A 288,358-nucleotide genomic window follows, 5' to 3' on the forward strand; every position below is an offset into this window, starting at 1 on the left:
GCTAAGAGTTGTCACCGTGTTTCCTAGAGATAACATTCACTCACATTAGAGTCACCTAGGGAGGCCTACAAGTGCCAGATTTAACCTCAGATTTTCTGATCAATTTTTTCTGTGATGGGGTCTGGCCATCCATTATTTTAAAATGCTGTGTTTGTGCCAGTACTTATAATCTGTGTTCAGGATTGAAAAAAACAATCCGATCCTTCCCCACTATGATAGTTAATTTAATGTATCCACTGGATTGGTCTGAAGGATGCCCAGATAGCTGGTGAGACACGATGTCTGTATATGTCTATGAGGGTGTTTCTGGAAGAGATTCACATTTGAATTCATAGACTGAGTGAAGAATAATGTTCTCACTAACGAGAGTAGGTCTTATCCAATTCATTCAAAGCCTGAATAGAACAAACATGTGGAGGAAGGGCCCATTTGCTCTCCCAGCTTGAGACAGGACTTCCCTGTCCTCTGCTCTGAGACATTGGCTCTCCTAGTTCTCAGGCTTCCAGACCCAAACCAGGATTTACACTTCTGTAATCTTAATTCTCAGGTCTTCAAGATGAAACTGAGTTACACCTCTCACTTTCCTCATTCTCCAACTTGTGGATCTATATATGTTAACTTAACCTTTAATTTATCAGTTCCATTTCTCTAGAGAACCCAGCCTGATAGGCTGTCCCCACAAAAAGAACTACTTTAGAGAGAGTTACTTGGGTTTTATCTATATCTATTTTAGATATTTGACATATTGCTTTTACTCCTACCATCCACCAGGTTTTTCCAGCCATTCCTCAATGGCCTACAACAACTCAAATTAATGAAGTCAACTCCTGCCATACACATTCTTCACTTGGTTGTACAGAACGTAGAACATAGCTCAAGCACTGGGTGTTATTCTGTATGTTGACAAATTGAACACCAATAAAAAATAAATTTATTATTTTAAAAAAACATAGCTCAAAAGACACTACAGTACCAGAACAATGACCTTAGCATGATGAATAAAAATATTAGGTGGATAAAAACATTACATGGTTATTTAATAATGCACAGTGATTCCTTCAACCTGCTCTACTTTTTAAATTAATTAATTGATTGTGTCCACTTAGGTTCCTACGTATCACCTGTACACATCTTTATTTTGATAATTTCATGTTACCCACCTAAAATAGGCCTCATCGCTCTTTACCTGAAAAGACTACATATTTTCATCATTAGAGAGTGGCCTCCATCGCTCCTCGGCCTTTTGGCTAAGACCACGTGGAGAGTGGCCTCCAATTTCAGATAGTCTTGTTTCAAATCCCAGCTCCAGGATTATGTGTATCTAATCTTCCCCCAAGGAATTGTGCCCCGAGACAAGGGAACAAGGGAAAGCTGGAACTTGGGCATTTTGCCTCCATGCTTTACCCCTGTCTTTTATTCCAATTCCACAGATTCTTGAGGCTAGAAGGGGTTTTTCCAGCTTTCACTTACATGTTCTAAGTTATCTCTACCATGTGAGTTAAAAATTAAATCCATTTTGAGTGGCTGTTGATATTAAGAGGAGCTTAAGAAATGGACTTCAAAACTTTCCTTTGCAACAATATCTTTCAAAATATTCCCTTGCCACAGACTCTCATATATATGTTTCTAGATGACAGACATCAAATATTGACTCTGATTCTTCATATTTGTGCTTTGTCAATCATAAAGCTCCCTAAGGTAAGTGAATAGGAAAAATCATGAATGGTTGTTTTTGACTATTTAATAAAGGCAACTTCGGCCATTGACATGCTTACTGCTAAACACAGTTGTCAGTGAAAAACGGTAATGATTTCATTACAGCCCTAAAATTTCTAGGAATGGGTTAGATTAATCTCAGAAGGATTGAACTGCTAAAATTTTGTCATTTTAACAGCCTGAGTGTTTAATAAAAATCCATTATTGGAACTTATTTCATTCTATATGTCCAAGACACAGGAGAGAGAAAAAAATGGGAAAGAGAAGGCTTTATTTTTAACCTGAGTGAGAGAAAAAAATAGTCAAGTTCTATTTCTATCTCAGCTACTAATCATCTGGGCAATTTCCTAAGATCACTTTCTGTATGAAAATGATGATAAGAATATCTCATAATTGAGACTTTTTTAGAGTGAAATGAGATACTGCATTCAATGTACTTGTCACGGTGGTTAGTACATTGTGAGTGCTAAGTAACTGGTAGCAATAAGAACACTATTATTATAATTATATTAATACATTCATTACTTTTAGAAGGGGAATAAAACCACCTACATGACGAGAAAATGGGCTGTAATTTATATTTCCCACCTGATTTAGTGAACTAATGTTTCACTAAAACATTAGTTGCTCATTTTTAGAATACAGGGCCTTTCATGTATTCGATTATTTTCCTCAATTAATTATCAAAGAACTTTAAGACTTTTAATTGTATTTGATATTTAATGTGTCACAAGTCTGGGAATTGTTGACGTGAGGCATTAATTATTCCTAGATCATAATATTCTTTGACAAACCAATGAAATCTATGGACATTATCTTCAGGGCTATACAAATGTCTGTGAAAGTGTTATAAAGGATTTGCAGAGTCTCCGAAGCATATCTATGTGTACAATAGCAGTCTGCAATTTAGAAACCCAGAAGCCCCACCTTCAAAAATAGAAATATTTCACAAAAATTTTTTTAACAAATAATTGTTTCTAATTCTCAGTATTATATAGTTAAGCAATTATATTATGACCTTAATTTAGAAGAAGTATGAGAGTCCGCCTGAGAAAAAGTCACAAAACTGTATCAGAGATGGTGTGTGTGTATGTGTGTGTGTGTGTGTGAGAGAGAGAGAGAGACAGAGACAGAAAGGGAGAGAGATGAAGAGATTTCATATAAAGTTGTTTTTCTCCAAAGTGTTACATAATTTTTAAATTATTGGGTTTAGTAAGGTGATTTTTAGTCTACTTTAATTAAAGAATAGTTATACATTAATTATAATATTATTGAAAATGGTAGAAAATGGATTGAACCTCCAAACTCACCATTATACTACAAACCTACAGAAGGGTACTCATTGAGGAATATACAAATATATCCAATGAGTATAAAGACAAATAAGTGAGCAATTCTACAAATTTGGGGATTTAAAAATGGGCCATTATAAAGCACTAGGGAAAATGGAGCTAATGATACAGTTAGATAATGGGAAAAAATAAGTTGGATACCTATCACACATCACTTGCAGAAGTCAGTAAGAGATGAGCTAAACAGTATCAATGTCAAAGATTAAAACTGAACAAAACATCGGTAAATACATAATCTTGGGTCAGGGATTACTTTCAGAGTAAGATTTAAAGACAGACACCAAAAGTCACAGGTTAGTGGCAGCCAAGGCATCAGTCTACAGATCATTTTTGTTTACCATCCCTAGATTTTTTTTAAAAGTTTATAATATTGGGGCCCCTGGGTGGCTCAGTTGGTTAAGCATCTGACTCTTACTTTGGGGTCAGGTCATGATCTCAGGGTTGTGGGATTGAGCCCCATGTCCTGCTCCTTGCTCCGTGGGGAGTCTGCTTGAGGATCCTCTCCCTCTGCACCCCCCCATTCTTTCTCACTCTCTCAAATAAATAAATCTTTTAAAAAGTGTACAATATTTAGACATTATAAAGTTTTGAATACAAGTATAATTAACTACTTTTCTTGCAAAAACTAGATTAACTGGCAAAATTGGATCAATATTTCCATAGGGCCCCCATAAAGCAGAGCTGGGTTCAGGGGCCCCTTCTGGCAGCAGTTGTCCCATAAGTTGTGTCACTGACCTACTCTGCTTCACACTTTTTCCTTCCTGCCTGAACTCTGTGCTTTTAAAATTGCAATCTTGAGAGAGATCATACTTAAACAAAATATTAAAAGTCAAACTAAAATAAGAGCAACAAAACAAAAAAAATTTCAAGATATATGATAGTTTAATATTTTTATTATTAAAGACAAATCTCAAATGAATTAGAAAATAAATATTTCATTACAGAAGTAATCCAAGGCAGGGTTCTGCACTAGTGTGATTTTAATTATGTTAGGTTTAACTTATATTTAAGTTTCACATTCAAAAGAAAAATGATATTATAGTCTTTTAAAATGTAATTTTGCAGTGTAGCAGATGTTATGGGCTGATGAGTTATAAAAGCATTAAGATTCATCTTCTATGCTATGTTTTTTAAAAAAGAAATTATTTAGAAGTATGTTCACAGGGTTTTGCATGTTAGCAAAGAAGTCGGGCATCTGACCTAACACTGACACGTCCCATATTCCTACTATGATGAAGAAAACTTTTACATGAATGTAAACTCTATAAATTCAGAATAGCTCCTTATGAAGTTATTCCTTAGTTTTTACTGTATAAGTGCCTTGAACTGCCCCATTTCCATATGTTTTGAGCCCAGTTCCTAAGTGTCCCCTTTCTTTATGGGAATTTTCCTATGTCCTTCCAATAAATGACTTCACTTCTGTTACTCAAAAAAAAGTTCCTCCTGTGAATTATGTCTTTTCATATATTGAATAATTTCATAAGCACTCTGCCAGAAAATAAACCGTTGAATATGCCTTCCGTTTTTTTAGATTAACATTCATTTTTATCTTAAACTGTTTCACAGAGGATTTTATTTCCAAAGATTCTTTGACCAGATTCTGTCTTGCGTAACTAACGATATCCTCCTTTTCTTTCTCACAAATACGTTAGATAATTTTTAAGGACTTATCTATTTGAAAGAGAGAGAGAATGGGCGGTGGGGAGCAGAGGGAGAGGGACAGGTGGACTCCTCGCTGACCATAGAGTCCGACACAGGACTCAATCCCAGAACCCTGCGATCATGACCTGAGCTGAAACCAAGAGTTGGCCACTTAGCCAACTGAGCCACCCAGGCGCTCCTAGATATGTAAGATATTTATAAGTACTTCTTAGGCAGAGCCATAACAATAAAGAAAAATGCAAAAATTCATAGCATCTTTTGATCCTTTCAGTCTTATAATAAAGTCAATAATTTAAAATTATAAGGAATTAAGTATAAATCAATATATATTATGTTTATTTACATTATAATTTCTTAAACTAAAAAAAGGTTAAAAGTTAATTCAAATATAACTTTCTCTTATTTCCATTTCCAAGACTTGGCTAAAAACAACGGAAAGTGTTTTCCCTAAATTTTAATTAATATTTTTTCCAAATTTCAGTAAAGGTTCAGAAATATATGAGCATTGAATTTCAAGAGGGTAATTTCAAGAAAATAATCTTTTAAAATTTTAGGTAAAATATTTTTTAAAATATGTACTTTTACAAACTTTGCTCTCAAGTTAAGGATGCTAAGCATGTATTGGAGTGACAGTAAAGTGGAAATATGCACGTACTATATAGATACGCAACACGCACATATTTAACTCAAGTCTAAGAGTATGACTTGTCTGTACTATTTATGTTGGCCCATCACGATTAGCCATACTTCCATAATTCTGATGTTAATCGAATGAATAAATAAATGGCTTTATTCAAATAAACATTTGAAATGAACTTAGAATAAGATTTTTTAAAAAGGAATATTGTGAAGGCTCTTTGGAATTTTTACATTTCTCTTTCTTGACAAGTGATTTTTTTTTTTTTTTTTTGGTAATACTCTACTGCGGTTTAACCTTTTATTGATCTTTTCAGCCTCAGAGAAAGATGTTTAGTCGCAAGTCAATATGCACCTAGTAAACATCTGCTACATTCCAGGAACAGTTTAAGGCACTAGGTGTACACCTATGGACAAAATAGTCCTTCTCCTTTAGAGATTATATTTGTAACTGTGGGAGGCACACAACAAACTAGCCAGTGCCTATGTAGTAATTCAGTAAGAGTAATACAGTAAGAGTCGTGGTGAGAAATAAAACTCTATGTGTCTTAAATGAGGGTATTGAAAGGGTGGTGAGGTCAGAGAAGACCTCATTGATGGCATTTGAGGAAAGACTAACAGGAAATAAAAGAGAGGGGCTTGTGAATTTTGAGGAAAAGTGTTTTGTGTTGACACCACTTTCGTTACAAGTGTCATCATTAAGACTTGTCATTTCCACTATCCCTAGAATCTGGGGGCAAAATTTCTGACTGTCTCTAACACTTTATACCACCCATTTGCTACCTCCATCACAGGACATGTTTATAACTTAAAATAACTTGAAATATGTAAAAGATAAAAAAGTACAAAGGAAGAGGAAAAGAAGAAAGAAGTAAGAATGGATTATTGCATAAAACACGTCTTCTCAGAAATAAAAGTAGAGAAATAATGGAAAATGCATTCTTTGGGTGTGTGTGTGTGTTTGCTTTTCCTTGTATCCTGTTAGGCTCAGTAAATCCCAATAATTTGAAGCTTTACCAATGTGGAAAAAAGAGAGAGGATATTTAGCTAATAAAAGAAAAGGAGATGTTGGGAAGTACCCCAACACCAGGTTTGCCCCCATGTTGTGTGATGTCATTCTCTACCAATAAAACAATCAAAGGAAGCAGTGAATTATGTGTTCCTATTTCATAATGCTGAGACACGATGAGAAAGATGAATTGACAACATCTACCTTATCTGGAGACATGAAAATATTACACAACTCAGCTCTTAATGAAGTGCTTCTTGTTTTTGTTCAAAGCAAACCTGGTGACTGCTGTTAAACTACAATTTATGTTTGAGATGAAGGAACCAAATTGCTTTATCCCTTCATAAACTAAACACTTGTAAATATGCTGCTCCAAGTTTTGACAGTGTTTGAGTACTTACTGATCTTAACATAGCACAAAAACCACCACATGTTTGTCAGTAGACAAAGGTTTGCAAAGATTACAAACTTCAATCAATATCCTAAAGAAAATGTGCACTTTTCGTAACCATACTCCTCCTAGTTTAATTCTCACATAATCACATCATCGTGCGTTTCATTCGGGGATGGAGGTGAGAGATTTGTTGCATATTTCCATGTCTTTTTTATTTGGGTAGTCTCTAGTCTCCTCTCTTTCTGTCTTATTTTTTATGCCATTATTTAATAAATAATTACTCTGTGCCTGCCATGTATCCAGTTCTGGGGCACACACACACACACACACACACACACACAGGAGCATTTCTTGGAAAAAGGGACATCCAGGCTCAGACCTAAAGTACAGATAGATAGTTGCCAGGAGAAGCAGCAGACACAGCATGTTCAAACACCAAGGGAGATAAAGGATAGCATAGAGCATTCAGACCAGTGTAAATTGTAGACGGGGCTGGATAATACAGACTGAGATGTGATGGGAAACAGAGCCAAATTCTGTGGAAGATCATGAACCACGTTAAAGATTTTAGGCTGAATCCTGATGGCAACCACTGAGGTTATTGAGGGAAGAGGGGGAAGTGCAATGTTTAAATGCATTAAATAGATTGGAAGTAGGTTAAACAAAGTATTCTTGTAATAATCCAGGACACAGATACTGAATGACAACTAAAAAGGTAGTGATGTTTAAAAAGATAGAACTGATAGGTTTTAAGTGATGGTTAACATGTTCAAATGAAGAAAAATGGACCCTAAGTTTCTAACTTAAGCAAGTAGATAAATTATGACATTAAATATTGACATTAAATTATGACATTTCTTATTTTAAAGAAACAAATTCATCTTGGGACATGTTGGATTTTGAAGAGTATGTGGGATGGAGATGCCAACTTACCTTTAGATAAATAAGACAAATTCAGGAGAGATGCAGGCTAAAATATATATATTTTGGGGGTTTTTTGTGTTTTTTTTCAGGGTAAAATATATTGATTTAGGAAAGTAAATGATAATTGAAAGAGTGAGATGGTCTCGCACAGGGTAGTATTTTAAGGAATTGAAGTTTTCTGTGTGGGAGGAGGAAAGATAGAAGGGAGAGAAAGAATGAAGGAAAGAGGCTGAAGATACAGAAGAGAAGATAAACTCGGGAATTAAGTTCTTTGAAAAGGCTGTACAAGGTGAAATACGGGTCACAAGTAGAGGATGGCGTGGCCTCAATGTTAAAAGAGTACTACTTCCATTGTCATGGGCAGGAAGGAAAAAGGGATATAACAGAGATGTTTGTGAGATGATGTCAGAAAGTGGAGGAAGTCCTATTTTCTTTGTTCGGTAGAAACATTTGACTGAACATTTTAAGGAAAGGGAGGTCAAGATTTGAAGAGAGTCGCTGAAGTTTGAAACGTTCACTGAGGAGAATAGGGAAAAGAACTCACCAAGAACACAAGAAAGGATTACAAGAGAGTTGAAGAATGGATTAAATTTGGAGATTATTATTAAAAAAAATTTGGAGATTATTTTATGTTTCTATAAATGTGCATGTTTATTCCATTTTTCTCCAACATATACATCACTTTGAGCTTGCACACAAGCACACGCACGCACACACACACGACAGTTGCCAGATGGAGGTAGTGAAAAAAGAAATTGAGAGAGTTGGAAAAAAAAAATCTAAATATGTGTCAGTGGAATCTGAGCAGACTAGGGAAGAAAATGAAGAGAGAAGTGGGCTGTGGGAGGTAAAGCAAATAAAAGCCTGGGGGGCTCAATGAAGCTGACGGACACATATCTGGGGGAAAACTAAGATGGTTGAGAAGATAGGTAGTTGTAGACACAGAACATTTTCTGATATTAAATCATCAGTTACGGTGGAGATATATCAGGTCATGGGAATTTCAGGGGTGTGACTGAAAGTGAGTTTCTGGAGGGTATGCAGTGGTAGGTCACTGGTGATGAACCCGCCCATGAGCTGACAACAATGGCATTGAAGGACTCATCCGCGTAGTTTTAGATCCTCCATAATTATGGTGGAACAAAAAGAAGGAAGACAATGCAATTTAGACATTTAGTCTGAAGGGAATGAAAGGATATGATCAGAGGGCATATAAATGTCAGCAAATGAAGAGAGAGAATGGGGCAAGCAAACGGCAGTAAACCCTCAGAAATAAAGCTTTAGTGGTACCTTTATGTAATTTAAAAAATTTCTCACCCCAGTGACTTCTTAAAACATGTTTGTTTTTATTAGCCTAGCAGTGAAAAAAAATAGCAATGACTCTAGCCTGAATAACCATTTTCCTTCCTTCCTTTTCTCTTTCTGTCATTATTACCCCTTCTCTGGAATTAAGAACTCTTGATAGGGGTTCCTTTCCTACTGGAAACCACTGTTTCCCTAAAGGGTAACAGTGTCTTAGGTCCTTGCAGGCTGGGCATTCCTGTACAGAAGACTCTGGGACTGAGTTTAGGACACGGGTGGTCATTAGGGAAGACCCATGGGTAAGTGCACGTGATGGGATGAGCTGGAGGGAGGTCTCTAGATGAGGTGGAGGATGGAGGCCAGCCATGGCAGGCCCCGAGCAGAGCTCTGCAGCTGGAGGCCCAGTACAGGTGCTCTGGTGTGGGCCTTCGTCAGGGACTGGACGTGAGCCATCCCGAGAGGGATACAGCCCTGGGCCTGGCAGATCCCTGGCCCTGGGGCAGTGCTCGAGGAGGCTGGGGGCCACAACAGCTCCCCACACACGTCCAGGGGACCAGGCCACATGCTCCTCCTTGGAGAGCATGCACCCAGCGCGGGGGCCTGGCTATCCTGGGTGTTTACACCCATGTTTCGTTGACCAGGAAACATCCACATGAGTGATGAGGTGCCTTCTGTGTAGGCTGCTGGTGACTCAGTCAACATAGGCTTTATCCTAAGTGGACATTCATCTGCAGAGCCATGAGTACATTAGGCTCTGTGTCGCAGACATACCAGTGTTCTGCTTTGAAGTAAAAAACGTAGAGGCCTAATTTTTGCGCATGTCACCTGATGAGTTGGAATTGACTTGAGATTCATGATCTGCAGCAACTGTATGGCCTGTGCGAGTAACCACGCGGCACAGGCCCGAAGCACTGGAGCATGCGAGACCAGTATGCACCGTCCTGCGGGCTGGTGATAAACTCCAGACAGAACTTAGGAGTATGTCGTTTTCTGTTTGTGTAACCAAAATTCCTGTGTTTGATTTCTTACCTTCCCTGCTTTTTCTAAATATAAGCCTTTTAATCTTCCAATTAAGATATTCTAAGTGACTAAGCAAAGAAGTAATTACAGAGAAGCAAAAAAATGATTAAGCAGTAGAGTATGTTTTGCAAACTGTCTTGGAAAAGGCTTATTTTCAATATACGTTATTTCCTTTGTGAGCATTTAAATAGATACCGATGATTAGAGTTATGCTGATAATATTTATAATGACTTTGTCAATAAAAATGCCAGACAAGACTTAACTTCCTTAAAGGCTTGAGTATTTGAGACATGGATTGGTTACGCTAGATGTTGATTATGCTGGAGAGGTTGGTGTCGAACAGCAATGAGTGAATCAGACTATGCACATACCTAACGTATTGAAGATCAGTTTGCTGTGGGAAAGAAATTTTGAGATTGTGACCTGATCCGTAGCCACACTAGCCACATTTCAAGTGCTCAGTAACTGTACGCGGCCTGGGGTGTTGTATGGGCAAGCACAGACATGGGACATTCCTATTATCACGGGAAGTTGTATAGGACAGCCCCATCCTAGAGCCCGCGAATGCAGAGATAACATTTGAAATGTCCCCCCCGAACGAGTTCACAGAAGACTTCGAAGTGCTCTTGAATGACAAAGACTGAGCCCCTAAGTGAATCTGGAGAGGGTACGGGGTCAATAAAATGATCCTGAATGGAAGCTGAAGGGTTGGGGAGAGGTATGTCAGGCACAGGGCGTATCTTTTGCAGTGCTCATGGGTGAGAACCAAACAAGAAACAAAAGTGTGAAGGTTCTCCCAACAGGTGTGCATGTGTGTACGTGTGTGTTTCTCTACAAGAGGGAATACGAATGCCTAACCCTAAGGTTAATGTCAAAATTTGTTTTTAATGTCTGAAGCACTTCATTTCTGCCACTAGCAAGAATTTATAAATATTAACAATTAGTAGTATTGGCATTATTATATTTTCGTTAATATTTTAGAAAATTGGAAGTATGACCTGGAACTTACTACAGAATTAGAAGCAGAAGTATACTTCTGATTAGAATACCACACCGAGTGATAGTTGGGAAAAATATTATGCTGAAAATGTTCTGATCCTTCTCTTTCCTTATTTAGGAGCAAGTGGTGGGAGAGGCAGGGCACTAGAAATGCTAGTGGAGAGTAGAGAATCACAACCAATAAAGGAGAAGTGAAACTTAGCTTAGACATAGAGCCAAATATTTTAAATTTTGCATGGATGTCTCTGCTTTTATTTATTTTTTAAGTTCTTTTAAGTAATCTCTATGTTCAACATGGGGTTCAAACTTACCACCCTGAAATCAAGGTTTGGGGGCTCTATTGGCTGAGCCAGTGAGGCACCTCGATGCTTTTAACCTAAAATTATTTTTTTTAAACTTGGTAAGAATAAATATATCAGAATTATGAATTTAAAAGAAAACTGTGCTTGTGCTTGTACTTTTTATCTTTTCTCTCTCTCTCTCTCTCTCTCTCTCTCTCTCTCTCTTTTTGCTGGCCTTACAGAACTGAGCTTAGAAACTGCCAAGAATATCCCAAGACAGACTGTTCTTATAAGAATTCCAGTCGCCTTTTTCAGACTTGAAAGGTTTGGGTGGTTTGGCTAAGAGTCAACCAAGAATCAAACATCTTAAATGTTTATTCAGACTGAACTTTTGAACCATTTCATGTTGTTCTTTTACTACTACACACTAGTGGTAGAAACCAATACTTTCTTTTTAGCTAAGGTAAATATCATAATGTAGTTTAATTTTTAAAATGAATTTCCTTTTCCTGCATTAGGCTACGGGAATATTGTGATTCTAAAATCATTCTGTGCTAGTTTTAAAGTGACCAATTTAGCTCACTAGGCTATTTTTTTGCCTGGTGATACAACTTAAATAAGATGTGAAGTATTTTTCTGTCCTAATAAAAGCACATATTAGAAACGCTTGTGATTTTTTTTATAATTAATTCAATGAAGTCATTGGTCCTACTTGTGATTCATTGAAAACATGAGGGTTCTGATTTTATAAGCAAACTAATTTTAGGGGATTAAAAAAAACTTTGGAATTTCCGTTTGCCTAAATCGTTGCTAATGATTTTATGTGTCATACTACAGTTGGGGCCACAATCACACTGTAGCCTCACAGTTGTGAAATAACACAAATCACAATTACGTTATTTCGATCACAATCCCCCAGGCCACAGTCCAGAATTTATATGTCAGAATCTGCAGGAGATGGAACTTGGTTCTGAGCATTTTTAAAAAGTGTCTCAAGTAAAACTGATGGACACCCTTTTGGAGCAATAATTTTTAACTCCAAAGAGTAAATCCTCACTCTGGATCCTAGAGGGAGTACTAAAAACTATTTGTACAAATATATAGAATAAAATTTAAAATAAAATATATGCCCTAATAAATGCAATTTGTATAATAAAATGGTATATATTTCAGAATACAAATCTCAGGGAGTAGTTCATGAGGTGACATATTACATTAGTAAAATGTTTTGCACTTATAATTAATATATTTGGATTTGAGAAAAACAAAATAATATTTAACTGAAGAGTGCTGGCTTTTTAAAATTCTTAACATATTAAAATAAATAATAAAGTATAAACCAAAAGCAACTGTGAATATAAAACTTTAAAACATAGACTGATACAGGTGCCTTATTATATTGATTCCAATCAGGTAGAGCAGCATTGATTTAATTTTCCAAAACAATGAAATTTAGTAAAGTTTCTAACACAGTGGATAACAATACATAGAGTAATTGTGTTTCTGGAAAATTGAAAAATATTAAAAACGCTTTGTGTTTATATCTAAAATTGAGTTACCAAGTCATGTTCTTGATGACTATCAACATATTTCATCTACATGAATGGGAGCATGTTGGCATTCGAAAGTCCCACAGGAGGCGAGATAATTTTGCAAGAATATCTCGGGCGATGAAACTACCTGAAAAGAGCCCACAAATTCCCAAAATGTCCCACTGAGCAGACACCACCCACCTGGAGTGACCCCACTTGGAAGGTGCCCCGATTGCCACATGCCTTTTCTCCCTGTCTTCAGCGCTGAGGTCCGTGTTTTCCTCCGGGATTCCTAGGCAGCTTCGGCTGAGTTGGGAGGAATCAGACCAGAGGACCGACCTGCACACTGCAGATCCCACACTTGATGCCGCTGGTGTCCTGGTGCTCCTGAGGCCCCGCAGAGGCAGCGGCGCTGGGGACGAGGCCGTGGTGTCCTTTCTGCCTGAGAGCTCTCTCACACCCACATACTGCGCAGCCTGAAAATGACCTAAACTAGGCCTTTCGCAGTCCTCTCCCATTCATTGACAGGAGTCAATCGAAAGACAAATGTCTTAGCTTTCCTGAATCTTGGATCAGACAACCAGCAGCATAGAGCATAGTTTTCCCTCAAAACTGAGTCCTGGTGACTTTCAAGAGAAACCTGTCTACGTAAGGCACATTTTCTTATTTTATTTCTTCTCCGTTTTACTTCCTACTCCTCTACAGATCCTTCCTGCAGTTAATTTGCAATCAACCGTTCTTCTTGGAGGAGGCACTTAGGGAACCTCTGGAACAGGTGGTGAAGCAGGAGATTCCGGGGCTGGATCACCTGCCGTCCAGAGGTCAACAAAGGTCCCCTTGGAAGGCACCTGGGATGACAGTAGTCCATAGCGCCCTGCAGGTGCCATCGCGGGCATGGCCTAGTGGAGCGCACAGGTGCGGTCTAGCGGTGGTTCCCGTTACAGCTCGAGGGCTTGGAAGCATGGATGTGAGGTTCATTACACACATTGTGCTGTTTGTGATTGTTAACATCGTAGACATCCAGAATAGCAACAGGCGTAGATTGGCAAATCGGATAATTTAGAAGACAATGTGGAACACAGAAAGGGTCCTGGCAGCACTCTAGAAAACCCTTATGTCCTGTAGCTAGAGGCGAGAGTGTGTGGAAAGCTGGGGTCTTAGTTGCCAGAGACGCTCACCACAGAAGAGACTTTACAGCCATCGCAGATCTCTTGTATTGAAGCCTGAGCCTCGACAAGGAAGGAATGAGACCCGGAGGCTATAGGATATTTGGGTTCTGACGCTGGAGATCTCCATGCTCTCAGATGTTTCTGGATACTCTAGACAGGATGGGAAGATGCCACCTTCCTTGCTGGAGAAGAGTAGCCCCATGCTACTTAAAGACCACGCAAAGGCCTCAGTGAAGGTAATGCCTTCTAAAATGATCCTTTGCCCCTTTTGATGTGTCTCCATCTCCACGCACTGCTTCCAGACTAACAGATGGGATCCAGTCTCAACGTAACTCCCGGGGAAAGGGACCGTTCTTGCTGGGGAGAGACGATTCTCTACCGGGGGTCCTCGCTCACTTGTGCCGGAAGGAAGCTGAGGAATATGCTGAGGAGTAGATCTTGAGGGTGCTGGGCCAGGGAGGGGGAATAAGGGCTGATGGGTTTGTTGTTCCTACAGGGGCACCCACTCACCGTTTGCTATTCATTAATAAAGCATTAAGAATACTGGCCGTAGGCTTCATATGTGTCAAGAAATTGTTCCCTGAAGCATAGGAGCACCAAGTAAATGAGGGGGAGATGTCAGAGCTGCTTTAGCAGAACTGAGGAAGGAGCAAGCTGGCCGAGGCTCAGAAGAGTGAGCATGTTAACAAAGCCGCGTTAAAGAAGACCAGGCCTACCGCCATCTGACAAGGGGCAAGGAAACGGGCTCTTCCTGGAGAAACAGGAATTAGTAGAGCACATCATCCTTGTGCCAGAGGCCAACAGCAGCTGCCCTCTGCTCTCTTTATTTTGAAAAGTGCATTCATGGAAATAAAATCCAGAATTGATCTACTTGTTCAGGTAACAATGGAAATTAATGAAATTAATGCAGAGAGAATAAAGTATTAAAATGTCAGGAGTGTTCCTGAAATGATGAAGTAATTTGTCCAAGATCTGATAGCTGGCTAGTGACTAAACTGGGAGTTTAATGTAAATAATCTGACTTCAGCGTCAGCACAGTTGACCATGTGGCTCTAAAAGTGCATTTTCGATGTGATCGTGTCTGTGCGCGAATCATACTTTCTAACTCCCTGGAGTGTAAAAATGTTCAGACAATGATATCATATGGTTTCTGTGCTAGATTTTCCAATTTATGTTTCAGGTCACATAAATCTGACTTCCAGATTGTAACCAACAAATCAATCAACCAACCGGGAGGAGAGGGGCCCAGGGACTGGTGGCACCACCCCGAGTCGTCCTTGTCCTCCAGGCTCATAATGAAGTTGCCGTCGATCCTTTTATTTCTCTTTCCGTCTTTCCATTTCTCAGTCCTCATTGAAATAACAACATGTGGGGCTTTATTATGTCGCACCTGGTTGGTTTAACAAACTCCTACTCCTTATTTTGCACCAACCAATGATGACTAGTAGAGCTGCAGCACCACTGCCCCATGCCACTGCCATGCTTGGAGCCCCCAGGGCTTCTGAGCTGCGTGCCCGCCCTCAGCCTGTGGAGCTAGAGCTCCCCGCGCCCCAGTGTCCACACCTCCCAGCACGCCTTCTGCCCCGCGCCTTGGTCTGCATGCGTCTGCTCAAAGCATTTCTCCACTTGGACTGTGCCCCTCTTCTTTTGATGTATTCAAATTTTACCTTTTCTTCAGACCTTGATTTAACCTCTCTCCCCCAAGATTCATTTCCTGTTAAGCTATAGTTTTTTTGTTTCCTATTCCTTATGCTTATATATATTTTTTCAACCAGATGATTATAGATTCTTAGAAATATGAGAAACAAGAGACTGTTTAGTTCCACATGTGTTTAAGATGAGAGAACTAAGTTGCTCAGTGTGGCGATACTTAGGTATATGTTTTATTTTTCTTAATTTTCTTAATTTTTAAAATTTATTTATTTATTTTAGAGAGAGAAGGAGTGCAAGTGGTGGGAAGGGAGGGCAGAGAGAGACTCTCAAGCAGACTCCCTGTTGAGCGCGGAGTCTGATGAGGGGCTCAGTCTCAGGACCCTGAGGTTGTGACCTGAGCTGAAATCAAGAGTTGGTATTATTCTGTATGTTGGCAATTTGAACACCAATAAAAAATAAATTTATTATTAAAAAAAATTAAAATAAAATAAAATAAAAAATACACAGTAAAAAAAAAAAAAAAAAAAGAGTCGGACACTTAACTGAGCCACCCAGGCATCTCCTAGGCTTATATTTTAAATATCACTCTCATTTCCAGATACATACCTTCTATTATTTTTTTTCTTTTTACTCTCTGGGCAAATAATAGTTACCAGTTATTGATTGATCCGTGTTTGTTCAACACGGACTTATGTTTTTTCCTAGGCTTGTTAGTGTACATCGGAATCATATTAGAGCACCTGTTAAATTGACCTGCTAGGCCCCATTCCCAGAGTTTCTGTAGGTTTGGTGTGAAGGTTGACAATTTGTCTTTTTGACAAGTTCTCACATTTGCATTACAGCTGCTGATCCAGGGATCATACTCAGAACAACTGGCCTAGGCTCTTCACTGATAAATAGAACAGTGGTAAGGGGCACCTGGGTGGCTCAGCACCTGCCTTCGGCTCAGGTCGTGATCCTGGGGCCCTGGGATTGAGACCCACAGGAAGCCTGCTTCTCCCTCTGCCTGCGTCTCTGTGTTCCTCATGAATAAATAAATAAAATCTTAAAAGGTATATATGTAACAGTTGTAAAAAGTATAGCACCTCTGTCCTGGGGTTTCTTTCCCTTTTTATTTATTTTTAAATTTAATACAATTGGTATAAAATTGGAAGACAAAATTAAAAGACCTGTTCTTTGTTATTTTTCCTTTTCTGTTTTATTATTATTATTATTATTATTATTATTCATTATAAAAACTGGAAAGCACAGTTGAGTGTAGCGGACAGCGTTACCTTAGCTCCAGGGGTACAACAGAGGGAGGCAGCTCTCCGGGCGATCGGCTCTGCTTCCCCATGTGTGGCCGCACCTGTCCCTGTTTGCACCATCACCGGGCAGCGTCTGTGTCCCCTGGGCTGTGCCCTTCACCCCACGGCTTATTCCTTCCATGACTGGAGGCCTGTGTCTCCAGCTCCTCCTCCCTGGGTTTGCCTCCAAAAACCCCTTCACTCCAGCACCATCAGTCGCTCCCTGTGTTTCTGGGTCTGATTTTGCTTTTTGCTTGCTTGTTTGTTCATTTGTGTCATTTTTCAGATCCCACACATAAATGAAATCATATGGTGTTGGCCTTTCCAGTTTCACTTATTTCACTTAGAATAATAGTTTTTTAGGTCCATCCATGTTTTTACAAATGGCACGAGCTCATCTTTTTTTTTTTTTTTTTTTTGCAGCTGCAGAATATTTGTGTTTCGGGGTGTGTGTGTGTGTGTGTGTGACACATTTTCCTAATCCATTCATCTCTCCAGGGGACAGTGAAGTTGCTTCTATGGCTTCGCTATTGTAAGTCGTGCTGCAGTGAATATAGGGGTGCATGGAGCTTTCTAAAATAGCGTTTTCATTTACTTTGTGTAAATATCTACTAGTGAAATTACGGGGTCATACAGTAATTTCCATTTTTGATTTTTTGAGGAACTTCCCTACTGTTTTCCACAGTGGCTGTTCAGAGGGTTCCTTGCCCTCCACATCCTCACCAACGCTCGTTATTTCTTGTCCTTTTGACGTCAGCTGTTTTGACAGGTGTAGGGCGATATGTCATTGTGGCTTCAATTTGCATTTCCTTGACGATTAACGATGTTGAGCATCTTTTCACGTATCTGTTGGACATCAGTATGTCTTCTTTGGAAGAATGTTGAGGTCCTCTGCCCATTTTTAAATCAGATTGTTAGTTTTTTTGGTATTGAGTTGTACGAGTTCTTTACATATTTTGGATATGAACTCCCTTACTGCATGCATCTTTTGCAGATATCGTCTCTCATTCAGTAGATTTTCTTGTCATGTGGTTGGTGGTTTTCTTTGCTGTGCAAAAGCCTCTTATTTTGATGTAGTCCAAATAGTTTGATTTTGTTTCCCTTGCCTGAGGAGACATATCTAGAAACATGTTGCTATAACTGATGTCAGAGAAATTACTGTCCTTGTTCTTTTCTAGGATTTTTATGGTTTCAGGTCTCACATTTAGATCTTTAATCTGTTTTGAATTTGTTTGGTTTCTTTCTTTCTTTCTTTCTTTCTTTCTTTCTTTCTTTCTTTCTTTCTTTTTTCTTTCTTTTTGTATGGTGTTAGAAAGTGGTCCCGTTTTGGTTTTTTTTTGTTTGTTTGTTTGTTTTTTTGGCATGTGGCTGTTTTCCTAACACCATTTATTGAAGAGACCTTTTCATTGCTTATTCTTTGCCCTATGTTATTTTTGATTTTAGGTTACCTGACTCATTATATATAAAACATAGCATTCTTTTCTTCTTATGAATTACTAGGCCAATGGATTCACATGCACTATTTTGACAATTATGATAGTTGAGGTGTTCTTTTTCCTTACATTAGCAATTAAAAATGTTTTATTCAATTTTAATAAGATATTTCCCTTCCTACGTTAAAAGAAAAAGAATGTCGGTGTAAAAGTCACTTATCAGAACTGTTTACAAATTAGTGCTTTATTCCTCCTACTATTGGGAGAAATCTACGAATAGAACGCAATGTCGTATCTCTTAGGACTTTCTCAGAGTTACAAAGCCAGTTATAGCAATGCATAAATGAACAGCCTCGCCAAAGTGACCTCAGGGCATATGAAGAGAATGCCCTGCCTCTGGAATTTTTCATGGCCAGTGTACCAAATTCATAACACTCTTTGTCATCTATTCTTATTAAAATTAACAAATAGAAATTGCCCCTGTAAATCTCTAAAGAAAATCATGCATCTGCAAATAGCAAAGCTATTAGGCAGGTGACAAATACATGTTTTCTAACACTTCCTAGAAAAGCTGTATCTGACATCTGTTATTTATGTTTATTTTCATTTTACACGTATGTTCAGATTGCTTTAGATATGCCACCATAAATACAGCCAAAGGTTTTTATCTAAGTAGCACCTCCTCGAACAAATAGTTTGCCAAGGAATCTGGCAAAATCAGAGCTTGCATCTACACAAACACTGGAGACCTGGGGTTCATTTATCTATACATTATATACCTGACCTGCTTAATCACAGAATAGGAAGAAAATGTGATAAATTTATATATACTATATTCTTCAATCTCATTATGAAGCATATTCAGAGCTTCTGCACAAAGATCTGTTGAATGCCCACTCTCAAAATATCAACAAAGCAACCCATTGAACAGATAAAGCAGAGATTTTTGCTTATTGCAGCAAAAATACTACCGTAACAGAATCGTGGTTCATTTCAGAGAAAAGACTACAAGGGTTAGATACTGAGATTTGGAAATCTGTTCTAACATAGGCCTTTCAATGTGGAGACTTGGTTAAGATTGAGTAGAAATTATAATATACACTTGACCTTTGAATAATGTGGACATTAGGGCTCTTAACCTGTGTATAGTCAAAAATCCATGTATAACGTACGATTGCCCCAAAATAGGGCTACTCATAGCCTACTGTTGGACAGAGTTCTCAGCAATAACAAAAACACTTGATTAACATGTATTTTGCATTTTATGTATTATATGCCATATTCTTACAATAAAATAAGTTAGAATAAAATGTTTTAAGAAAATCATAAGGAAGAGATACCTGGCCTCAGTGGTTGAGCGTCTACCTTCAGTCCAGGGTGTGATCCTGGGGTCCCGGGATTGAGTCCCGCATCGGGCTCCCTGCATGGAGCCTGCTTCTCCCCCTGCCTGTGTCTCTGCCTCTCTCTCTGGGTCTCTCATGAATAAATAAATAAATAAAATATTTTTAAAAAGGAACATCCTAAGATAGAGGAAATACATTTAAGGTACTGTGTTTATGAATACTGTAAGTTTACGTCATCCGTTCATACCATGAGTTCTCTCTCAGCACCTACACCAGTACTGTCTTCTATGAATGTAGGTGTTACATATATTACTAACACTAGCCATAAAAAATAAAAAGATAATGTAGAAAAGAAGTTCATTATTATTTAGGGGTGTAATGACTCACGCACTGGTAATGAAGAGGCAGAAACATGATTGCTGTCTGGTGTCGTATGATCAGTACAATTGCTTCGTGATAGTCCAGCCTCTGCACTAATGGGGGACTTGGTATAAAATTTTCAGGGCATATAGTATTCCAGTCCTATTCATAATGCAGTATTGGGAACATTGTTACTGTTTTTTTTAAAACCACTTCCCTGTGATGATAGGCTGATAAACAGTTTTTCTAATTATAAGAAGAGAGAAATAGTACATAGTAGTGTAATTCTTGGAAAGCAAAGTTATAAAATAGTAAGTAAATGAGCACATCATTAATTTTCTATTAAAGATCACTTCCCTTATGCCTGTGTAAGGATTGGCTGTCCACTTCCATATACATCCGGACACGATGTTCCAAACGCTGACTACCCAGGGGATGATGGTGACACAGAAAAGTTTGACAGTTATTAGGTTTTCACACAAAGACACGTATATACACAACAAAGTGTACGAACTCTTTGGCATAATGATTAATTACTTATTCATTAAGTGGAAATGGATCATCATAAAGGTCTTCATGCTCATTTTCACACTGAGTAGGCTGAGGAGGGGGGTAGGGGGAAGGCCTTGCTGTCTCAGGGGCAGCAGAGGCAGAAAGAGGACGCAGGAGACACGGGCACACTTCGTGTGACTGGACAGAAATACAGTGTAATTCTCTTGGACATTTTTGTTTTTTCTTTTCTCTAAAAATGTTTCTATCTCTTGCTAATACTTCTCCCACCATCCGCTTTAGTTTCAATGTCCATATCATAGAAGGATCCATGTCATAAAAGAAGTCAAACACATAATCAGAACCCTTTGGCCAAATGGCCTGATGTCGGTTTGGAAGCATTCATCTCTGTCAGTCATATTCTGTTGATTAGCCTTGGATGCATCCCAGATCCATATCCTGAAATGCCTCACCACCACCTCCCCCACCCCCCCACACACACACTTCTTTCCCCCCATATCTACAATCTGTTTTGTGATTTCTTTGTCTCTGTCGTAAATCCTGTGAAGTCATTGCAAGACATCTGGACATGATTTTCTCCAGTAGGAATTTATCGTTTCCGACTTGATGGCCTTGGTGGATTTTTCTGTAATGATGGCATCCTCAGTGGTGTTATCCTTCCAGATTTTCATGGTGTTCTCTTTATTGAGATTCTCTTCAACAGCAATGACAATCCTTTCCGTAGAGTACTATATGTAGTGGGCCTTGGAGGTCCCTATGACCCCCTAACCTAGAGGCCAAATTAGAGACATAATGTTTGGGGGTTAGTAGACCACTTTGATGCTTTCGGTGTTAAATTCCTGGTGTTCTGGGTGGCCAGGGGCATGGCCCAGTACCAAAAGAACTTTGAAAGACCGTCCCTTTGTGATAAGGTATTTCTTGACTTCAGAGACACGGCATCCATAGACTCAATCCAGAAAAGGAGTTCTTGTCCAGGCCTTTTTCTCGTACAACCAGATGCTTCCCTTCTCCCTTAAGACTCAGGGATTAGCAGCTTTATAAATAAGGGCCGTCCTGATCAGAAACCCAACTGCATTTGCACAAAACAGTAGCTAGCCTATCCCTTCCTTCCTTAAATCCTGGTGCTTGTTTCTCTTCCTTACTAGAAAATGTCCTTTGTGACATTCCTTTTCTTCCAGAGTACTGCCCTTTGGTCTGTATTAAAAATCTATTCAGGCAGATACTCTTTCTCCTCCATGGTTCTCCTAATAGTATCTGGGGACTTGTCTGCTGCCTCTTGGCCAGCAGAGTCTGCTTCTCCTGTTATCTTGACATTTTTAAAGCCAAACCTCTTTCTAAAATTATCAAACTATCCTTTGCTGTCATTAAATTATTCAGCTTTAGATCCTTCTCCTCCTTTTTGCTTTAAGTTGTGATGACTTCACTTTTTCTTGGATCATATTAAAGTCCATAGGTATGCCTTTCTTACGGCAGTCTTGCACCCACATAAAAGCTGCATTTTTAATACAAGATAAAAAGGCATTTCACACAAAGTGTAAGGGCTTTTTGCCTGCTGGCATAGCCACAGTGATGGCTTCATGAATTCCTTTTTCTTTTTTTTTTACAATGGTCCTTAGGCTGGATTCATTTATCTTGAAATGGTCGGCAACCACAGGACATATCAATCGATTCACCTTTTCCTTGTGATGTCATGACTTTTCTCTGCTTCTTGGGAGTACTTCTAGCATCACTAGCGACACTTCTTATGGGTCCCATGGTGCTGGTCAGGTTTTACAATATTGCACTAGGATGATGAAAAAATTTGCAAGGATGATGAGAGATCACTTTTTAGTGCCCAATGCAATCTACTAGAGAGAGGTGAGACAACTCGCACAGAGATGATTAGTGTCTCATGGCATTTTAAGTGGATACTCACAACACGAGCTCCCTGCAATAGCAATGAGAAATGGCTGCAGAATTATTATGGCAGTGCAGTATGTGCTACAGTTAATTTTATGCAGTTATAACTTAATACAACATTTTTACATTTGTCTACCTTTCTCTCAACTGCAAATGGCACAATGAATGGTCTGCAAGTATTTATGTGTGTCATTTTTGATAAGTTTTAACCTTTTATACTCAATTTATGTATCTTTTATGATAGCAAATGATAAAACGGGCTAGCATCTGTATACATTTTATGCATGTGTGACATTCCTAATTTTTCTTAAATTTTTTTCAATATTTTTAGGATGCAAGGTGTGTCTACAAGTTTTTCATATTATGGCAATCCATCTGCATATAAGTGGGCCCACACAGTTCAAACCAGTGTTGCTCAAAAGTCAACTATAATAATTCAGCACCAGTGGACACAGCAAGGTGAAGATATTGAGGTAAGGAATCTAAAGAGTTTCGGAGGTAAGTTGTTGTTTGGTGCTTTTCTGTTGAAGAGTTTGATGAATCTTCTAGGAAATTACTTGAATAGCCAATAAAGTAATTCTCCATATTCATCTTCCTAGGCAGGTGTTTTCTGAGATTGTAAAGCTAAATTGATGAACATAGTGGAATGCCTCCGTCATGTTAATGTAGAGTAAGCTGTGTAGTTGTTTTGATTCTCAGATCACTCCTTCCCTGCAGAATATTGTCTCTGAACTGACAATTCAGCTGTGCCTTCTATAAGGCTGTCTGCCCCCCGGGTAAAGAATACAATCTGAATAGTGGCTCCCATGTTTGTGGGCCCATTCCTACAATTCTTTTCTTTTCTTTGCCTTTTTTTTTTCTTTTTTGTGAAATAGATCTTTTGATCAAATCACATTTTGTATGCAATTCCAAGTTTGTGGATCAAACATTTTTTAATCCCTTGGTAATAAGTGCTAGCTGACATTCTGTGGACAAGAGGGGCAAATCCATATTGGGAAGATTAACTTTTCTTATTAGGACAAATCACTGACCCTTCCAAGATGGAAGGAGACTAACATAGTTGCCTTGCACTCAAGTGCAAACCAGGCTGTGGTTTTACTTGCACCCAAGTGACCTCCTCAAGGTGACGTACCCTATCTTGGGCTTAATGTTGGTCTCTGTTGCTGAAAGAATGGACATTCAGAGATCATCTATTGTAAGTAGGATTCCATGCTGCTGAGCCATGTCCAGCATCTGTCTCAGTCAATGTGATCAGTCTGCTCATGGGCCCATTGTCCCAGTTCCATGGTGACCGGTGGGTGAGGCTGGTTGATATCAACTGGCCAAGCCAGTTAGTTTATTTGGCTGTTCAATGCCTCTGTCGTGGTGATTAGGTTTTCTGGCAAATGTTAATGTATGAGGCAGATATCTTCACGTTCTCTGTGCACCACCAGGTATCTATTCACATGCCTCTACCCCAGAATTCCTTATCCTCAAATTTCCATTCCCTTTCCTTCCAGACCACTCACCAAATTGCCAGGCCATTGATGACTGCCCTGAAACATATATATATTCTCATCTCAGGCCACTTCTCCTTGGACACTAAATGGAAGACCAGGTGCACTGTAACTCCTCTCACTGTCCGTCAGAGTCACTCTTGTGACTGCGGTGCAGCTGCCATCCATTTGCCTTGCATCTATATCGCCAGCTAACACGTGTGTAAACCAAGTCAGGGCCTTTTCTCCTCCTTTAGCTGGTTGTACAGAGCCCTGTTCTGAATACATGTAATGGCAAAGGGAAGGACTCTGTGCAACTATGGTGGATGATATGGGAGTCCTGACACCGATTCATGCAGCTTATTTGTGCCTTCTGGTCCTACTGAGATTAGATCTTGGATGTACTGTTTCCATCTCACAATACACTGCTGCTGGGCCTGTCCAAGTTTTTGTCTTGGAGAATAAAACAAAACGGAGCTCACAAAGGGCATTGTGGAAACATGGTGAAGTGTTCATCTCTACTAAAGCCTAGTAACAGGCCAGGAAATATTTCTCAGGAAGCATATAATTCCCCACTATGGATGGTGTCGTCTTGCTCTAAATCTCCAGGGCACTGGATTGTAATTTTTCAACTAATGCTTCCCATCAAAAATACACAGCATCTTTTCCCACCACTGACATACCTAATACCTCAGGTCTGGTATCATACGGCCCTAGCAACAGCAGTGCTTTCACGGAAGCTTTGACCTACTACTGAGCTCTTTTCTGCTCCAGACTTAATTCAAGACTGGTAGTTTTGTATTTCATCCAGTATTTTTAGAGGTGGAATGTGATGCCTTCACAACAAAAAGAGGCCTACCAAGTACTATGGGTATTTTTTTTTTTTTTTTTTTTTTTTAGTGCTAGATGATAACAACACAGTTCTCGAATCTTGGATATTGCAAATGCCTAAAGAACATCATCCATGGCATTGGAAATTGTGAGTTTTTCAACTTCTGTAAGAGCAGAGATCTGCAAGAAATGGAGGGAGGCCATCGTGTACATGAGTTCCGGAATTTCTGAAATTTGATTTGTGGGCACATTTGGTGCCACTTACTACCATGTCCAGTGTGTTAGGGGTGAGGTCTAATATTAGATCTAGTTCCTCAGTCCTAATATCAAGAGTGTGTGAGAGATAGAGATACACACAGAGACAGAGACACTTTTAGAGGAAAATAGTGTGTATTTCATAAAGAAGATGATGGTTCTTTGGGCATTAGAGACTAAGTACAAAATCCCACTCAGAAAGAAAACATGATTTAGTCTTATCTTTTGGGCCTCATGATTTTCTTCTTTAATCCTTTACCTCCCTCCCTAGATACATTTTCCCCAAAAACCTGGCCATTAAAATTCCACACGTAGCACAGAGTGATCTGATTATATACCAGGGTATTCGTTTCCTGTTGCCACTTTAACAAATTATTACAAACTTAGCAACTTAAAATGACACATATTTAATCTATTACTCTAGAAGTCAGAATCTAAAGTCAATCTCCCTGCTCTGAAGTCCAGGTCTGAGTAGGGTGGTTTGTCTTAGAGGCTGGAGGGGACAATTCATTGCCTTGCCTTTGCCAGGCTGCCTATTTTCCTTGGTGTGTTTCCCCTTCCTCTGTCTTCAGAGGCAGCATAGCCTCTTCCAACCTCTCTCCTTCCCTTCTAGTGCCTCCATAATCATATTACCTGGTATTGTTCTTGTAGCCAAATCTTCTTTTGCTTCCTTCTTATAAGAACCCTTATATTTATTACATATAATAATATATATAATAATTGTGATTACATTTGCAAAGTCCTTTCTCCCACATAAGTTATCATTCATGGATTCCAGGAATTAGTGCACGGATATATTTGGGACATGATTCAACCTACCGCAACCAGTGATGAGCAGAGTTGTCCAGTGGACTCTTTCACTTAAATCTACTCCAGCTTCTCCTTATGTAATATTTATTTGATTCATCTGTGAGCAGTTCTTCAGATTGGGAACAATGCCCTCTCACTAAACACAAACCCAGTAAAGTAAAGAAAAGAAAATATATGCAAACTGTCGAATATGTATCCAGTGTTGGATATGGATGGATGGAAGACTGTTTCAAAGGTTTCATCCTTGGTTACCTCTGTAATTCATTGACTTAGAGAAAGTGATAGAAAGCAAGGAAATACAGTGCATAGTTAAGAGTTATTTTCCTCAAACCATGAAATGAATTCCATGTATTGTGAGCATCTAAATTAGTACCTAAGATAAAATTATCAATATTCTCTTTCTATTCTTAGTAATCAATTTCCTCATTGAAATTATACTTTTATTTATCCTTCACAATATTCTCTAATAGTGCGTGAAAATGTATATTGTGCTAAGTAAAGAAAGACCATACTAGTGTAAATACAGATAAGACTGACAATCTAAAAAAAAAAAAAAAAAAAAAGACTGACAATCTAAGAAGGTGACATTAGCATACTAAATTCTTTCAGGACTTGAAATAGCATTAAATTTATATTCATAATATTACTGATCTCAAACGAGAAGACACCTTTAAAAAGTTCCTGTAAATTATGTACCGATGGAACACATGTCCATAGAGAGTTTCCAGCTAAAGGCACTATACGTAACTTACTAGTGAGTGTTGTTGGCATTATCTCCCCACGTATACTAGAGATGCAACAGAAATGAGTAAGAAAGCAAACACACAGAAACAACATGTTTTCTTGCATAAAGCAATTTACTTTGTATTTTAAGCCTGCAGAACTATAATACATTTTTCTATATATACGTTTAATGATTTCAAGATTGCAGAGACACGGTCAGTTATAAGAATCAAAGTGGTGAAAATAATATAAGGACGATGTATGAAAGCCCGTTATTGGGGAATGCTGAACGAGTAAATGAGTGAATGGATAGCAGGGGAAACACGTTCATTTTCTACTTTCCTATGAACAAAGGGGAAGGCGGTCTTTATTTACTTATTTGCTCTTTTACTTAGAATTGTAGCGTGCATAATTAAGAAGCATTATTTCCCAATAGTGGCAAAGTCATATTTTAAACTTCACAGAATGTGTCATTTGATTTCATAGTGGCCTCGCAGTCGCCTGTGAGATGCCTGGGCTGGGGAGTGCCTGCCAGCTGGTTACCACATCCATTTCCTTTTTGATCTATCAACAAAGTTGAGCTGTAGGAGTCCGATGACTCCGTTCTAGCCAATGGACTATGCGTGGAGTATATGACCTCGAGAACTTCTATCTGGGATTCTTTTTGCACCTTCCTGTTTTAGTTGGCTTACCGGAGGTGGGCAACACGGTGGTGGAAGCCACGTGCTGATGCTGGTAGACGTGGCCCGTCCTAGAGGAGAGCCGTCCACTGCTTGGGACTTCGGGAGGGTAGGAAAAAAGCAACTGTCTTGTTCATTAATCCATCACACACTTACTTGCCACTGCAGTGAGTATTACCCTGGACAGAATAATTTGCAATTATTTTCTTAAGGAAATGCTCCACAGATAAGCATGCTTTTCTATCTAAAAGAGATTAGGCTGAATCAGTTGGTTATGTTGCCGGGTTTTTGTCTCACGGGGTTGAAGAATGAAGCTCACAGACACAGAGTGGTGAAGCGAAAGTTTATTAAGTGAAGGTGCAAACAGAAAGGGACAGAAAGGAAAGGAAAAGAGCTCTCAGGAGTGAGAGGGGTCACGGCAGGGTCGCCAAGAGGGCTCTTGCATCTGTCTTCTACAGAAAACTGCCCAGGGAACGTGGTAAATATCTTGTCTATAACGTTTGAGACAAACAAGGGGAGTTTGTGAATATCATGAAAATACCCCACCTATATTTGGAAGAAACAAGGCGGGTTTGTTTGTTCCCTTCCCTCCTTAGTATCTCATCTGTAACAGGTTCCCAGAGGGGCCTTCTCTCCCTCCCTGCCTAAACCTTAACCCCTTCCTCACTCAGGTGTAAATTAGGTACCTGCCTTGAAAGAAAGGTACAAGCATTTCCTCTGTTTTTATAAAATTGATTGAGGTAACAGAAATTCATGACCTTGTGAGATCAAGAGCATTTAAAGTAGCTTTGGGCAAAACGATAAAAATGGAGCAGGATGAAAACAAACAAAACGTAGAAACAAAAGAACTTCTGACAAGCTGCCAGATGTTTCCAATTCTTTATTAAAACTATAAACCTGCCTCATAACTCTCTCCGACTGTTTGCATACAGAGGCCCCACAGTGCTCCCTGGGGTTATTATTTATAGAATCCACCACCCTGGACTCTCTTCCTATGTCAAGGTGATATCCCCAGGGCGCACCGGGCACAGGACCGTTCTTCTAGTGTATTGGGAGAGGTGCGCCATTGGCAACCTTATTTTTTATCAACTTGACTTTCTACCCAGTGAGATAAGGGCCCCTTGGCTTAATCCCAGGTGTTTGCAATGTTGGGAAGTATTTATAAGAAGACACGTTCAGGAAGGACGCCGGGGAAGGACGTTTGCCAGTCCGTATCCGCCACAGCTAACTCTCCAAGATCCCAGCTGGGAATCCAGGGAGATGCAGGAGTGTCCGGCCCGTACACCTGCAGGCCCGGGAAGGCACGTCCACGGTGTCTGCCCTTCAGAATGCTTCAGTTCTGGGAAAGCTTTGGTAAAAACTCGACTTACGGCAATGCCGATTCTGCTTGGGCTCCTTCTAGGAGGATGACACCTATTATGACTGCTGCTTTCGGTCACTCAAGTGGAAAAAATATATATATTGCAGTGTCTGCTGGAGCTGCCATGTATCATCTCGTAGATTTTAAAACAAATGAATATAAATAGATGAGCAACAAGGAAGAGAGCGAACATAATGTATACCTAAAGAAGGGAGTCAGTACAGTTTTCACACATGGTTTCCTAAGGATTTTACAAAGTACTGATTTAGTTTAGTCTTTTGAAAGTTGCCATAACAACTTCGCTGGGAGATGCTAATCCGGCCTCCTGGCAGATGGGATGCTAATGCTCTGGCAGCGCGGGAAGGATCCTCAACACATCGCTGTTACTTCATTGTGATTTCGAAACATCCTCCGGAGGGTGACTGTCATTCTGCTCCTTAATGCTACCTCATAACTCAGGGATTCTGACACTGTTATTTAGCGGAAGCAGGGGCTCATGAGCCAGACTGCTGGGAGTGTTTTATCTCTCGGAGAATTCCAAAGAGCAGATCGATTAAGTAAACTAGAGGACAGATCCAGTGCCTTCAGGGATGACAAACTATTTTTTGCTACTTTTTGGTTAAGAGCAAGTCCTTCTGTTTACCCGTATGTGCAAAATGGGTTGTGTATTTTCCTAAATGGTGGCTTCAAGACCTGCCTTTTTAAACCATCCATTGGCAAAGCATCAATATCCAATGAGCTGATTATTCAGGAGAAGCAGCTGTTTCAATCATCGAGCAGCTCTAATTGGTTGATACGTGTGACTGTGCTGGCTTCATACACTATTAGCACATCCCGGTTGCTCAATAATTATTAAAATCAATTATGAATACTGGAAATAGCAAAATGAAGAGGGCATTATTGGAGCAGCTGATGATTTGAGGAGATATTTTAGGCAAATTCCAAACTAATCATAATGTGCACATAGAAAGAAAGGAAGGAACGGACGAAGAAACTTCCAGATTAATGGAGATAGTGGTGCTGGAGCCAGTTCCTACCAGGTACTTGCAAGAGCTAATTGTTAAACTTCCAGGAGTTTTGTGAGTCAGTTATTAAACACAATCATTATCGAAAAATATATTACAGGGCCCTTGGGGTGCTCAGCGGTTGAGCGTCTGCCTTCGGTTCAGGGCTTGACCCCAGGGTCCTGGGATCGAGTCCCGCATCAGAATTGCCACTGGGAGCCTGCTCCTCCCTCTGCCTGTGTCTCTGCCTCTCTCTCTGTCTGTGTCTCTCATGAATAAATAAATTAAAAATCTTTAAAAAATAAGAATAAATTATATAAATTTATAATGAAATAAACTATACTGAAATTAGAATAGTTAAGTCATCACTTCCTAATTGTTTTACTACACTTGACTCTTTTTTACTCTCTTGGACTTATTTTTACCTAGTATATCTATAAAGGGAAATACTGTATAATGGTGTTCAACCACATGTAGTCTCTTCCCAACTCTGTGTTCAGTGATGATTCATGAATATAGAAGTTAGCCATAGTGGGTTGGCCATAGTGGGCTCGTGGAACCATGGAAATAAGCACATGCTAGTTTGATATTTAAGTATTTGCAGATATTCATTCTGTTGCAAATCTACAAATCTATTTCAGATCTCTGTAAGCAAACATAGAATCTATATGCTGAATTCTGAGTTGGCAAATACCTGGGAATTCTTAAATGTCACAAGAGTTATAACTCATAACAATCACCAGTTATATCGCTGAATTTATTTTATAAATTATTTTGAAATACATTCAGATAAGCACATTTTAGAAATCTTCGACCAAAAAGGTTTTGTAGTAAATACTGTAAAATAAGATCAAGTCTAATTAAAGGTGAAAGTTTAAAAAAAAAAAAAAAAGGTGAAAGTTATACTGGGAAGACAGACAAAACCAACTGAATTTCTCAAATCATTGTAACACCAACCGTGTATTGTAATGACAAAATGTTCATGAAAATGTAACAAGCTAACTGAAATAGCTAAAACTGATAATGTAGAAGTATCATTGGAGCAATACCTCTCTAATAGACACAGATGAAAATTCTTCAGTCTTCACCACTAAGCTATTATTGTTGTTATTTAAATCCTTTTTCGAATTTTTATTTAATTTCCAATTAGCTAACATACAGTGTAACATCAGCTTCAGGTGCAGGATCCAGTGATTCATCACCTACCTACAACACCCAGTGCTCATCACAAGTGCCCTCCTTAATGCCCACCACCCATGTAGCTCATCCCCTGCCCACCTCGCTCCATCAGCCCTGTTTGTTCTGTATCGTTGAGAACAAACAAGTTATAGTTTCTTGATTTCCCTCTTTCTCTTCCCCCCCCCCTTTCTTGTTTGTTTTGTTTCTTAAATTCCACACACAAGTAAAATCATATGGTATTTGTCTTTCTCTAATGGACTTGTTTTGCTTAGCATAATACTCTTAGCTCCATCCACATCATTACAAATGGCAAAACTTCTTTCTTTTTTTAGGGCTGAGTAACATTCCATTGTATGTGCATATATAGCTTCTTTATCCAGTCATCAGTCTGTGGACACCTGGGCTGTTCCCGTAATTTGGCTACTCTAGGTAATGCTGCTTAAATATCAGGGTGCATGTATCCCTTTGAATCAGTATTTCTGTTTTCTTTGAGTAGATACTTAGTAACAATTGCTGGATCCTCTATTTTTAACTTTTTGATGAACTTCCACATGGTTTTCCACAGTGGTTGCACTAGTTTGTACTCTACCAACAAGTGCAAGAGGATTCTCCTTTCTCCACATCCTCACCAGCACCTTTTGTTTCTTGTGTTGTTGATTTTCATCCATTCTGGTAGGTGTGACTTGATATCTCATTGTAGTTTTGATTTGTATTTCCCTGATGATGAGTGACGATGAGCATATTTTCATGTGTCTGTTGGTCATGTGTATGTCTTCATGGGAAAAATGTCTATTTGTGTCTTCTGCCTACTTTTAAGTGGATTATTTGTTTTTTTGGGGTGTTAAGTTGTATTTTTCCTTCTTCAATAAACCTGTAATTGATTTTAAATTCTGTGCACTGAACCTGTACAAAAATCTAAATTTCTTCATGATTCTCTTTGAATACTGTTCTAGAAAGTCTGATTTATTTAGTATTGTTCTGCTTGTAAGCCTTTCAGCCATTATCTCTCTGTCTTGGGAGAGATAAGAAATTTGGGAAAGAGAGAATTATATTTGTGACTTGTTCAGTTTAATTATAAACTTACTAGACAGAATTGCACTCACCACCCTTCCCTTGAAGCGTAAAAGCCCTTTGCTGGGTCAGCTTACTGTACACCTCCAAGGAATACTGTCACCTGCAACACTTCCCCGCCTTGCTCTTCTTACAACACAGTGCTCGATGTTTCCTTAGCAACATTTGCTGCTCTACTCTTTGATTTTCTTCAGTTTCAGAATTAACGCTCACCTAAATTGGCGGATACTATATTTGTTTTCTCCAAGATGATTTGCATTTCAGTCAAAGACAACCAATCAGGGGCTGGCATAGAAAGCTTTCTCTCTATCCTTTTTCTTTGGTCACTAGCAAAATTTTTACATTGTTCAAATTATTTGCCTAGATTTTATTGTTTGAAGTAATTGCTACAGACTACAATCTATTTCAAAGCTTTTAAAGGGGTTCAGATTTAAATATATAGAAGTAAGAACATACAGTAGCCAGTTTTCAAGCGTTAAAAAAAACCAACAACATTGCCCTCCAAAAGATCTTTCTCAATTGAATTTTAAAATACACTTATTCTTCATGTCTTTTTTAAGTAATCATAATCTCTTAGATATTAATAATAAACGAACTTACTGTAATTCAGTCCATTGACAATGGAATCCTACTATTTCATTCTCCTCCCCTCTTTTTGTTCCAATTTTACTCACTATCACAGAGTCTACCCTTTGCTGAAGACTGCATTGTTTCAGTGGACTGGTTTTTTTTTGAAACCAGAGCTAGGAATGCAAAACAAGTCTATTTAGGATGGATTGTCAAAACAACATCTGGTTTTGACAGATTTTGCTTAAATTACTGATTGTTCAGCACTTGAAAATACTTTTCTCTTAGTTTTTTTTAAACAAACATGAACTTTGCTGCTAAGACATCATAAATAAATAAAATCCATTCTGTCCTTGCCTTTTCAAATGTGAATTAATCCAAAGGCCCTTAAAAAGAAAAAAGAAAAATCTCTAAGCTATACATTCACTGCATAAGGATCTAAACTGTCTGGGTTTTAAATTTAGAAATCTGCTCCTTTTTCAGTGGGTAAATCTAGTTAAGAAATGCTTGTGTACATGTGCATTGTGTGTTCATTATTTTATGTGCATATTAATTTTAATTTATTGAAATGGGAAGATAGATATTATTGCGTTTGCATACTATAGTTTTCTGTTCAACACACTAATAAAATAGAGATTGCTCACTATTGGGACTCATCAGGATACAAAGCTGCTGCACAGCAAAGGAAACAGCCAACAAAAACAAAACACAATTGACAGAATAAGAGAAGATATTTGCAAATGACCTATCAGATAAAGGGCTAGTATCCCAGATCTATAGAGAACTTATTAAACTCAACCCCCAAGAAACAAACAATCCAGTGAAGAAATGGGCAGAAGACATGAGCAGGCATTTCTCCAGAGAAGACATACACATGGTCAGCAAGCACAAGAGAAAATGCTCCACATCACTGGCCATCAGGGAAATATAAACCAAAACCACAATGAGATCCCACCTCACACCAGTGAGAATGGGGAAAATTAACAAGACAAGAAAAAAAATGTTGGAGAGGATGTGGAGAAAGGGGAACCCTCCTGCACTGTTGGTGGGAATGTGAACTGGGGCAGCCACTCTGAAAAACTGTGTGGAGGTTCTTCAGAAAGTTGAGTTCTCCTACAACCCAGTAATTGCACTACTGGGTATTTACCCCAAAGATATAAATGTAGTGATCCAAAGGAGCACCTGCACCCCAATGTTTATAGCAGCAATGTCTACAATAATCAAACTATGGAAAGAGCCCAGATGTCCATTAAAAGATGAATGGTTAAAGAAGATGTGGTGTGTGTGTGGGTGTGGGTGTGTATACTATTCAGCCATCAAACAAACAAAAAGAAATCTTGCCATTTGCAATGACATGGATGGAACTAGAGGGTATTATACTAAATGAAGTAAGTAAGTCAGAAAAAGACAATTATCGTATGATGTCACTCATGTGGAATTTAAGAAACAAAACAGAGGATCATATGGGAAGAGAGGGGAAAACAAGAACAAGATGAAAACAGAAAGGGAGAGAAACCATAAGAGATGCTTAACCATAGGAGTTAAACTGAGGGTTGCTGGAGGGGAGGTGGGTGGGAGGATGGGGTAACTGGGTGACGAAGCAGTAAGGAGGGCACGTGATGTGATGAGAACTGGGTGTTCTATAAGACTGATGAGTCCCTGACTTCTACCTCTGAAACCAATAATACATTATATGTTAATTAATCGAATTAAATAAAAAATAAATAGAAAAAATAAATATGTAAGAAATTTTTTTTGTAACAAAATTTAAAAACCTGAAAATATCAATTTATGTCATATGTCGTATTGTTAGAATGAAGGATAAAAACCACACAGTCCCTTCAGACGGATGTGGGAGAAGTATTTGACAAAAGCCGACACCTATTCATGATAAACTCACAGAGACCTGGAAGAGAATTTCCTCATCCTGACAAAAGGCATCCGTCCAAAATGTGAGCCAACGAACTCTTGAAGGGTGAAGGATGGCTTTCCCCTTAATATCAGAACAAGGTTAGAATGTCCACGCTCGCCATTTTACTCCACATGGCATGGAGCTGTCAGTTGTTACAATCAGGCGAGAAAAAGAAAAACGCATCCAGATTGGAAATCTTTCATTTACAAATGATAGGATTTAAAAAAAAAATTCCAGCATGTTATTAGTATCAGGTGTATATATATACACAATATAGTCACTCAACAGCTTGGTAGGTGAGTCAGTGCTCATCAGGTAGGTGTGCTCTTAACCCCGCTCACACACTTCACCCTCCTCCAGCTGCCTCCCCCCTGTACTCATTACTTTGTTGTCTATAGTTGAGTCTGTTTCTTGGTTTGTCTCTTTATTTCTTTGTTCATTTTTTTTTCTTAAATTCCACATATGAGTGAAATCATATGGTGTTTGTCTTTCCCTGCCTGTCTTATTTCACTTAGCATAATACGCCCTGGCTCCATCCATTTGTTGCAAATGGCAAGCTTCCATTCTTTTTTATGACCAAATAATATTCCACGGTGTGGACATACCAGCTCTGCTTTATCCGTTCATCTACACCCAGACACTCGGGCTGCTTCCATAATTTGACTATCTTGATCATGCTGCGATAAACATAGGGTGCATACGTGTTTTCACGGTAGTGTGTTTTTTTTTTTTATTATTCTTTGAGTAATGGAGTTATCCAGTAGTGGAATTACTGGATTATATGGTAGTTATATATATTTTCTTTCAGGATGCTCCATACTGTTCTCCACAGTGGCTGCACCAGTTTTCATTCACATCAACAGTGCATGAAGGTTCTCAGTTGTTTCTCCACATCCTCACCAACACTTGTTTCTTGTGTTTTTAGTTTTAGCCATTCTGACAGTTGAGAGGTGATAGGTCATTGTAGTTTTGATTTGCACTCCCTGGTGATTAGTGATGTTGAGCATCTTTTCACGTGTCTGTTGGTCTCCGTATGTCTTTGGAGAAATGTCTGTTTAGGTTCTTTGCCCATTTTTAAATTGGATTATTTATTTTTTCAGTGTTGTGTAAGTTTATATTTATATATAATATATATATTAAATATATAAATAAATAAAATCTTATAAATAATAAAATCTTATCTTATTAAAAATATAAATAAATAAAATCTTTAAATATATATTTTAATCTTTAAATATATATTATATAATATTTATTAAATATATATTATATAATATATATTATATATTTATTAAATATATATAAATATATATAAAGATTTTATTTATTTATTCATGAGAGACAAACAGAGAGAGAGGCAGAGACACAGGTAGAGGGAGAAGCAGGCTCCATGCAGGGAGCCCGACGTGGGACTGGATTCTGGATCCTGGGATCATGTCCTGGGCTGAAGGCAGGCACTCAACTGCTAAGCCACCGGGGCATCCCAATTTTATATATATATATATATATATATATATATATATATATATATATATGATACTATATCATGGATATGTCCTTTGCAGATAACCTCCTCCCATTCAGTAGTTTGTCTCTATTTTTTTTTATTGTTTTCTTTGCTGTGCAGAAGCTTTTTGTTTTGATGTAGTTCCAATAATTTATTTTTGCTTTTGTTTACTTTGCCTCTGGAGACATGTCTCAAAAAATGTTGTACTGCTGACTTCAGAGAACTTACTGCCTGTGCTCTCTCCTATGATTCCTATGGTTTCGGGTCAACATTTATGTCCTTATCCCTTTTGAGTTTATTTTTGTGTACGAAATAAGAAAGAGGTCCAGTTCCATTCTTTTGCATGTAGCTGTCCAGTTTTCCCAACACAATTTGTTGAAGAGACAGATTTTCTTCCCCATTGCGTACTCTTGCCTCCTTTGTTAAGATTAATTGACCGTGTAATTGTGTGTTTATTTCTGGGCTCTCTATTCTGTTTCGTTGATCTATGAGTCCGTGTTTGTGCCACAACCATACTGTTTTGATGACTATAGCTTTGTAGTATATATTGAAATCTGGGATTGTGATACCTCCAGTTTTGTCCTTTTTTTTCAAGACTGCTTTTGCTTTTAGATAGAGTCTTTTGTGGTTTTATACAAATTGTAGGATTGCATTAAATTTGTAGATCTCTTTGTGTAGTATGGACGTTCTAAAGATATTTGTGCTTCCAGTTCATGAGGATAGGGTATCTTTCCCATACTTTCCCATCTTTGTGTTGTCTTCAATTTCCTGCAACAATGCTTAAAATTTTCAGAGTGCAAATCTTTAACTTCCATGGTTAAGCTTATTCCTAGGTATTTTATTATTTTTGATGTAATTATAAATGAAATTGTTTTCCTCATTTCTTTCTGCCACTCCAGTATTAGTATATAGAAATGCAGTGGAATTCTGTACATTGACTTTGTTTCCTGTGACCTTACTGAATTCATTGATCAGTACTAATAGTTTTTTTGGTGAAGTCTTTAGGGTTTTCTTTATGTAGTATCATGTCATCTGCAGGTAGTGAGAGTTTTCCTTCGTCCTTACCAATTTGTTGCCTTTAATTTCTTTTTGTTGTCTGATTGCTATGGCTAGGACTTCCAGTACTATGTTGAATAAGAATGGTGAGAGTGGACATCCATGTGCTGTTCCTAACCTAGGAGAAAACCTTGCAACTTTTCGCCATTGAGTATGATGTTAGCTGTGAGATTCTCACATATGACTTTTATTATGTTGAGGTATGTTTCCTTTAAATCTATTTTGTGAGGGCTTTTATCATGGATGGATATTGTCCATTGCCAAATGCTTTTTCTACGTCTATTGAAACGATCATGTGGTTTTTATCATTTCTCTTGTTGACATGGTGTATCATGTGGAATCAAATCCCAGTTGATCATGGTGAGTGATTTTTTAAAATATATTCTGGATATGAGACACCAGCCCATTTCATAGTTACCATATTGGGCCTTCCTCATGTTTTTAGGTGGTTTGTACTCTGATACTTTTTTTACTTATTTGTGAACTCTTCATTCCATCAGGCCTCTGGCCAAAGTATTTAAATTATTTTTTTCCCATTTCTTGGTAATATTGGCTTAGAAAGTTGGACCCTCAGGACTCAAACCAGGTATTGTTTAGCACCCCAGCAAAGCCTGTGTCAACATCCTGTAACAAAAGTGGTAGTAGAAGAAATGTATGAGGGAAGGTGAGAGAACACTCGGAATTACACTCAAGGCGGTATATTCTTGACTGGAAAGATGAGAGAATGGAAGGATATACTAAGAGGTGAAGCTGCTAAGATCGATTAAAACAAGATACCAGAAGAATTTGATCCATTAGTTGGAGTTTGACCTTAATTTTGAGTGAAACCGTTGGATTAGAGAGAAAGAGATTACATGTCATGCTGCGGAATATAATATTTGGACATATGCTTCTGGAAGATCACATTTGTATAATTTTATGGAGAAATATTAAGAGAAGAAGAGTATATTGCTGTAGATTAAAAAATGAGATGAAGTATATTAAAGAAATAACTTTGGGGTTTAGAAAAAGAAACTGAAATTTAGTGTCGGTGTCACTTACTAGAGAATTAGAATATCAGGAAGGGAGACAGAACATAAAGACTCCTAACTCTGGGAAATGAACTAGGGGTGGTGGAAGGGGAGGAGGGCGGGGGGTGGGGGTGACTGGGTGACGGGCACTGAGGGGGACACTTGACGGGATGAGCACTGGGTGTTATTCTGTATGTTGGCAAATTGAACACCAATAAAAATTAATTTATTAAAAAAATAAAACTTATTTTTTTCTAATTTAATACCATTTTCCCTATTTTTCTACCTATTGCTGTGCTTGAAGTTTAAGGAAGGCCTAACAGGAGCCACTTGCAAATATAAATTCTCAGCTAAAAAATCTGCCTCTGGTTCTTATTTCATACATCACCATGGTTGGATCCTGAGCTGGACAATGTAAAGCCTCAAGAATGCCTTTCACATTTGTCACCTCAGGCTAGAGTGATCTTTCTCGCTATGGTCCACCTGTATCTCACCTCCACCGCTCTGATCTACTCACATCCCTAGGATTTACTTACCTGTACACCTGCGCTGGTTCCAGATTCCTAGCAATGATAAATACTACTGATAACTGATTTTTCGCTTTATTATGTTTTTTGATTCGATTCACTAAAAACTTGAGTAATTCTTTCAGGAAGATTATTTTGGAAGCTAATGCCCTACTTACTTTTGTATATAAAGAGATCTACATAATTTTTTCACAGTGACTGATAGTTTAACAGAGTTTGGAATTCTAGGTTCAAAATTTTTTTCCTCAAGAATTAGGAGACATCTCTTTAATCTATATGCAGCATATTCTAGGTGTGGCTGTGACTAATGGCTATCCAAATTGTACTCTACAGAAAGTATTTTATTAGGATTAATTTGGGTGGAAATTTTTAAAAGGATTAATCCTACCTGACATTCTGTGTGGACTTTTATTTCAAAGGTTCATGCCATCAACTTAAGCATTTTCTATTTTGTGTATTTTAGTTTGTTTCTTTTCTTTTTTTTCTGTTAATTTTATTCCTTTGTGGTATTCATTAATTGAATTTAAGAATTCATAGGATTATCCATGTTACCCATACCTATCTATGTCTGCCATACCTTTTTCATTTTGTACTTTTGTATGTACTTTGAAAGAATCTCTTAGCTTATTCTTAGGGGTCATTAAGTAATTTTCATAATGAAAAAGATTATTAATCCAAGATTAGAAATCACCAATAAATGTGAGGTCCCCATCTTTAAAATTACCATTTCATTGTAGTTTTCTTCATCACAGTGAGCAAAATAAACTTTCATTGCAAAAGCACTGGGCTATAGTGATATATTAATGACTTTCACATACTTTGTAAGAAAGTATGAAATTCTCACTAAATTTATACATGTCCCTTTATTCCTCCTCCATACAAAGGCACAATCATTTTTAAAATCATGTATTTTTGGGATCCCTGGGTGGCACAGCAGTTTGGCGCCTGCTTTTGGCCCAGGGCGCGATCCTGGAGACCCGGGATCGAATCCCACATCGGGCTCCCGGTGCATGGAGCCTGCTTCTCCCTCTGCCTGTGTCTCTGCCTCTCTCTCTCTCTCTCTCTCTCTCTCTCTCTCTGTGACTATCATAAATAAATAAAAATTAAAAAAAATTTAAAATCATGTATTCTTTATAATCATAAAATTCATTAGGAATATCACAGTTTCCAGATTTTCTTTTAGTATGATAAGAAATGTGATATATATTTTTTACCTTGCCAAAATGTAGATATTTTTCCTCTGAAATATTAAATATCTTTGGTGTGAAATACAGTTCACTGGAAACTTACCTTACCTAAAGCTAATAAACCTTAAAGACCATGCAAAATCAATTAAACTGTCTACATCTTATGAAATAAATACATTATAAATGCAAATGAGAAGCTACTTCCATTAGTGATATGCACAATAAATACAACAGTGGCACACATTAAACAATAATTATGAGACATCTCAGACTGGGAACTTGCTTTAATGAAGTAGAAAGTCAGAGGAAAATTAAGCCTTTATTTGAGAAATAAATTGTGTATTCCAGACCCAACACTTTTATGGCTCTAGGAAGTCCCAAGTGTTTTTATGAATTAAGAGTAGAACCAATTAAGACATTTTCAGAACAGCCTAGCATTTTTGTATGGGCTGTTATATCTGCATGTTTTCCACAATCAATCAGGAGGTACGTGTGTAAGCCATGCAACAGGTGAAACTTTGGAACCTTTAGCAAAGTGAATTAAATGCTTCACCTCCCTGAAACAGGATAGAATTATTTTATTTATTTTATTTTTTGAATATTTTATTTATTTATTCATGAGAGAGAGAGAGAGAAAGAAAGAGAGAGACACAAGCAGGCTCCATGCAGGGTGCCTGATGTGGGACTCGATCTAGGGACTCCAGGATCATGCCCTGGGCCAAAGGCAGGCGTTAAACCACTAAGCCACCAAGGGATCCCCCTAGAATTATTTTAAAATGCATCAGGTAAAACTGGACTAAATAACAGAGTCCTGTCCAGGATCCAACTGCAAAGGCAATTTACTTACTCTAGTCTACGTCATATCTCCCAAAGGTCTTCATTACTAGCATCCATTAAAGACACATGGTAGGAGTAGCTCTCTCAACGTCCAAAAGTCTTTATAAATATGTCTTTGTAAGGATGTAAGGATAATTAATACGTTAGTCAAAATATAATAAAAAGAGAAGACTAACATAGACCTCCAAAGTTTGGAACCTAGAGATGAAAGCAAACTGCCCACGGAACTCTTCCCCATCAGTAATTACCACTCATCTATGTGAGAGTTTTCTGCTGTTCATGATTAAGAATTCTTACTTCACTTTTATATCCATTACAATAGTGGAGATGCTAAGTTGTTTGAAATAATTAGATCTTCTGAGTTTTTCTGTTAAGTATTTATTACACAGCTATTTCACGTTAAGGCTATGATAAGAGTGGGGGAAAGTTACTCTTCACAGCTTTCCCAAGCACATTTTGCTAATTAGGAGAAAAATTGTTTTACATGTTAATAGAAGAAAAAAGCTGAGCTTCCAATATATTTAATAAAAAGTATAGTATTGCTTTGTTTGATCATTTGAAGACCTTACATATTCAATGCCACTTGGTATAATTTAGGTATTTAGACTTCCCCCTCGCAAAAAAAAAAAAAAAAAAAAAAAAGAAAGAAAGAAAAGAAAAAAATCAGACTGTATTTATTCATTTATACTGATTCTACTTTGTTTTTTGTTTATTAATGAACACAACTCTATGAATGAAAAGTGATCAGAAAATCCAATTAAAATGAGTAAGTCACTTGTTTAATAGTAGTGGAGGTCTGCTGAGGTAGTCAAAATTAGAGCTGAAAGTCCAGGGAATGAAAGACCTCAGAGAAAATTTTTGGATGTTAGAGTATAATATAACGGAAGATCCACTTTTAAGAGCTCAAAGAAAATAGAAGCCGGCTAAAAACTTTGTACACCATGAAATATCATTCCGAAATGAAGGTAAATGAAGATGATTTCAGAAAACAAAAACAAAAACAAAAACTGAGGGAATTTCTTTCCAGCAAAATCCTTTAAAAAAATTGTAAAGATAAATTTTTCAGGAAGAAGGAAAATGATGTCAACAGGGAACACTAAATCTCTGTAAGGGAAAAGAAAGTTACGTATGTGGGTAAATATAAAAGACTGATGACTATATGCAAAAAAGAGAAAATGAGGTTATCTTGTTGAAATATATAAAAATTAACACGACAATAATATAAAAAGTAAGGGAATACATGCAGTTAAGGTCTTCTAAGTCTAACATTAACAGGATATTGGCAAAACAATGTGTATTTTACTGAATCAAAAAAGTCCTGTGCTTTAGCCGTAACAGGAAATTGGTTGGAAAAATCAATCTTAGTAAGACTACAGGAGACCAGATAGATAAAGCAGTTGTGTCAGTCGGAGTCGGGTCCGGAAATGGAACTCGCACCCCCTGTTTTAATGCAGGGGACTGAAGTAAAAGTCCAGTAACAGCTACGGCTCCACTCGTGCGAACCCAAATCCTCTGCAAGCAGGGGTCACGCCCCCATCCCTGCCTCTGTGTGTCCCCAAGCTGGGCCTCCCTGGAGCTGGGCCTCCCGGAGATACGCTGCATGTCCCCAAGCTGGGCCAAGTGTCCCCAAGCTGGGCCACATGGTCCCCGAGCTGGGCCACCTTGGAGCTGGGCCACATGGTCCCCGAGCTGGGCCTCCCTGGAGCTGGGCTGTGTGTCCCCGAGCTGGGCTGCGTGTCCCCGAGCTGGGCCAAGTGTCCCCAAGCTGGGCCACATGGTCCTCGACCTGGGCCAAGTATCCCCGAGCTGGGCCACATGGTCCCCGAGCTGGGCCGCCCTGGAGCTGGGCCACATGTCCCTGAGCTGGGCTGCATATCCCCGAGCTGGGCCGCCCTGGAGCTGGGCCGCGTGTCCCCGAGCTGGGCTGAGTGTCCCGAAGGTGAGCCAAGTGTCCCCAAGCTGGGCAACATGGTCCCCGACCTGGGCCAAGTATCCCCGAGCTGGGCCTCGTGTCCCCTGAGCTAGGCCACGTGTCCCTCGAGCTGGGCCTCACCGGAGCTGGGCCGCATGTCCCCCAGCTGGGCCGCCCGGGATGCTCCCAAGGCCCTGCCGCCTCTGCGCTGTAGCTCCAGTGCCACAGAAGCATCTGGAAGCCCCGAGGTCTTGCTTCCAGCGGTCTAAGCTCCACCTGCTGCAGGAGGCCCAGCTCCGAAGCCCAGCACTGGCCCGAGCACAGCACTCCCAGCCGGGCTCCCGGTGCACCTGCTGCTCTCAGCCAACCCGCGGGGTGCCGGGTTCCCGGCATTGGGTGTTAGCTTTGGATATTTCATAAAGGACTCTTTGGGGCAACTCTTGTGAAAAATAAAGAGTTTAAATTTCATCAAAAGTCCAGTTTCAACAAATTTACTTTTCAGTAAAAAACAAATTTTTTTTCAAAGTTCTGAAAGTCTTCAGTCACAGTTGTACCTTTCTTAGATTTTGTTCATATTTTATAATGTCATTATCATCTTCACTACAAATTAAGTGGCTTCAACAAAGCGCAAACTTAAAAAAGAATTTTTGGGGAAGATACAGTTGCAAAGAATTAGACAAATGTAAAATGTTGGGACTTGAGGCCTGTCACACCCACCTTACAATGACTCACTTTTCCCACCAACTAAATAGGAGCTATTTACAACCCTTTTTACCTGCAAAAGGAATATTAAAATAAATCACATGCTCTGAAACGTATTCATGAAAGCCTTTGAGTAGGATGGTTGCATGTATTTTACTTAAAACTAATTAATTTATAATTGAAAATCAAAGTAAAATTATTCTGTTGTCCTTGAACACCTACAATAAAATGCATGTTTTCATAGTTAAGCATTAAAGTCTCATTAGCTATTATTAAATGCCTCAGACAGCACACCACTAAGCAAGTGTCAAGTATAATGGAATAGTTGTGTTTCTGCCAAAAAATTTTTTTGCCATTATTGTTAATAATCCATATTTTATTTAATGAATGGCTGTTACGTCTGTAGGACAATAAGCATTTCAGATGCATTTGTCAAGGTTCCATAAAAATGAAAAAAGAAGGCATAAAATAATACTTTCGATTATACTATTCAGATGCAATGAATAGCTGAGATAAGTAGGAACCCCTAGCACAGTCTTTTCCTAACTCAGATAACCGTTTTGTCTTATTTACTTCTTTGCCTTAATCACACAGGGCTGGCATCTTTCTTTTTCTGTATATTGGTCTTGGGCTACATTGTGGTTTCCATGACTTTAAGATTGAATGGAGAGCACACAAAGAATAAGCTTACCTTTTGCAGACATCTGGGGAAAAAAAAAAAAGGTAGAGATTTAATTTTGCATCTAAAAAAAGAAAAAAATGACTTCTAGACCATGTCTGCTACGATGAGGAGAACCCATCTTGCTCTGCAGGTAGAAATAACTTCCCAGTCACCTGACAAGTGTTTAATGTTCTGACTAAAATTGAATAATAAAGCCTTCTGAAAGTGACACCCCATAGGTAATAATTGTATATGTTTAAATGTCAAACTCTAACCGTTTTATTATAAAACAATAAATCTGGAATGTAAGAAAGGATTTAGCTACCGTGTCTGGAGCTGAGCTGGAATGAACATGAATGAGGTGACCATATGTCCTAGCTTTCCTGGGGCGTTTTAAGTTAACTCCGATGCCCCGTAAATGTTAATAGTGTCCTCTCTTACAGAAGTATCCCAGCGAGTGTGATGAGTGTGTCCCTGGACCATCTCCTTTTTGTAGGTCTCAAGGCATTTTCAGTCAATGCTCCTGGGAAGTGTTGTCTTCAGAAGCATTAAAAGTGACCCCATCACCAAGATTTGGGGACATCATACGTGTTTGATGTCCCTCTGATGTGCTCCCATAGTAGCCAGCATTCCTCTCCAATTTATTAACAAAAGATTGTAATAACCTGTTCACTTCCCTTTCTTCTACATAATCTGAATTCCCTGATGGCATCAGGGGTATTACTAAATATTGCATCACAGGCACAGCGACTGGTACAGAATAGATCCCAGTGAATGTTTGGTGGAAATGCGAACGAGATGAATTATATTTGGGGTTAAATGTATAATTGCCTTTTACCTCATTGCTATACAGGTTACCAAACCATCACCTTGTTGGCTAGATACTGATATTCATCAGGTAAAAAAAAAAAAAAAAAAGTCAACTGACTTTGAAGTATTTGTACTGTTTGTTTGTTTAGCATCATTCAATAAAGCTGTGGAGGTCTCTGAGGTACTGACTTTCAAAGAAGGCTTCTAAATATGCACAAATATTTAACCATTCATTCCCCAGTTCTTCAAAACATTCACCTCGCTTTTTAAGTAACCTTTACCTTAGAATGGAGGAAAGAAATTGCTTAGAAATATTCACTTGTGATGTCCAGTTGCCAAAGGCAATCATACATATGAAATTAGATTTATCCTATTTGCATTTAAAAGAAAGCTGCACTCACTGCTATTTGTCACACAGTTATGGACTCTGTACGTATCAGGCGAAAGAGCGACATGGGTGGCATTTCACCTAGAAACTAGTTTTACTATGTAAACAACCAAAAATGCGTATGAAAAATAAGCCTTCAAAACACATTCAAGGATTTGAGACTTTACAGGCTGAGAAAAATACCATATGATTTTACTCATATGTGTAATACAAAAAGAAAACAAGCAAACTAATGAATAAACAACACAAGAAGCAGACTCAGGCCCGTAAACACAGAGAACTAACCGATTGATGGTTGCCAGAGAGGAGGGGAGCAGCGAGGGGGGCAAAAGGTACGGACCCTTGAGGCGAGCACAGCGTAACGTGTCGAGAATTTGAATCACCGTGTGGTACACTAGAGATTATGGAGCATTGTGTGTCCACTACAGAAAAAGGAAAGAAAGAATGTAAGAGACTGCACTTTAATGGCACCATAAGACAAAAGTGGTATTGGATTAAAAAAAATGTATCATGTTTTTAAAAATTAAAAATGATTTAAAAATTAAACTATTTTCATTTTTATCTTTGTTTAATTAGCTGGAAAACCCTTAAAAATATTCTGGGACGTGATGTGGGCATCACGGTGCTATTGATTTCCTCTAGACCTAGAAGAAATTACTAACCAATTTTGAAATAAAGCTTCCATGCTACCTGATTCATTTTCAGCTTCTTAAGTCCGTGAATCTTTCACGTGCTTTCATCATTCTGTTACATAAAGGCACTCGAGCCATGTTACATTTTGTTTTTGTTTTGTTATTCATGTTTTGTCTCATAATAGGGCTTTCTGAGCTCTCTCAGCTTAGGTGAGGTTTCTGTTGCAGAACTGGAATCTGAAGCCGGTTGGAGAAAAGCCTGACACTAAGTCTCTACTGAAGTTTAAAAACTTTGGGCTGAGGGTAACTTGCTGGTTATTTATTTCACTTAATTTTTTTTTCATTATGCTGCTAATATTTAAATATAAATAGACTCCCCATTTTTATTTATTTTTTTGTTTCTATTTTTTTTAATAGTAAATTTATTTTTTATTGGTGTTCAATTTGCCAACATACAGAATAACACCCAGGGCTCATCCCGTCAAGTGCCCCCCTCAGTGCCCGTCACCCATTCACCCCCACCCCCCGCCCTCCTCCCCTTCCACCACCCCTAGTTCGTTTCCCAGAGTTAGGAGTCTTTACGTTCTGTCTCCCTTTCTGAAGGGAAGGGAGAAGAAATGGGTAGGAAATATCAGACTCCCCATTTTTAAAAAAATGTAGACTTGCATTTCAGAAAATCTAGCAACTGCGGGCCAGGATCCCAGGACATGCTTGAGCAGAGCTGAGTTTCAGCTGTCCCCATTGTCTGATTAATAGTAGTTTCCCTCTGAGCCTATTTCAGCCCATGTGTTACAGTCTGGGATCTGTGGGCGTCCCAGGTTGCCGGGTTGGCCTTGGTTGGAAGTCTTGGTTCTGGGCTACCGAAAGGAGAGTTTACGTTGGAGGAACAGACAGCCATAGAGAGGAGCAGGGTTATTCCCCAGGTCCAGGAAGAAGTGTTCTTGGTTTCCTGAGGATCTGAATGAAGGAACATGGCACATCTTCCAGGTGCTTCTCTAGAAAAACATCCTCCGCTGCCCTGTCCAAGGTAAAGGATCTCATTTCCTGTCTGGCAGGGTGTGTCTTAATGAAATTTAATGGAAAAAATAAACAGACAGTTCTTGTATACTTGATTGTGTATATAAGGAGTTACATCTGAAGTTTGGCAATTGTGCTTTTTCTGAGAAATTATCACAGCATCGCTTCACCGTCAATTTGCTCTACTCCATAGAAGTGGGTAGTATCAGCACACAGACTGGACTGGGATACTCCCTAAAGCAAACACTCAAACCAGGGACTACCTGACACCGTATCCTTCCGGCGAGTCACCCAGGAACACTAATTCTGCCCCTGAAAAAAATCTTACTAACATATACTTGTTCCAAATCAAACATACCAGGCTGGACAAAAAAAAATATAAAGCAAATGAAAATATATAAAAAATAAATGTGTTGAAGCAGAGCAAAGACCCGCCCTCAAGTCTCACTGCATCACAGCCTAAAGTAATTCCAAGCTGTCATCTTTACTGTCTTGTCCGTGGTGGGAGAGGAACATCTATAACACTGTCAGGTGAGGTTACACCTGCGTACGCACCTGCTTCCTCTGTCTCTAGACACACCATCGATGTAGGTGGTGTGTACCCATAAGGAATCATACACACTCAAGACACATTTAAATATCCATATAATGGGATTTCACATATAAGCAAAATGTTAACATGTTTCTGGGAAAGATGCATTGAGGGTTTTGCAAAAATGGGTAAAGCATCTGAATTTAACCCCCTAGGACATAAATAGCTGGCAAATTTCAGCCTTGCTTTATAGAGTATGTTCTTGGGGCAAATAATGAAAGTGGGTTTTATATATCTTTAAATACAATGTTTTAAATTGAAATTTTAAAAATACATATATACAAAAGGAACACAATTTAAAGGGGTCTGTAAAGCTTTTGATCATTTTTTTAAGAATAATTAGCTCTGATTTGTTACATAATATTACCTCAGTTCTCAGTTGTACTTTATCCCCCCACATTTAACATTTCTATAATCAGAAGTCTTATCTTTTTCACAAGTATGTTAAGTTTAGTGCTTACTTTCACCCCAAGAAGCTATTAAATTGAAGATATATATTTAGCAATAAGTCAGCAATAAATGATTATTATATTTAGAGGGTAGAGAATTTATATTTACCTAAACCAAGTTGGCTTTTAAAAAAATCACAAAACTGTTAAACTTTTGGTGAGTTTTATCAATCTGCAAAGTCCTAAAAAAAACCTAAGGCCTTTTGAAGACTTTCTATTACAAAACAGGCCTGATCTAATACATTTCTGTATCTGATCAGATTTTATGGTTATCTCCTAAAGGAATGGATCATTCATTAAGTGAATTTCTGCCTCAGATTGATTTGACATCCCAAATGCCAACATGGTGCCAGCTCTCATGTAGAGAACACAAAATGTGAAGCCTAAATCAAATCATCTTAAGGAAAGCAGGAAAAAAATAAAATTTCCATTCTGATTCCATTTTTGACATGTACTTTTTTTTTTCCAAATTTATATCCAGTTTCCCCTATGCCTTTACCAAGAAATGACTAGGAAAAGTCAGCCCATTATGACCTATACAGTGCCTAAAATGAACTGGAGCCAACATTTCTGAAGATTTGTTAATCTTACATTAGGGCTTCTATTATTCCCTTACTAACCTGTAAACTTAGAATTTAGGTACTCTGGAAATTGTCCATGATAAATATTGTCAGTAATAGTATTTCTCGGAGAAATGTTTCAGGAGTAGTTTGGGGTGCTAAGGCACTTCCACAGGTTGTAGGGAATATTGTGGTTATCACAAGTGATGTTGAAATTGTAATGGAAAAGAGGTCCTTTGATGCTCAGATGCCGTTTCAATAACTTAAATAGAAGAAAGCAAATTGATAGTCAATGATGTTAAGCACACTTAAAACTTTTGGATCGATTAAAAAAAAAAAAAGGATGAGGAGGTGTCATTTGGAGATAGTGCTCTTAATACATGCTCAGAGAGCTGTGGGTATTGTTGTGGGTGTAAGTAGGAGGCTTGGACCGTAAGCCGGGCCTGTCAGGCTGGTATTGTGCATATGCTTTCTCTGAAAACAGAGGGGAATTGAAGCGAGGCTGGAACCAGCATGAACTAAAGAATTCTCCTTGCAGTCTGCTCAGAGAGAGTTCACTTGTGTCCCTGTTAATGGAATCGGTAGCCCCTTCTTTGTAAATTAAAAATAAATCCCCTTTGCATACTAATGTTAAAAAGAAGAGAAAGAACACCCTATCTTTCTAAAATGTAATTAGTCTTCCAGTATGTTTCTTTCAACATCTTGTCCCTAGAAACATGGAAATGAAGGGGGAAAGCTGTCATACTCCGTTGGTCCAATTGGTAACAATTTGAAAGTAAGTTCTTAGCTAATTGAATTGGCCCCTAGCACCGAGTAAATTTACAACTGTGAAATTCCTCTACTAATTTCAAGTCCTTTTACATTTTACAGCTCCAGAAAAGTTTTAAAAAGTCAAAAAAAAAAAAAAAAAGAATGAAAAATTTTGAAGGATCATTATATGACATCGGGATATATTTAAAATTAATACAGAAAAAGTTTCCAAAATAAAAATCAGGAGAGTAATTTGTAGACTGCAAATGTATATAACTCAGAGAGCTTGAGAAATGGGACTCTCAGTGGGAATTTCCAGAAAGCTGTTTATTTCTGAGAACATTATTCCTTCATAATACTCCTCACTGGGGAAAATCATATGGCCAAAATAGCCTGGGTACTACCGTATACTCCATCCACCTGATAGTAAGGAAAATTGTTAGTATCCCCTTCAGTGGGACTTCTCCAAATATGTTTCATCTATATGTTCATGATTCTATATATAATAAAAATTCTAAGCGTTAGTAGGCTTAATCAGCCCCTTCGTTTGGAAAAATATTTTTTCTTGGTGTCAAAGATACAGCTCTCTCTGGTTTTCCTTCTCCCTCAGCCGCAGACCATTTTCAGTCTCATTAACTGAATCCTCTTCCTTTTCCTGAAGTATAAAAATGGGCCCCCCTTCATCACTGCCTACACTTAATCCTCAGGTGATCTCAAAGAGTTCTATACATTAAATAGCATCTATGAAAAATATGCGACCTGTGATTCCGTATCCAGGGCAAAAATCCTCCTATGCTCAAGACTGGAATGTTTAATAGACGTCTCAATCATATCATATCTAAGCTGAAGTATCATCATCTCCAAAATCTGCTTTTCTTCCAAATTCCACAGTATTTTTTTAAAAAGATTTATTTACGAGAAAGGGAGAGAGAGCTTTGGGGGTGGGGGGAAGGAAGGGCAGAGAGAGAGGGAGAGGGAGTCTCAAGAAGGTTCCACGCTCAGCAAGGCTTGATTCAGGACCCTGAAATCATGACCTGGGCCAAAACCAAGAGTCAGATGCTTAACCCACCCCAGTGCCCCCACAGTATTCTTAATCATATTTCTTCCATCACACTCCATTAAAATGTAAAGCTTAAAACAAAATATCTGGGTTCAGACAAGCAATTTCAGCTCTACAGTCAAAACATACCCTGTATCTGTTGACTTCTAAAGAAGTTCTTTGCTATTACCTCATCCGATCACTACCTGCCTAACTATTGCAGCTGACTCCCAGTCATTTTGCTTTCACTTATACCTCTAGTAAACCTATATAAAGTGGCAGCATACATTTTTTAATATATAAATTATATATTGCTGTGCTAACTCAACTATTTGAAGGCACAGTAGAATAATCAAACTAAGCAGAAAATCAGAAGTCAGTTCTTGAAGGAAGATAACTACATTACGTCAGTCACATGTCTATGGCTTTTTGCCTGAAGTTACTCCTTTTGGTGGAAGGTAGTTGGAAATAAAAGCTGCAGTACTGGAAAGGAGAGTTATATCTTTACTTATATTAGGGAAAAAAAAGTTTTAAATATAGGATTTAGGTTAAGTTGCACACTAAGAAATTTGAAAAAGATGACCAAATAAACCCAAGATAATTAAAAGGAAGAAGATAATTTTACAAATCAGTTAAATAGGAAATAGAAAAATAATAGAAAAGATAATAATTTGTAGTTTACCCCTTAAAACTGACAAACCAATAGCAAAACATATCAAGAAAGCAATTGTCGATATCAGAAACAGAGGATAAATAGGACTATAGATCATGAAAATATTGAAAGAAGAATAATAAAACATTTTAAACAACTCTAAGATGAAATGTTCAGTGACTTAAATAAAATAGTTGATATTTTTTTTAAGTGTAGATTACCAAACCTGACAAAAGTGGAATCGAAAATCTGAAAACTCTGTCGATTAAAGAAAATAATGTATTTTTAAAAAGTGTTCCCATGGTAAATTCCAATCCCAAAATATTTTCCAGTTGAAATATATAAAGCATTTATTTAAGAAAAAAAATGCCAATCTTACATAATCTTACCTTGTTTCTGAAAATAAGGGAGTAAACATTTCCCTTATCATTTAATAAGCAGTTTGTCTTGGACTCAAACCAGAAAGGAAAATTGTAGAAAAATATTCCTTATGACCATAGATGTAAAAATCTTTAACAAAACATTAGCAAATTGAATCCAATAATATGGTACAGGGAAAATTCATTATGACCATGTGTGTTTATTCCAGGAATGCAAGTTTGGCTTAACATTTGTAAAAACAGTCAATAGAATAAACAGTATCAACAAACTAAAAGAGAAAAAACATACGGTCATCTCAGTAAGTGCAGGAAAAACATTTGATAAAATATAATGCCTATTCAGGATAAAACATTTCAGAAAACTAGAAAAAGAAGGATACTTTCCCAACTTGATTGAAAGGTAATAGGTTTGGAAAGTGAGTGACTGAGAACAGGGCAGGGAAGTCCATTTTAACCACTTCTATTCAACATTTTTCTGAAGTTCAAAGCAGTGAAATGAGAAAATAAGATAAAATAATAAAGGTTGTGAAGGAAAAGTAAAAGTGTCTTTATTTGTAGATACCATAGTTATTCATGCAGAAAATCCTCAGGAATCTACAAAGCAGTGCAGCACAATTAAGTGAATTTACCAAGTTTGCAAGGTATGAAGTCAATATGCAAAACTCAACTGTGTTTCTTTATTCTGTCAGCAAATATATGAAAAATAAAAACATTAATTTAAAATAGGATAGATAAATTCTTTAAAAATATGATAGAAAATCATGAAGTACTCAGAAAAAAATTTTAACAAAGTCGCTGGCTTTAAAACATAGCTAGACGAGATATAGGCCGTATTCAAGAATTAGAGATTCGATATTGCCAAGATATTATTTTCCAAAAAGTACATAGAAGTATGATGAAATTCTAATCAGGATCCCAGTGGACTCTTTTTTTTTTTTTTCTTTGTTTCTTTTCTAAAGAAACTGGAATGATGTTTCAAAAATATATAAAGAAATGAAGAAACAAAAACAAAAAACTGGGACACCGGATGGCTCAGCAGTTGAGGGTCTGCCTTTGGCCCAGGGTGTGATCCTGGAGACCGGGGATCCAGTCCTGCGTCGGCTTCCCTACATGGAGCCTGCTTCTCCCTCTGCCTGTGTCTCTGCCTCTCTCTCTCTGTGTCTCTCATGAATAAATAAATACATCTTAAAAAAAAAAAAAAAAACAACTAAGATAGCCAAAACAATTATGAAAAGAAGGGAAAAAAAATTGAAAGACTTATATAACTAAATTTCAAGAGTTACTGTAAAGCTTCAGTAATCAGGACAGTGTGGTTTTGGCATAAAGATAGACAAATAGATCAATGAAACAAAACAGAAAGGGCCTAAGAGCAAAGACAAATGACTAGCAAAGGACACAGTCTAGAGCAAGGGTGAGTAACCCCGAGTCCGTAGGCCAGCTCAAACCCACTGCTGCTGTCTATACGGCCTACGAGCTAGAGGAGGCTTTTACGTTTTAAAATGATCAATGGTGTGCCCAGGTGGTGCAGTCGATTAAGTGTCTGCCTCTTGATTTTGGCTCTTGATCTCAGGGTTGTGAGATGAAGCTCCCTGCCAGGGTCCACACTGGGCAGGGAGCCTGCTTGTTTCTCTCTCTCCCTTTACCCCCTTAAAAATAATAAATAAAATTGTGGAACTATATGAGAAAGAGACATATATGTGGGCGTAAAATAATATGAAATCCATACTTCATGATCCATAAATAAAGCTTTATTAAATTACAACCATACTTCTCCTTTTACTTACGGTCTTTCACTGAAGCGGCCAAGTCGAGAAATGCGTCAGAGACCATATGGCTGGCATAGCCTCATACGTCTACTCTCTGGTCTTTACAGAAAAAGTTCACCTACCCCTGACCAACAGGCTGGATTGTGCTTTCTAACCGTGCTCTTCACTACGAGCAACTAGTGAAGCTTGGAAAAGATATTTGTTCCAGGTTGGGGGCAGATGAGAAGATGAGAAGATGGGCAGGGTCGTGAAACGAAGCCCAACCCTCAGCACCGGGTTGTCTTGAGATTTCCCACTAGAAAGGAAGGAAGTGCTTGAAGAACAAGCAAGATCTTTTCAAAAAGATTCAGGTGCCAGCTTGAAGTGGTTTTCAGTGGCCAAGAGTGGTTTTCATGTGAATATCAAATTAAATTACGATAGTCATTGAACAAAACAGGAACACACAATCCCATACTGATGCGAATGAATGAAGAAACAAAGTATCTTCTTAACGTTGTCTACTGTGACGTAGTAAATGTAGAAAGAATGATGGAGTTTGAAAATCATATATTCTTAAACCCAGTGGTAAAATCTTTAGTTAGGTTTCAAAGAATCTTTCCGCAAATGATTGATTTTTAAGGAGAAAAAATTTTTCACTCAGGAGAAGTGACAGACACCATCCAATGAATTAATCAAATTTAACATAAAAAATATTGGAACAAAGCGAGATCATGTGGTTTTTGATATGATGCGCTGAGGAGGACCTGTCATAGGTGCAGGGTATTCCTGTGAAGAACGTGTACCTTGAATCTAGTGACGGACTCACATCCGATGAATCCAAGTTGAGGACAGTAGAATGCAGTAGAGCTTTTCTAGATTAAAAGAGTACAAAGAAACATGACAACTAAATGCAATTACATGATCATAGATTAGACCTTAAATGGGGAAAAATAGTTGCAAAAGTCATTATGTGACAATTGACTAAATTAAAATATGTGCCATGGGTCGTTCAATAACCTTCCCAACAGCATCGCTCCTCCGACAAGGGCTTTCTTCCCACCGCCCTTGCCTTAGCTCACACAGTGGCCTCTGCTGCTAATGGCTTTATTTTTATTTTTATTTATTGTTTTAATGGCTTTATTTTAATAGTGTGGACCCAACTGAAATACCGCTTTCTGTGTGAGGGTGTTCCTGACTCTTCGGTGGAGTTGGATGATCGCTCAGATCTTTCATGCTAACCCAGATCCATCTTTCTCAGAGCACTTAGCCTATTATATTATGAATTTTGTTTATATTAATGTCCCTAATTGGTGTAACCTTCCGAGGGCTGGGACCTTACCTAATTTGGCTTCATAAATGTCAGTTTTAGCCCACTGCTCATCACAAACTGAGTACGGGCTTAGATTGTTGTTGCTGGTTTTTTTCTTTTCCTTTGAGAGAGGATAAGGAATAGAACGTCACCGAAATGACAGGTCAGATATTGCTTTACCTTTTTAGACATCTGAAAAATTCATGTTCTCCCATTAGGAAACTCGGCATTCTCAACGGAAGAGTCAGACAACTAACTAATATCAAAAATCTACTTACATAGAAATGTCACCCAGCGAGAACAGTTAAAAAGGAGAAGCCAAAAGATCCCTGAGTGGCCTTAGGATAACTCATCACCTTTATTTCTAGGCATATGCATACAATATCTGAGCAGCAGGGCCCCCCGCTAGCCTGTGTTCACCACCCTCTTGGCTAGAATCCTGTCACATTTGTTTTACCTGCAATTCAAGACAAGGGAAGTATTTAGAAGGAATAGAGTAGTTGCTAGGACGAGGTATGCTAGTTCTGAAGAAAGAGGGAAGAGGAAAGAGGAAGGAAACCATGAAGATAAACCTCAGAAATGTGTTACTGAGCACCGTGTGGTTATTTAGAAGTTAATAATCGAAAATACTTGACTACTATTCCCTGACGTGATGAATGGAGCATATATTCAGGAGTGGAAAATATAATTTGGACTTATTTCCAGCAGAACTAGAAAATTAAGCTTTTTTAAGTTCAGGAATATAAGGTTGATTCCTTTAGGAATATAAAGTTTATATATATTATTTATATAAGTTTAGGGCACCTGGGTGGCTCAGTCGGTTAACATCCCACTCTTGATTTCAGATCAAGTCGTGATCTCAGGGTCGTGAAATGAAGCCCGACACTCAGCACCGGGTTGTCTTGAGATTCTCGATCACCCTCTTACCTGCCCCTTGATCGCTGTCTTTAAAATAAAATAAATAAATAAAATATTAAGAAAATAATAATAATAAGCTTTTTTTCCCAAAAAAATTAACCCATGCAAAACGGTTCATCTACGACATAAATCTTTATGGTAATACGATGAAATTAATTGGAACTGTTCCTAAAAAGTGATGTATTGGTTAAGGTAAGAAGATAATTATTTCCAGCCATACAAACTGGCTGTTATTTTCATAAGGAAAGACATTTATTTTGAAATCCAGGAGCCTTTCAAAGAAAAACAGCACAGCAGAAATAATGATTTCTGGGAATACCACCTTATTTTAAAGGTATTCACATGAAACTCTGGACATTCCATGGTTTGAGACGGGACCATTTCAGGATAATGAGCTATGGAACGGCAAACATTAATCTCCACCTAATCTTCCAGATAGAAAATTATTTCCCTTAGGCATTTGATACAACAGCTAGATCGCAACTGATGAGCCCTGAAGTAAGTAGTATTTTGGATTTTTTTTTTTTTTTAAGAAAAAGCCTATCACTTAGTGATTTCAATTTAAAAATACGGCATAGAGCCACAAGACCAGAGAGGGAAAGATCAAGGTCTTTTAAATTACATTATTTTCACATTTGCATTTTAAATCTACAGAAAGCACACAGAACCTAGCAAAGCAAAAGCAAGCTCTGCATCAGTATCTTAAGCATCATGCCTGATAAGTGATCTTATTAGGCTAAACTATCATAATTAAACACTTATTCTTACATATTTCTGTTAAATTTTTTATGAGGGCATTGTTTAAATCTCTCTTCATAGAAGTCGGATATTGAGACTACTTTTTATTTACTGCCATTACTTAGCTTCCATTTGCTGTTCGCTAATCTCAAATTCTATAATTTGATGTCATTAGGCATCTGTTGTCAGCAGATATTGAGGAAATGCTTATTTTGAGAATTAAATACTTGGGTGCACATTATAAACAGTAAAATAGCAATTCTTTAAAAATATGTTGGACATGATAGGGAAACCCGTCTTCCCATTGATCCCCAATTCGTAGTTGTCTGTCTGCCCCGATTCTCCTTCGTCTCTATTGCACAGTTTTGTGTGCTTCACTCCTAAATCTGAAGGCTTTGTTGTACAAAGAATAATAATAATGAACACAAAATTTTTTAATATTTTTTTTCTTTTCTCCTCCTTCTCCTCCTCCACCTCCCCTTTGTCCTCTCCAGATTCCCAGAGTTGAGTTAACTCCATCACAATATTCTCATCAGTACATTCAGGAATCTGAGTTTATTTTATGTCTTGCCATCATAGCGCGTCCCCCTGTCTGTCTCCCTGCTCCCGTGGGTACACGCTGGCCTATTTGATAATTGCCCATAAGCACACCTAGTGTTCAAGACTAAAGTACGGAGCTAGATAGTCCAGGTTGGAAGCTCGGTTCAGCATGTACTAGCTGTGCTGATGACCTTTCCCAAACCTTTGACCTTCGTGTTACTTCTAGTCCACACCAGCTTTGCCTCCCACAGCCTGGCTCTATTGGTGCCTTCTTCCTAGATTGCTCTGAGGCTTAAGCTGGTCGCATTTCAATAAATACATGCAGACGAATAAGTGCTTGCACACGTGTGCACACGTCGGATATGTAGCCCACGTGGGTGCACCTCTACATTTATACTTGTGACACACGCTTTAGCTAAAACTCTACGCTCTTACACATGCATGTGTTTCCCTAAAAAGCATCTCCATGAACCAGTGTTTTTATGCAGTTTCTTACAATTTTCCCTTGTCCTATGTAACAGTAGTTCATGGACTGCTTCTAAGCGCCGAATAGTGATCCATCTGTACGAGTCCCCTCTGAGACGGAGCTAGAAACAGCTGAATTAAGCACTGATTCATCCGTGTTTCCAAGTTGACCTAGGTGAGAAGGCAGTACGTACCCAAACGTGCCTTTGATTAGTCATAAAACCCAACACAAGGTGTTTCAAAGATACAATTAGATTAGATTCTGGGGGAAAAAAAAAAAAAAGATTAGATTCTGGAATGGATGTAGCCGTATGCTCTGCTCCCAGAAGAATGAGACAGGGTTGCCCCCACAGCTTTGCCAAAACTTTGTATTATTAGAAGTTTTGCCAATCAGAGACGTCGTTACCATGGCCGTCATTTGGAATGTATCTGTCTGTGCGCTTTCATGACGACATTCAGGCTTACACGTCTCCCCTAGTGGAGCCCTTTGCCCTCACAATCGCCCCAGTGATTTGTCCTCATCAGCTTTGTCATATATTAAATCGCCAGAGAATTATAGATTTGGGGGGAATGCAGTGACTTTATAGATACACTGGGGAAAATTTGTAGCTTAATAGTTCAGAAATGTGTTATTTTTTTCCACTCATTCAGAGCCTTATTACAGCATTCAGTACACATATAAAATTTCTGTATAAATATCTTTTGCATTCTTTGCTAAGTACAATCAAGATTCCTTATTGATTTTGTTGCCAGACAAGGGGTATCTTACTTTATTTATCTTATTTAGATATTTTATTTATTTATTTCAGAGGGGGGGGGGAGAGAGCATGAGAAGGGGGAGAGGCAGGGGGAGAGGGAGAAGCTCCCCTGAGCAAGGAACCTGATGTGAGGCTCGATCCCAGGGCCCTGGGGTCATGACCTGAGCTAAGGCAGATGCTTAACTGACTGAGCCACCCAGGTGGCCCTACTTTATTTTTTAATGACATATTTGTAATATACAGATATAGAATAAATAATACGCAGCTACCTCTAGCTTAGCTTTGCTAATTTAAACAGTTTACTATATTTATGTAATAATTATTTTAAGCAATAAAATATTAATTGGAATACTTTTTGGATTCCTCTCAATCCCTCATTATTTTTCCCTTTTTCCTAGAATTAACAATCTGAATTAAGTAGCTGTCGTTGCTAGCTATGATTTTTATACTTTACTATACATGTATGTGATTATTTGTAAAGTTTATAAAACACAAAATAGTCTACTGCATCAAGACTTCATTGTTAAACAAAACATAAAGAAAAAGGAAAAGGGGAAAATGAACTAAAGTGTTCATTCAGGGTTTATTTGTATCAGAAGAGAATAATCGCAGGTAAGGTTCGTGACGATTATTTTCTCTTAAACTGGGCATGCGTTTTGACTTCATGCAAATATTAAAAATACGCTTCATAAACCTCGGTCCACCCAAATAAAATGTTTGGTATTTCTAAATATTTAGAATTGATATAAGGCAGCATTAGACACTGTGAGGAGGCTCTTATTTTCTTGGATCATAAATATCCAGGACACTGAGGAGTGCAAATCCAGAGGGAAGAACAGAGAAAAATGCCACCCAGCCCAAGTTTGTACTTTAATCTTCACCTAATATTTTAGCAGATGGGTATTATATACAACAAACTATTTTTTTTCACCACAAGCTATTATAAAGATTCTGAGATGACAACAATTTCAAGCACTGCACTGAGACTTAAAAAAATATGTTTAATATGTTGCTTCTTAATTTTTATTTTATTGTTGCTGAGAACTTTATGAACTTTATTCTTTACATAGAATTTCTGATTTTTCATTTATTTCCCAATATATGGGTTATATTTTCTGCTCGCATACAATTTTCCTTGCTTTACTGGGCTTTTGCACCCCTCCCGAGTCGTCAGATACACTGTCTTGCATTTGGTCGCCGTCCAAATGATGTTTTTGCTTACTGAGAGTTAATTATGAAACTCAATCCCCTCCAGAAAGCCAGAAATCAGGGAAAGTTTGGCTTTCCTGACAAGGCTTTGCTCAGTATATCTCAGTATTTCCTCTTTTCCCCCCTTTCTCTGTCAAGATTTGGTCTTTTTGGCTGTTTTTTTGTTTATTTTGTTTTTTTGTTTTGTTTTGTTTTCCCTTCTCCTCCCCCTACCTTCGCTTTTTTCTGAAACTGCTATTTTCTTTCCTTTCTTTTCTAGGTTTCCAAAAAAAATGTAAACCTGTAGTCAAAGATCTACACGTTTCATTTAAGCCACTGTCATTGTCAAATCAGTACCCAGGATTCTTACATCGCTCTAGATGAGGAACAGGACTTTTAACCGAACTACCTTGCTAGAGATGTGTGTGTGTGTGTGTGTGTGTGTGTGTGTGTGTGTGTGTGTGTGTGTTTATCTGTGACAAGCAGAGAGAATATTAACATGTGGCAAAGCCTCGAACAAGCTCCCTTGGGCTCAGGAATCATCCTTGGGTGCAGTCCAGCACCTCTACTAGAGACCAAGATGCACCTGCCAGCAGGTAACCAAGACGGAGAGGAGTAGTCAGAGGTGACTTCGTCCTCGGACCCTAACGAATGTTCTGTCCCTTGCGATAGTGAATTTCGTCTCCCTGGTGTTGAGGGCCGCGCCGCAGACCAGCTTGGAGCAATGAACCACCTCCCCTATGTTTTGGGCAAAGCCTTTGTGAGGAAGAAAGGGAAAAAGAAAAGGATGGTCCTAAACTAGACCCAAGCACAGACGTCTGGGCAGGAACAGGCGACTGCAGCTGAGGACTCCCGATTGCTGATCTTCCTATGACAGAGCAGAATGTGAGGGAGTAATTAATTTTAGCTATCTTTCCTTATAAATTAATTTTTATCTTGGGGGCAAATAACGTGGCTTCAAAGATTTCTAGTTTGGAAAAGTTGAGACCTTACCCCACAAATGAATCAATGTTCATTTGTTCCTAGTGGGCGCCTAATGGATACTTTCTATGTACCTTTGCGGACGATTAATTTTTATCCAATGTTAATAGTCCCCTTTGTTTGCTCATTTATAATTTATCCTTTTTCTAGTTGTAATATTGCCTCATTTGCTTTCCTGTTAACGGCATCTGCCAAGCGTATGTGACTCTCTCTTTATTTGCAAACTTTTCTATGATTGTGTCTCTTGAGATCATTTCATGAGTGTTCGGACTAGAGGACAGTCTGAAAGTCTCTTTAAATGGGGTGTTAATTTATACATATTCCTTAGTGATTACTGAATTTCCACCATCCTGATTTCCTTTATTGTGTTCTTATATTTTTGTTTCATCGTTTCCCTTACTCTTGTTAAATTGATTGAATTGATCCAGTTTTTAAACTCAGCTAATTAGCAGTACTTTTCTCTTTCCCTAAACTCCACCTTTCAAAATAAAAATATTCTAGTGAATACTGCCTTATGTATAAAAGTGATTTAGAATTATGCTTAATTTTAATTGCTATTATCATAGATCAGTGATTCTTTTAGCTCATCCTCTTCTCTTAGATTTTATTTATAGGGCTGCCTGGGGGCTCAGTGGTTGAGCGTCTGCCTTCAGCCCAGGGCGTGACCCCGGGGTCCCGGGATCGAGTCCCACATCGGGCTCCCTGCAGGGAGCCTGCTTCTCTCTCTGCCTGTGTCTCTGCCTCTCTGTGTCATAAATAAATATATAAAATCTTTTAAAAAAAAGATTTGTGTTGTGTTACAGTAAGCCATTTTTTAGAATTTTTATTAAGTTTTTATTTTTAATTCCAATATAGTTAACATATGGCATTATATTAGTTTCAGATGTGCAATACGGTGATTCAACAATTCTATACGTTACTCACCGCTCACCGTGATACTGTACTATTTAATCCCCATCACCAATTCCACCCATCTCCCCACACGCCTCCCCTCTGGTGACCCTGTTTGTTCTCTATAGTTAAGAGTCTGTTTCTTGGCTTATCTCTCTCTCTTTTTCCTTTTTTTCATTTGTTTAGTAAGCCATTTTTCAGAGAAGATCTGTCCTTAACAGATTTTGAGGTCTTGAATATCTAAGTTAACTTTATTTTGCTTTCAAATGTAAATGCTCATGTAATTAGCCCCAAAGGTCTAGATTTAACATCACTTTTCCATCTTAACTTTGAAGCCTTTGCCTGCTTATTTTTATTTTTTAATTTTTTTTAAGATTTTATTTATTGATTTGAGAGAAAGTGAGAGACCGAGTGAGAGAGCACAAGCAAGGGGAGCAGCAGAGGGAGAGGGAGAAGCAGACTCCTTGCTGAGCAGGGAACCTGATGTGGGGCTCGATCCCAGGACCTTGAGATCACAACCTGAGCTGAAGGCAGACGCTCAACTGACTGAGCCCCCCAGGTGCCCCGCTTGATTTCAAGCTTTTAAATATTTCTCTGCGGAACCTTGAAGTCCATTTGATTCCTTCCTATACATATAACATTGTGCTCTCTGGTAATAGTAACAATCCTATCTTAACTGTGCAGTTTTTAAGTATCATTAAGACAAATCTGGGTTTTAGTCTGTTTTTATTCATCTAGTTCAGGTCTCAGCTGTTCGTTTCAAAATTTAGACTTTTTTATTTGATTGATTATTTATTCCACTCATCTCTATCTTTGCTTTTTTGGTTGGAACCCAGTACCCCTGCTAGATGTCTGTTAGCATTTCTGGGTGTAATCCATATTTGTATTACATTATATAGAATATATGCACATTTTATGTATAGACATATATGTATAAAATGACTCTTAAGAATTCTCTCACTTTTATTCATTTTTTTTCTCTGATTTCTGGGAAATTTTTCTTTCTCAGTCTTAACCACCTTCAGCTGTGTCCATTCTGTTGGCAACATAGATACACATGCATGTATTTTCATACAGATCATGAATTTGGGGCATTTTCTTTAAGATCCACATTTTCCAAAATGCATTATCTTTTCATTCTACAACTGCAATAACTATAATTATGATATTAAACTATGTCATTTCCCCCATTAACTCTGTTTCTTCATGATTTCATTCTGTTAATTAACTTCAATGTTTCCATTCCCTGCTGTAGATTTAACACAACATCTGGTAACTCGCAGTTGTCTATGTGTCTTGTAGAGGTCTTACATGAACAGTGTATTTTCTCAAGCTAAAAATTCCTCTTCCATTTGTGAAATCTAATTTTAATTATAGGAGACTCGTGTCAGGCTTTCCAGAGAAAGGTTGAGCTGTGTGGCCCTGTGGAGACACTGAGCTTGTGTTAGGGGGGGCCACCATCTCCATCTCTGTCTGGAACAATTCTTGCTCCCACTTGGCATGTGTCTCGGTTGCAATCTTCCTCTGTACAGAGCTGTAAGTGCAGCTTTATCCTGGACACAGTGACAGAAACTGGTATTTTCTTTTCTTTTTTTTCCCCCTTCATTTTCTCCTTTGCCGTTTTGGTTGAGAGATGGAACTTTCATAATCTCTAATCCACTTCTCACTCTTTTCCAATATCCAGGCTAAGCACGGTCACTGGGCACATCAGTCACGTTCTTTAGAAAGCAGTGCTTGAGGATCAGTCCAGAACAATATTCTTCTGATGCCATCTATTTAGTAGAGGTAGATGGTGGGACAGGTCCTCTGATGTAAGTACTCTAAAGACCACACTTCTATTGCTCTGATGACTACCCCACTCTTCACCTTGTTGATTTTCTTTCCACAAGAAACTACTCTTTCCTTTGCTGGCCATTCTTTTTTGTTTGTTTTTAGCTGAGATTTTCTTTCTTCTAGTCCATACCACGGGTCCAATTTTGTCCACTTTCTGTCTTAAAGATTCCGTCATTCCCAGTCTGGTGGATGGAGATAGATGTTCCATCCACCGACATGATTCACATTCCTCCAGTGCAGTTCTTTGCACAGCACTTATGTCTCTACTTTAAAAGGTAGGCTCTTTCATTTTTGAAGAGCTCCAATCATTAGAAATTACCATGAAAAGAATAGTGATTCTAGGATACTGAAACACTGGGGCAGAAGTCTACCAATACCTTTCATTTTATCCCTCTACCTTTTCATTTAGAAGCGTTCTCTTTGATCCTTAACAAGTATAGATGCTTTGAAGACTCTTGCCTTTTCTGTATAAATCAGAGAAAAGCACTTCAACTTGAGAGAAGTTACAATGAAAGGTTAGGCCTTTTTTCCTTTATTTTTTCATGTTATATTTAGAGGAGGCCACCTTGCCTGAGAAAATGTGCAGTGAAAATGAAGTATCATCACAGAATGAAGAATAAAGCCCTACTCTTTCTATGGGCTCATGCACATATGAAACTAGATGGCTGCCCAAATTCATGATTTCTAGCAATCCACTTACGTAGAAATTTATAGAACTTGGAGGTCAGTCCCAGAATTTGCTTTCAATGAGTGAACAATTTTCAGCCATTTGCAAGGACAATATGACAGTTCCCTCTGAAAAGAATGGATGCTTATCACTCAGTACAAATTTATACAGTGTCGAGGAACCCTGACTTCCTATGCTGGTAACTTGCTAAATAAGCAAGCATATGCTAACGCAGAGCTCTCACAACCAGGTGAAGTTTGGCTTAAAAACAAAACGAAACAAAAGGCTAGACAGCACAGAAATCCTGTTTCCTAGTCTACATCACTCTTTGAGTGGTAAGAGTGGGCCTGGTAAGATACATAGTGATCATCTCTGAGATAATCATAAGCAGGGGAGGCATAGGCATCTGTAGTTTTTGGAAAGCTTTCTTGATGATTCCCACTCTTTCTCCAACCTCCTAACCTATCCTGTAGGCATGTGTGAACTGTGTCTGTTATTCTCAATTCTATTTTTTCCCAATTTTTTATTACTTAAGAAACAAATTCAGTAAATAGTCCATTGAGGCTTTTTTCTCACTCAGAAACTGGCCATGTTTACAGGACAGCCTTCTGCTATTATTCACATTAAAATAATAAATACATGATTCATCTGTACCTGTAATTACTGATCCACATTCGCCAATTGAACGTTAGCACTTTCATTTTTCAGTAATGCTACTTGAACATTCTCATCTCAAAGCCTGTGAGTGTGAAATAACTAAACCTTAACATCTTTGAATAATTGCTCCCGGGGTTTGGCATGAGGCATTACAATGAAGTGTCATACCGTCAGTACTTCTTTCCATCAGAAGGAGAGGAAAAGCTCACTTTCAAGAGAACTACAAAGCTGGGGAAATGGATAGCAAACACGTCTGACACCAGCTGATAGTTCATTCTCAGGCTAAGAAAAGGTAGTAGAATGACCGTTTATTTTTTAAGGAATTTTTCTTGACGAACGTTGATCATACATATTTCTTTTGAGGAAATGGCAAGCCCAGAGTCTAAATAATTCATCGTTTGAAAATATTAATTAAACAATACCAGAACCAAGTTTAAGGATTATAATATAGAATTTTCCTTAAAGAGTAGACTACAATTCCAGACTACAATTTAATGTAATAATAGTCTTGTAGTAATTTTTTTTGGTATTTTTAATCCTCCTGCCCAAAAGATCACATTATATAGGCTAACGATTATAGGCTAATGAAATATCATTGCTGTATTTTCTTGAATTTAGTTAAATAAAACTTAACCATCTTTGACAGAAGGCTACCCTGCTTTCAAAAGCAATTCAAAGGAATTCACCAAAGGCTTTTATCATTCGTTGTAATAACTATTCGGTTTCCTTCACCGGAGCCCCCCAACCCTCACAATCGATTGAAGACATAAAACTTTGAGTTACGCTCTGCTGATCAACAGTCTGAAGTCGGGCATATTAGGAAAGTTACCCATTACTGTGGGCTGTAGAAAGGGGGAAAACTACATTTATCAGTTAAAATAAATTTCACCGCATAAAGTATTTAAAAAACGTAAAGTAGTTAATCGACCACACCTTTTACATTTCACTACAAGTATTCTGATAAATACACATAATCATATTTGGCCACAGTCATATTTTCTCAGAAAAACAACTCAGTATTTTTAGAGATTGCATTTTTACAGTAATCATTAATACATAATTTTAGGTCCCTCCCTGCTTTTTATCTAGTTCTATACACAACACAAAAAGCTGATTGTGTTCTATTTTTTTTATCATGTTTATTCTTTATCATATTCTCAGCATTTAACATAGCTCAGAGCATTTCATTAATTGTTCATAATTTTAAATATAATTTATGGGATTAATGAATATATTCTATGTTTAGAGTAACTTAATATCTAGATATCTAACTGCAAAATTAATTAAACAATAAAATAAAAGTAAACTGTGAACTAAATCTCACGCAGAAGTTTGGATATTAGCAGAACAGTAAAATTGAATACTTTTAATAAAATGTGCTTCCCATTTGTTCACTATAAATATGTAGTATGTATAAGTGTGCGTGTATGATTCAAAACTGAATTAAACTCCAATAATATATAGTCTTTGTCAATATAAAATAATTCAAACTGAAAAATAAAATCACTTTAATTCAAAGAAATATGAGATGAGAAATAACCCAAAATGTCATCAGTTATTTTTCTTTTTCTTTTTCTTTTTTTTTTTTTTTTTTTTTTTGTCAGCAGTTATTTTTACCTACTTGCAGCATGCTGTCAGTATGGCCAAAGGTGCACTAATGAATTAGCGTAACTCTTCATCAAAGACCAGGCTGTTAGAAGAGCACAACATATTAAAAAACAAAACAAAGAAAAACAAAACTTAATTAAATCTTAAATGAGTACCGTGTTCTTTGGAATAAACCAAAATTTGTTTTGGGGTATTTGTCAAGGTATCATAGATGAAGTGAGAATCTGCTAAAGCAACAGCCACTTTTCAACAGGGCCAGTTACATCTCTTTAGCGTCATTCAGGCTGAAGTGTTTGGATTCCCCGTTGACTACAGCAGTATTTTTAAAATTGTGAGCACGCTGTTTGAAGATAGGAACATGCTTTGAGGAATTGATACTAAAGGAGAAGGAAATCTTAAATGATCACAAGTAAAGGGAATAGTATCTTACAATTCCTTTCAGAAACAGCAAGCCTAAGCACTTCAGAAGATATTTGCGATTTCTTAAATTTCCTTGAAATATCAACTATTTGAATTGAATATATGAAATATCAAATACAAATATCAAAACATTATTAGCTGATATGTGTTAGTTAGCTGTCAACATACAACAGTAAAGTAATTGGTATTAATATGTCACTCAGAAAGTATTTGCTGAACCCATTATGTGCTCAGTGCTCAGAAAAACAAATACTATGTACAACGTACACCATGGTTTCTGCCCTCAAGCAAATTGAAGTCAAATAAGAAAAAATTTAAAAACTCTTGAAACAGAATAAAATTATGTTATGACACAACCTTATGTAAATTGTTTTAAAAAAAAAAAAAGGAAAAGGAAAATGTCAAAAGCTTATTATCTTTATCCAGTAATTCCACTTCTAAGAATTTGTTTCAAGGAAATTACTAGTTTTGCAGTCAATGATTTATGCCATAAGAGGTTTCCTATAGTTTTATGTCTAATAATTTAAACCTGAAGCAGTATAAATGTCAAATAATAGCAGATAGGTTAAATGTAGGGCAATTTTAAGGTGAAATATCATGAAACTGTTAACACTGTCTTTGAAAATGAATCATTATCCTTCCTTAGCAATCTTGAGTTCCTCCTCTCCTCTCTTCACAGCTTCTTCACCAAAGATTGCTACTAATTATATGGTTCCCTCAGAAAATGACTGTAGCTTCCAGAGCACACACCTCCACTGATGAATTCTTTACATTGGGCTTCAAGAATTCTTAATATTTTCTATTTTTGAAAATATATTTAGAAAATAGAAAATATTTTCTATTTCTTATTTTCAATCTTCTACCAAAATTGATACTAGTAACTCAGCAAGTCAGGAGGAGTCTCCCCAGTTTCCTTGCACTGGCCATGGTAGTGTTGGCATTTTGCTCGGCTGGGGTGAGGTCTTTACAGGTTCCAGGAGGTCTTCATATTCCATAACTTTAACATAATTGCCTATTATGTCACAATGCCTTTAAGGAAGCATATCCTCTGAATCTCCTTCTGTGTTTCAAGTATAATCTTTTGCTACACGACCAGTGCCATATGGTATATTGACAAAAATTTATAGCATCTGAGTTTCACAGCTTATGCAATATGATTGCAACTCTGCAGCATCAATAAAGGCCATTGGTTGTCTCCTCTGGTGCAAGGCTTGGGTGGGACCGAGCACAGCATGTCTGGCCCTGATCTACCACAGCAGGAAGATTAAAGGAATGAACAATGAAGTTCATGCGTGTATTCAACAAGTAGAAAGAGTGTGCATCAGTGCACTGAACAAAGGGCCAGAAATCAAGACATCTTGATTCTGGGCCGTACAAGAAGACAGTTCATGTTTACCCTGTGATTCTTTTAGTGGAAAATATAGTATGAAAGTAATGTGTTAAATAATTAAGCTAAACATTTTCTTATGAATTCTGTGTGTATATGGAGGTGCGTACGTGTGTGTGTGTCTGTGTGTGTAAGAGAGAGAGATAGAAGAGAGAAACGAAGAGGGATGGAATTAAATGAGCTGTAACACGTGATGGAGACCCTGGGTCATTTTACTGTTAAACACTAGAGAAAAAGAAAGATTTCGATTTATGCACAGGAAGCCATCGTGGTCTGGAGAAATCAATAGAGAGTCATACTGGAGTCGCTACAGCAATGGTTCGGTAAACACAGGAAGATTTAGGGAATGACGTGGTCTCTGAAAGTCGGGGCTTGAACACGGCTGGTTGTGACATCTGGAAAGGCTCCTGCAGCTGCACCTGCCTGAGTGACAGAATCCGCAGCTCAGCGGCGGCCAAAGCTCAAAGCCACCGGCTCTCACCGCCGTCAGAGCAGCAGGTGGCTTATTTCCCTGGGAGCCCCAGGCCTTTGGGCCTGGCCAGCCACGTAGCCAAGGAGAGCGCGGCCCTGGCCAGCGGGGCACCTGAGTGACCTCCTGGGGATCCTCTCCTCCTGGTCCACAGCCCAGCGCAGCTCGGGATCCCCGATCCTCCTCTTGGGGAGCCCTAGTAGTAGTTGAGGCCCTGCCTGGGAAGTGCTGGCCTCGGGCTGCACCCAAGGAGGCCGAGGCCGTGGAGGGTTCCCTCGTGCTCCTGCCGGTGGCTGGGGCCAGCACCAGAGGCCTCCCTGTCATCAGCACAGCCAGACTCCATGGTTTCCCAACTACACGTCACACACCTTGGAGTTCGTGGGTAAGAATAGCAGAGGACCACTGAAAAAGACAGAAGAGTTGCTGAAATCACGGGGGGGGGGGGTCTGGAATGTGTAATTGGAGGTGACCGACTTTTTCCCCGTAGGCCCTGACACCTGCCCCGTGTTAACTGGGGCGGCCCACCACTCGGGGATTCCTTCAGGAGAATTAATAGGCCATAGTCGTGGTTGTACTCTCAGTGCCTCCTGCACTAATGAACAGCGATAGGCGTTCAGCGCTTCGTTCTTGAAAGAGTAGATTTTTCAGTGAGTTAGAGCACGGGCCCAGAAATGAAATGCATACAGAAGGCAGGTAATAACATAAATGCGTGAATCCATGTGTGTGATAAAAATGGATGGCAGGAAACTCGTGTCAACCTAGCCTGGGTAGGCCCTAGCTGTTCCTGTGTAACAAACCATCCCGGAACTTCGTGGGTTAAATGATTAATAAATCACAGTCCTGTAGGTTGTCAGTTAGGTCTGGGCTCATCTGGGTGGTTCTTCCGCTGACATTACTGTGCTCACACACGCACGACTGCTGGAGGTAGTCGGGGGCTGATTGTCCCCGGATGGCCTCCCACACAGGTCTGGCGTTTCATCACCAAAGTGGCAAGCACAGGCCGGGTTTCATCACCAAATACTAAGCAAATCACAGCTTCTTCATGTGGGCTTCAAAAGCAGCCTCATGTCGGCTAATGTCCCGTTGCCTAAAGCAAGCACATTATAAATCTTGAGGGAAAGAACTTAAAATTTTGTGACCATTTCTTCATTCTACTATGAAAGACATCCAAATTTTGAAATGTCTTAGAAATTAAAACACAACACCCTATGTGTGACCATGTGACCATGCTCCTACTAGAAGAGCCTCACACTTCTGCTCTAAATAACCATATTTTTTTTTTAAATCATTCAACTAAGAAACTTTTGTCTCGGTATAATTTTTCTCTTGCTATATATACACCGAATTGTAAATGCATCCTTTGTTGTGGCCTTATAGTATCTCAGTCTCTAAGCCCCTTAAATGGCAGTTAACATGCTCATGTCTTCTGTGAATTATCCTTTACAAGGGATGTCATTAGAGAAATGTTCCTCCCCGGTGTCTTGTGCACACTGGTGCCAAAGTATGTGACTCCTGTGCTTCTAAGTGCAATTATTCTCCAATACATCTCTTTGCTTTATAAAAATTCACAAGTGAAACTTTTGTAAATCATCATAATTACTGTTAATAACTTACCTTTTGGCCCGCCAGCAAAAAAAAAACCACTTGTTTGGTCAAATGAATGACAAATCAAATAATTGGGTATCATTCTGTACCCATATATTACAAAAACACTGCACTTATTAGTATGCATCGCAAGTTTCACCTGTTTTTTTAATCTGTTTGGAATTCCATGGAACAGTACCAAATATTCTAACATAATTTAACAGAGCCTATGAGCTCCATTTTCATTGAATATTCATCTCATCTCATACCTTCCTTATGAAGCTACCATGGTGTTTCAAAATCCACATCAAGAAGATAGGGATACAAAAGAAAACAATATATTGAGTAAGCTGTATTTTCTTTAAAAAAAAAATCTGTTATTTTTTGCTATTGAATACATTTCTGTGTAGCATACTATTTCAATTTAAAATTTAATTAAAACTGACCCAATGAGGCTATGTAATAGATTGTCAAGTAGAAGGGTGATCAAGTTTCGAATCCTTGGTATGTATTCTCACCTATGTTTTTTTAACATTCAAGATATGTAGACTCTGGAGAAAACACCTGTGAATTTCTTGCACTCCATAAACCACAGTATTTAAAGCACTATAGTGTATCATTACCATAAAGTACATGCAATAAATGAAAAACCCCACTGTACTATGAAGGATTAAATGAGGGCCCTCATTTTGAAAAAGACTCATACTCAAAGAATGATCTAAGGATTAAGAAAAATGAGCATTAGTATATTTAACTCAAGCCTGAGGGTAGCTGAGTTAAGAGCTAGAAAGTTTAGGGAGGTTTCGTATTGCCTTAAATGGAGTTAAGGGCTAAATCAACTGACTAGAAACAGCCCCCGAACGTATATGACCCTCGAAGGAAGGCTGCCTAAGACACTGAAGATGCTGAGACCCCAACATGGTGATTATCGAGGCAGCTTTATCTTCCTATAGTCATTGACTTTTATGACTCAATAAAATTACTTCTCTTTAACAAAACTTAAGGTGGGTCTTCGAACTCAAAAATGTTTTTTGGAAAAAAATATTGAAAGGTAGAGAAAATCTTAAACTCCTACTAAAGGATGATCTATAAGTAGTCTCATAAAAGAAAGAAAGAAGAAAGAAGAAAAAGAAAGAAAGAAAGAAAGAAAGAAAGAAGAAGAAGAAGAAGAAGAAAAAGAAAGAAAGAAAGAAAGAAAGAAAGAAAGAAAGAAAGAAAGAAAGAAAGAAAGAAAAAGTTATTAAAAAGAACACTGTGGGGATGCCTGGGTGGCTCAGCAGTTGAGCGTCTGCCTCCAGCCCAGGGCATGACCCCAGGGCCCTTGGATTGAGTCCCACATCCGGGTCTTTGCATGGAACCTGCTTCTCCCTCTACCTGTGCATCTGTCTCTCTCTCTCTCTCTCTATGTCTCTCATGAATGAATGAATAAATACATAAATAAAAATAAAAATAAATAAATAAATAAATAAAATAAAATAAAATCTTTAAAAAAAGAGACCACTGTAAATGTGGTATCATGCAAACTGGCCTTCGTGATGCTTCTGCCCTCACACTGTTTCATTTCCTTTCCCCTCATGGTCCGGTTACTCCTCTTTACTGTACACATGCTCATCCGTGCGTCCTTGGCCCTCTGCATTAGTCTTGGCACCATAAAGTGCAGGGTTCTCAGGATCTTTGTCTTCACTAATTCACACATCAGCCCTCATAGGTCAGAGACTTTCCAACTCAAGCACGAAGGTTTCCCTGGTGTGTATTTAAGCATGTGCATGGGGAGCACTGTACGCTACACAGCGACAGGAGTATTAGACGTACTATTTGGTTTTACTCTTTGCCGAAACCAGGGCATGTTGTCAGTGAGATGCTTACTACAAAATGTCACGGTGGCTTCCGTTTGGGGCAAAGGGCACCTACAGATCTTTCTGGCTTTGACTTTGAAACATAATAGTTATATCTGCCTGTTGCCCAGAAAGTTTTCCACATTACCCATTACTTTCTGTATCACCTTCCATTTTCGAATATCGCCCACCTGAGCTCCGAATGTAAATGTATTTATTCTCCAAGTAGGGAGGCTTCGCTGAGGTTTTGCTGTACAATGGCTTTAGGTCCATTACACATTATTATACACTCCCCAAACACAAATAAACCCAAATTCTCAGAAGACTTCTACAACATTTTTTCCCCTCGATATTCTGCTTTGAAAGAGATTTAAAAAAAAAAAAAAAAGATTTGGTTTATTTATTTGAGAGAGAGAGTGAGAAAGAGAGGGAGGGAGCACAGAGGGAGAAAGCAGACTCTGGGGCTGAATCCCAAGACCCTGGCATCATGACCTGAGTAGAAGGCAGAAGCTCAGCCGACTGAGCCACCCGGGGGTCCTGCTTTGATAGAGAATTTGAGGAGGGGTGGACGTACACTTGTAGCAAGTCTTCAAAAGATATGTCCCGGTTGGCTAATATATTGACCCTGAGCGTGGCTTCTGAATAGAGCAGATTGCCCTCCGTACTGTGGATGGATGTCATCCAATCAGCTGAGGGCCTAAATAGGAAGAAAAGAGCGGCCCCCTCCAAGCAAGAGGAAACTTCTGCCCAACTGGTTTGAGCTTTTCTTGCCTTTGGACTTGAACTGAAACATCAGCTCTCCTTGGGTCTCAAGGCTGCTGGATTTTGAACTAGAGCTACCCCATCTGCTCTCCCGGTTTGCAGTTTGCCTACTGCAGGTCATGGGACTTACTTGGCCTCCATAACTGTGTGGGCCAAGTCCTTTGATTAATCCCTTTCACGGTCTAAGGAAAGCTGACAAGTCCCAATCTCTATATCCTGATGGATATATATATATATATATATATATATATATATATATATATATATATATGTCTCAGCCTTTACATGGACACCCATCCTATGGAGATGCACAGATATCCATCCTATTGTTTCCCTGGAAAACCCTAATACATGATCTAATAATTTATTTGCATAAAAAGAATAGCTTGCCTTCTGATTGGTAGAAGGAAGATATAGTCCATTTTACATTTACATTTTTGCCCTGGTCACAGCTCACTTTTCTTACACTAATATTTTAGTATCCCAGAGATTTTATTCCTAATAAAACAAACTGATTACATGCAGAGAGCATCTGTGGGTAATGAGTGTTGCGATGGAGAATAGTGTTTCCAGGTCTAGATAACAATATTATACGTGTACATATTATTTTGGAGAAAGGGAGAAAGAGAGGAGAGGAGAGGAGATGGGAGAGAGAGTATACTTTGGGTGTGTACACGTGTGCATATGCTGACCTGTCTATAAGCAGTATTTCCTTTAAATCGTTAATGTGAACATACTCTAATGCTTTTGCAGTGATCAAAAAAACCCAAAAAACAAAAAACCATGCTAAAGTAGTCTTAATATTTGTTTTTTTTTTTTTGGTATCTAAACCCAACATGTTCTAATGTGCTTCCTTTTCACATATACCTGCTTCTGGAGTCCTCTTAGGTTGTCCCCCCACCTCTTTTTCTCCCCTGAATTTCTCCCTTGTTACTTAACTGTCTTTCCGACTTCACCAGCTTAATTAATGATGAGTATCAGTTTCCCAAGTGGTGTGATTCAAGTGTCTCTTACGTAAAGCTTCAAATGTGCCTCCTTTTACAATATGTACGCTCCAGAGTGTCACAAACTTTGCCATGCAGTCATCAATTTTTCCAGTGCCTCTTGAGAAATTCAATTTGATGAACAGCATGTCTGCATCATTATCATATTCTGCCCAAGAGGGATTTATTTCATCAACTCTCTTGTGTGGAAAATGGGGATAATATAAAAGTAATGGAACCATAACAGTAAAGGAAAAAATTAGCAAGAACAAAAATTAATTTTGAGTACTAAATTAATTAGGTACAAATCTCTTTTTTTTAATTCATTACCAGTCTGAAAATTAATCATTCTAATGGTCTCAGTTGAAATAAAAATGACACTACTGATTTGCTGAACAAAAGAAGGACATGGATAATCTGACAGCATGCTAACGGGAAAAGAAAAGCAGAATTATTACTTCTTAATATTAAAAGTTAAAGTAATTTTTTAAATTGCATTTTATTTACTGATTAGTATACTGACATGTTCTCCCCAAAGCATAATATATTTTATCTCATTTGATCATAAAAACTACACTGTGAGGTAACTTGTATTGTCTTCATTTTAAAATGAGGAAACTAGGGGTCTAAGAAGCTAAGCGGTTTGAGGTTACAGAGTAATGATCACAGAAAATTCATTTTTAAAGTCCTTTAAAACAATCTTCAGCTACTCAAATGCAAGACAGGCCACAGCCGTGAAAGGAGAATGTCTGCTTAGATTAAATGGGAAGTACGGTAGTACTTGGAACAGGAAGGGATCTAAATGCTGAACACCCTGTATGAGGCAGCGTGCTTGGAATTTCATATTTGTATTTTATGATTGAAGAGAGAGTAAATAATGTAACTTAGGTAACAATATTACTACTTTTACTCCCTGTTTCCTTTCAGAAATACTAATTTTGAAAATAAAAGAAATGAAAGTTAGCTATAATGTCACTACTTTGAAGAAATAGTGCTGCTGACTATCTGTACTTTCTCCTAAATTCATTCTATCCGATTGCCGTGAGTCTACATAGAAATAAATATGTGTATGCATTTAACAAACTATTTTTTCTTTGGTTTTGCAAATGTATCTCTAATTTTATGATATTTTAACGTTAAGAAGGATTATTTTTTCTGAAGATTTATTGATTTTAGAGAGAGCACACACACATGCACATGCACATTATGCACATGCACATTACGCACATGCATGATGGGACAGGGCAGAGGGAGAGAATTTTCAGACTCCTTGCTGAGCATGATCTCAGGACCCATGAGATCATAACCCCTGAGATCAAACCAACGGTCAAAAGCTTAACTGACTGAGCCACCAGGTGCCCTAACATTAAGAAGGGTTATTAAAAAGCTACATTAAAAATAGAAACAACAGACCTCACCATTAAAATAAAGTTTTTTACAGTACTAAACAATTTAATGAAAGAAAAAATACAGGGTGAAGTTAAAACACTTTTTTCAGACAATATGGTTGTTTTGCTGCAAAATTATATGCACATTAGATGAAAAACTTAAAAAATTATGCAAAAAATAAGGAAATTACCAGAAAGAAGACAGTAGGGGAAGGGGTAAAATAGGTGAAGGAGTTAAAGAGGTACAAACTTCCAGTTATGAAATACATGTCATGAGGATCTAAAAGACAGCATAGGGAATATAGTCAATACTGCTGTAATATTTGTATACGGTGACAAGTGGTAATTAGACTTACCATGGTGATTATTTCATAATGCCTATAAATGTCAAGTAACTATATTGTATCCCTGAAACTAATATATTATTGCATATTAACTATACTTCAATTAAAAATTAAAGAAAAAAAACAGGTGTTGGGGATTGAATTGTGTCTCCTTAAAATATGTTAAATTCTTGGGGCACCTAGAAAGCTCGGTTGGTTAGGTGTCGACTCTTAGTCTTAGCTCAGGTCTTGATCTCAGGGTTGTGAATTCAAGCCCCGTGTTGGGCTCCATGTTGGGTGTGAAGCCTACTTAAGAAGAAGATAAAAAAGTTAAATTCCTAATCTTTAATACCTATGGATGTGACCTTCTTTGGAAATAGGGTCTTTGCAGACGTGATTGGTCTGAGTTCATAGTGGAGTAGCATGAGCTCTTAATCCTGTATTTCTGGTGTCTATAAAAAAAAAGGAGAGAGACACAAGAGGGGGTGGCTTTGTGAGGACACAGATACACAATCAGAAAATGCCATGTGACAATGGAGGCAGAATTGGAAGTGCTGTAGCTGCGGGCCAGGGAACATCAAAGGCGTTGTCGGCAGACACCAGAAACTAGGAAGACATAAGGAAGGATTCCATGTATATATTTACATTTATATGTCCACAAGCTGTGATAAGAAGTCAATGTCCTTAACTTAAGGTGTACATTATTCTTGGTCATAAGAAACTCGAAACAAAGTGCCATAAAATCAGTACAGTCTTCAGGATGCCTATTAAGATAGCCAGCATTCAAAGTTCTAATGAAAGCTCTAGCAAAAACAATGAGGTTATTAAAAAATAAATGAGAAACAAAATTGGAGAATCACAATCCCAGGTTACAACATATACTACAAAGCTATCGTGATCAAAACCGTATAAAACCGTAGTAGCACAAAAATAGACACAGAGGTCAGTAGAACAGAGCAGAGAGCCCAGTCATGGTTCTGTGGTCAATTAATCTGTGAAAAAAGAGGCAAGAATAAGCAATGGGGGAAAAATAGTCTCTTCAACAAACGGTGTTGGGAAAACTGGACAGCTACGTGCAAAAGAATGAAACTGGACCACACTCTTACATCATACATAAAAATAAGCTAAAAATGGATTAAAGATCTAAATGTGAGACTTAAAACCATAAAAATCCTAGAAGGGAGCACAGGCAGTAATTTCTCTGACATCAACAGTAACAACATTTTTCTAGATACTCTGTCTCCTGAGGCAAGGGAAACAAAAGCAAAAATAAACTATTGAGACTACATCAAAATAAAATGCTTCTGCACAGCAAAGGAAAATTCAGCAAAACCAAAAGACAACCTATGAAACAGGTATTTGTAAATGACATATCTGATAAAGGGTTAGTATCCAAAATATATAAAGAACTTACACAACTCAGCACCAAAGAAATAAATAATTCAGTTAAAACTGGGTGAAGACATGAACGGATATTTCTTCAGAGAGGGCATCCACATTGCCAACAGACACAATAAAAGATGCTCAACGTCACTCATCATCAGGGAAATACAAATCAAAACCACAGTGAAGTATCACCTCGCAGCTGTAAGAATGGCTAAAAAAACCACCACCAACAACAGCAAATAACAAGTGTTGGCGAGGATGTGGAGAAAAAGGAACTCTCGGGTACTGCTGGTGGGAATGCAGACTGGAGCAGCTGCTGTGGCAAACAGTATAGAAGTTCCTCAAAAAATCAAGAACAGGACTATCATATGACCAGTAATTCCACTACTGGGTATGCACCCAAAGAATATGAAAATGCTAATTTGAAAGGTGTGTGCACCTGTATGTTCACTGCAGCATCGTTACCAGTAGCCAAGATAGGGAAGCAGCCCAAGGGCCCATTGATAGATGAATAGATGAAGATTTGGTGCATGTGTATGATAGACTATGCTCAGCCGTGAAAAATAATTAAATCTTGTCATTTGCAAAAACATGGATGGATCTAGAGGGTATAATGCTGAGTGAAATAAGAGAAAGACAATTACCATATGATTTCATTCATATATGCAATTTAAGAAACAAAATGAACAAAGAAAAAAAAAAAAAGCTCCCAAACAAACTCGTGGCTACAGAGAGTAAATTGATGGTTGCCAGAAAGGGAGGTGGGTGGAGGGATGAGTGAAGCCAGGCTAGGGGATTAGGAGTGGACTTACCATGATGAGCACTAAGCGATGTGTAGAATTATTGAATCACTGTGCTGCACACCTGAAACTGGTATAACACTCTATCGTAACTACACTGGAATTAAAATAGTTTTTTAAAGTGTGAACTAAAATGTTCAAAAAAATGAGATAATAAGAAAAAAAATTGCCATATTTCCAATTTATCAATGCCAACCTAGAAACTACAAGAAAACCAACCACAAGATAAGAATTTAGAAACTAAAAATGAAAACAAAGTTCAGAAATTCGTGATGCAGGATTAATGTTTGATAAATAGATGTTAGATACAGATATGCCTACGTGTGTGTGTCTGTGTGTGGGCACATTCTTTTCTGGCCGTATCTTTTTCACTAGCTGACATGAAAGCTCAAAGACTTATATCACAGACCACTGTATGTGTGTCATAATTCATGTAAAATATAGATATAGTAGCATATATATCTGTGCAAATATATTAAGGGAACAAAGGAATCATACGTATACATGTATATAGTATAGTATAGTATTTTCACAATAATCTAAGTCATTAAAAGAGGAGACTTATGTAAGTGGTGATATGTATCATGTTCCTAAGTACTATAAATAAATTATTATTGTAATAAAATCATTAATGCAATCTTGTTTTAATGGACAAGTATTGTCTATAATTTATCAGGAGAAATAAATAAAAATAAAGTATTTTATTATTTTATTTTTTGTGAAAGTATTTTAAAAAAGAACAATGAATAGGTATTTTCTTTATAAAATATCAGCTATAGTAATCTTAAAAATTTACTAAGTTTTGTCTTTTGTGTAAGATGAATAAATCAATCAAGTAGCAAGTACAGGAACAGATCCATATGAACGTGAGAACATATTATATATTAAAAATGACTTTTCAAATCAACAAGTGATGCTACTTGTTTGGACTACTCAAAAATAGTGTTGGTCAAATTGGGTATTTTTTTAAACAAAATAAAGTTATATTTCTATATCACCCCTATACTTCAAAATTCCAAATATGGTAAGTAAGGAACTGGAAAGGAGAAGTATAAAAAAGGAGTAATCTAGTCTTCATTTAAAAAGTCTAAAACAGGAGGCACCTGGGTGGCATCGGACTCCCTCCTCCCTCTCCCTCTCTCTCAAATGGTTAAATAAAATCTTAAAAAAAAAAAAAAAAAGCCAAAACAGTTTAATCCTATTCTAAGTTTTTCACCGTTTGGTGTGGTGCAGACACAAACTGGAGAGAGTCGCTTCTGGGGGGCAGTGGTCAGTGAGAACGGGCCCCACCCGCCCGGGCCCTGTTCTCTCCAGTGAGACAGAAACCCTAAGAGATCTAGTAACACAGAAGCGCTTGCCGCAGACCACTCCACAGTGTGGGATAGCTGATACCAAACATAGACATATAAGCACACGAGCCTATTCAGATGTGTAATAAGAGACCAACAAAGTCATAGTAAATTGTTAAGGGAGGTCACCCCTGGTGAACAGAAGGTGACTGAAGTAGATGTAAAAAGGGACCAACGGGAATCAGAAAGGTCTTCCGCTCTCATCTAGTAGAAGTCTTCTTTTAAACAATATCAATAGATTCACAAAATACTTTGGTGGGATGCAAGCCATAAACTTGAAGTTATTCTGACTTTTTACTTTCCCAGCACTTACAACTGACGTATCTCTTCTGGAACGTTGTTTTGTCTGTCTGCTGACTTCATCTTACGCTTTTTATTGCCAGTTGACATTATTACAGTAAAATCTGTAGTGAAACTTGAAATAAACTTATTATTGAAATATTTATTATAGTCTTTTCACTTCATTAAATTTCTAAGTAGAAATTTAGTGTAAATTTCTAAATAGTCACTATCCAGTCCCAATACAATCAATGGATCCATAGAAAATGACAAACTAGAAGAAAACTGCTAAATATCAAGAATTTTATTTATGCCACGAGAGTGAAAAGAGAACTTATTTGTACTGCTTTAAAATTATCTTCCAAAATATTTATTTGGGAATGAAGTATTTCAGTCTCATGCCAATGACCTCCAAGTTCCAAATGTTTGAAAGTTCCATGCAGCTTGAATCAACCTGAAGTCACATTTAAGGAATACCAGTCAGAAAGCAACATATTTGAAAAGCAAGTTAAATCTTTATAGGGAATTCCCAGAAAACGCCAAAAGGGGATGTCAATGGTCATAATTACAGTAAACTTTTGTTCTATCTTTTTCTTACAAATTATCCTTAATCTTTCTTATCCTTATATCTTTCTCTTTTTCTAAAAACTTGAAAAATCTTCCTCCAACTCAGTCTGTGTGGGCCTTCTCCTGTGGCTTCAGCCTACTATTACTGTTATTTCACTGCTACTCTTACTTTTTTTTTAAGTGAAATAATTCTCATTTGTTTTACTTCTGTACCCAGCAGTGAGGATGAAGGTCTTAAAACAGAAAATAAATCATACCTCTCCTTTCTCAGAAACCCAGTATGTAATTTTGGCCTCCTGACTTCTGAAATTCATCTCTTCACTCCCTCAACTACTATATAATATGTATGAACTGTTTAAATTCAATTAAAATACCTTCACCAAAAAATGATTGGTCAAAAATCCAAAATTTTAAGCCTATGCTATAATAATATTCTGTTTTCCTTTCAGTCTGATAAGAGTACGGTTGGCCAAAATAAGAATTACTGTGGCCATTGTATAAAACAAGTCTCCAGTAAATAAATGAAACCAGCCAATTGTAATGATTAGTATTAAAAATTCTAGTATAACCATAGTGAACAAATGGGGTTGATGGAGTGGGGTGGGTGGTGGATGACTGTATGGGTGATGGGTACTGAGGAGGGCGCTTATGATGAGCACCAGGCGTTATATTTTAGTGATGATGCGTTAACTTCTACTCCTGAAACCAATATTACACTATATGTCAACTAACTAGAATTTAAATAAAAATCTAAACCAAAACAACAAATCTGAGTATAATTTTCTTTTTTTTGTTTAGATGCAATTTCAATTATAAGTTTCTTAATATATATTTACTCTATGTTTTGTTTTTCATGTGTGTGTTTAAATGAGTCAGTCATATAAAAATATGATTTTTACTTGAATTATTAAGATACATTTAATTAGGTTTGTAGCCCATGTTTAATATTTTAATAAGAATCAGATCTCTCGGTCTTGCTTACTAGTTTTATGAATTTAATAAGTTAGATTGAAACACAGTACAAGTATCAGTGAGTATTATGCACCAAGTATCTGACACAAATTTTAATGCAAATATTTTCACACTTTCCATGAATCATTAAACCTTTTCAAGCAGGGCACCTGGGTGGCTCAGCGGGTTAAGCATCTGCCTTGGGGCTCAGTTCATGATCCCCAGGTCCTGGGATCCAGCCCCATGTTGATCACTCCCCCTCCCTGGACCTGCTCAGCAGGGGGGTCTCCTTCTCCTTCTCCCTCTGCCTACCCCCTCACCTTGCTGTCTCATAAATAAATAAATAAATAAATAAATAAATAAATAAATAAATAAATAATTTTTTTCAAGAAACACCTCAAGATTGTAAGAAGTGTTGAAAAGAATAAGGCTGTGAAAGTAACTACTTCAAGTAAGGAACAAACATGCTGTGCCTCGACTATCGCTCCTTACTTACCAGTATGATTTCTCACTGAATTTGTTCAGGTAACACTGTATGTATCTAAACTTCACCGGTGAACAAAGTCAAACATAAGCCGGACTCCCCCCTTTCAAGGACTCCATCTAGCGATGATGCATAGGCTGGGTTCCAACGAGAATTGTTGAAACTGACAATTGAACAACAGTTCTTTCAGCACTTACTGAAAGAAACGGGAATGAAATATAAATAGGATTGGCTGTACATTGGAAGTGGTGGTGAAGAGAACAGTTAAGGTAGAAACCAAGATTCTGAGACAGTGACTTGAGGTAACTGCACTACCCACAGTCGTTTTTACAGACTTTTCTTAGAAGATCTTAAAAAGCTATGGCGATGGGATCATGGTGTTGCGTAGCAGTGAGACTTAGACAAGTAAAGGTCTCTTTTAACCCAAGATTCCCCCCAAAAATAAAAAACAAATAAACTCTAAGATCCAGGTACTATGTTTGTGTCCGATAGGATCTTTCATCTCTATCAAATATAGTTGTACTCACCTTTTGTACATTGTTTTCTACAGCTGACTTGCCTCTTTCTTAACATTTATTGTTTGTATTTTCTATTACTTTATACTTCCAACCACTGCTGTTCAACATAGTTCTGGAAGTCCTCGCCTCAGCAATCAGACAACAAAAAGACATTAAAGGCATTCAAATTGGCAAAGAAGAAGTCAAACTCTCCCTCTTCGCCGATGACATGATACTCTACATAGAAAACCCAAAAGCCTCCACCCCAAGATTGCTAGAACTCATACAGCAATTTGGTAGCGTGGCAGGATACAAAATCAATGCCCAGAAATCAATGGCATTTCTATACACTAACAATGAGACTGAAGAAAGAGAAATTAAGGAGCCAACAAATTATCTTTTAACATACATCTCTCTTTCTCTCTTCGTGTATCTATTTTCCCTATTTGGCTTCTAATGTTATGATTCTAGTAATCATGTTCTGTTCACTTTAGTAGCCCTAATTTAAGCTGTGGACACCTTTGAATCATACATTCTCACCATACGTTTGAAAAACTGTCAAACTGTCTGAACATCAATATTCTTACTTATCAAGTTACTTTTCTTTCACATAGGAAGTTGTTGTTGTAGTTGCCGTTGTTGTTGTTTTTTACTTTGCTCCGAGTTTCAGCCAAACAGGAATAAAGCAAAGAGAGACCCATATACTAATTTCAACCTCTCTTATTTGGACTTAAATGTTCTCATTTCAAAAACATCTTGCTACTAGTAGTAAATAATAAACTATTAGTATTAAGATACTCTGGAAATATTTTCATAGCATAATTTAAAACTCAAAGAGTAACTTAAAACTTAAGGAACCAAATATTCTCAAATCATTTTATAGTGGAATAATCTTGAAACAGTTCAACTAAGTGATGTAATTATATCTTTTGTACCTTCTGCATTCTAAAACTTAACTCAAAATATTATTGAAATTATAGAAAAAAAATAACTCCTACTACCAGCCAGGCAAATTTTCCAAAAATAGTAATCGTGGTCACATTTAAGAGTGACAGGGACATTTAGTGAATTTCTACTGTCATAAAATATTCTCATAATATTTTTTCAGGCAACCTGCCTTCTACCAAGACCTCCAGTTGTGAAATACGGCACAGGGACGTGTAATGGAAACAGTGGTGGGCCTGTCCGTCCTGGGGCACCAGCCCTGTCGCTAAGTCACCAGCACCCTGCGCCTCTGCTTCTCTCTGGGACAAGGTTAGAATGGAATAGTTAGTCTTTCCAAATCAACTATAATTAATTATAATCAGATTCCTTTTTATACAAATCTGAATTCCATAGATCAAAATAGGCAAGATCGTTTTTATAATGTTCTTAGTTACTTAAGTAATTGCATTTATATCAGAAATAATTAATACTCTGGCACCCTTTAATGGCCCTCTTCATTAAGCTAAATTATATGAACTCTTAATTAATGAGGAACAATGACTGAGCCTGATTTGATTAGTGAGAAGGGAGTCCATAATTTATTGTTTTATATTTGGAGGGAAATCAGTGACACGTTTAAATTATGCTATTTCTTTGAGAACATTATGACAATTAAATTATTTTTTTTCTAAAAAATAAATAAAAGCAGTAGCTTTTACACCAGGGCAATATTTTGATCAAAACTATTATTACTTCCCATTCAGATTATCTTAAAATGGATCTGTCTTCATAGTGCCATTTAACTCACCATGTGTAAGTTGTCATATTTGAGATAACAGTCCTGAAATTTCTTAAAATTTTTAAAGAGAAGTTGAAAGCTTATTAGTCAATTTTAGATATTCATGGGATGTGGACTAAACTCAATGACTTAAATATAAAAACTCTTCAGATTATTATACAAAAATTATTTTAGAAATATAAACAACACAGAGATTGTACAATTCTTACTACTTTTTAAGACTTAAAAATGAGTGTAAACAGTAACAACAACACGAAAGCCAAAAAAAGAAAAAGAAAGAAAGAAAGAAAGAAGAAGAAGAAGAAGAAAGAAAGAAAGAAAGAAAGAAAGAAAGAAAGAAAGAAAGAAAGAAAGAAAGAAAAAGAAAGAAAATGAGCAATCCTCTTATGGACGCAATTCAGCCAATTACATAGAAATTTGAGATCTTTAGAATGTCTGTACAATACAGTACAAATCACCAAGTGAGCCCAGTTTTCTCAACAGTAAAGTGAGGAGCCGTACTACTTAATGACCCGTATTTTAGGCTCCACCTTTTATGTTTTTTCAAAAATTAAAGTAGAAGAAAAGAGAAAAAGAGAAAAGAGAGAAAAGAATTAGTCCTACTTTTTCTATTTGCTGGGTAACATTGATAATGATTATACAATAAATTTATACTTTAATCTAAAATTGATACAGACTGTTTTGCATGTTCTTAGTCCAAACCATAAACTTCTCTGTCAGTACATTCCCCTTACATATCAATAACAAGAAGGTTTAGCTAACATTTTAGAGTAAGAATCAAATTCCATTCAAAAATTTTCTCCAACACTTCTATGAACACTGGCTGAAAGGGCATAGATTTTTCCTAATTTGACATTTTTTCTAAAGTAATACTCCTCCAATTTTGACATGTTATTTGTATTACTCTCTACTAAGATATTTACTGGAGTTTTTGAAGCTCAAGTGGATTTCTGGGGAACATCCTAAATTTGTGATTTTCAGATCACCTGGAATCTTCTTGGCCATCTTAGTAAAGAGCTTTGTCATGGCCCCTCTACCATCTTTGAGCACCTTAAAAATACGTTCAGGGATTCACAGTAAGGTACTAGACTCCCCTCCGTGTCTACCCTGTAAGACGCGAGACCAGCGGGCTCCTCTGCTGGCTAGCCCACATGTCTATAGTACAAATAATCTCAAAGACTATCTGGAAGGAGGATTCTGGACCTCCTTGGGCCTCTTTGTCTTGAGGGTTTTGTTCACTTTTTTTTTGCACCTGGAGAAGCGGTTCTTGGAAAGACCACCTGGCTCCTTCACAAGGTAACCTTCGTACCCTTTCCTTATCTCAGGCATTAGAGAAAGTCAACCCCCTGCCCAGGTAGTTTTAGAGCTGTTCTTCCTTCAGTTTTCCCTGAATTTTTATTAGGAGGCGAGAGCACATAAAACAACTAGATTTCATAGCAATGATACAAAAAAAGGGTCATCACACTCATCCTAATTACATGAGGGTACAGACCAGGGTCAGTCTAAGTAAAATTAAGCCCCAAAATTCACTGATCTAAGGAATGAATTCCAGGAGTTGACATTTAAGAACTTTTGTTCTCTGAACTTATCCACTGACCCAAAGACAGAGTATTTAAATCAGCTTTAAGGGTTTGTGAATGAAGTAAAAAAAAACAATAATTTTTCTGATTAAAAAGAAAGGAAACCAATTAACAAATGTCAAGACCTAGCCATTATTTCAACTTGAATGAATATTTAAATTTACAAAAATTATCGCTAATATGTTATAAAACTATGTATCTAAACCAAAACATTATCTGTGAAGTTTAAGTGTAATTAAATTTGTCATATTTCTTTATTATTCTTTTTTATCGTATTTTAACCACTAAAACTAAAAAAAATAAGGCTTATTGGAAATATGTGTCGAAGTATTTATACAAGCAAATGCTTTTTATATATTGCCACTGTTTTAAGAGATAAAGAGCAATAGAATTATATATGGATAGCATGTTCCCCAGATGTAAATGGAAACAAATTTAACACATTTCGATTTGAAGATTATTTTCTAAAGTTAAATGATTGGTATGGCATTTTTGTCTTAAAACACAGATTGGTTGGTTTTTCCATTCATTTTTAAGAACCAAGTTGGTGCCTATAGGTGTGATTTATGAAATGTAATGCTTCATTTTGAATTGATCATCAAAGATAAAATTGTGGGTTTCTGTTCTTCCTAAATGACCTTGGAAATAGTGCTTAAATACTGTGGGCAGGCCATGGATATGAAGTAAAATTTATTATTTATACCAGAAAGTTTTCCAGGGCACCTGGGTGGTTCAGTGGTTGAGCATCTGCCTTCCGCTCAGGGCATGACCCCGGGGTCCCAGGATCGAGTCCCACGTCGGGCTCCCTGCATGGAGCCTGCTTCTCCCTCTGCCTGTGTCTCTGCCTCTCTCTCTCTCTCTGTGTCTCATGAATAAATAAAATCTTAAAAAAAAAAAAAAAGATTTAAGGAGATTTTCTAGAGTAAGACTCTTCCACATTGGTATGCTATTTTCTTGATAATCTTATTTAGGAAAAAAGGAGGAAATACCACATTACTATAAGTAAAAGAGTATTAATCACGACATACCTCTTATCCGTCTTGAACTTATGTAATTGAGAGCAGTTAAAAAAAGCATTCCAAATGCTTCCCAAGTGTATGTTTCAAGAAACTGTGCCAAAGTTCAGAAAAGGGTATATAATTCAATACAATGATTCCTAAATTCCTGACTTGGGATTGTATGCCCCAAGAGTCTACTGGCCTGGATCCCACAGAGTTCTATTATTTCTTCAAACACAACCTCCTACTTCAAGTTTGTATGGCTGTCCACATTAAAAACGTTACTGAGTGTATCATAGGCTTCAAAAATTTCTCATGACATTTATAGTAAAACTAAATAAGGGTTCATATCAAAAGTTAATTCCAACTTGAAGGCAGCTCTTCATTTCTAAAAAGAAGTATTTCTTATGAAAGTGGAATTGCCATTTAGCCTTTCAGGGAGGTTTGTCAAAGGCACTGCTATACGTCAGTAAAATTTTAATTAAGCCTACATAGCTCACTTTATTTAATATTTGGTCCATATTTTTACATTATAATTCACAAATAATTAAACAGAATGTTTTCCGAATTATTGTTGCCTAAGAATGACTCAATTAACATTTCTATTTTAGAAATGTTTGGGGAAGATAGGATACAGCACAAAATAAATGTATTATGGCTAATAAATGGTGGAATATATTTTATTTGATTAGAAGTTATAGCCCTTACATATTAGGATATTTTGGAGAGGAGTGTGTGGTATTTCTATCTTTAGAAATCATGGAGAAGAAAAGGAAGAAAAAGGAAGATACAAGTTTCTATTAAAAATGATTTCCAAAATAGCAGTTATATTTCATTCTAGTTCCAAATAAGACTCCCCGGAACATTATGTTGAAAAAGAGTGGAAGGCCAGAACTGGAGTCAATGGGAAGGAAAACACCGTGATTTTATTAGCAGTGTCTATCCTCAAAGAAGAGGGAAATAGAAGCCTGGAACCCCAGTCCTTCAGACAATTACTTGCTGAGGACGAGGGTTGAGTCTCTGAATGCTCCGATTCTAAGATTTATATGAAAATCCCAACTAATCTGAATGAAAAAACTGTTAACTCAAATGTAAATGAAAGGGGGGGGGGAGGAAAGGAAAGAAAAATCAACAAATCAACAGCATCTCAAATTTGTCAAAGAAAGAACTTATATCCGTGGTTAAAACCTGTGAACGAGCAACAAGGGAGGGATGTGTCGTATTGTTTAAAATTCTAAAGTCACATTACTAATTTCTTCACAAAAGTCATCATGTACCTGAATTAGCAAAGCCTAACATAATGAAATACAAACATTTCCCTGGGTAGTATTTTCTAATGGCGTTTCGTAAGCACGGTCAGAGGAAGACTGATTTTATAGGAAGTTAGAACATATGTAGAACACATGCTTCTTTTTCAGGTCTGTCTCAGGCACTACTGCACATTCTCTGAGTTCCACTTAGTGGCCCCGGCTCCATTGCCGTGGCCCCCTGCGGACAGACTTCGGGCAGCTTCATTTAGCTATTCCCATAGTGCTCTGACCTGACCCCACGCAGTGGACTGCCCACTTCTCTACATGAGACTGCACGGGACCAAGTACACGGGAGGTGATGTCCACAGGGCCAACACCGGACGATGGCCAATGCCACCCCCCCCCCAAATAGTTACAAGATACATTTCTTGAGGCTCCTCAGGTTGTCCTGTTGTGACTGAGACTAGTCTCCTTTGATTCCCTTGCATTTACTTCCCTTATCTTCTTTTTTTTTAGACATTTCATTTATTTATTCATGAGAAACAGAGATAGAGGCAGAGACACAGGCAGAGGGAGAAGCAGGCTCCCTGTGGGGAGCCCGGTGGTGGACTCGATCCCAGGACTCCAGGGTCACACCCTGAGCTGAAGGCAGATGCTCAAACCCTGGGCCACCCAGGTGCCCCTTCCCTTATCCCCTTGCTCCATGCCTGTATCTCCAGTCATCTTGTGTCTCAGGCTTTACCTTCAGAGGGATCTTGGTTAAACCAGTTAGATGGAGTGGGCTAAAAACTGAATCCCTAAGATGGGATTTTGGACCTAGGTCACTGATAGGTCGTTAGGCAGTAAGGATCCCATTTCTGGTGTAGGGCCGTGTTTTTAACCCCGACGAGCAGTTCCTAAGATCACTGAAGGTGAGATAGGGTGTCCCTGCAGTATGGAGTGGTAGGGTATGTACTACCTCTGAAATATAAGTAGTATGGAGACAACAGTAACTTAAAGTTTTTAGTTGCTTTAGAATTTGGAAGAAAAATGGCAGGTGCAGTTCAAATCACTATCAGTGCACAGAACATTGTGAAAGACAAAATTTCTATAGTGATAGTGACATCTGGAGAGACCCTTATGTCATAGGTCAGACTGTGCTGGAAATCAGGCCTAGATCTACATTGAAGAGAGGGGGAGCTACAAAGGACATGGCGCTTATTTCTTCAGTAGGTTCCCAATTTCCAAGTCAGTGTCTTCATAGGAAAAGTGTAAGACCTTGACATCTGGGGTGGAGACTTCAGATGGATAATTCTGAGAACTCAAAACTCTGTATTTCATGGGACCCCAAACTTGTCGGGCTATCAGAAGCAGCTTCCTCCTCTACAAGGACAGAACAGTCTTCCTTGTTTGGAAGCACTGCGGATACCTTACCAGAAGCAGGTTCCTCACAAATTGCTGCCTCTCCTCCCCAGTATCTGTCTCTCCATGCCATATGTTGTCTGCATACCTTTAAACAATCTGAAAAGAAAGCTGTGTGTCCAAGTCCAGATGTAAATGGCAAAGTCCCCAAAGGAGCTATAGGATCTGGCTAATGTGTACAGGCAAGAGCTAGAAGAAATGCATTTGACCAGAAGAGGAAGAGCGTAAGACTGGGAAGGGGATCATTTAATAACGTGAGAATACGCATTCTTGATTCGATAGTCAGTAAACTGGCAGGGACAGCTCGAGCCAGTCATAATACCGTGCTGGGATAATCCTCCTCAAGTTTGTACGCAGTAGTAGCCTACTGTACATAAGGGGAAGATTCAAGAACTGCCTTGGTAGGGTGTTGAAGAAGTCAGAAGGCCCAGAGAAGTGAGAAAGTTAAGATGGACTTGTTATGGAGAACCAGAAAACCCATCACCTCACTGTCTACTTCTCTTTTCCAGGGGCTTCCATGGAATGGTCCCTTTTAAGTCAGTACAGAATTCCTAGGTGGTGTCGGGAGTAGGCTAGAGGAGAGGCCCGGGCATCTTTAGGACGCTCAGTAGTGGATTCCTGTGCAGATGGTGTGAGCAGATACAACTCATCGTCCCTTTCACAGAATTCTGGAATGTCAGAGGCCAGGTGGCAGTACTTAACCATCAAAGGCACATTAGATGTAATTACTATAATGGGCAGCAGGATCAGGGTAGCAGTGGGGTGCCTTGACCCTCAGGGATCTGTGGGATGACTGAGAGCTCCTGCTGTTCCAGGCACAGCTGAGAGGGTGTTATGTAACTTGCAGAACAAGAAAAAAAAAGTGTGTTGGCAAGCAGAAGGCTGATGTCACCCACCAAAATGGAAAGTTACAGTTTTCTTTGATCCAAGTTGCAGGCAGAAGTCACTGCCCAGATTCAATATCCACTGATTGAAGAGGATGCTGGGTACCCTTGAGGAAGGACACAGCAATACCTCTAATAGAATATAAAATAAGCATCCCCCTAGTCTTTCCCCAAAGAGATCAATGATCATTTTCCATTTATTGAAGGAAGGAGAATATCCATACATCTTGATGGCTTGTTGGGTATGGGATCCAAGAAGACACTAGTAACAGGAATCCAGACTATCACCTTAGAACCCTGTTCCAAGGACACCCGGGTGGCTCAGTGGTTAAGCGTCTGCCTTCAGCTCAGGTCGTGACTCCAGGGTCCCGGGATCGAGTCCCACGTCGGGCTCCCTGCAGGGAGCCTGCTTCTCCCTCCACCTGTATCTCTGCCTCTCTCTGTGTGTCTCTCATGAGTAAATAAGTAAATCTTAAAAAAAAAAAAAAAAACTTGTTTGAGTGGGAGTGACAGAAGCCAGTTGATAAATGATCTCCTGACCCAAGATGATCGCACACTAAAATATAAGAAGTCTTCAGATTTCCCCAGTTATCATTTCCTTGATCTCTGAATTCATATGTCACAGCAGCGGGCACAAAAGCTTTCTTCACATTGCCACATTCTCTGACTTGAGGAGTAAGAGCTATTAAGGTAGAAAAGGCTACGCAAAAGTATTTACAACTGCTCCACCTCCCCTGGAAACCAGTATCTTTAAAATGAAACACTACTGTATCCCAGATGGAATGGGAGAAATTAGTGCCACCCTCAGAGTCATTATGAGTGGAAGAGTAGATAGAGGTGCCAGTCATTTGATTCCTGTTGACCTTTGCTACATCCAAATGGATTATGATGTATAATGATGGTTTTCTATAATTTAACTTAGTGGTAGCCTCATGCTCAGCTGCCATGCCAGTTGTGATATCTAAGAGAAAAGATCAACACAGGGGCGCCTGGGTAGCTCAGTTGGTTAAGCAGCTGGCTTTTGGTTTCAGCTCAGGTCATGTTCTCAGAGTCCAGGGATTGAGCTGGTATTGGGCTCATGCTCAGCGGGGCGGGGAGTCCGCTTGTGGATTCTCTCCCTCCCCCTCTGTCTCTGCCCCCCACCCCTGCTGTGCACTCTCTCTCTCTCTTTCTCAAATAAATAAATCTTTAAAAGAGAGAGAGAGATCAATACAGTCCTGGAACTTAGTATTCAGCTACTAATGTGAAGAGTACAGTCATCCAAGCAGTTCGGTTTCCGTAGGAAGGACAGAAGCGTACCTGAAGTATCCCCAAGACAATCTAACTCTGCTGCTCTGCCACAGTAGAGTGCACAGAAAACATTACCATTTTGACGTTCTGTAGAATATCACATGATTCCTCCACTGAATGGACTCACTATTTTAACATCAGGTATAACAGATTTTAAACACAGGACATTCCAAAAGATAAGGAGGGATATTTCATAATAATAATGGAATAATGCTTTAAAAGACATAAAAATAAATACATATTAACCTAAAAACAGTTCAAAATGCATACAAAACAGAATTAAAAAGATAAAAAACAGCTTTGCAATCATAGTTGGAGATTTTAAATAACTGTTTCAACAACGGATAGATCAGTTACACTTAAAAGAAAGGAACAGATAATATGAACATCATCAATCACCTTGATTTTATAGATATTTATAGAGCACTAAGTGTTGCAATAGAGAAATACATATTCTTTCCCTTTGAACATCATACGTCTACCATATAGATATATGTTGAGCTATAAACCAAATTTCAAAAAATGTCAGTTGGTTGAAACCATATATTCTAAGACCACATTCAGATTAAAGTAGAAAAAATAATAAAATATTGGTAGATTCCCCCTATATTTAGAAGTTAAACTGTACATTTCTGAATAATCCATATATTAAAGAAGTAATCTCAGAGAAAATTATAAAATATTTCTAACAAATGATAATAAAAGACAGTATAGCAAATTTGTTGGATATAGTTCATACAGTATTTAGAGGAAGATGTAGTACAAGTAGAAAAATTGGGGGGAAAATAAGAAAAGTACAAAGGCCTAAAATGAAGACCACTGAAAGAAACCAGCAAAAGTAATAAGAAGGAAAAATGAAGACCAGATCAGATATAAAGGAAATATGCAACAGATAAAGATAATAAAGCAAATATATGGTTCTTTGAAAAGATCAACAAAATTGATAAGACATCTATTAGACTAATCAAGAAATAAAATGGAAGCAACTCAAAAGTATCAATAAATGAAGAGATACACCTTGTTTATGTATTGGAAAAATAATTAGTTTTAAAATGAAAACTATACAAATTGGTCTATAGATTTACTGTAATCCCAAAGACCCAATGCACTATTTTTAGGATTTAAGAAGCTGATTTTAGAATTTACATGTAAATGCAAAAGACCTAGAACATCCAAATCAACCTTAATAGGTAGAACGAAGTTGAAAGACTTATACTACTTGACTCCGAGACTTAATACAAAACTACAGTAATCAAAACAATGTGGTATGGTATAGTGATCAAAAGATGGATGAATGAGATGGAACGGGAAACCAGAAATAGAACCATTTGATTATTTGATTGTCAACAAAATGCCAAAATGTTTCAATGGAAAAATGAAATTCTATTCAACAAATTATTAGATATCCACATAGGAAAAAAGGGAATCTTGACCCACATCTTAAACAATACACAAAAACTAAGAAGGGTATCACTATTTAAAATATAAAGCTATTAGAAGAAAACATAATAAATTATTTCCACAAATTGGATCCCAGAAAGCCATAACCATACAAGGAGAAAAATGCATCAGACCTTACCAAAATTAGAGTAATCTGCTCCTCAAAAGATATCATGAAGAAAATGGATAGACAAAGCATAGATGAAAGGAAATATATGTAATGCATATATTTAAGAAAAAAAACTGGCATTCATGAGACATCAAGAACTCCCACAATCAATGATGAGAAGTCAAACACTCCACTAAAACCGGGTAAATGATACGAACAAACACTTCATAAAATAACGTCAACGCATAGCCACTACATACATGAAATGTGGTTCATTAGGCTTCGGGAGCATGCATTTTCATGGATTTTTATTTTTTTAAAGATTTATTTACTTATTCATGAGAGAGAGAGGCAGAGACACAGGCAGAGGGAGAAGCAGGCTCCACGCAGGGAGCCCGACGCGGGACTCAATCCCAGGTCTCCAGGATTAGGCCATGGGCTGAAGGCGGCGCTAAGCCCCTGAGCCCCCCCACGCTGCCCGGGAACATGCATTTTTAACCCAAAATATGATACTATAATGCAACCACCAGACTCAACTGAGAGGTCAGTAGGCTTTAGTAATGAGGAATGGAGACCGTAATCAGGACGATCTGAGCCTGACACAGCAAAGGGCTTTTTCCTCAAAGGAGGAACAATGGTCTGGAAAAAACTGTGAAGAGCTAGAAGACACCAACCACATTTCCAGATCCCAAGTGACACAGAAAGTGAGAGATGAAATAGGTACAAGTTGAAGTTGTAAAGGACTTTGCTGATCATTAAACAGTGGTTTTAGGAAGTAATAAGAAAAGAATGTGGTAATGATTTCAGAGCAAGAGGTTGTTTCAGAATACAGAGCACCAAGGGTATAGTATTTAAAAATATAATATACAATAATAATAATATAAAATTACATGGTGAATAAATGACCAGAAGGGTCTTGGGTGAGAGACAATGGAAAAGTTAGGGTTAGTTCCAGGACTGTGTGTGCTCTCTCTGCAAGTGCCACAGGTAGGACTGTAGAAAGACCAAATCATGGCAATGAGCTTCTCAAAAATCAACAAAAATGCCTTTTACATATGCACTGTTGGGTCAAAAATGGTAAACACTTGCTGCTAAATTAGACTAATCATTAAACATTTAAAAAGCAAAAGTTAAAGAAAGGAAAAATTTGGAAAAATCAATCAATCAACAAAAATAGACTAAGTTGGTAACCATAAAACATACCTAATTTAGAAGATCAATTTTAAAAGTAATCATATTTTACCACATATCTCAAGTACAAATGCAGTGTTTGCACTGTATGTATTATTAAACAGTTTTCTATTTTTCCCTTACTTGAGTAGAATATTCTGGCCTCAATATGAATGCATGAAGTAAAATGTGGTAACATGTCAAAACAGAATTTGTAATATAATTGCAAGAACTAACAAAAATTCGTATAGTAGTTCCACAGATTTTGACTTTAAAATAATGACCTATCAAAAATCCATTTAGCTTTAATTTTACTTAACTCAAAATCACAGAATACATCATGATTTCTTTCTCAGTGCTTCAACATTATTAACTGTTTCCCTAAGACTTTGAATTTACTCAGATGCCTTTTGCATTATTAATGTTAATAATGAGATGTATTGCCCTCTTCTGTAGGAAATTGAATAACCATGATGATATACTTTCTATTAGGGCAAACTGACGTCATCTCAGAATTGCTTTACCATTAATTGTAACAACCCTTTGAGTTTGGAGGTTATTATCTTTATGTGTTTTAACTTATTAATTTTTAAAAGCAAATGTAAAGTCCGCAGTAGGGTGAGCACCTGTCCTAGCTTGCTTAGACAGCCCTCGTTTATGCCATTTCCCCGGTGTTCTTTGTGGTAAGGACCTCCTTCTACTCTGAAAGTGTCCAAGTTTGTGCGATAAATTATCTTACATAAAACTCTAAGGAAATCCAAGCTTAAGAGATACCAAGACGGTGTGTATGAACTTTTGAAAAATAAGCGGGAGGCTATTTGTAAGGGTGCTTCTGCTTTCTTCCCTTCCCATTTCCACTTCAAGGACGCACAGGCCTTCACTCCACTGCAGGGTCCTAATCACGAAGTCTTGGCTCCTTGGGAGGGGAAGAGACACCACCTGGGGGGAAAAGGAGAGAGAGAGGAGGTTCAGGTGTCTGAGGGGGGTCCCCAGGAATAGCCCAAAGTTTCTCCGCAGGAGGGGAGCAGGAGCAGAGATGCCACGTGTGCGGGAGTCGTGTGCAAAATAAGGGCCCGCAGGGAGCTGGTGGCCAGTGCACCATGCAACCCATTCTGTTCTCATCTAGGGCAGGACGGACTTCAGCCCAACCTTTTGCAGTTAGAGTCCAGTTTCTTCTTAAGAAGGTGCTGTGATTATCGTACCGTAGGAGAGCATAACGTCTGCGTGATAACCAGTGACTTCTACGCAAGTCATATTTTTAGCCTCAAGATTTCAAGCAAAGCCTCGTTTTTAAGATTTAATCGGCACATGTAATATCCCTAAAACGTATGTTTTAAGGAACATATCATTTGATAATAACTGCATACCGATTAACCTACCTCAGACATAAAAATATTTTGTTTACCACCACGATTCTTTTACTGAGTAGATTTTATAACTGTTCTTTCTTTTTTTTTTTTTTTTTATTTATGATAGTCACACAGAGAAAGAGAGAGAGAGAGGCAGAGACATAGGCAGAGGGAGAAGCAGGCTCCATGCAGGGAGCCCGATGTGGGATTCAATCCCGGGTCTCCAGGATCGCGCCCTGGGCCAAAGGCAGGTGCCAATCCGCTGCACCACCCAGGGATCCCTATAACTGTTCTTTCTAAAAAAGAACTTATATTTAAAAAGATAATTGAGTTACTCACGTCTATAACCATAATACCTTTCAATATGAATATATTACTGTGAGCCTGAAAAGATCTCAAGCATTTCATTTATTCACCATTATTCTACAGAAACTAAAAAATATATATATAGTTATATAGTTATAATATATATATATTACAATAAGATTTATATATACCAGGTCTGATTATAAAAGTCATGTTCTAAATGAGTGAAATAAGCTTTATAAATAACCCTCTGACGAGGACACGTGCATCTTCTCTGAGGTGTGTCCCGTCGACGTCAGCTGGGAGCTGACACTAAGCGGAGTCTGTTTTCCTGCGTTGCGCCACCATTGAGCTAAATTTTGGAAATTGCTTTTATCCCTTTTCCTTCAAACTTCAAATTTTCCTTCTTAAAATTGCTTTTACCCTTTTTCCTTCCTTCTTCACACATTTCCAAAGGACGTTAGTGCAACCAGGGCACTGGAAGCCCCCGAAGATGAGCCACCCACCACTCCTAGCTCAGATGTCTTAAGTTTGAGAAATCTATTTGCAAAATGACGGCTCAAGAATGGTCAGCTCGAAAAATAAAATAAAATAAAATAAAATAAAATAAAATAAAATAAAATAAAAAAGAATGGTCAGCTCATGTTATGATGTGTGCTCATGGCTCTTCTCTAAAATCTATGGCAGTCCATCACCTCCTGTTCTCCGTAAAATGTGTGTTTTCATCGATTTTAGGAGGTCAGAAGCGGAAACAAGGACTGACGTGTGGGCCGCGCGTGTGCCTAGGTGGTGGCAGTGGTGACAGCCGTGCCCAGCGGAGGCCTCGCCTGCCTCCCAGCGTTGGGTCCTCCCCCCGCCATCCTGGTCAGCAGGAAGCTCCCGTGCTCACAGGTGAGAAGACTCACTAAGTCACCCAAAGTCACGCGTCCAGGGCTTGGCAACAGCGACCCTCAACTGACACCTACCTTGATGTCCACCTGCTTGTGGCCTAGTAGGGGGGCAAGAGCCGTGTCGGTGGAAACCTCGAGGCAACCTGGCGACTGTAAGGGGCCGACTCAGTACATTACTGCGTGGCCTTGATCGAGGCCTATGGAGACGTTGACAAGGGAGCATAAGAGGGATGCCACCCCGTGAGCTGCTCACACCGGCTATCACACTGCCAGCGCCGGGCCAAGAGGAGTGTGTGTGGGGGGGGGGGCGGTGACTATGCATCCACTGTCCCTATAATATGCTGTTATTTTTATTGGGACACATGTGTCCTTTCGTAATACGTGTCATTTTTCTGCTTAAGTTTCCAAAAGGGGAAAGAAGGATCCTACACCTTCAAATCGCAGGCTCCCCAGCCTTTCGTCCCCCCTGGAAACACGGCCACACTGGCGTCCCTCCTGTGGGTGAGCTGTCAACCCCTCACACGAGGACAGAAAAATGCTCCTGCTGCTTCAGCCCGACGAGTGGTCCCCGGGACCAGCACCCAGGCCGGCGGACTCCCCTGGCCACGGCCAGCAGGTGCCAGTCGGTCCTCCTGCCGGGAGGGCCACTCGTCTTGGCTCCCAGTCCTGTGCCACCGCGATGGAACCACCCTCGTGGAGGGAGCAGGCCTCCTCCTCTCGCTCCATGCCGGGGACCCCAAGTAACCAAAAGGCTGTGAAAGTAGCAACAGAGGAGTAGGGTTTCCATGGTGGGGCCCAGGCCTGGGGAGCTGACACAGGTGGGAAGTGGCCCCGATCCCCGTGGCAAAGGCGAACTGAGTGGCCAGTGGGCCCCAGTCTGGAGTGTGCCCACAGCCAGTCCGGAGAGGCCCCCGCGCTGCCTCCTGCCCCAGAGCCAGGTGGGTGCTCGGCGGCTTGGCGGGTCAGCAGGTCAATCAGGTTGACCCGGTGTCAGCTCAGAGCACGTCAGTCACACTCACGCTGGAGAATCTGACAAGAGCATTGGACAAAAGCATTTTGCCTTCTTTGGGTGAATTTTAAAATTAAGCATCTGTCACAATTTAATTTCTTTATGACGGACTTGGGAGCGTGCAAAGAGAACTGTGAAGCTCTTCTGCCCCTTAGGGTCCCGTGGGGCCCCGAGGCCTCCCAGTGGAGGAGCAGATATGGGAAAAGCGGCCTGGTGGAGCCTTCGAGCTTGGAGTCCTGTCCCACGGGCACACGTTTACCTTGAGCATAATCAGTATTTGAGGGACACAATCAAACTTTTTGATAGTGAAGGGTTTACGGCAAATGATTTATGTCCTTCTCACTGAGCAGGACAGGTGATGGACTCCCAGCGCGCTGAGCGACTCGGGTCACCGCTCCTTGCTCTCCCTTTCCACAGGCACAGGTTTGCCTTGAGCATAATCGGTATTTGAGGGACACAGTCAAACCGTTTTTAGCCCTCGACTTGCATCAGGTGTTGGGTTTCAGACACCACCATAGCAAATTTGTAAATTTGTTCCTTTCCATGAAAGTTGAAATATGGAAGTTGCTATTAACACTTAAGTCAAGGTTGTGAAAGAAACTTTGGATATAAATAATATAAATGGATCAGACTCCTTTAATAAATCGGTTATTCATTTTAGTTGATGCCTCCATTTGTCTCTGCATAAAGGAGGGAATTCTGAGCCGGTGATTTTACTGTAGGTGCTGCAGTAGGGCGAGGCCTTTGAGGGGAGGCGCAGCGTCGATCTCATCACTCTGTTCCCGCAGACGAGTACACTGCTGGGTACGAAACAGCCGTCAGTAAATCATCACCAAGTTTAAAATTCTGACTCGTAAACCCAGACACAATCAATGGTGATAGATGGCTTGAGAGTAAACGTGTGATGCAAGAAAATATTCACTCCTGGTAGTAGATTTACACATTTTGGTCATTGTTCAATTCCAGTTAGTTATAACTTTAGGAAAGTAGCATCAACATCAACTTTGGTTTTTTTTATTTTTGTTGAGGTACAGTTGGCTTATAACATTCTTTATTGATAACAAGGCTAATCTGAGCCCCCTTGTAACACCAACTGTATGTCAGTGAGGGAACAGAACCTTTTACCTAATTATCTCACTTATTCCTCAACCACATATAAAAAAGTAGGAGCTACGTATCCTTTTCTTAACACATGAAAAGAGTAACTAGCACAAGATTTCAAAACTAGGGCTGAGTGCTAGGCTGGGAAATTAAATCTCAGCATCTCTTTCTACCTTTAGGAGCACCTGGGTGGCGTGGTCAGTTAAGCATCAGGTCATGATTGTGGGGTCCTGGGCTCGATACCCCTCAGGATCGAGCCCCGCATCGGGCTCCTGGCTCAGTGAGGAGTCTGCTTCTCCCTCTCCTCCCGCTCCTGCTCCCTCCCTCTATCTCTGTCTTTCTCTCTCTTTCAAATAAATAAAATCTTAAAAAAAAAAAAAATCTGCTTTCAGCCACTATACTGCATGGCCTGGATAAAGGTTAAACTATGTTTATGTTGTCTAAAAGAATCTCACAAGAGAAAATATATAATTTGAGAATGCAATATAATTTAATTTATATTCAGTTTTATGATCAATATTAGAAGACTTAAGACGTTTTTAGTCCAATGTCACACAAGTGTTAAAAGAATAGGATAAGGAGAAAATATTAGAAGAACTGTCATATTTTGTCTAGTTTTAGATCACACTGTAAAAAAAATAAGCATGTTATTAGCTTGATTTGAGATGAACAAACATTCTCATCTCACCCATGCTATTCAGAACTCATATTCATTAGTTTCATAATGATTTTTAAAGTTAATCCCATAAAAAGAATTAAAATAAAATAAAATTAATCCCAGAGATCAAAGTTGTCCATGACTATCATTAATTTTAAATTTTCAAGGGGAAATAATTTGGAAAATTTTGACTTTGAGGTAAATGCTGAGAGTCCCCACTCCTGGTCATAACATTACAAAATGTTTAGGAAAACTAAATCTCAAAGAATCAAGGTAGGAAGCAATTTCAAATACTAATTTTTATTTATTATACTATATAATTTTGATGCTATATGCAAAAAATCAAGACAGCTTACTCACAGATGAATTTATGTAAATGTGCAGCAATAGATCATGTCAGTCACATTCCCAAACTACAGTCTTATTCCCCACGCATAACTTACTTCAAGATATGGATTTACTGTATTGTTTAATTCTGAGAGACAACAATCTAAGAATTTCTTTAGGGCACTGGGTGGCTCGGTTAAGCGTCTGCCTTCCACTCAGGTCATGATTCCAGGGTCCTGGGATCGATACCCCACAGGACCGATTTAAGATTTAAATTTTAGGATTTAATTGGGTTCCCTGTTCAGGCAAAAGAACATTAAATAGAAATATTAAAGAGCTCCAAAAATGTAACTAATACACAAATCAAAGTGTTCATTGCATGTAGTGACAAAAGGACTTAAATAATTCTATTTCAGTGCAGCAGTCAAAACCAAAACCAGTTGGTAATAGTAGATGAAAGGAGCTGGACAAAGAGTAAAGTGTAGTTAAGATTCATACGTCTTTCAAGAAGTCAAGAAATCGATCTTAAAAGGAAGAATACAGACAGGCCCATTTGAATAGAAAATGGGAAAAAGCCAGAAGAGAAGAAGTTGAGAATTCAGGAGAGGGAAGAGATGATGGAGAAAGCGTGGATCCTAAAGGCAGGAGGGGGAGTGATCCAAAGAACAAGTGGGGGTCTCAGTTCACTATTAGAACAAGAAGGAAAATGAGGCCTACACAACTATGTCAGTAGGTATGATAAAAAGGAACTAAGAGATGTCTTACAATCTTTTTTTCCTATAAAATAAGAGGCAAGATTTTCTGCTGATTGATGGGAAATGCAGGAGGGTCAGAGGCTTGAGGGTTACTGAGAATGGTGGAAGTGGCCTTCATGAAGACTAGGAAGGTCCTAAGGGGATGTTGTAAAGTTCTCAGCTGGCATTGAGAACTCAGACCAGATTATTGATCATTCTCTTCTTGGTGACAGTAGACAAGGTCATACTGTTTGCTTCATTACCTGGAGGTGGGTCCTGAGGAGATGGGGGTTGGATTCCAGAAGACTGTGGTGGAATGAGAAACCCCAGTTCTCGCCTAGAGAGGAAGGGGCATCAGCAGATGCTGGCTTAAAGCTGGTGAAGCTTGGGCTGCAGCTTCCCTCCCTGGTACAGGTCCTTGCCAAAGCCCCACAAACAACCCTGGCAATTTTGTACTTGTGATTTATACCTTTATCCTATTCTTATTTTTTTAAAAGGTTTTATTTGCTTGCTTATTTTCGAGAACAGATGAGCAAAGGGAGGGAATCTCACGCACAGACTCTGCCCAGAGCATGGAGCCCCCCTCAGGGCTCCCCACCCTGGGATCATGACCTGAGTAGAAATTTTAAAAGTTGGAAGCTTAACCAACTGAGCCACCCAGGCACCCTATATCTTTATAGTGTTTTTTAGAAGGATCCTGTGAATGAGTTCACAAGCCTGAACCCCGCAGATCAGAATGCATCCCCAGACCCCAGAAAATGAAAACAGGAGAAGTGCCAATAGGGAGGGGAAACAACAACGACAACAACAACAAAAGCAAGAGAATCTATGAATTGGATTTTCTGATAAGAATAAAGTGAAAATGGTAGGACTGAAAATACAAAGGAGCGGGGGCAATAGAATTTTGTGCTTGAGGAGTATAATGAGTGAAATGATGTTATCAGAGGTGAAATACTTAGGAGAAACTGAATTTGTGCTGTTTTACTCCCCTGAGATTTTTTTTTATTACAGTAAATATACGGAATCTATTTTTGTAATTTCTTAAATAAATAAATGCTTTATGGAGAACACTCAATGACCTGATATGAAAACCCAATTGAGACATCCTTTTATAGATTTTTAACTTTTTTTTTTTTTTTTTTTTTTTTTTTTTTAGTAAGCTCTACGCCCAACGTGGAGCTTGAACTCACGACCTCAAGATCAAAAGTCAGCATGCTCTACCAACTGAGCCGGTCGGCTCCCCAGCGACATCCCTTTATGGATTTACTTATAAGAAGATATTTATATCTATTGAAGAACCAGGATGCTCACTCTTTTACAGGAATAAGAGTGATCTAACTACTGTGTTTCCCTTTCTGGACCTGAAGTTTAAAGCTCAACGCAAAACGCAATCAAAGCAATAATCCTAAAACATAAACATGCGTCACTTATACTTCCTCAATTCTTTATTTTCTAGTGCTGATAATTCCCTTTGTGAGAGGGCTGGCGTCATTATTAGACCAAAAGAATAAGTTATAAATGAATGTGAAAAGGAATAACTGTGACAAAATTATCACAGAATTTTCATTCATATAAATGAGTTATGTTGTTTCTAAAATTTAAGTTGAATTTCACAAAGCTGGACGATTACTTCAAGAAACGTTAATGTTTTTGACAGCTAAACGGAATAAAACGCTTTCACAGCAGATGAGGGAAAGATACCCTAGTTAGGAGCGCTGCTTACTTGATATTAATGCATATATAACACGCATTATTCATGCTCCTACTGTTTTGACTTCTTGGCTGACAGAAGTAAGCTATTATTCCGAGCAAGCATATTTCAGTTAAGCCATTTTTGGGTAGATTAACAAGCACAAGAAGCCCTTGCAGGAGAAAGGAGACTGAAACATCATTAATGGAACCCATTGTTCCCTTTCTATTAATCTTCTGAGAATCAGTTTAACTAAACAGGTCATCAATTAGTGACGTTTATTTCTTTACTCAAAATTCAAGTTCAGGGTTAATTTCTTTCTTCCTTTGTCTTTCTTTCTTTCACTTCAGAAATACAAAGAGAATGCTCAGTGATAACTTTCTTAGTCTATTTTAAATACCACATACAAAAAAAATTCAGAAGATTTTTTTTTTTTTTTTGTCTAGGACAAAACTCTGTCATATGTCATTGAATTCGGATGCTGAGTATATCAAGTTTTGTCATGAAAACTGGATTCGATGTTTAGGAGTGAAAATTCATCCTTCATTTTTTTTGAGATTGTTTATATTAGACATATATTTTCCTATGAATCAGTACACAATGTTTTCTACATTAGGTTTTGGCAGACTTACAGTAATTTTTGCCTAGCGAGAGTTCCAGGAATGTCCTTTAAGAGTCTACCTAGTGAATTCAAAGAAATCTTTCTTAAATAGAGTTGACTTAAAATTAGCCACCGTAAATATACAGTCTATTTTCATTATTCACAGATTCCATATTTGCAAATTTGCCTTCTTGCTAAAATTATTTATAATGCCAGAATCATTTTTTTGCAGTGCTTTTGCAACCATTCAGGTACATGTGCTGAGCAGCAATGTGCACAGTCCCAGCTGAGGTCAAACAAGGTAAAGCTCTGCTTTCTTTTTTGGCTCCCACATAATAAACGAGTGCAGTCTAATCATGCCATCTTTTTTTTTTTTTTTCTTTTGCGCTTTTGTTAGTGATTTCACTACTTAAAATACCCCTCCGGCATAATGCCGAAGTTCTGTCTTGGGTTCCTAAAAACCTGGAATCTCTGATGCCTTATGGAGATGATGTGCTCGACAAGCTTTGCTTGGGCACGAGGTATGGTGCTGTTGGCGCGGAGGTCAATATTCATGAACCGATAATATATGTCCAGTAAGGTGTCTTCAAACAGAAACTCATCTCAAACAAGGTGATGGATTGGTCGGTTGGTGTGACCGGAGGCTTTATCAACCTCTATCTAACCTTCGGTTTCCCCAGGAGCCATGGTTCAGTGTTCGCTGACTGCATGTTCACAGCAACTTTTCAGAGCATAACAAATGCAACTCATGAGAATCAGCGGCGTGACTAAATCAACCAAATCTTGCTAAACAAGTAAATTTTCCACCTCTTAATGTTCACATCGTGTTTTATCAATAAGATATCTACAACTTGATTTTTATCCCTTAAGGGAAAGTTTTCAGGAATGCTTCCAGCGTCGTGAAGAATTTTATTGGCAGATCCTTGCATGCTCTTTGGGAAATGCAAAGCACATCATGTTCTCTCTCATCTAAGATGTCTCAGTGACCTTCCATGCCTTAAAAGATGAAGTGCTGATTCTTTGGCGTGACACAAAAATCCCAGTCACGGCCTAATCCCTTTCCAATTCCCACTTTCCTGTTCATTCTCCCTTTCACAGCTCCCACACATTCTGAGTTTCCTTATCTTGAAGCCCACCAAGCGATGTCAGATCCCCCAGCCTCAGCACATGCTGTCTCTACTGCACATAAGTGACCTACCTAATGCTTGTCTATCTGTTGAGCTGCTAAAATTCATCAAAATTCCAACCCCAACGTCACTTCCTCTGGGACAGCTTCTCTAACTTGCCAAAGCAGAGGTCGTCGTTTCTCTTGTGCTCCCCATAGCATCTTGTAGTTTCCTTTTTCATGTTCATCTTCCACATTTGCATTTGGAGCTGCTGCACCATGGTGCGGTCACATGTTAGACGTGTGGGAGATGCATTTAGAACACAGTGTCAGTATGAATTCAAACCTATTTTCAGATTTAATCCTCCCAAAGCAACAACAGGAATCTATGCATTTCTATTAAGATAACAGAGTTTTGGCATTCAAAAGAATGGAGTGAACTCTGGAAGACATCAACCCAGTATCGAACACTTAGTACCTGACCCCCTTTCCAGGAGCTCTGTGGTTTGCTTGTGGGGAGCTGTTCTCCCATTACGGGCCTGGGGCTCAGCAAGAGGGACATTTCCACCTTGCTTCTTCTACCACGGGCGTCAGTTGGAAATTCAATCTGAAATTAATCTCGTGAGTCAAGGACATTAGGGCAGAATTGAATAATTGCAGAAACAACAGTATCAATGTTGGGGTATTAGCCGGAATAGTAGGAGTAGCCTCTACTGTGATGCTAGGCCTGGATAGTCAGGGCTAGTCTGCAACATTTGATAGGAAATAACTGAGAAATTGATACCTATAAAGTGAACGTAATCATGAGGCTAGTTTAATGTTCAAAATCCATGTGAAATATACAATCTCAGCCATATATAAATAATAAAAGCTAAGACTTAATAAAAAGAAAGCTGAAGGAGACAAAAAATACTTGGGCCAAATCATTTTTTGGAGAAATATATGAAACATGAATTCTAGGGAAATAATATAATTTGCCCAACATCACATGGCCACTGGAAAAACTAGGCTAAAAACCAGGTTTTTGAGGTTTTATTTATTTATGTATGTATTTATTCTTAAAGATTTTTATTTGTTTGAAAGAGAGAGCATGAGTGGAGGGGTGGGCAGACGGAGAGGGAGAAGCAGGCCCCCTACTAAGCAGGGAGCCCAAAATGGGGGGCTCTATCCCAGGACCCTGGGATCATGACCTGAGCCAAAAGCAGATGCTTAACCACTGAGCCACCCGGGTGCCCCTTGAGGTGTAATTTAGTACCATATTTTATGATGCCATGGTGCTTTCCAAGTAATTTTTTACCCATTTTTATTTCCAGCATGATTTAGGGGTCTTCAGTTTCTTATTTCCCTACTTAAAAAGAATACCTTTTTATGTGTCACCATTTTTTAGAATAAAGTAGAGAAGTTACAAGAGTTTTGTAGATGTCATATGTGAATACCACAGTTTATTTTTTATTTTTTTTGAATATCATAGTTTAAAATAGTCAAATCCTACTCTTGATATTTAAATAAGAAGTACAGAATATGTAATACAACATACACTCATATTGAAATCGGATCTCAATTATAACCATAATTTGAAAACTTTGATAATATGTTGCTCTACATACTATTTTTATATATCCACTTGGCTATTCCTTTTTCAAATATCTCTATTCATTTCATGTACATTTGGTGTTTCTAAGAGAAACATTTGGTCAGTTTACAACAATGGCATCGAATCAACTTGATAAAAAATAGCTCTAACTAAAATTTAATTTATGACATTTATTTGGGGCCAAAATTTCTGGCAAGTTCTGAGAGTTCAAAATCCATGAGGCGGTGTAATTTACAGATCTTATATTTTAAAACCCAGTCTGGATTTAGTGCCAACATCTTCCCTATCTCTCTCTCTATTATTTTATATTCCAGATCCATTAAAAGAATTTTGAGGGTTTTTTTTTTTTTTCAACCAAAACCATGGTCACACAGGGAAATTAAAATATCCTGACAGTGGAGCTATTGCAAACCTCCCTGCTTTCTGGTGTTCACAGGTCCAGTCCACCAGCTGCTCAGTTCTAACAGGCAGATATTGCATAGCTTACTGAGTTACCTTCTTATAAAGTATTTGTGTCTAGACTTTGAGTAGGTGGTTTTCTTTTAAAAAAAAAATCTTTCCTAGTTTGTTCTTGCTTACCATAAAGTTTGAAATAGCTTACATCATAAGAAGTAACAAGTGTGAAAGCTTCAGCTATAGAAAGCTAGGCAAAAATATTCAATATTTAAATTAGTTCAGTTGATGAAAGGCTAAAATCGAAGGACAGTTTGATTTCAGAGGAGGTCATAAGTATGTGAATATGTAGTTCCTCAACCAAATTGTCACTTAAATGTAGAGATGTCCCCGTATGGACCTCTGCTGGGTGCAAAGAACTGCTTAAACTATTGTGTAATGATCAATTTCTATAAGAAAAATGAAATTAGTAATGTGAAACCAAATGCAAACTATTATCAAAATCGAAGTGTAAAAAAGGGGAGTAAGTTGAGATAAAAGATGTAAGATCATCAGAACTAAAGTATGTCCTTCTACAAAACCTACTCAGGGAACCAAGCGCTGCGTCGTACTAACGCACTGTGCCTGTGGTAGGATTATTTCTGAAGCACGTCTACCAGCCTCTAAAGAAAGATTCTTCTCCTAGGTACAAGGGTACCAAAAATCCTTGGCAATACTGGGGTCAATGTTTGCCTAAACAGAGCCTTTCTCTTGATGAATACTTTGCCTTATTACCCATCTTTTTCCAAATAAGTGCGGATAAGGAGTGTTCTCCTGTGTAAGTTGGGGTACTTTACACAGAGTGAACAGTATGAAATCTATGTATTGTCTCTTAATAAGAAAACCGGAAAGAGGAGCTGCTCCAGAGATGGTTGGTTAGCTGCTCGGTGAGGTCATCACAGGGTCAGGTGTCTGTCCGTCTACGGCCAGTGTGACATTCCAGCAAGCCCACAGTTGGCCTCGGTGGCTTACATGAAACATCCTGATTAAGGGTGTGGCTTTGTAACCATGATTTCTGATTGTTTGTACCGGCTTGTAGGCATTGTTGAGAGATAGCAGTGGGATCGATGGCGTGCATCTGGTCTGGAGCCTGACGAGGTGCCCTGGGACTCCTGGAAGGTTCTCCCTCCGAGCCCGTTACACACCAAGGCGGTGCTCAGGTGATCAGCAGAGTGTCAGGATTCCCCTACTGAAGCTCCTTGGGACACTGCTTCTGAGGGGGTCCAGGCCCAGGTCAGGTGGTTCCTGATCCAAGAGAGAAGGCACACGGAGGAGAATTTGAGTTGGAACCTGGCCTCTCGTGACCTCTGGCTTTGAGGAAGCCGTTGGTTGCGATGAAGCTATTGAGCTTAAGACTCTTGCTGTATCGGGTCTTTTCTTCTGAAATAAAGTGTAGATTTGTGGGCCTTGCCATTTGGGGTCCCGTGAGTCAGGGCCTGGACTAGGGTCATGCAGGTGTGGAGTATCTCTTTCAAGCTTGTGGTCAGGAGCCTCACTTCACTCTACCCTTCACTCCACCCTTGTGAATCTTGTCATCAGTTGGCCCTTCCGGTCACCCTCACTGACCTCAACTTCATGCTCAGTCTCATTTTCGGCCGTGGCCAGTGCCTGCCAGTGGTCATGGAGGCGCCGTGCTCTCTTGTTTGCATGTAGCAGGAGAGAAAAACTCCATTCAACGGTGAACCAACAGTCCTTCCCTTAATGTCTTTAATTTGGGACAGACCACGTTGATCACCAGGAGGATGCACGGCCCCAGAGGGTTTAGTAACTAGGGTGACTCTCTAGAGCTGGTACGAGGGCAGATATCTGGAAGGAAACATAAAATAACAACAGAATTTTGTGAAGAGGAGGGGCTCTGTTGTAATTTGGGCAACCCAGAGTGTCCACTATACCTTCTCACTGGCAGAAACATGAACCTAAAAGGAGATGGATAAGTGCAGGCAAATACCAAACACTTCGAACTAAAGTTGACATTCTCCCATTTTTCATTTTCATGGTTCAACTTGCAGGCTTAATTAAATACTTAAAGTTTTCCTAAGAAAACCTTTCTACATTAATGCTTAATATAAGACCATTTACATGATAAAAGATCAGTATCAATATGTAGTAACTAATAACAGTCTAAGGCAAGGAATTTTGACTGACTTTGCTCACTAAAATGGCAGGTATAATTATCGTTTTTTTTTCCTACTGATTTCTGTAAATCAGATAATTGAAAATTACTATTTAACTTCTTATTTCAAATAGGTTGTTTTACAGGACTCAAAAAAATGTACTTAAAATTAACATAAAGGCTTGTTAAAGATGCAGTTACCCCACATTAAAAATAAATACTCATTTGGGTTAAAACCATTTGAAATCCAAATAGTGTATGGTAAGGATACTGTTTAAATTGTCCATGATACACTTCACCAAAAATTACTCAGTTCTATGATTATTTATTTCATATTGTACTGTATACCTGGAGGATTATGAAAATGCCATTTTAGCCTATAATCAATATTCAAAGTAAAGAAAATGAGAATATTTTTGCAAATAGTTAACCAGGGGTAGGATATTAGATGTATATAGTACAGTAAGAAAAGTAAAAAGAGGGATCCCTGGGTGGCGCAGCAGTTTGGCGCCTGCCTTTGGCCCAGGGCGCGATCCTGGAGACCCGGGATCGAATCCCACGTCGGGCTCCCGGTGCATGGAGCCTGCTTCTCCCTCTGCCTGTGTCTCTGCCTCTCTCTCTCTCTCTCTCTCTCTCTGTGTGACTATCATAAATAAATAAAAAATTAAAAAAAAAAAAGAAAAGTAAAAAGATATAGGAACAAACTGAAGAGAGAATGGCTACCAAAACTAGAAATTATTTACATAACTTAGAAATTCTTGTTAAAAATCTCCCAATCGATATATAATTTTTTACATTACTTTCCCATGACTTACTTTATGTTTAAAAAGACTTTATTTAAAAAGAGAAAGAGTGACTGAGAGAGAGAACGTGAGCAGGAGGGGAAGGAGAGGGGGAAGCAGGCTCCAGCTGAGCAGGGAATCCAGCGGGGGAGGATGGGGGCTCGATCCCAGGACCCCGGGATCTTGACCTGAGGCAGGGGTAGATGCTTAAATGACTGAGCCACCCAGACGCACCCCCTGCATGACTTATTGTGTAACTGGAAATTTGTGCCTTTTGACTATATATATGTATGTACACACATGCACACCACTGCTTCTTTTATCCATTCATTCATTGATGGTGTTTAGGTTGTTTCCGTACCTTGGCTGTTGTAAATAATGCTGCGAGAATGTAATAGTACAGGTATGGCTTTGAATTGGTATTTTGTTTTCCTTGAATAAAAACCCAGAAGTGGAATTGTTGGGTCATGTGGTAGGTTTTCCATAGTGAAAACCTCCACACTGTTTTCCATAGTGGCTGCACCAATTTATATTCCCACCAACAGTGCACAAGAGTCCCCTCTTCTCCGTATCTTCACTAACACTTGTTATTTCTTGTCTTTTTTTTTTTTTATAAAAACCATTCTAATAGGTGTAAAGTGGTATCTCGTTGTGATTTGTACTTGCCTTGCCCTAATGATCAGTGATGTTGAGTATCTGTTCACATGCCTGTTGGCCATATGCATATTTCCACATGGAAAAAAGTCTGTTCAGATTTTCTGCCTATTTTTTAATTGGATTTTTTTGTTGTTGTTTTTAAGTGTATGAGTTCTTTATATATTTTGGATACTAACCCCTTACTGGATAAATTATTTGCAAATATTTTCTCCCATTCAGTAGATTGACTTTTCATTTTGCTGATGGTTTCCTTTTCTGTGCAGGAACTTCTTAATTTGATGTAGTCCCAGTCATTTATTTTTCCTTTTTTAAATCTTTGTTTTTGGAGACGTATCCCAAAAATCATTGCCCAGATCAATGTTCAGATGTTTATCACCAATGTTTCTTCTAGGAATTTTATGGTTTCAGGTTCTACATTCAAGTCTTTAATCCATTTTGAGTTAGTTTTTATGTGTGGTTTGGGGTAGTAGTCTAGTTTTTTCTTTTGTGCATTTTTGTCCAGTTTTCCCAACACCATTTATTGAAGAGACTGTTCTTTATTCATTGTATGTTCTTTCTTCCTTTGTCATAAGTTAATTGATCATTAATTAACAGTTTAACAATATTAACTCTTCCAATCCATGAACATGGAATATCTTTTTTTTATTTGTGTCATCTTCAGATTTTTTCATCAATATTTTCAGTATACAGTCTTTTACCTCCTTGGTTAAGTTGTTTATAGTATTTTATTCTTTTTGGTGTGATTATAAATGGAAATGTTTTCTTAATTTATCTCTCACGATATTTCATGATTAGTTTATACAGTAAAATAGATTTTTGGATATTAATTATATATCCTCAGACTTTTCCAAATTCACTTATTGGTGCTCACTCACTTTTCATTGGAGTTTTGAGGGTCATCTTGGACCATCCCAAATTAATACTTTTTAGATTTTTGTATGACAATAAATTAATGAACACAATAGCCAATAAAATAATACACAGAGGTCAGGATATAAAAAAATAAATGACCTCATTCCTTATCAATTCTATTCCTACTTTGTAAAGACTTTTAGCCATTTATTAATATTTTTATAGTTATAGCAAAACTTCAAATTATAAACATATTATTCTACTTTGTTGGTTTCAGAAGACATGATATTTTTTTCTATGAAGAACACTTCACTCCCTTACTTTAGATATCTACTTGCCATGTATTCTCAACTCTGTAGAAATTTGATAATTATTTTATATCTTATATTTATTATTTAAATATTTTTATATCCTCTTCTCAAATCTTTATTGTTCCACCCATTCTCAACTTCTCATATTATAATATCAGGATAGAATAATCTCTTCTCTGTCCCACCTCTGTCTGCATCCTATTACTTCTACATTCTGTTCCATTGTATCTGTGCCTTAATAATAATTTATAAATTGAAAACCAATTATTTAATATTTGTAATACATTTTTAAATAAATATGTAAATGTTCGCCACATGGCCAAGTTTTACTCTAGGATTGCATTTTCTTCTCTAGGAGTCTGGGGTCACATGCAACTTCATGTCACCTAAAAGTGACACCTCTAGCTCAAGGTTGAGTAGTCTTCCTTTTTTACTAAGTCAGTTGCTTAAAATCATGCTATATCTCATTGCTTTATATTTGGACTATGAATTCCTTATAAAGAGCTTTGTTCTTCCTTAAGCTTTTAGTTTTTTTTTCTTTATGTGGACTTTATGAAGCCCCTAGTTTTCCGCTGATTTTACTACCTTATCTATTTTATAGATTTATAATCTATTTTATAGATTCTTCTACTTTTTCTCAGTGGCCTGCTGATCTGATCTGAATGGGTCACTCTTGAGGCCTCTGTCTAGCCTTCCCTCTCATGCCTTCTTTGACCTAGTTTCCTGGAGCCCACCTTGTTATTCAAGATATTCATAGAAATAGTATGCAGAAGGTTTACTTGCTAAATCTTACATGTATGAAATAATTTTATTTATTTATTTTTTTGCTACTACACTTCATTGAGTTTGGGTGGGTAAAAATCCTAAGTTCTAATTTAATTTTCTTCAGAAATATGGATTGTCTTCTAGTATCCAATCTTAATGAAAAGGTGCTTCCTGAGAACATGTTAATTCTTGTTCTTTTGAAAGCAATTTTTCTTTTTTCTTCTCTGGAAACTCAAGTTTTTCTCTTTATCTTTAGTATTCTGAAGTTCCACAGTCATGTGCTCAAGTAGAGATGGATGGCTTTTTATTCATTGAGCTGGATATTAGGCAGGTCTTTTCAATGTGAAGACTCATAATTCCTTCATAAAAGGGAAATTATATTATCTTTTGATAGTTTCCTACCCTCTATCACTTTAGTACTCTTTTTCTATGATTTCTATTAGTCTGATAGTGAATTTCCTGGGCATGTAAATTTCTGCCAATTTTTTTTTAACTATGTGAAACTTTTTTTATTTTTCTATCCTACACTGTGAGATATCCACTGAACTCATTTTGTATTCCTTCAGTATTTCTTTTCAATATCACTGTTCTTACTTTTAAACCTAATTCTCTTTGTGATTTCTTTTTTGTTCCTTTTTTGTAGTTGCCATAGTTCCACACTTGTGTACATGCCATATTCTCTCTCATGTCTGAGGATAGCCATCACTCTTTTCCTTGAATCATCTGTTTGTTTTATTAGAACAGTTGGTTGGGGTGTCCATTGTCTTTTTTTTTTTTTTTTTGGTGGAACAATTCTTTTTTTTTAATAATTTTATTGGAATATCTTTGACATATAAAAATGTATATATTAAAGAAATAAAACTTAATGTTTTGATATATATACATATATATCACATATGTATGTGATGTGATACTGCGTGTATGTGTGTGTATGGTGAAAGAGCATTGAAATCAAGCTAACATCCATCACATCGACATGGTTACCAGTGTGTGTATATGTGTGTCTGTGTCTATGGTGAGATTTATGATCTATTTTCTTAGCAAGTTTCAAGCATAGAATATAGTATTGTTTACAGTCGCCAGGCTATATTCTAGCTCTCTTGAATTCATTCAATTCACAGACCAAAACTTTGCACCCTTTGACCAACATGTCATATCCCCATTTCTCTCACTCTAAGTAACCACTCCACTCTCTGTTTCTATGAGTTTGAATACTTTACGTTGGGTGGCCATTGTCTTGTCTCCCATACTACTGATCTCCACATGCCTCCAGTGATTCTTAAAGGTTTGGTTCAAATTAAAGAAAGCAATAGGTAACTTTTGTATTAGTTGGGTTTTTCTTTATTTACATCATTTCTCTCTCTCATGAGTTTTCACTACTTGATCTTTGAAGTGAGGGACAAAAAAGGCAAGGGGTGGGAACTGGTCCCCTAACTAAATGCCTGTATAGTTCAAGTTAATTTCAGGAGAGACCCCAGTTTCTGTTCTTCAAGAGCTAATTGCCTGCTGCCCTCTGTGGGTTAGCAATGTAGGGGGTACACTGACTTCTAGGTTGGAGCTTCACACAACCCCCAAATTAATCTTTCTGTTTAAAGCTCCACACTGCACTCCTATCTAACTTAGCTGCCTCTGAGCCCAGAGCTGCTGTTTTCACCTCCAATATAGGTTCTTCATAATATGTTTAGGGATGCAGACATCTAGGCCCATTTCATCTTCAACCATACTTCTCTTCCATAATTTCTTTGCAATCCCCCATCCTTTGTTGATCATCCTCCCCTATCATTTTGTTATATATGTTTATTCAGTTTTGTCTTTTTCTACATGTACTCCAAGATAAGAGGCAAAAAAAAAAAGCCATTTTGACTTTCCAAAACTAGGTTAAATCATATTCTTCAATAATTGTTTTTCAGATTATTTCTTAAAGTAATTTGTTATCTAAAACAAATTTATTAGGTCCAGCTTGGAGAGATTTACTAAGGAGATACATTTTAAATGGTAATTTTATATGTATTTGTCTTACTTCCATTGTGAGAAAAGCACTTTTTCTTTTACAGTATGGTAAAATCAGTCCCTTCCTTAAAATAAGCAGAAAATCTATCTTGTCCCTGCAGCTGCTAAAGATATAACATATACAATTATAATTATTTCATCCAAAACCGAAAGAAATAGACAAAGTCCTAAAGCTCAGAAAACTGATCAGGAATAGATACTGAAGGTTGAAGAGCCTTTAGTAGGCAAAAGAAGGCCTTTTTCTGAGATTAATAGAAAATGTGTTACAATGGTTTTTTTTTTTATTTTTAGAAAAATCACATAAATATCACATAGTGAAGCTATATAGGAACTGTAAGATTGTTCTCTGAATCCATGAGAGTGAGAACTGTGGTTTAGTCAAGACTTAGAGTCTTAAAACCAAATTAAATGATGCAAAGCTCTGAAGATTGAGGAAAAACAAGTCATCTCTTTATTTAGATACACCAAATATATGGAATAAATAAGCATGATAAAATTTTAGTAATTACAGTACCACTTTGTGAGAGCTATTATTTATGACATGTTGTTTTAAGCACTATGCTTAATTCTTGAGACAGATATTATTATTCTAGTTTAATAGATGAGTTTGTTAAAATCAAAAGTGTTAATTAATTTGTGCAAGTGGCATATGTAGTAAATAAGTTAGAAACTGGATATTCCCATATCATCAGTAATATAATTGTTCTCTCTTCTGGCTACATTTTAGAATTCCATCCGAGAAGCTTTAAAAGGGATAAATAAGGGTAGCCCTGGTGGCCCAGCCATTCACTGTTGCCGTCAGCCCAGGGCGTGATCCTGGAGACCCAGGATCGAGTCCCACGTCAGGCTCCCTGCATGGAGCCTGCTTCTCCCTCTGCCTGTGTCTCTGCCTCTCTCTCTCCCTCTCTGTGTCTCTCGTGAATAAATAAATAAAATCTTAAAAAATAATAAAGTAAAAGGGATAAAGAAGGAAAGAATAGATAGAGAGATGCAAGGAGGGGGAGAGGAAAGGAGGGAAAGAAAGAAGAAAGGGAGGGAGGAGGAAAGAAAGAAAGAAAGAAAAAGAAAGAAAGAAACAAAGGCCCTACCATTTTCCAAGACTCTGATTTTGGTGGTATGGAAAAAGATTTAGGCATTGGCATTAACTTTAGAGAGATTTTTGGGGGCATTCTAATATGTAGTCAGTATTGAGAACCACATTCCTAGTCGGTATTTCTTGAACTTAATGTCTATATAAATCCAAGGGGGAAGCTATTAAAATGTAAGTTTTCACTTAGTAGAGGATGTTGGAGCTATGACCCTACACCAAAATGGGTTGGACCGTAAGCAAAGTCACCTGTAAAGTATTTTGCATACCACATTTCACTGAGACACCCCACCTAGGAGGATTTTCTGTTACAAAGAATAAGACTTACATTAAATAGCGAACTGATTTTGTGGTCAAAGTGAGGCAGAGGGAAATTAAGGTAGGAAATAAACTTTAGATAATAATTGTTGGCATTGTGTAGTAAACAAGTATTTAAATTATAATTCCTAAGATCGCTTGGAGATGTTAAAGAAAAAATCATTGTGACACTTGTGAAGGACAGGAAGGCAGACTTTACTCAAGAGGACTACCATCACATGGTTTTGTAGTAGGTATGAGAGTTTGGGCTCACCTACAAAAATAAAGACAGTAGAGATCTGTAACCAAGGAGAAGGGTGGGGATCAGTGGATGAAAATTATTAAAGGAAACATCAAGTCCAGGGGCATTCTTGGTAGCTCAACAGGACTCTTGTTGAATGTAGGACAGGGTGATAAGACAGTGAGGGTGGGAATGAGGAGTGTGAGCAGATGGTTATCAAGGAAGGGGGATCAAACCCGATCTAACAGGATTCTTCTTAAAAATGGAGTAATTGGGATAACAACAAAGCCCAAGGTCAGGGATTAGTCAGAAAGAGGACTCAGAGGAGACTGACTCATGTTTGTCTAAGAGAGAGACAGCCTTTGTCAAAAGTCAAAACAAGTCATAATACAGACCCTTGCAGTTAATTGTCTTGATGTATCTTAATATTTATTGGAATCTCAGAAAACTTTTAAATAAATCAATGGGAAATAATTAGGAAACCCTGTAAGATTAACTTTAAAAAGAAGTAAGTCTTAGTAATTAAAATCTGACATGGTTCCTTTTAAATAAATCCAAATACTTATTTTTAAAAATATCTTATTTATTTATTCATGAGAGACACAGAGAAAGAGAGGCAGAGACTCAGGCAGAGGGAGAAGCAGGCTCCATGCAGGGAGGACGATGTGGGACTCAATCCCAGGACCCAGGGTAACGCCCTGAGCTGAAGGCAGGTGCTCAACCACTGAGCCACCCAGGTGTCCCCCAAATACTTATCAAAGTCTTTATTGAAAGAAGGCAGTTAATTTTATTGCCAACGATACAGTAGAAAAGAGTCTGCAGGCTGCCTTAGAAACAATGTTCATATTGCAATTACTTTAGGAGTGACAGCTCCAGAAATGATGCATGCATTTCAGCAAATTTGTTTTTCAAGAAGGAAAAAACTAATTAGCGTGAAATGATATAAATGTCAATAAAATGTAAAAAATTGATATGACTCAGCATCTTAAAATAATTTGAAAAATGTTCCATTCCTGGGTAAGACAAGTAGCAATTAGTCAATAATAGATCAAAGTAATCATTAGCTTTCAATTTTTTCCATCTTGTAAAATATAAAAAGAAATCATTATAAATTGAAAGAAAGTAAACAAGAAAAAGTTTAACATATTACGTAATGAGAACTTCATTAAAATAATTTGAAGATTGCTTATGTCCTAAAGGAGTGATTAAAATTATCTTGCTTTTTTAAATCACAGTTTAAGGTACTTCTCTGAGGAGTTGGCACAAATTTTGGAAACTACTAAACAGGAAGCCAAGATAAAATAGAAGCTGTCTTAAACTGAGCCCTGAGAACTGTATGGATCTTGGTAGACTTGTTTGTTTGATTGATTTCCAGTATCTTTCTACAACACCTGGCTTAAACAATTATCATCATTCATTCACTATCATAAATACTGAATACACTCCTTGAGAAGAAAGCCCATTTTCTGAAACTGAGGTGAACCTCAGAATAAACAAACAAAATTTAAAATGTAGAACATTTAACACAATGTAATCTGCAATTACTTGGAGTTTTTATAGACTGTCATTAGCATACCTTCTTAGTTATAATAATAAGATCTCAAAATATTGAGGGGAGAATAGGATAATAGTTTGTCATATATAATTACCCAATGGATTGGATAAACTGTTGAGTATAGATCAATCAACACAGAACTATGCACAGTAAAGATCCTGATGCAACTGAGATTAGGAGGCAGGTACTGTACCTCTCCCCGCAAATACAAGAACATGTCTACTGTGTTTGGATCACCTACTCTACATTGCTAAGGGGTATCTGCAAGGCGACATCTTTTAACTCAGTCATTTTTTTCCATCAGTAGATACATTTTTGACACCATCATAAAATAATCTTTATTTTTCTCCGTCTAGGAAAATATTTCTAAATATTGCCATAGTCTCACTTCCATTTCTCAATATTGTGTTGTGATACCATTTATGATTTTTAAAATTCTTTTCCCATGGCTATTGAGAGAGAAGAAGCCATTTTTGCTTCCATCATCCTGAAGAACACTCTGGCCAAGAAGACAGCTCTACCAGGACACTCACCCCTGCTGTTCCAATTAAACACTTGGAAATTGTCGGCTCCAATGTTTCAACCTTACACTCCTTGTTTAATGGATATCAAGAAACCCTGTGGTTTCTCGGATTTCACCTTTGTTGTGTTCCTTTCTCCAGGAGTCACTCTATTTATCATTAATTATGGGACATGCTTACCTAAATGAGCAGTCTGTATAAAATGCTAGACCGAGAATCTTCCTCAGTTTATGTTGCGTGTTTGCCCATGTGCCTACTTCTGAGTTACCTAACACCGTTGCTGAAGGTACCACGTCCTCACAGTGAGGTCAGCGTAAAAAGGCACTTCATTCCCAACTATAGGTCCCTGAAAATTATACTCAAGTTTCCATTTTGCCCAATCTTTAAGCCATTATTCACTTGTTGATCTCAGAAAATCTGCGATGCCATCTATATCACATTCCATAATGTTCCACATTTCATCTACCAATAAAGAACTTGAAGCAGTACCGTGTGCTTTGGAAAATTCAGCAAAGGCTATACATACTCGTAACATTTCTGAACAACAAAATATTTGATGACAAAGTGCTAGAGATGCTATATGCCCAGAAGCTACCCTGGGGACATAGCAGAAAGATGGCTACATCCAGAGAGGTGATGAGGTCAAGAAGAGCACACACTGTATAATCTAAGAAAGCAACACATGACACACATGACCCTTTTATCCATAACGGTTAAACGGATACATGATTATCAGGAATTTGCTGGAGTGCTAGATTTGCCAAACATCCTCAAAGAGAAGCATTAGTCAATTGTCAACTAAAGAACTGGGTCATGGATAAGTGGATACCAATGAGTATTTGTTGCTATTAAAACATGCTGATAGGAACGATCTTAATATATTTTTCTTGAATCAAATGCATTTATCTGTCTAAGAAAACAGGTCTCCTCATATTCCCTTTACAAAGTATTGGCTACTCTTCATATTTTGCTATTATATGTATTGTAGGGATCTATGAGAAATCTTGTAAAAATTTGATAATTGCATTGAATCTATAGGTCAATTTAGAAAGATTTTGTACTTTTGATATATTTTCTCCCAACTAATGAATAGTTTCTTTCATTTGTTTACAACTTCCTACATGTCCTTTATCAAAATTTTGTAAGTTTCTTTATTGATTGTATACCTTTTGTTGTTAGATTTATTCCTAAGAATAATGCTTTATGATTTACGTTTAAATATATCCTTTTAAATTAATTTTATGATTTATTATTTTCAGCATAAGGATAAAATTGACTTGCTTACCCCCTCATGAATCTTTTTTTTAAGATTTTATTTCTTTATTCCTGAGAGAGGCAGAGACACAGGCAGAGGCAGAAACAGGCTCCCTGTGGGGACCCTGATGTGGGACTCGATCCCAGGACCCCGGAGTCACACCCTGAACCGAAGAGAGACACTCAACCACTGAGCTACCCAGATGCCCCAAGTCCTCCTCATGGTTTCTATTTCATATTTTGGTCTCATATTTTCATTTGACTTCTGGGACTACTTTATCTTTCTACTATTTTAATTTTGCACTGATATACATACATTCCTTTTTATATTACTCTAATTTTTATCATTACGTCCCTTGGGAGATTAATCTGTTCCCATTAAATGTAACACAAAATGTATTGACTTATTTTCATAATATTTAGGCGTTGTTAATTTTACATTATAGCATTTAAGTTACTAGATATCAGGAAGACTAAACACCATGCAATGACATTACCTCCTCTTCTAGGGAAGGAGCTAGTGCTTTTTTAGCTGTAGGTTGGAAATTTCTATTGAATTAACCAGAATTATGGTCTGGTTATTGTCTTTGGAGCTTAAGTATGGTTTGAGGAGATATGTGTGGGTGCCAAGTCGACAAAGGGTAGTTGTGATGGTTAGTTTTATGTGTCATCTTGACAGGGGCCGCGGGGAGCCCAGATATTTAGTTAAACGTTATTCTGGGCATGTCTGTGAGGTTGTCTCTGGATGAGATTAACATTCAGGTAGACTGACTATAGCAGAATGCCCCCGTCACCTCATGTGAGTAAACCTTATACAATCTGTTAGAGACCTTAATAGGCTAAAACCTGCTTTAATGCAGGTGATTTATTTAGGGAGTCTGTATACCATACCTCCAGAAACAGAAATCTGCCTTTAATTTGTTTTTGAGTTCTTACAGCGCCCCCTTCAGCAAGATTTTAAAAAGACCTTCAATATCTGGACTCAAAATAATGTCGTAATAATGTTTTTGAATTTTTCACTTTACCTATCATACATAACTCTTAATAATTAGTAGTTACTAAATATTGCTAAATAAACATGTGGGCTATGGATTAATTTATCCAATACTTTATATGCCTCCTGTGCTAAAATCTACAGAAAAAAACTAAACTCATGAAATGTTTAAATTGATGCAAAAGCCTATGTCTTTTTTTAGACCATTTTAGACCATTCTTAGATATGTTGACGTACAAAAAGCTATACATATTTAATTTGTACAGCTTGATAATTTTGCAGATAAGTATGCATCTGTGAAATCATTACAACAATCAGCGCCATAAACATATCCGTCACCCCCAAAAGTTTCTTCTAGCTCTCATTATTTATTATTATTTGCATGTAAGAATAATTTTTAATAACAGGTTGTATCTCAGACTTTTTTCATATAATTAAGCTATAGAACTTAATGAAGCCACAGTTCTGAAACATCTACAACACAGTTTCTTGAGAACACCTTTGTTGTCATATGGCCATATTACTTCTTAATTACATCTATTGGATTTAGGATTTTTTGTTGATTAGGTCTATGTCAGTAGAAATGACAACACAGAGGCAATCTGACTTGAGCAAAATGAAATTTGTTGTTGATTATAGCATGTCATTTGAGACCTTACTACATACTGGATACTGCTCTACGTATTTTCTTTGCCATAATAATAATTAATTTACTTATTCACTCAAAAAATTGAGTGAATAGTAATAATAGCTATTATTATTAGCTAATAATACCTATTAAAGGGCTAATATTTAGAGGAAGGACTTTTATTAGTGCTAATTTTATGTGCTCGGTTTACAGCAATGAGCAAAATAGACAAACTTTTGCACATCCACCTTCATCAAACTTACATTCTATTCAGTGAAACTGGCCAACAGATATTTGTATTTATGATGAATTAGACATTTTAAAATGCTATTGAGAAAAACCAGTGCTGGCAAAGAGAATGGGAAATTCTGAAGTGGGATGGGTAGTACAATCTTGTATAAAGTGGATAGTGAGAAGTTGATATTTGAGCAAAGCCCTGAAGGAGATGAGAGAGTGTGAGATAATGAGGTAACAGCATGGCAGGCAATGGTACAACACCTGGCATAGTCAAGGAAGATTGTGTAACTGGAGCTGAGAAGAGGAAGCGAGGGAGGGAGAAGCAGAAATTGATGTTAAAGAGAAAACAAAGAGTGAATATTGGACAAATTGAGATCCCATAAGGCAGCAGCCCTCGACCCTGTCATATTCAATACCCCTTTCTTTATAATAGCTACGGATGCAAACAACATTGTTTTAGCAACTGAGATACTACAGGGATGTGAGTTTCTAAAGCTGTAAACATCACTTGTCATATTATCAAACAGAACTGAGTATCACATCATCTTCCCTAAACAGTCCAATCATGGTGATCTTAGAAAATTCAACGTATGAAAACTATTAGAAAATAATTTGGTTATATGTAAAATAGAATTAGTTTCTAAGCTCAGAAACATAAACAGGTTTTTCACTTTTATGAAATTGCCATTCCATTTGAAAACTATGGAAGGGGACAGAGCAGTTCAGGAATATCCTACATATTGCAAGATTTCTGGGATCCTTAGATTTAGCTCAATAAACCTGAGTGGAAGTACCTTATCTTTGTTTATTGTGATAATAAAGTTTTCTTTTTTTTATGGCAAGAACATAGGATTTATTTATTTATTTATTTATTTATTTATTTATTTATTTTTTATTTATTTTGGAGTTCAATTTGCCAACATGTAGCCTAACACCCAGTGCTCATCCCATCAAGTGACCCCTCAGTGCCCGTCACCCCATACTTTTTCAGAACTCCTCTTCAAGAACAGTGCCAAAGGAATAGGGCCTTGCTAAACATTTGTATTTTAGTTTGACCTGACATACCTTACAAGGTTTGCTGTAGTTACCGTGTTGAGAATAGTAAGACAAGAAAGGAGCCAGGTCCCTGCATGGAGCCTGCTTCTCCCTCTGCCTGGGTCTCTGCGTCTCTCTCTCTCTCCTCTCTGTGTTCTCATGAATGAATAAATAAAATCTTAAAAAAAAAAAAAAAAGGAGCCAGGAAAATCAGTTCTGAGTCTACTACAGTGATTCAAGCAAAGCATAACGATGGCTTGGATCGGGCTTGTAAAAGTAGAGGAGCTGAAAAGTAACTGTATTTTAGATATTTATTAAATAGAGTTGAACAGATTTACTATTGAATTGCATGTGTAGAATAAAAGAGAAAAGTCTTATGTGAGTTTAAGTATTACAGTTCTTTGTGTTGCCCTATAATAACTAAAAGGATAGAATTATAATTTATTTAAATATAGTTTTCGAATGGACAGCTTACAAGGAGGAAATCAGAGTTTGATTTGTGCTGGGTTATGTGATACTCTCAACAGTCCAAAGAGGTAACTATTATTTTATTCCTATTTTACAGATGCTGAACTGTGAGACCTAGTGTTTGATGGATGTTCTATAACCATTAAATGTCAGTCCAGGACACAAATATAGGTTGTGGCACATAATTTTAAGCCTTAGCTGACTAAAAAAATCCAGTGCAGAAAAAGTCTGTAGACATGGTTTAATTGAGAGGCTCAAATGATGTCATAAAATATGGTCTTATTCTCTCCTTTTCTCAGCTCAGCTTTCTTTTCTAGCAATCCCATTTTCAATCTCATTTCGTGGTACCGAGATGGCTTCCAGAACTCTATGCTTACATTTATTCTTTGTGGCAACTCAACCCTCTTGACTCTGAGACTAGGTTTGAGTGAGTGCTCAGCCTGTGGCCCAAGAAGAGGTGATGGTTAATGGTCGCATATCTACCCCCACCCAAACACATCAGCTGATCATGTATAGTGAGGAATTCTCTAGGAAAGACAGGATGCTTTTTTCCAAAGGTGGAATGATGATGATGATGATGATGATGATGATGATGATGATGGTGATGATTGATAGATGATAGATAGATAGATAGATAGAAACAACAGATATCCACTTTCATCCATCATGAAAAAATAAGTACGTAGATATATCCATGATATGTTGTCAAAATCCCTATTTAGTCCCACTCAGCACTCTATCTCTATAATAATATTTCTAATACAAACAGTCAAAATTAATGGACTAACTATTAACATTAAATATTAAGCATTGGCAAAACATGTAACCATCATTAAAAGTTTTGGGAAGCGCACACGCACACACACGCGCGCACACACAGAAGTTTGTATCCCAGCAGCTGACACTGTAGGGATTTTAAAAAATGTTTGTTGTGTTAATAAATGGGCAAATAAACAATGATTCGAAATGGAAGCCCTCCTTTTTTTTTTTTTTTTTTGACACTTTAGGGAACCTGCCTTCACAGTATTCTTCTCAGAAACATCCAACGTTTTAGACATTTGAGGACTGTGTAGCACAATAAAGTTAATGATGTGTTCCGTTGATTCTAGGAAGAAGGCGCTCCTGAGAGACACTGAGAATCCAAGTAGATTGTATAGTCACAGTCCTGGAACTCCATAAAAAAGGTCATCAATAAAAGTGGTGAAGCATGGAATTGTAGAGTCTAGAATTTTAGCTTCCAAAAATGGGCATGGCTTTATTTTTTGCTGTTTTGCTTGATCATGTAATGTTTAATAATAATGTTTTCATACAAGGACCGTTGCATCTGGTAGTTGTTTTAGGATTACATAAACATGGTCTAAGTCTTTCAGAGATCTGCGTGTGAAACAGTTTTCTTTCTGTTTTAATAATGCGAATAAAGGTTTTTTTAACCTCAACCTAGGTATCTCATTTCTGATGCCCATAAGCAAAATTTAGCAGTTGCTTCTAAAAGTTTTTGTTGGAGATGTATTAGACCATCTGTTCTGTTTGCTCCCTGATACTTGGAGATAAGTATCTCCTGGCATCAGAGGCAGTTACAACAGCTGTGATTTTGCTTGAAGTATGCTAGTTGCACTATCAAGATTCCAAAATCCTGGGGTATCATAAAGTCTTCCAAGGCCAGATCCATTTACACCAAGGTCACTAGCTTATTCTCTGAAGATAGGGAAAAGTAACAGTTTAGGTCCTGATCATCCAGTTAAGATGATCATCAACCTTAGATACTGAAATGTATTTTACAGTTGAAGTAGAAAGTCCCAAACTAGCAATGTAGCCCCAAGTCCATTCAATAAAAACTATGGATAATGAAGATAAATCTGATGCTTTACCAAAATCTCTCTGTACCTTTGTGAGCTATGTGGAGCACACCTGAAATTCACCTATTAAACTTTTTATTTCTCTGGGGGCACCTGGCTGCTTCAGTCAGAGGAGCATGATCCTGGGGTCATAAGTTCAAGCCCCAGATTGGGTGAAGAGATTACTAAAAAAATAAAACCATAAAAAACCCTCTTTATTTCTCTACATCTCAACACCTACTCAATGTCACTGCCTATTTGTTAGCAGATTCGAGCCAAAATCATATTTCATAGGGTCGTCTCTTCTCCTGGGTTTTTGGTACTCTAAAATACGTGGTATTGGAATCAGTGTCGAAGCCACATAACTTCTTGAAATCAGATGTTTCTGTTGCTCCTACGCCAAGCTTGAGCACAGGAATGCTTTGCTGGGCTCTTCCTGCTTTCAGGGCTCGGGCCTCCGCTCTCCCCTCCACGTTCCCAGGGCAGCCCTGGTTCTCATGCAGTCCGTCTGGAGGCTCTGGAGGCTAATTACGATCAAATCCTCGCCTCAAAAATAAGCTGTTGGCATTTTCTGATCCTTTCTGATCCGTTGTCTCTTTTGGAGAAGAGGACAAAGAAGGAGGTTTGGCAAATAACTGATGAACATTAAATGACAGAGATCAGTATGAAATCAGCCTAATTATTTCAATGTATGGCCAGTGGAGGCAACACCATACAGACCCAGGTATCTATCGATGATACAAGCTTGATTTAGAGACAGGGACGTTTATTTCGAATGAGTCTTCCTGTGGGCCGAGCGCATTTCAGAAAACATTCTGGAAATTCCCGGCTCTCAGTCCCCTGCTGAAGACTAGTTTTTCATCAGCCTCTCAGGGGGATTAATAGTTACTGAAGATTACATATAGGTTCATAACTGAAGTACCATCCCATATTCAATTCTTCTGGACTGAAACTCTAGAAGCTAAAACATCATTGAATACTTCACTAAGCTCCTTGTGTCTACGTCCTCCTAACTCATTACGCCACTTAATAAACAACAACATGTAACTTCATCTTGTTCATGTTGACATGGTATTTTTTACATGTAAATCTGCCAGAGCAGAAAAATAAATTCAGCTTCATACTCATGACAGCAGACAGAGAAAATCGCCAAAGGCCACTTGTACAATATTCTTTTTTTTTTTTTTTTGGTTTCCCCAACGGCATCCTGCAGATTCTCTGGTGTCACTTGGATTTATTTTAGTTCACGCTGTTCAAGGCTGATGGTGAAAGCCTAACAATGAATTCTATAGTGAAGGGAGAAGATGGTGTGATTTTCAAAAATACAGCAGCTTTTGTTTCTTCAATTAAAAAGCCCCTCTTCGTTGCAGGGATTTTTGGCACGCCTGTATTTCTCTGCTTTTGTTCATTTGTCACACAAATGGGAATATGTTAAAGCAACAAGCAGAGTATGGGATGAAATAGCAGCATGACACCTGGCTCCTGGCTGTAAGTGCCCTCACAAGCTAATTGGGGAGATGAGACATTTATGTATTTATACAAATACCTAATTCAAGTCACTCTGTGTGTGTGTGTCTCTTATAGAAACATAGAGAGGAGGAATTCTATAATTCTGCCTTCGAGATCAGAGAATCCAATCCCAGAGAAAGAGCATACTAGCTAGACTTTGAGATGTTGAACTTTGATTTAAAAAAAAAAAAAATGGTGACCAAGGGTAAGGGCAACTAACTGTCCCAATTTGTTTCAAGGCTGAGGAATTTTTTTCAGCACGTGGGACTTTCAGCGCTAAAGCCAGACCAACCTGAGATGATTGTTTATCCTGACTTAAAATATAAGTTTCTTTCTAGCTTTTATCTTCTTCCAATTTGATCCCCATTTTTATGCCATGCCTCTCTAAACTCAGTCTGTTTGAAATATCAAACTAACAGCTCATTAAACTCAGTCAAAATCAGTTAAAGACTTTTTCCCCTCTTGTGTGGTCTGGAAAGGCTCGATCTTCGCCCTCCTCCTGGGGTGGGGTGGAGAGACACTATGGGGTGGAGAGACACTACAGGCAATCTCCCTAGTGAGGCAAAGAAAGCACTGAGAGGTAATAATGTTAAGGATAATAATAGTTAACACAAACTGAGCTGTTAATTATTACATGCACATTTACACATTTAGTACTTACAATAACCTAAGAGGTGGGAGTATCCGTGAAATGAGGAAACTCAGGCATTGAAGTAGCACAAGTGCTACAGTTGGAAATAAAAACTAAAACAAAACGGCTCCAGACTCAGTATTTATCATCATGCCATTGGGTTTCCATATTAAATGCTAAAACTTCATATCCTGGCTTACTCAGAAGAAAATCCAAGGTCAAAAGGGCTGTTGTTGTTGTTGAACTTTGCATTCTTTCTTGCTTTTTTTTTTTTTTTTTTAAGATCTAAGGAATTAAGGGCATTTAAGACTGTGAAAACAGTAGAAGTCCAGAAAACAGAGCGGATGCTGATAGAAGTTATAAGAGAGAATTAGCAAGGGGGAACATTGGCCTTGAAGATTCTTCTTCTTTTTTTTTTTTAAGATTTATTTATTTGAAAGGAGCGGAGGGAGAGGGAGACAAGCAGACTCCAGGCTGAGCGGGGAGCCTGACCTGGGGCTCGATCCGAGGACCCTGAGATCACGACCTGAGCTGAAGGCAGGAGTCGGCCGCTTCCCCGACTGAACCCCCCGAGCACCCCAAAGGAGTCTTCGTTCAGTGCCGGGAGGGAGATTGAACACTGTTATTTATGAGATTTTGTAGGATGAAGAAATGGATGAAACACAAAATCCAGGGTATATGTAAATAAGCATAATCTCAGCGTAGGTGCAATGCTGTGATTTTCCATCTGTATTTTCTTCAAAATCTCTTCCTTTGTTGTTTGTGGAGGAAGGAGAGAATGAAAAGAACGGATTAGGTTCATGCATCAGGCTTTCTCGGCAGCAGTCTTTCAGGCCAGCTCCTTGCTCCCTCTGGAACATTTTAAGCCACCTTTTCAATTTCAATTGACAATATCTTCAATTCTCAATGAAACTCTTCCTTAACATCCACGACACGGTCTGTTTTTCCTTCTTCTGTGAACTTACTTCCCTAGTCTTTTCCTGAGATCTTTCTATCAAATCTGGGTGTGTCCTGAAGATGTATCCTTGTAATTTTACCATTCATTCATGCACACACTCTTTCCCCTCATCACTGTGGCAATGGAAACTCATATTTTTGCTTCTCATTCAATACTTGTTTAGCTAAATTAATAATCACAGAAGTGTAGATCTCTAATATGTTAAAATTTGATAAGGTAATCTTACAGCAGATTCTATTCCCATAATTTTTGCAAAGAAAAATAATTGATGGTTTCTAAAAATTACTATTTTTCTCCTCCGTGGCAGATACAAAACAACCCATAGTTAATTAGTTCTGTAGTTGTTATCTATATGATAATTAAACATTTAAACACCTGAATGTCCTGCCTTCTTAAAATGTATAGCATTAGTAACTTTTTTGTTTATTTAAAAAATTCATTGTTATTCACATTTGTAGCGGCAAGCACAGCCCAAATATTTTTTAACAGATTCAAATCTACACTACCCACTTGAAAACAAATTTGAGTTGCCTGCACAAATCCTAGAAAATAATTAATAGGACACTACTGAAGGAGAAAGACACTTGTGTTAGAGGAGCAAATACTCCAGTGACTAGACAAGTATTCTCTAATGATTTGCAAAAACAAGGTCTACACCCTGGACAAATTACTGCAAAATGGGACTATGGTTTTGTGGTTAAGAGCATAGACTCTGGGGAACCCTGGGTGGTGCAGCGGTTTGGCGCCTGCCTTTGGCCCAGGGCGCGATCCTGGAGACCCGGGATCGAATCCCACGTCAGGCTCCCAGTGCATGGAGCCTGCTTCTCCCTCTGCCTCTGTCTCTGCCTCTCTCTCTCTCTGTGTGTGACTATCATAAATAAATAAATATTAAAAAAAAATATTAAAAAAAAAAAGAGCATAGACTCTGGGGCCAAATGACCTGGGTTCACGTATCTCATTAGAGAAACTACTATTAGAAAGTTGTCCAACCTCCATAGCTCATTTAAAAGAGGGATAATTTGACTATTTCATAGTAAGCATTAAGATAATGAAGTATTAATAGTACTGACATATAGCGGGCACTCAGCCAACCATCTCTCCCACCGGAGCAGTCAACCAGCCTTAACTCTTTTAGAAATACTTTGTTTTTTACTCTCCATAAATGAATATAAATGAAACAAAATTTCAGTTTCCATTTGAACTTTCTATAATCTAGTGTTTCTATGATCTATCTTCAATTCGTAAGAAGTGAATAAAATATTGTACCTAACGTATGCGTATTTAAGTATAAGGCTATAGATATTTAATCAGAGAGCAAAGAGTGTTGTGAGAATGCGGTTCTACATACACACCTTTACTTTTATGACCCAGCAGCACCTCTGGTATGATGAAAGAACTGGGTCTTTCATAAGACCAAAGATTAAGTCTTTTTTTTTTTCCCCTCCATTTACACTCTGATCTTGATTAAATAGCTGAGTCTCACAAAATCTCAACTGTTTCATCTTTAAAGTAGACAAAGTAAGATCTGTGTCATGCTATTGTTAGAAATAAAAGAGCGTGAGCTTCATTAGCTTGCTAAGGTCACCATAACCAATACTGCGGACTAGCTGGCTACCACAGACATGTATCTCCTCGCAGCTGTGAAAGCTAGAAGTCCAAGATTAGTGTCAGCGGGATTGGTTTCACCGTGAGGCCATCTATGAGGTCTGGCTCAGAGGTGGCTGTCTCCTCCCTCCGGCTCCATGTGGTTGTCTCTGTGGGCAAACATGTCTGATGGTCTCTACGTCCAAATTTCCCTCCTTACAAGGGTACCAGTCATTGGACTAGGCCTAAAGGCCTCGTATGAACTTAATAAAGTTTTTAAAGCCCTCGTCTCCGAATATGCTTATGTTTTCAGGCACTAGGGGTTAGGACTTCAACATATAAATCTCACGGGAAACATTCAGCCCATAACCCTCGACCTTTTGAATCCCCCAAAATGCGCGACCTTCTCACATGGAGAACACACTCATTCCCACTGAAACAGCCCAAAAGTCTTAGCCCATCACAGCTTCATGTCTCAGTCCATGGTCTCCAACTATAACCTAAATCAAGTGTGGACGACATTGAAGTGAGATGCACCTGCAGGTACATTTTCCCTCTAGCTGTGAACCTATGAAACCAGGTCAGCTCTCTGCTTCCCAGCTGTAATGGTGGTGCAGATACAGGGTAGATACCCTTATTCCGAAAGGGAGAATCAGAAAGAAGAAGGGGTCCCTAGCCCCAGGCAAGACTAGGGCAGCTAGCAGGGCAGATTGTGTTAGATATTGAGGCTCATCAGGACTGATCTTTTGCTGGCTCTGCTGTCTCAAGGCCCGGAACAGCCCCTGTGTCTGCAACCCCGGGCAACAGCTCCGTCTCAGGCCCTGAGCAGTAGCTCAAGCCGGTGGAACCCAGAAAACACTCCCAGGCCTCAGGCCTGTATGGGTTCTGAAGTACTGGGCATTGGGACCTCAACCTAGCAATCTGGGGAGGATGCAGTTCAGCCTATAACATGCACTATTTTCTTTTCTAAAGTGTTATACAATTAATAAAGTTTAACATGTGGGCGTCTTTGTTATTTTAAAGAGACAAAAAATGAGACCAAGGAGTGAAGTGAACAGTTTAGGATACGCTGGTTTTAGAAGCACAGCCAGGTTTAGACTTTTTTTCGTGCGTGTCCCTATTTTTCTGGCCATCTTCCATAATGTGCGTTTGCAGGTTTCTTCTCTCACGTGGTTCCCTTCATCTTTAGGCTAAACTCACCTTTCCTATCCTCATATTCTCCTGGAACAACTCCCTTCGCTCCCGTGGCTCCAAATATGACAGCTGTGCTTCTGCTCAGGATTCTGCTGTCCATGTCCGTCCTCATGCTGTCGCTGAGTTCCCAAACCTCCTGTTCCTCCGACCCCTGGGCAGCTCCCCTTGATGGCCCCAGACGCCTCAAGGCCGGGGACCTTAACCCTCAACCTATCGTCCTTTCCATTCTCAGGCCCCCAAACTCCTCTGTGCAAATAAATCCCAGTCACCAGGCCATGTGTTACGCGGCCTAAGCTAGAAAGCCTGATTCGTAATTCTCAACCCCTTCGGGGCCTTCACCCCTCCTACAATTAGCCACTTTGCCTCATTTCTTCCAGCTCCTTGGAAATCTTAAATATGGCTTCCTCCTTTTCATCAACTCTTCTTCGGTTTTTAAAATGCTTTGCTTTGCCTTCTGGCTTCTGCCCATGATACTCCCCCGAATAAGGAAATACGTGAGCAACTTAACATGTGGCTGATTTAGTGTCTCTGTGTTCTGTGAATACTTAGAAATAGCTCCTAAGGAAGCTGGTCACTGCCCTGGGTTCGTTTCCTCCCCACATGCGCTCTTCCCACCACACTCTCCGCCCTCCTGGTGCTCACTGCCCTCAACTGTCAGAGCTCGTTTACTCACCAGATCCCCCACCCACTCTCCCATCACACCGCGCCGTTCCCATTTGTTCCTAGAGCCCCACTCTCTTGAGAGAGAATAATCACTTAAAGGCAACATGTGAAGAATGAATCCTGGCCCACAAGAGTTCAGTGCAACAGTCATTGTATTTCGTTAGGTTGTCGTATCTTGGGCTAAAATTATTGAAGCCACAAGGAAGAAAACGTGTATAAAACCAGATTTTATATTTAGTAGTACAGTAACAAAGGGATAATAATAGGGAACAATGTTGTTTTCAAACTAGGAAGTAAGATATGGTATCTAGAGGTGGATCATTATTAATTTGGTGTCTTGGGTTGCTGGTTTTTTTTTTTTTTTCCTTTTGCCTGGAAAGCAAATTGAGGTATATAACCTATAAAAGTGTCTCAGTTGATCTTGCCTGCCCTGTCACTTTTACGTTTATTTAAGGTTTTGAAAAATCGATGCTAGAAAAACATAGACGTTCAGCAACATTCGTGTTCAGTCATAAAAAAAAAAATTGTGAGCATTAGGAATAGTAGCGCAAAGTAGACTTGAGGACTGTAAAACACTTAAAAAATTCATCTACAAAATAATGATGGAATGAAAGTGACATAACCCGCCTGAAAGGTGGTTGCCAGTCGGCAATATTTAGGTATTAGCAACTCCAACAGGGCAAGTGGGCAAAAGAGTTATGGGCGAGGTTGTCTGTTGCAGAGTAATCCGCCGTCTGATCCCTGATAGAGCTGCAAGGAGACCTCAGGGAAGACTTAGGCCAAGCTTTTTGAGTTATCTTAGCAATGATTGTATTCAACTCTAAGATTATATGAAATAAAAGCATATATATATATATATATATATATATATATATATATGAAAGGTAAGAGAGATAAGAAAGCTTGTAAAAATATATTCTATTTAAATATTTTACCAATATCATATGTCATATCTCAATAGGCTATATTAAGGGTTTTATATTTTGAAGTGAAATAAGTTGGATGCTCATATTATTAGCTGAAGGTGTTGGCAGAGAGCTGGGTGCAGGTGTGAAGATATCTGAATCTTTTGTTTGTCTGTTTGTTTCTTTTTTTATGAATTTATTTTTTATTGGTGTTCAATTTGCCAACATACAGAATAACACCCAGTGCTCATCCCATCAAGTGCCCCCCTCAGTGCCCGTCACCCAGTCACCCCCACCCCCCGCCGTCCTCCCCTTCCACCACCCCTAGTTCGTTTCCCAGAGTTGGGGGTCTTTATGTTCTGTCTCCCTTTCTGATATTTCCCACACATTTCTTCTCCCTTCCCTTCTATTCCCTTTCACTATTTTTTATATCCCCCAAAGGAATGAGACCATATAATGTTTGTCCTTCTCCGATTGACTTACTTCACTCAGCGTAATACCCTCCAGGTCCATCCACGTCGAAGCAAATGGTGGGTATTTGTCGTTTCTAGTGGCTGAGGAATATCCCATTGTATACATAAACCACATCTAAAAAGGGTAGAAAATCAGGTGGGAATAAGCATCAATATTGACAGCGTTGTTCTTTAGTTTGTATTGTGTCCTGACCTCCGGAGGGCAGCACTGAAAGATGCGAAGCCGGGGGTGATAGGGGCAGTGTCCAGACAGTGCGGGCTTTGTCATTGGTTTTCATACCAAGGAAAAGCCACGTTACTAGTATTGAGGCATATCTCACCTGGTTGGGGTAGGGGTGGTGTCCTCTCTAGAAGTTAAAAAAAATCAACAATCCATAAAAAAAAACCCTGTAACAATAATAATAAATCCTTCACTCAGTCTTCCCAAATTGCCTTCCAAGTCTTTTAAATATGTCATTACTTCATCGGTTCAGATTCTTACCAGAAATCGGATGTACCTGTTTCACTGGGCGATTCTCATTCCCGAGATGCAGCCTGGGGCGTAGGAAAGATCTTTTTCTCGTTGACATATAATAGTCATATTATTATATGACAATATTATAACTGACATATAATAGTGTATTAGTTATATATATATACACTAACATTATATTAGTTTACGTAACATAAGAATTTGATATTTCCATGTATCATCAGATCACCACCACATAGGTCTAGCTAACATCCATCTCCATACATGTTACGATTTCTTTCTTGTAATGAGAATTTTTGAGATCTGGTCCCTTAGCAACCATCAAGTGTGCAGCGCCCTATTACTAACTGTAATCACCAGGCTGTACGTTAGGCCCCCAGAACTTATGTATTTTGTACCTGGAGGTTTGTGTCGCTTGAAGGTCTCCCTGAAAGAGAAGGTACATGTGCCGTCTGTGATCCACCTCTTTTCCTAAGTAGTAAATCTGTCCGGCGCCACTCTGGACTTCCAGATGATCAGGATAATGCGGGAGACCACCAAGGAATCTCCGTCCACCCTTATCTGGACAAAAGTCCTTTAGGATGCTCTTACCGTGGAGCCCGGAGGCCCTGACCCGGTGACCTTGAAGCCTAACTCTTGATTGGGTGAGGTTTCCAGAACAGTGGAGAGGCCCCCGTTCTTACTAATTCCCCAATCATACATACTAAAAACAGCTACCCTACGTGACAGTAATGAGATGTGACAATCTGCGTGTTATTTGGACAAGGGGATGGGAGAATTCTGGATGAATTCGGGGAAGGTCATTACTCACAATTGCTGTTAAGCTAAAAAGTTGTATTTTCTTCACATCAGCGGTTGAACAGCCTTTTATAAACTGATCAGCCTGGAGAGTGTTACACATACAGGGTACATATAATTAATTTACAAATACTCCAATTTGTATCATAAATACCATGTTGTTACGGTCTTATTATTTCCTAGGAGACTAATCTCTAGAAACATATTCTTGCGTTTTAGATTGCCGTCGTCACTCTATTGACTTCTTACCACATGACTCCATTGTCTTCTTGTCACGGAGAGGTCCAGCACTAGAGTTTTGCTCTTTGGTCAGGAACTGCGTTTAGTTGGAAAAATTTAAGATTTTTGTGGACTTTTAATTTATAGGGTTTTTTGTTGTTGTTGTTGTTCTGAGAACGTATAGTCTGTTTCATTTTTATTTGAATGTGTAAGCTCTGCTTTATTATTTTCTCTTGGCATTCAGGGCTATTTTTTTAATGTTGGAAAAATTTTGTTTTTCATTGTCTTTCTCTCCATCCTTTCCTTCTGATATTCCTATTAAATAAATTTTAGAGCTACTCAGCCTACCCCTTCAGATGAAATCTCAGTCACACGTCTCCTCTTTTAGGTGTTGGTGCTATTTGAGGCTAGAGCCTTTTTTGTTCTTTTTAAATTTTGAAGGAGCTTGGGGGGGGGCATTTTGTACAGTGGTTGAAAAAACAGATATTACAGAGAGGCCTTGGTCTCTGCTATTCTCAAAGACTATAATTCTGGGTGTTAGTTAATACCTAAATTCTCTCAGTTTTCCCTGGAGCCATTTTTATCCTGGCAATACCGTTGTTTTCAGGTAAGAAGTCCGTGTTCTTAGATTGCTCCTTCACTGTGACATCATTATTGGGATGTTGCCCTTCCTAATCTTGCACGTAACAACTTATTATTCCTCGAAGCAGTATTTTCTTAATCATCATCTCTGAGAATCCGATCATGTAGTTTTAGGGCGTCAAGTAAAAGCTATTTCCTTCTGGGGCCAGCGACTTCATTTTCCTTCTTACTTGTGCCACTCGCACTTCTGTGTTTCCTGGGTTTAGTAGTGCTAAGCTATTTACTGCAGTGCACAGGTGATGGGCCGGCTGGTTAACACCTGCCCGGAACCCCCTGCAGCCGTGGGATACGCAGCCCCCCAGGGGACTTCGCTCAGGGCGGCTGGGCCCTGGGCCCTGCTGGCTCCTGGATGGGGCGAAGCTGCCCTTGGGTGGGCGCACTTCCCAGCAGACCCCACAGGGCAGAAGGACAGGAGGCCGTGGCTAAGACCCGGTAACTCCTTACTCTGGATTTGGAGCATTTAGTTTCTTTCCCTCCAGCATGGGATCAATTTCCCCTTTTGCCCTTGCTCGCAGTCTTGCGGAGATCTGGACTTACAGGGATCTGCTGAAGATGTTTGTATCTCCCATGTAGGAAAATTCTTCAGTCTTATGTCTTATTTGGGGGCATTTATTTCACTTTTGACAGGCATTTCCCATCTCCATATTTCTTCTACTTTTTCTAGAAATACAGTTTTACAGTCCCACATGCTCTGTATGCAGTTTACTTTGGAGTAATAAACAAAGCGTAGCTATATTATTATTATTTTTTGTGATTAACCAATTACTTTAGCACCACATATTAAATAGGTCTCTTTTTTCACTGATTGGAAATGCCACTTTGATCATTTGCTTTGTAAGATGCTACTACTGGGGAAAACTGGGTCAAGGACACAAGTGATCTCCCCATGTTATTTCTCAGAATTGCGTATCAATCTACAATGATCTCAGAATAAAAGTTTAATTTTGAAGATAAGATATTCATCTAAATATTAAGTATTTAACTACATGTTTAGATTTGGGGAATATTTTACTTTTTGTATTGCTTTAATTTTATGTCTAATTGTATATTAGCTTCAGACTCCATATGGTTTGTTTTTGTTTTTGGTGTTTTGAGGGTTTTTTGTTTTTGTTTTTTGTTTGCTTGTTTTTTTCACTTTTGGAAAAAAGCAGACAAAGCATGGAAAAATACAAATATAGAGAAGACATAAATTATGAAAAATGTTTTGTGAATAAATTATAAATTTCAGGTGGTAGCAGATAAGGTAGTATTTATATAGATATTTAAAAAGATATAGATGTAAAGTGAATATCATAAATAAAGATTTTCTCCACAGGGCTCAAGTAACTTTTTAAAAAGTCGGTCATGCTTCAACTATATGGAAAAATAATTTTCCTTCAAGGGAGGAAACTTGGGAACACCTCTTAATTCTCTTTGTAAGTTAAACATTATAACCTAGTTGCAAAAGAATTTAGGAGATCTACCAGGGAAAAAGATGAGTGATTATCACACGGATTTGGAAATTGAACAGAAGAAGTCACATAGAAAAGTTGAGAAAACTAATCCTCCTGGGTCTACTGGAGAGATCCAGAATTCACAGTAAACACAGTACACGTGCACGCCCACACACACTCACAGATTACATCGATGAATAGCAGAGGCCGATAAAGGTAAATGGGGAGTCCCCATTTATACCCCCCATTTATACCCACATCATAGGTATAAATAAGCCCGTGGAATGGAGATCCCCAATTTCAATGTAAGATTTGGTAGAGATGAGGAGTCATTGAGGAAGAGTGGAAAGAGGGTTGTAGAACGAGCGGCTACAGTATCCTCTGACATTCCCTTGAAAACATGCAACTTAAGGCAGAGATTTTCAATTCCAAAGAAATCCCAATCAACATAGTTAAAGCTAAACCTGGGGCAGATTGGAAGGATTTAGAATATCTCTGAGAATTAAATGAAGGGATGTGGGAACAGGCCATCTCCAAGGCCCTATAGATTAGAACTGAGGGCTTGGTCCTCCAGGACTCGTTCCACTCCACTTCCTGGGTTCTCTCACATGGTAAGAGACTTGGCCCCGAGGAAACTCTTGGAAATACACTTCGTACTGATGCCCACAGAGAAGAGAGAATTCTTGCTGTTAGTCCCATCAGAAACACCCCACAGAAAGACTGGACTTGCCCTACCTTGAATCTTACAATTGTTCCTACATTAACATTTGGCCAGATTGGTAAGTATTATTATTGACCCCACCTCCAACCATTGAGTGGAGAGGAATGTGGGGGCGTGATCAAACTGATATATACCCCAGGGACAAATTCAACAAACGAGATCATAAAAAAAAAAAATGCTTTGATCATATTCTGATGACAAAAAGATTGAAAAAATAGAAAATATTTCTTTCCTCTTTATTTTTGCTATTCTTTTTTTCTCCACTTACCTGAATAGATAGCCCTCTTTTCTTTTCTAAAAAGACTGCTGTTGAGAATTTAGTATAATGGCTCAAATGTGTTGGTTAGGGAAGACTTTCAATAGACTCCTTATACTTAACTATAGCAAACGTAGAAGCCAATTGTAATATTTTTTTTCCAATATTGAAAACCAATAGCACACACTAAATAACATAGAATCTTTGTTAATAAAAAACTTAAAGTACTGCTCTGGGACTCTTGATTAAGTGATGGACCTGTGTCTGTTTTTCTTCTGACGTCACTAATCACCACAAGTATGAGAATATTTGTATTATTCAGCGTACTCGAAAACAAGGAATGTTTGACATTTTATGTACTGCTACCATCGTGATTGAATAGATACAACGTGGAGATTATTAATCAGGCTGTGATTTGGGGCTATTTTATGTGCAGCCAATGGAACATGCTAGCTGGAAAAGAAGCCAAGAGGACCACATTGAACTTCTAATTTACGGCTAATTTAATTGGGGCTAATTTACGTGCAGGCGGAGAGTCACTTCCCTACCATGCCCTACTTTCCCTGTACCCTCTCTGCCTTCCAGATTGTGGACTGCAATACCAAACACAGAAACCAAGGTTATAAAATTGGTCGGAGAACAGAAGTTGGGGATGTCTCCTGGAAGCTCTCGAATCTATCTTAAGGGCTTCATTTGGAAAACTTTTTTTTTTTTTTGATGGGAAAAAGCTTGATTTCCTTTGAAGGTGTGGTCAGAAGCTTCATCTCAGAACTTCTGGAACCACTTCTTAGTGCCTTCGTGACTTTGAACACAAGGAAACACACAGTCTTGCTCAAGGGCCAGCACTCGCCCCTGTGACAGTCCCTGAGTGGTCTGGGCATCCCTGAAGCAGGGGGTGGGTGCAGGGACATGTTCCCGTGGCTGTACCTTCAGATACAGTGGAGGTAGCCTCCCCGGACGACAGTGGTCATCTGCATCGTCATCTTGGTGGCCATGCCAGATAGATCCACCTTCAGAAAGAGACATTTCCAGGACAGGGGCATTTTTTGTCAATATGGCAGCCTTCCCTGGCCTCCTTGGGCCTCTGAAAGCCCAGACCAATGCTTTTGTCGTGTCAAGGGGGCTTCTCCTGGCCAGTTTCTCTAAGCAGGACCATAGTCTTCTCTTGAAAGACGGTTGGCTGTCGTTGGTAGGCGCGCTCACTCTCATTTCCACCACCTTCCCAGCTGCCTTAAAAAAAGGCAGAAAGCATTTTAGCTATGAAAAAATACCACATAGTGTTCCCTGGTTTTTTTCCCCAAGGATCACTATATTATTTATTCATCGTATTTCTTTAAATTTAAAGAATTTACTTTGGTAAACTTTTAGTATTTTGTTAGTGGAAATAAACTTCGAGAAGAAACCTTTATATCCCTTGCTGTAGGCTATTGTGATTTTGGTATTAGCAACTGGAAACCTATTTTCACCCTTTTTAGAAGTGTTAAAAATAAATCTTCTAGCCAGGAAAAGAGCCTCGTGGTTAAATGAATTAAACTGTCCTCTGTACCTAGCAGGCACCATAAATAATCGATTAAGAGTTGGGGAACTTCATTCCCACGTACCTTATATTATCTAACACGCAGCTGATTTACTACATCACACCAGGTCCCAAAAGACCTGAGAGCTTCAAGGTCTGTGCCAATGCCAACCCTATAACAGATTCAGCAAAAGTTAGTACAGGCATATATTAATAACAGTTAGCAATTGTTCTTCATTACATGCAATAGGCTAACGTATTTCTTGAGATAAAAAAGAAACGCATCTTCTGTTTGGAAAACTCAGACCACAGTTCAAAATGTAAGAAAAATCCCAGAGATGGAAGTAAGTACTACTTAACATGACAACAGCAGGGGCACCTCCGTGGCCCAGTGGGTTAAGCATCTGCTCCCAGCTCAGGTCATGATCCCGGGGTCCTGGGGTCCAGCGTCGCCACAGCCTTCCTGTCGACCAGGAGCCTGCCTCTCTCCCTGGCTGTGCGCTCTCTCTCTCTCTCTCTCTCTCTCTCTGTCATAAACAAATAAATAATTTTTAAATGACAACCGCAGAGAGAAAACAAAAACTCATAGCAAAATAAAATTCCTACTGAAATCTTTTCTTTGTAATTGCCAGAGAACCATATAAGAAAACTAAAGTACAAGGAAGTGCTATTTTTAAGAATGATTCATTGAGGACATTACCAGTATTTGTTTTTAGAACAGAAGTGCAACAATATTCTGAAAAGCAGGTAAAAATAAGTTTTGGAAAGTCAAACCCCAAAACTCACGTAAGGGAAGTGTATGGAAGTTCATAAGCAGAGTTGTTTTCGGAATTCCAAATACCTGCGTTCTCCTCCTACTGTGGAAAGCTGCATTGTTTTGTGTATGCTTTTAAAATTTCCCTGACTTTCATGTGCTTTCCTCTTAATAGCTATATGAGGTGCTTAGATAGAACAGTCATTATCACACCTATCTTTAAACTTAATTTTGATTTTTTTTAAATTGAAGTATAACTGACATAAGATTATATCGGTTGCAGGAGTACAATGTAATGATTCAATTTGGTATATACTGCAAAATGACCACCACGATAAATCCAGTTAACATCCATCACCATATATTTTTACAAATTTTTTTCTCATGATGAGAACTTTGAAGATTGACTCTTCATGCTACTTTCAAATATTAAATACAAATATCCTTAAGTACAGTCACCCTACTGTGCATGACAGCCCCATGATTTATTCATTTTATAATTGGAAATTTGTACCTTTTGACCCCATTTTGTCCACTCCCAACCTCATCTCAGGCAACCACCAGTCTTCTTCTGTTCTCTATACCCAGGAGCTCAGTTTTTTTTTTATTGCTTATTTAAGATTCCACCTAGAAGTGAGATCATATGAGATCTTTTTCTGTCTGATTTATTTCACTTAGCATAGTGCCTTCAGGGTTCATCCATCTTCCCACACATGGCAAGATGTCATTCTTCCTTATGGCTGAATAACGTTCATATGTGTATGTGCCATGCACACCACACACCACATCTTTGTCCATCCATTGATGCATATTTAGATTGCTTCCATGTTTTGGCCATCTTCACCTCATTGCCAACGCTTCTATTTTTTATTTTTTATTTTTTATTTTTTATTTTTTATTTATACCTGTTCGTAGTAGCCACTCTGACAGCTGGGAGGGGATATCTCATTGCAGTTTCAACTTCTTCTCCCTGATGGTGAGTGATGTGGAACCTCTTTTCCCCTACTTGTCGGCCATCTGTTTGGTTGGGAAAATGTTCAGATTCTCATTTCACTTTTTAAATCAGATTGTGTTTTTGCTGTTGAGTTGCATGAGGTTCTTTTTTTAATATATATTTTGGATATTATCCTTTTGTCAGATACATGATTTGAGAATCTTTTCACCCATTTAGTAAGTTGCCCTTTTCATTTTGTTGATGGTCTCCTTTTCTGTGCAGAAGCTTTTTAGTTTGATGTCGTTTCACTCGCTTTCTTTTGCTTTTTATTGCCTTTACTTTTGGTGTCAACATACCCACTTTTAATGAGAGAAAACTAAGAAGTTTGTCACTAAAAGATTGAGCCTGGAACCCAGATATTTTTATTCTAAAGCTAATATGCCTCACAGCTCAATGTGCTCTCAAAATTTTATATACAGATACAGTGGTATCTGTTACATTGAGGAAGCTTAAATTTCCTCAGTCTTTGTTATGTATTCTTCACAAAATCTCTTTTATCTGGTTCTTCTATCTTTTTTTCAACCCCAGAAGCATCTCTCATTTATGAAACTTCCTTGCTAATGAGTGATACATAAATTGGTAAAACATGAGATCATTAAAATGTATTGAAATAATAGTTACTTCCTCATTGATTTACTTGATGAATTTTTCTTTTAGATATTAAGTTCCATATTGCTAGTGGTCAGTCTTTTTACTTATCTCTTAATTAGATCATACACAATTATGTTGACACAGACCTTCAAGACATAGAGCATACCCAGAATCAGAAATTATATGGATTCATCAAATTTCAGAATTTCTTTAAAATATTGATTTCCTATGAAGATGCTAAAAATTCTATGTAAGTAAATAGCAAAAAGTGAGGGTTTTTTAATGTATTAGGAATTCTAAAGTAAGATTTTCAATTCATTCATATGTATCAACCTAGATATGTGCTAAAATAAGCATCGTTCACTAAGGTGTGAGATTTTACTCATAATGGTATTTGCTCAATTCCATGCAATTTAATAGAAAATGAAGAGATGTGTATCAGTTCTTACTTTAAGAATGATTACTTTAAAAAAAAAACACTGATTTAATACTAACCTGTTGAATCTTTTTGCTTATTTTTAAATTCCCCAAGACTCAACACTATTTCATCTGTGAGAAGGTTGGGGATAGTAGCATTTGTTGCTTATCTAAGTGCCCAACCACTTTATAAATTTTCATCATTTTTCATTACATTTAAACATTCTAGTGATACCTGTCCCTCCTCTTTAAAAGTGTTTCTTAACAATTATGGATCAACTTAAGTAAAAGAGTCAAGAGTCTACATCAGGAAACCATTTCACTCTTTAGGTAGCTACAGTAACATCAGCTCATTAAACCTGTCGCTGTCTCAAATCCTGAACAAAATACACTGAGAGTGTATACAGCATATATGTATTTTAATATGTAAGTACTGATATTTGGTTTATTATTCACTTCCATTGTTTTGCCATGTAATCGCCAATTTCCACAGTGGAGGAGCTGGGTAGGTGCACGGGATGCCCGGAACTGACAGCAGGCTGCTGCCAACTGCTCTGTGCCAGTTAGCAGTGTTCCTGGAATTGATTGGAACCATACCCAATGAATTTATCTTCTTAAAATATGACATTCTGTTGTAGATTGTAAAAAACAAACAGGTGCTGTCAGAAATATTGCTTCAGTTGAAAATATTGTGGCCCAAAGGTAGAAAATAGGAGGAAAAAAATAATGTGGTAATTTCTGTTGCACTTAAAATAACTTTCTGTTAGTCCCAAGTAATCATTTTCTTTTTATTCTAGATAATCTATATTCAGCAAAAATGAAGCAAGTAGTCCCTCATGTAGGAAGCATCCAAAAATGATACATACTCGTTTTATGACCTCTGTGAATGTACTGTTTTTTTTGTTTTTTTTTTTTTTAAAAGAAGAGGCCAAGATTGTTGTCCCTTTGGTACATAATTGGAAAAATGTATCTTGGAAGAAGGAACTGAAATTCATACAACCTAGACCTGGACAAGAGTTAGGGAACATTAAAGAAACAGAAAAGGAAGAAAGAAAGAAAGAAAGAAGAAAGAAAGAAAGAAAAGAAAGAAAGAAAGAAAGAAAGAAAGAAAGAAAGAAAGAAGAAAGGAAGGAAGGAAGGAAGGAAGGAAGGAAGGAAGGAAGGAAGAAAGAAAGGAAGGAAGAAAGAAAGAACTCTCATGTTTATTTTTTATTCAGCCAACTAACGTTTACTGAGCACATCGAGTACCACTAGGTATTGGACACGGCTTAAAATCGACGGTAAGCAAGACCAAACTGATACATCAGAACCCATCCCGCAAGAATGTCACAGTAAATGAACAAACAACTCCAATACGCTATGAACAAATAAAGAATGTGCTAAGGAAGCAAAAAGGAATAATTAGTTAATTCTGTTAGTGTGGGTGCTGATGAATGTTTTACATTAGAGGTGATACAGAGCTGAGTCCTTTAGAACATTTGCCAGGGTAAACAAGGGGGGAGGAGAATTGTGAGCAATGGTTATGCATCCATAACATCATGAAGAGAGAGCAAGTATCAGTAAGAGAATTACTAGAAAAAACTTATTTTTAGAATTATTCATAGGATCCACCGAGTCTGACTTCCTCGGATATTAAGGGTCATCTTTTTATGAGCACAAATAGGGATACTTAAGGTGGGTTAACCAGATTTATGGCCACAGGGATGAAAAGGATACTCTCTGGGTGAGATTTCCTAGAATGAACTGATGGTCCACTGTAAGGGTCCAAACAGTACTTCTGAGAGGCCCATCCACTCGGTTGACATCAGACATCCACATCCATCCACGAAAACCCAGTGTTAATGTGCCGCAGCTCAACTCCCAAGTTGCCATCGACACACACTCCCCCTTTGTCTGCCAAACACATCCTTACGTACCTAGGCCCAGACCCGCAGAATGGGGGAAAAAGAGACCCACATCTAGAACGCTAATATCTAATATCATCAGCTAATGGCTGATGCTGATATCATCAGATATTAGTAAGGAGCTTTAGTGGCAAATTTTCTTTTTCCTTGGGACTCCTCAGTGGGTTTTCATAGGTCAAGCACTCGGAAACATACAAATTAAAAGAGTTTTTGCTCAAAGTTCAAGCCATTGACCTACTGGAGTTGGGGTCCTTCCCACTTTAGGTGCCGAATCCCCACGGGGTCAGGTCTCATTAACACACTGAATGACCAGTTGCCCCTCTGAGTCAGCAGTCTGTTCCTAGAGAACGACCTTTATCATGATCCCTTCATACGTGGACAAGACATTTGTAGTCAAATACGTTTAGGGAACAGCAGATGAAACACCCCTGAATACATTCCCTTGCTGCAGAAATGCCAGCACCTTTATTAATAGGCTCTAGTACGATGTGAAGCCTTATGAGGGGGTGATGTATGGTAGACACGGGGCCCCCGCTGGCCAATAGCGAGCAGACCAGCTCTCCGGAGGAGCAGACACTGGGATCCGTTGCCCTGTGGTCCTCGTTCCTTCTTCCCATCCACGGGCTTCACAGAAATTAGCACCAAATCACCATCTGCTTAATGGTCTCCGCACTGTGTCTGTCTTCACCTTGAGTGGGGAGAGTGTATGGAATGGAAAACAATTGATAAGTTGTTTGCAAGAACGTTGAATAAAAGTAGAGCAAAAATAAATAAATAAATAATAAATAAATAAATAAATAAATAAATAAATAAATAAATAATAAAAATTTTTTAAAAAGTACAAAACTCATGTTCTCAGATTTTATAATAAATGGGCCCCTGCTAGTAAACGATCTCTATCCTCACACTGTTAAAGTCCCGTTAGCTCAGCTGAATGAAGGTCTCTGGGGCAAAAACAATAAACGGCTAATTTCTCATTCAATCCCATGAAGCTGACCTTCGATAAATATGATACCTGAGGTTGACAGTTATTGCTGATAAAGTAAAAAAGTAGTGTTGACTTATTTTTTTCTGAGGGTGCGTGCATGCAAAATATTTTTTGATTTATTAAAAATATACAATCAAATAGAATAAAATGTGAGTATATGTGATTCCTAGGAAACTGCCTTGAAGAAAAATTGGCAAATGCTCACTTTATGCTCTAAAAATTATATTCCCGGGGGATCCCTGGGTGGATCAGTGGTTTAGCGCCTGCCTTCAGCCCAGGGTGTGACCCTGGAGTCCCGGGATCGAGTCCCGCATCGGGGTCCCTGCATGGAGCCTGCTTCTCCCTCTGCCTGTGTCTCTGCCTCTGTGTGTGTGTGTGTGTCTCTCATGAATGAATCAATAAAATCTTTAAAAAATAAAAAATAAAATAAAAATTTATATTCTGGATACATTAAAATTGTATGTGATTAATTGTATGCAGTTCTCATGACATTCAAGTGCTTTTTTCATTCCATAAATTGGGACAACCTTATAACTATGGCATGGCGCATAAATCCTATCCATTTCCCTCTAAATAACTACTTTATATGTTTTACCCTTGTCTAAAGTCTCTTAATCTACAAAACTGCTTCATCTTGACCAATATTCGTATCTCACATCGTTTTCTCTCGAAATTCATGCAGAATAATTAGTTTCATTGTCTCGTCTTCTGCAGTCTCCTTTGTGTATCACCTAATAACGAGCGAGAGAGTTGACGTTTGGAATAAAGGAGCCGCAATGAATGAGGTCGCCTTTTGTATCTCTCCACCTGAAAACAAGCACCAGTCACTGCCCACTGGTGGGGCTGAGATTCAGAGAGGGAGTCCACAGGGTTTCTAGCAGGAGAAAACAGGACAGAGCTTTTAGGATGACCATGGCAGTTAGAAAGAAAAGGAAGAAATAAAGAAAAGGAGAGAAACAGAGAGGGAAAGTCCCGAGTTCTGGATATAAACTCTGCCCAGATCTCTGACTGACCCCTAAACTATGCATGTGTGGGCCAGTCTACCAGGAACCCAGCCAAGCCAAAAAAGCTGAACAGATTTCAGTGTTATTCATCAGAAGGAAGCAGGGTTAGAGATAGGGTTCAGCCAAGTTAACTGCCTGCGAGAAACAAAAACAAGCAAATAAAAAAAAAATCAATAATCTTCTGAGAAACATAATAGAATCTATTGTCTCTATCACATCCAGTGTCTATGGGTTCAGGATACGATTGAAAATTATTGAACACGCAAAGGAACAGGAAAATGTGGCTAATACTCAAGAGAAAAGCAGTGAAGAGATACCAGTCGCTCAGGGTTTCAGATGTGGCAACAGGCAGAAATTTTCGAGCCATTATGATAAATATGCTCAGGAAATATGCTTGTGGTGAAGGAAGAAATAGGAATCCGAGCAGAGAAATGGAAGCCATAAAGAAGAACAAAATGGGAATTCCAGAACTAAAATTTATAATTACTGAGACATAAAAATTAATCAGGGGGCTTTTGAGCAGACCAGAGATGACAAACTGTGGGTTGGTAAGTCTGACTATAGATTCAATATTATTTTTTTTAAGATTTTTATTTTATTTACTTATTCATGAGAGATACAGAGAGAGAGAGGCAGAGACGCAGGCAGAGGGAGAAGCAGGCTCCGTGCGGGGACCCCGATGTGGGACTCGATCCCGGGACCGCAGGATCACACCCTGGGCCCAAGGCCGGCGCTAAACTGCTGAGCCACCGGGACTGCCCAGATTCAATATTATTGAATCAATATTGATTCCATCTAAAAAACAGGGAGAAAAAAAAATTAGGAAACCATGAAGAGCGTCTTGGGGACACGCATAAGAATACCAAGAGTTCAATTCTGTATGTCCCAGAAGAGAAAAGAAAGAAACTCGAACAGAACCAAGTATTTGAAAAAAAATATAGCCAAATATTTCCAAATTTATTTTTAAAATTACAAACTGAAGAGTCTTAGCAAACCAAAGAAAGATATGTCCGAGAGGCTTCCCGGTTCCACAGGTGAAGAGCTTGGAAGTCACGACTGTGTCCAACAATACGGAAAAAGCTGAAAAGACTGAAAGTCAACAACTCTCCTAGGACCTTTAAGAGAGGAAAGGCCCCAGGGGAAAGCACTGCCCCAAGATCACCCGGGGGGTCGTGGCCCCCGCTTGGACCAAGCAGGCCCTGGCAGCCCGAGCCCCTGGGGTGGGTCGGGGAAGGGCGGCCGACAGGGCACCCAGCAGAGCAGCAGGACCCTGGGACTGGCCCGGGCTCAACACTGCCACCGTGATAGTGAGCAGAGGCCGCAGTCCCTGTCCCGGCCGGGACCTCAAGAACCCTCCTGAAACACGGCAGGTGCTCCCGCTCCTATGAGGAGGCAGCCCTCCAGGGACCCCAGGGAGCCAGGCCTGGGCATTTGCTGGGCTCTGGGGGCCTCAGGGAGCCGGGGTGGGGGGGGGATGTGCTCACAACAAGCAGCACGCTCTCCTGCCCTTGGACGATGACCTAAGAACCAACAGGTAAGCACCCTGGGAGCACCTGAGCGGCCCAGGTGGTTCAGCTTGGGGGCATATGCTCAGGGCGGTGAGATCGAGCCCCGTGTCTGGCTCCCAGCTGGGCGTGAAGCCTACTTGAGATTCTCTCTCTCCCTCTCCCCACACCCCCCCATGCCCCACTCTTGTACCCATGCACGTCCATCTCTCTGTCTCTAAAAAAAAATAATGATAATTAATCAAAAAAGTAAATCGAAGAAAGCAGGTGAAAATATAACTTCATTTTTATGAAGAAGTGCCAAATGCAAGTAGTATACGTGGAAAGTCTAGAAAATTATCCAATGCTTCCGACTGCCCGTCTCTAAGGAATAAGATGATGGACTCACTTTGTTCCGGAAAGATCATTTTTCACCTTGTTTCTTTTTGGAGAGGAGAGGCAGAGGCAGAGGCAGAGGCAGAGGGAGAGGGAGAGGGAGAATCCTAAGCAGCTCCAGAGCCTCGGGCCGAGCTCGACCTAACAGCTCTGAGATTATCGCCTGAGTGGAAACGAGAAGTCGGGTCCTCAACCGACTAAGCCACCCAGGAGCCCTTTATTTCCAATTTTTAATGAAATGCCATTGATGTATTTAAAAGTGAAATAAGTGAAACAAAATCATTGCTCTTTAAAAAAAAAAACTCCTAGATATAAGACTGAGAAGGTTTATTGAGTTTACAGATTAATCTCAGGAAAAACTGCTAAAAAAAAATCCTATTTCAGATAATTCACATCTGATATGCCCTGGCCCGAGTAATTAAAAGTATTTTTCCATTAATTAAGCTTAATGCAATGTAGGCTTCAGATTATCCGTTTGGAGGCGTGCAGAGTAGGGGCTTGATCGCCCGTGTTACCATGTGTAACACACGTGATCACGTATGATGTGTAAGGGCTGTGTGCTGGGTCACATCGTTCCATGTACAGCTAATGTCTGCACGTCGCTATGCTTGTGTGTACGCATGTAACTTGCCAAGCATTTCAACGAATAATGGCATTTAAATCTGCTTATAAAAATGACACGATAGGTCAGAAAGCCACCTAGATTGTCCCCTTATTGGTAATTCCGCACCTCCTGCCAGCCCTCTGCAGGGCCAAGTGAGCTCATTCTTGGTTCGTGGAGTCCTGGTCACCGAGGAGCCACCACTCTGGTTCCCTGACTCAGGACAGGGTCGCTCCTGGGGAATCCCGGGTAGGGGGCCAGTGAGTGGCACGTCCCCTGAGTTGGACCCTCGGGACTTACTAGGTGGCCAGTCAGGGCGGTGTCACCGTCCTCAAGTTGCCAGGACTGAGTCGTGGTAATGGGGCCGGGGCTGGTGCCCCCACTGAGGGCTCAGCAGGGCAGTGTCACCTGGAGCGGGAGGGCAGGCCGCCTCTGCTGGACGGTCCCGGACACCAGGCCGCCAAGCTTGCCCCTCGGTGGCACCTGATCCCCCATGAGGGCGCTTGGGCCCGAGCCCAGGGCAGCCCAGGGGACGAGCCGGGGGAGGCCTGGGTTCCTCCGTCGCAAGCAGCACCATACGGGACAAGCTGAGGGGCCAGAGGTGAGGGGGAAGGCGCCAGCTTTCGAGAATCTGGAAAACCCTCAGAATTTTCAGAGCAGTGCCTGCTATGAAGCATTGTTCTTTTGAGATCGAATTGACATATAACCTACTAGTTTCAGCTGTAAAACATAATGATTGAGTGTTTGGACGCACTAAATGATCGCCGTAATAAATGAAGCATTCTTTTTAAAAAACATATTTATTCATTTGATAGAGCGCACAAGCGGAGTGGGGTTGGCAGACGGAGGGAGAGCCAGGCTCCCTGCTGAGCAGAGGCCCTGATGCAGCGCTTCATCCCAGGACCCCAGGATCATAACCTGAGTGGAAAGCAGATACCCCCCCCCCAAAAAAAAAGAAAAGAAAAAGAAAGCAGATACCTAACATACTAAGCCCCCAAAGAACCAGATAAATTTAGCATTCTTGATGGTGTTTCTCTAGAGATATTTTAATTAAGAATAAGCCCACTTCTCCCTCATGACCACAAAAAAGGTAAAATAGTACATTTTTGTGTCAAATCACTAAATTATATACCTGAAACTAATGTAACGCTGTGTGTCAACTATACTCAAAAGAAAAATAAAAAAAAGAAAAAAGAAAATCGTTTGCTCTCTCTAGAAAAAAAAAGGTCTATTTTTCTTTGTGTATATTATACTTCATTTAAAATTTACACTTAAAATATTGTACACATAGGGACACCTGGCAGGCTCAGTTGGTAGAATATGTGACTCTTGATCTCAGGGTTGGAAGTTCCAGCCCCGCATTGGGTATAGACATTACTTAAAAATAAAATCTTTGAGATGCCCGGGTGGCTCAGCGGTCGAGCATCTGCCTTTGGCTCGGGGCATGATCCCCTTCCCAGGATCGAGTCCTGCATTAGGCTCCCTGCAGGGAGCCTGCATCTCCCTCTATCTGCGTCTCTGCCTCTCTCTCTGTGCCTCTCATGAATAAATAAATAAATAAAATCTATAGAAAAAACAAAAACAAAAACAAACAAACAAAAAAAAACTACAGAAGACCCAAGTATCAAATTCACTGCTAGGAACGCGTGCTCCAGACAGAAGGCCACGCGTGGGGCCGGACGAGCCTTCGGTGAAGAAAGCAGATGTGCGACTCTGCACACGCACTCAAGCATCCCAGCGAGAGCCAGGAATATGGACGGGGTACCCCAAGGGGCATCGGGGGGACAGAGATGGGATAATTCAAGAAAAATCTGCAGAGGGCCTTTCCCGTCCAGCGCTCTGCACCCCACGACATGGCCTCTCCTGTCCTGTACTCTGCACCCCACAACATGGCCTCTCCTGCCCAGCGCTCTGCACCCCAGGACATGGCCTCTCCTGCCCAGCGCTCTGCACCCCACGACATGGCCTCTCCTGCCCAGCGCTCTGCACCCCACGACATGGCCTCTCCTGCCCAGCGCTCTGCACCCCACGACATGGCCTCTCCTGCCCAGCGCTCTGCACCCCACGACATGGCCTCTCCTGCCCAGCGCTCTGCACCCCACGACATGGCCTCTCCTGTCCAGCGCTCTGCACCCCACGACATGGCCTCTCCTGCCCAGCGCTCTGCACCCCATGACATGGCCTCTCCTGCCCAGCGCTCTGCACCCCATGACATGGCCTCTCCTGCCCAGCGCTCTGCACCCCATGACATGGCCTCTCCTGCCCAGCGCTCTGCACCCCATGACATGGCCTTTCCAGTCCAGCGCTCTGCACCCCATGACATGGCCTCTCCTGCCCAGCGCTCTGCACCCCATGACATGGCCTCTCCTGCCCAGCGCTCTGCACCCCATGACATGGCCTCTCCTGCCCAGCGCTCTGCACCCCATGACATGGCCTCTCCTGCCCAGCGCTCTGCACCCCATGACATGGCCTCTCCTGCCCAGCGCTCTGCACCCCATGACATGGCCTCTCCTGCCCAGCGCTCTGCACCCCATGACATGGCCTCTCCTGCCCAGCGCTCTGCACCCCATGACATGGCCTCTCCTGCCCAGCGCTCTGCACCCCACGACATGGCCTCTCCTGCCCAGCGCTCTGCACCCCATGACATGGCCTCTCCTGCCCAGCGCTCTGCACCCCATGACATGGCCTCTCCTGCCCAGCGCTCTGCACCCCATGACATGGCCTCTCCTGCCCAGCGCTCTGCACCCCATGACATGGCCTCTCCTGCCCAGCGCTCTGCACCCCATGACATGGCCTCTCCTGCCCAGCGCTCTGCACCCCATGACATGGCCTCTCCTGCCCAGCGCTCTGCACCCCATGACATGGCCTCTCCTGCCCAGCGCTCTGCACCCCATGACATGGCCTCTCCTGCCCAGCGCTCTGCACCCCATGACATGGCCTCTCCTGCCCAGCGCTCTGCACCCCATGACATGGCCTCTCCTGCCCAGCGCTCTGCACCCCACGACATGGCCTCTCCTGCCCAGCGCTCTGCACCCCATGACATGGCCTCTCCTGCCCAGCACTCTGCACCCCATGACATGGCCTCTCCTGCCCAGCGCTCTGCACCCCACGACATGGCCTCTCCTGTCCAGCGCTCTGCACCCCACGACATGGCCTCTCCCGTCCAGCGCTCTGCACCCCACGACATGGCCTCTCCCGTCCAGCGCTCTGCACCCCACGACATGGCCTCTCCTGCCCAGCGCCTTGCACCCCATGACATGGCCTTTCCCGTCCAGCGCTCCACAGCCCCCCAACATGTGCGGGGGCCCATGAGGCTTGAGGATACATCGGGAGAAGTGCTTCCAGCTTGCCCTGAGACGACGGGACAAAACCAAGGGAGAGAATGTGGCCGAACCTCCAAAATTCTGCTGTAGGAAGTCGTGTGACACTGCTCCTCAGGTACAGGCACGAGTAGCTGTCGAGGAAGGTGAAAAGTTCATCCTGAGTATCCGAATGAGCCCAAATCCAATGACATGACACGTATCCGAGGAAGTGATGCACAGAGGAGGAAACAGCGTGGCCATCGGAGCGGAGATGGAAGACATGTAGCCGCAGTCAAGGAACACGGGGAGCTCTGGGGGGCAGCAAGGAGGGGCCCCTCCTCTAGAGCCCCAGGGGCCAGAGCCACTGTGCTGGCAGCCCGAGCTTCAGCCCACAGCAACACAAGAAATTTCTCTTATTTTAAGCCACCTGGTGTGTGGTGGTTTCTGGCAGCAGCCCCAGGAAACTAGTACAGAACAGCAGCCCGTGCCTGGGAATGACGACGGGCACCGAGGCCTCCCCCTCCCTCCCCCTGCCCCTCTCCCTCCGCCCCCTCCCTCCCTCTCCCCTGTCCCTCCCTCTCCCTCCCCTCTTCCTCTCCCTCCCCCTCCCCTCTCTCTCCCTCCTTCCACTCCTCTTCCTCTCTCTCTCCCTCTACCTCCCCTCTGCTCCTCTCCCTCTCCCCTCTCTCTCCCTCCGCCTGCTCCTCATCCTCTCCCCCCTCTCTCCCTCTCCCTCCCTCCACCTCTCCCTCTCCCTCCCTCCACCTCTCCTTCTCCCTCCCTCCACTCCTCTCACTCTACCCCCTCCCTCTCCCCTCTCTCCCTCTCCCTCTCCTCCCTTCCCGGTCCCCTCTCTCTCTTTCCCTCTCCTTCCCCCCCTCTCCCTCCCTCTTGTCTCCCTCCCCCCACTCCTCTCCCTCTCCCCTCTCTCTCCCTCTCCCTCTCCTCCCTTCCCGGTCCCCCCTCTCTCTCTCCCTCTCCCTCCCCCCTCTCCCTCCCTCCTCTCTTCCTCCCCCCACTCCTCTCCCTCTCCCCTCTCTCTCCCTCTCCCTCCCCCCTCTCCCTCCCTCCTTTCCCTCTCCCTTCCCTTCCCTCTCCCTCCCCCTCCCCCTCCCCTCTCTCTCTCTGGCCTCTCACTCCTACAGTGGAGCTTCTATTACACTGAGTGCAGGACTTGAGAGCACAGATCCTACTTGTGTCTGAGGCCGATGTAAGCGCCACATGCCCTTACTGCTCTTACTGAGTTTTTATAGATTCTCCAGAATAAATGTTTCTTTTGCTGTTGTTGTATGTCCTGAAGACAATTTCCAGATACTTTAAATGGTTGGTGGAGTAATTTGCACTGGTAAGGGTGGTTTTGTTGAGGATCTGCTGCAAAGCTCCTCAACACTGGCATTCCAGCAATGGGCCTCCCCGAGCTTGGTGTTTATTTCTCCGTGAAACAGACTAACTAACACAACACAAGTGCAACAGAGAAGTTCAGGTAAACTAATCACAAACTTTGTCAGTATATGTTCTTATTTTCTCACATTTATTTTAAAAAATTAAATGTCATGCTAGTCTGTTGAGTTGAAAATACGAAATTTCCCTTTACAAACTCATCTGGTAAGAACATAAAAATGCAATTTGCTTAAAATGAAGTAATTTTTCAGCAGCCTTATCAAGTAATTTTTTAAATTCCCAGTGGCATATTCAAAATAGTGTGACCTTTCTCTCACCATCTTCCAAACCAGAACCCTCATGTTCTTTGAGTATAGGCAAAACTGAAAGAAAATAATCTTAGTTCTGCCTTTTTATAGTTTTTATAAGCATAGATTCTGGATAATATTCCATCAGCACTAAAATATATCAGGCTTTAAAATTTTTTATAATCCCAATCAAAGAGATAAAAAAATCTACATTTCCATCTGCCTGATTTTATCTAAATAATGCACATATCTTTTCAATCAACCACCCAGAATTGTTGCATTTTAGGAACTTCTAGGAATGCTAATATTTTGTCTTTTTCCAAGTCCTGCACAGAGTGCTATAGAAATGATTGATATTCCAGAGAACTATACTAAGAGATATACTATTTTTCTAGTTTCTCAAAAATCAGAACTCTGCTTTCAAATCAACTCAGATCCTGAAAAATTAGATGCATAAAATATATATTACTTACCAAAACGTTAGACATATTCCTTCTATTTTTACTGATGCCAAAGACAAGAAACAGACACCTGATGAATATCTTTACATTTTTGGTAATATGCATTCAAAAAAAAACTACATCATGCAATGTCTCTTTTTCATTACTATAACACCTCATCATCATGTAAGAGTAAATTTCTGTGGATTCCCAGAAAGTAAGTGGTTCATGAGCCTTCTTAATCACATGCCTCAATATTTAATTACATCATAGCACTGTTAAGATTTATTAATAGTTGAAAATAATTTAGAATTTGAGAAGTGTCACAACAGTCTGATCATTATTAATTTATATGGAGAAATGCAAGACACTATAAACAAAAATTGAACTCTTTCCAAGACCAGGTGCATTTAAAACTGTAAATACGTATATGCAAATAGAATCTGTATTATTCTATTTTATAAAAAATATATTTTTATAGAATCATGATTTATTGCTTTAAAAACTAAATTAGAGTAATTTGCAGGTATACATTTGTTCAATGCAAGACTCCATGTATAAATGTTGGGCATTCTTATGTTTTGGTGGTTTACATGAAGGATTAGTTTCAGAATCAGTATTTCTTCTTCGTGTAATAAATTCTTTAACAGTACTCTATATTGCAAACACAGGAGAAAAAATAAGCAAATGAGTAATTGTGTCATGTTATTCATTTTGATTTTTTTAAAAAATGATTTATTCTGTTTATCAAAAGAAATAAAAAAACAACAAAGATAAAACATTAACACTAAATCAAATATTTGAGACAAAACTCATTCTGGTCTCTGAAAATCCAATTTTGAATTAAATCTTTGATTGGATGATGAAGACCTTTGACCTCATGACCAGTGACTGAGAATGTGAAAGAAATGCCAATATATAAAAAAATCCAAGTGTGCATAAGTGTATCATACATGATGAGCATCATGTTTTCATGCATGTATGTATCTGTGTACGTGTTTTCTTTCTATATTCATAAATAACCAAGTTCAAGATTATTTTTTTCCTTCACTAATCAGAAATTCTCAAACATATGCTTCTTAAAAGCCTGTATTATAGCCAAACACTAATAATACTAAAAAAATACACCTGGAAATTAACAAGAATCTTAGTTAGTATTATAATTATTAATACAAAAGTGAAAGTTTCATTTATGGAAAGAAAAGGCAGTTATTGGGTATATGATGCATAACATCAGCTGTAAACTATTAGAAAATGCTACTGTCCCATCTCCATATTTACAGAGATTTCATTTTATTAAACTCAACTGAAGGCTTAGCTTATTGTTCACTTCTAGACTGTGTCTTTCAGTTGGTTTTGGAGTTCATTCTACTGGATATTCTGATCAATATAAATGGATCTGAAATAGTATTTTCATAATGTTTGGTAAGAGTATTATCACAGTCACAAGAGCTGAAGGACTGTTACCTAGAGGTCATCGGTATACATTTCAACTGTGGATTCTTGATATATGTATGACCAATTCTAACAAAGTTTGCCTCTGAACAATAGAAATTACAATGAGATAGAAAAGTCATGTAACTTGGCGGCAACGTAAATAACCACAAGTGAGAAGACAATCAATTCAACTTCCCAATCCTTCCTTCGTAGCGATGCTCTGAGAGCGGTAGATATACAATATACGTGTGAATCTCCAGGTCCACACTATCTAGTAGGTCTCTGGAGAACTGTGAAGGGTGTTAGTGACAATCCCCAACCACTCAGCACCTACTGCCGTGTACTAACTATGCAGAAGTTGTAAAGGTTCGTGATGCCACTGCCACTAGAGAATTCACAGACTGGGCACGTTGTCTTCCTGTCAGAAATCAACGTCTAGATTAGGGCAAAGCAAACCATGGCCAGAAAACATGAAAACATTTTTATATTTTACATTTCCCTTTCTTCTCAGTAATAATCCTTCTACAGATGCAAAGATGGAAATGTATGGAATCAACACCTCCACTAGTTATCTAAAAGGAAAAAAACACATAATTATTTTATTGGTCCAACGTACTACACCCGTCTGTATATATGCCACTGAGCAACTGTCTTCCTGTTATCAGACACTAGACTGTAAGCTCCTGGAAATTAGAGATGTTCTTAGTATGCAGTGCAATGGTCCATGTACACATGGTGGGTCCTCAGTAAACCATCTACTAGAAGAAATATCCACTGGGGGCAAAACATGCTTCACCACCAAAGATTAAGACTGAGATACAGGGCTCAGGGAAGTGGGGCAGACTTCTGGACTATTCTTTACTCTGCAAAGTAGCCCATTCTAAGAAATACCAGTGAAAGAATCTACGCTTGCTGACCGATATACAAACTGTTCCTTGCAGCCAAATTAAATTGCCTATAGACATAGAGAAAGCAGAGCATTGTGTCATCCCATTTACATAGTATTACCAAGTTATTATATTTTTGGCTTATCTTTTCATTAAGATTTTATTTATCTATTTGATAGATGAGAGTGAGCACAAGCAAGGGGAGCAGCCAGCAGAGGGAAAGGAAGAAGCACACTCCCTGCTGAGGAAGGAGCCCTCAGCGGGTCTCTCTCCCAGGACCCGGGATCAGGACCTGAGCTGAAGGCAGACGCCTAACTGACTGAGCCACCCTTTGTATTTTTGGTTTAAATAGAATGCAACAAGAGGGGGACCCCTGGGTGGCGCAGCGGTTTGGCGCCTGCCTTTGGCCCAGGGTGTGATCTTGGAGACCCGGGATCGAATCCCATGTCGGGCTCCCGGTGCATGGAGCCTGCTTCTCCCTCTGTCTATGTCTCTGCCTCTGTGTGTGTGTGTGTGTGTGTGAGACTATCATAAATAAATAAAAATTTTAAAAAAAGAATTCAACAAGAGGGAAAATTCATGTCTTTTTATCAAATTTTCAATTGCTGTAAACTTGTCGTAACAATTGCAAAACTCACTGACCAGTTATTACTTATTGTCTTTCCTTTTTTAAAAAAATATTTAGATATTAAAATGTTACTTAGAGGGACGCCTGGGTGGCTCAGTGTTTGTGTCTGCCTTCTGCTCAGGGCATGATCCCGAGGTCCCAGCATCGAGTCCCATATCGAGCTCCTTGCGGGGAGCCTACTTCTTCCTGTCTCTGCCTCTCTCTGTGTCCCTCATGAATAAGTAGATAAAATCTTTAAAAAATAAAATGTTACTTAGGAATTAAGACATGACTTTAAAGATATGTTTACATCATTGACATGAAAATTATATTGCTCACCTAATTTGAATATGTATTCTGAAGTTTTTGTAAGCAACGCATTTCTACAGTATCTCAGAGGAAGTGGGTTCCTTTTCAATTAACTGTTATGGTGTTGCCACTTATTTAAGAGTAATATTCTAAAGACAGGATATATTCCAATAATTGCATGTTGCAAAAATTACTTTTTGGAAGGGAGGTATCCTCACATGCTGTCTTTCTCACTTAGTTTTGTGTGCACGATTGTGTATAGTAACGTGTATGCACGTGAAAATCTGAGGATGACCAAACAGCTACAGTAAAAGGAAAAGCAAAGTGAAAGTCTCTCTGCAGGAACCAGGACTTCCAAATGGTCCTACTTTTGAGATAACTATTTAGTCCATCATGGATAATGGAAGGAGATGACGTAGATGGTGAGACTAGAGTTCCTACTAGCTTGAGCTCAACATCCAGCTCTGTATCCGGCAGAGGCCAGAGTTTTAACAGCTTTCTTGTCTCTAGAGTAAGTACAGGATGGGTACTGAATTCTAAGAGCTTGGGCTTCCGTGATGGATTTACTCTGTTATGATGTTTTTTGTTAATTATTCCTCTTTCATCTTCATAAATGTTAGTACATTTTTTAGAGCTACCACTCTGCTGTTCCTTAAACACACAAGGCTTTCTTCACTTCACTGTATTCTTTTTTTTTATTATTATTTATTTATGATAGTCATACAGAGAGAGAGAGAGAGAGAGAGAGGCAGAGACACAGGCAGAGGGAAAAGCAGGCTCCATGCACCGGAAGCCTGACGTGGGATTCGATCCCGGGTCTCCAGGATCGCGCCCTGGGCCCAAGGCAGGCGCCAAACCGCTGCGCCACCCACGGATCCCACTTCACTGTATTCTTATCCATTGGTCTACGTGGCTCAATTTTTCTTCTTCAGCTCACATAGTCTCAAAAGACCTCCCAGTACCAGCCGATATACAATAGCCCTCCCCCAGCACCACCTGTTGACGTTCTTCCTTTTGTTTTCTCACACCACTTGTTATTATCTGACGTTTACTTTTTAGTTTATAGTTTATATCTCATACTCTGATTTAGGCTTCATGTGTTCATGGGTTGGCTCCTTGTTTGCTGCACAGTCCCAGACCATCGTAGGTGTCTGGGCCATGGTAGGTTTTCTGTAAATAATTACAGAACGAAAGAATAAATGAACAAATTAAAAACTGAATGTGGATTAAACCAGACAAAGTGCTGCAGTCTATAGTAAGTTAAGTGCATGCATTGGCGACTCTACTCTCATGCATTCTCAAGTGTGATTATGTACATACACATGATCCTTACTGCATACTTCATTTGAGAGCATGAACACATTTGACTCACACCCTTAAATTCTTGAGTATTAGTCTTTCTAGTGTCAAAGAACTATTATCACCACTGTATAAAGAACGAAAGAATAGGAAAAATCAAAGAATCTAAAAACTTTCTTTGAAAAGATAAAATTGACAAATTTCTAGCCATGCTAGTAAAAAAAATAAGGAAAGAAAACACAAATGACAATATGAGGTAAGAAAGGGAGGTATCAGGATTACAAAGTACATAGACATTAAAAACGTAGTAAAGAAGCACTATAAATAACTGTAACTACAAATTCAATAACTTAGGCAAAAGGGACCAAATCTTTAGAAGATACAAACTATCAAATATACATAAATTCAACTAAACATCATAACATTTTATTAAATCTATTTTTATTAAATCTATATGTAATATGGATCTTCTAAGTTTCACAACTGATCATCGAAGTCTTAGTCTACGAGGGTGGGATGAATAAATCTTGTTAGAAATTGGATGCAACCTTCAAGTATATGTTATGTTTTCAGGCGTGAAGCTGACAGAAATAGGAAGCAGAAACTATTTCCCGGGCTGGCAAAAACCTAATGCTTAAAACAATTTCTCATACACACTTAGCTAAGTGGCTAAAATTTCACCCTCGGGTGTACATTTTGTGAATGTGCTAAAACATGGACGTTTCCAGGAGCTACAACTATGCAGTAATTGGTACTTGAAGAGAGAACACATTAGCCATTTCCAGTCAGGACTTCTACAGGGTAGATTAGGTTATCAGACTGTGGAAGAGGAATGAGACAGAGGATGCGATTTTTGGCAAAGATGAATGAAGTAGAGTAAGTACAAAAGCAAAAATATGTATAGTAATTCTTCAAGTAAATTCCTTCCAAGTACATTATTGCCTTCCGTCCTCCGTGTTCAGCTTCTAGAAACATCTCATTTTGATATTTCCTAACACTTTTCAAACGTACCTTTCCCTTCAGCTCACTGAGTGATTTACAGACCCTTTTAAGAAGCGTGGCCTCTCACCCTGCCATGTATTTGCACAGGATGTCCTGAAATGACCTTTCACCACGTCACCAAACTAAAGCGACTCCATTCAAATATCTCCTGAAGCTTTCTGGGTTCATTTCTTCCAAATGTGGCAACTATGATTGCTTCTAGAACACTCTCACCTAGAAGACAAATTAATGAATTGGATTGAGAAAATTTTGTGATCAGGGACTGTATTTTGTTTCGTTTTGTTTTCATGTTAAGACCTGATCACCAAACACAGGACCTGAATAAAGAAGGAGCTCAAAAATGTTTGTTGAAGAAAGAGTGAATGATTTGAGTTGGCATGAGCTTTAAAAACAAGATGTGGATACTTCTTCCTTCAGGGGAAAACAGTTTGTAATAGAAAAGACAAATAGGTCTGTCCTCAGAGCGTGCTGACAACTAGTAATTCTAGTTTCTGCTAATATATTAAGGCACACGGCTTCTTGGATAGCACGGCCCTAACCTTGAGTTTAACACTGATTAGAAATGGAAAAACTGCACACAAGAGTGAAGTAGTTCAGAAGAGAGGGTGGAGCTTCCAGAACTAAAGCCGTGAAGGCTTTCAGAAGTGCAGAGTAGATGACATACAGATCAGGGGACATTTGAAGAGCTAAGGTAGAGCCTTCATTCTCCATCCAGAGACTTGCAAAGGAGGATCTAAGAGTTTTGAGGAATCTACAAGGTGGAAATTCATCAATTTCAGAGCCCACCCCCCAAAAAACGGGAATGAGGTGGTAGAAATGGTTGGGAAGGTAGAAAAAGATAATATCACAATGGAAGTATATTCTGAAGAAGACTGAAGAGCCCATAAAATCTTGGCATAACTTTCGTGAAGATCCCGTTTGGGATTGAAGAATGATGAGTTTTACTCATCAATTAAATCAATTATCCACATAAGACTGTGTTAAACTGACTGACAACATGAAAAGAACCAAAGCATTCTCAAATTTAGGAAGGGAATAGAAAGAGAATCCTAAGCCCAATTCACTATTGAGAAACACCTAGGATTATCAATGCTTATCACCAGCTTCTAATTATCCAGTAATAATTTACATGTATTTCAGAGAAATAAAAACTAAGGTGTTGTAGAAGGTGCTACCCTTTCTATAGAAGAGCCAGGGGGGAAATAACTACATGCAAGCTAAATACTTGAGTGATGCTGGAAAAAAAAGGGGGGAGGGGATGAAAAAAGAAAAGCCTACTTGGGGTTGAGACTTGGCTCTACGGGCTGACAAAACTTTGGGAATGTATCCTGAATAATGAATAAATAACTGAAAGAATGAAAAATGAACATGCATTAAATGTCATTGAGTCGGAGATCCCTGAGTGGCTCAGCGGTTTAGCGCTTGCGTTTGGCCCAGAGCGTGGTCCTGGAGTCCCGGGATCAAGTCCTGCATTGGCTCCCTGCATGGAGCCTGCTTCTCTCTCTGTCACCATGAATAAATAAATAAAATCTTTTAAAAAAAATAAAAATAAATAAACATAAATGTCATTGAGTCACCAGACTTCCCATCAAACATTTTTACAAGTGTAATCCCTCCTCTCAAAAAGTGTATGGACCCAGAGACTTGCAGACAAGGTCATTCAAGCTCAAAGAATGAGTTGGCTAAGACCGTCGAGTCGGGAAGTGACACATCTGTGTCGGAAAACCAGATCTTCTGATTAGGAGTGTCATTCTGTCCCCACAACCTTCTCTGCTTCTTCCCTTCTGCTGTGCTCCACTGAGGGGCAAATGGGTATTTGGAATCTCTGACGTGGCGGAGAGAAACGTAAGAAAGAATGATTTTACTTGCATCTCAATTTAGCTGGGAACAAAATCTCAATCAAAAAACTGTCATCAGAACTTTTTTTTGGAGTTATTTAGCTTCTGTATGTTTTAGAATAAACGTGGTGATTGTTTCTCATTTGAAGTCATTAATATTTGATTGTCAAGTGATGAAATTACCATTTGATGAGGCATTTAATTCATAGTTTCAATTAATTATTATGAATATAGCTCTTTAAGAAATTCAATATATATGTTTACGGGAGATAAAATAATTCTATAATATTGAAATATAACTTAGTTATAATTTGTTAATTTGGGGGCTCTGAAAACCTATTCGATATTTACAATGTGGAAATATAGTCATTTGGTATGTGAGGGGACATTTAGCAAAGCCTTTTATAGCTTTTTTTTCTTTTAGTACTTGGAAATAGACCTAGAGCTAGTGTGTCAGAGATACTGGGGCCCCTGGGGGGCTCAGTGGTTGAGCGTGTGCCTTCAGCTCAGGGCGTGACCCTGGGGTCCCGAGATAGAGTCCCACATTGGGTTCCTCAGGGAACCTGCTTCTCCCTCTGCCTGTGTCTCTGCCTCTCTGTGTCTCTCATGAATAAATAAATAAGATCTTTTAAAAAAAGTGTATCAGAGATAATAATAAAATAGATGACATAAATGACTTAATAAAAAATCACACATAGAATAAAATTAGCCTTAGAACGTTGACTGCAAAGAAAAATCTTTATTATCTTAAGCTGAAACATAGAGATATTAAAGTTACTATTTGAGTGAAAGTAATGATCTCTAGTGTATGAAAATTAAAGCTGAAAATTCAGAAGTTAGAACATAAAGTAATGTTTAACATGCTCTAAGGAAAAACAAATTTATTATCGTATGTACTATAATGGTTTATATGGTTTTAATGAGGCTATATTTACTCTGACCTTTGTTACTTCTATTACTCAGAATCATGTATTCAAAAGCATAGAAATTCAGGATTCTCTAAATATAATCTCATTTTTCCAATTGATATTATCAAAAATCTAAAAAAAAAAAGAAATTTTTACATAGACTTCTATGAATGTCCAGAGTTCAAGAATTATTTATGAATCAAAACAGCCTGATAGATTTTTACTCATTACTTACTGTTCTAGTATATCAATGCTACGGTTTAAACAGAACAGTAATAGAGCCGGTTGATGATTGCAGTTGGAAGCAAACAACAAAATAATAAAGTAATTTATTTTTATGTTTAAATAATTAGATACGTATGAAGAAAATACAACAGTATGTTCGTAGTTTATCATTTTCTTCCTCTCCTCTTACGTTGCAATTTATTTTCACTCCTCTTTAAACCTCTGGATATTTAAATGTCGAAGGCTAGGTTTTTATGAGTTCTTAACAGGCTAAAATGTGGGACATGTTAAAAGAAGAAAATAAATACCGACTAATTAAACAGACACAACCTACAGTTAATTCAAGAATAACTGAGACATGTGTCTTTTTCTCCTGCAAAAAAAAGCCAGCTGTTTTTTTGTTCCCTTCTCCCCGTAAGGCTCCTCTGAGCTGCTCTGGGGTTTAGGGCCCACACGGGCTCTTCTGTCGCAGGGAACCCGAGCAGGACGAGTCAGGTCTCCTGCTCTCCCCAAAGCCACGGGACACTGACTCCTGCTGTGGCTCAGATGTCCTGACGGCCTGACCTCGGGTAACCTGGGATCTTACTCACACGGGACAGCAGGCCGGGCCTGGAGGGCATGTGTGCAGCCCCCTGGCCGCGGTGGCCATGGTGGCCGTGGGCCGCAGGCAGCAGGTCTGGGCACGAAGGCACCTTCACATCTGCAGAGCTCTCGGAGACCTGCTCCCCGTGTCCATTGTGTCACTTCCAACAGTTCCAGGTACACTGGGGGCCTCACAAGGTAACTTCGGCTCAGGGACAATCACTGGACAGCACGGACATGGCCTGCATGTGCTGAGTCAAGGTGCAAGTCCAGGGAAGCTGCAGCCTCAGTGGAGAGATTAGGAGGTCCCAGTGAACCCCACGGCCTCCTTCCTGGCAGCACCCGTTTGCATCCTGAAGCAGCCTCACTTCTCAAAATGAGTCCTTCTCCTCGTGTGCGTTTTTGTGATGATCCACAGGCAACCTTGAGAAACTCAAGGGTAGCCCATCCTTCCTGTTCCAGGGGGAGACATTGTGGGATTCAGTGTCTGTGCGTCAGCAGCCCGTCCCCTGGGCTGACCCTGGTACCCTCCGCACATGGTGCCAAGGACTGTCCCTCCATCAGCTGCCTTCCTGATGCAGCTGCACGTGTCCCGCCCTCAAAATAACAAAGTCGCTGAGCCTCCAGGTCTCGCTGCTGTCCACGTCATGCTGACATCATCATCGGCATTATGACTGCTATCGTCACTATGGAAATTGTTGGAAATTCTTGGAAAACACAGCCAGAATGGTCCCAGGGCTAATCAGCAAGCAGAAGACCGACCACACTCAGCCAAAGGCCAGGCCAGGGGTGTCGAGGGAACCCCGACCAGCCACATCCACTACCGGCAGCCCACGAGTCCCACAACACCCCGGCTGCCACCGCCCTGAGTGGCCAGGACCTGGCCTCGCCGTCAGGCCCCTGGTCTTCCTTGGCTCCCACCTCCAGACGAGCCGGAGGAGCCTGTGGGTGTCCCACCCCATGGAGGCCCAGCCCTCTTCTAGCTCCCTTGGGCCCACACCTGCGACAGGTGAACCTGGGGCCGGTCCCTGCCCCCAAAGCCTCTCAGGACTCCTGCTTTCTGACTTTCTGCTGAATGCAGGTGATGGTGGCCGATGCTCACGTCAGGACCAGCTCCGAGTGCACGGCCTCTGTCCTCATTGGGGGGGACCCTCATTTATTCCTGTGGACAGCATCTCAACATGAAGCATGACAACTGATCCCTGGGCAAGTCAAGGACAGACTGCCAATGCTCACGAGTACACCACATCTCGGGGTCACCTGGAGGGACCCCACAAAGGAAGGTCCATGACAGTAAGATGCAAACATCAGTGGCCAGAGGTAAAAACAGCAACAACTACAGAGGCAGACAGGCTCTGCTACCTTCATTTAACACGAACAGCAATTTTTCTCTCTCCTTAGGGCCTTTTTTTGGATTCCTTCTCAGGTCGGTATTGTCTCCCTAACTTCCTCACCTGAAAAATAAGATTTTCACCTCCAGGGGAGGTATCTCTAGGATGAGGGACTTTCAGTGCTAAGTGGGATTTTACCCCAGGATGAGGGGCCACCCAATCTGGAAAACTGGCTCACCTACTTTTTCCTGTGTATCATATTATCATCGAACCAGGATTACAAGCCAGGAAAATCCACGGGCCTCCCATGAGTCCTGCCTGTCTCATTCTTCATATCCAAGCAGTTCCCAGAGGTGGGCTCCCCAGGAATGCAGTGTGAGCTCGGGGGCCTCTTCCTTCCAGCACCCTGGGAGGGGCTCATCATTCATAGGTTCTAATTCTTCCAAAGGCGTCCTCGCAGTCAGTGAGGATGGCTGTGCGCTGTGCGCACAGTGATTCCCCCTCGTCACACGCACGCCCCCCCCATGCTGAGCAGTGCCAGGGTGCCCACGGAGCTTGTTTGGAATCCAGCAAAGAGGCAGTTGCATTGCCGATACTTGGGTCGTGCTTCACTGGGATCCATCAGCCATCGCCGCCGTGAGTGACTGCAGCCTCCGTGTCGTGGGCATGGCTCCCAGGGGCTCCTTCCACCCACTAGGCCCACACGCCTGGTGCCCTGGGAGGAAGGCCAGAGGCCCTGTCCCCCCCGAGCAGGTGTCCTGTGGCACCTATGACTGCCAGAATGCGGAGCAGTGTGGTGTAACACGCACAGAACCAGAAGCTGATGTACGTGAAAAATTATTCTAATTTTCAAACCTAAATCTATGAGACTACTTGGTTCCTGTAAATGCCTAATCCAAACAGAAGTTATTTGGGGTTAGAACTATGATTTATAGGATGGCACATACAAGGATTATAAACCTGCCACATTTTTTTCTTCCTTTATTTGATAAAAGAAAAAAAAATGCTTGAAATAAAGTTGATCAGAATTCCCATCTTTAGGGCACCATCCGCAGCAGTGCTATCAGCAGCAGTTTCGACTATGTGGAAGGCCACAATTCTTTTGCCTCCCGACTATCAATTTAAAAAAGGATCTATCAGCTGTGACGGAAACGTTCTTAATTTCCTCCATGTCTTTCCACAGAAAATACTATTACGAAATTGCTGTCATGAGAGGATACTGAAGAGCACGCATCCAGAAGGGTCTACACCCACTACATATAATATCTGTAAGATGTTACGTGTGTGCATCAGAGCTGTGTCAGGAAAGGAATTCATAGAGTTGGCAACTTTGCTGGATTTTATGAATTTTGTGACATTTGTCATTCTTTGAAAGTTAGGCCTCTCTCGTGATCCTTTTTCTACTTACAAATAAATGTTTGCTTGCATATATAATTTTGCATATGTGGCTTTTCTCTGAGCTCTCAGTCTCACGCCCTGGCACCTGGGGCATGGCCTCCACAGAATCCACGTGCACCCCGTCACCTCTGCTCCAGCTCGGAATTCATTCTCTCACAAGCCAGACACCAAAAAAACGTCTGCCCTGTGGCCCCACTGCTTCAGGAGGCCCTCCCAGTGCCCCCCGGGTACCAGCCTGGGGTGCAGAAGGTGGCCTGCACAAGCTGCCGGGGACACCCAGCCCCACGTCTTGCCAGCCTGGCCTCACGTGTCCTCGCACCTTCACCTCTGAGCTTGAGGCCTTCCCTCTCTCTCCCTGTGGTGAGCGTCCAGTCAGTCCTCCAGGGCCAGCCTCACAGCTGGGGCTGGAGAGTTGTCAGCCTCTCCACTACTTAGATGCTCTCGAAACATCTAGTATGTCCTGTACCTTGTATCCCTCACCTTGCATGGCACTTGCTTATGGATGTGTCTGTGTCTCCTACTAATTCGTAAGGGTTTTGAAGCCAGGTCTTCAACAGGTTACCATGTCAGGAGCATAGCGTGATGCCTGCTTGACCCTGTGCTCGTTCGTTTGTCCGTCCATCACAGACATCTCTCATCCTACCTGCTGTGTGTATTGCACATCATTCTAATCGCTGGACATAAAGCTGTAGTACATTCACCTTAGAAGGAACAAATGAATCACCATCTTCTGATTTTGTCCTAAAGATGAACATGTTGCATCTTTACTTAAGTCCCTCCTTGTCGTTGTCATAGAACTGACCCGGAACATCTCCCCTTGTGTCCAAAGGACGGGCGGTGATGTAAAAATGGAGCTGAACTAGGGTCGGAAGACCTGGAGCTGAGGTTCTGGGCTCTCCTTACTGTCTGGGGAACTTGAACAAGTTCTGTGAATATCTCTGGTAACAATTCTCTTCTCCTTAAAATGAAAAGGATAATTAATGCCTCCCTGGCAATGCAAGAGTGAAGTGATGTAACAGACGTAGAAGCGGTGTTAACGATCATCTTACGCAGCTCGAGGCTCTTATTGCCTTCAGACGAAGGCGCTACTGCTCTTCTGCATCCGGTCTACCTTTCACTTATGCTTCCAACAGCAAGTCACCACCTTTATTACTAACTGCCCACCTGGGCTGGAAGCCACCAGACATCACTTGCTCAGTCAAACTGCAATGACGCCCTGTTCTCAGAGATAATGAGATTGAACTGAATCTAAATGGGAGTATGTTTTGCTAAATTACAGTCCCGGTCCCAAATGTGACTGTACAACTGGAACCATAACTCTGGGTAGAGTGTGGTAACGAACGTAGGAGGTTCTAACGGGCATATTCAGGTTCAGTATTTGTCGGACAGAAGGTAGTATTTTGCCTCACAATTTTCGCCAGTGTAAAATATGTTTAATAGTTTTTCTCTTTTTCTCGTCAGAACTCTTGGAGTCCACTCTAGAAGAACAGGACCTGAGAAGATACGCACACTGCTTGATACTTGTGTTCGCCGTCGGTTAGACCAAATGCGTTCCTAATATCTTTCAACTCAGCTGTGCTCGGCAGCTGACAACCTGCAATCTGATTTTAGAGAAAAGAGGGTTAAAAAAAAAAGAGATAAAAGAGGGTTTCTCTAAGTCAGAGAAACACAAATACCACGTGACTTTACTCATGTGTGAAACTGAAAAAACAAACAAGCAAAGAAATTATCATAGGAGAGAAAAAGAGAGACGCCCACTAAGAAACAGGCTTTCCCCTAAGGAGAACAAGCTGATGGTTCCAGGGGGAGGTGGGTGGGGATGGCTTGCACGGGCGACGGGCATCACGGAGCTTGCTGTGGTGATGAGCACTGGGTGTTGCGTGTCAGTGTTGACTCACCAAATTCTACACCTGAAAGTAATATGGCCCTGTGTGCTACCTAATTGCAATTTAAATAAAAACCCGTAGAAAAAGGGGAAAGGAGGATTCTCTTTTGAAATTTTAAATAATTTATGAACTGCTTAAAAGAACTCCAGGCCATACCAAAAAACGTATTGGGTAGGGGCGCCTGGGTGGCCCAAGTGGCTAAGTGTCCAACTTGGTTGCAGCTTGGGCCATGACTCAGGGTCATGAGCTGGAGCCCTGTGTCAGGCTCTGGGCTCAGTGCAGAGGCCACTAGAGGTTCCTTCCCTCTGCCCCACGCCCACCTGTGCATGCACGTGCATGCTTTCTCTAAATAAATAAATCTTTAAAAAAAGTTATCGTGTAGCATTTCTAAGCTTGGAAAGGTAAATAAATAGAACCTATGTGGTAATTTTCATCCTATCAGGACTTCTCCTTATTCTGCTAAGAAACCCCCTATTCTGGGGCGCCTGGATGGTTCAGTCAATTAAGCAACCGAGTCTTGATTTCAGTTCAGGTCATGATCTCAGGTTGTGAGATCGGGCCCTGAATCGGGCTCCCTGCTGGACATGGAGCCTTCTTAAAATTCTCTCTCCCCCCAAATAAATAAATCTTAAAAAAAAAAGAAGCCCCCTACTCTTTCTTTAGGGAAATGATTGAACATTCACTCACACAAATTTCACCGTGGAATTAATCTCACCACTCATGTTTTCTGAGGTAAGCAAGTGACCTAGACCCATCAACACTCTTTCTCTAGGATATTTCAGATAGAGAATTAAAAAAAATAAGAGTTGGGTCATTTCCATTGGCGAAGCTGAAAAGATGTGAACCTTGGGGCTACTAGGGGCCATAACTGCAACCTAAGAAAGCCACACAGAGAGGTTTAAGGCCACAAATACACAGAGACAAAGAGACAAAATACTACAAAAGCTGGGAGATACAAGCAATCAAACTTTCTGAGCTAGACAGAAAGCAAATTCCGGAGTGAACTGCAATCAGAGACTAAAGCTACGAGAAGAGAGGAGATGTCTGAGTGTTGAATCAACTGAAAGAGATTAGTCCAAACAGTTATTGGGCCAGAAGAAGGGGGAGGAAAGGCCCAAGAAAATAAAGCCTATTCCCGGGGATGCGGCCGTTCAGTTCAGTCTTGTAATGCAAAGCGCATTGAGGATTCCAGGGCCCTGCATTTATTGGACTCCTATCTTCTTGATCAGCTTTTGCTGAATCGACCACGTGGCAAGATCCTCTCCATCTCCAGCAGAACTGGGTGCTTTGGTTCTGTTCACAACAAGCAATTCAAAGTCTCTTCTCTCTGACAGTGGATGCAGTTATTAAAGACTCAGCAGGCATCTTCAGACCAAGAGGATGGCAGGAACGTGCCGGAAGACGGGAGGTGATCCCTGTGGCTACTCGTGAGCTGTCCTGCCAACCCTTGAGGATTTACCTTTGTGACGTAAAATGAATAATCTTCTTGGCCGTTAAGCCCCTATGAGTCTGGAGTCTGGTCAGCGTGGCTACGGCCAAATGCCCTGGCATCGTAACATGCCCGTTCCATGGCCTCGCAGGCCCCCCGCCCTCAGCAGAGCACAGTTTCCTGCAAAAGCCCTAGAGAGGCCCTCTCCCTTCCAAGGCCCACTGTCTGTCTGTGACATTTTGGGTGGCAGGTGGAAGTAAGACAATTATGCCTTACTATTGTCAGTCTTCCCGTCTTCGGAGTAGCAGGTTTGGCCTTCCTAAACCTGTCAGGGTTCCTAACATGCCATCAGTTAGGAAATATTAAGAAACCAACGCATGATTTCAATGGACTCGTTTGATCGCTGTAACCTACTGAAGAGATTGTAAGTCATGTCATCACACTAAGGAGGAATTTAATTTTCCGCATCTTTAATCTTAATACCGTGGTTTCTTTAAAATCAGATAACTCAACTATTTCAAAATTAATTTCATTATATAAGTCAATGTAGTATGAAAGCAATTCTTAAAAGTTGATTTTGCCCTTCCTTCCATTACGATTGATCTAATATCAAAAATGATCAGAGTCTAAAATTGGCATGACATTTTCAAAAATAAATTGTTGCTTTTTGAAGGGAAATAGTCAAGTCACTTAGAAATTAAATAAATTAAATGATTTTTTTTAATTTTAATAGTCAAGTCACTTAGAAATTAAATAAATTAAATGATTTTTTAAATTTTAATAGTCAAGTCACTTAGAAATTAAATAAATTAAATTATTTTTTTAAATTTTAATAGTCAAGTCACTTAGAAATTAAATAAATGCTATTTCTTTTTTAAGTTTAAAAAGGAAAAATAAAAAAATTAAATTAAATTAAAAAAGCAACAATACTTCATCAAGAGTTTTTATAATCATATTTTCTCTCCCTGGTATTAACAGATGGTCCTGTCACCTCAGAGTCGTTCTGTTAGAGTGATTTTTAACAATAATCAGGTTCCATGGCTTTCTTTAGCATTCTTTTCTTTTTAAGGAAAAAGAAAAAAGTACATTCCTTTGTACTAGTGAGCACTGCATTATACAGGGACTATGCTGACATTTAATTTTAGCAGCTCTCTACTTCCCTTTCCTATTGTAACAGACTGAATATTATGTTCCCTTCCCCCCGATGTTCATATATTAAAATGTTAACTTCCTAAAAAAAATAAGTAAATAAATAAAATAAAATAAAATGTTAACTTCCCGCATGGTGACATTAGGAGGTAGAGCTTCGGGAGATTAGATCATGAGGGTGGAACCCTTATGAGTGGGATTAGTGCCCTTACATGAGCGACCCCGGGGAGCGTTTTAACACTTTTTCTGCCCATGTGAGTGTTCGGAGAGAAGTCTACAGTCTGAAGCTCAGCAGAGGGAGTTCACCAGAAGTAACCACGTTGACACCCCATCGCCGTGGACTTGAGGCCCCAGAACTTGGAGAAAGAAACTCCTGTCGTTTGTAAGCTACAGTCTGTGGTACCTGCTGGAGCACCTGTAACACTCAGACGTCTAACAAGGAGCTCCTCGCTTGTAGCCATTCTCAAGATAGGAGCACACACCCATCCCATTGTAGGACCGTCCTGTGGCTCTCCCCACATTGCTCCCATGACTCGAGCGCACGGGGTTCGCCTTCATCTGTGGCTGATCTTGGCAGCTAAGATGCTGCTCCCCGCAACCAAATCACAACACGTTGCCCCTCATTTCTCCCACTCTTTGTCCTTTCCCTTTCCCACATCTGACGGTTATGTGTCTGTATAGGTTTCATTGGTCGTGTGGCTTTGGAAGACTTCTTGTATGAAAATTGGCGTCTTTGTTCTTTGTCTCCTCTCCCAAACAGGCTACCGAACTCCTGCCTACCTTCCAAAACCAACTCAATGATCACAAGACAGTAGCGTTACTGTACATATATAAAAAGAGAAATATATTCAGTGAGGCATACACTGAAAAATATTGAATATTGAAGAATATTCACTAAAAAAAACACTGAAAAATATTCAGTGTTTCAGTAAGCTTTTAAAACATTTCATAATGTATTATTTACCCATTTGTAATGGGATCACGTGTTTCAATGTCCCCAGCTAGACTATGATGTTTAACCCTAGCTCAGAAATGTCTCTGGTGAACAGAAGGTTTTCATATATTTTGACTGAATTTGAGTCAGTTTGATGGTCATAGAGTGAAGGTCTGGGGCTAATCTTCGACTTCCTTTATAACTCTCCAGGAGAGTTGATAGCACTCAGAACATATTTAGCAAATACTGAAAAACCGAAAATCAGCCTAGACTAAATATCTGGCCTTCAAGCTGATTAAGCGGTGGCCTCTCCATTCTAGAGAAAGAGTTAGTACATTCTTCTTTATTCTTCCCACCAATTATAACCAAAAATCCTGAACAAAATAAATAAATACCAGAGAAATCTAAAAGGAAAGAAAAGGCAAACTAGAAGTGTTATGACTTGAGGAATATCTGGAAGCAAATTCTGGCTTTTGTTTGTTTCGCCTCCCGCAAATCCTAGGCTGGTTGATGGGCGATCCCATGGACCAGGAGCGCCAAGGCAAAGAGAATTTTTTTAAAGCCCCAAGAAAGCACAGCCTCTTTATACAAAGGTGAGTGAAGGGCGATCCTGCAACTCCTCTGACTCCCCCCCCCAGGTCTGGGATAAGAAGATAAGAGCTGTGCCTCGCTGGTGGCCCACGGGTGCCACAGGGACCACGGATGGGCGCCGCCTTCCATCTCTGCCCTACCCTAGGAGGCCCGCACCCCCCTTCCCAGCCCACATTGTGGGGCCCGTGTCGGAGCCCCAATGGCCATCCATGAGCGATAGGGCCTTCCCCTCCTTCCACACCAACCCTTGAGGCTACAGAAGCTGAGATTAAGCTTCGTGGCTAATCCCCATCCTAAATTAAGGAAGCATCACCAAAGAAGCACACCCTTCATCTCTCTGCCAAGACTGGGAGTCCTGTTGACCGTCCCGCGCTTGCTCCAGGTGGATGACAGCGAAGATGAAGCATCCAACCTCCACCCAAGTAGAAAGAGGAGGTCGTGCACGGGACGAGGGAGGCAGCTGCAGAAGGAGACCCTGTGTATGGCATTCTGGGCACATTTCCCAGTGACCTGGGCACCAAACCAATTAGCATCTCAAAGCAAAACCCTCGAAAACCCATCTGTGGTGCAGAATATTGCCGGGGTCTCGGATTGGTCATTCGCTGAAAAGCACACAGACGGGGCAGACCAGGGCAGCACTGCCAAGGTTCCGACCTCCAGGCACTGAAACCACAGCCCGCGGGGGTGAGCCTGGGCCATGCCTCCTGAACCTCAGCGCCTCCGTTAGATCCTGGGATAGGGGATATAAACCGAGAAAGTCTTATAACAGGGCTTAAAATTCCCAGGCTATATTCCAAAATGATTCGTCATATTGGCAACCAGAAATATCAGTTTGAATGAGAAAAGAAAATCGACAGGAAATACAAGGTATATCAAATGTTGCGATTATCTGACAGTGATTTTAAATAGGAATCAGTAAAACACAAAGCTATGACAAGAAGTGAGGACTGCTCTAGAAGCAAAAACGGAAATTTTGTCAAAAAAAATAAAAGATATCAAGAAAAAAAAAAACCCAAAAGTTCAGACCGAAAGACACTCTTGAGAGCGCCAGGACGGTTTTCTATCCTGACTTCAGCGGAGGTCACACAAACCTATACACGGGGTGAAATTTTACAGAATTTTTTGTGCAGCAAAAACAAAATGCAAAGAGAAAAAAAGGAAGTGCGTGTAAAAGCTGGTGACATCTTAACAAAGTCTGTAGTTTGTGATTTTGTGCCAGTTTCAATTTCCTGGTTTTGATGGCCGTGCTAGGGTTTTGTAAGATGCTACCGTTGGTGGCACGTAGCTGGGAGGCGCACAGGAACTCTGTACTCTTCTCGCAACCGTATTTGAATCTAAAATTATTTCAAAACAAAAGTTTAAAACATTGACTCAATATAGAATTTGGAGTGGTATCTGGTGTGAATTCTTAACTATAAAGGCTTTTTCCTGCTCCTACTGTACGTCAGCTGTTGCCTAACAACCTCCTTTCTCAGGGAGACGCATATTGCAAATGGAAAAGTGCCGCTGATTTACTTCCCACTGACTGTACAACAATCATATTATCGCTTGGCAACTAGTCCAGGGTGGGACAAGCACTTATGGAGAGGGAAAGAAAAAAAACACTCAAGTGGAATTTTTATTTGAAATTTCCCCTGGACCAGAAGGATGCTCCTCAGGGCGGGATGGCAGGAAGCAGGCTGGACGGGACAGTTCTGCTGAGCTAGTAGACGAGACGGCTTGGCACGCTGCCCCGGAAAGTGTGGGCACAGCAGTACCTGGAACCTTGGATTTCTCCGTGACCAACATCCCATCAACAGGTCAACCTTAATCCGGCACTATCAAGCCACTCCCTAAGCACGCTGCGCTCCATGTCCACCAAGGGCCCGACCTTCCTGGGGGGTGATACTCTCTGATCGTGATTAGTAAAACTCTGACATTTCAGCTACGTCAATAAGGCAGACGAAAGACATAAAATGACAAATTTACTGACGTGAACACGAACATTAAGCGGATGGCCTCCTATTCCTGCAGATTGTAGATCAAGCCGAATGGGTTCCCATCAGATTCACTGCTCCATTAACTTCTCCCCACTCAGAAATGTCCAAAACTCACGGTGTGACTCAGTTCTGTGAAAGCAGCAGCACCCGGGGAAGTCGAGACGGAAATAAATGTGTATCGGGGATCTAGAAACTCGGGGTGTTAGACTTTACCTGAGCCTTATCTTCCCAGAAAACACTTACTAGTAAGAAAGCCGTCTGCCCTGCTGTTTCTGGAAGCCTTCCCTCCCTGCGCGGCGGCTCCAGGAAACCACCTGCCACGAGCCGCGTGTCCCCGGGCTCAGGAGGGAGCTGCTGCCCAGCCTTCTGTAGGCTCCTTTTTTTTTTGTTTTTTAGATTTTAAAGATTTTATTTATTTTATTTATCTATTCATGAGACACAGGGCCCCAGGTGAGGGTGGCCAAGGCCACAAGTGAGGGTGTCTGGTGCCTAGATGAGGGTGACCAGGGCTGCAGATGGGGGTGGCTGGGTCCCCAGGTGAGGATGGCTGGGTCCCCCAGGTGAGGATGACCAGGGCCCAGGTAAGGGTGGCCTGGGTCCCAGGTGAGGGTGACCAAGGCCACAGGTGATGGTGACTGGGGTCCAGGTGGGGGTGACTGGGGCTGAAGATGAGAGTGACCAGGGCTTCAGGTGAGGATGGCTGGTCTGCAGGTGAGGGTGACCGGGGTCCCAGGTGAGGGTGACCGGACCCCAGGTGAGGGTGACCGGGCCCCAGCTCTACTGCTCATCAGCCCAGGCAGCGTCATGCGACTTCCTAAGGGCACAGGTGCTGCTGGGTGAGAAGGGCACCCAGTTACCACCAGGCAGGCCACAGTGATGCTTCAGGAAGCACCCCCCCACCTAAGAAGCCAGCTCCTGCGTGGCGGCAGCCCGGGGAAGGCCCGAGGGTGACGGTGCAGAGCTTGGAGGGGGCGCAACCCGGGGGAGGGGGAAGCTCCTGCCTGCAGCCACCCGGCCCCCCACCTCACCCCTACCTTCCCAACAGGAGCCCCACCTACTTCCCACTTAATGTTCACCGGACACTTTGACACGTCGATGACCAGGGATCCATCACCCCGACGCTGTTGTCTCCCAAACACAGGAGGACCATGTGTCAGCCTGTTTTCAGCCTCTGTCTACACCAAGATTGCCTTCTGAGCCTATTTAACCATTTTACTCAATTTTATTTTGCTTTACATTGATTGATTGATTGATTGATTGATTTAGAATTTTGCTTTCCAGGGAAGCTTTGAGCTCCCCTGGGGTAAGCACGAAAAGGGAAAAGCCTAAGTGCTGAAGAGGACACCTACACTGAGGTCTACTCGATAGCGGCCGTAATAAAAAGAAACTCAAAGGAGGAGGGAAACTGAGGACAGAGTTGTAGCTATCCCTTATCCATCCCTGTACCAGAAGATTCTACTTTTAAATGTCAGCCTGTGAAGTCTTGGGTTTTAAATCATGAGGAAAAGCTGCATATTTCCACATATGGCTGCTGAGGTGTCACTTTCATTGAGGACATGTTGTTCCTGGGCTTTTAGATTTTTCTTTTAAGTTCGTATTACCCTTTTTTTTTTTTTTTTAATTTTCTGGAAAACATGCTGGCCAACTGTCATACTGATCACTTACAAGTTATAGGCTCTATTATATTTCTTTTGTCTTAGGTCCTTTCAGTATTTTTTAAACCTTGGAACACCATTTTTTTCTGTTTTCTCAGCTATCTTATCTTTCCTATCCAAATCTAATCATTTCCTTGTCTGGTTATTTTCTTCTTCTCATTCAAAAGTTTATTTTCAAACAGGACAAAAATAAAATAGTCATGAAATTGTCACTATAAGAAAAGCCACTGTCAATGCTTAAAGTATCTTTGATTTTTTTTCCAACCCACTAATGTATGATAATATGGGCAACATACAGGTGGTTTATGAAACAAAGAACTTACTGCCATCATTTTCCAATTATCAACTATATAAGGAACCAAATTATCTTTACCTCTTTTTTTTTTTTTAAAGGTGTTAAGAGTGAAAATATGCCTGTGAAAAGAAACCTCTGCCAGCATTTCCTAGTTTGATACTTAGGAATGAGATTGGAGGGACGCCTGGGTGGCCCAGTGGTTAAGCATCTACCTTTGGCTCAGGCTGTGACCCTGGGGTCCTGGATCAAGTCCCACGTGGGGCTCCCTGCATGGAGCCTGCTTCTCCCTTTGCCTGTGTCTCTGCCTCTCCCTCTTTCTCTGTGTCTCTCATGAATAAATAAATAAAATCTTAGAAAAAAAAAAGAATGACTTTGGACATATTTAATATTCTCTGAGCTATCAGTCAATCATAAGTGTTCAACCATATATTAATAGAAAGAGTCCATAGATAAAACTTTTTCCTGTAGAACAAATATTTTAAAAATTATATTTCTCATGCAAGCATACAAAATCTTAAGAACAGATATTTCCTCATTCTAGGTTATTCATGCCTTAGCAAAATAACTTTCAGGACAAGTATTTTATCATATTATCTGCAATATTTTATCTCCAAATAAACTCTCCACGTTCTATTTTTGATTTACTTACTATTTTAATAGTGTGGCCTAGGTTATACTTTCCTAGGGAATTTATATTTTCAGCAAGTGGATTAGGCAAAGAAATAAGAAGAAATACAGTGCCTTTTTATCGCAATAAAGCCAGCTGAAGTAAAATTTCAATTTAATCAACATTTTACTACTTTTTATAGACATGACTATGAAGAATATAAATATCAATCCCTGTTGTATCAGCAGGTTTGAAATTACATTGTAATAACATCAAATTCTTTTTAAGAGAAGCTATTTTTACATGATGCCAAAATAGCTGAGGAAAGGGAAAATTTGGGTTGGTCCATCTGTGTTTGGACTCTTCACGCCAGTTACGTATCCTTTTTTCCTCTGGGAGTCCTACATGCCATACAGATATGTACTAGAGCATTGATGGCTCCTGTTCAGTAGTGGGACAATATTAATTAAACACGAGTATTCAGTGTCGCAGTCCTCGAACAAGAAGTAGATGTGCTCATTAGTCCCGGGATAATTTTTGTTTAGTATTTTAAAATAATCATAAACTTAAAAGAGGGAGTACTCAATGAAACAAATACCAGAGCTGTGAAGAAAGAGGGATAATTAATGTGTTTTAAGTCGTGATTTTAGGGGCCCCTGGGGGTCAGTTAAGTGTCTGCTGTTGGCTCAGGTCCTAATCCGCTCCCTTCTCCAGCTCCCTCCTCCTGTGCTCACCCTGCTTCTGCTCTTTCTCTATCAAATAAATAAATAAAATCTTTTGTAAAAAAAAAAAAATAGTGATTTTAATAGATTTCCACTACTAGAAGGGATCAGATTTTTTTCAAATAAAGTTAAAACTAAATGTAAATGCACTGAAACTTTGGAGATACAGTTTCGATATATCTCATTTAGTGCTTTGGGGCCTTTCTAGGGGGTGTATTATATTTTAGTGAGAGGAAACCCAGCCATAGGTCAACTAAAAAGCGGATGATGCAAAATTCTCAGCTTTTTTTCACCCAGGGCTGTGCATGCTTTACCTCACCCATGAGAAGGGAAACAATACAAAATTAAATGACAGTTCCAGAGAGAGTAGGACTCTGTACCCACCCCCAGAAAGAGCTAAATGGTACGCGGAAGTTGTTAACTTTATGTGTCAACTGTACTAAGTTCAGGGATGCCCAGATAGCTGGTAAAACATTATTCCTGGGTGTGTCTGTACGGTTGTTTCTGGAAGAGATTAGCATTAGCATCTGAATCAGGAGATTCAGTAAAGGTCTTCCTCTCCAAAGCAGATGGGGATCATCCAACACTTTGAGGGCCCGATCAGAACAAAAAGTTAGAGGGAAAGTGAATTTGCTCTTTGCTTGAGTTGGGACATCCATGTTCTGCTCTCGACATCAGTGCTCCTACTTCTCAGGCCTTTGGACACAGACTAAGTTGTATCAGCAGCTTTCCTGGTTCTCCAGCTTGCAGACAGCGGACCGTGGGAATCCTCCTTCTCCTTAATCATGTGAGCCAATTCCTATGACCTCTCTCCCCCTCTCCTTCTCTCTCTACCTCCTATTGATTCTATCTCTGGAGAACCCCATTTTGTATAAATGTTGAATGTCTGGTATAAACCACTGAAAGCTAGGCTAGATCTCCTTGGAAAATAAGCCCAGAGCTTAAATCAATGACCTTTCATGTAAAGAAACTGGAAAAAAGAAAAATTGAGGAAATAAAACCGAAGTAAGTAGATAAGGAAAGAATCAATGGAATAGAAAACAGGAATCAGTAGAGAAAATCAATGAAACCATGGTCTGGTTCTTTGAGAAGATAAAATTGATAAACCTTTAAACAAACACTAGGAAAAAAAAGACAGAAGACATAAATGAGCAATGTAGGATGTGAAAGAGGGGATGCCACGACATATGTGTAGGCTATTAAAATGGTCATAATGAAAATTATGTACAATGTTATGTCAATATATTTGAAACTTCGGTGACATAGACAGATTTCTTCAAAGACACAAACTATCAAAGCCATTTCAAAAAGACTTAATTGTCACAAAAGCCATTTTGAGCCCAGATGGCTTTAGAAATCGAATGTGTTATTTAAGAGAGAAATAATGTCAAAACCAAAAAATGGGAAAGTAGGAACCACTTTTCAACTTATAATATGAGGCTAACATTGATTTTACCCTAATGCCAAGAGAAAAAAATAGAATTTCTCTCATAACATAGATGGGGAGATCTTGCAACAACAATTTAGCAAATCAAATCTGACAATACCTAAAAGGGGTAATACATCATGACCAAGTGAGTTTTAACCAAGCAATACAAGCTCAGCTTAATATTAGAACCTCTATCCAAGTAATTTATCACAATAATAGACTAAAGCAGACAAGGCATCTGGACATCTCAATAAATGCTAAAAAAAAAAACCATTTAACAAAAATCCCACAACCCTGATGAAAAGCTCTTAGTCAACTGATAATTGAAGGGAACATTCTTATCTGATTTTTAAAAAAAAATCTATGCAACTATTAGGTAACATTATACTTAATGGTAAAAGATGAATGCCTGCTGTGGGGCGATGGGTCAAATAGGTGATGGAGATTCAGAAGGACACTTGCTGTGATGAGCGTCGGGTGTTGTATGGGATTGCTGAATCTAAAAAATAATAATAAAGATGTCTTCCCCTAACATCAAGAACAAAGTAAAGACGTCACCTCTCTTGTCTTTTATTCAACAGTGTATTAGAGGTTCCAATCAGTGTAGTTAGGACAAGAAGAAGGAATAAAGCCATGTTAGTGGGAAAGAAAGAAAAAAAACACTATTCCCAAATGACATGATCTTCTATCTAGAAAATCCTATGGAATCTACAAAGAGAAGTATCTACAGCGTTCAGGAATCAAGATTGTTATAGAGTTAATCTTCCCCAAATTGACCTAGGATTTCAGTGCAACATGATCCCAAAATCCCAGCAGACTTTAAAAAATGGAAATTGGGGACTCCTGAGTGGCTCAGTGGTTGAGCCTGTGCCTTTGGCTCAGGGTGTGACCCTGGGGTCCCAGGATCAAGTCCCACATCAGGCTCCCCACAGGGAACCTGCTTCTCCCTCTGCTTGTGTCTCTGCTTCTCTGTGTGTCTCTCGAATAAATAAATAAAATCTTTTTTTTAAAAAATGGAAATTGAGAAGCTGAATGTCAAATTCCAATGGCAAAAAAACAAACAAACAAAAACAAGCCAAAAATAAAAAATCGCTAGAAGAACTAAAACTACTTAAAAAATAAAAATAAAAGAGAAAAGAGAAAAGAAAAAGGAAAAGAAATAAAAAGAAAAAGAAAAAGAAAGAAAAAGAAAGAAAAAGAAAAAGAAAAAAAAAAAGAAAAAGAAAGAAAAAGAAAAAGAAAAAGAAAAAGAAAAAGAAAAAGAAAAAGAAAAAGAAAAAGAGAAAAAGAAAACCATACAGCCTGACTACAGGACATACTCTGCAGTTAGTGATGAGACGCTACGGTTCGGTTTCAGGATAGACAAATCGATGAGGGAACAGAGTTGGGTTCATAAATGTGCTCAAAGAACAAATCATTCGTGGCGTTGATTTGGCCAAGATGACTGAGGTGCAACCCAAAAATGCTATGCACAAAGAAAAACACGGATGGATTGGACTTTAAAAGTACACACTTCTGTTCTTTGAAAGACATTATTAATAAATGGAAAATGCAAGGGACAGATTCAGAGAACGTATTTGGAAATCGGACCCTGAAAGAGAAGGCATGTCCACAGTCCATAAAGAAGGTCCCTAACACAACAGTAGGGCGGGGGAGGTGGGGAGTTACTTAAGGCTGAAAATGGGTGAAGCTTCTAAATACCTATTTCCCCAAAGCAGACGTAGAATGGCCAACGTGGGCCTGGAGCCACGCTGAGCATCCCTGTCCCTGAGGCGAGGGCACCCGAGCTGCTGCACACTGGGAGATGTGACCGGCTGTGCAGGACGTGGCTCGACGGGCCCTCACACCTCGTTGATGAGGATGCAAAACAGTACGACTGCTTTTGGTCATTTTCCCTCTCTTTGGTGCTTTCTGTTGTAATTCAGAGTTTTATAAAAATGCTTCAATTTTATCCTTTCTTGGTGTTCCACGTATGCTCCCTCTGAGAAGGCCTTCATGCGGTCGCCCCAGGGCCTGTGCAGTTTTACTGCAAGGTGACTTGAGTCCACCTTCGAATTACCCTGTGCCCCCCACTGTGTCGTCTGGGAACTTTCCAGCCCTCCCTCTCGTCCCTGTGACATTTCTCTTTTCACTTCTCCATGTACTACTCTTACCCAATAAATTGCTACTGTCATTGCGTCTAACAAACAGCTGTCTTTTTTTTTTTTTAAGTTTTTATTTAAATTCTAGTTAGTTAGGGGCTCTGGGTGGCTCAGTTGGTTCGGTGTCTGACTCTTGGTTTCAGTTCAGGTCATGAGATTGAGGCCCACTTTGGGCTCCATGATTAGTGTGGAGTCGGCTTGGGATTCTCTCTCTCTCTCTCTCCCTCCTCCCTCTGCCCCTCCCCCTGCTCACACTCCTTCTCTCTCTCTCTCAAATAAATAAAATAAATCTAAAAAAAAAATTCTAGATTGACTTCAGGAGTAGAATGTAATGATTCACCACCTACTTACAACACCCGGTGCTCCTTGCAGGTGCCCCCCTCAATGCCTGTCACCCATCTAGCCCCTCCCCTGCCCACCTGCCCTCCATCAACCCTCGGTTTGTTCTCTGGATTAAGAGTCTCCGATGGTTTACCTCCCTCTCTGTCTTTTTTTTTTTCCTTTCCCTAAGGTTCATTAGACAGATGTGTTACAGATCAATAAAGATTGAAGAAAGAATAAATGATTTTATTTTATATTTATTCTCTGGTACTCTTCCTTTCTTTAGGTAGACCGAAGTGCATGGCCTGTATGATGATGATGATGATGATGATGATGTTTATGACGATGATGAGATGATTTTGCCTAAAGAACTTCTGTTAATATTTCTTTCAGGGAAGACCTCCTGGTAATACGTTCCCTCAGTCTTTGTGTGTCTGGACCAATCTTTATTTCACCTTGACTTTTGAAGAATACTCCCATCAGATGTAGAATTAATGTTGGCAAGCTGTTTTTTTCTTCTAATATTTTATAAAGATTTCTCCCCACTCTCTTCTTTGTGCTTCAGTTCTGATGAGAAGTCTCCTATAATTATTATTTTTGTTCTTCTATTGGTGAGATGATTTTCTTTAAGAGTTTTTCTTTGCTTTCAGTTCCTGCAGTTTGAATAAATTATCCCTAAGTGTGAGGGCTTTGGGTTTCGTTTGGTTTGATATTTAACCTACATTGTTTTCTCTGAACTTCCTAGATCTGTAGTTTGGTGTCTACCACTAGTTTTAAATTTTTCTCAGCCATTGTTACTTTAAATATCTCTTCTTATCTGTTCTTTCTTCTCCTTTTGACATTCCAGTTATGACATTCCAGTTATGCATAAATTATAACTTTTGAAAATTATGTCATAGTTCTTGGATGCTCTGAGTTTTTTGTTTAATTTTTTTCTTCCTCGTTTCAGTTTTGGAAGTTTCTGTTAAAGTATCTTGAAGTGCATTAATTCTTTTCTCAGCTGCAGCAAGTCTGCTGATAAGAGGAGGGGATGTTCTAGAATCTTCTTAAATTTCAATTTTGATAAGCCTATATCTCAGAGTAAGTTCTTGCTGAGAGTGTTTGCTCCTACTCCAGAGATAGAGCTCTCCTCCCCCTTCCCCATACTTCTTTTCCTGGTGCAGCATTCTCAATCTATTTCCTTGAAACCCTCTTCCCTATTGGTTATATTTTTTTCTTTTTAATTTTCTCCTTGGTGGGACAGAAGGCTAGAGTAGATTGGAGTGGGTGGAATTTGGTCAGCCAGCTGGGATGAGCTTTTAGTAAAATGGTGTGGTAAACCTTCTGGTAACATCCTTTCCTCTGGAAAGTAGGCCTTTGGTAAGTAGAAGGACCAAGGTGGTTTGCACAATGGCTGTCCTTCCCCTCCTCTTTTCAGAGCCAGGAGATTTGCCCCAATTCCTCCCCATGAGAATCCCCCCTCCACCGGACTTCCTGGACATAAAGTTCATAAAAGTATGGGGGACTTCTTATACTCTTTCTCTTTCTCACAGTTGTCTGTACTCCAGCAATTTGTTGCTGGACAACTCCAGCAACTTGGACAACTGGACAACTCCAGTTGTCTCCAGCAATTTGTCAAAGTTACTAGCTAAGTGGTTCTACCATGGGATAGCACGGAGGGTCTTCTGCTCCATGTAGACAAATCTTGGATAGTGTATCTCTCTGAATTCATCTCTGCCTCTAAATTTCAGAGCAATGACTTCCTCTGCAGCCTCCACTCTCAGATGGATGGGGCCAAAAATGGTTAATGTTTATTCCCAGCATTTTCTTGTAAGGGAGGGAGTGACAACTTTTAAGCTCTTTACCTATCAGAGCTAAAAATGGCAGTAGTACAACTGCTTTGGAAAACAGTTCAGCACCTTTTCAGAAAGGTAAATATAGATTTACCATATGATCTAGTCATCCCATTCCTTGGTATTTTTCCAAGAGAAATCATAACATATGTCCATACAAAGACTTGTGCATACATGTTCATAGAACTGTTCATAACATCCCAAAACATGGACTCAATACAAAAGTTCATCAGTAGGTGAATGGATATACTAGCTGTGGTATATACAACCAATGGAATACTGCTCAGCAATAAAAAAAAGCAAGTGTTGATACACATAATGGCACGGATCAGTCTCAAAATAGTTATGCTGAGTGAAACAAGTCAGGAAACAAAGCACGTATTGCGCAATTTCATTTTTTTATGAAGTTCTAGAAGATGCAAACTAACTCATATGACAGAAAGCAGATGAACGTCTACATATAAAGGGTGAGGATGGTTAGGTGGGAGGAATTACAAAGAGCACAACAAGAGTTTTATGGCGTATAGTTATATTTTCACGTTGACCGTAGCGATGGCTTCATAGATGTGCATATATGTTAAGACCTATCAAATTGCATTTTCACATACACATTTTTTTTGGCCCTACCTCAGTAGTGTTGCTAAAAACAGCTACAATCCATAAATTCTGATACTTCTCCTCTCAGAATGGAATCTAAGTTTCCACCCCTAGATTATCAGTTGACCTTGATTCATTGCTTCCAACCGAAAGAATGTGAGAGATTTGCACTTCCGTGTCTTTAAATCCTACCTTAGAAAGGCGATAGTTTATGCCTGTCCCATCCTTTTCATGTTCCTCCTTGGACCCCAGCCCCCGTTTTGTAAGCATGGAAAGTCGCTTGGAAAGACAATGTGTAAATGTTTTAGCCAAGGGTCCAGTTAGAGCGCTAGTCAACAGCATCAATTCCCAGTTGTATGAGTAAATGCTAATATCTCCCCCTGACTCTGGTCCTCAGCCCTCAAGCTGCCGCAAGTGACACCGAATGGAGTAGCAATGGGATCTTCCTACAGAATCCTGCTCAAATTGAAGATTCACGAATAAAATAAAGATTTTTTTTTTTTTTTTAGTTCTAGCCACTAAATTTTGGGCAGGTTTGTAACCCAGCCATTGATAAATGGGAGTTATTTGTTAGCTTTATTTCTCCTTTCTTTATTCCCTGTTAATATAACAGGTGATCAGTGACTTCTGGGAAGTGAAAGTGTAACTATGTATATGTGAGAAAGGATGTTGACTGTTTAAAATATAGCAAAAATCTATCATCATATGCCCTCTTAATACAACAACTTCATGCAAGCAGTCTTTTGGACTTTGATTCCAAACACTTGGATCTTCTTTGGAGGAAACCCTATTGACTACTCTGAACTTAATGAAAACCAAGCCTTCCCTCTAAATCTTCTAGGGTTAGAATAAACTTAAACCACTCTTTTAGAATTCAATATATTATATGCTTGTTTGTAGGGGAGAAAAGTTTTTTTATCTATACATACAAAATATGTTTCCTAATTTCATCTTTGAGAACCAGTATTTGTTATTCTTATGACAAAGTAATTAGACTATTTTGAGGTTGGTTTGCATTTTTAGGTCTTGGTTTATTACATCTTTGTCAATCTAATCCCTTTATCTAATAAAGTAAGTCTAATCTGAAGTCATATCTCTCCATGTTATCTAGACCACCTGAACCAAAGTATAATCATGTGTTATGGCAACAACTAGCTCGTCTCGGTCTGAACTTTGAAACTTTAAGTTCCTTGAAGGTTTGGTACTTCCCATTGGTAAATTATGTCATGTTTATATCAGGGTAACCAGGAGAAAATTCATATAAGTTATGACATTCTTGTGGATTTTAAAGTGGGGATAAACTTTATTTATTTATTTATTTATTTATTTATTTATTTATTTATTATTTTTATTTTTTTGGGGGGGATAAACTTTTAATAGGCATTTTATTGAACCATATAAAACCATGTAGCATTTTTAATTTTTAAAATTTTTTTAAAGATTTTATTTATTTATTCATGAGAGATGCAGAGAGAAAGGCAAAGACACAGGCAGAGGGAGAAGCAGGCTCCATGTGGGGAGCCTGATGTGGGACTCGATCCCAGGACCCTGGGGTCACAACCTGAGCCGAAGGCAGTCGCTCAACTGCTGAGCCTCCCAGGCATCCCCATAAAGCATTTTTTAGATCTAAATGAACACATAATGCTAATTTTATATAGTTCTACCCTATTTCATAGGATGACAAAAACCTCCCTAGTGACAGTAAAGGCTTAAAAGTAAGTACAGAATGAGGAAGTATTTGTGTCTTAGAAATAAGAGCAAAGTGTCACACACTGTCATAGAAATACTTTTGATTTAGCGAACGGAATTTTAAAAGATTATGCCTGAGTTGCTCCAGTGGAAATCAAAGGGTATCCAGGCAATCGAAGCTCTGAACATTACTATCATTTCTCAAATAATTATATCCCTTCATAAACAAATCTGAGAACCTGAACGTCAATATAAGTGACTAAACAATGACTATTCAGGGTATAAAACTCTGTACTGATTCAACTGATACAGAAATGTAGATGTCCCCATAGTTATTGATGAAGTGCTGATGGGCATGAAGTTTATCTACCCTATTTTTGTTTACATTTAAAACGTTTGGTAACATGGGTGATGACTGCCTGTCAGTAGACAATCTAGGCCACCTCAGGTACTTGAGACAGTTATCCAGGATGATAGATGTGGGTAGATTCCTGGGCAATCAGATCGATGCAGGGGGTGGGGAGTAGGCAGGTAGACAGCTACGTACCTAAAATGCATTTCACACACATGCGAACAAGATACGGCAATTCTGAGTCACTACTGTCCAAATACATGCAAACACGAAGCTCACTTTGGTTCGTTCTAAATCTCTATTCCTCTTGGACAAAGAGGAAACTGAATTTAGTTTTATTAAACTGATGTGGTCCAGTCCAAAAAGATTTTATTTTATTTATTTATTTTTTCCAAAAAGATTTTAAATGGAGAGAAGAATAGAATTTGAGTGATGATCTAATTTCAGTCTTCAGGTTGTCCTTCTCTTGTGATCATCCCTTATTCTTCTCCCTGGCCCTACCTACCTTCACAGAATTCACTGCATTACCTAGTTCTCCCAGGGAAATGTCCGAAACGATGGTCCTTAGTATGGGTTGAAAATACGGTATGAATTATGTAGAACTAAGCATACTACTGATTATATATTTTTACTGATTATGTGTTACTATGTAACTGTAATAATTATTACCCATTACTACTATCACTAATACTCAGTTTACTCTAAGTAGCTGTTCCTTGGATTACAGATCAGGTAATCTGCATGTGGAGCGGGGGTAAACCTTCACTTTTTCACAGGAGACTGGAAGACCATAGTTTCCCTGCTTCTTAATGTTGCCAACAATTCTGGAGAATTTTCACCTTGATACAGGACAAGCCAAGACCTCTGCAGGCAGATGCAGCCCCTGGCCAGGAGCGGGCGAGCACTGTCCTCCTGCCCCTGCAGGCTGCTCGTGACTCCCTGCCCTCAGCTGAGCGTGCACCTGCCACTTGGTTTCTGCGTGTAAACCTCCCAGCCCAATGTCTGCGCTCGCAGGAGCTCTAGCTCCTGGTTTTTTTTTTTTTTTTTTTTTTTTTAAGATTTTATTTATTTATTTGAGAGAGAGAGAGAGAGAGAGAGAGCACACAAGCGGGGTGGGGGGTAGCGGGGCGCAGAGGCAGAGGGAGAGCGGGCTCCCTGCTCAGCCCCCGACGAGGTGCCCAGTCCCAGAGGTCCCCCCAGGACCATGACCTGAGCCCAAGGCAGGTGGCTAACCTACTGGGCCACCCCGGCCTCCTTCCTGTTTGAGGAGGGGGATGATGTCCTCTGCCTCAGTGTCTGGCAGGCGCTTCCTCAGTACCTACCTACCACACACATCACATATCTTGAAAATAGTTCTCTTATCTGTGCCCGATTCTAAAACCATAAAAGCATAAATGATTTCTCATGAAATGTAATGTCCACATTCATTCGGTGCAAGACCTCTTACACACTAGAGTTTAAGTACACATGAGAGGGTACGTTTTAGTGTGAGTGTCTTTGAAGTAAGCCAGTGCTGAGTGGCGGTTGTCAGGTGGGAACATAAAAATTTCTGACATTTTAAAATAACTGCATAATATTAAAGGTTTATACTTTAACTGCATCTGAATTCACTGGGTTAGGTGTTGTGGCAACGGGAAGTACGTGAGCTTGAGGCTTTTTAGCAACTGACAATAGCAATTCTAGAAATAATCCTTTAAAGCAATACAATGAAATACGTTTAATGCCCAGAAGGATCAAAAAGCAATATTTTTCTAAAATTAATATTTGAAAGAACAGAATTATCTTATGATTTAATACAGATGATGCAGCTTTATCAAACTAGATCATTTGTATTTGAATAGCAATCTAAGACGGCTCATTGCCTTCCCTTGAATTATTTCAGCTTGATCTTCAGTGAGACAATGACATTGATCCCATTCTTGAGCTCTGAGTTATGGAAGAACCTTTATTGAACACACATCCCACCTCCATCCTTTCCCGTTGTGCTAATATTTCAAACCTAACAGGAAAAAAAAAAATAAGGTGCAATAATAGGTACTAAAATCCCCTGTTAAAAGGAGATTCAGCGCATACTTTTTAAGAGTACTTTAATAATTACAAGTTTATGAAATAAGACTAACGGCAACATAATAAATTGAGTAACCTACATGTGGAGTCCATTTGTGGAAGCAAACATCTCCAAGAACTTACAGGCAATAAAACCTTGACAAGCTCTAAATTAATGCAGCAAGCTCTTAAAAATATCCATTTCGGGCCAATTTTTAGGCCAGACATTTTGGTAAAAATCTAATGTTTAGAACAGTATTCCTTTATTTTACATAACATTAGCTACTTCACAAAACATTTCTTATGTATCATCTCTTCTCATAAATACAACTCTACCAAGGAGAAAGAGGTAAAGTCTGATATCCATTTTAGAATGAGAAACCAATAATCAGAAAAAGTAGGCGATTTGCAGGGTTTTAACTACTAAGTGTGAGGGAGGCAAAGCTGGACCCCCATTCTCCTGATAACATTTCTAGGGTTTTTTCCACTTTATCCCTTACCTCGTTACAGCTTTGGACTATATTACTATATACTCCGTATATTGGGGCATAAGATATCCTGGAGCATATTAATATACTTTTGTAGCAAGAGAGGGGGTTCATTTTTCTTTTTAAAATTTAATTTAGATAGAATTTTGCTAAAATTACCAAAGACAAACTGAAGTTTATTTCTGCATGAAGGAACCTGGGTGGAGAATCCGTTAGCACTTTCTTGGCATCTACTGAACACTTCCCCAAAAGCTCCAGATTTTTAATCGAGACGGTGTGCTTCCAGTGAAGCCGAGTCTTCTCAGCTCCATGTTAAGAGCGAGGGTCCTGAGTGAAGCCAACCAGCACTTCCTCTCCTATTTCTAGTGATTGGTTCAGTTGAGGCATCTGACCTAAGCTGCTTCGATCAGACTGAAGCCTAAAGATTTTCTGTGGATTGTGGACAAATTCAGTCTTTCTTCTATCCTGAACATACTGAAGAAAAGTGGGAGCCCTAGAAGCCTGGGATCACCAGTGAGGTAAATTATAGGGACAGAAATGGAGCCCTTGGCGAGACTGGGTCTTGCACGACCTACCTCACGTACATGAACCAGTAAACTATTTAAGCAAGTTCAGATCAGGCTTTTACCTATTGGCCACTGAAAACATCCTAATCACTGATGAACGTGTTAGTTCTGACCTGGAAGTAGTCCAGTCATTCTCAGGAATCTGTTCTTATGTTTAAAAGAAACCGCTCTCGGAGATATGACCAAATGCCCCACATTACTGACCGCGAGGAGTATATTTTGACTCTACTGACTTTCGTTGTACACAGGCTCCTAAACAGCCCTTGGCTTCTTGTTGAATTCCCAGGGGAGTCATCTGGTCGGCTGTCACCTCGTAGAAGGCATCTTTGTTTACTTCTTAATTCATACTGTAGCCTCGGTTCCTCCAACTGAATAATCTGAATTCCTCGCCTTTTCTACTAGGACTTCTCTTCAAGCCTACTTCCCTTACGGGTCTACTCTATTATCTCCTCAATGAATCCACGTAAGTATTAGCAAGCCCTAAAAAATGGATGATCAGATCTTGAACAAATCTTGAACCCTGTGAAATATTGTGGGACGAAATAAATTGAGAAAATTGGTACATTTTCAAGAATAGATCCTTCTAGCCGTAAAATCTGCTCTTCTAATGTCATATATCTAAAATAAAGCTTCTCTGTATTTATCGCATAGAATAATTCTCACTAACAGTTTTTATTTGAAATAATGCTCAGTTCTTAAATTATGAGATATAAATTCCTTGAGTATTATTTCTTTCTCTTTCTTTTCATTTTTTTAAATCTTCCCCCGTATGTGTAAGTCTGCGCAGATACCATAGGTTGTTCTGTGATCTAATATACGTGAAAGCCCTGGTAGTCAGTCGGGCACGGCCATCCTCCCGTTTTGTTACTCTGGTTGTTTCACAAGGAGTTTTGTAAGAGTCCTACCACCAGTCACCTGAGTGCCCTCCACCTCCACACTACAAGACTCTGGGTTAGCTCCAGCTGCCAGGGCTCGTGGTTCATAGGGTTTAACTATTTAGTAGGTATTAACTCTTAGAAAAGTCCCAACGGCTGGTAATTTAAGATAGCTCTTTTCTTAAAAAAAAAAAAAAAATCTAAAAAATTAAAAAGATGGCTCTTTTCTCCTGTCCCAGAACTAATCAGAATCCTTAGAGTAAGTAAAGTGGAGGAGGAGATGGGAAACACGCTTATGACTTGAACGAAGTCAAGTGCTTATGACATGAAGTGAATCCAGGATCTGTCTGTGATGTGCAGACTAGTGTGACAGCTTGGGGGGGATGGGAGCCCCAGCAGATGCAGGGCTCACAGCTGTGCCCCATTCCCCGCAGGACCTTCTTGAGTTGCCTCAGTATTTTCAACCGAGGACTTGGGGTGCAGGGAGTTTGCAGCCAAAGTCCATCTCAAGTGTGGTCTCAACTAAGCAGCAGGTCCCGGCCGTAAGCCCTGAGGGCCAGCCCTCCCCAGGGGACTGGAACACCAGTGCACTTGTTACAGCGACAGTTTGGAAGTGAATAGAAACCTTCACGTTTACGCTCTACCCGTTTTAAAATTCAATATAATTATGCCTTGTTCCAGTTTGAGCAAATAGGCTTTTCCCGAACTGTTTTAGGAATGTCCTCACGGACTGTGCTTGTATGGCTGTGTTGCCGTGTGTTCAGCTACTTGGCTTTGAATTCTGGAATGATTGGACAGGAAAACAAATGACCTAACTGAGTGCAGAATTTAGTGTGTTTGGGTGATAATCCGGGCCTTAAAATGTTATGGCTCTTGGAACTCCCCTGTCAATGTATTTATCTGAGAGCTGGGCTTTAAACGTCTAGAAAGTGTATGATCGCGAGCGCGTCTTTAGAAGGACAAACTCTATTAAGGCTACCATGAGCATGACTATCAGCTTTTAAGATGATTGATGATTGAAGATGAGTTAATGCCTCAATGCCGTATCTCAGAACTTCTAAAAATATAAAATGACTGGATCCTTAAAACTAGCCTGTAGTTTCACTGCAATTGCCATGTGCAATGGTAATCAGAGTCGGCGGAAAAATTATCTAGCACTAAGTAAAACACCTCCAGGGAGCCAACCCGGCGAACCAGCAAGCAAAAATAAATGAATAACTGAGGCAAAATTCGGTTTAAAAACATCAGATCAGGAGTTCTATTTGCTCAAATGTTTCCTTTGAATTTATAATTGCTATTATTAACACATTTCTTTTAAAGAAGTCAAGAAATTTTTTTTCCTTCCCACATAATTTCACCCACACTTCTTTGATTATATGCTCTAAGATAATAATCATGGTTGCCAGTGGAGGCTTAGGAATTTTATAAACATCGATCAATGCCACAGCTCGAAGTCGATGAATCCAAGAATATCGCCGTAAATTCCGAGAGTGCCTTCCCTATGACACCAGTCAGTCATTGCATGAAGAGTAATTTTAGATTAAAAGTAAAAGGCCCTGCATGTGTACCGGCACAGACCAGGGTTATATTATTATCTGGGGTCAAAGGAGAAGATGAAGATAGGAAGGGCACAGATCCCCCGATGTCTCATTTGAAAAGAGATGTGGTCATAACCCTGCTGTGCTCCTTCCCGCTCAGGCCACCGCGGCACAGGCCTCGGCTCGAGCAGTCCTGCTGAGCTGAACGAGAAATACAGCGCCGGGGCCTGCGGCCTGCAGACCTGAGGCGCGGGGACCAATCTGCTCTGCAGTCTGCTGACCTCCGGTCTCGCCTTCATTCCCACGAGTTCTGATGCATGGGGGGGACCTGGGGGGTCTGGGTTCTTCTCCTCCTGAAGAAGCATCACTTAGTGCAAGAGCCACAGGACGGGGAAGAGCAGTGAGCAAATCGGAAGTGGCTGCTTCAAAAGATCCAGCCCCAGAGGGGCCCAGCCAGGAGGCACGCTCTTCCATGATCTGTCCCCCACCCGAGTCAGAAGCTCCAGAAACATCCGTAAGTTGTATCCTTGACTCTCCACAGAAAGGGGGTAAGAAGCTGAGCTCTCTGCAGCTGGCAAAGTATGTCATTACGTCTCCTGCATCTGGAGCTGAGGCCCTGGGCCTAGACACACACGGGTCTTCCTCCCAGCTGCAAACACACCTTCTGGAAGGGAGCCGTGTGACCTGCGGAGCCTAGATTACCTGAGGCTCCCACATCATCTCCTGTGATTCTTGGAGTCTGTGCGGCTCCGGGTCCACGCGGATGCTGATTAACTGCCTTGAAAGGAAAACTCATGAAGAGAACTGATAGGTTGTCTCTGGAACTCTCTCTCAAAAATATGCTAGTTTTAAGCTTTCAGTAGCTGATGGAGGAAAGCGAGCCAGGGTCTCGCTGCAGGGCCTGGTCCCCCAGCCCGGCTAATGGTGGGTGCCCAGCCCAGCTCACTGGGGGCTGTCCGAGTCAACTGGATCTTTTTCTTTTTTTTTTGTATATTTTTTTATAGAAGTTCGATTTGCCAACAGATAGTATAATACCCAGTGCTCATCCCATCAAGTGCCCCCCTCATCCCCCACCTGCACCCCCCTCCCATGACCCTTCATTTCCCAGAGTTAGGAGTCTCTCATGGTTTGTCTTCCTCTCTGATTTTCCCCACTCAGTTCCCCTCCTTTCCCCTACATAATCCCTTTCACTATTTCTTATATCCCGTATGACTGAGACCGTGTGATGATTTTCCTTCTCCCATTGACTTACTTCACTCAGCATAATACCCTCCAGTTCCATCCACGTCGAAGCAAATGGTGGGTATTTGTCATTTCTAATGGCTGAGTAATATTCCATTGTATACATAGACCACATCTTCTTTATCCATCATCTTTCGATGGACACCGAGGCTCCTTCCACAGTTTGGCTATTGTGGCCATTGCTGCTAAAAACATCAGGGTGCAGGTGTCCCGGCGTTTCATTGCATCTGAATCTTTGGGGTAAATCCCCAGCAGTGCAATTGCTGGGTCGTAGGGCAGGTCTATTTTTAACTCTTTGAGGAACCTCCACACAGTTTTCCAGAGTGGCTGCACCAGTTCACATTCCCACCAACAGTGCAGGAGGGTTCCCCTCTCTCCGCATCCTCTCCAACATTTGTGGTTTCCCGTCTTGTTAATTTTCCCCATTCTCACTGGTGTGAGGTGGGATCTCATTGTGGTTTTGATTTGTATTTCCCTGATAGCCAGTGATGCGGAGCATTTTCTCATGTGCATGTTGGCCACGTCCATGTCTTCCTCTGTGACATTTCTCTTCATGTCTTTTGCCCATTTCATGATTGGATTGTTTGTTTCTTTGCTGTTGAGTTTAATAAGTTCTTTATAGATCTTGGAAACTAGCCCTTTATCTGATATGTCTTTTGCAAATATCTTCTCCCATTCTGTAGGTTGTCTTTTAGTTTTGTTGACTGTATCCTTTGCTGTGCAAAAGCTTCTTATCTTGATGAAGTCCCAATAGTTCATTTTTGCTTTTGTTTCTTTTGCCTTCGTGGATGGATCTTGCAAGAAGTTACTGTGGCCAAGTTCAAAAAGGGTGTTGCCTGTGTTCTCCTCTAGGATTTTGATGGGATCTTGTCTCACATTTAGATCTTTCTTCCTTTTTGAGTTTATCTTTGTGTATGGTGAAAGAGAGTGGTCCAGTTTCATTCTTCTGCATGTGGATGTCCAATTTTCCCAGCACCATTTATTGAAGAGGCTGTCTTTCTTCCAGTGGATAGACTTTCCTCCTTTGTCGAATATTAGTTGACCATAAAGTTGAGGGTCCACTTCTGGGTTCTCTTTTCTGTTCCATTGATCTATGTGTCTGTTTTTGTGCCAGTACCACACTGTCTTGATGACCACAGCATTGTGGTACAACCTAAAATCTGGCATTGTGATGCCCCCAGATATGGTTTTCTTTTCTAATATTCCCCCTGGCTATTCGGGGTCTTTTCTGATTCCACACAAATCTTAAGATGATTTGTTCCAACTCTCTGAAGAAAGTCCATGGTATTTTGATAGGGATTGCATTGAACGTGTAAATGGCCCTGGGTAGCATTGACATTTTCACAATATTAATTCTTCCAACCCACAAGCACGGAATATTTTTTCATCTCTTTACATCTTCCTCCATTTCTTTCAGAAGTGTTCTGTAGTTTTTAGGGTTTAGATCCTTTACCTTTTTGGTTAGGTCTATTCCAGGGTATCATATGCTTTTGGGTGCAATTGTAAATGGGATTGCGGAGTCAGCTGGATCTTATGTGAAATATTTTTAATATCATCTTTGCCTAAAACAGAGGTTGTCATGGAGACACCATCATCTTCTACTGGCCTTCGTTGAAACATGCAAAGTCCCTTGTAAGACTAATAAATTCTTCTCGCGCATTGGATCATTCTACCCTGGTAAGTTTGTGTCACACGGTGTAAGTCAGCTGGAAGCAGTCGACTCAGCCAGAGGTTTGGAAACTCTACAGTTTATTTCTGTTACCTGGGCACCGATTCTGCTCTTACTCTAATGGACACAGCATCCTTTAGTAAATTAACGGAGGAACTCAAGTTTACCCGGGGTAGTGTTGAATTAGATTCTTCCACAAGAGGAAATTAATTCCCGGATGTATCCATGTTTCCCTAGATTTCATCTTGCTTAAACCTCTGTGAAATACAGTTTACATATCAGGAAGAAAAGAAAATATTATGAAACTTAACATGGTGATTTAAGAATAACTGTGAGAATTTTTGTGAGCAATTCAAAATAATTAAAACGAATTCTCTCATAACAGATTTTGAAAAGTCTTTGGATTCAGTTTCCAGGCTCTTCCATTTGGAAAGCCTCTAGCTCACAATGAAAACTGCTGTGTTTGTGATCAGGTGAAGCATTTCATTCAAATTGATAGTTTTTGGAAAATCTCTCTGGAATCATTATAGTTCTAGGATTCCTCTATTGCATCTACTATAAAATGAATGATCTCCTTAGATTGGGAAAGCCAAGACAGGCAATCCTTGCCATTACAATTATTTTTTTATCTTTTCCTGAAAGGCAAATTCAGTAGCCTTACACTATTTATTCTAGAAACATTTAAGATAATCTTAAAATGTAGTCTAATTTATTTTCGTGAAAAATAAGACCTTACCCCCTAGGGTTATCAATATTCTACATTTGATTATCACCTTAATATCATATTAGGGTTCTTTCTAAAAAAAGAAGAAGAAGAAGAATCAATCAATGTAATATTTTTCATAAGCAAGCAGATTTTAGATGTAATTATGCCACTACTGTGTCTAACCTCGCTCTCTCATCAAGAAAATAGCTCAAAATAGAATAAGCTCCTCACTATGCTCATTGATCTTGCCTTAACTCCACAAATAGGTTCTTTGTTCTGGCATGTACAGTCTCAACCTAGATCCTGTGGTGTTAATGTATCGACAAAGCCTGTATCACGTTACTTCAAGACCCAAACTCGATAGAAAGTCCCTGAGTATACGCCATAGTGCGTGAATTAGCCCCACCCTTGCTTTTATAATGTCTGAATGATTTACAGACTATTTTAGATTAATACCCTATGTGAGGTACGCAAAACTAGTGTCCACCAGTACATTGGTGGTTTGATTTATTATTAAAAAAAATCAAGACTCAGGATAAAAAACAAACAACTAATTATTACCAGAAAGAACAATTTAGTATGAATGAAATGAAAATTAAATCATGAGTTTTGAAAGATTTTATCAAAGTGTAATATTAAAGTACTCCTTCTGACAGATTAGCTAATCTACCATTTTGGGATATTTTGCCATAATTCATCCTAAAAGTTTTTAGGATACATCCTAAAAGGTTCCCTAGGACACACTCCTAACAAATAAACAAAAACAAAAACAGGAAGTTGGGGAGGGGAGCTCAAATATTTGTGGATGTTTATGAACAAGGTGATAAAATAGTAATGGCACATCTTTAGAAAAATCATGTCAAAACCAGCTCTTCCACTTTTAGTGTTGCAATACATTGAAAATTTGCCCAAAGAACTTGGCAGTGAAAATGCTCTCTTAATTTTAAAAATAAAAATGGCCCTTCCCACAAGTTCTGCTGTAAGTCAAGTCTCTTTGGAAATAGATAGTCCTTTACCACTTAGTTTTCATTCTTTGTAATTACTTTTACCTAATCTGTATTATCAATATAACCTATTTTTTGAAGAAATTTATTTTGCTTACTTTAAATATTAGTAACCCTCCAGTTCTTGTGGCGCTAGATTATTACTTTTTAATTTTTATCTTATTTTCTATGTATATACAAATACAATGGTATATGCTTATTTATTTTGTCTCAGATTACTCATTGAAAGACTATGACCTGCCCAGAATTATGTTGTGGAGAGAAAAGTGCATACCTACAAAGCTTTCCCCGCCCTCTTTGTTAACTGCCACACCAGGACTCTCCTACCCTGGGCCCCCAGACCAGACACCTTCTGTATCCCGCGGGGTTTCCTGCAGTCTGTGTTCCTCAGACACAGGTGCTTTTTCCTCAGTTGTGAGGCGATCCAGGTTTGATCTGAGGGAAAAACCAATAGACTTGCCGGGTTGCCTTTTTTACAGCTCTTGTCATTTATATAATTTAATATGGTGAGTCATTTTAATTCATTTTGAAGTTAGTCATGGTCTAATTGTGTTTTCTTACAAATGACAAAAATTACAGTTAATGTCTTCTCCCAATCTCTTCCTATTATACCATCTTTGGATCCCTGCGGGTTAGGTTAGCCCCCCATCTCCATTCTCTTACAATCCATCCAAACCTAAACGAGAGCAGCGTCTCTGACTCTTGGGCATGGAAGTTGACTGTGTGCTAAAAACAACCACATTCTCCTTTATGAGACCTGCCCCTTTGGCTCACAGTAAAATCCCTACCTCGGATGCAGGTCAACTATCAGTCAAAGGACCATTAATGATAACATTAAATTATGGCCAAAATAAACTAGATTCCTTTCCAGGCTAATAGGAGGGGGAAGGAGAAAAATATTATATATAACTCCTAGTGATAATTGGAATTCGTCTTCATAGCTGTTTCCCCAGTCACTGTCATAATATGAAAATGCCCTAATTTTAGTAAAATTTTGAAATTTTAGAACTATTTATATTGCATAATTAATACGACTTAAGTTGTTCTTTTGATTGAATTATGTTCTCTAAACCTCTCCGTTGGATTTATATTTATAAACAGCAGCTGTTTAGACTGTGTTAATTCCTAACGTTAATTCCTTGCATTTCAGGTAGAGTTAAGCGGTTTCTCCTTTGCTCGTAGCTTGTAGTAAAAGATCCACGGGTTATTGAGCTAACTTTTGAAAAACGTATGTGCCAAGATTGCTCTCTCACATATCTCTTAAAATTAATTATATTTATAGTAATCATCTTAAATTCGATCCAAACTAATGTGTCTCACTTTTAAAATATGTGAACATTTCCAAGGACATTTGGAGTACATTATATCTAAGAAGAGCACTAAAAAAGTAAAACCTTTGCATGCATAATGTTTTATCAACATCCCAAGTTTCTGTATTTGTGTTTCGTTTCACCCACTGCAGTTTTTCTGGTGGACAATTATACGCTCTGTATATGGAGGAATTTTAATATTGTTTTACTCAGCAAACATATATTAAATTATAACCATATGCTATGAGATAAGCTAATCACAAAGGATACTGAGACAACTGGGAGAAAGGAAGTGCATTTGAGCATAACTATATAAGTAAGGATTATGAAAGTATTGCTTTACTACATTTAATATATCATATTGTTACATTCGTTACGTATTATAGAGTATTATACCACAATACTACATAAGGTTTTTTAAAACACTTCAAACGGGCCATACGATAGGCAGAATGATGTACCAAATATCTACGGAGCCATTGCTCAGCTTTAGCATAATTTAATGTTTTCATGTCTTTGCTTCATATGTTTTTTAAAAATGAAGCATTACAGATAAAATCGAAGCTCCCGGCACAAATGTCTTGGATTTGCTCTCTTCCTTCTTTCCCCAGAAGTATTCACTAACCTGAATTTCTGTTTCATTATTGCAATTCATGATTTTATACTTTTAATACAGAGGGATTCTAGAACAATACATAGCGTTAATTTGCATATTTTTATACTTTTGTAAACGGCATTGAACTTCATCTTTCCTTAATTCTTTTCCCATATCAATATTATGCATTTGAGACTTATCTACATCAAATTAATACTAATAATTCCCAAATAAAAGCATTGATCTGTGAGAAATTTTATGCATTTCCCTGTTGGTGTGTGGGAAGCATTTCCCTAGGGTGTCTTCTTGGAAGTGGGATTGCTTGGTAGAGTATAAGGTGAATTTAGTCTGCAACCTTTCCAGAGCAGCAGTACCAATTTATTCTTCTATCAACATTGTGTAAAAGTCTATGTTTCTTTCCATCCTTGCCAACTAGTGTATTTTCAGACTTTATAGTTCTTGCCAAACTGATGAGCATGAAGCAATAAGCTGTTGTGTTGATTAGGGTGGAGAAATGGGTTCCTTTTCATAAATTTATCAGCTTCTTGATTTTCCTCTCATGCATATATTTTCTGTTCATATTCATAGACCAGTTTTTTACAAACTGTCAAGTTTTCTTTTCAGATTTTAAATGCTAAAGGTCTAAAAACAAAGGTGCCCATTGATAACCATCTAAAACATAGAATTTATAGAAGCTTTTAAACTCCTTACCTTTGTCATAGAAACTAAATCAGCTAAAATATATAAGGCTTTAATAAAGCCTGGCACATGATATGCACACAAGAACACCTACCACTATCATCATCATCAATCGTTATCATCATTTTCACTATATTATTATTATATATCAAATTATCATATATAGGTGTACCTATTTCCAGACTCCATGCTTAATCCCCAATTATCTTTAGGTTATTAGATAACTGGTATCTTTTTTCTGTTCCTTTAATTTTACATTTCTGTATAATTTTATTTTATATGTGTGCTTTGTAAGAAGCATAGTACAGGACTTTATTTCGTTTTTTCAAATCCATTTATTCCTAACTTTATAGGTAAGTGAAATACAGTTACTCAAATGATTACTAATATATGTAGGCTTAATTATCTTAACCTTATTTTATAATTTGTTTGATTATTTGTTATCCTCTTAATTATTTTTTCTTGTAGACTTTCAGGTAGAAAGTCAAGTAGACTTTCTTGTCTACTATTGACATGGTAACAGTTCTGTATATTTTCCTTTTTTTCCCTGTGATATTTGGAAGCCATTCTTTCTATTGTTGCTTTTTGACATAGATTCTGAACTATAAATTTTTCTGTCAAGGACTAAAGTAATCATTTTTATTCTCCTGAACACTGCAAGTTCAGCATGCTTTAATTAATCATCATGTGGCTCTTAATTTTAATATTTTTGTCTGTAGTTTCATGTACATTTTGATTAACATCAAAATGTAATTTGATTTTTCAGTGGGAATAAATAAATACTATTTTATTTTCTTTCCCACCCTCACTCTACATTTCTTTTTGCATAGTGGGCATTTTTTTTTCCTAATTGTCTATAATTATCCCTGAGTCACTGTAGTTCACAACCAGATCTAATGATTGTGCTTTATGAGTTCCTGCCCCAAGGTGATGTTAGAGATACTGTGGATTAAGTCTTCAGGGCAGCGCTTGGCTCAAGTTATGGACTCCGGGCTGAATGCTCCCTTCCCCATCTGTCACACGAGCCACCAGAACCTTGGGCAGAAGATCAAATGACTAGCATGTTGGGGCTCCTGGCTGGCTCAGTCAATAGAGCAGGGGATTCTTGATCTTGGGGTTATGGGTTCGAGCCCCATGCTGGGTATAGAGGAGACTTAAAAATAAAAACTTAAGCAAAAACACAGAACTAGCATGTTTTTGCAGCCTTATTTTATAAGTGGAAAAGTGCCAGCTACCTCCTACCTAAGCTGTAAAGCAGCGTGCCTGGTTTTGATCACTTTCAATTCTCATGTTTTGTTAAATATTTTAATGCCTTTTATCTCAAAGAGGACGAACCATGGATGCACTTCTGTTGGCTTCCAGACCCAGACTCTTCAGCCTCACTTGCTCCGTTGCATTTCTGGTTCTCTTATTGGCTCACAGAGATACGTAGCTTATTTTTGAGGCTGGCATGTCTTTTAGATATGTTCATGTTTTATTTATCTGTTTTTGCTTTTGCATGTACAGCAGAGAAGAAGCGTCAAGTCAAGAACCTGATGTGCCATTGTTAGCATAAGTCGTGAATTGGTTCTTCTGAGTCCAGATATGCTTAAAATCCAAATTTCATAGGGATGAAAAGAAAAATGCCTTATATTTAATTTTACATAGTCATTCATGAAATCGTGGGGTTAAGCACAGTTAATGCGGATGACTCAAAATAAATGACCAACAACTATTGATTGGTTAACCATATGGCTGTTATCAGGTTGTTACTTTTTGTGAGGGAGCGGTCTCTATCCTATTACCTGAAATATATTAATGAAATTTTATGATGGCTATGAATATTAATTTATATGAAGGTGAAAATAATCATTTAAAAAAACACACAGTTTGGAAAATAGAATACTTGCCTTGTATTTACTTATCATAGATATGTAGTTGCTCAATAATACCAGTATATTATAAGTCATAGCAATGGCTAGATGAAAAAGGAAAAGAAGAGTCTATGCTGTCCTAGTAAAAATTTTAATTGCTACTTTGATTAGGTAACAAGATTTAATTTTAGGTGAGGTCACATATTTATGCTTATTTTTTTCTTATTTCCAAAATCAGATATAAAATTTTCTTTTCTAAACCCTTCCCATCGTACACTGACCAATCTAAATTTATTCAACTTCTTTTAAATATATTCTTACTTTCATTACTTGTTTGAGGCAACAAGTCTGCTACTTGTTAATAATGGGCTGTTTTATTACTTTTTTGTATTTTTAAATAATTTCTATACTATTAACCATGTCCATTTCCCATTATTACATTATATGCTTGGCAGCAATTATCTTGATTGATGTAATTATAGATAGGTACTGCTGCTGAATTCAGAAGTCATTAAAATAATACTTTACATGTTTCACCCCTTGTTTAGAACACTTTAACATATATTAATTGACTCATTGAATTCTCAAAATGACAAGATGAGAAAAGCACCTAAGCATTCTTCCTGCAGTTTATAAATCAAATACAGTGACCTCAGATAATTATCTGTCTACCCACCCACAGCAATAATGGAAAGCAACATGCAGATAATTTGGTTCAAAACTGTTTTCCTTCAGACATTGCAAAAGCATTGAAATAGAAGACAAATGGCAACAGATCGTAAGATGACTCTAAATTACAATGAAGATCATGAATTACTTGGGGTTTTTTCATATTTTAATTCTAATGAAATTTTCGGTATATAGATAACCATTCTTTTTTTCCCCCTATAATTGTTTCTGGCCCAATCCGTTCTAGGCCAGAGATGGTCCAAGAAATGTAGACCTTTCCAATGGCATCTGTTGGTGGGAATCTTTCAAGGACTCAGGCCTGAACTGCTCCCAGCAAGTGTTCAGTAATTTAAATAAAAAGGGGTAGGTTTCAGTAATGAAAAACTGTAAATGTTAGAAAACTAGAAAAATAATTGGATTACTTGTAGAGAAAGAGTATATGTAGTTCTCTACTGAGAACATTGGAAATTACTTTCAGGCAAGAAAATAGATGGGTTTTCGAAATGCTTTTTGATAGGCAAAAGTTATATAAAGAGAAAAAGATTTATTCATTTGAGCTAGTTTAGCTGTAGTAAAGACTTTGGTTAGATTGTGTATTACATAAATGATCATACACGTGCATATATATAAGACTTCATGTAAAGTAAAAATGGATATACCTTTGAAATCTAGGATGAATATATGTATGTGTATAAATATAGGTATTCCTAGTCAGACTGAAAAAAAGTATCACATATATGTTATACACACATTTTTCAGAATGGATAATACTTGAAAAAACAAAAATGGAAGACCAAAGCAACTAGGCTCTGCCCATGTTAGATAATTGTATAAGAGTGGCAAGGGGCAGGATAAATTTGAAAAATTTATCATACAATAAGGAGGTTTTTAGTGTGAATTTCATAATATTATTAATTAGTTCATATTGATTTATATAATACAGATTTTAGAAAATAGTTACCTTCCCATATATTTTGAGGCAATATAAAATGAGTTAAATAACTGCATATGAATAATTTCTAGTTAAAATTATTCCCGATTGACCATATTTTCACAGCCTTCTCTTTCCTAATTTTCTTTATGGACTCATATCTAATGTTGAAGTTCATATATTTATCTTTTAGTCTTTATTGTTTTCCATTTGCAGTTCCATTTCCATTTTTTCCAGTTGCATGAAACGATGGGAACTAAATGAAAAAAGTGTCAGGCAATAAGATGTATTAAGTACAGTATGCCTGCGGATATAATATTAAACACAGATTCTGCTATTACTATCAAAATGAATATTAAAATAACAGTGCTACTTTGAGGGTAATGCTACTTTGGAGAATATTTTCTAATAAGCTTACCATAAAATGGCAGATAATTATACTGACCTCATAAGGTTTCTGTGGTATGTAGCTAATAAGCTATTGAAAACTCCATTCAGATATAAAGTTCTTCAAGACTATATTATAATCAGGATTATTGTCAAAAAACATCAAAAATGAATGTGGTTTCCTGACAAAATTAAATTTAGCAATGAGAAAAAGAGAATCTAACTACACATTAGCTGGTTTTTCAAATAATGACCTTGCTTACTTGATGATAAATGCTCTGATCACATTCCCTGAAGAGGTTGGACATACATAGATTTAATGTCAGAGTCTTGGTCGACAAAAACAACTGCAGTAATTATCATTATTTCACCATCCTCACAGTTGAAACACTTTGAGAGATTAAGCATTAAAAATAGTAGACATTTAGAATACCAGAAAGTTCTTTGACTGAAAATGTTCCATTGGCCTTAAAAAAATGCAATTAGCATGTCTCATGCCTACCTCAGGACACTTGTCAACACCCTATTTTGTCCATTAGGGCTGCAAAATAAGAATGAGAAGGTCATTAATCAAATTGGTATCATGTGTACGTATATATAAATGACAAATGGTTGCGCAGCTAAGATTTAGATGACAAATGTGGAGAAAGCCCTAAAGCAATACTGAAAGTTATAGAGCTTTAAAAATTCAAAGGATGACCTTTAGAAAGATATTCCCCATATGGTTTTTAGAGGGCATAAATAAACATTAAAATCTAATCCTATTAGTACTACTCATGAAACAAAACTATAGGTATCAGACATGCTTATCTCAATCAAAATACAGGCAGAAGATTCATGCAACCTGTTAAACAACCAACATCCTAATGCCCTCAGTTTATGACATTTGAATTTCTTTAAAATTTTTATTTTAGATAATCATGACCCTGAAATTCGAATATTTCTATTTCAGCTCTTCTGGGTATCTGCCTCTGGAGAAGTCTGTCATCCGTGCTCCCTACCACCTTTGGAACACCCACCGCGTCCCTTCGTCAGCTCTACCAAGAGCAGGGCCAGTGAGGCAGAAGCCGCTGGGCGGTAGCCAGAGCTGGAATTTTCCCTGGCCTTCATCGTGCTGAAATCCACCACCGGGGACACCTGGTGTTACTCGGATTTGCTTTTCACGTCACCCGTTTGTGCTCTTGGTTTACTTGGGAAACCTAAACCACAGCAAAATGTATTCCCACTACATTTTCATCATCATCCTCTGTGTCACCTCCAAAACGTTTGCTTCTCCACCGTCAACTGCTTCCAGAATCTAGGTTCTGTACTTATTATTCAAAATACATAATGACTATCTCCTATATCTCAGGGTAAAATTACCTTCAATCCTTTTTTGGGGATTGGAATGGATGCTTAAACAAATAGGCACACACACGGTAGTGAGTGCATGTATGTGTGAGCATGTGTGACATGTGGTGACTGGGAAAGGAAGCAATGGGGGGTAATTCCTAAGTTTAAAATAATTAGTGTGCATGTAAATATAGAGACTAGCCCAAATTATCATCGTATCGATGAAAGTTATGAGTGAAGCAGTGAAGCTCCGATGTCATGGCTTTATGGACCATGTTGACCCTGAGAACAGTGGGAATCTCTTTCAGATCCTGAGAACTGAGTTTGTTTTTAACTATAAGGAGTAGCTACCTGTGCATTAGAATTTGGGGAATTCCACATGATGACCTACCTCATGGTGGCACTGTGAGACATGGCCATCACGGGGAAAATAAACTGTATTCACCCCCAATTTATAAAGCGTGAAACATATATTTGGGAAAATATATGATCTTTAGAAGATTCAGAAGATCTTTAGGAACAATACACGAAAAGTATCGTGTCTTTAAATATATATAAATGAAATGAATTAGCATATGAAAAATTTCAGGTTTTCCTGTATAATTTTCTGATCCATTTTTTTTAAATATTTTATTTATTCATTAGAGAGAGAGAGAGAGAGAGAGAGAACACAGGCCGGGGGGGAGGAGCAGAGGCAGAGAGAGGCAGACTCCTCCCTGAGCAGGGAGCCGGATCCAGGGCTCGATCCCAAGACCCTGAGATCACGACCTGAGCCGGAAGCAGATGCTTAACCAACTGAGCCCCCCAGGGGCCCCTTTCCGATCCATTATTTTTTTTTTTTTTTTTTTTTTTTTTTTTTTTTTTTTCCGATCCATTATTAATGACACTACACTTTACCTCAACCACGGTCACAGGTTTCTGCGATGACCACCTTAGGCTCTCCCATTTCCATCTCTTACATTGGCTGCGACCTTCCTTCCCGTGCTGCTCCATCTGTCCGACCATTTCACCCCTCGGTTTGAAAATTCTCAGTGACTCCCAAATGATACAATCAATGTTAAAATCCAAACAGAAACACACACACACTCAACTTCTCCCTTGTTTAATAGGAATACACGTTAGCTGGAATGGGATAAACCATTCTCCCTCTTTCATGGTGTCACCGGCTCTCCCATGGGTCTGCTGTCTTCCCTGAACTCTTCTCTGTCCATCAGATTCCATTTTTACTTTCTAGTCATAGCCATTGTGGTCCCTTCAGATTTTTCCCCAGATCATGACAGTCGAGCTTCAATCTCCATCACTCACTGGCCTCTTCTTACTGTATTTCTTAGCTCAAACTCACTGGCTCAGCTTGATTATTTGCACAAAATATTTGCTCTCTGAGAACATGGAAAAGAGGCAGCATCTTATGATTAAGAGACATGACCTGTAAGATCCACCTTAGCAGGCCTGTGGGCAGAGCAGAGGATCCGAGAATAAAACGTGGAAGGAAAGGCTCTAGGGCTGGGGTCAGTCGGCCTGGCTAGCTGTTGCAAGCTGTGTATTCTTGGGCAAGTTTCTTAATCTTTTGTTACCTTAATTTCTTCATCTATATCCTGGTGATTCTAATAAGATCGATCTGGGATGTGAGAGTGATCTGGCTGCAATATCTTCCACCCTCGGTGTCCTTGTCTATGGACGGGGTTGATCATGGCTTCATTCATCTGCTCTGACTGGCGAGGCCGACGTCCCCTTCTTCCCTTACACTCTGCATGCATCCCTCCAGGACACGTGTACTCGGTGGGAGAGGATGGACTTCCCTGATAAGAGAGAATGGTTCTTGGTCAAGGGTATGTGAGAAGCTGCACTCCTCTGCAAGGACCTCCAAACGAGTTCCCTAAAAGGACCAACTTCATAGGATTATTCTAAGCATCAAATGACCATACATATAGCGCGTAGAATAATACCAACCCCTAATAGGCACTATAAAGTGTTAAAGGGTCAATTATTTTCTAATTCCATCAAGGCTTAGATTAAATAAAAACCTCCATTCCAAACTTATCTGTAGACCCCACTCACTACCATTCCTGGCACGACTGAAGCACAACTATTATTTTTACTCCTCTGGGATTGTCTATTGTATTACCAGTTTGGGCTTTCTCTCTCATCCATATTCTTCTTTGCTCCTCCTGCCTGGGGATAACACGTATCAAATATTTGTTTAATTTAACTCTTTCAAGTGGAAAGCCCAGCTTTGAATTAGGAAATTTTGCCAAGTACAGTACTTTCACTATTTGTAGGAGGTATGTTTAATATTAAAGAATGTGATTAGATCTTTGCAATTCTGTTTTTTCCCCCCCAACTTGAAAATTGCTGATCTGAATATGGAAATTCAACACTCATCTGGTCATTAACCTCTCTCGTAGGAGTTTAAATGTTCTTTCTTCTTTATTAGATGAAGATAAGAGTTAACATGCACAACGAATCCTGGCAAATTCTAATATTCCACCCCATTGGGCTCCCATTACAATAACTTTTATAGGAGATGTGCTGTTGTTTAAATTCAATGAATAATTGGAATAAAATGTCCAACTTACTAGTTAAAAAGATTAATTACTTGAACATAAAGAAGAGTATTAACTCTAATGTAGTCGTTGAAATTGTATAATGCTCATTATACTTTATATGTAATGGTATGCAAGTCTCCAGTCTCAGGAAGTGTTTGTTTGTAACAAATGCTTAGTTTCTAATGCCATCCATCCTTTATTATTTTTTTTTATTTAAATTCCAGTTCATTAACATACAAGGAAATATTGGTTTTAGGTGATTAACATACAAGGAAATATTGGTTTTAGGTGAAACCATCCATTTTTAATTTTTAATTTTTTTTAAAGATTTTATTTGTTTATTCATGAGAGACACAGAGCGAAGCAGAGACACAGGCAGAGGGAGAAGCAGGCTCCATGCAGGGAGCCCGAGGCGGGACTCGATCCCAGGACCCCAGGGTCACGCCCTGAGCCAAAGGCAGACGCTCAACCGCTGAGACACCCAGGGATCCCACCATGCATCTTTTAAAAGGAGGAAATAAAATGGCCAAGATATATTAAAAATACAAATTGCAAGCTGTCCTAATTGTTAGGAAGATTCTTTATTGCATAACTAACCCTGTAGTGGTCAACATGTTGATTCTGACCACTTCTTATTTTGGAATACAGAACATATTTTTGGTACTTCTTGAAAAAGAAGTGAACCTCTTATTTAGATTATTTAGAACCAAATATTGTGAAGGCATCTCATTGTCTACAGACCCACCTGACTTTTTACCTCTCACAGGTATAGAATCCAAACTCCTCTTCACATCGAACCATTGGTTGATTTTAAGAAATGAATTCTTATGTGACAAAACTTAGAATGGATAAAATCTTGAACAACTGAATAGTAGTGGCCTATAGGAGAGAAATCTCCCATCCGGTACAGGATATCAGTTATTTAAAAGTGAAAATCCCATTATCAATTCATCTAACATAAACAAGCAATACACTCTGACTGCAGTTAACCTAAACAGAAAAGTGAGAATGGCATAGGGAAACTGAGGCAATTGACAGCAAGTCTGTAATACAAGCCCATTGCAAGAGCCAAGTCACAGATTAGTCAGGATTTGACCGTTTTCCAGCTGGATGCCCACTGCTGCCACCACTGCCACCAAAAACGTCTGAACTCTATGAACACACAGCTAGACGCCCCTGCTCCCCCACCACACTCTCCAGTAGCCTGAGTGAATCACAAATCATTCCTGTAGACTATTGTGAATTTTTCAATAATAATTACAGTTAAAATACCATTCAGTGTGTGTGTGTGTGTGTGTGTGTGTGTGTGTGTGTGGTTTGGGGACTTTTTTAAAAATTATTTTTCCAAAAAAAAAAAATTATTTTTCCAGGCCACCCGGGTGGCTCAGCAGTTTAGCGCCAACTTCAACCCAGGGCCTGATCCTGGAGACCCAGGATCGAGTCCCACGTCGGGCTCCCTGCATGGGGCCTGCTTCTCCCTCTGCCTGTGTCTCTGCCTCTCTCTCTCTCTCTCTGTCTCTGTCTCATGAATAAGTAAAGAAAAAATCTTTAAAAAAATTTTTTTAAATAAAAAATAAAATCATTTTTCCAACTCTTATAATCTGTAACTAGCTAGAGAACTGAGAGGTAATCTGGAGGGGAAAAAAACAATATTTAATTGGAGTTTGTGTCCCAATGGCAAACACAGTCAAATAATTCAGTAAAGATTACAGTCAATCGTCATATACATATAAACTTATGACTCGATACTGACCAACAGAACCAGGGAAGAGATGGCTTCTAAGATATGTGAATCATAAAAAAGAAAAAAAAAAGATATGTGAATCATCTTTAGATCAATATATCTATTCATATAGATACATGAATCATGTATAAAGAACAGTCATATTTGCTATACCCAAAGGCTGACAAAGGAAGCAACGAGTTTAATTTTAGAGCAGTGGTTTTGGAACAATAAGTCGTTTGTATCCTCTGCTGTTGTGGGGAGGTCGTCCCCTAACAGCAAAATGGGCAGAACCACTCCACTGCGGAACTGGCAGTTTTGTTCTCTATCCGTGTCCAGGCCCATCGATCTCAAGTGTTCAGGCAGCCGTTCGCCACCAAAACATTAACAATTAAGCTCAGCGCAGTTCCAGGGCCAATGTTGGCTGATGCGTGTGTAACAGAGGCGTATACCAAGATTTCAGTTGTTTGTCAATAATGTAAATGAGGACTTTGCTTAATTAGGCGATAAGGTTTAAATTCTGAAGAACATTTCCTCCATTTTTTAATTTTATTTACATTATGAGATTTACAGAATCCACACCCTCTTAAGTTGACACTTTATTATTAGCATTTTAACCCATTACATATAATTTGAGAATCTATTGAGTTTATAATTTATGAAGATATTTCTACTGGATGTATATATATCTAGTTTACACATGAGTTAAGATGAGGATTCCATTTTTACTTCATCTTTCACCAAATAAATTTAAAGAAGATTAATGAATACAATAATATTATAGGGATAGTAGTTTATATGTTTACGTACAAATACAAAATATTTTTCAATAACTGGTTAACTTGATACTTTGTTAAAATTTATTTTATGAAGTAGTAAGAAACAAATATAAAATAAGTCACTAAAGTGTGATTCTGGATCTCTTTTGGGCCAGGGTCCCTTTGAGAATGTAATGAACATATAAATATACATAATTTGGAGTTAAATTAAATTAAATTTGAGGAGCCAATTATCTCAGTATTTTAATAATGCACGTACATGTATATATGCACTCAGTTTCCATCTGGTGCAAACATTTATTTTGCTGAAGAACAAAGACATACTAGGTTCCTTTTCCATAGCCCAAATGGATTTATACTTCAAATGGATAAAAGCGCAACGCAAATAACTAATACAATTTAAAACTTCCTATCTTTTCCCAGAAAATTAAACCAAAGTGTCTAATCAGTCCAATGTGTTTAAATGGACTAAACCTGATTTAATTATGTGGTTTCTTTCTTTTTAAAGTGTAGCTTGATACAAGATGTGACTCATTAAAAGTTGTGATATACCCTGCCAATAAAGCCTAGCAGATTGCACATTAAAACCAGGTAATTAAGTTAATATACAAGACACATAAACTCACACATTCTATTTTGAGTTTCTAATCAATCAGGCACCAAAAGTAAGACCAATATTTGAAGCCGAATGCTTCAAATCAGCATCCACACATGCTATATTTAAAAAGGCAGGCTTACCTCATTATTTTGGTGCATGTAACACTGTTAAATGCTAAATCACAGAGGAAATTTTCCCTTACCTTGTAAAAGGAGGCATTCATACTGAAACACGAATCACATTATTAGCATTGTTCAAAAACATAAAATCATGCCTAGAAATCAGGATGGTACCATATAAAAATAATACAAATGTGTTTCCTATTCCTTAGACTACAATCTAAAATAGTGACGAAAGTATAGAGAGCTACTATAATGTATGTATGTCTGGGTCTTTAACCAACAGGATTTGAATGTTCTTCCAATTTGAGAGGAATATGTTTTGAATTCCAAGACAAAAAGCCAAGGAGTCACATACTGTCTCTCTCTAACCCCATGCGACTGAAGTTGTACTCAATTATACGGAACCTCTGCTCAAGTAATTGGTGCTTATACTCGTAATCTTAGCGGTAAGGTGAAGGTTTGGGCAAGTTTAGAAGCAACTCAGTGGAGTCAGGGAGAGTCCACTTGCCAGATCCTCCTGTGGCTGTCCAATTATTCTGACCAAACATGCATTGGGTTATGAAGGTAGCTGTGTCTTGTGTTTTCCTCCCCTTGTATCTGCTAAAATCCCAATTCTGATTTTCCAGGTGTGTTGTTTCCAAGAATCACACTATATCCATCAACAATTTCATATGGGACTTAATTTAGAAGTGTTTTCTGTTACCTAAAACTGAACAGTCTTACTAATACATATTTACAGGATAAGGAGAGCAAAGATATGTGGCCATCATATAAAAGAGAACAGTAAAATAAATTATATCAAAATATAGGATAACACATTTCAAGAATAAATGGTAAATATAAACAAATGGAAAAAGATGAGAGAAATAACCTTATAAAATGTCCTTGCCCATAATAAACTAAGCAAAATTATTAACTCCTTTATGACCTATCCAGAAGATTTTCTGAAATGAAGTCATGGTAAACATTATTTAAGGGGAAAGAGAATGAGAGAGAAAATCAGAAATTTTGGTAGTCTTAAAAGAATATTTCTAGGCATGTGACATTACTTTGAGAGAAGGAAAAAAAATCAAATAATGGGAATAAAGAAAAATTGACATTAGGCTTCCTGGGAAGAAGTTCAGGAAATTGTTTGGATCTTTAAAAAAGAAAGAAGAGGAGAGGAATGCTTATTAGGAGGATTTGGTTATAGAATGAGGACCTGGGACTTGATTTATAGTGCAGTAGGAAGACGGAAATAAACTTCCAGGAGCTAGGAGTTGATGTGTTCAAAATAACCCGGTCTGGAACACCTGTGGCAGTAGAAACAAAGGTGAACTGCTAGGGCGGGGGCTCAGTGGGTGAGGTGAAGAGTATTATAAAAATCTCTAGTGAAATGACCATTTCAGAAATTGTTTTACAAGAAATGACATCTAGGGCAGTGCTGAGGATGACGGGGTAGGGAGTGTCTGGGGAGCCATATGAAGAAGCAGTAGGATGTTGAATCAAATGTATATGACAATCAAAAAGGAGGTGCACTGAGAATCACTTTGTGTCCTTGCCTGAGCTGTTAGCAAAATGATACCCTTCCATCCAGTTAGATGTTGTACAAGTTGGAGAAAGTCAAGGAAAGATGTGGCGGGAATTGATCTTCATCATGTGTAGTTGAAGTTGACAATTGATCACCCCCTCAAATTTGAAGTACAAACACATGCTATAGAAAGCTGGACACGTAGGGATCCCTGGGTGGCCCAGCAGTTTAGCACCACCTTCAGCCCAGGGCCTGATCCTGGAGACCAGGGATCAAGTCCCACGTCTGGCTCCCCATGTGGAGCCTGCTTCTCCCTCTGCCTGTGTCTCTGCCTCTCTGTGTGTGTGTGTCTCTCATGAATAAATAAATAAAATCTTAAAAAAGAAAAAAAACTGGACACAAAACATGAATGTGAGGTAGAACGAGGGGGATAAAATTTATCAGACTTGAATTTGATGGGTATGATGAGCTGTGGTCGCTCAGGCTTCAAGATATACCCCATCCTCTGGCAGCTGCACAGGGCATAGCCTTCTCATATAGAAGTAAGGGAGAAAACGATGATCACAAAGTTGAAATCAGAAGACCAAGATTCATTAGAAGAATAAGACTAATAAGACTCACTGGAAGAATAAAGATGTTCTTCATCTTATTGTTAAAATCTGTAAACTGCAGATGAACCTGAAAGCTAAGAAAGTAATGACTTCCTTCTGCTTTTGGTGATATAACTGTCAAGTCAAAGCAATATTTTGTTTTTAAGCATTAAACTTAATATATAAAGTCCCCAATAAAAGTTCACTGTGTATCCCGACTGAATATTTTATCTTAATATTTTTAATACACAAAGGTCACCTTGGATAACACACCCAAAAGCATCTGTTATTTTCAGTGATCAAAGTTTTAACCACGTTAAAACAAAAAGGAGAAAGAATTTCATTCCTTAGTACTAAGAACCCCTCACTCTTAGTTGAAATAAGTAAGCTGACAATAAGGTGAGGACACCGTCTTCGAAGTGGAAGATGAAAATCTCTAAAAGAGAATATATACCTTTTTATCGGCGTTTTTTTGTGTGTAATTGAATGTGAAAATCCTCCTGTGGGAGTGTAGAAGAAAATATCCAGGAAAATGCCAAAGCAGTGTGAATGGACACAAAGGAGAGACATTTGTTTTATATTCTTAAGTCAGGGAAGTTTTCTTCCAAAATATTGCAATAAGCTGTGTCCTAAAGAATAGTTAGTAGCCGGCCAAATAAACGTGGCCAAAAGGACATTCAAGATAAACCAAACTATATGTGTCAAAGCTTCAAAGAAAAAAAGAGCAGGAGGGCAAACTGAAAATTGAGAGGAGACTAGAGTGTAATGAGGAAAGAGAAAAAGTGGCTTCAGGTAAGTAGTTACAGGTAAAGCCTGAGAGAACATGTAAAGGATTTGAATCATTTCCTGACCAAAATAAGAAGTCCTTGAGAGGTATGAAGTTGAGGTTACATATGAAAAATGGGAGAGGAGAGTGAAAATGGAAGCAGGGAAACCAGGAAACGTGTGGCTGTGCCCAGAGAGATGGTGGCAACTTGGATTGGGTAATAGGAGTGAGAAGCAGAGCAGGGGATGGATTAAAGTAAAAAAATTACTGAGGGATTTCAAGTCAGAGTTCAGAAGAGGGACAAACAAATGGTGGAGGACAGACCCAAGATTTCTGGCCCAAGCAACTGAGTGGGGTTGGGGTGATGGTAGTAAATGGATACCAAAAATTCAGTACTGAGTGTGGAAAATTTGAGATGTTTGTAGGTCATATGTGTGGTAATGTAAGTAAACAGCGGGATATACGAGACCAAAAATGAGGAAGTATCTTCATTAGATAAATAAATTTGGAAGCAAACATATGTAAGGCTTTGAGAGCTTATCAGAATGGATGAAAGTGAAAAGTAAAATGCAAAGATAAGTGTGCCGAGGTTTGAGCCCCAGCATCACAGGAGACGATTAAAAAAGTCAGACGGGTTAAAGGAAAGCCAGGAGAAGGTGCTACTTCTTTTCATAAACAAATAAAATGTTTCTAGAATAGATCCTTAGGCCCCAAGGAAAATCTCAATGAATAATAAAATCTAGAATATGTTTTTAGTAAACTGGTGTAAAAGTATAAATTAATATCAAAATCTCAAAAATATAATCCAAAAAGAAAAAAATTGATAAGTTGGACTTTTAATCAAATTAAAAAGTTCTATATATAAATGTCATTGTTCAGAGAAGAAAAAAAAAACCCATAGATTGGGGGTAAATATTTGCAAAACATGTTGTATGTGTTAAGATGAAAGCAACAGAAACTTACTTGCTGCTGACTGGAATGCAAAAGCGGTCCAGGCCCTTGTAGAGGCAGTTTGGGTGTTTCTTACACAAGTAGCCATAATTTTATCCTAATATTTAGCAGCTGTGCTCCTAGGTATTTACCAAACTGATCTGAAGCTTTATGTCTCCGCAGAAATCTCCGCGTGAATGTTTATAGCAGCTTTAGTCCTAATTACCAGAAACAGGACGCAAGCAAGATGCCCTTCGATAGGTGAGTGGATACATTGTGGTTCGTTCACACAGTGGAATGTTTATTCAGCAATAAAAAGAAATTAGCTACCAAGGCACAGAAAAAAATATGGATAAATCTTAAATGAATATTGCTAACTAAGGAAGCCAGATCAGAGGCTAGCTTGATGGCCAAGTATGTGATGTTCTGGAAAAGGTAAAAATTGTAGACAGTAAAGAGATCTTGGTTGCCAGGAGATCAGATGGCAAGAAGGAGGAAAATGGACAGATGAAGCACAGAAGATTTTTAAGGCAGTAAAACTACACTGTATGACACCTTCATCATATGCATATGATACTACCCCTTTTTTTCAAAATCCTTATGGCTTTAGAGCACAGAGTAAACCCCTATGCAAATTTTAAAAAATAATAAATAATACTTTTTTTATTTAAAAATAAAAATTCGGAGAGTAGGGAATCCTAGCATGGAATATAGAACATAACCGCACAACGTAGCCTTATTAAAACTATAGGAAACAACCTCAGTGAAGGGGGTAAAGATAGAAAGTCCTAAGTAACTTTGGTAATGAGCAGAATCTATAAGAAGAAAGGCAAAAGAACCAGTACATAAAAATTATAGTCTAGTTGAAAAGGTTGATCCTAACGGGGGTGTGGGTTAACCAGCTCCAATACTACATACTAGATTTGAAAGTTCCAGCAAAAGGATGGTAGATGGTATGAGCCAGGTTTATTACCTCTGACTGGGAGATCACTGATGAACAAGTGGACTAGGGTAAAATCATCCACGTGGTAATGGATTAGAGTCGGAGACATTAGCACAGACTCATGTCTCAATACAGATAAAGAGAGTTACACATAGAAATACTTATAGATACGTGTATACACAGAGATAAATAGAATATGCACGTGTATTCCATTGCTATCACCTGGAAGAGCCTAGAAGCATTGGCACCCCAGAAGCAACGAGCACACCTGGTACCTAGGTCTTGGTTTCTAACACCGTCCGTGAGTAAAGGGAACCAGGATCTTTAGAGAAATGGCTTATTCTAGGAATGGACAGGAAACACAGAGATGAGCCTGCAGCAACTTGTAGTATCAGAAAATACTTTAAAAAAAATTAAAAAGTGCTTAAAAAAGAAAAAAAAGAACCCCACTATGATGGAGTCATGCCAAAGGGACTCAGAAGCCAGTTGAAAGAGCTACCAGGGGCCAAAACTGAAACCATGGGAGCAAAAAAATAAATGAAGTGGTCGGCGTGGGTCCTGGCCCGTGTACAGTGGGCAAGACGGAAGCCGCACTTCCCAACGTAAGGGTTGGACGCCACTGTGTTGGGAAAAGTCAGAGCGCCATCGGCCACCATTCAAGAAATGCAGCAAAGGTGTCGCATTCTTTCCTTTACATACCAGGGACCATGTTTTTATTGAGGAAGATTGTGTGGTCAACGCAGCTCAGATTGGCTCTTAGGTTCACGTTGGCAAGAACTGTGTGATTGGGCGCCGGTGTGTGTTGAAAGACTGCTGCAAAATTCTTTTTTTTTTTAATTAATTTTATTTATTTATTTGTTTATTTATTTATTTATTTATTTATTTATTTTGCAAAATTCTTGATAACAATATTACCCCCAGAAACTGTGGTGCCACCATTCACCGTCTTGTCAGGCTGCGCAGGACTATTTTCAGAGGAGCTCCCAGAATGTGCCCAGGAGCTGATGATTGACATTTGTTTATTTATTTATTTATTTATTTATTTACTTACTTATTTATTTATTTTTACAGACCAAATGAGCTTCAGGTGTGCAAAATCCAGTTGTTAAAAACAAAACAACATGAACTGAGAAAGGAGGCCATGGCCTCATGGGGCAGCGCTGAAGCAGAGCCCCATACTCTCAGACCTGGGGAGAGAGGTCCTGCCCTCCCAGTGGGTCCAGGGCTGGCGGGCAGGGAGCTGGGGTCTCACCTATAAGCTCTCATGGCAAAGAACAGAGATGTGGTGGGGCTGATGGTGGCTGGAAGGAGCCAGATCAAGATGGGCTGTGGCCTTGGCCTCCACTGAGCCCCGCACCTCTGGGTGCAGGTAATCAGCAGAAAGAGCCTTGGCCTGCGAGGGACATGCCCCAGGTGGTGTTTTCGCCCAAGGCAGTCAAGGTGCATGACCAGCTCGTCATAAGGCAATGAGTAGAGGAGGCCACCAAACCCCGTGTCACTGGGTCACCAGGTCACCAGGGCTGCATGGCTCGTGGGCACCCCCGCGGCCTGCCTGCCTGCCTCCCACCGTGGCCCCAACCTACCCACAGGAAAGCCCCAGGAATACCAGGTGGGGGGCACTTGAGGCGCCACCCGTGGGGCTCTTACAGCTGCCAACGTCTTCCCAAGCAAGGGAAGCGCAAGTTCTCACGGGGAAAGTGACACTTCAGGGAACGTGACAACCAAATGTCACGTGGTATCCACGGTGCCTGGGGTTCTGGAACTGCAAGAGGACCTTATGTTGAAAAGTCAGGAAATCCGACTCAAGTATAGACTTTACCAGTAACACGTTGGTATAATTAACTGTCGCAAATGTAGCAACTAATATAAAATGTTAACGAGGGCGTCAGTAGTCTAGGGCATCTAGGAAATCTGGGTACTAACATTACGACTTTTCTGTAAATCAAAAACGGTTCTACAGTATAAAGTTGATTGAAAAACAACACTTAGAAGCGGAAATTAGATATTCTGAAGGTGAAGTATTTTATCCTCAAAAATTTGGAAGAAAAAGTCACATATTTTGGAAAGGACACTGCAATTGTATGTACGTGATATTAAGGCCCATGTGTGAAATTTCCGTACAGCCTGGAGCTAACTCCTTTGTTGTACGTCCTTTCATCCTCCAAATTTATTACATAAATCTCCTTTTGGAGACGTGTGTCAGCAGCTCCTGCTGCTCATGGGTTGTGCCAAACACAGCGAATGTCTTCACGCTCTTCCTCTGCTGCTGATTCTATTTGCCTTTTTAATGACGATCTCGTGTGTTACTGCTTTTACCTATGCCGTTATTTTTCAAGACAATATGTTTCCCTGTTATAGTTTCCGAATAAATAATCAGAAAATGATTTCTACTTCAGTAGGAAAATGCCACCACATAATGAATTCACTTTAATTATCTTCACGAATATTTTTTTTTTAACCTGAAACCAAAATAATGCATTTTGCTTTTAACAGATAGCAAACAGATCTTACCTACTGGCATGCATTGTCTTAATCATGCGTGACTGATAGATCAGCTTATTCGCGAAAACATAGAAGATGTATTTGTTCTGAGCTCTCGGTTTTAAAACAATGCCAATCGCAAAGGCCAAAAGATTACGCAAAAAGAAAAAGCTATTTTCATGATTAAATATCACTATGTGCTTTAGACACATATGATTAAAACTCCAATAAGCTATAATTTTTAAGACTGACTATTCGGGTAAGGGTAAGGATGTCTGACCAGTTGCTGATTATTTGAATGGCACAGATTCCATTTTTTCTCTTGTTCACCCTGTCGAGTTCTTTAACCAAAGAAAATAATATGGTGATTCAGTGAAGCCTAGCGAAAATCAAGCGCCCGATATTCTGTAAGACGGCGCATGGAGGGGGGCCTGGGGGCTCAGTCCCGTGAGTGTCCAACTCTTGATTTCGGCTCAGGTCATAATCCCCGGTCATGAGATGGAGCCCCACATGGGACTCCGCTCAGCAGAGAGTCTGCTTGAGATATTCTCCCTCCCTCCCTCTCCCCCCTCCCTCCACCCCCCTCTCTCTCTAAAATAAATGAATAAAATCCTTAAAGAATAATACAGCCTCTGATAAACTGTGAAGTGCAGTGCAAACAGTAATGTTTAATTATATTTTCATCCTTCTGAGCATAGGAGTCAGAGAGGAGGGAGACCAATAGGTGGTTAGAACCACCAAGGATGTCTAAGTCAACTTCCAGGAGGCCAGAACTGAAATGAAAATAAAGCCGCCCTCAAAACAAATAGCAGGACATTTTTTCATCTTGTGGCTTCCAGTTCACAGTCACCCGGGAGGACTCAAGAGAGCCTCATAAGGAGTTTCTGCCCCCAGCTTTTCACTTTGCCACCTGAATCCTGGAGGACTCGCCTCCATTTCAAAAACATTTTCCTAAAAAAAAATAAAAAATAAAAAAATAAATTAAAAATAAATAAATAAATAAATACGACGTTTTCCTCCCTCTTGAAAACATATAACCAAATTAGATTAGGTTATCATATCTTCCACTTTCCCACTGTGAGTGTTTTCACGGCGGTTGTGACTATGGAAAGTCTCACAGTCGAGCACCATTTGCCCAATAAAGCACATTTAGGTAGCTCCGGTTTTCTTTAAGGGCTGACATAAAACTGCGTAAGATGCAGGCGTAGGGCCGAAATAGGACTAAAAGGAAAATGACACTTGCTAGCATTTAGGAATACTTGAACTTTTTTATTTTAAAATAAACCCTATTGAGGATTTTTGCTTTATTTTCAATTTTCTTGTCCTCCCTTCAACTTTTTCAAGGAATAAGAATAACATTCACAGTAATAACAAAAATAACAGTAATATCTTACATTATGTTCTTTTATAACTCAGTCTAAAAATCCTATAATGTTATCAGAAGTTCGAATGTCTTAACATGATTCATATTTATTGTTCTAGACCCGTCACTTTTGGGGACTTCGTTGCGCTCCGTAGGTCAGCCATTCCTAATCGCTCATAATTCTGGAAGTATGGAATGTTGTCTTTAGCCTCTGGCCACTTTGGGGTGTTTTTCTCTACCTTTTCTTCCTGTTGACTTTTATTCATTCTGCACATCTTGGCTAGAAAACCTCTTTTCTTGACCCTCATATCTGGATTCGATGACTGTCTTTGATTCTGGCCTTCATAAAACCCAGCGCTTCTGTTATCAGGATTCAGACAGTGCTGCAAAACCCCCTTTGTATTGATCTGCATTTATTCCTGCATACAAGAACCCTGGGTGCCCCTTGTCTCCAGGTGGATCTGTAACATGGTGCCACGCCTGACACACAGGCCATGATCAATAAACACCTCTGCACGAGTGAGCGGGTGGATGGGTGGAGGGACGGGCAGATGAAATGGGCCTGGTGCATCATTCTTCAGGACCGTTTGGCCTGCTTAGCCCTCATCACTCAACTTCACAAGTGTTCCTGCATAACTGTTACTGGCAGTAATAGCGCTGAGCCAGTGCCTGTCATGCCAAGGCCACATCAGCGTTTCTGAACCTTGTCACTGCTGACATTTGGGGCCAGAAAATCCTTTGTTGGTGGGAAAGACTCTGTCCTGTGCGTTAAAGGATGTTTAACAGCATCCCTGGTCTCTACCTACTACCTGCCAATAGTTTCTCACTTATGACAACCAAGAAGGTCTCTAGACATTGCCAAATGTCCTCCAGGAGTCAAAGTTACTCTTGGCTGAGAACCCTTGGGTCACACTGCATGGGTTTACACAGCTATTAAAGTGCCATCTGTGCTGCAGTGTCATGATAGAAGATGTACGAGATGATGCTAAGGAGAAGAGCAACCCTTCACAGTCCTAGAGAACGAACAAGACTTGGCTCCCGCCTACAAGAAGGCTGCAATATAGTAAGCACGCGAGGCAGGCATGTAGGCCATTATAACGTAATGTGGTAAAAGCCGTCATAGAAGCAGAGAATGGTGCACACACAGAGGGATCCCTCATTAAAATGTTATGCTTCCGACCCTGAAAAGTTGCACGAATAAGGGAGATGAGTTACAAGAGGGCAAGCATTATATTTACTCACATTAAGTATTTACAGAGCATTCACTGAGTTTTGGAGTCCAGAGATGCCGTAGAGGACACGACAAAACATACACAACTTGGTTTCTTGCCACCAAAAAATATTAACTCATTGTTGAAACATATAATACTGGGGAAGCTGTTGGGAAATGAGGGCACTGTAGTCCTCGTAAGGCGGTCTGTAGAGATCGTTCAGGAGGGGGGACACTCAGCGGGGCTGTCGTGATGCCGCTTTTAGTGGACAACACAGGATCGACAAGAGGGCTTGGGAAAGGAGAAGCACGTGGGGACGATAGACCTGCCCAGGTGACAGAGAGGTGAAGACACAAAGCCAATCCTCCATGATGCCAATAAGCAGGATGCGGGAGCTCAGCGTATGACACTAGAGCAACAGTACGGGCTCTAAATATAGAAGCCCAGGTTTGGAGAGCAGGGACGCTGTTGCAGGGGACATATTAGAAGCAGTGCTGGTTCTTGATGAGTACAACGGTGGCATGAAAGTGGACCCGAGTGTGGTCCACTCTGACCCCACAACTCTTGAACACCAAAGACTTTCCGGACAGAGCATCCAGTCAACTCAGCTGCCCCCTCTCCCAACTATGACTGTGTGGTGCTGGGTGGTGGTCAGGAAGCCATGGATGTAACCACCGCCTCTACCAGGATTGGCAACTTTGAAGCCAGGTTCTTCCACTTGGCCTTTGAAGAAGAGTTTGGAAGAGTCAAGGGTCACTTCAGACCCATCAACAGTGTTGCCTTCCATCCCGATGGCAAGAGCTATAGCAGGAGTGGTGAAGATGGTTACGTCCGCATCCACTACTTCGACCCACAGTACTTTGAGTTTGAGGCTTAAGAAGCTTGGATCTCCATCAGGACCAGGGGAAATTTCTGGGCCAGGGCTCACAAAGTTTTGGACTCTGAGAAATAAATTAGTTTAGAAATAAAAAAGAAAATAGGAACATGAAATATTGATGCATCACAGGAAGAAGGAGACGAATGGTAATCCAGGGGGAGGTGGTGAAGGCCCGGGCAAGGCCAGGGCAGCGGGTCTAAATAGGAAGGCTGCCATCAAGAATTGCAAACACTAGAACTCAGGAAACTGAATCATTCATTCCTATGTTTTCTTGTCTAAAAAGTCTGTGAAGGGACACCTTGGTGGCTCAGCGGTTGACTCAGGCCGGGACCCCGGGGTCCTGGGATTGAGTCCTGCATCGGGCTTCCCGCAGGGAGCCTGCTTCTCCCTCTGCCTGTGTCTCTTCTCTCTCTGTGTCTCTCATAAATAAATAAATAAATAAATAAATAAATAAATAAATAAACAAACAAACAAATATTCTGTGAAGTTTGGCTCTGAAGAAAATAATGTGATTATAGATTATAGAGAATAATGTGATGAAGAGAGAAAAACTCAGCCAAAATAAAGGATCCTTTGTCCCGACCAGTGATTCTCCAATGTGACTGCATTTCTGAAGCCCATAGAGATTTTAAAAGATACTGATGCTTTGGGACCAAGCCCCAGAAGCTGATTTTCTGGCCAACAAGAGGCTATTAGGTGGGTTCAAAACTTCTGCAGGGATTCTCATGTGCATGTAGGGCCAAGAGCTAATGGTCTGGCCTTGCCCGTGACCGTCTTCACCTGGAGGCCAGTGACCAACCCTCCCCCCCCCCCCGCCCCGTCAGTAGTTTGTCAGCAGGTATCCGTCAACGGGAGCGTTGGTGCTATGGCCTTCCATCTTCTGGGTTACGCACTAACCAATGATTTCTTTAAGCTCTTTTTCTACGGAAAGTTAATCCATCCTCAAACCTCATGATGAATTAATTCAAGAGACTGGTAATATCCCACTATGAAGCATTCCCAGCTATTGGTCATAGTTTTCACAAATTGAGCCCACACAAAATGTTTCAGAATAAGACTGTATGTTTTCCATGGAACTGTATTTTCCCTTTTCTTTCTGAATGCAGAGGAAATGGGGTGTAAAGAGAAAGAATAAAAGGAAGAGCTGTTCTTTTTCCATCTCACTTTCCATTGATACATTTTCAATGTTAAACAAGGACTTCTTTAGAGGAGAAAAAGTTAGTGATTGTGTCGTGGTGTATTCACGCCCATCCTTGCCTCTCTGCCCCTCCGACAGCACAACATATTTTCCTGATGAGTTAAAACTTTCATTGTTGGCATAACATGACTAGAAAAATGCATGAGGACAGGTTCCCAAGCCAAGGCTCTGAGATTCATTCTGGGAAATGTGCAAGAGCATCCGACTCAGAAGCGCGGCACCAAACATAGACGGCATTGTACTTAAATTAGAAATGCTGTCATGACACTCGGAATGTACTTATAATTATGCAAATGTACAAGGGCACATTTATTCACAGTGTTCTGGAATGCTAAAAATTGAGATTCATCTTGAACCCAGTAATGACAGGCCCGGCCTGTGGTAACCAGTTGTAGGAATCAAGTCATTGCAGCGCTCCGACTCCTGCCCGTCAGGTCTCCTGTCGGCTCCCCTGTGTGTTTGATTAATGCCAAATGGGGAAAGTCTATTCCCAGAAGACAAAATCCTTTGCAACACGATCCCCTTATGGAGAAAAACAATAGATGTATCCCTGGAGATAGACCAGAGGTTGGGGCGGGAGGACGGAGGAAGGACATGAGCGTCCCCATCTCAGCTGTGCCAGCCCCGGCTACACAACTCTGGACAAGTGTCTAGGAGTAACTGATGGTCAGAAATTTAATTTAAGTTTTATCCTGTGAATTTCTGACCATTATAAAATAAATCTAAACCAGTTTACACATTTCTAATGCATTTTTTTCATCGAACTACTTTAATTTGGTAAGTTTGTGACTGCCGTTTTTCTATTCTGAACTAAAATAGCAAAAATTGTAATCGCTGCTAAAAATTACAAAGTACTTCTCGATCTGTATCTCATATTTAAACAATGATAATACTTACAAGTGGACGTATCTGTAACATTCTGTGGATTCAACTATATTTATTAGGTGAAAGGAGGGACAGAGATAAATCTCAGTTTTTTTAGAAGAAAGTTTTATTGAGCCATCCTAATGAAGAGAAAGACTAACGCAATGGTTTTAGCATTCACACAAGGCAAAAATGATTCTCCCCTCTCTGTTTTTGAAAAGGAGGATTTCCTTGTATCACAAATGCACTATTATTGGTTTTTACCCTGTATCAGTTATAAGCCATTATGAACATTTTATTTTCAGGTTCTCAAGTGTGATGCCAGACCCTTCAGATGCCGCACAAGATATTAAGTACAGAGATACCCCGGGGGGCTCAGCGGTGGAGCATCTGCCTTCAGCCCAGGGCGTGACCCCGGGGTCCCGGGATCGAGTCCAGCGTCGGGCTCCCCTCAAGGAGTCTACTTCTCCCTCTGCCTGTGTCTCTGCCTCTCTCTCTGGGTCTCTCATGAATAAATAAGATAGTAAGTAGGAATTGTGCATTTTTGCTCCATGTACCAGCATGAACAGTAACAAGGGGTTTCAGAGCGTCTATAAATCCTCCAAAAACTACATCCCAATGGTTGTGCATCTCCACATTTTCTTATGATACATCAGAAATGTAAAGGAGTCTCTGTCCCTGATTCTTTGAAGTGAAGGCCACTCTAAGAGGTATTGTTGTAACCTAGAAAACACATTTTCTGCACTCAACTCTTACATCCTAGAGGAGACTAGCCAAAAAACTATAAGTAAATGAGTGTATTATCATGCCTCATTCATAATGTAAAAAATAACAGCATCTACTTCACATTCATTCATTCATTGACCATCTATTCAGAATACAAGATAGCAGGTGCTTTTCTAGCCCTGGAGATGCAGTTATGGAAAATAAATAAATGGAAACTCTCATTGCATGTATATTCTAGAAGTGGAAACACACAATAAATAAACAAGATCAATAATATATAGAGGTACAGACAGATATATCTCCACATATCCAAAAGCAATTAAAGAGACAAAACAGAAAATCCACCTAGAGATGGCGGTGGCTGCAGAAGAGGTTGCAACTTTAGACACGATGCCCAGCGAAGGACGCTGAGGGGATGATATTGGAAAACGAATCGAAGAGATTGTCCGACACAAATTATTGCCCACCCGAAAGAAGAGCATTTCAGGCAGCTGGAATTGCAAATACAAATTGAAATAAGGAATGCAAAGGAGGAAGCTTAACTGGTTTATTCAAGAAGCAGCAGGAAGACCTATCTACAAGAGCCAAGTAAGAAGGGGACGGACCGTGAGCGATGAGGTCAAAGAGGTGAGGAGGCATTCCTGGTCCTCATAAGAACTGCATTTCTTATCTGACAGGTCGGATGACTGTGGAGGGTTTTGAAGAAACGAGTAACACGAACTGACAGTGTTAAAGCCTCACTCTGGTTTCTGAGTTGAAAATAGACTTTGGGAGGACAGGCATAAAATCAGAGTGACGGGTTAGTTAATAGGACGTCGCCGTCACCAAGGCGAGATGCGATCAGTACTTGGACAAGGTGATACCAATGGAAATGGTAAGAAGCAGTGAACTCGGGATGGGTGTTGAAGGCAGAGCTAACCAGAAACGTTAATACATCAGATGTGGCACATCAAGGAAGGGTGAGATGACTACGGGGTCTTCATCCCAAGCAAACTGAAGAGAGAGTTGTCACCTACTACTATGAAGAAGCCTGGGATACAGGCAGGTGTGGGCAGCGCGTCATTCTGAATCTCGGTTTTTGACACAGCAGGTTGGGGCAGCTACCAAGCATCCAAGTACAGGTACCCAGTTGACAGCTTGAGAGTAACTGGACTTCAGGGGGAGCTTCTGGCTAGAGCTGTAAGTTTGGGAGCCATCAGGATACACGGCGTATTTAAAGCCATGGATTTCTAGGCATTCACAAAAGCACTGAATAAAAATTAGAGAAGAATTCTAAGGACTAAAGCTTTAGAGATTAGGAAAACGAGAAACAGCAGCAAACTTGGCCAGTGAGCTAGGGAAGAGAGGAAGCAAACATGTGAGCCTGGAAGTGAAATGAAAAAAAAAAAAAAAACATACTTGTTAACTGTGTACATGAAGCCGAAAGTCTAAGTTATATGATGGGACTGAGAATTGACTGTAGATTTAACAACATGAAGGTCACTGGTCACTTAAGATCATGCTCAGACCCTAGGAAAGGTGAAACTTAATAGAGAATTGTAAGAAATAAACTTAAGGCTATAACAAGCAACTTCCTTTTCAATGATTATTTCCGTAAAAAGAGTAGAGATGAGGCAAAGTCTGTCAAGAGAAGTAGAGTCTCAAAAAGGCTGTTTTGTAGGAAGGCCCTGCTTCGCGTGGTTGGCTCTGCTTATCCTGCTCTTCGTGCCCCCTAAAAGTGGAACAAACAGCTTTTAATTGAACTTGAGTCAAAGTATTACCGGCAAAAAACATTGGTAAATTTTTTTTCTAAATATAAAGAGACCGACTGAAGGGTTTTTGATTCTAGAAACACGTCTTGGGAAACATTCTCTTGAAAACATGAAGCCACACACTAATCCATTATTTTTCTTCTCTCCCCCTCAATTGTCATTCCCAACTCATCACCACACTAATGGAGAAGTAAACGCTACATTTTCTTTAAAGAAACCAGTTATTGTTAATGCCTCAGGCCATCTTTTCCTTTCTCCGCAAGATAAACATCAAACACCAACGATCAGCAATTGGCACCACCTGGAAGGAGAATTTATTTATTTTTTTTATTTTTTTTAATTTATTTATAATAGTCACATAGAGAGAGAGAGAGAGAGAGAGAGGCAGAGACACAGGCAGAGGGAGAAGCAGGCTCCATGCACCAGGAAGGAGAATTTATATTCCTTCTCCAGTTAGGGATAAAGTAGACCGATAAGACTGTTCATAGAATTGTACGGTTTTTGAATTTATGTGGAAATCTTTTCTGAGTCACATGTATGGATGTCCTGTACATGAATCACTATAATTAAGCCCAGGAGATAATTTGATCGCTAAGTAAATAATTCTTTCTTCTCTTATCTGACTTCACACCTAATCTGTGATTATGACTGGATTTATTTCACTTAATAAAAGCACTTTGGCCTTACATTTGAAGATTTTGCTTCCGACAGTAAGGAGTCTCTAGTGAGCTACTTGGGTGATCCAATTGGAAAAAAAAAAAATTGCAATACATTTAATACCTACTATCAATACTCAGTAGTATTTTCATAATTTAGGTGTGATATTTAGATTTGTTTTCTAATTTGGCGTCAAGAGAGAACAATAACTACCACATTTTAAGTTTTCAATAAACCTCCTTCCACACATGAGCTTTGCAAGGTCAAGCACTTACTGAATTTCCTAACACTAAGGCTGGGAACAGAATGTGGTTATTCTGGAATTATCACTGAGTAGGCAGCAGAAAGGTAAAGCTGAGAGAACTGTTGACATCTAGGGACTGAGGCTCGACATGTGGAATACTCCTACCACTACGGGGCTGTCGTGGTGGAGATCTCCACCCAAGGAACCATCCCCAAGAGTTAAAACGGCAACGAGAAGGTTGTTAAATTTATTTTTGTGCCTTCTTATATCTATATTCAGACTGATCTTTATTTGCTTTAAGATTATATTTATATATTTGACAGAAAGAGAGAGAGAGCACAAGTAGGCAGAGGTATGAGCAGAGGGACCAGCAGGCTCCCGCCAAGCAGAGAGCCCGATGTGGGGCCCAGTCCCAGGACCCCGGGGTCGTGGCCTGAACCAAAGATCTCAACCGACTGAGCCCCCCCCAGGCACCCACACTGAGCTTTACGTCTTCTCCTTTTCCCCGGGCCTCTAATGACGGTCAGAGCTCTCCAGCTGTTACGTCTGCAGGAAAGCTACTGATGCTTCTACCCAGTACTTTGTTATTTGCCCCACAGCATCATGATATGGTTTGCAGTAGAATTTAGAGCATATTTTTGCTACTGAAAGTTAGTGTAGAGATAATCTAGGCCCTTCTATTTTAATAGGCAAAACCCAAAATCTAGAGAATTGTGGGGATTTGTTCAAGTTGAGACATGGCATAGAGGCAGAAGCTGGAATCGGCCTAATGACCACTTAAAGCAATTTGGAAGTTACAACTTACCATGTCACTCAAATAGCACTTATTCCAGTGCCTACTTTTAAATCAGCGTATCAATTTTAAATCAGGCCAAAGAATATCAGGAAAACACAAAATGCACTCTAAACTCAAGCAGGTTCACTATGGCGGATATGCAGCCCACACTTGTAGAGTAGACATAGGTAAAATGAGAACACTGTCAATGCAACACATGTGACAGTCATAAAACCTGGGCACAGAAAATAAGGCATATCTAGAACTTTGACAACTTGAAGAGTAAAATCAAGAATATAAGCTATCAAATGCAATGAGCCACGGTGGCAATACTCTACCCTAAAGTGCAGAGACCCAACAGGTGAAGACAAAGCTTTCATCGGAGAGACCACAGCAGCCTCAGTGATCACCACTTTTTAGTCTAATAGTCATAATAAATGATTCTGTAGCCCAATCAATTCTAGAAATGGATGGAGTATATCATAGACACAATCAGTTGTATTCAACCTGTCTGAAGAAAAAAAAAATATGTCAGTGTAAGGAGATTTATCAGAATGGCAGTATTTATTTGTTTCTAAGAAACTCATTTATTTGGCTTCACTCTTTTCCATACCGACTGCTTTATTAACATACCTGTCAACTTCTTCAAGAGTATGATCTCCGGGGATCCCTGGGGGGCCCAGTGGTTTAGCACCTGCCTTAGGCCCAGGGTGTGAGCCTGGGGTCCTGGGATCGAGACCCGCATCAGGCTCCCTGCATGGAGCCTGCTTCTCCCTCTGCCTGTGTCTCTGCCTCTCTCTCTCTCTCTCTCTCTCTCTTTCTCTCTCTCTCTGTCTCTCATGAGTAAATAAATAAAATCTTAAAAAAAAATGAGTATGATCTCCTGGAGGATAAGAATCCAGTACTAATTAGGATATGGAGTCAGAGATTGGAGAATCTGTCAGCTTGTAACCTGTGTACATAAGAAGCTCTAAATCTGAAGATCATGATCATTCTGGAATTAAGGGAAATTTTTCTATGGTGAGGCAGAAGCAATATAGAAGATGTGTTTGTTGCCTGGCTGGAATATACCTTATGACTAATCACCTCTGCTCTCTCTCTTCGGGAGAACAGTGACTGGGAGGGGAGGGAGCATCTAGTAGCCTTCCCATGGTGCGCTAACAGGCACTGCGTCTTAAATATTTAGGGCTTCTCAAGTGTTAATAACTCCCTCCCTCAGTTTTCTCAATATTTCAGACTGAGGTACGGTTCATAAAATGTATTTATTCCAGTCTGCATATCCCCGCATGTGAAGCACTGGTTTCCTTGTGTCCTTTCCACTCCTCATAAGTGCCACCATAAAGCTAGTGCAGATTTCTTCACATCCGAAAGTTGTGAAATAAACATGAAAATTTAAAGCATGAGAAGAAAACTACATTAAAAAAAAAAAAGCTGACTATTCGTTTGTTTCTCCTAGATGCTCTCAAAACAAACTCTGCCCTTTGGCCTTATTCTCCCTTACACAAACTCCTTTAACATACTCAGCACCCTCTTTGAGAGGGAAAGCTCCCGGGAAATAAGGGTTCGTCATTGTCCTCATTTCCCCAGAATCTGGCACAGTGCCTGCCACCTAATAGTAAGTAAATGTATAATAACAAGGAAAGGAATGACCTTAACATCCGACAGAGAGCGATGACGCAGTCTTCGACGTGGCTCTGTAGGCTGAGGGTACCTCAGGCCTAACAGCACCAGTTGAGCGTGTGTTGGATCATGTAATTGCGCTTAGATAAGGAGCAAGGGACTCCGGGTTTCTGGACTAGAGGACCTCTTCGGCAGGAAGCGTTGAAGACTGAACAAGTATTCAGGGTAATTTGTTCAGGACACATAAAGGAGGAAGACGACTGCACGTGAGTGAAGAAGACACAGGGAAAGGAAAAAAGAAACAGATGAATTCCTTGCATGGGATTTGGGGAGAGTCCTGGCTCCAACACAGAGTCACAACTGAATGTTGGCCTGGTGTGTCGATCGGAAAGCCCTAGCGAAGTGAAGCAGCTTGCTTCTAGCCCAACATCTGGAATCGCCTCCCTGACTCCCGGGTTAGGCCGCGATGCTTCTGCACTGTGACTCTGGGGGTCATGCAAGGCAGAGCAGCAGGTGTCTCCGGGGGATGCTTGGGTTCAGCAGAACATCACTCCTCTGACTCAAGCAGGCGGGTGCAATGACCAGGAAGATAGTAGGTTCGGGAAATCCTAAACCCTCCATCTAGGCGGACTGTGTCCTTCACTGTGAACCCCGAAAGCTCTTCCTAAGGGGCTCTGCGGGGTCTGGGGACTGTTACAGCTGGTTCTCACAGGTGACAGGGACGTCACTCAGCTCATCTCCATGGAACAGGCGGCTACTTGTCCTGGTGTTTGTTTGTTTGTTTGATCCTAAAGGTATCGTCATCACCAAACTACTGTGCCGCATCTCTAGCCCCTTTTTATTTAAAAACTACAGAAAATCTAAATGTTTTAAAGAAAAAAAAATTAGGGGGAAATTCTGAGATAAACAATCATTTCACTTACATTTAAAAGTTGTATTTCCTGTAGGGTAAAATAGCCATTTGGAGCTGTGAAAATATCAATCTTTGTACCCACTTTGATATTCTTTCAAAGAATTTCAGCTCTGGGTTTTAGGATCAGTGATGGACATTAAACACAAGCTACAATCATTATTTCCTGCTACTTCTAGTCCAGGGTCAACATTTTGACCATTACACTCCTGATACCACCTTTTAAAATGTAGTACAATGTTTCAGTGACTTGTATTGATGGTGATGATGATGAAGATGATGATGATGATGATGTAATGTCTCCAAAGCAGACATTCAAGATAGCTCATGTTGACATGACTAAAACTAATCTGACTTTCTAAGGCAAGTTTCCCATTTGACCTAAATCTCTACGGTATCAGAAGATCGGTAATTATTTCCCCTACTTGTCTGGCTCAACTTAAAAATCCAACATCAAACCCTCAGCTGGCCTAGCAGGTGGAAAAGTACATCGTGGCATCTCCAGATTTGCCAAATCCAAATGCCAATGTGAACCCAAGGCCACGTTGTTCTGTTCAGAGACATATTACCTACCAAATTCTAAAAATCACAACATGTCTTGAACTTAGTGAACTAATATAATAATTAAAAAAAAAGTAGCTTTAATTCTGAGGAAACTGAAATAGTCCAATTTAAAATATTTTTGGTGATTCTGTTTTACAGTAAACCTATATACATATATTTTGTGCAAAATGATATGGTAATTATGTGGAGGGTGGAGGGTGGGGTGGCCCAAGTCAGGGTCAAAACGAAGTAAAGCACAGATCAGGACTTCAAGGTGCCTTGGGTACAGTGGTTAGAGAGAGCCAAAAAGAAATTTTTATAATTCATATAATTTAATGATTTGGGTATTCGTTGTTGCTATGGCGTGTACTGCAAACACAGTCACACAAGCAATTCTGCGATACCTGCTGGGCACCCCCAGTTCTGTTCAGGGTCAACACTATCTTCCTGCACTTAATATTCGAGCCCCATGTTAAGGCCTCTGTTCCAGGAGATCACCCCTCGCCCCCCTCCAGTACCAGTCACAAGGGCGGGTTGTTCCCTGTGGTTCTCACCAACTGGCTGTAAATGGAGGTTTCCATGAACCCCTTCTAAGGGGTTCATGTGCTAGAAGAGCTCACAGAGCTCAAGAAAACATCTCACTTATTAGGTCACCAGTTTATTATGAACGGAGATAACTCAGGAACAGCAAGATGCAAGAGATGCAGAGGGCAAAGTGTGGAGCTTCCACAAGTCCCTGTAGGTGCACCACTTTCCTATCTACCTCTACACGTTCACCAACCCAGAAGCCCCAAGCCCGTACAATCGGGATTTTTATGGAGGTTTCATCACTCAGGCATGATCAATTAACTCTGTTCCAGCCTCTTTCCCTTCTCTGGGGTTTGGACTGAAACTTCCAAGCTTGTAATTGCATAGCTTGGTCTTTCTGGTGGCCAGCAGCACCACCCCCATGAAGCCCACGGAGAGTAACCCCATTGGGATAAAACACATTTCTATCATCCAGGAAATTCCAAGGGATTTGGGAGCTCAGTGTTAGATACTCCTACCACTCAGGAAATTACACAGATCTCAGGAGCCAGGAACCAGAGAAAGGAAGGAAGGAAGGAAGGAACAAAGGAAAATAACTAAATATAACTAAATATTACATGTACAATATATCAAATACATAAATGTGTATTAAATAAAATATGTAATATTAACATATTGCACACATAACATTTAATATATAATATATGATATTCCTTGTTATTTCAGTTTGTTAAAGGCAGAATGAGCTAAACTAAATGGCAATCCAGGAAAGCAATAAGTGATCGTAACTGATAGGCTGGCACATGGAAAGCTTTACGCGTGAGGTGGCTTTTAAAGAATAGTGGAAGTCCAGATATTAAGAAAAAGTAAAAAAGAGTGAGGAGAGGTCCAGGAGCAAGAACACACGTGGTGTGTTGAGGAACCATCCAGGTGTCCAGACGCACCGCAGCGCAGCATCCGTGGAGAAGGAGAGCAAGAGACGAATCTGCAGAAGCAGGTGGAAGTCGGATCACCGAGCGCCTTAAAATACAAACGGACGAGTTTGAACTGTAGGCAATGAGGAGTTATTGGCAGTTATTTCTGTTTTGTTGGTTTTTAGCAAGTGGGTGAAATTATTAGAATTTTATTTTAGAAAGGCTAAACTTACAGTCCTATGCGGGATGGAATAAATGGAAGGGGAAGGCAAACAAGAGCCCATTGCTCTCTCCTGTGCAAAAACAAGCCCTGAATCAAAATGATGATAGTAAAAAGAGAAAGAAGGGAACTAATGTGGGGGAAATTAATTCCCTTTCTGAGAATCTTGAAAGAAAATCTTTCCAGATTTACATTTGCATCTATCATCTTGCCACATTTTACCGATGAAAGTATGTCATTAACATTTTCTGCAATAATTTATCTTTCTAAATACTAACATCATCTGCTGGCAATGTGTAATTGTATTTTCTAGGCAGTCTTTGTATATGTGAAAATATTCTGAAGGCTGGAAAAACCTGAGAAATCAAAAAGACATTTGGTGGTGAAACACATTCATATTCAGAGTTTTGTTATTTGTCGTCTTTTCAAAGTTATTTTTAAGGATCAGCTTTGGATTCCAAGCTAGTAGCTGAAAGAACCTAACAATAGCCATATACACGCGCAGTAGACAACCTGTGATGAAGCTAATGGAAGTAATGAACCGGGATGTTGCCATAAACTTGAGAAATTAAAGAATAAAGACAAAAGTTAGCCATCTGAGAATATAGAACTGAATGAGATAGAGAGCAGGGCCTTTGTTCATTCGTTGTTCACTGTCTCGTGAATCAGCCACGGCCTAGACAATTTAGTCGGCAAAAAAAAGTGACTTCGATGTAGTTCTAACCAGAGTCATCAATTGTGTGGTACGAAAAACAAATTTGAATTTCAAATTTTCTTTTCAAAGATTTTATTTATTAAAGAGAGAATGAGACAGAGAGAGAGCACAGAAGGAGAGGGAGAGGGAGCAGCACACTCCCTGCCGAGCAGAGAGCCGGATGCAAGTCTCAAACCCAGGACCCCCCGAGATCGTGACCCAAGCTGAAGGTAGAGGCTTAACCACTTCACCGACCGAGCCACCCAGGTGCCCCTGAAATGTTTTCTTCATATTAAAGTATTTGTAAAGCATAAGAAAACATCCCAAAATTCAAAACAATATTCCAAATAATTATTTTATTTAATAAATCTGCACCATAAATAAAATACATGAACAATGGTGTTCCTTAAAGCACTTGTTAAAGTGGTGACAACTTGGATACCGTGTAAATTCTGATTATTTTGGTTCTATGCATGTTGCTACATACATATTAATTACACCTTTGAAAACCATTTTAGGGCGGTCTATCAATATGAGAAAATACTAAATTATATTAAATTTCTAAAGATAGGCTAAAATGCACATGTAATCTAATCCTAACGATGGGATGTATCGTGGTCTATTCCAGAAAAAGATGACGCTTCCCATTGCCATAACAGAATTTGTTTTATGCAAAATATTTTCCTAATATAATCTTCTCTTAAAGGGCCCTTTAACTGAAGTAATAAAGACTTGACCTCAACTTTTACAAATGCATTCTGTTAACCATACCTTTTAATATGTAACTCTCACTTTTAAGTTAATATTAGATCCGCATTTAATCGTAAACAGAGATTACAGAGAGAATGCCCCATGCTATGACCTCGGTTGCCCCCCGTGGTAGCATCTTGTGTAACTGGAGCACAGCGTCACCACCAGGAAATGAACGCTGATGCGGTCCCTTGAACTTACCCAGATTTCAGGAGTTTTATGTGCCATCATTAGTGCGTCTGTGTATGTAGTTAGTTCTCCCTAGTTTTGTCACACATTGTGGAGGTGTGTGACCAAGAGACAGAACGGTTCCATCCGAAGAATTCCAGTGCCACAGCCACCTCTGTCCTCCCCTGGTTTTGACCCTTGTCAACCTCCAATTTGCTCCCCACTTCTATGATCGACATCTCAAGAATACCGTGTCGGTGAAATCAGGGATAATGTCATCTTTTGAGATGGACTATGTTCCACGCAGCATAATTCCCTTGACGTCCATCCGAGGTGTTACAAGGGTCAGTAGTTTTCTTTTTTGCTGAATAGTATTCAGTGGTCGGATACGTTATCATCTTTTTTTTTTTTTTTCAAAATTGTTTTTTAACTATTCTAGTTTGTTTGCCTTTCTATATCCATTTCAGATAATCTTATCTCTACCTAAAAAAAATTACTAGAATTTTGATAAGAACCATATTAAACTTATAGAACAATTTTGGGAGAAGTGACATCTTTACTATGTTGAGTATTCCAAATCATGAATATGACATGTCTCTCCATTTATTTAGGGCTTTTATTTTTTTAAAAAAAAACCTACTTTCATCGGTATTTTGTAATTATCTGTATAAGGACACTGTTACATATTTTATTATGTTTATACCTAAACGTTTCATTTTTATTGGCACAATTGTAAATGTTCTACATACGTGCAGTATTAGTATCTAGAAATGGATAGATTTTTGTGTGTTGGTCTTTTATCCTTCAACTTTGCCCAAACTCACTTATTAGTCCTAGGAGGTTGTTTATTGTTTGGCTGTCGTTTTTGTTTTTGTAGATTTCTTTGAATTTTTGACATAGACAATCATGTCATCTTCAAATAGAGATTTCTTCCTTTTTGGTCTGTATGCCTTTTTCTTAGTTTTATGACCTTTTTAAAGTGTGCTATTATGGATAGACTAGTAAGGATGCCAAATTTCTAACAATATGTAACAATGTATATATAACAATACATTATTTGATTTCTTATTTTAAAAACGTAAATAAAATAAATTATGGAAAGAAAACAACAGTGTAAACATTCTCTAAATTGTTTGATTTTATAGTCACTTCAAGTCTGTACCAAAAAAATAACACAAGTAACATTGATGACAAAATTCAGTTAGCAAGTTTTGCTTAACCGTAACAAGTATGTCGTTAAAAAAAAAAAACACAACACTTTCTCTTCTCTCAGTAGCAACTAATTTCTTAGAAGCAAATCAGAATAAACAGATTTATATCTAATACTTGAATCTATTAGGGTTTATAATCTTAATCAAGAGATTTTCATTTAATCAGTTCAAATAGAAATGAGTAATCTTATTACTGCAAATTAATTATCATTGAGAGTTTGAATCTCATATGAAATCAAAGCTCTACGAACTGTTGTCTGTAAATGTCTAAATAAGAGAAAGTAATATTACAAAAGATTTCATATTCTCTTATAGAAATACCTCCAATACTAAAATTTCATGCAATCTTACCTTCGTCTTTATACCAGGAACTCTTGCTTTGCCAAAAAGGAGGAATCAGGATATCATACAACGCACTTGTCATTTATAGGCCTAGGACAACAAAGTACGTACATAGAATATTGGCGAAGAGAGATATTACAGGACAAAGGTTTTCATTGATTAGTTTAGTCTGGAATAAAATAGAGGTCCCTTTTGGAGATGATGATCTATTAGCTTATTAAATTATCTGTGAAGTCCTACAGTACTGAAGCCGATTTGCCTGCATTTACTTCGTTGTTTTTCTAATCTATCCAACCATTAAAGACTACCCTGGGAGAGTAAACACAGTTTACTAGAACTCACGCCGGGAAACCCTCACCTAAACGCTGGCCTCACTCACCCGGTCAGTGCTTAGTTCTCAAGGGTTTGGAAGGAATGACCTTGGTATCTCCGGGATGCCCTTCCTCTCCTCTCAATCACTGCTGGTCGAGATATAATTTCCCCACCTCGTACCCTATCATGGCCCCTTAGCACCGCCTGGAAGTGCTACTAAACTCTCTGTGTCTTACTATTTTGCTTGAACAGATTTTCTTGTGCAAATGCTTCGTGGCTGACCTAGTCCACGACCGTGCGCTCTGAGATGCGCAGGGCAGTGTCCGACGAGTGTTGGTTCTCCCCACACTCGCTTCCTCTGTCTCCAGCACTTCGACCCAATCAAATTACAACTGTAAGGGCCCCAGGACTTGGGACAACCCCCAGGAGCTTTGGGGACCCAGCAACCTTTCAACTTCTCCAATATCATGCCGCTTGAATGACCAATCCCTCTATGAAGAATAAAGAATATCTATTTACACAAATGATGTTAAATTCTAACTGCTTCCGTCAGTTTTAAAGAAATACTGAGATTAGATTAACTTGAAACTATCTCTTAATTTTGCTATGGGTATAGCAGCAATATACCAGCTTATAAACTTCCGAACTAGAGCAGGCCTGTACAGTGAATTAATGTAAGAATGTCATATCACTGGGAACCGTTGATTGCGTTTCTTTCAACTCATTTACCCCACACATTATTTTAAAGTAAACCACAACACGAAGGAATTGCTTTTAAATTACTTTATTAGCTTCGTCTAATCATTCTACTCATTATTCTGCTACTTGGCAGCCTTTCAAAAATCAAATTCCTCTTAATGGAACAGGGAACACTTGTTCTCTGTTTATATTAATGAAAAATTAGTGAATATATCGCTCTTCTGAACATTATCACACCAAAGTCCAAGATCTTCATGTGAAAGTGTCCACTTTATTGTCTTAGCAATAACCAGGAAGTCAGCTTAGTCCTCTTTCACTAAAAACATGTCAAAAACTTTGATTCAATTTAAAGCAACCCTGGTTATATCTATTTTGTGCATGTGGTGTGTAATAGTGTTGTATTTACGTGGCCATTTCTAGATTTCTTCACTCTGGATGACACTTTTTCTGGCTTGCCCTTTATAAGTAGCCAAAGCAACACTTGACATTTTAAAATATAACCAGTAATAAGGTAAAATGAATTTTCCCTCTATATCTATGCTTGACCCTTAGATTATTTTTCCTAAAGTTTATATTTCTGCTTACATTACTCTCGAAAGAGGATTAATAGTTTAAAGCACTGAAGAGATGTTTTAATGAGATAATGAAGCATGAAATATCACTAACATTATCATGAAGCAAAAATACATTTAGCCTAATCTTATGTTCTTCAGATACAGAAAAAATAAAAATAAAATTAAAAAAAAAAAACACAACTCCTTTAATCATGCTGGTGCATTCCATGTTTTATTTTCAGATCACACTAAATGTTTTTCCTATTAGCTAAGGAAGTGTTTGTGTTTGCAATTCAGGAAATATGTAGGCCTTGTGATACATACAGACCTGGAGCAGGTCATGCCAGTAAATGTGCAAGAGCGAGCTTGGTAGGATTTTCGAGAATGTAAATGTTGGGGCCTGCTAATTAGAAGGAGGATTTTGTAGGAATTTGATCAGGGAATTAACAAGGGTTATGAAATAAAAGATGATTAGAGCTCTAGGGAGATTTGTAGATAATTCTCTCATTCTGTCATTCTAAGAAGAATGCTCTGGAATGTGGTTATTACCCGTTCGAACAAGTGAAAGTGACTCTTACGCAAACCTGGTTCGTGGCAAAAGTGTCCAGACGTGCGAGCCTCATATTAGCTACCTGACGTGGAGCCAAATGTTCAGACGCGCATCATATGCTCTGGATCCCTTGGGATATTGCGGTTGCACAAGTGTGGATGATGAATTTGGGCATCGAAGCGATAGGCTGGAGAAGCTCTAGGTTGCATCGTTCCTTAACAAACACAAAGAAATATTTTTACCACTTCAGGTTTAATACACAGGGCATTTTGACTCTTTCGCCTACAAAGAACCAAAACTTGACCTTTAACATCAGAGTCACTCCCACAGTCCTTGTGCTGTCCTGTAACTGCTGCCCTAGGTGTGGCGATAGGGCACGAAAACACAGACCAGCAACAGGAGACAACCGAGGTAATCAGAGGTTTCCCTCAAACACTAGGAATTTAAAACAAAGTCGCACAGACACTGAGTCCGTGGGAGCTGCGTTCCATCAAGGGCGAGGTGTTAGGGGAATTTCCATAAAATCTTGCTTCTTCCATGTCTGGTTACCCAACTATTCACTGGACTGGAATCCTTGATAGACCCAGGTATTCCACAATGGATTCATATTCTCACGTAAGTTATTTGTAACTAAAAGAATCTCACCTTTCACATAGGAATATGCAATTTCATCAAAGCTGAACAACATGGACTGAGAAAACCCAGAAGCTGGGATAAATTGGGGAACTGTGGTAATGTGTAACTTTAAAATGTTTACAGCACACTATTGAAGAGGCTTCACTAAACTTTGTAGTCCTTCTTTGGGTTGATGTCTGGCAACATTTCTCAATCTCCACTATATATATATATATATATATATATATATATATATATATATATATATATTTTTTTTTTTTTTTTTTTTTTCCCTCTGTTAGGCGCATCTGCTGAAACAGAATTTCACCTTACCTGGGAACTTGACGTATTATAACCACTCACAGTTCTGTCAACTTTATGGCTTTTCCTTACCTTCCATTCTCATTACTAATAATATTTTTATTTTCATAATTTTAGTTAAATTTCCAATAAGGAAAATTACCTTTTCTTGCTTGGGTTGCCATAGACTGTTGGACAATCAGTCGACTGACTACCCTTAAATTAGCCGATAACCCTTTGTTCATCTGACTGTGAGATCTCAGAGTTTGTATAGTTCACCCATTTTACCATTTCAGGCCCACCCACCTAGTATGATAACGAAGAATTACTAAATTCAGAAGCCTTTGAATTAGAAATATTTGAACTTAAGGGAAATTACTCCAAAGCTAAAAAAAAATAATTTTGTTTTAAAATACATGGGCAAGACTGGTGCCCGGGTGGCTCAGTCGGTTGAGCGTTTACCTTTGGCTCAGGTCATGGTCCTGGGATCCTGGGATCGAGGTCCACGTCAGGCTCCCTGCTCTCTTTCTCCCTCTGCCCCTCTCCCCACTCGTGCTCTCTCTCTCTTGCTCTCTCTCAAGCAAATAAATAAAATATTTATTAAAAAAATAAGTTAAAATATAATACATAGGCAAGATAACTCTATCCTTGATATTAGGATTATAATAGTTTCTGGAATTGTCAGACGCAAAGGTTTTAATTTAACCATTAAATATTACATAACATCATTGAGACATAAGATTGGATAATTTCACAGACAAATGGTCCTTGTGTTGGTTTACTGTAGCTATTTATTCTGCATTTTGGAGCCCGCTGTCATCAAAAACATTGAGGTCGCCAGATGGCTTTTGCTCCTTTAGATGTAATATCTACATAATACATAGAAAGTGGGAAGGAAAGTACAGGAGGCCTTACTTTGTGGACCTTTCTCTTTTTATTTGGGAAGAAAAGCTCCCATGATTTGTGTCTATATACCACCGGCCAAAACTGTCACATGGACACCCACAGCTGTGTTGGAAACTGAGAGGCAAATCATTTAGTTTCCCAGCCAATCCAGCAAAAGAAAACAGGAGAAAAGAAGTACAAATGGCCTGGGGGAACCTAGACACAGTATCTGCCTCAACAATATTAAGTTCCTCAGAAGATGGAGGGTTCTAGCTCAGAAGGCTAATTAGTCAATAGACAAATGGAGAGGAAAATGAGGAACATGGTCCAGTTATGGCTGTACTTCTCATGTAAAAATACCTCCTTTCAGAAAAAAATTCTTTGGATGGTTTTCAGCTGCACTGAAGACATTGTAAGCTAAAAATGTACGTATCAAAGTAGTTGAAAACCCACAATAAATGTCTCCTGTAATACATACAAATAGAGAGAGAGCTTCTCAGCAGTCATATATTTATGGTTGGATGCTTGTTCTACCCAACTTGAGAAATACATTTAAAATGAAGAACTATCAAAGGGTGCCATAGAACAATGAAACAACAAACTGTAATCCAAATGTGAATTAATTTGATTAAATGTGCATGGTTTGTACAGATCACTTAATCTGTTTTTGCAGAAAGCAGAACTCTCATCTACATACTTCCTGTAATAATATACCTTGGCCAAAATATGGGACTACTCTTTTTTAAATTGTTTTTTGGTGCAAATGAGTGACTCAGCTGTTAGCAGCCCTGTCATGTCCCCTTCTTTCAATCCTACTGTACAAATATATTAGTAAGCAATTTATTGGCAATTTGGTAATTTTGTATTGATAAGTTGATAAAATATGTCAAAAGTCCACAGCCAGATCCCTGAAATCCTTTGTAGAAATTCTCTTTCTTTGTAGTCATGCTACCACCAAGTAGCCTAGCTCTAGCTTACTTCACTTTCACTCATGTAGGGTGTAGCCTTGCTTTCTCCTGTTTTCTTCATTCTCCACTTTTTTTTTTTTTGAGAATCCTATATTACAAAAAGTTCTCTCTCATTTATTACAAACAGTTGTTCTCTAGCTAATACCATTTATTTACATGCCCATACCCCCCACATTGCTGTGCTAAGTCTCTAACGTTAATAGCAACCATTCTTCTTAGAAAGCAAGAAATTGGGCGGCCCAGGTGGCTCAGTGGTTTAGCGCCTGCCTTCGGCCCAGGGTGTGATCCTGGGCACCCGGGATTGAGTCCCTGCATGGAGCCTGCTTCTCCCTCTGCCTGTGTCTCTGCCTCTCTCTGTCTCTCATGAGTAAATAAATAAAATCTTTAAAAAAAAAAAAAAGAATAGAAAGCAAGAAATTATAAATGGAATTTTCATTCACTACACTAGAAAACTTATTATTTCTCTTTAACAATTTTCTCAAACTCTGTTTTCTCTTGTTGTATCTTGACCTCATTGACCTATATCATGCCTCAATTCTGTCTTTCTTCACAAAGACAAGTTAGAAGAACATTTAGATTGAAAATAGCAATTAAATTTTCAGTGAGATAATGAAGAGGTAAGAGAATACAAGTCAATAAAGTCAGACAAGTGCAAAAAGAAAATGCATTTATCTTTGCAGAGAATATATTTGGGAGTAGACTCAATGATACCAGCTAGTGTCTGTCCTAGAAATATTTTGTACTAAGTGAAAATACAACTTATCAAAACTTATAGGATGCAGCAAAATCAGGGAAACTTTGAATGCATATATTAGAAAAGAAGAAATATCATAATCAATAATCTCAGTTTCTACCTTAGAAAGCCTGAAACAGAAGAATGAATTAAGTCCAAAGTAAGCAGAAAAAAAGAAGTAATAAAAATTAGAGCAGAAATCAGTGACATAGAAAATAGGAAATTAATCAATAAACTAAACCAAAATTTGATTATTTGAAAAGATCAATTAAATTGATAAATCTCTAACCAGGCTAACTAAGAAAAAAAGAGACATGGCACAGTTACTTAATATCAAAAACAAAAGAGGGCCATCACTACTGATCCTGTGGACATTAAAAAATAATGAAATACTATGAACAATTCTATGTCCATCTGGATGAGATGGATCAATTCTTTGAAAGACACAATCTATAAAATTCACACAAGAAGAAATAACCTAGGGATCCCTGGGTGGCGCAGCGGTTTGGTGCCTGCCTTTGGCCCAGGGAGCGATCCTGGAGACCCGGGATTGAATCCCACGTCAGGCTCCCGGTGCATAGAGCCTGCTTCTCCCTCTGCCTGTGTCTCTGCCTCTCTCTCTCTCTCTGACCATCATAAATAAATTAAAAAAAAATTAAAAAAAAAAAAGAAGAAATAACCTAAATTGGCCTAAACTATTAAAGAAATTGAATTAACATTCAATAAACTTCTATAACAGAAAGCACCTGTGCCAGATAGTTTCACTGGGTGAATTCTACCAAACTTTGCAGAAAAAAGAATATCAACTTTTATAATTTTGTTCATTTTTTATTTATTTAAACATGCTTTGTATATTACCAAAAAAATGTCTTAAGTAAATGAGGATTGCATTCTGTTGGTTATTTTTCCTCAGTTTTGTTAATTTCCTACAGCTGCTTGAAAATATATAAACATTTATATGTGAATTAAAAATATATATTAATAAAAACTTGGATATATGAGAAATAAAAATGAATTTTATATATATATATATCTTAGTAATAAGATCTATTTCATCAGAATACGTCTCTCTTCAAAGTTTTGGGACAGTAATACATATAATGCATAAGAACAATGAGAAATTATGACTAAATCAAACATTTTTGATTTTTAAAACAAATTGTGAAAGATGAAGGTATTAAAAGAAAACTAAATTCACTAATATCTTGGTAAGTCATAATAGAAGATGAAGAACTTCTCTATGGCCACATTTATTTAAAATTCTGTTACAGTAAATAAATAAATATGGATTTTTATGGAGTTATTTATAAAATACTATTTTTATAAAATATACAATATATAAAATATTTTTTATAAAAATATTGTATTTTTCTCAAAGCTAATTAGAGTGCAAATAAATCAGTGTACAGCATTTCTTAACAAAGACAATGTGATGAAATTGCGTGTATATTACTATACTCCCTGGAAGTTCTACAAAATTCAAAATAATTAACATTAATTCATTTAAATTAATATATTTATCTTTGGAAAAATATCAAAATGATAAGTTGGAAGTTTTGCTAATTGTACATTCTAGTAGAAGTTATTAAAACTTTGGTATGTGGGGCTCAGCTTTCTATACTATGCCTCATTTTTCAAAAAGAAAATGACAATTATTCTTAGGATGATTTTGGTTCCTCTGGGAAGTGTGGTAAATAAACCAAAAATGCTTTCTCTTCCTTATTAGTTTTTAATTTTCATTATAACCTTCTGGAGAATGCTATCATCATTTCTATTTATGTTTAATTACTATCAGAACATTTCCCTTTTTATGCCTAATGTGGCTAGGAGCTGTAATTTATCATGATTTGTTCAGTGAAATACTGAGAACTAACTCTTAATGTTTAGGGCTTCAACACATAATGCTTTCTTTGCGACTAGCACAAAGTAGAAGAGAGAGGTTAATTAAAAATTAATGCCCTGGATGACCTAGTGAGGCCCTCTTGAGGCTCCTGCTAGTCTCTCCCTATCCCTCTGCGCCCCCCTCCCCATCTCGTGCGCTCGCTCTCTCTCTCACTCAAATAAAATCTTTAAAAAGTAATAATAATAAAAATAAAATAAGTTACTTTCCTGATCAACCATGATCAGTGGTGAAAGAGCCTTCAAACCTCACTACAACAAAGACATTGTTTGGTTGATTCACGTAACCATGGTGAAGGTCCAATACCTATGTCCTCTACCAACTGTATCTTTACATTGGTTATAACATGTATATTGGTAGCTCTCAAAGTATTTTTTTCTGCTGTGTGGACCCAAGTTATAAGTTTCAAGTAGAAGGTCCCTTCCATCCAAACTTCAGCTTTACTAAGTATAACAAAACCCTTTCTTCCCTACTTACAAAGCACTGGAAGTGACATTATTGAAGCAATAATTTGGGTCCACTGAAACATATTTGATATATAAGTTATTCAGAATCCTTAATACTTTTTTCTTTCTTTCTTTTTTTTTTTTTTTGATAGAATCATTGTCAATGTGCTTCACAATTGTTGGGAATAAAGTTTTAAGTGAGTAATTTTAACAATATGGCACTATTTAAGGTGTTACATTATGAAAGGAAAGTCTGCCCTAATGGTGTCATTTTTAAGAAGTGTATTAATTGTACAGATAGGATAAATAAAAGTATCATTGACACCAACTTGTATATAGTTTACCACATTTAATTTTAATTATAATGAATCAAATTCTTATTCAATATCCTCCCCAGAATTATTTCTATCATCCTCCTTACAGATTTCAAATTCCTTTAACTCTGAGATCTTGATTTATCACCTTAGAGACAAAGATAATCAAGACATGCTTTAGTTACATATGAAGGAATAAATAAGGAGCATGTAGTTAATTCTCCGTAAAGCTCAATGGAGATAGGTAGGAAAACAAAATTGTTAGTAACTGAAGATACCAGACTACAAAAAACACACTTCATTGTGTGACCACATTGCTGCTTTAAAATAATTCAACATTGCATTTAGCTTCCTAGGGGTGCCAGAAAAAAAGGACTGCAAACTGAGTGGCTTAAAATAATAGATCTTTATGATCTAAATGTTCTGAAGTTTAGAAATCCAAAAAGAAGGTGTTGGTAAGGCCAGTACTTCCGAGGGAGGGTCTTTCCTTGGGCCTGTTCCAGCGTCCGGTGGCCCCGGGCATTCCTTGGCTCGCAGAAGCGTAACTCCATTCCCTGCTCCCGTCCTCGTGTGGCTGCCTTCTCCCTACCTGAGAACCTATTGGGGTTTCCCAGAAGAAACACCTGCAAGTAGGGCCAGCAAGTCTTCCCCGGTGCCCTCAACTACGGGAACTGTGTAGACATAGATACGCAGCCTGCCACCGCATCACTGAAGGGAAGGCAAAGTCCTAAATGAGGCTGGTAGACACTGGGCCAGAATTCAAGCAAGGGCGTGACCTTCAAAGTACTCAGATGTACTAATGGGGGAGGGGGGGAAGGGCCAGAGACAGAGAAAGACAGAAAGCGGCAGGTAGCTTAGGAAAGACAGAAGAAAACAGTCTAAGAAACGGGGGAAAAGTAGGGTACGTGGGTGGGGAAGTCGGGTAAGCACCTGACTCTTGGTTTCTGCTCAGGTGGTGACCTCAGGGTCGTAAAACCTAGCTCTGAGTCGGGCTCATGCTGAGCACAGGGTCTGCTTGAGACTCTCTCCCCCCATCCCATAAATAATCAATCTATTTATCTATCTTTTGATTTACCAAAAACTAAAATCTATTACAACTAAATTGTGTCGTGATTATGGCAATGGATGGTATTTAGGAAAGGAAACTACCTTTGACCTTGATACTAGGAATACACTATTTTGTTATACCACCTGAGTCATTGGGATGCTGAAAATGTAGGGAAGGAAATATAATCCACACATGACTAAGTTTTGAGGAGATCTATATATATTTAGATTAATGCTATTAATGGATTTCTCAACTTTTAGAATCAACCTACTTACAATATATTGGAAAGTTAATTCTCTCGTAGGACCCAGTACACGTTACACTTTGGTATATTGTCCATATTGGCAAAAAAGAAGGATGAATGGAAAGCGAAGTGAGGGGACCAGAAGGTCTCCCAAACTTCAAAAACAAGAAACACAAAAACAAGACGTACAGGCAAAAGTTGATAGAAAAAGCAATAGTAGAGCGAGCATATTCAGATCTCGGGTGCAATCAATTGTTAAAAAGACTAATAACAGCCTCATATGTGGGAAGGGGAAGAGGAGGTAAGTAGCTCAATCTTTATATAATTTATTAGGAAATTACTAGGTAGTAAATTGTTCACGAATTAAGGAAAAAAGTCATAAGGGTTGTGCTGAGACATATAAGCAACGAGGAAAAGAACTAAGAGAATAGTTTGAAAGTGCCTCTGCCACACGGCGCTGAGGCGGAGAAAGATGGAAGAGAGTCATTGCTTTGTGTTATAACCATTTAATCAATGTTAATCATTTACACATACAGCTCAGCGATCGACTGTAAACCGAGGAATTTAAGATGAGCCAAAACATCTAAGCCGATTTTTCATTAAGCAATAGGCATACTTTGGCCCTACAGTAACGTAACTAAGAGGACCCTTACCCAGCTATTCTTTGAATAGAAATCTGATAAAAGGTGAGTTTCTCCTCCACTTCTATTTGGTCCATGGGATTCTGAATTTCTAAGAAGCTCCCAAGTGGTACTAATACTGGGAACCGAACTTCAGGGAGTACTGGGCTAGAGAAGGTAGGCGAGGAGGTGTCGGTGTGGCCCGGTTGGTGAGCGTCCAGCTCTTGATTTCAGCTCAGGTGGTGAGGTCGAGCCCCGAGCCGGGCTCTGCACTGGGCCTGAGCCTGCTTAAGATTCTCTCTCTCTCTCTTCCCCTCCCCCTGTGCTCTCTCTCTCTCTCATGCTCCTTCTCTATAAAAAATAAAATAGGAGAGAAAAACAGGAAACGTAGGAGGGCCTGGGTCCAAGGGAATGGAACAAAAGGGTGCACCCTGGCAGGGAGGAGACGTCCCATAACAGGCAGGTGCGTCGGTGTGAAGACAGAGAAAGGGACACTGAAACATTCTTCCTGGATGTTCCCTGCTCCCCAATAAATAGGTGCAACATTACTTAAATAGTAAAAACAAAACAAAACAAATGGAGCGAGACCAAGACTTGTACGAAAAGGGAGCGTTTTGGCCCAGCTGCCGTCGGGGAGGGCGGCAGGATGACCTCCGCGGCTCAGAGCCCTTTCAGACATTCCAGGGTTCAAACCATGCACCAGACGAGTCATCAGCATCCCCTGACTGTGCTCCAGGTGTCGGTATATTTTTTTGTTATATTTTTTGTTAGAACTTCCAAGAATAGGAATCCCCTAAAGTGACCCAAGGCAGTGTGGCAGTGGGTAGTGACCTGCAGACCAGACCTGTGGCTGAGGCTGGGCCTTTGATGAAGATCCTTCAAATGCTAACGAGCCGCACTTGAATTGAAAACCACCCATTCTCGTAATTAAAATTTAAAGGACACCTTGTAAAATATTGATATTAGTGACCATTATCAGGCTGTGTCCTTCCATGTGCAAGTGGGAGCTGTTTGGGATTGTTTGGCTGTCCCTACCGCGCGGTTGTCCGGAGTGGCTCCGAGGGCATGGGGGCCCGAGCGGCCGGACACACTGCAAGACTCGACATCGTTTCTTAGAAAAACGAGTTGGATGGAGCTTTGCAGAATTTAAAATTACCTGCCAGATATTCTAGTAGGTGGACATCTTATATACATCTTATTTATATCAGACTTCATCTCTGCTTTTACCCAAAAACATATTTCCGCCACTTAATTTTCCAAGAGTGCAAGGAAGATGTGAGTTGGGGCGACACTTGCTTTGGTCAAAGCTCCATCAAGAATCTCTTGTACAGAAGATGATGTCACCAACGGTGACATGAGTCTAGGTGAGTCTGCAACGTGTGGGCATCAGTCTGCGGCTGTGGCTGTGCAGTCACAGTAATCGTAAACACCGGTGCACAGGGCTGGCTATTTCCTTAGGCCTTTTAGCGTAAGTTGTCACGATCTTCTATTAAACACAATGCATGTCATTTTTTTATGTCGTAGCTTATGTTTCATTCATGTTACGGTCTTTTGATTTTTAAAAACTCCATGCGTAAGTAGGTCACGCTATTCATGAAGATCGTTTCATAATATTAAACGGAGTGTTAATAATACTAGGTCACCGTGCGAGACCTCAGAGAAGCAGCAGGTTTTGAGCAGAGCTACGGAATGAGGTGGTCCATACAGTGAGAACTCACCAGAAACTAGAAGGCAGGCCTTCAAAGTGGACTTAATCACGTTGTTTTGTGGTTTTTTTTTTTCCCATCAGTGCTCCTTGGCCAATCTGTGAGCATAATGGCTGCTGGAGACTATGGCAGGACGAAGGGGCGAGGATCATGGCGTCTTAAGCGCTTAGACTCATCTAACGAGATGAGGACTCGCTGGATGCGGTGGATGTGGGGATGCTCATGGAGAGAGCACAGCAAAAGTGGTACGAGAGCAAGTTGAGCAGGGAAGGACGACTGTGGTCACGGCTGCTGCCGTCCAGGAGGGGGAACACATGCAGCATGAGCTCCACTCCACTTCGACAAGAGACCAGGGGGGGCAGGGGGGTTCTCGAAGAGTGGGGTAGGCGAGCTGGGTGGCTTGTAGATGGTAATTGGCCTTTCCGGGGGGGAAGCACACCTTCCTCGTGTCTTCATGATGACCTGATAATGTCCGGCCACCTACCCATCCGGAGGCCAGGAGCTAGGGATGCCACCCACCTTGATGTTCACGTGTCAAAGAGCGAGCCACCAGGTCCTTGAGGAGAGGAACACCTGGGTCGCGGAACTTTAGGGAGAAAGAAACAATATACAACTGTGGGTTTTGTGAATAAGACGCTCTAGAAGGGAGGTCCGTGCCCCAAGTTGGAAGGGAACCCACCTTGAATTGAGTTGAGAAGAGGGGAATGCCATGACCGTCTTGGTCACCTCCAGGTCAACCACCCGAGAACCACAGGCTCGTTCCACGGATACCACACTGGGCCCCAAGGTGTTAGGAACTCTTCTGGACGGGGCCATGACTACGTTTTGAGTCGGTGATTCAGGTTTCTTGGTCTAATTCCTCTACTTACTAAGATTTTGAGAATAAGACAAAGACCAGTTTCCACATGCGTTCTGTGAGCCGTAAAGAAAATGCCACGGCTGATGATACTGCACCGAGGAACGTTCAGCTACGCCCACTAGAAAGTCTTACCATACCGTGTGTCTTAACACACAGACTGAATATTACATGCATTTGATATGCGAGCATTGCTCCAAATGCTATAATTTTGTCACGACTACCCTGTTAACATGAATAATAGAAATAGTTATTTAGGTGACTGAGCAATGGCATCCATTTCCCTTTATAAAATTAAGATTCAAAAGAGAGCATGCACACTTTGCATACTCCTTAGAGCTGTTATATTTTCTGCTCGGTATAGATTTTTAAATATAATACTCTTTTGGTAGAGCACTGAGAATTTACTTCAGAAATGTGCATTGCATTTTTAAAGTCCAAAAAAAAAAAAAATACAAAAAAATAGAGAGAGAGAGAGAAAAAAAAAACCTCTCATTATTATCTCCACTTGAAAATATCTCTTTATAAAAGGCTTGACATTGAACAAATTTTTTTCTTTTGAAACTATTAGGCAAGGATTCATTTATACCTAAAGATAGAAATAATTATATCTGTGTAGACCTGGCTTCATAATAGACCTAATATTTCTAAATTTGCTGAGGAGTTCAGTTAGTTTCCCCAGGTGTATCCCTAGATGCCGATGAGCGTTTGATAGAGGACGGTTAGGTGTGTCTTTCTCCCTCTCTTTCTCATTATTATGTGCATCCCCTAAGCTCACATTTGTCCCAACGCTGTTGGTTCAAACACTGTTCTTATTATATGGCATTTGGGAGCCAGGGTATATTTTCTGAGTAAAGGAACAAAACATGTGCATTTTTTTCTCGTCCCAATTCTTGTTGCTAATCCTCATTTAGCCTCTTGAGTGGACATACTTGTGTCGGGTGCGGCGCACTCCAAAGCCTGGCACGTGGATTTAAGGATCAGAAAGCACATTACTAGGGTGCAGATATTTACATTATAAGGGATGTGAAGTCATGAAAAGCAAGGTCACCTGGTGCATTTGTGATTGAATTGGACCATTCCTTAAAATTCAACTTATGGGGCTGCCCGGGTGGCTGAGTGGGTTAAGCATCTGACCATTGATTTTGGCTCAAGTCGGGACCTCAGGGCAGTGAGGCTGGGCCGCCGGTCTGGCTCATGCTCCGCGCGGAGTCTGCTTGAGATTCTCTCCCTGTCTCTCTGTTGTGCACGTGCCTGTGCTCGCTCACGCTCTCTCTCTCTCTTTCAAATAAATAAATAAATAAATAAATAAATAATAATTTTTTAAAAAAATTTTCAATGTATTTGTCCTCAATTTCTCCGGAATAGTGATGCAAAAATTGTTTAAAGGGAGGCCGCCCACGTGGGCCGGATATGAAGATCAGCACAGCTGTGAGGGAAAGGAACTCTGAGGAACTCGGCTTCCTCAGCCAGGCCCGTAGGTCCAGCCCACGCAGCAGGCTTATTTACAGGCAGGTGGACATGAATCTGAACTTCAGCCGTCATCTCTCGGCCAGCGTCTACTTACTTGTTTCATGTCGGAGACAGAGGAGGACTAGTTGGTCTCTTGTCTACATTCAAACACTTGGATGTGATTGTAAACTGCTCTTCGCCTTCATGTCATTTACATCAAGAACTTGCATCACGTGAACCATCTTTATCCTTTGTCGTCTGACAAATTGGTAATTACGTGTGTCAGATCATCACATTGTACACCGTCCACGGTGTTACAGGTCAATTATATCTCAACGAAGCCGGAAAAAAAAAAATTCTCAAATGAGGTGACTTCTGCTCTACCAGGGATTAGGATTTCAATATGTCTTCTGAGGGACTGGTGTGTGTGTAGGGGGGGGACACAATTCAACGTAGAACAGTCTTACCGAAATATATGTGGCAGGACGATGGTACCAAGGTGGTAGATGTAGGCCTAAGGATTGGCAATAAAAAAATTCAGTGCAAATGAATGTATTTATAACTCATAATTTCTTTTTTAAGATTTATTTATTTGAGCGGGGGGAGGAAGGGGCAAAGGGAGAGTCTGACGCCGACTCCACACTGAGCACAGAGCCTGCCCCTGAGGGGTCAGGACCCTGAGAGCACGACCTGAGCCAAAATCAAAGGTCAGACACAAGCGACTGTACCCCCCAGGTGCCCCGTGTGATTTCTTACACGGAACTTAACTCTGCCATCATCAACCGGAACGTTTGATTCAATTGTTATTAGGATCGTGTCATCTTATGGAATCGATTCGAAGGAACTGACATCTCTGTAGAATGAAATATCCCATCCGTGAACGCTGTATTGTTTTTATACGCGCAGGTACTATTTTTATATTTTCAAATCAAAACTGTCATTCTTGTCTGATTAATTTGAAAATAAGTAATTAGAAAATTTGTATTCCCAGTGCTGTAGTTGGTAATGAAGCCTATAACTTTATATAAATCAATAACAAATGACCATAAGCACCTCTTTCTCTTCCTCCGCCCTCTTTCTCTCCACACGTCTATACAAACACGCACTCGCGGGCGCACACATCTACGAATCTTGGAGACTTCCCAGGGTATATCATGATAGGGGTGGGGCGTAGAGTCAGGATGGATACTGGGCACAGGTAATAAATGAAGAAAGTGACTCTGCATGGCTTGGAATGCTTTGCCAGTGGATGGAGAGGGTGATTAATGGAGCCTTCGGCACCAAGGGGAAAACAATTTAATTGCTCAATCGTTGTCTCTTTATGATTTTGACAAAGTTTAGTTGCAGAGGGAAATTTTCGCGTCCAACATGGTGCAAATATACTGAAAGAATACGTTTCCTCTGACTCATCAGTCACATTGAGATCGTCCTTTAAGACGATGCCATCCAGGAACAATAGCAACTTGAAAACTGAAAGGAAGAATGTTCTTTGTTGGAGGAGCAGAAAGAGGAGAAAATGGGGGAAAAGTGGCTTCCTCCTCTGGCTCTGTGATGCTCACTGGGAGCTTCTTGGTCCCCAAGGACATCCAGGCCTGTCCAGTCACGTGTGGAGCCGTCCCGTCAAGGTGCTCCAGGCTCGAAGCCACACCTTCCAGAAGGTGGCATCAGCCCTGGAGGGACTTGACCTCACAGCACATGTACGGCTGTCCCCGCCCCAGGTGACAGCCCAGGTGAGGGATGGGCTTCCTGGGACACACAGGTGGGGGCTGCTGCAGAGCCCGAGGGGAGAGCACTTGTCCCGTCTCCCATGACGTAGCTTCCAGGTGGCTCCCAGCGACATGCCCGGGTTCAGGAATCCTTGGAAATGGGCCAACGTTGGATGGGTTCATCTCTTAGCGGGTCACCTAGGGGGACGAGGATGGAGACTAAGCTATGACACAGGGAACGATGGTAGAGACTAAGCTGTGACACAAGGGGATACTGATAGAGGCTCAGCTGTGACAGGGAGGAAGAGGATGGAGACTCAGCTGTGACACATGGAGGAAGAGGATGTTTGAAGAGGGGGGAGGCCAGGCCCCGAGGAGGGGGAGGCCCCAAGGGGGGGAGGCCAGGCCCCAGGGGCTCCTCAGGCCAACGGGGTGGCCCTGGGACACTCTGCCCCGACGTGTGTGTCTCTCGGCCCAGACTGAGCTCCCGGGTCCTCTGCCTTGAGCGGCGTCCATCGGCCTTAGGAACCTCAGTTGCTTCATTTCATTTATATTTTCTGGTAATATATTCAGTCAACACCTTAAACCATAGACACAGTTCCTTCCATTTGTTCAGGTATTTTCCTCCTCAACCCTCTGTTTCTCTGTGTTGGGTTTTTTTATTTATTTATTTATTTATTTATTTATTTATTTATTTATTTAGTCTCCCAAAGCTGATAAATGTTCTCTTCTCTTAAAAAGCCACTTTTATTTGATTTGATGATTTCTGTTCCTAGAGCAATTAATTTTCTATTTATAAGGTTTCACACTTCGTGTTTTTAGTAAGCATTTATTTCTTCCATAAGTCTCACAATCTGTTGCTTTGCTTTTAATAAATCTTGTAACAAGTCTTAGTGTTGGTGCCTGGGCGGCTCAGTCGGTGAAACATCTGACCCTTAATCTCCGCCCAGGTCTTGACCTCAGAGTCATGAATCCAAGCCCTGTGTTAAAACCTACTGAAAAAAATAAAGTGAACTGAATAAAATTAAAAAATATATATATATGATAATGAACATTGATAATCTGTAGGCACAAAAACTAAAGACTGAGCAGGTAAGCGACGAGCCCCTGTTGGCAGCTGGGAGCGTGGGTGCCCTTGCCGGCATCGAAGAGTACACTGGGGACACGACTGCATAGAGTGTGCTGCTGGCAAGTGTGCCCGACCCGGGAAGGCCCGGGGGCCAGGACCTTTGGGCGCCCAGGGGGCTGATGGTGCTGGGGGGTGGCAGGGCTGATGCTGCAGGTGCTGGGAGGTGGGAGGGCTGATGCTGTGGATGCCGGGGCGGGGGGACGGCAGGGCTGATGCTGCAGGTGCTGGGGCGGGGGGCAGCAGGGCTGATGCTGCAGGTGCAGGGGCGGGGGGCAGCAGGGCTGATGCTGCAGGTGCAGGGGCGGGGGGCGGCGGGGCTGATGCTACAGGTGCTGGGGCGGGGGGCAGCAGGGCTGATGCTGCAGGTGCAGGGGCGGGGGGGCGGCGGGGCTGATGCTGCAGGTGCTGGGGGCGGTGGGGCTGATGCTGCAGGTGCTGGGGGGTGGCAGGGCTGAAGCTGCAGGTGCCAGGGGGACAGGGTCCCAGAGGCTCGCCTGCGACCTGCCACTCTACGGTTGCATCACGGGCCCGGCCTCCCTGATGGGGAATGAACAGGGAAAATTATTTTATGAAAAGTGCCATGAACTTTTGAAAAGAGCCCGAATGGAGAACAAAGCCGCCGCCGCGTGCCGCCCGTCCGTAGCCGCAGGCCCCTTGCCTGCCCTTGATCCCCGAGGGTCGAAAGCTTAGGTGCCACCAGGTAACATCCCTTCATTTGAAAGGAGGAACAGAAGAGAGTCCCAGAGAGTCAGATCCAGCAGCTCCAGATGCAGAGCGAGCCAGAGGCTGGATGGGAGGAGAAATCGAACACACTTCCTGGCCCTGAAGCTCTTTCCGGCCGTCTTCTCTCTGAAAATCGGACAATTGGGTTAACTTTGCTCTAGACTGAATTACTGACTTGGTGAAGGGCAGATCCCTGACCTGCAGCTCAAACCGGATTCTGGGGCCTCATTACGTTGACCCAGAGATGATAAGTGACCTCCTACTAGTCATAGTCCATCCTCTTCCCCCGCTGTGAACCGCCCGTGCACTCGTTAGCCCCCTCACATCCGATTCTGTTTTTCTGTAAGTTCATTAAAAAAAAACAACCCTCTTCTGCACTCCTGCGGCAAGACTTTGCAGTCCCATGAACACGCCGGGCACGGTCACTCCTCACTATTTTTGCACCTAATCTTCTCTAACGGGTAATGTGACTCCCCCAGATACGTGCCTGGCTCACTTCCTTGCTACCTTTAAGCTTTTGCACAAATGTCACCTTACCTGCGAGGACTTTCCCAGTCACACTGTACACAGTAGGCCCACCCCAGCCCTCAGGCTCCTTATGTCTCTTCTGTCCTTTGTTTTTCCCCATAGCCCTTATCCTACTTGATATGCCGTTTTACATGTTTGCTAACTGTCCTACCCACTAGAAATATGACTTCTTGGAGGGTAGATTTTTGCTCACTGTGTATATTGCTATTTGCCCAGAACCTGGATCAGGGCCTGATGGCGTATGCGCTCAATAAATATTTATTGAATGAATGAATGAATGAATGAATGAATACATAATGCTTCTCCCCCAGGTACCCATTGCTCCATTTTCCTTCACCACTCAACATATGTCACCACTGTTTTTCATTTAGGACTATCAGGCCTGGCAATGGTAAGGAGAGAGAACTTTGATAACGGAGAGCAAGGTTCTTGCCTCACGGAGTCGAAGAATGAATCTCGCGGACGCAGGAGAGTGAGCAAAGGGACAGAATTTATTAAGTAAAGATACAGAGAGGAGTGAGAGGGGTCCCGGCAGGGGTGCCGCTGAGGGCTCGTAGGGTTGGGCTTTTATGGAGAGCCTAATCAGGGAATCTAAATCCTTTGAACATCTCCATTAACCTCACCACTGAGCAGGGACCAGTCATAACATCTCTGAGGGCTTACGTCTTTAGGGTCTGGTTATTCTTTGTTGCTCACGAGTAGCTGTGACACCAAGACACCCTCCCCACCCACACCTTGGCGCTGGGTGGTCTGGCCTGGCCCCTTATGTCAGGTTTCCTCACACCTCAGCATTTTGGGGGGCCCTGTGAGCCTGCTTCCGTGGCCCCCTACCGAGCCCTGCCCAGCCCCGTTGGTCCCTAACTCAACTTGAGATTAGCTGCACCACTGTGCAGAAATTACAACAGCAAAAAGACCACAAAGCACTAGGTCTTTGTTGGACACATGTCCATGATCATCCATGATAGGAAATGAAACATCGATGTGAAATACAGTTTCTCTCTACCTTGCTCTCAGTGGCACAAAGTGAGATCTTTCCTCAGAACTCTGATAAGTTAAACACCCGTCTTACCACTTAATGCGCCGCGCTTTATGCGTTTTTAAATCTTAGTCTCTGCAGCCTGAATATGAGCTTCGTAAGGTCACCGACGGTGCTACATATGTGTTTCCATCGGGATAATGACTCATACGCAGGAGAGACCAGTAAATGTCCCCTTAGTTGACTGAGTTGAACGTTACAGTGAACGTAGGACAAGAACTCCATGAAGACTTGCACCTCTAGAGCGCCAGTGTTTGGAGGAATGTCGACAAAAAGGAGGAAGCCAATAATTTTGGAATTAATGAATAAAATAATGAGACAGAGTTGGAAAAAGACCAAAAAAAAAAAAATTAGCAAAGTGATTCATGCCAAAAAAGTGAGGAAAAAACATTAAAGCCTACGACAGAAACAGAGAGGCTCATCCAGACATAGATGCATTTAGATGCATTTCTATTTCTAAAACATAGATGAATTCCTATCTCTTCCTGTAATTTTTTTTTTTATGGACTTGCTACCTTTATAACAATCAGCCACTCATCGTTAATGGCTTTCCACTTGTCACCACCATGCAACTCTGCCCAAGAGGTTTCACTCTTCCTTAGTCATCGAAAAAAATGCCCCATGATCCAAAACATAGTCCAAATCTCATTTCAACTATTTGATTTCCCTAAACACTGTCACTGAGATTTTACCTCACAAATAACACCAAAGGGCTCCAATTCTGTTCATTGTTATTATTATTATTATTATTATTATTATTTTAAGCAACAATATGCAATACTCTTGCTTCAAATAATATTCAACTAAAAGAACTTTCCATAAAATCTTTAAGCTAAACACTCTTAACTTATTGAACATGTCATAATAATTAATTTTTATCAAATTCTTTATGAATAGAAGCCTTAAGTTCCAGAGATACATTGTTTGGAAACATTAACAAATGTTTATAGAGCGACCCTTGGAAATCCATTGTTCTACTTGGTGCTTATGAACCACAGCCACGGAAGCGTGTAGAGGCACTGAAAGAACCACTTATCCTGAGAACCCAAATCCTATAAACCCAGCTAAACTAACTTTTCTCAAAAGTTAGATCTGATCAGTGGATCAGAGCATCACTTGGAATCAGAGGCATTTGCCACTATTAGCAGAAGTAGTATCCTAGACCATTGTCGAGTTTAACCAAAAACAGCAATAGGATACAAAGAAAGTACCAATGAATGATTCTGGATCATTCCTTTTGGTGCTTCTGAAGGAATATATGCAGATTCTATGTAAGCTGTTGTGCACATAATTGTAAAATAGCCCTGAACAGTAAGAAATCAGTGGCAAACTCAAAATAATTTAATGAATACACATACAACTTGAGCATCAGTTTTTTTGTGTGTGTTTTTGTAGTTGTTTTGGGTTTGTTTTTGTCTTGTTTGGTTTTTTGGTATATATCACATGTATCAATAGCAAGTTGCTATTATTTCCCAATAACTAAGCAAACTAGTTCTTCCCAGAACTAAAGAAATAGGTACAGCATATAACACATTCTGCACATAACACATTTACAGTTTAAAAAAGTTATGTTGATGCATTTAAGTCAGAAAAATTTTAAGCTTGGAGAAACTCATAAATGTTTGATATTTTCACAGAGAAAAAATATTTGAGATAATGAGAACAACATAATCATGATTAAAAACTATTGGAATATGTAGAAGGAAACAAAACTTTGCAGAAATACCTTCATTATATAAAGCTGTTTTCTTCATTATGCTACTTATTTCTTTTATTTACAAAACTATTCTGAAAAATATATTGTCGGGTATTAAAATCCCCAAGTCTTATATTTATATTCAAAAACCTTAGTTACTCAGTCCGCCTTATGTGCATCTTTTGATTATAGCAGTTTATAGTCTTTCTTAGTTATGAGTTTACGATAAAACATATGTATTTTTTCACTCAGTAAACTAATTTTGAGTCTTTTTTTTCCCTGTAACCCTTCAGTTTCGTGAATGTAAAGAAATAAGCAAGTGCTTTAAGCAGTTTTAAAACACACTTTTTTACAGAGGGAAGAATATTTATTTACAAACTTCTTTAAAGGCAAACATCTTCAGATTATGCTGAGAGATTCTCTCCACTGGCCATGCACGTAAAATAACCAAGAAAGGAAAACAAAGTTTTGTTCAAGGATTGATGGTTGTCTGAAAAGCTTATTTTACCTCCTTGGTTATCTTACCTATTTCAAAAGAATATAATCTGCCCTTAAAAAATGTATTGTATGTTCCACACAGAGAATCCAAAGGCTCAAATCCTATGGGGGGGCTGATGCTTCTCAAGATTCTCGTTCCCTTAGGAGCTTAATTATCCTGAGTTTGCCCATCTATTGAGACTCCTGGTGTTTCTGCACAAAGAAGGGGCTCGAGAAACTAATTCAGCTTACTGCACAATTGACAAAGGGATTTCTTTGGATTTTTCATAACAATCTCTTCATTAATTTCTCTTTGAAAACCCGTTTGCTAGTCTCCTCATGCCCAAAACCAACAAAAGCTCCGCTCACGCTGAAATGGCAGCGTCACGTAATATTTCAAAGTCAGTTGCTTTTTCCATGCCTCGCATCCCTTTGACCCTGTTTGTGCCCCACTGATAGTATTTCCTTTACTACATATATTTGAGAGCTTTGCCCCTTGTCTTCTTTGACTTACCCAAGTCCTGTCTTTTCTGAAAACATTTTCTATCCTGCTCTCCGGAAATCACATTCCATGTTCACCAAGCTCTCTTCCGAACTCAAATTTTTCACATAATCCTCTCTTGGTCTCCACTCTTTGGCCTCAACTAAAGTATAAATCTCCCCTTGGGATGATCCTTTACCCTGGAAGCTACTCCTAATGTTCCACATCCCATAAGCCGTTCCGCAATACGAGTCACGGCTTCATTCCCCAGGGCCACCATTAGCCTCCATCCTCATCAGGCTCGTAAGGTCATCGAGAAATTCTCGCCTGAAAAACAGAATTGCCATATCCCTGAATCTCGGCATTATTCTAGAACGTTGACTCTTTAAGACCTCAGCTCCTGTGAACTGAGCTCTCATCGCCCTAGCCCGTCTGCGTCTGCAGCCCCAGCCTCTTTTTCATCAGTACCCAAAACCACTTGAGTTCAACTTTATTCTTTCACGTCTTCCTGGTCACATCCTCGCTGCTCTCTGAACATGCCAAGTGTATTCTCACCACCGTGTTGCCTTTGTACAAGCTACCTCCTTTCTCCGGGGTACATATACGTCCGGAGGATTTCAGCTACAAGCCGCAGAAAAAGAGAAAGTCTATTACCCAAAAGAACATATAATGGTTTACATAAATGGAGGCCAGAGGGACATCAGATTTTAGGGCTGTTCAATCCAAAGGTAAACATTGTAACCGAGGTCATGAATCCTTTCCACCTTTTTGTTTGCTCATCCACCACGCTAGCTCCGTTCTCAATCTAGTCCTTATATCCCAAGGACACCTGCCAGTTGGAATCTTGATGAGATGCTTTCTCATGGACATCCAGAATTGGATTCTCATCATCCTCCAGGACAGCTATAAACTCCCTTTCTAGAAACTTTTATTGAGCCCTCTTTTCATTCATGCCATTGAAAGGGATCACATACCAATTCCTAAGTCAAGAACTGTAGCCGAGCAGATGGGATTACGTTGATCGGCAATAGTTAAGACGCAGCCTGAAGCCAGAAACGAGCATTTGGGGAGGCAAATCTCTCTGTCTCTCTATCTCTCTACCTCTCTATCTGTCTCTGCTAAAGGATATTCACCCAGTGTGATTCAGGAATAGACCTTAAAGAGTCTGTAGGGAAAGATGATACCTCAGATGATCCTTAGAACAGTGATTTACAAACCTCATTTTTGAGGGGGGAATATGTTCTCCAAATGAATGCTAGTACAAGGGCTCCTTGAAAGGTATCAAAGGTGACTTCCTTTTGTTTTGTTTTGTTTTGTTTTGTTTTGTTTTGTTTTGTTTTGCAAAGATTAAGGATTACTGGTGGTTCCTCATCCACCTAGGAAGCTTCTTAAGATTAGCCTGAAAGCTCTCTGGAGAAACCCCATAGGGTGCAATTTTGAAAACCACCCTTCGACTGTTTCCTGAATAATGTTTAATTATCCTTGCCAGATGACTGAGAGTAACCATTACCTAATATGAGAATAGTGTCTGAAGTTGAGCTAGTCACTGTTATTGATTGAGGAAAAAAAGTCTGTATATTCTAAATACCAGGCGTGTTGTTATCATAGTTGATATTTAATTATGGAAATTAAGAAAATCACCGTGAATCTACTTCAAATGCAGAATTTCCTATCCCTCTTAAAGGTAAATATCAAGACTGCCCAGAGATAGGGCCAGTACTTTCTCATGACTCCTTAGGCTCCTCCACCTACATGAAAACCCAGCCGGAGTTCATTTATCAATCCTGACCGAAGGAAATTCTCCATTGGACAGCGTTGTTGCGTAGCCCTCACTAGACTGCATTTAGGACCAGCCTTCTTTTTTTTTAATCTTCTTTTTTATTATTATTATTTATGATAGGCACACAGTGAGAGAGAGAGAGGCAGAGACATAGGCAGAGGGAGTAGCAGGCTCCATGCACCAGGAGCCCGACGTGGGATTCGATCCCGGGTCTCCAGGATTGTGCCCTGGGCCAAAGGCAGGCGCTAAACCGCTGCGCCACCCAGGGATCCCTCTTCTATTTTTTTTTTTTTTTTACATTGCTAAACACTTGACCATATTGAGCCTAAGAGGCTCATTTGCATATGGAGGTATTGACATCTTGAGTACTTGACATTTTGATTCAAAGTTTAAAGACCAGACCTGTGGCACCGACATTTCTCTGTCCCTGCATTTCCCATCCTTCATTATTGTTGAAGAGATAATAAAACGTCACATATCTTTAGTAAATCAGTCCAGACCTTCTACAAGGACATTGCTTTCCTGGAAGAACAGTCAGAGATCAGTCTCATGGGAAAGTTAATAAAATGTATTAAACTCAGATATCTAAATTGTTTTTTTTTTTTTTAAGCACTAGCAAGTCTTGATACTGCCCATCAACCTCTATCAGAGATAAGAATAGAGCGAGCATTCATAGAATTATCCCCTTGAAGACTCCTGATCTCAGCTTCTTAGACATCAAGACATAGACAGGACTTCCGCATGCTCAGTTCACCCCGGTGCCTCTGAATACAGATGACACCAGGGTCATGCTCTAGGGGACCAAGCCCTCGGTTCAGTTGTCACACAAGTTCATTTGTTTGCTTATCTGAACAAAGTCAGGAAAGAAGATAGTGAGATGCGGGGTCTGCATTCCACAGTTCTCGACTTTTTGTTCACAGCAGGCATAGTTCATCTGAGATGCCCCCTCCTGCAACAGCCTAGCGCCATTTCCGATTTAACACATTAAAAATATTTCAAAAAGTGAGATTTTTTGAAGATATCATACGTAAGACAAAAAACAAAAAAACAAAAAAAAAACCCTATACACCATACAGAATGAGGGAAGGTGGGTTTCTAGAAGGCAACGATCATAAGGAAAGAGCATAAAACAAGTACAAAGGATTGCAAGTATGTGAAAATGTTACTTAAAAAAAAAAACTAAGGTATAAACAGTGAATATATAAAACAACAGCAAAATTAATATGGAGAAAATAGAAAAAGTGAAGAATGGGCAGTAAGAGAAAAAGTAGAATCACCTACACGTCATGTGTCAGAGGCATCGCACAGTAATAAATCCAAAACTTAACCTTTGATTTTTCATCTGCAAAGTCAACCTTCTTCTTGTCTCCAGTCTGACAACCACGTGGTCATCCGCTAACCATGGAGTAGCCTTGGGCGGCTCCCAGCTCCTCAGGGTCCCCCTCTGGTCCGGATCTCTTCCCTTCTGTGAACTGTGCCTCCCCAGGTGTCAGCAGGCCCTGCCTCCCTCCTGTGTGGGCACCGGGCACCCGCAGCAGAGCACAGGAACCCCTCGTGCAGCAGGCAGGCCGGGCCTCCCCCCACAGCCTGCTACCGCCCAGGCCTCAGTCCATGTTCCCTCCTGGCAGCCCTGGGCCCCATCTTCTCACCCCATGGAGGACTACCTGCGGCCTCAGGCCTCGTCTGCACCTCCTGGGCCTTCCCCTGTGCCCGGGGGGGCTGCTTCCTTCAGCACCCCCAGCACCTCCTGGGGCAGCACTGTGAGCTCCCAGGCCCCAAAAGTCTGGTTTTAAGTAACACCATTATAATCGTCTACTTTTTTTTGTATTTACTTGAAGCAATTGCTTGTTCATTTTCATACCTGGAGCGGCAGGAACATGTCTGTTTTATTTCCTCTAAGGCAGCACTTGGGATCAGGTATAGTTAGCTCCTTGTACCAACTCAGTGAAAACATTTGACTTCTAATTTTGAAAACGATGAACAACAAAAAAAAAAAAAAAAAAAAGAACAAAAAAAAAGAAGAAAACGATGAACAGTAGACGGCAAAGCTGAAAAAATTTTTTTTTCTCATTTTCACAGAATATTTTTTATTACTAAAAAATTTTTTTTCTTACGCAGGTATGTTTAACTAGGGCTTAAAGAGTTAAGCATTGAACTCACGCCTCACCTTATTTAGTAAATTGAGCCATCGGGATTTATCCATTTGAGAATATGACATGATAAACTATTTTTAAATTTCTCTTCTAGTAAAATAGCTAATGGGAACTTGGTCATCAAAAAGGCAGTGAATGCACAGAAAGACACTCATCACTCATCATCAGGGAAAATGCAAATCAAAACTCCCATGAGATACACGTGACGCTGGTCAGAAGGGCCAAAATGAACACAGGAAACAGCAGGTGCTGGTGAGGATGCGGCGAAGGTGAGCCTCTTACCCCACTGGTGGGAAGGTGAACAAGGGATCGTAGGGGAAGGGGAACCAAAGGGGGGAAACAAACCATAAGAAACTCAACGGTGGAGAACAACCAGGGCTATGGAGAGTTGGGGGGATGGGCTAGATGGAGGATGGTAGTGAGGGGCACTTGGTATGGTGAGCACTGGGTGCTGTAGTGGAAGTGATGAATCACTGAATGAAGGAAAAGGGGCAGTGAATGAGTGATGAGTCAGTAGGAATAAAAAGCGCTGGAGGAGAAAGAGCACGGTCTCTCTAGAGAGAGATCTTTAGATTCAGATATCTTTAGAGATCTCGGCACGTGTCAGAGGCATCACCTCTGATCTCTAAAGAGATCTTTAGAGAGAGATCTCTCTAGGCCAGCAATCGCTCTTCCAGGAACTCCTATCCTGGCTGCAATCCCTTGGTCAAGGCAAGGGCGCACACGGTGGTTTTTTTCTCACAGATTTCCCCGGTTTAGCCTTTGCAAATACGACTAATACTTGTTTGTTGTTGCTGTTGTTGTTGTTCATCTCACCCGCTGTAAACAACTGAATATCCGGGTTCAACACCAAACTCAGAAGTTAAAAGGGCTGTGAGGTGACTTTACTATTCCGCATTCTCCCCCCCACAGTTCTTAGTGCATCTGCGTCATCTAACCAACGCCCCCAAAGGCCCGTTGCATTCTTGTTGAGCTCCAGCACCTCCTTACCCAGGGGCTTGTGATGAACAGTTAGGACACGTTCTTATTTGACAATGATCCTTTTCACCTTTTTGTCCTAAAGGAATATCTGTTTAAATATTTGTTAAGAATCCTTCAAACGGAAAACTTCACCGCCATGGTCCCCAACAATTAAGTTTTTATGTGCGTGTATTGGAAGATATTTGACTTAATTAAATGAGCAACGATTCCAAAAGTCATTAAGAATCACATCAGAATCTAAAATACCCCAGGAAAATTTCCTTTTAAACGAAGAAAGGTCTAGGAAGAGAACCTTCGCGGCTCTCACAATAGAGGTTGTAATTGTTCCAAGCGATCAGTGTCTACACGTCGTACTTGGAAAGAGCCCAAGGCTTCAGAGAAGGCAGCACCGAGGCCAGATGGAACAAATGTGTGATGACTCATGGCTTGGGGATGCCCTACGTGATGGGCAGAGCATGGACTCGAGTTTGCTGGGACACACACCCACTCCCTCCCGCTCCCAAGAAGGATCCTCTACATTGGCCCCACCGCAATGTCCCATAGACGGACCGTTGAAGTGCGGAGGAGCAACAAAGAATTCTAAACCAAAGTAGATGTTAACTGAGTTTGAAGAAGAAATGCTCTTTCTCATTCTCTAATCCGGGTTTAACCTTGAGAGGCGTAGAGAAGAGGAAACATGGGACAATTCAGTCATTTGACCTTCAGAGCAACGTCTTCACTTGAGGAATTTGCTACTTGTCTGCGCCGGCTTTTCTATTGCAGACTTTGTAGATTTGTTTGGCTTTTCCAAATATTGAACAGTGTATTAGATAAACTCACAGGGAAGCAGAGCGTCTGAAAATGTCTATTAGCCAAAAAAAAACAAGCCACGCTCCAACTGTCGGAGTAACCGCAGGACACGTCACTGAGGGAACAGGAATCACACTGGCATGACTCCCGAGCCCACCGGACCTGGCCCACTGGACCGTCCCGCCCATCCAGCCCTACCGGTTAGAGAAATATCCCGACACACAGCCAACGCCCCAAGAGAATGCTGAATGTCAGGGTCAGCTTACTTGCAGGAAACCCAAACTCACTTTAGAAATAGCTTCATTTTTCTTCCCATTCATGCATCTTCTTAACTGAGATGTCAGCAAATGCAAATTAACTTAAATAAGCTTCATGGCCTACAGCTTTCTCTAAGCACCCTGGACTGAGTGATATTAAGAAAAAATTTCAGATTAATTAGACTCCTGTCTGGGCTCACCCAAAGGTAAATGTAGCAAAAAGAAAGCTAATTTACTTCAATAAGGCAAAAAGAACAAGTTGTGGGCTTCCTGTCTCCATCTATGGAATGGAAACCTTGTGCCATAGGGCTCAGCTCAAGGGCGCCTGCTGGCCTAGTGGGTAGAGCACGTGACTCCTGATCTCAGAGGCTGTGAATTTGAGTCTCATATTGGGTGTAGAGACTACTTAAAAATAAAATCCTGGGACGCCTGGGTGGCTCAGCGCTTGAGCATCTGCCTTCAGCTCAGGACATGATCCCGGGTCTGAGAATCTAGTCCCACATTGGGCTCCCTGCATGGAGCCTGTTTAAAAACAATAATTAATAAAAAAATAAAATCCTAAAAAAAAAATTAAAAAATGCACTTTGATGGAGATGCACAAAGAAAGAATGAATGTGGAAATTCTCACAAGCGTAAAAAACTGCACAAAGGCCGAGAGCGAGTATTTTTCTTCTGCTTATGGACATCATCCCACGCTCAGCAACACGTAAGATCACAGGATACAAAATCTGCTGTGATTTTTATCTACATGAACATTTCACCCAGCGCTTCCTGTTCTATGAACACTTGAAGCGATGGTTTTAATCATTTCGATAAGATTTCGACTTCAGAGCTACAGTATTCATGGTATCACCACAGCTGACGCGTACGCAACTGGCCCTTGAATGACACAGGTTTGAACTGGGCGGGTCCAGGCACACCTGGGTTTTTAAAAATAAATACGGCACGACATACTTCCTTATGGTTTTCTTCATGATATTTTCTTCTCTCTAGCTTACTTTATTGTAAGAATACAATATGTGATATGTGGTACACACGAAATACATGTTGATTTGTTCTTTATTTATTTATTCATGAGACCCAGAGAGAGGCTGAGACACAGGCCAAGGGAGAAGCAGGCTCCATGCAGGGAGCCCGACGCGGGACTCGATCCCGGGACCCCGGGGTCACCCCCTGAGCCCAAGGCAGATGCTCAACCGCTGAGCCCCCCGGCGCCCCGAGATACTAACCGACTGCAACCGTAGGCTACTAGCATTGCTGTGGGGGAGTCAAGTCATGCAGGAATTTTTTACTGTAAAGGGAGTCAGTGCCAAGTCCTTGTTCAACGATCGACTGTACTTCCCTGTAACCACTGTGGTAAGTGAGTCCTGACTCTGAATGATTTCTCCTAAAAACAAAATCAGTCTAGGGATATATTACGATTCAAGGTGAAATATTGCTCCGTCCGTAGTTGTTGTCAATTTTGTTCAACTTCTTTTCAGGTTCGCTTTAAAATGTACTGTTTCTAGTATTTTCGGCGGCCCAGCATGTGGCCTGCTTCTGCTATATTTAGAAAATTCTCCACCTTTTAGATCTTGATGGAAAGTAGAGCCTACCCCCAGCTACTGGACCTGGGACACTAGCCTCTCTGAAGCTCAGATACTCCGACGCATGGAAAACAGAAGCTAGAGACTCACACACGACTCGAGGAGATTGCCTTAGAGACGGATGCCCCAAAATGTAATTCCCTCGGGTACACGGCACCCATGGCACGTGGTGTCACTGTTCTGTATCAGCAGCACCAAAGGGGCACCCGGGGGCTCAGCGGTTGAGCATCTGCCTTTGGCCCAGGGCGTGACCCGGGGTCCCAGGACCAAGTCCCACGATGGGCTCCCTGCGTGGAGCCTGCTTCTCCCTCTGCCTGTGTCACTGCCTCTCTCTTTCTCTGTGTGTCTCTCATGAATAAATAAATAACATCTTTAAATAAATAAATAAATAAATAATAAAAAATTTCTAAGTCAACCAAACTTAATTGGTATTGACGGTATATTATTAATACATGAACAAAGAAGATAATATCATATGTGTTTTTATATAATACATAACTGAACTATATTATAGTTAAATATATAAAACTAAATTACATTTATCTGACATTGCTTTTCCTAAATTTCAGAAAAATAAGATAAGGACCTATTTAGTAGAGTACTTAGTAAGGAAAAGAAATAACTCAAAGAAAATGTATAGGGACGCCCGGGTGGCTCAGTGATTGAGCATCTGCCTTCTGCTCAGCGCATGACCCCGGGTCCTGGTATCGAGTCCCACGTTGGGCTCCCTGTAGGGAGCCTGCTTCTCCTTCTGCCTGTGTCTCTCTCATGAATAAATAAATACAATCTTTTTTGAAATGTGTAATGGTATGAAAATAACAAGTCGGCAGTAACTGGCCGGCTAGAGAGTCATGTAGAGAATAATCACATTCGTTTATGGAAACCAAGTTGTCAGATGCCGTGCCAAGCCCTGCACTAACATCTCATCTAATCCTCAAAACAAGCTGTGAAGCACACGTTGATATGGTGGATGTGGATGAGAAACTGGGGCTTATGAAGGTCAATTCATTACTTTATTCACACAGTGAATATAACGATCATAGGTGAACCTGATTCCAACATCGAGCTCCTCACCGTCCTAGGATTCCCATTATGCTGGACTTCCAGCTAATTTGTTAGTCACCAAGACCATATACAGAAGGATCGTCTTCACACTTATCCACAGTAATTATAAAGGGAAAGCAAATATCGGAAATGACAGATTTAATGCAAATTCCGCTTAGGGTCCCGAATTTCAGTGATGCCTAGCAAGAGACCCTTCCCGACTCTCCAGTCAGGCCCTATGCCTCGCCCATCAGCAGCTCTTTGCAAAAGCAATACAGCGCAGTGTGTTAAGAAACAGTGAGGGACCCCCGGGTGGCTCAGTGGTTTGGCACTTGCCTTTGGCCCAAGACGTGATCCTAGAGACCCGGGATCGAGTCCCGCGTCGGGCTCCCTGCATGGAGCCTGCTTCTCCCTCTGCCTGTGTCTCTGCTTCTCTTTCTGTTCTTTCATGAATAAATAAATAAAATATTTAACAAAAAAATTAAAAAAAAAAACAACCAGTGAGTTACAGGTGTTTGCCGAATAGATTGATGATGCAATACAAAAGCAATCGAGTAAATTATTTTATTCTCCAGATCAATACATATGTTCATTTGCTGTATGGAAATACGTAAATTCTCAATCACTCCAAAGAAAACTTCAAAGTGGCCCATTTCCCGCCGGTCCGCCGGGCATTCCTCCAAACTGAATGCATGGGTGCCCGGCTCCGCAGAAGGAGGCCCCAGGCCACCTGACCTGCAGGCCCCGCCGGTCACCCTGCGCCCCAGGAGGTGAGACGGGCCCACCGGGGTCATGGGGGGCAGCGCCCGGGTCACTGAGCCTGGCCGCCAGCTGTGGATCGTGGGCCCAGGGCCACTAGGCTGCAGCCTGCCTGGCGCCCAGGCCTTGAGGCTCAGCCCAGGTGGGACGGGAGGCCACCGGGCCCGCCCAGGCCGCCCTCCAAACGCCACTTGGAAGGACAGTGTCTCTGAAGAAAATGTGTCACGGTTTCGCAGAATGTTCCTGCTCTCCAGCCTCGTGGGAGCAGGCCTCACTCAGTGTTGGGGGTGGGACGTGGCCCCTAACGCTTCGCTCGTCCGAACAGCCAGACAAGAGTTGCCGCACCAATGACCCCAAAACAAGCACTTTTTCCTTCATTACAACCAACTTTTTTTTTAATGTTGTGACTTAACCATTAACCTTGTTCAACAGACATGGGTATTAATGACATAGATTTTTTTTTAAGTCATATTGATCTTCAAGGGACACGGTGTTGCCAACACTGAGGCCATCCAGTAGGAATGATCCTAGATTGCCAGGACAAATGCACCGTCAGCCCCACAAAAACGAATTTTGGGTTCGCAGTTTTTGTTCAGATATGTTGGAAGACTATTTCCTGTGCGGGAGCGGTTGGAGTTGAGACCACGTGGATCCAGACACTATGCTAAGTGGCATGAGTGAGAAATGCGGCGTGGAGGTGGAAGTGGGAGGGCCACGAGCAGGCCTGCCTCCAAAGGAAGAGCAGCGCCATCTCACAGGGCAATGAGCTTCCCTAACCCGCCAGTTCTTCCAATAAGCCTCGGAGTGACAGGGACCCTCTGGGACGAGGACGCGGCCTTCCCCGTTCTCAGAAGCCCGTCCCCTCCACTTGGGAAACCTCACGTTCATCGCTTACTTGTTATAAACTAATTTGGCTTCTTGTCATTTCAGATTTTTTTTTCCCCTCCCCTCAGTTGGAAGCATCTAGTGATGACTTTTCAGGTCAAATGGTCACTCGCGTAAACCTTATTATTCCTTTTTTTTTTTTAATTTAATAAATTTATTTTTCATTGCTGTTCAATTTGTCAACATATAGAATAACACCCAGTGCTCATCCCATCAAGTAAACCTTATTATTCCATGTCTCTAATCTTGGTGTTCCAGATTTAATGTAAATGCGTGTAAATGTGTGCGTGTGTATAATACAGGGAGAAAATGATTCACGTTTTATGTGATAAAATATAAGCATCTAAAGGAAAAATATTCTAATACGTAAAATTTATTCTCATACATAGAAAATATTCTAATGTATCAACATCCACACTTTACATATTTGTATTAGGCCTTTCTGAATCTATAGAATTAGTCTTAAAAAGTGTTAAGAAGTTTTTCAAGAAAATGTTACATTTCTTTGTTGCAGAAATAACTTACAGCAGTCCAAGCATGGTTTTCCTGTGATTTTGTTTCTTTAGGCCCAGGGCTTGGGTGGTGGTTCCTTGTATTGTGTACAATCTTCTAAGGGCAAAAGATGATTTTTTTTTTTTTGCATAATCCAGTTAAACTGAAATCAAGGAATCTAAGGTGTGACTAGATTTTGGAGGTTGTTCTATCAAAAAAAACATTTTTTTAAAGATTTTGTTTATTCATGAGAGACACAGAGGCAGAGACACAGGCAGAGGGAGGAGCAGGCTCCATGCAGGGAGCCCGATGTGGGACTCGTCCTGGGACCGGGGTCATGCCCCATCCTGACCACCCTGCCCCCACACCCCTCCTAGGCCCTCCGGCCCTTCCCCCCAACGTCCCCTCCCCGCCCCCCTACTCCCAAGGCCTCACCTCCCCACCCCCCTCCTCCCCCCCTTCCCTCCCCTCCCCACCCCCTCCTCCCAAGGCCTCCCCTCCCCCTCCCTCCCCTCCCCCCTCCCCCCTCCTCCCGAGGCCTCCCCTCTCCTCCCCCCTCCTCCCTCCTCCCAAGGCCTCCCCCTCCCCGCCCCCTCCTCCTTCCTCCCAAGGCCTCCCCCTCCCCTCCCCCCTCCCCCCTCCTCCCAAGGCCTCCCCTCCCCCTCCCTCCCCTCCCCCCTCCCCCCTCCTCCCGAGGCCTCCCCTCTCCTCCCCCCTCCTCCCTCCTCCCAAGGCCTCCCCCTCCCTGCCCCCACCCCCCTCCTCCCAAGGCCTCCCCCTCCCCTCGGCCCCGCAGCAGGTGCGGCCGCCGTGACACCTGCAGCTCCGGGGTTGAAGGGCCACGGGCAGGGACAGGGAGGAGCGAGGGGAATCGGGGGCAGCGGGTCCCACCGACTCCCTGGGGCCCGGCCGGGCGGGCTCCCACCAGGTCCCTCCCTCCCCTGGGTGCGAAATGAGCGAAAACTGCCAAAACCCTTTTCCCCCTTACCTCCCAGTCTGCCCGGAACTGTGTCAAGAACTTTGAGGCTCTCATTTTAAGGGGATTTTCTTTCCCCCGAGGTTCTGGAGGGAAAGGATGGGAAAGTTCCATCAGGGGAGGGGAGGCCTTCCTGGGAATCGCCCTGTTCCCATTACTGCCAACACGGTGGAGAGAAGGAACAAAGTAAGTAGGAAACAAGTAAGTAGGAACAAAGTAAGTAGGAGAGCTGAATCGAGATGCATTCACTAATGGAGCCTAAGAGGTTGGTAAAACTCTACCTAATACCCAAATGAACAAAAATATCAGGCGCAGTGAGTGTGGTAGGCAAATCAGATCCTGCTCAGCAACTAAATGCTAAATGGTACAAAAAAAAAGAAAGAAAGAAAGAAAGAAAGAAAGAAAGAAAGAAAGAAAGAAAGAACAGCTCCAACAAACTCACTTTATGAGATGGCAATGATCTCAATGCCAGAATTTGACTAAGACATCATAAAAGGCCAATTTATCTGCGAACATAGCTTGATTTTTTTTTTAGAATAAAATATTAGCAATCAAAACCAAGCAATGGAAAAAAAAAAGATTAAATGGTCGTTTTTGTGTAATCTCCAAGATGCAAGAAGATATGAATTTCAGAGAAAAACATTAACGTGCTTTTTTTTTTACTTAGAAATTAGAGAAAGATCATATTATGAGTCAGAATAAATGAGTTAGATTAAAATTTTAATAAACTCGAGAAGCATGTTTCTCCTCTAATAGAGACAAGTAAAAAATTTCCTAGCGAAAAGGGAATAGGACTTCTTTAGCACTGTAAAGGGACGCCAATGGGAAACTTAATGGACATTTATTGTTTATTCTCTTTAAATAAGAATAAGAAAGCAGTGTCCACTAAAGCAACTACTTTTTGAAATGACATGAGGGACAAGGGGAAACAAGTATTAGGATTAGGTGCAGAGATCTTTCCTTTAGTAAGACCTTATTTCTTTTAGAGGACTTTAAGGTCCACAGCACAAGGGAAAGGAGCTTAGAGAGATTTCTTATAGACCCCCTGCCCCCACAGTTACGATTGATGCACCCACATCGACACATCACAATCCCCCAAAGTCCATAGTTTGAGTCACTTTTGGTTCTGTACATTCTAGAGGTTTGGACAAACATATAATGACATGTACCCATCGTTGCAGTGTCATACAGAGCAATTCCATTGCCCTAAAAATGCTCGTGCTCCCCCTATCCATCCTTCCTCCCACTTTGACCCGTGGCAACCAGTGATCTCTTTATTTTTTTCTATAGTTTTGCCTTTTCCGGAATGCCATGTAGTTGGAACTCCACAGCATGTAGCCTCTTAAGATTAGCTCCTTCCACGTAATCATATGCATTGAAGTCTCCTCCACGTGTTGTCTTGCTTTGGTGGCTCAATTTTTCTTTAGCGCTAAAAAATATTCCGTTGTCTGGATATACCGCCACCCCTTTATCTGTTCACTTGTTAAAGGACTTCTCAGTTGCTTCCCAGTTTTAGCAACTATGAATGAAGCTGCTGGAAACATCCATGTGCAGGGCTTGGTGTGGACCTGTTTTTGATTCTTTTAGGTCAATACCAGGAAGCCCTCCCGCTGCATCGCATAGTGAGATGCATTAGCTCTGTAAGGAACAACCAGGTGGCCTCTGCCGACCCGCAACAGTGTGTGAGAGCTGGTGTTGCTCCCCATCCTCGCTGTTCCCGATTTGGGCTCTTCCAGGATATGTAATGGGGTCTTGGCGTTGTTCAGTTTGCATTTCCCAATGTCACGTGATGTGTAGCATCTTTTCATATGCCTCTTCACCATCTGTGTGTCTTCTTTGCTGATGTGTCTGTTCAGGTCTTTGGCCCACGTTTTAATTGGGTTATTTTCTTGTTATAGAGTTTTAAGAGTTCTTTGCATATTTTTGGATAACAATCCTTTTTATCAGGTGTGTCTTTGGCAGATATGTTTTCCCACTCTGTGTCATCGCATTCTCTTCACAAAGCAGAAGACTCCACTGTGATGAAGTCCAGCTTATCAATCGTTTTTTTTCATAGACCGTGCCTTTCTAAAAAGTGCCTGCCATACTTAAGGCCATCTAAGATTTCTTCCTATGTTACCTTCTAGTTTTATAGTTTTGCATTTTACTTAGGTAAACCTTAGATCACTTAGGTCTGTGATCCATTTTGGGATTAGTTTTTGTGAAAACATTGAGGTCTGTTATTTTTTTTTTAATTTTATTTTATTTATTTATGATAGGCACACAGTGAGAGAGAGAGGCAGAGACACAGGCAGAGGGAGAAGCAGGCTCCATGCACCGGGAGCCTGACGTGGGATTCGATCCTGAGTCTCCAGGATCGCGCCCTGGGCCAAAGGCAGGTGCCAAACCGCTGCGCCACCCAGGGATCCCTGAGGTCTGTTATTTATTCTTTTTTTTTTTTTTTTTTGCAGGTAGATGTCTAGTTAGGTGGTCCAGCAGCATTTGCTGAAAAGACTGTCTTTGCTCCTTTGTCAAAGAACAGTTAACTCTATTTACAGGAGTTCACGTCTGGCCTCTCTATTTTGTACCATTGATCTATTTTCCAAAACCACACTATCTTCATTACTAGAACTTTACAGTAAGTCTTAAAGTTGGACAATGTCAGTCTTTCATCTCTTTGTTCTTCTCCTTCAATACTGTGTTGCCTACAAATGTGCGGTTTGATGTTGGCCAAGTGTTAAGTATCATGTTAGCTGTAGGGTTTTTGTTGATACTCTTTATCAAGTTGAGAAAGTTCCCACCTATCTTTGACTTACAGAGAGTTTTTATCGTGAATACATGTTGGGTTTTGTCAAATGCTTTTTCTGCATCTATTAATATTATTCTTTGTTTTCAGCCTATTAATGTGATGCATTACATTAACTGACTTTTGAATATTAAACCAGCCTTGCACAAATGGTATAAATTTCACTTGGTCATGATGCATAATTCTTGTGAATATTGTTGGATTTCCTTTGTTAATATTTTCTTGAGGATTTCTGCATCTATATTCATGAGAGATATACTCTGCAGTTTTCTCTTCTTGTAATCCCTGCATAGTTTTGGTCTTAGGATAATGCCGACCTCAGAGAATGAGTTAAGAAGTACACTTCTCTGCTTCTGATTTCCATTAGAAATTACAGAGAACTGGCATTATTTCTTCCTTCCTGTTTTAAATTTCTGGACTGATAATTCCAAAATTCCTCCCATGTCTGGATGTGATGCTTGCTCTGTCCCTTCAAATTGTGTTTTTTTCTCTCTTGGCTTACCTTGTCATTTTGTCTTGATGGCAGGTCATGGTGCACTAGATAAAGGGAACTGCTGTGAATAGGCCTGTAGCAATATGGTAAAGTGGGGAGGAGAGGCCTTCTCGGGGCTGTGCTTAGGTCTTGGCCTTTCAAGGAGCCTAGGCCTCTGGACTGCAAGCTTCACAAGAGTCTCTCAGTTTCCCCTCACCCCCATTCCTTAGGTGGCAGATTGGGCTGTACTGGGCATTTCTTTCCCTGTAGGTCAGCTAGGCTCCAATTAAGAGCCCATTAGGGCTCTTGGGCTCTCATTAAGTAGTTTTCCTTGGGGCCGACTGTTAGGGAGAACAGATACTCCAGGTTATTTCAAAATGGTTCCTTTCCCTTCCCTTGCAGTACCCAGAAGGGGATTTTTGTCTGGTACTTATGTGGGCCCCTGGCTGAGATCCCCGTGGCAAATCTCACAATATCCTGACCCCCGTCTCCATGCCTGGGTCAGCCTGGAGCTTTCGTGTCTCAAAGCTGTCCCCACCGAGCTGCTGGGAATTCGTGAATTCCAGGTCAGGCTCTCCTCCCCCATCGCTGGTTTCTGAGGAGCTTCAGCAGGTGACTCTCCGTCCGCCTAAGCTGGGATGGCCTGTCTGCCTCTCCAGCCCTGGGATTTGTCCTGGATCCTCCGGCTATCACAGATCCGGGAAGAGTGGTTGACTTTTCAGTCTGTTCGGCTTTTCGCTTGTGGTTCGGACGGAGCGGTACTTTCCCAGCTCCCTCCCCACAGACCCGGAGAGATTCATGACAAAGAAAATTCAAGACAAAGTGAAAAGTATTAAAAATGACCATCTGGCAACCTTAATAAGAAAACCTTCCTTGACCAATCCTAGCCCCCCCGCCCCAACAGACACACTCCACATCACCATTTTTTTGTCTTGCTCTATTCTGTTTCTCTTTAGCACGTTTCACTACTTAATGTTCTATATGTTTTATTCATTTATTTTACTTTTTTACAACCACTAGAATGTTAAGCTCCATAAAGGCAATAGTTTTTCTCTGATTTTCCCCATGTTGTACTCCCAGTATCTGTAACACTGCCTGGCACAGAGTTGGTATTCCACATGGATTTGTTGAGTGAATGGATAAAAAAGCAAAAGAACTCATACGGTGGTTCAATAAGGTATAAAAACGAATTGTGTTCCATGTGCCACTAACATTACACTTAAGAGTGCAATTTAAACATATATATATTATTTATACTAGCAAGAAACATGGTGAGATACCTAGGAGTATGTCAAACAAAAAATAAGACCGAAATAACTGTCTTTTTATTTACTTGTTAATTAGGGACTGTTAATACTTACCGTAACTGTAGTTTCAATCCCACAGGAATGAAACCTTTAACCGATCAACATGGAATTTCTGATCAATAGTAGGAAATTTGCTGGTTGCCCTCCTTGCTCCCCAAGGAGGGCAACCTTGCCAAACAATGCATTTCTTACTAATAAATCTTTTGTCTTTTTATTAATGCCTTCTCTCTGCCTTTAAAAGCCTTTTTTTTTTTTTTTTTTTTTTTTTTTGTTTAGAACAGAAATTTGGTGGAGCTTCGTGATTTATAAATCATTTAATAAAGCCAGTTAGATTTTCAAATTTACTTGGTTTGGTTTTTTTTTTTTTTTTTTTTTTTTTTAACAAGACTAGTCAATGTCAGACAGGTACCCTTTCAACTCAAATTAATCCATAAATTTAGTGTATTTCTAGCCACATTATCAACAGGGCTTTCAATAAGGGGTGATTTAAAACATATGTTGAAGGGCAAAAAGCCATGAAAAGAAAAAAAAAATTCAAGAAGAACAAAAGTGAAAGAATTAACCCAACCAGAAAATAAGGTTATTTTAAACCTTAGCGTTTGAGATTGTGTGGGTATTGTTGCAGAGTTAGACAAATAACGAAACAGAGTACAGGTATCTGATAAGTAGAATTTCAGTAAAAGTAAAATGATGGATAATTTTGTAAATAGTGCTGGAAAAAGTGGTAATCTGTATGGAACAAAATAATGCTATTATCTCTATCGTCTCATATATCAAACCTCAGATTTCAGGTGAGTAAACCCCGTAAGATAAAGAACAGCTTGTTTCATGTCTAAAAGTAAGGATAATAGTCTGTATTTGTGACCCACGTAAAAATGAATTTATTAAAACAGGCATGAAACGAATAATGGCCAAAAAAAATTGGTAAGTTTAACTACACTGAAATTTAAAATGTTAGTTAGTACGATAAATAATTTCATAAAATGGGAAAAGTCTACCCATTATTAATATTCAGAAATATTAAGGTTACTTACAAATCAGTAAGATAAAGAAAAGCACCCTGATTAAAACTGAAGTGACAACAGTAATGACTAAGAACAGGGAAGCCACAAAAGGAGAAACCCAGACGGCGACAAGCAGATGGAAAGTTGTCCATCTCTCCAGTAATTAAGGACTTGAAAAACAAGACCTCAAGAAGGTGCCATTTCACCCTCACCCGTCGGGAAGCGCCTTCAAATGCCTGGTGTTGGGGCGGAAGTGGAGGTGAAGGAATCCTCGCGCACGCTGAGGAAAGTATGAACTTGTACAGTCTCTTCCAGAAAGCAGCTTTGCAGGAGGGATCTCGTAACGTTTGCAGGATATGGTAAACCGGGAGGATATTGCAAGATGCAGCATTTCCACTCCCCGGGATGTGTCCTAGACACGTGTGCCGGAAAGATTTTTTTAATCTTTGCATAATAACAATAGGTAACATTATTATGTGGCATCTACTAAATATTGGATCTATTTTCACTCTTTTTAGGTTTCACAGAAACCTTCTGAGGTGGAGGCTGGTTGTATTCCGTCTTATAGTCGATGAGCTCGAGACACACGGAGAGCAAGGAATTTGCCAGGTTCATCGAGCTGGGGAGCAGTGGAGCAGGGTTTCCAAGGAGCTCGGCCGGCCCCAGAGCCCACCATCCTGGCCCCTTGTTAATACTCTCTCAAAAGCCTAAAGGGAGATGCTCAGAAACCACCTAACGCCCATCAACAAGAGCATCAAGTAGCCATAACATTGACAACTCTGCAGTAGTTTCATCTACTAACCCGGATGTAAGTTGAATCACAACCAGGAACTCAAAAGTCACACGTGAATATAGCAGCTCAGTATCGCTTATATGCCATCTTACAATATATAAAAAAACATATTTTTAGGGGTACGTATGTGGAATAGAGGCAATACATACACCAGGATAACAAACATCAAGTTCCAGATAACAGCTCCGGCCCCACTACGCAGGCGAGTTCTAATTCACCTTAAGGTCAAAAAGAAGAAAATCCAAAGCACGTCTGGCATCACGTTAACATTTGTCAAAATCATGAACTGGGTAGTCAGCTGTTTCTTGTATTATTTTGTAAAACGTCGTGTGTGGATTTTTCATGACGACATGACGACGCTGCTACGGATACAAACCTGAAACTCCTCTTGCCACAGTCTGCGCAACTTTTATTTTTGTTGTCTCTCTGATGTGTGAACATGTTGACGGGAAGGTGAACCCATTCACCCCCCCTCAGGGTGCTCAGGGCCCAGGACATCCGCCGAGGCACCACCTGGGGAGCTCTCCCTGCAGCGGGGTGGGAAGGGGCCGACCCTGGGCACGCGCCCCCCTTGGTTCTGGGGCCGGATTCCTCTCCCCCGGCCTGGCCTGGCTCCTTAGGGAGCACCTGGTCCCTTGGCCTCCGAGAGCCGCGCAGGGAGTGGGCATCCTGCCACCCTCCTGTGAAAGAAAAGGGTCCCTATCCCCCTTGTCCCTAAGCCCTGGCAGGTGTTATGCAAATGTGTGCTTATCCTCCCAGGGGACTTTGAACCCCTCCTGCCAGCAGCAGGCAGGGAATGGTCTCTAAGGAGACAAGGGCAACGTGGCCACGAGGAAATCCTCAAGGACCCTAAAGTCCTCCCATTAAGACGAGTCACTGAAATGGCTGGAAACGGCGACCACTGCAGGAGGACCCGCGTCACGCTGATGCCCAGGAGCTGCCGACGACTTCCAGGGGCAGCATCATGGCTCAGCGGCCGGGTCCTCGGCTCCCACCGACGCGTCTCGCCCGTATTTAAATTTCTCTTTGAGAAAATCTGAGTGTGGTTATGGTGATAGTCTGTCCCTACCTCTCAGGTCATCTGCAATTTAAAAGAGCTGATTCTGATTGTGGTAAACACACACACACACACACACACACACACACACACACACACACACACATTTTAACAGGCATTTAAGACCCTAAGTGAGATGAATTCTCTTTCTGCAGCTCAATTTCAGGCATCAGTGAGCAGGCGGGAGATTTGCCCCCTTCCTCTCGTCAAGGCTTTGACTCTGCTTACGTCTAAATCTAAAGAGTTTCCTTTACTAAAGTAGTTCCTTTCACGTAATTAATTCGAATTTCTTCACCTCAACATATATCATTTCTACCTAAATAATATTTATTTTTATATAGGAAATAAGTATCCAATGTGTGCCTGTTGTAATAATCTTTAAAAATCTATTCATCTAAAAAAATTTTTAAAAATCTATTCATCTCTTTTTTTTTAAGATTTGTATTTATTCATTCACGAGAGACACAGAGAGAGGCAGAGACCCAGGCAGAGGGAGAAGCAGGCCCCATGCAGGGAGCCGGATGCGGGACTCGATCTCGGGGCCCCGGGGTCACGCCCTGGGCCGAAGGCAGGTGCTCAACCGCTGAGCCCCCCAGGGATCCCCTCTATTCATGTCTTTTTACAATACTGTTTAGAATGCAGAATCGTAATGGTTTAATATGAACTTCTACAACTTCACAGAAAACTATTACTTTTCTCCCGGTCTTTCTGTATTTCGATAGGATGTCAACATGTAAGGTCGTAGTGTCTACTATTATGATCCTGTTAATCATAAAATATAATTGAACTGAACATTTTTAAAGCAAATTCCACTTCAGACGTGTATCTTTCTTAAATGATGTAGACTCGGTCGTAAGTCTGTGTGATCGAATCTGCGGTAATTAATCCTGCAAGAAAATACAGTGCACGCACTTGTTTTTGGGAAGGCACGAGGGATCCTCGTCCTCTGAGGGCGGCTGTCCATGACACGCCCTGTGCAGTCCCGGGTCTTTCCACAACTTCACTGTGACCATGACACCTTTTATTTCAGCGATGAAAGGCGTGAGGCAGACAAACTCCCTCCGGCCGTCTCTCCTCCATCCGGAGAGCCCTACGCAGACGTTGGGGCAGCAGTCAGGACCGTACGGTTGCCCAGACCGACCCTGAGAGCTTTCCTGATGCTCCTGGTGGGGCCGCCGCGTGCCCGCGTGCTGCGGTGTGTCCGGCAGGTGACAGCAGGACGGCAGGTGACAGCAGGCGGCACCTGAGCGCGCAGCTATTCCCTGGAGGGCGTGCACCCCGGGACACGTGGTTCTATTACAGGGACATGGGATTCGGCGAGCTCCGGGCACAACCGTGGTTCACCGATGTCCCTCTGAGTCGTGAGTGGACGGTCGTCCACTGCCCGCGGCAGGTGGGCCCCAGCTGTGGACGGGACGGCCTGATGGACTTCGACTAAAGGCATCTGCCTCTGTGAAGGAACAGACGTACGCACACAAGAATAAAGCAAAAAGGGAATCGTTTAAGGAAGCGGATGGAAGTCCCTTGGCCGTGACTCCTCCCTGGAACCTCAGGTGTGCAGAGGCCCGGCGGCCTTGCGGGGCTCGGGACCAGCCTCCCTGAGCAGGTGCGGTGCACGTGGCCGGCGGACTCGGGCAGGTGCCTGGAGGGCGGGCGGCCGTTGTGAAGGCCAGGGGAGCTTCTCGGTGCTTCGTCTTTCTGCCACTTGGACATTTGACTTGTGTCCCAGAGGGGCGGTATCGTGGGTCCCAGTGAGAAGCCCTTGGGATGGGGGGATGCTGACCCCGAGGGCCATGCGATGTGACATGTGACAGCAGTGACTGTGGTGAGGAGCCAGCGAGACGCAGGGTTGCTGGTGACTGCAGTGTAGACTGCCCCGTCCACACCGACTCAGTCCCTGGAGCCGCTCGGGCTGTGTTCACCCCAGGGGAGGCCGGGGCGGGCAGGAAACCACAGAGGTGAGCCAACCCACAGCTGACCTGCAGGTGCGGGCCACCCACGAGGATGGGGCCGGTGGTCTCGGGCGCCCCGAGGGAGCAGGGCAGACCGCGGGAAGGTGTCAGGGAGTGGCAGGTGGTATTCCTCACTGCAAGTCGGTAATTTGGAGTCAAGCTTCACCTTCCTGACCCCACCCCTCCTGAGGTCAGCTGACCAAGGATAATTAGCAGGTTATTCTTTCCTGGGAGCTGATGAAGGGAAGGGGGCCCTGCTGCAAGGCCAGGGTGGGCAGTGCTCCCCGGCTGTGCCCCGGGCTCGGGCTGGGCTGGGGGCTCTGCTCCGTGGAGGCCCCCACCTGACACCTGCGCGGCCCAGCCTTGCGCACACCCTGGAAGCGCCGCGGCTCTAGTGGTGCTGTTTGGCCTGTGACTCACTCGTTAGCCCCGTTAACCGGCTTCTCACCAGGCTCTGTCCCGCGCTAGCGGCATTTCTTCGTAGGTGATAAAACAACGAAATGATATGAATCTCCTTATTTATGTTCCTTAATCTACCATTTCAGTTAAATGGAGTGAAAGCTAGAAAACGAAATGGAGTGGAAAAAGATATTCTCTCAAATAACCACTTGAGAGAATTAGGCAAGCAGAGACAAAGAGCATGGGCGCCCCTTTATCCAAATGATAGTTTGTTCCTTATTAGGCCACAAAACAATTTCATTTAAAATGTCTAGAATAATTCATGTAATAATAGTCAATGTTGTCCCAACTGGCTAGTTGCTTGGAACAATAGGATGAAATTTTCATGTCTTCATCTGTAAAATGAATGCACGGGATAAAATTAGTTGTAACGACTCAAGATTCTGAAATTGTATAAGAATTTTTATACCTTTGCCCAGCATTAGCATAAAACAAATATGGGTCAGTGGGTCTAATGAAACTTTCATGTCAAATCCTAAATTATCAAAAGCAAAGTAATAGAGAATTCTGATCTCTCAACGGGAGACAGTGGTAGGACAGCAGCGTTGGATGACAGCTCTGCTCCTTCCTGTCTGAGGGAGACTCTGTTTTGCTTTAGTTTCTCATTTAATAAAAAGGGGAAAAGTGAAAATCTACCTCCAAGGATTGTTTTGAAGACTAGATGCCTCAGTCTATGTGAGACATTTAAAACCACGCCTACGGCTTAGCAAACTACTTATCATCAAAAGTTAAAAAGTAAATGAAATCTTAGAGGAGTGTGAGCAGAAACACGGAGGATGGAGAACAGCGGTTCTCAGGGGCGCCTGGCTGGCTCAGTCGGGGGAGCATCCCACTCTCATTCCCCCAGTTGTGAGTTCTAGCCCCACGTTGGGTGTAGAGATTAAAGTCTTTTTTTCTCTTTTTTTTTAATATTTTATTTATTTATTCATGAGAGAGACACACACACACACACACACAGAGAGAGAGAGAGAGAGAGAGAGGCAGAGGGAGAGGGAGAAGCAGGCTCCATGCAGGGAGCCCGACGTGGGACTCAATCCCAGGACCCAGGATCACACCCTGGGCCGAAGGTGGCGCTAAACCTCTGAGCCACCTGGGCTGCCCGAGATTACTTAAAGTCTTAAAAAACACAATAGAATGACAGTTTCTAACTATGACTAAAACACCCTGCAAGTTTCATTGATTGCAAATGTGACCTGAGACACACTGAATGGTTTAAATTGTCGCTGGTCTTACGGGGCTGAAAGTGAGCCGCGTTGCGGCACAGACACTCTCTGCTTGTTTTTTTGTTTCGTTTTGGTTTTTTTTTTTCGCTTTACATCTCTAACAGAAGCATCAAAGGAAAAGCAAAATCCCCCAAATCCTGCCGTTTGTAAATGAATCGTGACCAACTATGGAGGATAAACCGGAACTCTTAGACTTTGTGTCACCACAGTCAACCAATGACCTCCTAAAAAGGAAGGACAGGTTCATAACAGAAGCATTTATTCTGTAATTCTGTAATTATTCTGTAATTCTTAGAATTACATTCTAAGAAATGAAACTAACGTACAGTGACAGAAAACAGCTCAGTGGATCCTTGAAGATGGGGGAAGAGGGTGAGAAATGGAAGGGGAGATTGAAAAGGCTTATAATAGCCCCCCGTGGACGATGCATGTGCGTATTATACTGATGACGGCGACGACTTTGCCGGTGGTATACGTGTCATAAAGTCATCAACCTGTACACTTCATGCAGTTTATGTCAATTATGCCTCAAAAAGCTCTTTTCTTTTAAAAAATACCAAAGCAAAATCCCACGTAATTTCCTGCAATATAAAAGATGACATAAATATGGAATATATGCTATTAATATGTAATATGTTGCATTAGTGATCATATATAATATAAAATGTGATTTACGGTGAAAAATTTCTCTTCTGGAAGAATCAAAGACAAGATTTCTTTCAGATTTAAGGACAGTCTCTTCGCAGGTAACAAATGTCCGCACTTTTTAAAAAATTACTACATATTAATATTTCTCACTTATGAAAAGTACTTTGTGAAGTACTCGGCTGTCCTTGCTGGCTGCTGGTGAAGCCTTTCGTGAGACGAATTAGCACCATGAATGATGAATTTTGCCACAGGAGCGGGATTATGTTCCGCAGTGATCCTCGTGACTCGGTAAAGAGAATGATGGAGAGAAACTCTCAAAGGGCAAAGGACTCGGAAGGTTTCTTCCAATAATTCTTCCGCACACACATTTTTAAAGGGCAAGATAATGAATGTCTCCCCGCTGAGGAGGAAAGGCAGGAATTAAGGACTTTAAAATATTATAAATAAAAGGAAAGTCCCTGTCTTCCTTACTGCAGTTGTGGGATTAATCTTCACAGGACAGGAGCTCAGCTGCGCACAGGACAGACTGTCTTGTCCAGGTCCAGGATTTTCCAGACGGTGATCTTTTCCATTTGGAAGGGACGTTCGTGGGAAAATAAAAATTGACAAACGACATATAAGCTTGGGGCCCACATACTTGGATTCGAACCGTGGAGGTTCCACTCCTTCGCTGAGCCCTTGGATATTTTATTATTTATTTATTTATTTATTTATTTATTTATTTATTTATTTATTTATTTTTATCAAAAAGCTTTTTTTGATCAGGACCCAGAAGCAGGTCTGGGGATCACAGGATGGTGGGACTCCTCCCCCTGTGAGGTCACACCTGACCTTTCTCTGAGACTTCTGGGATAAGTCAAGGCTCCCCGTTGGATATTTTAATCTGTACCAGGACCACAGTGAAGATTAAGGAAAATTCTTACAAAGCATGAAAGATCAGAGGCTCTAGGAAGAGAGCAGCCTGAAATTATCTGAGCTTCTCGATATTCATGTATTGATTCATGATGCATTCATTCATAGGGGCCACTATTTATTTTAACCTAAACTGGAGATCGGATGTCAGACACTCCTAATGCATGAGTGGCTCCAATGGAAAAAATAAATAAATCTTGCTAACATTGTGAAATTACAGCGTGGGAGGCCCACAATTAAAATAATCATTGTAAAATAATAAAGTACGCTAGAGAAGATTAGCGGTTCCCCAGCCGAGGCATCAGCATTCACCAAACACAAAGTCGTGCCTTGGCTGGGGAGCAGCTCTCCTCCAGTTACTAATCAAGGCAAAAGTACAAGAGATCTGGGCTCCCTAACCCCCACCTAGAATGGGCCGCCTCAGCTCCAGGGTTTCTGCCCGGAAACCAAAGGCTCTGTTGGGTCTGTAATGGTAGCTCAACTCTTTGCTCTAGGCAGTTCTGCTCCCTTTCCCTTTCTTGGCTGGGGGTGGATCCAAAGAGCACTCACAGGAAAGGGCCTCACACAGGTTCCCATCACTGGGAAGGCCCCCCGGTGACTGTACCCCACAGCCGGAGCTGGGTAGAGGGAGGTGTAGTACGGGGCAAGGCCGCAGAACACGGGGCAACACCACCTTGGAGGAAGAAATTCTAAGGACGTGTGTATATGCAAAAGAATTGCTGGAAATACCGTAGAACCTTGCACTCAAAAGATCTGCATATAAATTGGGGTGCGGGCACCGTGGAAACCTCACATAGTAGATCTGGGGGGAGAGACAGCTAGCAACACAAAAGCACTAACAAATGGAAATTGTGAGCGAAGGGACCTAAAGGACGGAGAGAGTAGCTTATATAACATGTAAAGAGTAACAGTTGCAGAAGACAAAGAAATCGCATAGAGAAGAGGCAGTGATTAAACAGATAGCAAAAGCATTTTTCTCTTACCTTAAAGCAACATTTAAGCTGTTGATTAAAAAATACCTCATCAAGTTGCAAGTAGAATTGATAACGAAAGATTTATATCAAGGCAGATCCTGGGAGAAGTTGTTGGACTCAAAAAAAAAAATCATGAGAAAATTTTACAGACCTCTTGATAAAAAGAACAAATCACTTACAAAGAATCCTATGTATCCAGCTTCTTACCTGCTAGAGAGCATTGGATTAATACTCAGACGACTGAGAGAAGAGGGCGATGGCCTGAGAAGAGCGGGCGTCATCCTCCTGGCAGAGAGGAAGATACCTGTAAACGTCTTTCCACATTCATCCATCTGAGAAAAATACCTTAAAAAAATATAATTAAGGCACAGAATTCAAGATAAGAAAAATACCAAGGAAGCAAGGATCAGCAATAACCCTACATATGGATGATGCTAGCCTGTCTAGAAATATGGAATAGAAGTTTTTAATTTAAAAGAATCTTAAAATTTTTTTTTTAAAATTTTAAAAAAATTCAAAAAAGATTTAAAAAAATAAAACATAAATTTAAAAAAATTAAAATAAATAAATAAATAAATAAAATAATCTTAAAACAGCAGGGCCCAATCAGTTAAGCATCCAACTCTTGATTTCGACTCTGATCACAATCCCAGAGTCGTGAGATCGAGGCCCAGCTCCGGTTCTGCCCTGGCCATAGAACCTGCTGGAGGTTCTCTCTCCCTGGCGGCCGGGTGGCTCAGGCGGTCAAGCATCTGAGTCTTGGTTTCGCTCAGGTCATGATCTCGGGGTCATGGGATGGAGCCGTGGGTCAGGCTCCGCGCTCGGCATGGAGTCTGCTTGAGACTCTCTCTCTCCCCCTCTGCCCCCCAACCTTTGATAAATGAATTTGAAAGAGAAAAAGAGGGAGCGCACTGGGTGGGGGGTGAGGACAGGGGCTCAGGGATGAGAGAGGCAGGCTCCCCCCGACCAGGGAGGCTGCACAGGGCTGATCCCACGTGCGCCAAGCCAAAGGCCCACATTCCACTGACTGACCCACCCAGGTACCCCTGAATAAAAATAAATCTTAAAATTAAAAAAAAAGAGTCTTTCCCTCCCTCTGTACCTCTCCCCCACCCCCCATCTGTGCACAGATGCTTCTCAATCTCCCTTAAAAACAAAACCAACAGAAACACCTTAAAGCAGAAAGCATATGTTCCAAGAGAAACTATACAACCTGTGAAAACAAAAATATTTGACTTCCTTAGTAAACCCCAGGAGTAGAATTAGAAGCAGAGAAGGAAAAGGCAAAGTGGTTCCGAATGTCCGAACAGAATAGGGGAAAGGGGCGGGAGAGAGTCCAGCACGATGGTATCGGACCGGAGGGTCCAGGGGAGGTTGGCCAAGTACGTGGTCACGGAAGAAATACGTTTGCATCTGTTTTTTGCTGTTTTTTGTTTTGTTTTGTTTTTTGTTTTTTATTTTTTATTTTTTGTTTTTTTTTCCCCCTTGTTCTCAGTATGGAGATTGCCACTTATCTATGAGAACCAGTCAAGGAATTTCCATCAGTAAGAAAACGGAAATCCAAAATAGCGAGGTGGCAGGGACAAATAAATAATAAATGAAGTTACATTAGAAGGAATGAAATCTTAAAAATCAAACAACAAGCCTACACTTTATGTGTGGGTGTAAAGGCACAGATAGAGAAGGGGAAAGATGCGCGAACACACGGAAATGTCGTGTCTCACCTAGAAGCCATCCAAGCCATCGGCGGAGCTCGTGGTAGGACTGGTGGTCCTGGGGGCAGCAGAGCGGCAGCTGGAGGGCTTGGGGACAGGTTGCCGGGATCTCTGCTCCGTCGGATGTAACGTGTGACATCACGTGTGCGACAGGATCACGTAGTTTAAGAGCTTTAGGATCTGCCAGCGTGGTTGGGCTCCAGCCCCATCAGTCCGTCCAACTCTCAGGTGCATGTTGTGGGGAAGGAATGTGCGGGCCACAGCTGGTAGTGGCTCATGTGGGTGAGCAGCGTCCCAGGGAGGATGTCGCAGTCCGGGAGAGGCCACGGGCCAGGCTGAGACACCTTCCCCCGACGACAAAGGAATCCCTGCCCACGAACAGGAACTTCAGCCCGGGTGGCAGGGTCCTCCCTGGAGGCCTGCCCTGCACACCTGTACTCGCTCCCCAGGCCGCACACCTGTACTCGCCCTGCTGGTCCTGCACACCTGTACTCATTCCCCAGGCCGCACACCTGTACTCCCTCCCCAGGCTGCACACCTATACTCGCCCCCTGGCCCTGCACACCTGTACTCGCCCCCTGGCCCTGCACACCTGTACTCGCCCCACTGGTCCTGCACACCTGTACTTGCCCCACTAGCCCTGCACACCTATACTCACCCTGCCAGCCCTGCACACCTGTACTCACTTCCCAGGCTGCACACCTATACTCGCCCCCTGGCCCTGCACACCTGTACTCGCCCCGTCAGCCGCACACCTGTACTCACCCTGCCAGCTCTGCACACCTGTACTTGCTCCCCAGGCCACACACCTGTACTCGCTCCCGGGCCACACACCTGTACTCGCCCCGCCAGAGCACACCTGCACCTGCACCTGCATGTGTGGCTCCACGTACTCCTGCTGACTGATGTTCCAGCTGGAATCTGAGACACGAGATCACATACTATGTGCGATACAATATATCACTGCACAGACATATGGAGAGGTGACATATGGAGGTATATTTTGCTAAGTGGTAAACATTCGTGATAATTTTATAAGTGGAAATATATCATAAATGGTTTTCTTAAAAAATTAGTTGATTTAAACTTCACAGATACGTGCATAGTGTCATATTTTCTTTCCTTTTTTTTTTTAAGATTTTTATTTATTTATTCATGAGAGACACAGAGAGAGAGGCAGAGGGAGAAGCAGGCTCCATGCAGGGAGCCCGACGCGGGACTCGATCCCGGGTCTCCAGGATCAGGCCCTGGGCTGTAGGCGACACTAAACCACTGAGCCACCCGGGCTGCCCTCCCCGTGTCATATTTTCCCGAAAGGACCCATCATGACTTAGTAGCGCACTGCTCTACAGTGATAAACATTACCATTAAGAAAGAGAAACATCTCATTTTTGTCAAATTGCCAAAAAATAAAAATAAATGCAAAAACCTTAATTATTGAACTTTAGGGGCACCGGGGTGGCTTAGCTAAGTGTCCAACTCTGGATTTTGGCCCAGATCACGGTCTCAGGCCCTGAGGAGCCTGCTTACTATTCTCTTTCCCTGTCCCTCTGCCCCTCTGCTTGCCCATGTTCACTCTCTCAAAAAAAAAAAAAAATCATTGAATTTTATATGGTTTCTCGTTAATGCCAATTACTCAAAAATTTGAGCATAAATACACAACTCTATTTTTTTTAAAGACAGGTTTCGTGTTTGAATCCACTAAAGCCACCAAGGTTATTAACATTCCTGTTCGGGTCCCCGCCGCTGGAGGCCACAGGTGTATCTGCGCCGAGCAGGACACACAAAGCTTCTTCCTCACGTAGCTCAGGTTTGACTGAAGGGACAAGATAATAAAGAGGTAAATGCGTATAAGTGAATGACTTAACGGACGGGAAATCATCACAGCGTGATAAACTGAAGAAAACTAGTCCGGGGTGACGTAAAGGGAAGTTCTCTGGCCGTGAAGATAGTCTAGGCACAAGAGGCTTCACAGGTGATCCCTGGAAATCTACACTTGTTAGAAAAAGTAGGATTAATGTCACAGTTTGCCAGAATATATATGAATATAAATGACTTGCCAATACTTAATATAATGCCCGCAATTCCATAAGAAAGACATTGGACCTGACCTTGGAATCTAGGGGGGGGAGTCTAACAGACTTAAAAAAAAAAAAAAAAAAAGGATACCAACAGCTACAATTTTTTCCCATTCAGCTACACAACATTCCTCTCCGCTCAAGTCAAAAAAGTTTTCACCCTGAATCTCGATTCTCACTGATGACTTTCACTAATTAATTAAGCAAATAAAAAGGCTGAACGAATGAGCGGATGAATAATAAAATGCACATACTGAACTCCCACTTGTAAATACCACGGAAAAGAAATAACAGTTTTTCTTGAGAGAATTCCTTTACTCTTGGAATCTCCATTCTAAGGTACTTACTTCTCAGACTTCCTTTTGTCTTTTCTCTTTACCAATGTTCTCTGCCTAAGATGAGTTCAGGCTTTTTTTGCAGTCATTAATCAAGCACTAAAAAAAGAAAACGTGTGATATATGCAAATAAAAGCATTTTTCCAAGGTTTCTCATTGTGAAATGTCTGTGAATGGGACGATGTATAACATGCAAAATCGCTGACTTAGCTTATAAAAAGATGTTTCAGAAGCATTATCTACTGTTCTAGATTTTTCTCCTTTCCTCCTAAATACAGACAAAATAATACGTAAGAAGAAGGTTTTCTTCTTCCATTAAAACTTTTTAGCCAAACCTCAAAAGAGGTGTTGCTATTTGGGCTTTAAATAGAAAATAAAGATTTGTATTCTTGCCACTGGAATAAAGGTCTTTTGAGAACCTCAAAAAAAATAAAATAAAAAAATAAAAAAATAAAAAATAAATAAAACTTTTTAGCCAAAACTGTAACACATTCTGGAGGAAGATATTTGCAAAACGACCAACCAAAGATTAGAATCTAGATGTATAAGCTTCTATAAAGCATATTATGCACAGTTTAAATGAAAAAATGAACAAGTTTTAAACATGTCATGATGTATATATATATCTAAGCATATTAAAGGAAAAAAAGAAAATTCTAACGGTTTACTCACAGTTGTTATGAATTTTTTATGTAAATTTTCAAATCAGAATAAATAGTAGTATAAATATATGTAATTGGGATTTGTGCCCCCAGAAGGGGAGATGCAGGGATTGGCCGGGGTGATGGGCCCGCTCGCCTGTTCTTTCTCTCTTTCTCCCCTTTTGAAGACAAACCTGAAACAAATGTGACAAAAAAATTGACGTGCTTAAAGTCTAGGAGACGGGTACTCCAGGCTAAGTAGGACACTTTCACTGGGTGAAATCCTACGGCTTTTGTGCCAAGAAGTACTGTTTATGTTGCTTTGAGTCCCCCTAAGCAGCAAGCACAAATGGATTATCATTTAAAAAAAAAAAAAATTTACCTGACACCGTTTTTGGTCTTTCAAGCACTGGGCTTATAACTTTGCCTTTATTTTTTTTTTTAAGATTTTATTTATTTCTTCATGAGAAACAGAGAGAGAGAGAGAGAGGGGCAGAGACCCAGGAAGAGGGAGTCCCCGACATGGGACTCGATCCCGGGACCCCAGGGTCACGACCTGGGCGGAAGGCAGATGCTCAACCACTGAGCCCCCCAGGAATCCCCATTTAGCAAAATATTTGATGAGCATCTACCTTGTCCATGAATCGTGGTAGGTGCTAAGGATATAGCAGCGAACAAAACCAAAGTTGCCACTTTCAGGAATTTACAGTGTACGTCTTCTGAAGGGCTATAAAAAATGAATATGATTTTTATTGGGTTGTAAAATCAGTGAAATAAAATTTTCCGCAGCCATCCGTTGTAGACCGAATGGCTGTGTCCCTTCCAAATTCTAATGGTGAAGCCCTGCCCTCCCCATAGGATAGGATTTGGAGATTTGGCCTTTGTGAGATAATTAGGGTTAGATTAGGCCACCAGGACGGCAGGCTCATGATGGGATTAGTAGCTTTCTAAGAAGAGGGAGAAAAATGATTTTTTTTTCTCTCTGTCTCTCTTTCTCTCGCTCTCTCTCTGCCTCTCCCTCCCTCGCTGTCTCCCTCCCCCAAGCTCTCCTCTGTATTTGCATGCAAGCACCAGGACGCCAGCCCCTGCCCGCCTGCGTGTAAATAGCAGGAAGGTGTTCTGCAAACAAGGAGGAGAGCTCCTAGCGGGAGTGCAGTGGGATGGTGTCCTGATCCAGGACTTCCCAGACATCAGAACGAAAATAAATGCATTTCTGCTGATTAACAGCACAGTCCTTGGCACTTTGTCACGGGGCCCACACTGACTCACCGTGCCAGCCCACCGCGCCGGAGCAAGACTGTGTGTATTTTATGAAGACTTCCCACTCAGCATACCCTTTCCTATTTGGAGTCAAATAGCTAGAAGTTTTCATTTTCCTTTAAGAAATTCGCATCTAATATTGTATATTTCAGTAGATGACCCAAAAAGTTGTCTCACTAGAAGGAAGTACGGTTTAAATTCGCACACTTGTTGGTTTAGGAGTGTTCCGGATTACGCATTAGGATTCCCACCTTTTAACATCATGACCCATGTCTGGTCCTTCATTAGAAGGACCCCCTAGGCCACTTGTCCAGTAGGTAGCCTAAGACCTCAGAGCCGGAGTAGACCGAAGCCGTCAGAGTAAACCAAAGATAATTACATACATTTATCCAAAAAAGTGGATTTTTCTTAATGCACTGTTTTTGTTTGTTTGCTCGTTATTAGGTCCTGTTGCTGTTGCTCTCTCCTGTGGCTGGGCGAGTCCCAGGGCCAGGCATGCTGACGACTCCCCTTAGTTGGATTTTAAAAACAGTTCATAGTTTTCAACTCTGAATACAGTCTATTTGATTGTTTATGATATGGTTATTGTGTATTTTTCTCCATTGTATATTCACTTTATTTTTTGATCCTCTTGTGTGAATTTCAAAAGAGAAATATTGGGATTGCTTAGAAGAGATATTTCACAAAGCACATGTTTCGTTTTAATACCTTAATGGAATAAAGAAAATTTTTGATGTGAGAATGCTTCAGACTGCCTCTGAATTTTCAGATTTCATTATATACAATCTGATGAGGGAAAACCCAAAACAATAAAAAAAAAAAAAATGCAGTTCCTCAAGACATAGATATTTACTTGAGAAAATACTTTTGGAGTAGTTATGCCCAGTGCATTGCTGTGTTCAGTTTATTTTTTCTTCCTCTCTGATATTTTCATATTTATTTATTTATTTATTATTTTCATATTTATATTCAATATTTCACTTTCACTTCCTTTCGCCATATTAGGAACCCGTAGATACCTAAGTGAACCAGACGGACTTACAGCCTCAGGACGGCCTCAGTCAGGGGAAGGACCCGACACTAGGGAATAACCGGAATGTAGTATCACGGGGGCACTAATGGCAGGTGAAAGGCAAAGGGTTGGTACCGAAAGAAATGATGAAGTCTGCGTGCAGGAGGTCAGGAGATGGAAACGGGGCTCATCCCTGAAACCTCCCGAGAAAACCTAACTATGAGCTTTGTGCTGGTCTTGGCCTAAACTCTTAGCAGCAAGGATCGAAATCTGTGAAGCACCCAAACAGCATGTGTCTGGGCGATGCAGGTGGTTTTCTATCGCCAGACAGAGAGGGAAGGACGATGAGGCCGGAGAAGCTCCGGAAGGAAGGTCCTTGAGCTCCTCTACCACCACGACTGTCCTTTTTGCTTCAGGATTCTCTTGGTTTCAAGCAACAGACACTCCGAACGTGTAAGTTCAGTATGAAAAGGAAGTTTATTTAGTTTTCTATGCCTCAGAAATATCTAGAGCTAGTGCTGGAAAAAGAATCTGGATGCGAGATCCAAGTGACATTTATTAAAAGCTGCGTTTAACAATCATGAAATTGCTGGAGAGTCAGGGAGACACGTTGAGACATTCAAGAAGAGTGGATGGCCGCTCCCTCTGGCTTCCTGGGACCACGCAGGCCGTAGAGACAATGAGGATGCAACTGCCGGGCCGGAGCACAGTCACCAGCGAGGACCCCAGGGGCCTCGGGAAGCCGTGCTCTCCACAGAGCTACTAGCTGGATTTCTTACATTATCCTTTGCTCTGTTTATACTCTTTGAGCCTATAGGTATAAATTCTGACTTCTGAAAAAGCTGGAGTATTAACTGAAGTGCTCTCATCTTCACCGTGTGTCAAAGCCGGTGCTCTATGGGATTAATTTATTTCTTAAGAAAATTTGGGGTGTCCCAGAAGAACAGCATGCTAAGTAGGCAAAAACACAAACCCACCCAAAGGGTAACCGCTTGATGTGTATAGGAAATAGTAAATGCCTTAAGGACAGAGAAAATGCCCAAAAACTTCTTTATTTTCTATATCACTCAGAAGAAAGCTGAATTAGGCTACATAACAGTAAGATTTTATTTAAGACCAACTTGCTTGTTTCTTCTTTTCCTACAGTATTTTTCCCCAAATCCCAAAGGACTTATGTTTTATTTTACACATTTTTTTTTTTACTGACCTTTAGGGCCTAAAAGTATGCTAAACAATTTAGCATATTTTGTGCAAAAGTCCTGCCATCTTAATTAGGTTATAACCACTCAGAAAATGAGCTATGTTTTCTATTCTTTTCCACCTCCAGCCTCTATTACAAAGTCATCAATTCATTTAATCATTCATATATTTATCAAATAGAGAATAATACTGTGCGTTATTAGACAATGTGCTGTTAGAGATCCGAAGATGAATACGACGATACCCATTACCACAGATTTCAAATTAACTCTTTTACACTATTGCTTACCACAAGTTCATCCTAAAGGAAGAGTCCGGTTATAGCAAATTAATACACTGCAAACAAATAAATACTCATTAGCATATGAAAAACAAGATCACAGAGAATGAAATAAATGTCATCCTATGGTAGATGAAGAAATTCTCAGGGTAACCTCACCAATGAGAAGATTGCTCCAACTAAACTCACAGGTTCAAAGTTTATTAGACTAACTCATGTATCATAAACTGGGTTTACTTAAGAAAAGAGGAAAAACAATTATTATATATATATTATATATATATGGATGGATTATGGGTCTGCTGATGAAAGGTTTTTTTTTTTTTTTGGATTCTCTTTTTCTAGGAAAAAAATTATTTTTCCTTAAATTTTGGCAGAATATTTTTACTAGTATAGGATTCTCGGTTGGGCTTTTTTTCCCCTCCCCAGAGCTATTAAAACCTCATTCCATTCCATGATGGTTTTCATAATTTCATTACAAAGTCATCTGTAAGTCCTTCCCTTGCTCTTTTAAAGGTTATGCACCTTTTCTAACTAGTTTTAAGATGTATCTTGATATTTGTTTTTCATTAATGTTAATATAATTGTCTAAATTTGCTTTATTTGCATTTATTCTGAATTAGTTCAGCAAGCTTTTCAAATCAGTTTTAGAAAAGTATCAGCCATTATTGCTTCAAACGTTGCCTTCTCTCTCCTCTCCCAAAGTCCCAGTGCTAGTAATAGTAGAGATAGCATTTGCTCACTACCAAGAAAAGATGATTTTTGTTACCTATATCTTTAACCTCTATACATATATTTTAGCTAAAAATATAAGATGACCTTTTCTATTTCCAACTTTGTTCAAAAGAATCAATTTTGCAAGACTTTTCTCAAATAGCATTTTCTATACATTTATTTTTTTTAAGATTTTATTTATTTATTCATGAGAGACTCAGAGAGAGAGGCAGAGACACAGGCAGAGGGAGAAGTAGGCTCCCTGCAGGGAGCCTGATGTGGGACTCGATCCCAGGTCCCCAGGGTCTGTGCTGAAGGCAGATGCTCAACCACAGAGCCCCCCAGGCATCCCTATGTGTTGTTGTTTTTTTTTACATCTTTTCAAACAAACCAAGGACTTCAAAGACAATCTTATTTGTTGACTTGCCATTTTATTACGTTTAAAATGAGATTTAGCTTTTTTCTGGAAACACAATTTAACCTACCATAAAACAGCTGCTAAATGTGTGTGTGCTCTCAATTTCTCCACTGCTGGAAATTTCTTAGAAATGGAGTTTCCTATTCAAACAGTGTGCTGACTTTTTATTTTTATTTTTTTAAGAGAGCTTGGGGGGCAGGGTCAAAGGGAGAGGCAGAGAGAGAATCTTAAGAAGGCTTCATGCCCAGTGAGGAGCCCAACACAGGCTGGATCTCCCAACCTTGAGATCATGACCTGAGCAGAAATCATGCTTAACTGACTGAGCCACTCAGGTGTCCCAAGAGTTTCCTGACTTTGATGTTAGCATCTTTTCATTTACATATGGAGATTATACATATTGTTTTTGAAGTTGTTTTTACACTATTTCTGATAACTTTTGTAAACAATTTTCTGTTTTCTGAGATGGCATTTCTAACACTGTTAGTTCTCATGGTTTGATTCAAGCTTTTAGTAGGCTCAGAATTTCTGTCATATACAGTTTATAAAAATGATTTTAAATATATAGCATAGGGAACAGATTTTTATTTATACCACAGTTTAGGAAACATTATATAATACTATTAATAGAGAACAACTATTTGTTCCAAGAAATATTAAGACCAAGAGGAAAATAAACAAGTGCTGTTAGAGTAGTATTTGAATTAATGAAGAATTCACTAATAATATCTACATACCTTACACTAATATATCTACAAAAAAATTTTTTTTTAAGATTTTATTTATTTATTCATGAGAGACACAGAAAGAGTCAAAGACATAGGCAGAGGGAGAAGGAACCGAATGTGGAACTCGATCCCAGGACCCAGGGTCATGCCCTGGGCCAAAGGTAGATGCTCAATCACTGAGCTACCCAGGTATCTTTCTACAAAAAAAAATTAATATCCAA

The sequence above is a fragment of the Vulpes vulpes genome, chromosome 3 (assembly GCF_048418805.1).
Source record: "Vulpes vulpes isolate BD-2025 chromosome 3, VulVul3, whole genome shotgun sequence".
In the NCBI taxonomy this organism is placed as follows: Eukaryota; Metazoa; Chordata; class Mammalia; order Carnivora; family Canidae; genus Vulpes; species Vulpes vulpes.